Below are 249,683 nucleotides of genomic sequence, written 5' to 3' on the forward strand. Positions count from 1 at the left end.
CATAAGTAAACGTTTTCTTTCACTGTGTGATCTCTGAGTGGCTTATTTTATTATACATACTTTCAGAATTGCCAAAGATATATAATTCCGTATCAGATAAATAAAGTATAAGTAAAAAACGTGCCTCGATTTTTTTTTATATACTACGTCGGTGGCAAACAAGCACACGGCCTGTCTGATGGTAAGCAGTCTCCGTAGCCTATGTACGCCTGCAACTCCAGAGGAGTTACGTGCGCGTTGCCGACCCTAACACTCCACACCCTCCTTGAGCTTTGGCAACCTTACTCACCGGCAGGAACACAACACTATGAGTAGGGTCTAGTGTTATTTGGGTGCGGTTTTCGGTAAGGTGGAGGTACTTCCCTAGTTGGGCTCAGCTCTAGATCTGGAATGAGATCCGCTAGCGATATACCTTTGGCTTATACTCGAGTAGATGGCGACACCGTTTGATATTTAACACATATCAGTAAAAGAACATGGGTCAAAAAGCCATATGTCATTCAAGGTTTTAGTCTCGTTTTAGTCCTGTGTTGAAAGATGGCAGTACATTTAGTTGACTACAAAATTTACTTTGACAATACGCCTCTATACTAAATTCTCTTTGGTATTGCTTACCTTAAAATTATATAATCGTAGTGTTCTAGGCATATCAATTTTTAAATAAGTAAATCGGTATTGTAAGCATTCTTTAAATGACTATTTTAAAGGAAAAACACAATCCACCTACAATAAATATAAAGTTCACAATACCCTATTTTACTAATGCATGGTTGAATAATTCTTAAGAGCGTACTCCCATCTTAAGTGCTAGCAGCGCATTACAACCCCTCTGGTGTTGCAGGTGTCCATGAGCAACGGTAATTGCATACCATCCGACATTACGTCTGCTCGTTTGCCTCCTATATCATAACAAAAAAAACTCGTAATTATGAAATTAGGACGCTGCATCATTTTTAACTGACTTCAAGATTTCAAAAAAAAGGAGGCTCTTAATTCGGTATGTATGTTTATTTTCAATGTTTGTTTTGTTATTTCATAACTCCATCATATCTGAACCGATTTGGAAATTATTTTTTTGATTGAATTTATATATATATACAGATTGGTCTCGTTTTTGTCAAAACTCAGTTCTGATGGTGGGATCCATTAGGAATGGACGGAACTCTTCAAATGTGAAAGGCATACATATAGTGATTTTTGTGCTTTCATCAACAAATCAAGCATTTACTTTTAAAAGTGACATTTGATGAAGTGGAACTGCTGATGCTGATCAGGATGGATTTTTTCAACGACGCATAGTTCCCGCCTGGCGATTTGTCGTCTTCGTTATGTTTGTTAGGCAAATTAGGTTTTCAAGACACATTATTGTCAAGCTCGAGATCTGATGGTAAAATCTATGAGGAATCGTGGAAACTTCAAATTTGAGAGGCATACATATAGTGATTTATGTATTTTTGAACAATACAAACATTTCAATTAAAAAAAGTGACATTTGATAAAGTGGAACTAGCAAATTAAATCTTCAAGACAATTTTTTTTATTTCATTTTATGAAATCCAAAATCAACATAATCATTCTTTCATCGGTCTCCCTTATTGAAGCCTTTTTTTTAATTATTTTTTGCAAACGTGCAGAAATAAAAGGACTTAAGGCTATTATAAAATGTTAAATACTATCAATACTATCATGTTGTCCCTGTCACACGTCACTGTCACTGTCTTATGTTTTATGAACATGAAAATTTTTTATAACGTTATACCTATAACAGCCAGTGTGAGGCTACCATTAAGTAGCTATTTAGGTATCAATGAGTACGGAAATAAAAAACATATTAAAACCTATTTCTTATTATATCTATCTAATGCGTTCGCGTCGGCGAGCGCAAAAATTACTCGTCTTGAGTAATGCTCTCCTTTTATTAACATCTGAAAATATTACCACGTAAGAAGAAAACACCCGTGACGCGGCCAACGAGATTACCTGAGACGTTTTTCAAGAAAGATAAAATCCATTTATCTTGGTTGTGAAGAAGATGGCTTTTGTCAAATCAAAGTACTTTTGTGGCGCTTTGCCTATAAAACCAAGGGGACTGAGATAAACTGAAACGTAATTCCATTGTTTTTGCTACAACTAGGATATCATATAGATACCTATCTGTAAAATTACAAAAATATCACAAAGAATATAATTGTCTGTCACAGATTTTTTTATACTATGTCGTGTTATACTTGTTATAAAGCTAGCCATATAATCTTGTCATGTTATGTACTACGAGTATTATTAGCACAATCGGAATAGAACAAACCTCGAAATTTCTTGGACAGTCCTGAAATTTGGTATATATGTAAATTAAAGGATCACAACCCATCACATCAGGACGACCAAGCGTGGATGAGAGCATGGGAGGCTCAGCACAGTGTAGACAACACCATTTTTGAGTTAGACCCAGGGAAACGGCCTCAAGGGTTCACGGAAAGCCGAGAAATATGGTGCAGACTTAACCGCCTCAGAACTGGCTTCGGTAACTGTGCGTACCTCTGGCACAAGTGGGGGTGGAGCGAGTCGGCGGCGTGCGTATGCGGACACCCAGAGCAGACGGTGCAGCACATGGTATTCGAGTGCCCCGTCACGAAATACAACGGACCAGCTGAGGATTTTAAACACCTGACAAAAGATGCGAGTATTTATCTGCAGAAATGTAAATTTTGAATTGTTTTTTATATGTATGTAACCAGTGTGTAAACGCCATACGATAAATAAAATAAAAGGCCTCTTATTCATGTCCATACCATTTGACATTTGGACCTCGAGGAATCGCAGCCATCTCGGAAAATGTGTACCATCCTGGAGAAATTCGTGTTTTACTCAAAATTTACGTTATCTAAGAAAATATGGTAGGACAACATTAGAGCTTATTAAATTCCACTACTACTACTAAAAAAATACATCTTGTTATCGAAAATACTTGCTGAATCTAGGTTTAGCGCTTATACACTTCCAGGGGACATTCTATTAATAGGAATCTCGGAGGATTATGAATTTCACTTTTGTGTATACATTTGTACATGATCTACCCCAATATCAACATTTTACATGACTGCGACTTCACCAGAAAGTAGGGTTATGAGTTTAAGTACTGATGATTCAGTACACCCTATAGCTTAGGATACTGACCGGATTTTTAAAAATGACATATCGGTAGATTCTTCTTGCCCTTCACAACCTGTTTACACTTGTTTTATTAAAGAAAAATCAGTAGAGCTGCCTTAAGAGGACACAGAATATGAAATCATATTTTTTTCTTCTAGCAACTAAATTATTGAGCGAATTTCAATAAAACAGACATCAGTATATCCATAATTGGTACACGAGTGCTATGCAATACAAAATTACTAAAATGAATATTGAACTGAGGAAAAATGTTTAGGGCTAAATATTGTGATTGCAAAAACAGATTGTAGGTCTTAAACGGGGTACAAACAAGAGTGACAGTAATATAATTTGACACATACAATCTCTGGGATCCATGTTAACGTTCCTTAAAATTCGAGCTTTGGGGACCACGAGCATCTGGCGCCATCATGAGAAGTATACGTCTTTTTTGTTTTTTTTCTATTTTTCTCAGGATCTATGAGTTTTATGTGAATATTGTGTATGGCGAAACGGAAGCTTATTACATTCCACACAAAAACAAGTAAACTTATGTAAGTACGTATTTACCTTAGAAATAAAATGCAACTTAAGTAAAACGTTAAACAATATAAGCCCGTATTGTATGAACTCAAGAAGTTAGCATTATCGTGACTGTGCCGAAATTACGGGTAGTCGTTACACAAATATCCCGAGATTAACTGTAGTTTTAACTAAGTAAATGACCAGTTCTACTTTAGCCTCAAATCGTATAATATTAAATAAACCTCATTAGCTTAAAATTAAAAATATACCTTTTTAATGGACAAGTGTTATGAAAAGCACGTAGACGTTGGACCCTCGCGACGTGATTTAAATTAAAATGTCTCCGTTTGCCCTTACTTCGTTGAAGAAATGTTTAACTTGGAAAGAGGTACACCCTGTTTTCGTCACGGAGCTAGAATCTTTGCACATTATAAGTTTTAATGACGTTCGAAGTTTTTCGGCGGATGATCGTCGCCATACAAATTATGGAGCGTCGTTACTAAGTAACTGATTTTTTATGCTGATATTTTCTTCAAAAATTTTCTTTTAACTGGGGAATTCCTTAAAGAAAATTAAAATGAATTAAACATATTTTGCTAGTTGAACGTTAATGCATTTGTACATACGCCTTAGATATTTTAAAATTATACTCAACTACATTAAAACTGACGGTTATTGAATGCACGATTATTCTGAACGGGCTGTATCTGTGCGCACGATACTGAATATTTTATAATTTATTGATAATATTTATTCAATTGGGTCCTTAGGTACATATAGTAATAGTATTCTTAGGTTGATGGTATCCGATATAGTAAAATGCGACGACATACGAAAGACGGAAAGCACAGTTGAAGTGGAACAGTAGGAGATCGACAAGACAGGTTATTGAATGGTCGTTAAGGTGTGCAAAAAGATCGGCGTCGTGGGGACCATCAACTATTGTCAGATGCTATCTATCAAACGACAAGTTTACAGTGTTTACACTGCATGAGTGCTGAAGACAATGGCGTAATAAAGAATCTGCTTAGTCAGCAATAGGTTGATATAGGCTGAATAGGTAGATAAATAAGTATAGTAGTGGTAGTTTACGTATTCCATAAATATTTATAAATTTTATTTTAAGACTTGTATAATACAAAGTTTCATGATTGATATTACAGTTAATTTAAATTAAAGAAGGATCACGAAATTACAAGCAAAAGCCACGTCGAGAAGTATCAAATAAAAATATTCATTGCATATTCGCCTGTGAATAAAATACCGAAGTGAGAATCGTACTCGTATGTTGCAACAATACTGACATTATTAGCCTGAAAAGTATCACTATCCGTCTTCAGAGTTCGAAAACCGATTTCTCATTTAAAATGGAAATCCATGGCTCTTGTAGAATAATAGCCGCTGTCTACGGCGGACTAAACTTGTTGACAAATAACTCTCAGCATTGTTCGAATACGGGTCACGCATAAACCATAAACAAAGATTCATTGAGAGCAAAGTATCGAAATGTATTAGGCAATTTCAATACAATTTAGTAAAACTCTACCCCTCGTGGTGTGAAATATATAGTGTTTTCCTCAACCATATTTAATAAATCAAGTAAACGAATCGCCAACTAAAGAGGTCAGTGGGTGGTAAAGTTTAAGCTACTCGTAGCGTTGCTTAATGGAAAAGTGGGAACTTCTAGTGAGGTGTTTATCGGGTAATAAACATTTATGAGCACGTCCACGGAGTAATTTTAGGTCCGGAAAAAACTCTCCACTTTTCTCGTTACTTCTGATTGGGATTCAAGTAGCTCGTCATTTTTATAGATATGGTATTCCCAATTCCCGCCAGTCCTCGATGGGCACTTACTTCAAACGGGGTAAACACTCCTTAAATTTGATGTTCGGGTCTCTGCAATGTACCTACTCGAAATACTCAAATAAGTCTTGATAAGCCTCTGAAGGGAACTCAGTGGCTCAAGTTTGGGGATTTCCTTTTTGGTCTACGATATTAACTTTTTCAGGTAATTATTGTATTTATATTTTCGGGGTTCTTCTTCCTACCACTTGCGAAAACAAAGATAAAGTTTCATTTAGCCCCCTTGTTTTTCCCTATATTATAGTCAACTACGAACCCTTATAGATTCACCATGTCCGACTGTTTGTCAGTGTCTGTCCGTCCGCGGTTATGCTCCGTAATCGTTGTTTCGTAATCGAATGAAATAGTTTTTCTCGTAATTTGAAGAATCGTATTAGTATTGTGTTTGTTTGGTAGATGCTCCGTCCGAATTTAAAAATCGATTACGCCGACAAAGTGGTAAAATCTAAAAAAATATTTCGCGACAACCCAATGGCGTGAGTCGATTGGTAGGTCTTTAAAAAAAATAAGGTACACCTCACGAACGAAACTTTTTTTGATAAAGATAATATTTTCAAAAATAATCACTCTGAAAAACAACATCGGTTCTGGGCACATTCGTAATTAGTCTCTTTCGTTTTTGGTCGCATTCTGAGTTTGCCTCGTTCATTTTTTGTCTCGGTCGCTATTTGTGATTATTGTTACATATCAATCCTTAAAGTATCTTTAAAATATTGTTGTTTTATCTTCATACCGGGTGTTTCCTGTAACACGAGCAAATAATTAAACCATATATTGTACTCCTAAAACGATATAACTTTTGATTAACAACTTTTAAAAATGATGAAATCTTTACATTTTAACTTTTACATACAAATGTAATATAATTTCATTGTACGCTGGCATCAGTGTGTTTGACGTTGCTTGTCACGCTTTAAACATAACAAAATTCGCAATACATTGCGTCTTAGAATTAACTTCAATGTGTAATAAAAATTAAAACATAAGTTATTTTTCAAAGTTGTTGAACAAATGTTGGTCAGTTTGAGGAGTACAACCTACAGTTTAATTTATTGCTCCTGTTACAGGAAACACCCGGTATATTGACCGCGAGGCGAGTAGCAAACGTGCTCAAAAAAGAACACGATGAATTACTAACAAATGAGGGTAATTCATTAAAGAGTGACGAAAAGCAAATGTGACTATAATCTGCGAATGATAAGAAAAACGAGGAAGGCAAACCACGAATGAAACCAATGAAGACCGTGACGAAATACGAATACAACTTATACATATTAGAAAAGAGACAAATAGTAACCTTTTGTTGGTTTTTGGTACATTGACCAAAAACGAATAAGACGAATAAAGAAAAAGTGACAAATACGGAATGATCCAAAATAAGAAATTAACGAATGTACGAGCGATGATAATACCATCTTTACAAGCATATTTCTTATATTTTTCTTACCGAAAAGTAAAAACTTCGTGACCAGTAATTCGTAAAATAAGAATATGGACCATTACAGGTATTTTAATCCTAATTTTTAGTTTAACCTCTACCAATATTTTTGTAATGTTCCTATCGAACCATGAATTATTCACGTGGGAACGGTTCCCGACAACGAACAACTGTAACAACCCAACAACTCGCAACTCCCAAACAAAAACTTGTTTCTTTTGGCTATGAAACAATAACGACAACATTCAACAGATCCAACCGCAATCACGTGTTCAAATCACCATAAAACCATTAAATTGTTTGATACAATACGTAAAAAAACAACGTTCTGGAATCTACCCAATATCCATTCCCGTTTTTGGTTTATGAATTGTTCGTTTCGATATAGATATACAAGTAGATACCGTTTTAAGTAAGTAAGTAAGTAATTAAAAACTATAGCCAAAGTAATTTTATATAGTATGTTATAAGTCATGTTATATTAATATTAAATAGTTATAATAATTACACATTAATGTAAACAACGACAAGGGGAATCCTGATCCACCGTGATACAGTTTTTACTAGTACGGGGATCAGATGACGCTTACTCAATGTTTCATTGCATTTACCTTAAAACTTGTTTATAAATTGTTTACAATGGTAAGTTCACCTTGTATCATTTATTACTTGTAAGCAGTTGTGAGCTATCATGTAGCTAAATAAAGTTATTTTATTATTTATTTATTTATGGTATCTATGGTATTACTGTTACCTGGTTGAAGGATAATACATAACTATAGATAGGTTATAATACACATAAGGAGCACAAAAAATACTTCTATACTTATTACTATATGGTCGGCTGTTCATCATTAGCCACTAGTACACAAATAGCCAAACGAATATCTGGCGAACGCGACGTTGCCGCAGGGTGCAACCAAGTTCATTAGATACCTAAGCTCTTTCCTGTCCTATTCTCCAGCTTGCTCGCTTCATCTCCGGACGAATGAGAAATAATTTCAATATTTCGTAATAAATATTTGGGAAATAAAGGTAATGAATTCACTTCATTCCTTTTTATTAAGTTTTAGAAGAATCTTAATATTTTAACTGCTTAGGTGTGTTCTTCACGCCTCTTTTCACGTAGGTAATATTTATCTTAAACTGTTAGTTTAAAAGTCAGATAAACAGAACCGCGTCGGGAGGGGGGTGTCGAACATTTAATCAAAATCTGATGTCGAACATTTAGCCAAGGCTAGTATACTCATAAAAAGGTAATATATATGTTATTATTGATGAAAAATAAGCTGAATTAAGCACAACTTACACATAAATATGGAAACTAGTTAGAACAAATAAACAGATGTTATTACCATGATAATTACTAATTCATATATTAGAAACTTGTATTTTTTACGGTTAACCACCAGGTTACAAAATGTTGATTTTCGAGGATAATATATGAGTAAAAATATTTTATTTTATTTTTGTTAGTACACATTATATATCTTTGTAATTAATGAGAACTGCGTTCTTAAATTTGTGGGGCGTATTGTTATTAAATATAGAAATAAAAAAGTGATTACATGTGTATAACTATAAACTATATATACATATAAATAAATATCTTTTCGTCAATTTTTTTTCGTAGGTATATTTATACCTCTCTAGGTATCTCTATAGGAATAACATACCTCAGAAAAAAATTTGGACGAAAAGATTTAATTTATGTATATGTATTTTATAATAATATATATATATATTGTATTCTTTTTGTATGATTTGTTGTATTATACTTTTATATTCATTTTATAAAATGCCTAATCTAAGACGCATGATAAATAAAGAGAAATAATATATAATTAAATACATAGGTTTTTTTTATATTATTTTGTTTATTCAGTTTCTTTCTAAGGCTAGTTTTTTTTACAATATTTGATTTCATTATTATTATGTCCGTTTTATTATAAACAATAAATCCAAAAATAACCCACTGCAACACATGAGATTTTTAAAGTTCAAATAATAAAATCGACCCTCCGAATGTTAAATTGCAGGTTTATATTATAAAATTATCGTGGGTTCCCTATTTATGGTATTGTTTTATATATGCTGAAATCTGTGTTAATAGAATAGAATAGAAAATAATATATTTTATTTGTATTAATTGTACATAAAGGCAGAAACTAACCCCGCACCAACGGAGCTGCTTTCTGCACGAAGTGGGAGAACTGCACTCGCACCGCGAAGTTGCCGAGACCCTGCAAGTTAATCTAACCTCCTTCTGCGTAGTTGCATTCGCTGCTAAATCCGTGAGCAAAGATAATATTTCGAGAAGATCTTGCGTTACAATTTGTTAAAATGATAATAAAGTAACAACATTCAGAAACAAATCTCATAATCGCCCGGTGTTTAAAAAGGGATAACTAATGTCGATACTTATTCGTTTCTTCGCATTCGAAAGGCTAGGACATTGGGCGGCACGAATATGTTACGAGTATAAACACTAAACAGACCTGGCGGCACGGTAGTGCCCCCGCCACTACTTACTTTTTCCCGAACCGCTTTGTCGATTTTTTGAACCCTCATAAATTGGGTTTGTATTATACCAGATAAACAACATTCTCGGGATATAATGCCAATAGTAGACTTATTAAGTATTAAAAAAAAAAACAATTGCATAGCTCTCATACTTTAGATTTTATTCATATCTAAAAAACCCCAATTTCGTCACTGACTCACTCACTCAATGATGATCATCAAAACCCTTAGGGTACTTCTGGAAGTATGAAGCTGAAATTTGGTGTGTAAGCTAGTATTAGTACACAAACAACAAAAAAATTCAAAAACTTTTAATTTTTTGCTCCTAAGGGAATGAAAAGGGGGGAGGAATTTTGTATGGGAAATCAATAACCACTGAGCCGATTTTATTGAAATTTGGTATGTTGATAGTTTTTGTTATGGGGAAGGATGTAGAATAGTGTTCAACCCTAAAATCACGCTGTAAGGGTGAAAAGGGGGAGGAAAATGGGTTGAAGTCTGTATGAGGAATCAATAAAAAAAGCAGATTATATAAAAGTTGCCCCTGGATACGTATTTCAGGATTTTTAATAGTAAATCACCCCGAACCCTTTAAATTAGGGGATGCCATATTTTTGACTGAGGTGTAGAATTTGTGAAGTTAGGGCTTGTAGAGTTAGAAGCTTAGCTTAGTGGCTTAGCTATACAAGAGATCTGATTACTTTTTTACAGTGCGAGCCTTATGGTTTCGTCTTGGCAACATTTTACATGAAAATGTTTTTGATGGGATCTGCTTTATATTTGAACACGTTATTCAATTCAAGGCGTAGTCACAATTGGCGTAAATAATGACATTAAGTAGGATTATAAGAAAATTGAAGCAACCGTATTTCAGAGACTCCCTCGTAAAACAACGAGCAAACGTATTCGTTTGTAAAGCGCCCAACACAATGATGCGAGTATCAAGCGATCTGTCGGTATGATAAGCCTTTGTTCTCCGCGCGACGAGTTTTTAGAATTGTTATCAAGTCTATTGTGGGCGTTAATGAACGGCGTTTCACGGAAAATGGTGCCTGGGGTGTTACTTTCAATGTTTACCAAGCGCCGGAGAGCCGAGCGATGAGGTGATCTTATAAAACGTACCCTTATAGTACTTATAGCTGATAGGGATCTCGAGGTCATATTTACTCAGGCAATCCGAAGGGTTCGACTCGCTTTGCACATCGGAAGACTCAGCTTGAAGGAAGATAAATAGAGGGCGACCGGGTGAGGAGCTTACGACTCCCGGAGTCATTCCAGTTTATACGTCATCGATACCTGTACCTTTGAAGTCCTTTTACAATGAAATACCGCAGCTTTGTTCGAAAAATACTTACCTACGTAGGTACTTTAAAAATAATTGAAATTGAAATTAATTTGAATATGATACAGTGTTATATATTTATAAATCGTTTGTATTTTACACTATAAAATTGAATTACAGCAAGAAATAAAACAGAATATTTTATACGTTTGAGGATGTTGTCTGAAATAAATTATAATTGGTTTTAAAACAAAATCAAAACCAAATCAAAGTTGACTATTCAACTATACACCAAATTAAATAAATGGTTTTATAAATAGTGCCGTATTTACAACTATAGTTTTAATTATACTAACTAACTCCATTCAATGTATTAAATTGGCCAACAATCTGCTGAATGGGAATGAGCCATCGTGAGCACTAATTGCTATGCAATGAGGATTACTATTACCAAAGACTCAAACTAGTATTTAGCCACTATATGCATACCTACCTAATTTGAATAGGTAAACAAACAGAAATACTTTACCAGCAGATTGCAACGGAGACAGATGTTTTTCTAAATCTGTTTTTGTACAAAACAACCAGATTGTTTGTAATATTGGTTTTAAATTTCTTCCTCCTTTTTTCAACCTGTCACCGTTTATTGGGATGTAAGGCTCGAATTATATTAAGTATTCCACTGACTCCAGTCACATCTAAGATGAAATATAACATAAGTAATAGTACATTACGATATAAGTGCGAAGAATAGGAAATTACCAACAAGTGAGGATGTGACTAGCCATATGCCTGTTTCGTAATATTGGCCTTGGTTTTTTTATTAAAAACACAGAAAATAATGAAAAACTACAGTACTCTTCCTTTGCATCTTTCATTCATGATTTCACTCCGTATTCTAACAATTACAACTCGAAGGACACGTTTCCGTATTTTACCACTTATGATTTCGATTAAATACATAACACTCAGTAAATTTTCATTTTTTTTTTAATTTTAAAATGCTGCGAAGAATTATAATAATCAATTGAAGTTAACCTAGAATAAATGCATAATTATTGGTGTAATAAAAAACATTGAGTTACTAACTTAATAATAAACGTAAAATATTACAATACAGACGTTATTTTCAGAAAACAAAACTATAATACCTGAAGTTAAATAATAATGTTAGCATATTCATGCTTGATAGGTTTTGGAACGTTCCATTTTATCATTTTTTTGGTCTACTTAAACTGACTACTAAGCGAATGCTGTCGTTGTGTGCGTAAAAGACATTATGTCGCCGTTATGTCGCTATTATGTCGCTAATTTGTCGCCATTATGTCGCCGTTATGTCGCTATTATGTCGCCGTTATGTCGCTATTATGTCGCCGTTATGTCGCTATTATGTCGCTAGTCGCCAATATGTCGCCGTTATGTCGCTATTATGTCGCTAGTCGCCGTTATGTCGCTACTAAAGTGTATAAAAGGGCCGGAAAGTGCGGAGGGAGAGGATTCATTCTTTGACCATCGGACTGGCGGTATCTCTGGCTTTGGGTAAGTAAAGTTTCTCTACTATTCCTTCTATTTGTTTGTGTTTGCTGGGAATTATCCTGGTAAATTTAAACTTGTAAATTGTGTCTATGTTTGGCATTGCGGGGACAATGTTGTCGTAATGCTAAGCTTAGGCTATGGTGGAGATTCTTTACTTCCTTATCTGTGTTACTATATTGTGAGTTTTTTGTTAGTAAAATCTAATTTTGTTATTTTACTACCTTTCTATGAGGTTAGTTTGTTATTTTATAAAGCCAGATCACTGTTTGGACTAACAGTTTGTCCATCTAAGCAGCTTCTCCCTAACGGTGACAAATTGCAGCTGTTTAGAAGTCTTTTGCTCCAAGTTGAGAGGACTTGGCGTCTCTTCTTTACCAACATAAGAGGCGAGCATACTCTCCTTAGTCTCAAGGTCCAGCTGTTAGATGAATGTGAGGGCATCACATGCGTGCCATTGAGAGTAATCTCAGCTCACTGAAGTCTGCAGTAATTGAGGCTAGGTCTCGTATTAAATATATTTATATATTTCGGTGCTCTGGCTCATGCTAGTGCTGGTCACGGGAGAGCTTCTGTCATGATTGGTAACAAAACATAGATAAAGTTTTAGTCATGGCAGGGTATCCCATGTGACTGGTACGTGTGTGTGTGTGCTAGTGCGCTGATTACCTATAGACATGCTAGGGCGGTCTATTTTCATCCACCGTGCCCACGTGGCGATGAGGAGGGGGCCAATCACACAGACACTAGGGTTTGCTATACCTCGGTTTTGTCGGCCGAATGCTTACAGCTTAGACTTAGGGATACACTTGTGTATGTTCCAAATCACTAGATCAATGGTAAGTACGATCTGTGTTCTGGACATACTAGATTAGGGTCTAAGGGTAGGAATAGGGTAGAGTCACACACATTGTTATAGGGTCTCTCTTAGGTTTGATCTAGAAATTTGATTGGATGGTGTATATATATATATCTTTCAAAAGGTTCTAATGACGTGAAGTTATGGTTTTATAACGTGTACTAATGATAATATTAGTGAAATACTGGTAATGGATTTTAATTACCTAAATCTTCCAGACTGTTACTCTGAGTGGAAAGTTGAGGGTTATCTGTAACATCTTATATCTATTTATTTTCATTTCTGGGTTTTTGGTGTAGAGACGAAGTACTGAGTATTACGATCAGGTCCTAAGGTATTTATATATTCAATCCTTAAATATCAAGTTGGGTTTAGGAACACAGACTATCCTGGGATTAAAGAATAGTTTGTTTTAGAGACCCTTTGGCAGGCGAGCGCAGTCCATTGGAATCTTTGAGTGGAATAATACTCATCTTGATAATTCGATCTCATAAAGTACAATAACGAGCTAAACTTGTACTTCGTTTATAAATTTAAAAGGCCTAGGAATTCAGCCTACTTTTAGCTATGGGGACTGGGATAATGGCTTAGTAGCCTTAGCTTTTGGATATAAAAAAAGAGATAAGTAAATGGTGTCTGACGAATACTTATCGCTTCTTTTCGTCAGTCCTTAGGTTTGCATAGGGTTGCGAAGCGTTGGTCATAGCCCGTCTGGCTAATAAGATAGGATTAGGTGGCCCGAATGATATTGCTAATCGGAGTAAGAGTCTTCAGACCTGCATCTAGCATTAGAGGCAGCACGTGTGATCCATTCACACCTCGTTTAGAAGATAATAGGTAATAATATTCAGTCTTAAAATAATAGTGTGTAAATGGGCTTATCCCAGGAGTGCTGCTTCAATGTTACCCCGAAGACTTAATAGGAGTAGCAGGATTTTACCAAATATATTTTTATATTTATATAATCATATATGCTGCAATACCTAAATATCTTTCTAATGAATTAATAAAAATATATTTTACATTACATCAAAAATCATTGATAATTTCTGTAACTTAAGGCTACTCCCGTCGTCTACGACCTTACGCGTGTGGGCGGAGCCTATATCCTTTACCACTACACTGCTCATACCTTGTCGATTGTTATATATTTTCATTCTACTTATAAGGTGTCATATTTAATATAGAAAAAGGTTTGGAATAACTTAGTCTTACGGTATTTTGCTGAAGGTTGAATCTTAACATAATATCCTATCGATTATTTCCTATCATCGTAATAAATTATTTAGTATAGTAAATTTCAGAGTCTTAACATCTAGGTAATACTTAATCAGGTAGAATCAGAGTCCAAGATTTAGTTGTTACTCATTAAAGAATCTGGGGAACCGCGGTTCACTTCGAGGGGTCCTAACCTTTAACTAGACGATCACTTGGCCAAATTATTGTTAAGGTAAAATTATTGTTGGGGTAAATTTTAGGGGTAATTTTAAAGGTGGGATTGTTAACGATTAGGTTCAGTATTTTATTAGGTTTGGGGTTTAATAGATTGGGGTAGATTGGGGTGTAGGTAGGGGAAGGTACAAGGATACGTTAAAACACGACTGAAGGTGAAGGGAGTGTTTTAAATCGACACGAGTTGCAAATTGCCTATTCGCGCATGTATAGGTTACAACATTTTATAGTACATATGGCACTCTAAATTTTCGAAATAGTTACGTCATGTGCAAATTATCGCAGTAGTACGGTAAAGCAGCACCACATGTACTGTAAATACACTATATTTTCTCTTTATTTCACACGGTTCACACCTCAAAAATAAAGAAACACATTGCAAGTTGCAACTCAAAAAGTTTTACTCTGTAAAACAATAGACGATCGCTAAAAATCATCATTAATAATTACCAACCACTTAGTCGAGAACTTTAAAAAAATACGTTCTCGTGTGATATAATTGCGCAATAACCTTTCACCGTGCAGTTTTATTTGAAAATTTGAAGGACGTCTTCCAGCTTTTTAAGTTAATGGCACTTGATAAAGCAACAGTTTTAATTGGTCCACAATACAACGGTAACATTAATTAACCTCGCCAAAGCAAGTAACAGATTGAAATAGTTTCCTTCCACCACGCACTGAGATTGTGCAATCTACCGAACCATATCTCACTGGAGGGGTGGATAAGTTCCAACGGTAAATACGCAGAAGCGTTGGAGGAGCTTCCTTTCCTCTCTGTACACTGAGAAAATAAACCAAGGTAATTAGACAGTCTCCCTTACTTTGTTCTAAGAGCACGGTCTTTATTTTGTTGAGAAAAAAGCTTTTATAGTAGTTTACGTAACGAAGTTAAACAACTTTGTTTATTAGTTATTACATTAGCAGTACCTAAGGGAATAAATTAAAACAATATGTACAGTTAGCTGCAGAATTAACTGACTCCTCTGCATAGAAATTTGTTAGCAGAGGGGGTAAAGGGGCTCTGCAGATGACACTGATGGCTTTTATTAGATAAAATTAGTCTGTTTTTTCTGTCAAAAAAAAAAAAAAAAACAAAATAAAAACAGCTTATTCCCAACGGAAAGTTACATTGGTAACAACTAGACTATGGGTACAGTGAAGGTATTAAATGTACATACGCCTAAAATGCCAAAAATATGTGTACGCGACCTAATTACTCATACGTTACGGTAGTGCGTACCTACATATTTTTGGCATTTTCGATGACGGTATTTAATACCTTGACTGTACCTGACCAGATAGGTACCAAGACCTCCGCGTAAACTCTAGGTCCATATCCTCGTCACACTTTGTTACTTATGATTATCACTATATAAATATTATGTTTACGAAAATATTTATCGCACCTCCTTTAAACGTTACGACAAACTTAAATAAATCAAAATCCTAATAGACAGAAGTTCCCTTTACTAGTTGACTAAAGACCTTCGCTACGCTTGGTCGAATATACTAGATGGGCAACACCGAGCGCGGGCCAAGGCTACTGCGCCACCCTTCTCTTAGAGGAGATTAGTGTCTGAGCGCAATGAAAAGCCAAACGGCAACCCAACCCTTTCAGCTACACAAGTATCGACGGCCACTGAACGTACTCCTCTTCCTCCTACTCTGCGGTCGCTAAAGAATGAGCAATCCCATTAGCAAGACGACCGACGAATTCCCGAGTCTCCGCAAATTTAATTAGACTTGAGCTGAAGATTCCTCAAAAACCAGCTAGTTTCTTAATACCATTCATTACAGCGCTATAAAAATGTTACAGTATTCACAGTCCGTAATTATGGAGCTGCATTATGTTCATTATGAATTCGACAAGCGTAAACTTACAGCAACCCCACGCGGGAGGTAAACTAATTAAATTTTCATAATACCTCAAGCATTCAACTCGAGAAAGCCAAATAACCACGTAGGTTGACAACTTGACAACCTCACTAGCTCTAAGTTATAATTTTATAATTAACCATTCAGACCCCTAACTTTAATTTAAAATTACGTATTTCACAGGAACTGAATTTACGGTAAACTTGCGGGAAACTAAATGTTCAGCAAAGTAGGTACTTACACTTTGTAAATTAGTGAAAACAATAACATGGTAAATATCCTGTAACGGGAATCTGGGCAAGTATATACATAGTTCGAAAGTATATAGGCATTACGTTCAAACTCTTGAGCTCGCGAATTCGCGTTCGTGGCATTACGTTCAAATTCTTGAGGTCGCGATATCGCGTCCACGGCATTACGTTCGAGTCCTTGAGGACGTGGTATCGTGTCTGCGGCATTAAGTTGAGGTTCTTGAAGACGCAATATCGAAGAATATATTTTATTGCAAGTAATACCAGTTTCACACGAGGGCAGAGCAGTGGGGCAGAACAGTAGACAGCACGGTACTGCTACAACCTGAACGCACAAACTGAGACAGAATAGTATAGTACTGTTGCTTGTGCTGCCTACTATTCTGCCCCACTGCTCTACCCTCGTGTGAAACGGGCATAACTTTGCAACTCAAATATAATGAGCTAAGCGTAGACTAACACGTAATACTTTCTGTTGCCCCGGTACTTTTCATTCTTTTTTTTTTTAATCTTATTTATTTTATAAGCCATACATCTTATACTTTTCACTCTTTTCTCACCACGAAATTCGTCACTTATTCCACACCATGTCTTCAATTACAAAAAATAATATGGTATAGGTCCTAGGTAAAGCATGGGTCCGGATCACTCATGGTTTCATAAGAGTATTATTTATTCCTTACTGGATACTAGTTACAAACAATCATACAGGTATCAGTAAAGGTGTAATAAAAATAATTATCACAAATTGTTTAAATACTGTAGAATATCTAGTGTATATGACAAAGTAAAACTTGCTGTAATATTAGAATATAAACACTTGCTGGGGCAGCTGGACAGGTATAGGTGACCATTCCACCTCCGGACCTTAACCAATGAACCATACTTTAAAATAACTAAAAGTAACAATGAATATGGGAAAAGGCTCTGGCCAACATACCTGCTTAATATCCTGAACAGCTTACCCAAACAAGTAGTAGAAACTTTAGAAAAACATCCTGATAAAATAAAGAGTACACTTAAGAAAGCACTGATTAAATGAATTAATTTTTGTTATAAATAGTATTATAATAACATGTAAACACTAACTGCCAACAGGACTAATTATATACTTAGTTAAGGCTAAACTTAGTTAACAAAATCTCCAAATATAGAGATTATAACTGAGTGCAGACTGTACCTCAACAAAAACTGAAATAAACAGATTAAATTTTTTTTTTTTTTTAGGTAAAAATCTTATTACTTGGATACCAGTATCCTATGAGGATCATTTTTTATTTTTATGTAACTGGTTACCAAAACTCCGGTTACATACGCGGCCGAAGGGATAAAAAAACATTGTCTTTCGCATTTACTCGAACCCGACTCACCAAATTTGTCTTTAAATATTTTGTAACCAAATTTTGTATGTATTTTCATACATTTAACAATTGAAGAGCCTTGTCTGTAATTTTCTGTACAAACTAGTTTGCCGATTTTTGCGGGGGAGGGGCACATCAAATGTAAGGGATTTTTGTACATAACGTACAAATAGCCTAACGTTGATAGCGTCAGATAAACATCAGTCCATACAATTCATATGACCAATGACCATTGGCCGAATTTTCCGACAGAGGGGTAAGCTATTAAAGGCCACCCCAGTTGTAAATCCTCCAAGTATGAAATGGATTGCAGTAACTGATAGATTTGTTGTTAGATAAAGTTTAGTTGTAAGTGCTACAAACAACTAACAGGTAAATACAGTAAAATAGTATCTACCTGCTGTAATAATTCCAAATTATTCTGTAGCCAATTACCCCCGGTAACCTGTGAACAAGTTTCTCCGAAGCCGGTGTAGTCCTTAACTAGCCATCGATCGAGCTCCGACCACCACTTCTACTTAACTTGAGTTTGGGAGATTAAGCGCTGAGGAATACTTCATTATTTTCAGCTTAACGATCAGGATAATAATGGTAGGTACTTGTTGGTCAATAAAACAAACTACTACATTCGGTAAACACGAAAAAACTTGCTGTAACTACACCTTTTATTCGTTTTAATTTATTATTTGTAAAGTATTAGCTTGCCTATCGTAAATAACAACAAGAATTCACCAATCCTAACGTGAAAGAATTGACATACCTATAGTAAAGTGTTGTCTAACCCCTAACGTACAGTCAAAAGATTTAATTTGTGACCCATTTAGTACCTTGTCACAGTGACAATTAATAACATGAAGTCGCTCGAGACTTCATACTATTGTCACTGTTACAAGATACGAAATGGGAACAAATTAAATCTTTTGACTGTACAATTAATAAAAACTTTTTAACAAAAAAAAATAACCGCCGAAAAAAAACTAAAAGGCAATAAAAAACCGGCACTAACACGAAACGAATCGACCTACAAAAAAAACAATAGCGCACTGAAAAGAAAAAAATAATAATTTTGTCTTCAATAACGCAAGTGAATACCTACCCTACAATTAAAATTATAATCGATTTCTATACACTTTCTATATACCTAATACAATCGCTAGGCTTATATCAATTTAATTACATCTAGAAAGTATGAACTATATACATATTTCTGAAATCAATCACACAAATCTGCGTATTTATATATTTACAATCTGTTATTTTTGGAGTCGGTACCAGCCTCAAACAAACTGGAGCACCTTCCTTGACGCCCCTTGTATAGTCTTGTATTGGGCGCTTGGCGGAGGTTGCAGTTTTGGAATGTGTTGCGTTCAACTCTTCACTAAGGTGCTCAAGTAAGTTAAGTTAAGGCTTGTAGATAGAAGCTTGACTCTACAAGAAATCACAACTTTTTGACAGTGCGAGCCTTATGGTTTCATCTTGGCAACATTTTACATGAAAATGTTTTTGATGGGATAGATGATTTCACAAAATTGGGGAGTCAAATGACATGAGGGAATCAGTGAAGTTATTGTATAAAAATATCGTTTCCCTTCGGGATAAGCTTATTTCATGGGTGCCCCGAATCCCTCGCAAATACATGCTTTTTGCATGCATAAACTTTGGAATGAAACGTGTAAGATTACCTTACGAGTACGAAAGTAAAATATCTTTAAATCTCAATGTATTTTATCAAAACTACACCAACAATTTACGTCAACTCATTATTATAGTATTTACTTCTAAAAACAATTACAGTTCATCAATTAGGGCGTACATAAATAAAATGTTTTGAATATCTGTTCTTACATGAATCTTATACGTTCATGGTAAAAACTTAAAGTTTTTAAACTTTAAAACTTTTGCATTCAAAATTACGGAATATGTGCTAACAAAATAGGAAATTATACAAAATGTTAAGTATATATCAATAGTGTATTGTCAATTAGGTACATGCTTGTTAAACAACCAGCTCTTGTCGTTTGTTTGACGCTCCTGTTTTTCAGAAACAGTTTTATCCGCAAAAACGCTGGCTCAACTTTTTTTGTTTTCGCTTGACTGACTTACGGTTTTCGCAAATTAGAAGACTGAATGCTGCGAATGATTACACCCTGTCATTAGTAACAATTAGAAGTAATCTTATAAGAATAAAATTCTTTTTCATCACTTGAAATTTCTCAAGCTCTGTAAATTATATTCACAATGCAAAAAATACGATTGAATTTGCGACAAATCCATTCGAAGATATTCATGACACTTTTAGAGCAATTCTTATAACGAAGCATATGACTTATTCATGGTTTCGAAGGTAGACGCAATAAGTCTGATGCCTTCAGATCGAATACTGTATTTTAAATGAGACGATAACGAACGAAAACAAATGTTAGTCACAATCACCTTCCTCTAAATTTTTGCACTATATCCAAAGGAGGTACTTTAATTAGTAATTAATTATAAAAGTATTTTTTAGATGTAGCGCGCCGTATTTCTGTAATATTCAATTAATAAAATAATTACATGCTTGCCAATTCCATACAAAAACGTGTGAACCCAAAACCGTTTACTTAGGTATGTCTGTTAACTATATTATATTACGTATCACCAAAATTTCTTACAGGTTTTTAGGGTTCCGTACCAAAAAGGTACAAAAGAAACCCTTATGGTGCGACACTGTCCGTCCGTCTGTCTGTCTGTCTGTCACGTCTCTAAATATCTCGAGAACCACTTAAAATATCGATTTTAAATGGAATAGTTATGAACAACGCTAAACCAGACACATAGAAAGTATATATATTTTTTTAAATAACTATGGGAAATGCCCAATATGAAGAGATGTAAAAAAATCATAATTTTTCATCGGTAAACTTCGGAGATAAATGGTATTTTTTCACATTTTCCTTCATACATTTTTTTTCCACTAATAAAGAATAATAATAAATTATTTTGGAATGTTCCATTTGAGCTCTTTCAAATGATACCCCACTTGACCAAGTCACTAGACTTTGAAATTTTGCCCCCTCTTCATATTGGTAATTTTCCATAGTGCATAAAAATAAAATATAAATAGAATACTTTCAATGTGTCTGGGTTAGCCTTGTTCATAACTATTCCAAATTTTAAAGCGATAGCTTAAGTGGTTCTCGAAATATTTAGCGATGTGACAGACAGAGAGACAAATCGGATCAGAAATGACGGCTTTCGAGGTAACATATGTACACACAAAAAATAATTGATAACTTCTTCCTTTTATGAAGTCGGTGGAAAGTAAAAATAACGATTATACTTGTTTCTGTATTGTATTTATAAAAAAAATCATATTCATATTTAAAAAAAATCATGACTTAAGAAAATAAATAAATAAAAAAGAACGATAATACAAAATAATATGGCAAGAAGTAATAAAAATAGAAATTAAAAAAATAATAATATAAATGTAAACGAAAAGTGACCGTTCATTAAGCGACAGGGACATGAATATGCCAAATATTATGAGGTAGTTCACGCCCGTACACGTCTAAGCAGGTTTTCATTAGGGGTGGCCAAATCTGTAAAAAATATAATACAAAAATAACTTCATAGCGTTTTGGACGATATCATTTTAAATACCTTCTTTCCCTGACGTGTAGAACTTACTTCTTCATAAAATCCATGTACCCAATGGTCGACGTCCACGCCTAAATTAATATTGGTCGCGCAGTGATTTATAACAATATCCGTATTTATCTGAAACGAAATAGTAAAAATGTACCTACCTATTTTTTGGATAATTTTAACTTGAGGTGAAGGTTTAGCAAGAATGCACCGCGACAGTTTCTCGCGCGCGAAACATTTCTTTGATTAGAAAGGGAGGGATAGTATCTACTGTGGTCATAAAATGTCAATTCCGTATCTTTGAACAGTCACCTGCAATTAAATAATATGTTACTCTTCGAAGGTCGCAAAAATATGTGACACACTATTGTGACTCTACAAATAAGATCGTTTCAGATATTGTTACGGTCTTCATTAACATATTATTGCAGGTGGCTGTTAAAAAGTCCATTCTAAGTTCGAGTTCAGAAAGTACCTACACTACCTACCACCCTGACAATCGTTAATAGAAAACACCAATCGAAACTTTAATAATGCATAGAATCAGTCACGTGACTTTTCGTAGCATCTGTCATCCGAGCATCTGTCGATGTACGAGGCATATGGCATAGAATCTGGAACCGATTTGCTTTTGTCTTTAGGTACAATGGCTGATGATGATGATGATGACTACCGTACAGAAATAACACTTCCTACAAAACCGAAGTTTGACAGCAATTCACGGATGAATTATGCTGTCCATGGCATTATTGCTTTCAGCCATTTAGGGTTGTCAAAATTCTAATCAGCATTATCTTATCTATGGTCGTGCTCGTATAGGGACGTCAAGTTGTACCAACCCTAATAATTGCTCGGGGAAATGCTGAGCCGAACGGAGCCGAGAAAAACCGAAAGGAGGAGTGTCGCCCCACTGGCTGAACTCAATTATTTGATAATAAAACTCACTGGAACCGGTTTTCCTTCCTGTTCGAAGCGCGTTATATTTGGGGCCCGAACCGGCAGCACTCGCCAACGCGTGTTGGACATGGAGTTCTCGCTCAGGTATAGCGGGAACTTGCCACACAGACCTGGGATCGGGTTCGGGTCGAAACGCACGTATAATGGCTGGAATAATAAATAAATATTATACGACATTCTTACACAAATTGACTAAGATCCACGGTAAGCTTGGCTTTAATAAGGCTTGTGTTGCAGATACTTAGTTAACTTATATGTCGGCGGCCGATTGTAAGATCACCCAGACCGTAATGTTCCTCTGTAAGGTTTTCATGGTAGTCACATTAAACCAATAGATAGGTAGGATAGGATCATTAGATTGCTTCAAATACCCGAAGAAGGGCAAACAGGATGCGTAGACAAGATGCCAATCGTTCACGTAGCGTAGAGTAGTTATAGAGACAACTACGCTTAACGCTATATGCAACTGTCTCTGTGGCACTAATATGGAAAAGTGATAGAGAGAGCTCTTTCACTCTTCCTTATTAGTGCGACAGAGACAGTTGCGTTTCTTTTGCTACGGAGCGTTAACGATTGGCATCTTGTCTATGCACCCTGACCAGAAATAAGAGCGGCTCCGTCGAGACAAAGATATTCACGTTTCACGATATGCCTAAGAATTTCACAATCTGTCTGATATTACGATCGGCCGCAGACATATAAAATATACAAATACTTAAATACATAGAAAACTACCATGACTAAGAGACAAATATTTGTGCTTATCACACAAATGTGTCGTTCTCAAGCCAAATGTACCACATTTTCGGTTGCCATAAGGACGCTCTGACAGGTTATTCGTATAAAGATTTCATCCTCATGGTAAGTGACAATGCCTTTTGCTTCAGAACGACACAAATAAATGCCCTTAACGGGATTTGAACCCAAGGTCATCGGCTAGGCACAACCGGCTAGACCAGATCGGTCGTCTTAAATCGTTTTAGTAAGTATGCAATTTAGGTATGTTTATTTATTTACTTAAACTTTATTGCACGATATAAAATTGTACAAATGGCGGACTTAATGCCTCAAGCCATTCTCTACCAGTCAACCATAAAAAAATGTATGTCAAAGGTCTATTCTATTCTATAATACGTTTAAGCAAATATTCTATAGTATGGTATGTACATGCTACATGGCATGCCTACGTAAGAATGTGTATTATAAACAATTTATGCTGTATATTCCATATAATTTGAATTGGAATTATTCAGTTACTGAATAGAATGCAGGCAGCTGCTCAACGATCGCGAAGTCATAATGGCAATTCTTCAATATTATATAGATGAGCGAGAAAAACTAGCTTCTGTCCGCAACTTCGTCTGCGTGAAATAATGATGGTACATCGTCGGGCCTCAAATTTTATCATAATCGGCTCTTCGGTTAAAACCTGAAGAGGTAACAGACAGACAGACGGACAAAGTTACTTTTGTATTTATAATATTAGAAGGGATACCTTTTTGTCCACTGACTTGGATAGTGTTAAGAGAAACTCTTGATTATATTTCAAATGTTCGCTCTTTCGGTCAGAGTAATCGGCGCTGGTAATAACGAAGGTGCTTTTAGCTTTCGGTTGAAGATCAGGCAAACCCGCCAGTGAACAACCGTCGTGTAGGTCTCGATAGAACAACAATTCATCGGACGAAAGGCGACCTCCCAGTAGAAGGCCTTTGGAATCTTCTTTTGCTGGGTAAGTTGCTGTAAAAATTATAAGAACATAAAATAACTACTACCTACGACTAACAAAACCATAAAAAAGCAGAGCAGAGGAACAGAGTTTCCATGCTGGATGTCGTCTTTACGAGTATTTACGTGTATCTAAGCATATTACAATAAATAATCTTTGACATAATCAATGAGCGGTAGTATTTTTGCACAAGTATTTTTTTTTGTGGATACTGGGAGAAAGTTTTTGAAGCGATAATCGCCCGTCCCAAGATTCGTAGATGCCTCTCGATCATAATACATATGTAGTTACATAAACATATTTTATAATTTATGTTTAATGAATACGATACTCCGGTATTAAAATCGCACCACTCCGAAAACTTTACAGAATAGAGGTTTACAGAGGCAGATTAGCCATTCCTAAATGATACGGGCAACAATCTCAATTAATGCATGATGACCATGATCTAACGCATCTATCGCAGCTTCAAAGATTAATACAAACCTAATATAGAAGCAATAAACCAATAAGCAGTACGCCCTTCAATATAACTTATTTTTGGTTTTCAGAAAGCATTATGTTCGATTTAGAATTCAATTGATAGATCTAACCTGGCACATTGGGTGCAAGCAATGAAATTGTGTCCCCAAAAGCAATGGTTCCGATAGCCTGAGTTAAAATAGTAGGCGCATTGAGGTTTTCATTCATTTTTCGATACCTCGCTAACATTATGTCACCATCTTTCATAGTCTCCAGGTCAAACGGATTCATTCTGTACTGAAATTTAAATGACCCAACAGTTACTATAGATATACCTTAGCATATTGAATACTTATTTGAAACTTACAATTACCTTCAAGTTACAAAAGCTGGTGCGAGATTTAGGTTGTTTAAAAATTATCGGCACCTTAGGGAATTGGCACCACCGAGAAATAAACTTCGCTCAAACAGAAAATTGCAATAAAATAACCCTGTTTTATATGGACAATTATTTCCTAAATTCTTACTAAAATTACCCTACACGTCAGGTATGTTTAGGTTCGTTAGTTTTCTCTCAACGAGGAATAAATTCCATCGACTAGTAGCCAGATTCTTCACGCTCCGCCACCCCACCCCGCTTCCCCTAGCAAATTTGTGTGCACAGTATAAGCCCATGCACGTAGACAGTTGCCTTTTCTGTCGATGTCGCTTGCTGACCACAGGGAACCCTAAAGTGGCAACATGATCTTTGATAAATCTGTAATGTCAGTCTGAAGCTAAAGTTGTCAATAGGTCCATTATGTTCTGCTGGTCTACGTTTGGGCCATAATTCTGTCTCCTATATCCCGATTTTACGAAATATAAGAACTAACTACATATATACCTTTTTAAGTAAAAATCTTGTAGTTACTAATCGGTGAATTATTCCGTATATTTCATTCGGTGTCAGCTCCAGTCAATCGTGCGTGAATCAATATCTGTTGCTGCGATTATTTAACCAAAAAATGCCATATTTAATAACTAGTAGCCTTACCTCCTCCAATAGTGTATCTTCATACCAATTACCAACACGTACGCGGTTACAGTAATTTCTGCCCGTGTCTTTATTTAATTTCGAATTAAACATTTTGGAATAAAAGTAAAAATAAAAAATCGAAATAAACATCTGCCACAAAAAACGATGGGAAACTAAAATGACACGATGTTCACGTCATGTTTAGGTTAGTTGCTGACATTGGCAGAATCATCAACACCTTGATAGAGCCATAACACGAAAAATTGATTGATTGACTTTCTATCAAACTTTCTATATAATTGTTGACAACCATTTATGTAATGAACTATCTAATACAGCTTTTGTATATCTTACATGTATACTTTTAAAAATCAAATAAAATACATTGTAAAAATCCTAACATAAAATACTAAATCAATAAAGAATATAAAATATTCATAGAATGTCAAAAAGGTCGAAATAGGTATAGTCTGGTTTACCAATTTTGTCAATGGAAAAGGCGGCAAATTTAGTAGATACATTTTATTGCAAGTGTGCAAAATGTGTCATTATGTATGGGTCTTGAGACATTTTTAGGGTTCCGTAGTCTACTAGGAACCCTTATAGTTTCGCCACGTCTATCCGTATCCGTCCGTGTCCGTCTATACATCTTGCATGGCAACAGAACGGTAAAATACAAACTACAAGAATATAAGGTTGTTTGCTGTTTCTTGATGAATTCTATGATAAAACATTATCAAAGAATTCATACGGCCACCTCCTGTCTTCATCATCGTCATAATATTGCAATGTTATCCAATTTACATATGTCTGCAAATTTTCAGCTCAATCGGAAATTGGGACGTTGACCCACACTAACAAAATAGCACACCCACTAATCTAACAGGGCAAGTTAAATAAAATCTTGTAAAAAGCCCTATTATAGTTCGCAAAAACAACTTCGCTAAGGCTTTCACTTTCTGAGCAATTGTATTAAAAAATATTTTTCTGTCCTCCTGCCGAGAATCGCTAACTTTCGGCCCGCTGCGCTAAACAAAGTTGCCGCTTTCCAGCTCCGTCGAACAGAAAAATGGTATGAATGAAACCTCGAGCAGTAGATGCGACAGCCTCAGATCACGAATCGGATCAGGCAAAGCGAAGGTTTTAAATTACTTTAAGAATGTTTTTACCTATTATGCTATTAACGGATTAGATCGAATTATTTTTGAATGTTTTGTATTTTGCATATTTTTACTTAGTCTCCCGTTGACCACGAACACTGCAAAGGGTTCGAATCGTCGGGATATATTTTCAATTATACGCGATTATAATCCGTTAAAATAAATAGGTAGTTTTATTTCATAAACAAAAATATTTTAAAATATCCAAATCGTAGATTATCAAAGGTTATGAAAAGCAAACTAAGCGTTTTTGGCGCCATCTGTTGCCATTGCTGCTCGTCACGTACTGTGGCAAACGGACGTGAATATCAAACAACGACACACACTGCAAGCTATCCGAGCTTCCAGTGTAACTATGTGTTATGGTTCCATTTATATTCACTTTCACATTGTCTCTAGTGTGGTTTTATGGAAAGAATTAATTTATTTTCAAAACATCTTCATATTAAATAGGTACACCTAGCAAGTACTGGAGTGCGAATTATGCCCGAATTTGTAATACATTTACACAACTTTCGTTAGATTTTTTTTCTATACTTCCTTCGCAAAGGCAAAGAGAATTTGAAATAGAGGTGGATTATCAAAATAAACCAAAGGAAACTTTGTTGCCACGCTAAATGACTGCCATCTTTCGACACATGTTTAAAACTTTTAGGACGCCATTTGAATTTGATCCTTATTATTTCACAGATATGTGTTAAATTTGTTAAATATCAAAAAGTGGCGCCATCTACTAAAGCATAGGCCAAAAGTATGGCGCTGTACCATACCGAATAAGGATCAAAGTCAAATGGCGTTTTTTTTTAAATTTTAGCATGTTTCAAAGGGTGGCAGTTAATTTACTGGCTCTAGAAAGTTTACTTAGACAATCCACCTCTATTTAAAAATTATCTTTGGTAAAGGTAACTAGAATTGCTATTTCCTTGCATCATTAAATGAAACAAACATACAAGTTAACGAAATACTACACAACTTTATTAATGAATAAATAAATTAAAGTTAAAAATGTATAACAAATATAAACAAACTACATACATAAAAATACAAGTAAAGACTTACATAAAACGTAACATGCTCATGATTTTTGTGTCTTACAGATAAAATTTACAAATTGGTTTAATTAAACTGTGCGTTGTTTGTTGACTTTTCCATGGTTGGTCTGGTTATCCCTGCCAAAATAGCAATTCCTCTTTTACGTCCAGAATTGAGGGCAAGTCAAGGTTCTATGCTAGTTTTTTACAGCATAAGCAAGCCAGACGCTACATCGCTGAAAGGGCGCTCTATACCAAATGTATCTATGTAAAACAACGTTCTCTCGAGAAACAAGCAAATACCTAATAGGCATAATAATTAAGTATACAATGAACTATATTTAATTTTCTACAGTTTAAGCGATTTTGAACAAAGTACCTAGGCACTTTATTGGTACGCATATTACGATGTAAACACTGAAAAGAGTCAGTCTTTGGCGATAGGAATGTGAATATGCCAAACGTTATTCGGCAATTCGCGCCCAAATACATCTAAGCAGGTTTTCATCAGGGGAGCGTAAATCTGTAACAAAATATGACGCACTTAATTAATTTTTGGCATTTATTTAAATAGGACCAATCAAATCTTAATTGAATTCGTCGACTTTGATGACTTACTTTCCCGTAGAATCCCGTTTCCCACTTCCCGGTGTCCACGCCTAAATTAATATTTGTGGCGCAATGATTTATTATAATGTCTTCATTTACCTAAAAAAATGATATTATATATGATTTAAATTTAAGCAGATACGTCTTTAAAAATACTCCTGGCATATTGTCGACAAAATTCTCGGTATTAGTATGTATTTGTATGAGCGGATATTAAAGTCCATAAACATCTTATGATCATTTCCAAATTTTTATACTAAAGTACAGTGTGAATAAAATTAATGGGACCTGAATGTAAAGTGCCTTAAAACCGTTAGATAGCTAATTTTAATTAAAGGAAAAATTCATTGATCTATTTCTAAAAAGATACAAAACCGCATTAAAATATTTTGTTTTCATTCGCTTGTCTTGCCCGGGAATTGAAGCGACTAAAAATTCCAAACACTTACTATTTTATTCCACTAGTCGATACTCGATACAGTTAATGATATTTAAAAAAAATTCCATAAAACATTGTGTCATACATTCATCGATCGTACAAAATATCCATAAAATAGAATATTTGGTATTTTTGGATTTTTAAGCGGATTTTTGAATGAAGTTTATTTCTTTTTAAAAATAAAAGAATGTTTTCTTTAAGTTAAATGAGCTAACTTAATGTTTAAAGGCACTCTCCCTCCAGGGCCCATTATTTTTTCCACACTGTATATTTTACTGAGTAGGTACCTATATAAAAATTTACTGCTGTGACAGTACAGAGGACTTACCGCGAACCACGTTCGACGAGTTGCCTCCCTGTCACACTTACTTACGAATTTACAAGTGCGACAAAGAGGCAACATGTCGAACGTGGTTCGCGGTAGCCCCTCAGGACTAAAGCTAGTTCTTCGACATGAAAACGGTACTTGCTCGTATGCTCTGTACCATCAGAAAAATAATATAGGTACCTACTAATAGAAGTAGTAGCCAAGAGTCAGACCAAGTTGGCAGCGATTTTGATAGCCCAGCCTGTGCAAGTATTAAGTACACGTCATAATTTCATAGATGTTTGAAGTTTAAAATAACACTTGCACTGCCTGGGCTGCCAAAATCGCTGCCAGCTTGTCTTGGTCTGACTCTAATAATGGTCGTCCGTAGGTTGAAGGCGTTGGAGGTAATGGCCTAGTAAAGAGGGGAGTATACCACGTGATCGACCATACAAAATGAGAAAACGTTTTTCCACTTTCTAATATTTTCCATTCTCTATGATTTTTTAGGGTTTCTTACCCAAAGGGTCAAACGGGACCCTATTTCTGAGACTCCGCTGTCCGTACGTCCCTTTCCGGTGCATGCGACACTAAACTCAAAATACACCACTTCTCAATTACTACCAATATTATAATAAACTATTTTCATAACGAATGAAACTCAAATGAGCTTGTTACCAAAATGAACCGTTCTCGATTTGCACTTTCCTCAATATGGGTCAATTCCAAATAGACTGAAGGTCATAAAAACCGGTACACAAAAGGCTCTTTTCCCAAAATACCCTAAATTTGAAATACGGGAAAGTATCAGAACACCCGATTTTCATAATGATTGATTCACAAAACGTCATGTTCCCAAAATACACCAAATTCACGATTGTCATACTTTATACGGGTACGTTGCCTTTTAGGGTTCCATATGAAATATGTATTTATTTATTTAATCTTTATTGCACAAAAGAAAACCTTATAGTACAAAAGGCGGGCTTAATGCCATGAGGCATTCTCTACCAGTCAACCTTTAGGCAACACAGAGAGATTGTGGGCGGTGCTACTTTAACAACAACCAAATATAATACAATAACATACCATACAAACATAATACATACATACTTATATTTCTTATAACATATACATAAATAAAGACAAAATTACGACATACACTAATATATTTATTACAATTTGCTGCAAAATAGTATCCAAAAATTGAGTGAAATTTAAAAAAAAACGTTACCGGGCTCTTTAATTCGTATCAAATTCACGGCACTTATGTTTAGTAAAGAGAGTTTTTCAGCGAAAACTATTTATGTTGAAAGTACTTGTAATGCACTATTCCCTTGATTTTTCATATTTTTGGTAAGCTTGGTATAGTAGTATTTTTCTAAGATGTCAGTATTGCCTTATAGAACTATATAGGGCAATGCGGACGACTACTACTGCTCAAAATTTTTCGAGGAAGGCGATTTCCTCCAAACATATACATTGAATCAAAAACTTTTTTGTAACCTCCCTATCCTTACGATTTTTAGGGATCCGTAGTCAACTGGGAACCCTTATAATTTCGCCATTTCCGTCTGTCTGTCTTTCTGTCTGTCCGTCCGCAGCATTGCTCCGTGATTGTTAGTGCTATTAAGCTAAAGGTTGACATAGATATACAAATTAATATCTTCGGCCACATACACATTAAGTGGGAATTACATTTTTTTTCGCTTCAATCCAATCGTGTAGGATCAAATGATGTCGCGAATGCGAAGCAACATGTAGTGCGATTCGCACATTTCCAATTATTAAAATTTTTGTTCTCGTGACTAAAATTATACCTGTGCCCGTCATAAAGGAGAGCGGGCGCCCGTTTTGGTTCTCAATAAGAATAATTTCGGTGCTGGAACTCCTCTTGGCCATGGCGAATCTCAAGGAACAATAAATGATGACATCGATTCCTTTCCTAAAATATGACAATCAAGAATTTAGTGTATTTTGGGAAAAGACCGTTTTGTGAATCAATCATTATGGGAAACGGGTGTTCTGTGATTGAAATTTAGAGTATTTTGGGAAAAGAGCCTTCTGTGTATCGGTTTTTATGAGCTTCAGTCCATTTGGAATTGGCCCATATTGAGGAAAATGCAAATCGAGAACGGTTCATTTTGGTAACAAGTTCATTTGAGTTTCATTCGTTATGAGAATAGTTTGTTATAATATATATATATATATATCCGTCCGTGATAGGTAGCCAGTTGAAATTTCTACAGATTATGTATTTCTCTTGCCGCTATAACAACAAATATTTGAAATACTCATCATCATCACAGGCCTTTGCGTCTATTGCAGACGATTTAAGCATTGCTGTTTAGACAACGGGTTTGGTGACTGTGGAGGCCGATGCGTGAGCGGCACGACCTCCCACATTTTTGGCAGAGAAAGCTCATGCCACCTGAGGTTCCAGTCCCGATTTGCTTTCTGCGACACCTTCTGCTATCTAATGTATTAAACCAGGCTTGGTCGCATAGCCTTCTCCCCTCCACAACGCGCTTGCGCCATCCATCACGGTCTTCAGCTAAGATTTCCCAGGCATGGTGGTCGATTTCAAATGCTGACATGTCTCGCTTAACACAGTCTTTAAAACGCAGCATCGGTCTTCCAACGTTCCTTTTAGCATACGCAACTGCACCAAGCAAGACACGTCGAGGTATTCTAGAGGGTTCCATCCGGTGCACATGCCCCAGCCACCGCAAGCGTCTCTGTTTGAGAAGAGCGGCAAGACTAGGCAGCTTCGCTTTTTCAAGAACACTTTGATTTGTCACTTTGTCCTGCCAAGTTATTCCAAAAATGTTGCGTAGACAGCGCATGTGAAAAGTGTTGAGCCGTCGCTCCTGTTTTGCATACGTCGTCCAGGTTTCTGCTCCGTACAAGAGTATACTTAGAACGCAAGTCTGGTATACTATCATCGTGGTTCTAACAGTGAGATGTTTGTTACACCACACCCTTGAACGTAGCCTCCCGAACATGGTCGCTGCTTTGCCAATACGAATATCGATCTCTGCATCAAGCGAGAGATTGTTTGACACAATCGAGCCAAGGTAGCAAAACTTACTGACGACTTCCAGGGCTGTGCCATCCACCAGTATTCTGGGTGTTTCTGCACTGCCCTGCACTAACACGACTGTCTTTTTGGCATTAATGGACATGGAGGACAAAGTGCATGCCCTGGAAAACCTGTCCATGATGTTTTGCAAATCAGCTACAGAGTTCGCCACAAAAGCTGCATCGTCAGCAAACAAGAGAATGTCGACGAAGAAGTCCTCACGGTGTTTTGCTGATTTGAGGAGAGAGATGTTGTATAACTTCCCGGTCGTCTCTTGTATGCAAATGCACCCCCTGTTGGTTATTACTAAAAGCAGCCTTAAAAGTAGTGAGAAGAAAATACCAAGCAGTGTGGGTGCTAAAACGCAGCCTTGGCGTACACCCCCTTCATTTCAAATTGCTGGGATATTTTGCTGTCATAAACCACAGTGCTTTTCATGTCATCATGAAAGGATTTGACTAGATGGAAAAGTTTAGGTGGACATCCAATATTCTAAAGTGCCCTGTATAGTCCCTCTCTGCTGACAGTGTCAAAAGCCTTATTGAGATCTACAAATGCTACACACAGAGGTGTGTTCTGCTCTCTACACTTTTCCTGTAGCTGACGAAGTGAGAAAACCATATCTACAGTGGAACGCTGGGGACGGATACCACCACCACCAACACCACCAACCACAAATACTAAAAACAGAATAAAATAAATATTTCTTTCCAATCTTGAGGTTCTCATTCAATCACCGAAAGCCGGCCGGTTTTTTTAGTATGTTATTGACACAATGAAAAACTAAGTTTAAAGGTTTTCCTGTTTTTAAAAATTTGCAAAAAAAAATTGTTTTCCAAAAAAGCGAAACATATATATATATATATATATATAGCATATTAAGAGGGAAGAATAGCTTTTTGAATCTAACGAAATAACGGTAATTTTTCTATGAAACTCCATTACGGGAGAAAACTGTTTCCACTAACTAAATTTTAACAAATCGCTTTGATTTTGATGTCAATTTGATATATATATATATTACGCTGGAGCGATTGACATCAAAATCAAAGCGATTTGTTAAAATTTAGTTAGTGGAAACAGTTTTCTCCCGTAATGGAGTTTCATAGAAAAATTACCGTTATTTCGTTAGATTCAAAAAGCTATTCTTCCCTCTTAATATGCTTCAAAATTCAATCTTTCCTGATGTGGTGTGCCGAACCAACTAACTAATACTTATTTACAGTACATATGGTGCTACTTTGCCGCACTAGTGCGAAAATTAGCATATTACGTTACTGTGTCGAACATTTAAAGGGCCATATGTACTGTAAAACGTTGTACGATACATGTGTAATGTACTATTACGATACAAGTGCAGAAAACAGGAAACTTGCAACGAGTGGCGATAAATTAAAACACGACCGAAGGGAGTGTTTTAAATCGACACGAGTTGCGAATTACCTATTCGCACGTGTATGGTACGTTTTACAGTACATATGGCCTTTAAAGTTTCGACATAAGCACGGAAAGTGCTCATTCCCGCACGCGTGAATGAAAGTAGCACCATATGTACTGTAAAAAAATATATAATAAAGCCAAGTCAATAGTAGACTTACAGGGACTGGTTTCCCTTCCTGTTCAAATCGAGAGATGTTAGGTCTCTGGGCCGGCAGGATTCGCCAACGCGTGCTTGATACCGCGTGCTCGCTTAGGAAGACCGGGAACTTGCCGCATAATCCTGGGATTGGGTTCAAGTCGAACCTCACATAAAGGGGCTAAAAATAATGTAGTAGTTAGTAGGTAAAGGTATGTATATTAAATAAATATATTAAAAATGCCTATGTCTCACGGAAGTTTTGTTAGTTAGTTTGTAATAGATTTTCGTAATAGTCTTAGACCTGATTTTCCAGTCGATACTTATATAATAATTTTCTTGCTGGTTGTTGTAAATTTCTCTTGAAATTCTCAAACAAGTGAAAGATTCCACCAAAAGGTGGAATCTTCAGCACAGTGGCGGGTTAGTCACGTGGCAAAAGTGGCAAATGCCACAAGCCCCGCGCACCAACGCATTGTGACCGTAAATAGTATATTACTACAGAGGCCGAGAAGTAAGGGGTTGCCGACCGAGCGTATTGCAAGACTGGATAGTTATGAGACCTGGGCTATAACCGCGATAATCGATATTTGCAAATTTTTCTCTGTCATTCTAAATCCGCCTTCATGAGAGTAGATACCTAAAAGAGAAAGATCGGTAGGCCCTCAGAAACCCAAATACAATACAATAAACAAACAACCCCTTTTGACGCCGAGATATGTAGGCATAGTGCTTTTCCCAAACATGCAATTAAATAAATAACAAAAAAGCTACAAGAATTCAAAACTTAAGCTTAGAATAAGTTTAAAAGTGGAAAAATTACTGCCTTGGGTGAGACTTGAACTCACGGCCTGTGGATCCAGAGTTTGGATCCTCTGGATCCTCAGTTTCTTTTCGTCCGACAAAATTAAAGCAATCCAAGGGCCCCTTGATAGAATTTACCACAGGCCCCGCGCTAGCTTAATCGGGCACTGCTTCAGCATCACTGAACGGAAATAAAACATGGAAGCATTTTGAACGCTCAATTATAGCCCAACGTAAACTACCCTAAGGTGGGCGGGGGTTACAAACTACTCGATTGGCAACTTCAGTTCGACCGATATGACAGTCAGTGATAGATGGCTAAATCGGTTATTAAAAACAACGTTTTTTTATAATTAAAATTGTCTTAATGTGTCGTGAAATGCTGCAGAAGTTATCCTGAACATTCCAAGGACAGTAGCATCACTTTTCAGGTGTAAGTAAACATATAAATTCAGTAAAATTTGGATTAAATATGACGACATTTTTCAATATTACCGTGCTAATTTAAAAGGTAACTGCATACGACTTTCATAACAACATACGTCTTTTTAGATTACGAGGATAATAGGGATGATATTATGCCAAATGAAGTAGATTATTTTATTAACTTATGTTTGATTCAGATATATTCTATATTATAATATTTATAATAAATAAGTTATTATTTTGTATTTTCCTTTTCTTTTATCTTTCATGGGATGGAGCTATAAAAAACTACCTAGTCATTTGTTATTTAAGGTATAATCCGATTCCCACAAGATGCTGTTCGCAGCGAACTATGGAAAAAAGCTGTCCAATTAGAGAGACATGAAATTGATTGGAATCCTGGCAAGAGATCTAGAATGTTTTATTTATTTCAAAGATAAAGATTTCAAATTGTCAAAAAAAGGCTTCACACAGCTTAATAAAACCGCTGTCCGTTCAATAGTTTGTTACGGCCGCTCTGTGACAACCAACCCGTGAGATAACCATACCCGGTCTCCTATATGTAGTATATGTAGATATTTTTCTGCCACTCTTTCAATGAATTTGTTTAACAAATACACATATTATCTGAAAATGTGGATCATTTGAATCCATCCTCTACTGTCATATATATATCCCTGTATGGCTAAGACTTTTTGTCGAAACTTGCAGTTGCCAAGAAAATTTTCCTCCGTCTTGCATTTAGACAACGCACGCAGAGATCACTATTTCCAAAAAAAATACTTCAGTTGGAACTGAAAGTGGTGATGAGCTTTTATTGTTACGCAGTCTTTTCAAATATTTTTGACCTGATTCGTGAACCCATGTAAATTTTCCTGGCTGTGCCTGAAGTACCTGAACGTGACTACGCTCTTCCATACAGATTAATAATAAAATTTGTCTAGCCATAAAAATACTTACTATAGCGGAATATGTTAATATAACAATGAATGAAAAAAGCGCTGGTGGCCTAGCGGTAAGAGCGTGCGACTTGCAATCCGGAGGTCGCGGGTTCAAACCCTGGCTCGTACCAATGAGTTTTTCGGAACTTACGTACGAAATATCATTTGATATTTACCAGTCGCTTTTCGGTGAAGGAAAACATCGTGAGGAAACCGGACTAATCCCAACAAGGCCTAGTTTACCCCTCTGGGTTGGAAGGTCAGATGGCAGTCGCTTTCGTAAAAAACTAGTGCCTACGCCAAATCTTGGGATTAGTTGTCAAGCGGACCCCAGGCTCCCATGAGCCGTGGCAAAATGCCGGGACAACGCGAGGAAGAAGAAGATGTTAATATAACAATGAATATTTACTTATCTTGGGTTAGTCTCTCATTTCATAACAACATTTTAACGCGGATTATTTGACTGGTTCTTCAAACTATTATGGCATAAACCTATCCCTGTCCCTGTGTATGAACCGCGAACTCTTAGCTGCCAGTACGTACAGCAAGAAGGTTATTAGCGGATTAATGTCGCTGATTGGAAATTATTGACATTATATGCATGTTATCTATACTTATCCGTGTACATTAGTGTAAAAGAGATGACTATTATTTCGTTTATCAGTTTTTATTACAGGCTCTGAAAACGTATCGTCTTATTTAAATGTCGGCGTAGTTGTGTATGTGTGGTAATAGTCCCCAGAAATTGAACGATAATGTTCTCAAATACGGATTCCATGTTTTATTTCCGTTCACTGTTCAGCATACAAGACTTTCAAGGCACGAAAGGTGAACAAGCTTTAACGTCGTGTGAAACAAACATTATTCACCACACCAACGAGAGCAAACAAAATCACAGCTGTAAAACATTAAGGCGGGATTCTACCAATGTGCTGCACTGTACGGCACAAAGCATTTTTTACTAAATATGCTTGTACCCAGTGTTGGCGAATGTTAATTGGAATTGAAAATATTAAAAATTAACCATTACAAATTGAACCGTAACGGACGGTTACAGTTTACGGTTCAATTTGTTATGGCTAATTTTCAATATTTTCAATTCTAATTCAGGTTCGGCCAACACTGCTTGTACCGCACAGTGCCGTACTCTGATGGAATCCCGCCTTTGAAATTTAATATTTATCATGAAAAATCATCACTTAAAAAGCCACACCAAAGAAATAATTCAAGGTTTGTAGCCAGTTACTTTTCTTCTCCAGGGTTACAGAAAAATACAATGTGACATGATCGGTCAATTGAATTCGTTGCACCTACTTAGTCGGTAATGTCGGCAAAAAGTTTCTAAAAATACCTATACAAATTTGTAATTATAATCACCTTTGTCTTTACTGTTTTAGAGAGAGTTAGAAGAAATTCCTGATTATACTTCAAGACTTCGTGTTCCCGATTACAATAATCGGCAGTGGTTATTACGAACGTGTGTTTTTCTTGTGGCACTACATCCTGGTGAGCTACCACCGAGCATCCATCGCGGAGGTCTTGTGAGTACATTATGTCATCAGCCGAAATGCGACCGCCCAAGAAGAGACCCTTATATTTCGCACTCGGTGTGTCTGAAACTGCAACAATGTAGTTGCTATATTGTTACTGTGTATTGAAAATGTAAGAACCTAAGTTAAACATGATAATATATCTAAGAATCTGTGGGGACATATATACATACTTAAACATATACATCGACCGACGTCGTGTCCGTTATAGAAACAGTGAAATTGTTATCCCGTTATCGAATATACAATGTGAAACTGCTTAAATCTGTCAATCTATTTTAATACAGTAACTTTATACATTACAGTTTGGATCAAATCCGGTAGTTCTGATTTTTTGCAGACTTATTTCATGTTGGCCCAATGAATAATTCAAGTTTGTGACCTCGAGCGCCAAAAGCAAATTTGTCAAAAATCAAGAAAACCGTGAAAATTTCGTTTTCATTTTAGATTTGGGTGATTATAACCCTAAAAGGAATATGAATATTTTGAAATTGTGATTTTAATTGCAGAGCAAAATAATAAAGACAGAAGTGTTTAATGATGTATTTGAGACCAATTTGTAATTATTTTCTACCGAGCCGATTTCTTCCCTATCATGTATCAAGTACGGCCCCCGTGGCCCCGCTTTGAAATATGATAAATATTTTTTTTTGTTTCTTTACTAAAACAATAGTATTGAATTGATATTATCTTCTCCAGGCATTTTTAAAGTAGACTAAATTCGCTACAATACGAGACTAGAATTGTCTCTGTAGACTTAACAAAGAAAATTTATATAATTTAAATGTAGACCTGTCAGAATTCCTTATTTCTACGAGCAAATTATTAAATATTTTTATAGACATATATATCATAGCACATTGCTTGCAAAGAATGCTGTATTTGAGTGGAATGGATAACATATATTAGTGCCGTTTCGATGGATATATCTATATATATATATATATCTTTGTCTCAGTACCCGCACCACAAATATCCTATAATATTTAATTATTATTTATTGAATATGATTAGGTACACTGTTTCTTTCCTATGCTTGAAATTAAAACACTCCTTTGTAGGGTTCCATAGTAAAATAGGAACACTTATAGTTTCGTCATGTCCGTCCGTCCGAGGCTTTGCTCCATTGTCGTTAGTGCTAATAGAGACCTGCAATTTGGCCTGGGTATATAAATTAATCATTCTGACACTGGTAAACTAAAAACTAGAAAATTTTTAGTGTACCTCCCCTACACGTAAAGTGGGGATGTTTTTTTTTTGTTTCCAATCTATAGTGTGGGATGTCGTTGGATACATCTTTGAATACGATTTAATATCAATTTCTTGTTAGTGAATATTTTAGGAAGAAATCTTCCCTTAATAAAAATACGTACCTACTGTAATAAGGGAATGCGGTCTAACGCGTGGTGGCGAATATAAACGCAGACGTAAATTTCTGATATTATATATTTTTTCATAACATTCAGATTACAAAAATCGACTACGAAATACGACTTCTGAATGCCCGTCTGCAGATCTTTATTCATAGTTCTGAATTCAAATCTACTTATAAATATTGCCAGTTACCTTCAAAAAAACTGATTCTGAAAATTATATTCATTAGTATTATATATGGAATAATATTTACAACATCAATAAATTGCTCTGATAATTAGATTAAGATAATTATATGTAATACTGTCTTACTATTCATAAGTGCTTGTTGCTAGGCCTACATGAATAAAGTATATTTTGAATTGAATTGAATTGAATTGAAGGTTTCCAACCACAGCCCGTACATTTCATGCCTTTGACGCAAAAATGACGTAATTTAACATACAGGGAGCTTTTTAACAACACTATAAATTTAGGTAACTTACCTATTGACGCGTCGAAAAATAAATACTTGTTACGTAAAATACACTGTTCAAAATCAAAAATATGTATTATTTAATAGACTAATAATCTATTATTTAGTTAAGTGACAGTAAGATGAAAGTCACTTAGACGTTTCTATACTGATTGTCAAAGTATCTATATCAGTTAACTAAACAGGTTGGCAAATGATTTATTATTACGAAAATATTAATTGGAATCATACTCTATGTAGCGTGACGTCATTTTTCCGTCAACGGCATAAAATGTACGGGCCCTGTTTCCAACCTTCACATACCTCGCCTCCTCGGGTGAAAGTGGCCATCATTCAATTATCAATCAGTCATTTATTATTTTGTCATCATATAGGTGTAAATACATTTAGTACAGGTGATAGGGTGTTTTACATGTAGCAGCTATGATGTACCTTTCCGGCGTACGATATTTAAAAACATAACTACCTAAATACAATTAATTTATAATTAAAATACACGTTACAAACAGAAAAAAATCAAATAAATAAACAAATGTCAATAAACCTTACATACTATAGCTACAATTACTAATAAGAATGTACAGCCAGTTTTAATATTAAATTACATTTAGGAATAATATATCAAATACAATGTCAATATAAGGCCTACATGTACCGATAAAAAACTGTAAATTTCAAACGACTGTAAGTCTTGTACTTGACTGTAAATATTACTATAATGTACTTGTACATTATAGTAATATTTTTCCAAAAAAAAATTGCGCATCATTATCACAAAACTACACCCTATCAACACAAATTGTCATTTTTGGATGGATAGGTACCTACTGGAACAGCGAGCGAGCGGTACGGCAGCTAGCCTAAAGGTTACATTCAGATTCTAACTTCAGCTGCACTACTGTTGCGACTTTCTGTTGCAGTGTTGACGCGGACACTGACAATTTTCTTGATAAAATACGTAACGTTCGTAACCGCAATACTGCCACGTTCAATCCGTCGCTCATTTTATCTACGAAACGTAAGTGCTGGATGCTGGAACAATATTCTGTTGCCATCCGAATGCCACCTAAAAGCTATAACTTAACAATGAGGTTGGAGTAACCTCCACCCACCCAAGGAAAGACCCAGCGTCACGCAAGTCACAGCCAAATGGTTTGAACAAAAGTATAAATTCAGTGAGCGCGAATGCCGAGCGTTAAGGCCGTGAGACAGTGTGGATGAATGACCTCAGTGAATGACCAAAGATTCTGAGCCAATTTATCTAAATTTGCTATTAAAATGAAATACTACGTACCTATAGCGATCGATCATAAAAGTGGAGATCCAAATATCCAAATAATAAATAATCTACATCGGTCTAGCATACTTTTGAAAGTTTCTAACCTGATATGTGAGGGGCAAGCAATGAAATCTTGGCACCAAAAGCAGTGGTTCCCGTAGACTGAGTCAAGACGGTGGGGGCATTAAGGTTTTCAGTCATCTTCCGGTATCTCGCAAGCATCAGGTCGCCATTTTCCATTTGATTCCGAAAGGTGTCCAATTTGTACTAAAAATGGATTGATCTAAATAAATAAACTACGAGTAATGGGTACTATTAATGTCATGAAAAAATATAGACTAGGTATTGGCATAGATAGAAAGAGCTATTTCACATAGTGATTTTTGTAACAGAGCTGCAATTTAGTACTGGTGCAATCTGCTGTCGCGTGCCGCCGTGTGGGGCGGTCATTCGCCGTCTTGGTGTGGACGGCTGTGCGTCAGCTAAGGATAACAATATTATTTATCATTGATATTTATCATTGAAAATCATCACTAAGTCAATTCTACCAGCCAACATAAGGAAACAACACGGAAATAACTCAAACTCTGCATCTGATTACTTTGCCCCACATGTGGATAAAATGCAACTTTCTCATTCGTTTTTGAACAATCAAGAGGGTCTTTGCCAGTTGGTGTGATGAAAACATTATTTTATAGTCCATCATAACCTTGCCTTAATAATCTCCTTCATTATTTCAAAAGTCCCAATCTACTCGTAAATATCAACTGATTAGTGGGAAATCAAACTTCCTGGACAGCAGGAAAGGCCCTTTCGTGAAACAGAAGGAAACAATAGCAACGCGAAGCGGCTATCGTTTTACTAACGAACGAAATAACCTCACCTCCTCCAATTTGGAAGCTTCATACCAATTACCGAGAAGCACGCGGTTACAGTAAACAATGCCTTTGTCTTCGTCCAATTTCGACAGCTTCGACATTTTGTAGTGAACGAATATACAATTCTCGTGACCTGATTTTTTACACAAAGTAGTTGCATGCACGGATCTATATAGAGTACATATACCTCCTTGGCTATGAGCAGAGGTAGCACCGGTAGCACCTCAGACAGTGACACGATATGTCAAACATCATTAGCAATCATCATTTATTAGGTACTCACCAGAAGCTACATTATGTACTTAATTGATTAACAAAGAGGTTAAGTTAAATATATTTAAATTAAAAAAACATAAGGGAACTTTTTGCTTTAACTTAAAAATCGCTTAACCAGTCATGTTCGCCATAGTTTTCATTGAAAGTCAATATTAAACGAGCTGGAGCTCAAATTTTACTTACTTGGCCCCCTCCTAGTTCACTGGCTGACTGGCCTTGCACAAGTTGCACATATACTTACTTTGCTCTTTGCCTTGGAAGCAGATTTATTTTTCTAAGACCTATACCTATTTTTGAAAGACCTATACAACGATATCCTACTTTACGTGTAGGGGAGGAGAAGGGGGAATCATGTCAAATTGCAGTTTTCTAGCAAGGTCACGGTGCAAAGCCGCGGACGGAGAGATAGACAGACGAACATGGCGAAAATATAAGGGTTCCTTTCCTAGTTGTCTACGGAATAACACATTGTGATGCACACAAACATAAGTATCGCACATGGAAATAGTTCGTTGAACAGTAGAAGTAATAGTTAATACGTAAATGCTTATGTGATCGGCAAAACCAGTAGGGCAAGGTTGGGGTCGTTAACTAAGGTCGATAATTCTATCGATATTTGCTCAAACATATTATACAATGGTACCTAGTATTTATTATAAGAAAGAGCATTTTAATAAAATATTGCCACTCAATTGTTTATTAAATATAATTTAATAACGCAAAAACTTGACATTTTATGTTTATCTTTAATAATTTATTGACAATTTTACATTTCAATTACTCTTTTAACAGGTTACAATTACATAATCGTTTATTTTGAGGTGCGATAAAAATATTTTCATAAAAATGATATTAGAGTAATACAAAAATATCTTCGGCTAAAGTCGCAAACCTCGTAGCTCCTCCGCAGTAGTTACGCTGTTTTCAACTTTAGGAATTATTGACCAAAGCAGTGGGGCGACACTCCTCCTTTCGGTCATTCTCGGTTCCGTTCGGCTCATCATTGCTCCGAGCAATTATTAAGGTTGGCACAACTTGACGTCCCTTTGCGTTCACGACCACAGGTCAGATAATGACTTGAATTTTGACAACCCTAAATAGCCGAAAGGGATAGTGCCATACTCTAGAAAGGGACAGAACGATTCGTTCCTGAATCGCTGTCAAAGTTCTGTTTTGTGGGAAGTCATTTCTGTACGATAGTACTATTATTTGTTCTATGATCAAAGTAGCCATTCCCTAATGTCCTGTAATGAAGTTACGAGGTTTGCGAAGTTATACAAAATACTTACAAATATGTTAAGTTTACCTAAAAAATGTTGTTGTTTTGTTTTATTGTGTTTAGTTTAACTTTTAGATTTGTAGTTTAAGTCGTATCAGTCATGCGCTCACTGCTAAAATGTATTTTGCATGAAAAAAAATGAAAAATTTCCATGTAAGTGAATATTTTGTATTCTTATGAGAAATAAAGATCTTTAAACCTACCTACCATCTTTTTCTAAGCTTGATGTGATGGATCAGATATATGTAGCAGTCGTCACAAATCCGAAAGTTAATGTCAAACGGGTGAAAATATGTGAAATATGACTTGAATAAAGCTGCAAAAATTACAGTTTCAAAAGCGTATATTAGTAAATATTAAAACGTAACAGATCCAAATATACAGTGCCACCTATTCCTTCTTCTTGGTCGCAACGTCACTCACTAGCGAGAATATGTTTTCGGCCGTGAACCGCTTGTGCACGTCGATGAAATCCCGGCACGTCACACCGCACTCCTAACAAACTAGATATGTTAATAAGTAACTGTGATATTGTTAATAATGACACCATAAGTACCTATCTTTACTTTACATATGGTGCTATTTTACTGCACTAGTGCGATAATTAGCACACTACGTAACTATTTCGAAAATTTAAAGGGCCATTATGTAGTGTAAAACATACGATTATCAGGCCCGAAATCGGGACTGATTTCGGGCCCGTTCTCGGGAGGTGTGGATGTAATTGGTGCTTAAGCGCCTGAAACCAGTCCCGATTTCGGGCCTGATATTATTTTTCGTTTCACTGAATATCAGCACATCGTTAACAATATTAGAAATGCTAAAAAATAATAATAATAATAATAATAATAAAATTCTTTATTGCACACTACATAAAAAACAGATACAGAAATTGATTACATATACACATTGGTAGGTAACAACAGGCGGACTTATCGCTAAACAGCGATCTCTTCCAGACAACCTTCAGATAGTGAGATGGCGAACGAAGTTAACGGGTGGTGCAAAAAAATAAAAATAAAGAAAAAAAGTAGTAAAAGTACAATATAATACATATACTACACATATAAAGTTAAGATAGACTACATTATTACTATATACAAAAATAAATACATTACTATATACAATAATAATTTGTCCCTAATTGTCAAAAATGTTCAACGTTTGATATCTTTACCTAACCTAACCTAACGATGTACTGATAATGCTGATATTTGGTGAAACGAAAAATATTCATTCTCGTCGGCCCGAAATCGGGTCTGATATCAGACCTGAGAAAGTGTGGATGTAATTGGCACATATAAAGATAATGCCAGCAGCGCCCGCATCAAGCGATTAACTCAGGGGTCTCCAAACTACGGCCCGCGAGCTGAATCCTTGTTATTTTATCTAGCCACCATACAATAACAATATATTTCAGTATCACCATTAAGTTTAAGTAACAGCTATCAGGGGTTATAGATTTATAATAAATGACCACATACCATGCCAAAGAACGTTTGCATCCAGTTTTGATACATGACGCTCAAACTCTTATCAGCAACGCAATTCTTTATGATAAGCTTTTTGCCAGTCTGAAAACCACACAACAAAATTTTATATAACAATAATGAAGTAAAATTGCATTTTCATGCCAGTAGTGCCCTAGTGACCATCAAAGTGTTATCTTCATGAGAATTGAAAACAACCTGTTTGAGACCAATGGGACAATAGCTTAGCAAAAGAAAATTTAGTGATCGCTGTTTATTAAGAAACACAGCTGTAAAACCTCAATAGGTTTGCCTATGCCTTCAAGGCGGTCGCAAGGCAGCAACGGCACGGTGGTCCAGCGGCAATTGGTGTCTCGCTTGGCACTAAGTCGGATGGGGATCCGGTTTGATGGCTCCGGCACTACGGAGTTCTGGTACCGAACGTAAAGCGGCGGCGCCTGCACATAACAAAACGTTATACCAACATAGTGAGTAGCAGGTATATATTTTTTATTCTAGCTTACTTGAGTGTCTAACTGCTGGGCAAAGCTCCCCTAGATTTCCATAACTCCCGGCTTTCTAGTCCTTCCGGCCGATTGTTGAGAATGGTTTCGAAGTCGTCTCACCATTCTTGCTCTCACTTATAGCTGCGTCTTTAACAGACGTACGGCGGACCACCTTCAACTCGGTCGAATAGGCTTCGGACCGGACCAAGGTCGCAGTCCGGTACGCCCGTCTCTCACAGCTTAAAAAGTGTATATAGACGTAACAGACGGCCTCGCGAACGATCGTAAGGTGGTTCACCGTAGGTCCATAAACGCAAAGTCTAAGAAAAAAACGTGCCCCTTAGTTTGACACCCAAAATAGATGGCGTTGTATTGCGTCATATGTTTTGCGGTCACTCAAGTGTCAAACACTGTACAGCGCCGTCTCGTTTACCTGTCAAATTCGAAGCACGAAATTGTCATAGATTTTACACATCTTACTCAATCCATCTATCTTTGATTAAAGACACAGCTATAAGTGAGAACGAGAAAGAGATATTTTGACTGCACCAAGGTCGCGGTCCGATGCGGTCGCCTGTAGACACTATTACTTATATAAGTATAACACATCGACAGTCCACCTTGTTAGTGTCCTCAGACACAGCTAGTAATTATGAAACAATAATAACTAGGAAACTATAATCTTAAGCTGCAAGCGCCAAAAACAATCAACTTTATGATAGTTACATCAGGGTCTCCGTAATTTTCTGCCTTCAAGAAAAATTGGTCTCCGTAATTAACTTTCATCCCACGTATGGCTTCGTCTTCAATGCTGTAAAGAAATAATACATTGTGCAACTGCTGTAAATAAATAGTACTTGTGCAACGGAGGGGGGGGTAAGTGAAACATTGGAAACGAGGGGGCTGGAGTGAATTAATGATCCGAGTTTGCAATACGCTTACCCCCGGAGATACACAATGTTTTTCATCTCACTTTTTACGTAAAAAACGAAATATTTCCGCGGCGGGAACAATAGGTAGGTATAGGCCTTTTTTCTTTAGTACACCTGCATGAAATAAGATCTTTTTGGAGCAAGTGTGATGAAAATTAATTTTGAATGGAGAATGCAATCTCGATCTCGCGAGATCTCGCACGAGTTTTCGAGATTCAATCTCGTTGACAGGAAATCTCGATTTTAGTCATCTCGGTCGAGGTCTCGATAAATATTTTCGAAATATCCAACGAAGATTGATCAGTGTGAATTTGTTCTGAGTCATGGATGTTTTCTATGTATTTAAGTATTTGTATTTTATTATATTTTTATCGTTGTATGAGTACCCACAACACAAGCCTTCTTGAGCTTACCATGGGGTCCGTGGGACTTAGTCAATTTGTATAAGAATGTCCCTATACTATTTAACCCCAAATTTTTTGTAAATTGCTCAGTGCTTGACAAAAATATCAACTGAGCTTGTTAGTCTCTGTCTGAGCGTGTTAGTTTGCTTTGAAATTATTTTCAAAACACATAGTGAACTAAAATGCTGACTTTCCACGTCAAACACGTTACAATAATAATTAAAAATAATTAATAGGTACTTACACGCGAAAGAGCTAATTAATTTCTTGTTTTTTTTTTAACAAAAGTATTTTTCTTATCAAATGTTGATTAAATTTATTGTTTTTATTTTCAAAATATATATAATAAATAAATATTATACGACATTATTACACATAAATATGACGTACCTTAAATTAAATACGTAGTATATACGACATTCTTAGAGTTCTTTGGTAAAAATAACACATTTTTAATTACTTTGTCAAATCTCGACCTTACGATCTCGATTCAGATTTTTCGTGTAAGATCTCTAATCGCCAATCTTGGTGCGATATTCCCTAAATATGAGGACCTAGTGAGAATTTTAATGCCACTCGTTTTTTTTATACTACGAAGTATATGGCCCGCTTGATGATGATGGTAAGCAGTCTCCGAAGCCCAATCCCAAAGTAGCCAAATATATCGTGATACAACTTTGTTGCCGTAGAAATAAGGATGTGTTCCAATGTATTTGGCCACTTTTGCCGTCACTATCTGTTTGATGCTGACTTTACACTTCCTTGTACCCATCCCAATCATGACTAAGCCACACTACACTAAGAGTTGCGTCGGTAAGTACAGCTGATTACGCCGCGAGACTAGGTGGAGCGTAACAATAGCGCGCATTCTTATCTATACATTCTGAGACAGCCGTCGTACCTATCCCTTATGTTATGTTTAGAGTACAACCAAGCACACTATAAAAATCGGTGTATAACTCAATTTTAGTCAGACTCTCAAACAATCCTATCGGCGCACGGTTATAAGGACACCGGCATAATATGTTACTGAGGACGGCCCATCTAAGCCCATGTACCTGAGTATAACAAAGGTGTTCCGGCAACATGGCGTCATGAGCGGGCTGAGCGTCATAAGGCAGCCGTCGTATATATTCTGTTCACAGTCCACTTCTCTTGCGCCGACTTGGCTGGACAAAGCCAGCCCGTAGTGCTGCACGCCGCCAGCACCTTTGACTATGTGGGAAGTAAGATGTCAAATAAGATTGCACTATATCATCCAATATAACCTTCACTTGGCAGGTACAGTCAGCAGCAAAAGTAGCTAAGCGGGTAAGGAGTTTAAGATGATCAAACACAACATTATTGTTAAAAGAGTAAGTGCAAGTGAATAGGTAGATTATTTTTAACAATTCGCCCGTTTATATAAAGCACTTTATGTTGTTAACATTACAGTTCGAAGACGAGGCCCAAGGAAGTGAAATAAATACCCGTTTGCACAACACGCTTCCGTTCCGCGTTCAATACACAGGCCCCGAATATACGGATACTAATTTATTGTACAATTGTACAGAGTTTTGAAGAGCAGTGACTTTAGGTAAAAGGTCGAGTTTGAATGGTTGAGATTATCTAGGCATCTGTACCCCTAGTGTAAATTTATTCGATAGCAAAACGTCCCGCTTGGCGCGCTGATTCTAAATCCCATACAAAATGAGACTATCGAATAAATTTACACTAGGGGTACTGAAGTAACGATTTCAAAAGTAAAGATAGGCCCGTTCATATAATTCCGACCAAACGTTCTCGTTTCGTGCGCACTAGTGGAATGGCACAACGCGATCGGATGTTGAGATCGCATCTAGTTGCGTTAGACTGCACTATTGGCTCGCATTCGTGGGATTTAATTTATCTTGTGAACTTCGTTTGAGGATAAGTTATTACTAGGCTCGGGATTGGGACTTTTGGATGCTCGCCGTGGTTCTAGAATCCACGGAGTCGTCATTATGTTATAATATTTTTTACGTAGTTAAGCCTATTAAGTAATGGATACATTAACACATGAAACACAGAAATGGACACCGGTTATTACCTGGTATATCCGGAGCAATCAATTGGACATTATATCCAAACATTGCATAATTTCCACTGATGGATAGTGGCCTCTGAAAATCGGAATAAGTAGTTCATGTAATTATTTTACATAAGCGCATCCGCTAGCTGGCGCGGTTGCAAGGGGCGGGTGAGCAAATTAATTAAAAAATAGTATGAGCAGTGCTAACTGGCGTAGACGCGTGCGACGGATTTTACCTACAATGACACCCGCGTGCGTGCGCCCGCTCCGTGCACCCGCGCCAGCTAGCGGACGCCTAAGTCACCAAAAAAAGTGTGTCATGCAACAGAAGTTACAAAATATTTTTACATATTTATATAATTAAAAAAATACAGGTTCTTTCATCGTCTAGTTATAGTTACCTAAAAAGTTATATAATTTATATAATTACGGCAGTAGAAAAAGGTGCAATATTTAAATTTTCTATGGGATATGGACAACCATTCGCGCCTAATTTTTTTATAGTTAGGGCCTTTTTCTACTAATGGAAATGGCTTCCCAAAACTATACTAATCCATGAACATAAAATAATGTGCCTATTAATTTTAATTATTATTTACCTCTTTCAGCAAATTGCTATACAAAGTCCTGGCTTTTTGTAACAGTAGTTCACGTCTGTCTCGTTTCCGCAAAAAGAATTTGAAGTCATCCTGGCGATTTGGAAATACATATGAATGAAATGTATTAATGTATGGCGCAGTACAGCGCCACCTCGTTTACCGTGCGTTTACCTTTTTTTGCAACTAACTAAATTTATTTATTTGAAATATTTACCCAAAGAGCATATATTTACCGTGCGTTTACCTGTCAAATTCGAAGCACGAAATGGGGCTGGCCGGTCGAAGTATTTTACAGATGGCGCCAGCATAGCTTACCCTATTAATCCCTACAATTGTGTCATAGATGTGCTTTACGCGAGCGCCCGTGATGCCGTGATTTCAAGTCTCACCCAAGGCAGTAATTTTTCTACTTAAAAAATTATTCTAATTCGCATTGTGTATGGCAATGCGACAAAATTAAAAACACGTTTTAACATTCCTGACAATATACCAAAAACAACCTACGTAATTTGGTCGAGTTATTTGTTGGCCACCATAAAGCATACTAGAGTCTGATCGGAAAGAGAAGTCGTGGAATGTATTGGGCCCCATAAATTCCACGACTCTTCTCTTTCCGAACAGACTCTAAAATTTACGGTGGGTAATGAAAAAATGAGACTGTGACAAGGACACAAAATAATAGCGCTTTCTCTGCCACTCCTACTGAAAGTTCCATAAGTGCATTTCGTTCGGTCATCTAGCCCCTCAGCCCATTTCATCTCTATATTATTGTACCCTATTGTACCTCTACAAATTGTGTCAAATCTTTGTTTTATGTTTTTGGAATTGTATGGCCTGGATGCCAGGCCTTTATGCCAAATTCATAAACCTTTAACCAAACCAACCCCCCAATGTATTAAATGTTTACACAACTCACTTAATCAATGTGTATCTTTGGTCTTACTTGCTGAACGCGGTTACATCTAGTGACTAGAGTCAGGGCTACATATAACCGCGAAAATCGGAGTTCGTCAAATGCGGGCATTTTTCAATTTCTCTGTTACTCTAATTACATCTTAGTGAGAGTAAAAGAGAAAGATACCCGCAATTTGCGAATTTCGGTTTTCGCGGTAGGCCCCCTGACTAAGATAAGTTCAATCAATTTTTCGTCTAAGATAAGTTGGCAGCGATTTTGATGTAAATGTCAAATAAACGTCATAATTTCATAGAAGTTAAAATAACCCGTGCACCGTCTGGCTCTGAGCTATAAAAATCGCTGCAATCTTATCTTGGTTTGACTCTAAGTAATTTTTTTTTTTTTTTTATGGCATCGCGCTCCTGGCGCATTCAGCCAAACGAGTAAAACGGGGAAACGGAATTAAAGGATTACATTATAACGGATATGTCGGAATTTGGACAAGGATCAGGGAATGGTAATATATTATAATAAATTATAATTTTATCTAAGTTATTTAGAATTCTGAATCAAATAAAATTATAGTCTGTCAAACAACTTTGTTAGTAGAACTCTTTCTACTATTATTATATTGTGTTCGCAGAACTAGAGAGGTTACATATATTACGTACTTCATTTTTAAGCCGTTCTTCGACCCAATTACCAACAAGTACACCATTGTTATACATCCCTCCTGCATGTATGTACCTATAATGCAGACCCTAAATAGAAAAATAGACTGTATTAATGCTATAACTATAAACAATTAGTAGCTAATACAACTTTGGAAAAAAGGAATGAATGACATTTGTCAATTGTCACGTTTAAATCAAAGAGTACGTATTTTTTACATTTAAAGCATTCGGTTTCCAGGTTGTTTAAAAAAAATCGTGAGAGTCAGAATGGCGGGTGTACCTAAATAAAATCAAATGAAAAGCATACCATATTTTTGTACCTAATTTGTACTATTTAGTACCTCGTTTAAAAAAATTTGTACCTCACGGTACGTAAAGTTATCATCAAAAAACAGGTCACCCGCCATCCTGACAGTCAGAATGGCGGGTGTACTTTATTACGCTATGTTCCCGTGGTTATTGATAAATTCTATAAAAGCCAAATTTTTGTACCTTTTTTGTACCTTCACATTCAATTATAATATGAGTCATTTTATTTGTGGTTTCCAAGTTTTACTCATTTTATATTTTGCTTGCTATTACAATTTTGCAGGCGTTATAATTTTTCAAGTTATTGATTTAATTTTTAAGAAAAAACGCTATGGTACAATTATTTTTATTACGCCAGGATTTAGTACCTTTACTGTTTAATCTGTTAAGTTCAAATAACTCAGAAAATCATGTCTTAAAAATGATTTTTCTTAGGAAGATATCTTTGAATTGGCGCCTAGCCTTTTTTAACGCTAAGGTACAATTATTTTTATTACGCCAGGATTTAGTACCTTTAATGTTTAATCTGTTAAGTTCTAATAGCTCAGAAAATCATGTCTTAAAAATGATTTTTCTTAAGAAGATTTCTTTGAATTGGCGCCTAGCCTTTTTTAAGACATGATTTACTGAGTTATTTGAACTTAACAGATTAAACATTAAAGGTACTAAATCCTGGTGTAATAAAAATAATTGTACCTTAGCGTTTTTTCTTAAAAATTAAATCGATAACTTGAAAAATTATAACGCCTGCAAAATTGTAATAGCAAGCAAAATATAAAATGAGTAAAACTGGGAAAGCACAAATAAAATGACTCATATTATAATTGAATATGAAGGTACAAAAAAGGTACAAAAATTTGGCTTTTATAGAATTTATCAATAACCACGGGAACATAGCGTAATAAAGTACACCCGCCATTCTGACTGTCAGGATGGCGGGTGACCTGTTTTTTGATGATAACTTTACGTACCGTGAGGTACAAATTTTTTTAAACGAGGTACTAAATAGTACAAATTAGGTACAAAAATATGGTATGGTTTTCATTTAATTTTATTTAGGTACACCCGCGATTCTGACTCTCACAAAAAATCTTATTTTGTTTTTAATTTATACTCTGCATCAAAGAATACAATAATCACTAAGAGCTCTGCATTTATAAATAAATATAGCCTGGCAAACAAAATTCTGTAAAAAAATCTCAGAAAAAGATAATATATAGGATACTGCGATATTTGTATTTTCTATGGCTGAAAAAATTCGCGGTAACTTTTATCAAATTTAGCACCATTTTATTGACGGAAATGGTTTATCAGACTTGAGTGACGGATACATCCGGTACGACAGTCTGTGTCGTACAAACAAACGAAACCGTTTATACAAAACATAATCATGCTAAAAATACTAGTCTACGGGCGTTCAATCAACGTGTTAAAAAAGATAACTGTCACTGTCAGTGTCATATCATTGTCAATGAGCAATGTTTTATTTTTATTTTGGACTGTTTACATTTTGTTATATTAACACTTAAGATACCTGTTTCTAAAAATGACTGAAGTAGATCTGCAGAGTGATGATTGGGACTTACCGTGTTCAGACGACGAACTTTCAAAATATGGCACTAATATTGGAAAAAACTGGGCGGTGGAACCAAATGAATTAGAAGAACTTTACAATACTATTGATAAAGGCGGAACTTTGTCGCTGGAATGGAAATGTTCAGGTCGTCGAGCGCCGTCACCAATACCTGTGACAAAAGAAAGTAAGCCTGAAGTGCTTGTCTCGCCTGTAAGAGAAGAAAAGTCTGATTTCGATTTTATGGATGAAGTAAGTTCGCTGCGATTGCGAGTGCGACGAGAGGGCGAAGACACGCTCCGCGGTTCTGCCAAGAAGAAGACGACGTCGTTCGATGGCATCCTATCAAACCTGATTCGTCACAAGCGCATTGAGCAAATGGAAATGCAAGCAAACACACCTACTTCATCATCCCCAAGCACCTCTTGACCCTGTGAAAGTGTGAAGCCTGACACAAAAATGTAAACAATCTGTTATATTGTATTTGTGATGTCCGTGTTCAGCATTAAAATGTAAAAGAATGGGCCAAAAATCTAAGTATTTGATTAGCGAAGGGCTTCCCAACCTGAACATTATCATATGTGGCTATAAGATTCCTTATGCTTCATGTGCATAAAGACCCTTCCCTGTGGAAAGCCACATATGTCTATGCTTGCTTGTTTAAGGAATGTTGAAAACTAGTATGACCATTACACCAGCTCTAAGCTCTAGATTCTAGAGAGAACTTCATGTAGGTTAATTTACACATGGGAGAGGCTAAAAACTAGAAAAAAGGGAGTCAAGCAATGTAGTTCTCCCTACTTTATTAATAATTTATTCTTTATTATAGGTAGTTCTTACAGTAATAATAGAAGACTGTATTGTATAGTATTGAGTGCTCTTAAATGAATCTTAAAATAGTTAATTCAATTTGTAAAAGAAAAAAGTCCCCAGATTTCCATACAACATTTTTGAGTTAGATTTAAGTTTTGTGATGGATGGATGTGTCATAATACATGGAAATCGTACCAAAAAAGAGGTGTTGCCTTACATCAAATGAGGTAGTTCTGTTTTTTATAAAGTCATTAGTGATGAAATAGTAATGACAAATCCAAGTTTTCCACCTCCAAAGCCCTAAGGATCATTGTGTGTATAATATACAGTACAGGGAGGGAACTTGTTATAACTCGCATCTCTTGTATATCTTTGATGGACCATGCTTGTCCTCTGAATCCACAGCACTTCTTTTGCACCTAGCCTATGTGGTAGCATTTCTTCGTTAACCTGTAAAGCTAAGATGGTTGGCTCTTTATCATTTGTCACCATGCTTGTCACATTCTAACAAGTATGTAAGTGCGAAAGTAACGCATGGCATGACAGGTGATAAAAATGCGACCATGATACTGCTGCTGATCAGGCAGGTCGTAATCGTCATCTGATGGTGGATCATCAATGAATGGTTTTTCAAACTCAGCACTCATCTCTGGTCTGGTATATTCTCGTAGGATTGACTATTGCTGTAGTTGCAAACAGCTGAGCATTTGAGTCCTGCTTCCCTGCAACCACAACTGCTGGTACAACCTTTTAAATCACTACCAACATATTAAAAAAACAGAACTACCTCATTTTGATGTTAGGTAGAATGGACTGTCACAAAACTATCAAAATTTTTCAGACATGTGTCATTCTCAATCAAATTTCCATAATTGAGTTATAGCCACGGACTTATAAGATTATCCGGATAGGGTACATTGGCAAAAAAGTGTGTCCACATGAGAAGTCAAGGTGGGCCTTGCATCTCTTTCTAATTAGGGTGACCATGAGTTATATGTATCTGGGATATTAGGATAACGTGGAATACATAGTTTAGCCAATATCTTTTCTCATTCGTGCATAGTCAGACAGAATCTTACTGTTGTTTTGCTGTGCTAGTATTATGGCCCCTGAAAAGGGATGGATATAGTTTATTATCTTCTGTAAAATGCTTCACAAAATCTTACTTAATTTAGTCATCCTAAAAGCTGTTACTGATAGGCGTACCGGACCGCCACCATGATCGATCGTGAGGAAGGTGGTCCGCCGTAACTTCTGTCTAGAAAACAGGTATGATTAAGAGAAAGAGAGAGACAGATATGCTAATAGAACCAGGGGGCCTACCGCGAAAACCGAAATTCGCAAATTGCGGGGATCTTTCTCTTTTACTCTTCGTAAGACGCAGTCAGAGTGACAGAGAAAAATGCCCGCAATTGACGAATTTCGATTTTCCCGGTAGCCGCCCAGGGTCGCGGTCCGCTTCGCCCGTTTATTATAGTTCGTCAATAGAGCGTAATAGACATTAGAGAAACATATTATCGATAGTATTATGGAGCTTGTTAGAGTCGAGCCTCTGTCACTCTTAACTACTTTATATCTCCATGTATAAATTATTAATTAATATATTTTTCGACTATCGATATTCATTCTGGCTTACACATACTAATAACTGGGGGCCTACCGCAAAAACCGAAATTCTCAAATTGCGGGGATCTTTGTCTTTTACTCTCACTAAGACGTAATAAGAGTGACAGAGAAAAATGCCCCGCGCGTGCTTGGAACTTCGATTTTCGCGGTTATAGCCCTGGATTTCATGTGGATGAGATTTCTAGTTTCTAATTAAAATACTTAAGGTGTTACGATGCCGGACATGTGTTTGAAAATTAATAAATGGCGGCCGTTAGCAGCCACTGTCGAACTCAAAAATGGTCACGATTTTTTATTTGTAGTCTGCCTCTTTCACACTCATGGTATGTTCATATGCGTGATGGCTTACGTTTTGCACACTTTAACTAACTTTAATTCTTTAAGCGTCATCTACTCATCGTAGATCTATGATTGCAACTAATTTTCAAATTTGCCGCCTTTTTCTACGGACGGAAATGTGTGTCCAACCTATATCGAATCGATTACGTATATATAAATGGTTAGTAAAACCGTTTCAGTATTAAAATATAATGTATAAACGTAAGTCTGGAATGTTTAAGGACTTTGGATTTAAATTTTGACAATTAATTGCCTTTGCCTGTAAACATTTTTCAATGTGGTGTTATATAAAAAAAAACTATGTATATTAAAATTAATGGTTTTTTTTGTTGTGCACATGCTTGGTTTAATTAGTTGATAATATTGACATCATAATTATTTACAATTTACTTAAAAGATTTGATAACCGCACTCTGTATATAACACTAAAATAGTATACGAAAGTATTTATTTTCAGTAGTATATTGATATAAATACTACCACAATGGTATGTTTTTAACATTGGCAGCATGTGCGAGTGAGACACCGCGCCCCACTTTTGCTATCTCAAGGGGACCGTTTTCTCTAGTCTGGTAAGAACACCTTTCTGCCTCAGTGATAATGACTTACGCTTTGCTTCTGGAGAAAATCCAAAAGACTTTTCTGAGATTTTTATTTAAAAAAGTCTATGGGTATTATCCTTTCCTTTACCCGACAAAATATTTACTTGGAACTCTGGGTTTTAACTTCTTAGAAGTGTAGATGTGAAGATCGGCGCGTGCAGAATATTACGTGGAGATTCAGACTGCCCTCAGCTGGTCTCACAGCTGGTACGCCTCCTCATCCCTTCTCTGTCCGTCGCAAAGTTCAATTTTAGGCCTCGTAATCGCGACTTACTTGCGGCTCCTAAAGCGCGCACGAAGGCGTACAGGCAATCACCACTGGTTCGTGCTTTGCACTACATCATGTAGTAGGGTATTATTTTTGCGATTAAAATTTAATATTTATTTTTAGTCACTCAGATGCCTATAAAAAAGCCTTTCATTCAATTGTATTTTGTTCCGCTCTATTCCAGTGGTTGTGTGAGAGTTAACGGATAGTACACCGAGTGGCTTAGCATAAGAAAAGAGTGTTAGGCAAGGATGTGTAGCGTCACCGTGGCTGTTTTATCTACTCATGGACAGTAGTTTGCATTGCATCATTTGAGAAATGATGAATGTGGGTTACTTCTCAGATGTCTTCTTTAGATGACCTGGTATTGCTAGCATGATCGGGTGAAGAGTTGCCTGAGATGGTAACTAGAATGAAATGCTATTGAAAGGAAAGGAATGAAATAAATGTAAGCAAGACGAAAGTAATGGTATTTAAAAAGGGGGGAAATATGAAAAACTGTGAAATTTTTTATTGGTCCAGAAAGAGTGGAACAAGTGAAATAGCTTGTGTACCTGGGAACTTTGCTTACTAGAGACGGTAAGCATGATAAAGACATTGAAAGGGAGTAAATGCTGGCAATTAATCGTGTCGTGTGGATGGGGCACTTAACGCTTTTATGAGCAGCCAGAAGGTGTCACAAAAAGCACAGTTGTCTGTACATAGAGGGGTGTTGGTGCCCGCACTTATGTATGGTAGCGAAAGTTAGGTATAGCAAAATAGGCATCAGAGCCACGTGGATGCAGTGGAGCGTTGAGAAGTGTGTGTGGCGTAAGATTACAAGATAGAATTAGGAACAGTGTGATAAAGGAAAAGTGCTGACTGAACGAAGATGTAGTGACAAGAATTGAAAAAGGTTTGTTGAGATATCATCTCAAACCATTCGACACGTGGAAAGAATGAGTGAAAGAAGGCTAATAATGAGAGTGTATAATGGAGAAGTAGAAGACGGAGCTGAAAGGGGTAGACCTCGGCAGACTTAATAAAATCGGGGAAATCTTGAAGAAAGGCCAGATCTAGACACCCTAAACAGTAGCAAGTGGAAATCCGTGGTCTCTGCCTACCCCTCCGGGAAATAGGCGTGATTGTATGTATTGTATGTGTCTATGTCTATTGAATTTTTATTAGCTTTATTTGTTTTGGCAAGTTTTGATTCCCGGTGGTCGGCTATTATAATATTGGAATATTAAAGGGAAAAAATTGGCTGACTACTGGGTAGATTATTCGTCACCTGAAGGTGCATGGTTAAATTGGTCGGACAGGTGCGTTTACGCTTGTAGTGACCCTACTAAATAAACAGAATGACCCTTTAACTTAAAACTTTATTGTATTGTTGTTTTTTATGGAGCGACATGTTCACCTCGGTGACAAGCTCTTAAATAAAGAGAAAAAAAAAAAAAAAACTTAAAACTTACGTAATGTTGCCCTGTACCCACAGTCCTACAAAAAGCATTAGCCGCACAATAAAAATAACAATTTTTGATTTTAATTTCGTTGAAATCGAGTTTCCGAGACAGAGAGAATATTATTTCCTTCGCATTTGAATACCTACCGTTCCTCATTCACTGTAAAAAATACCCGGCAAAACACACAGAAACTGTAACTATAGCGGATGAAATAGCCTTTTTCGAGTAATAAAAAATATTCGAATATTCGAAAACTGAGCGGCCGAATATTCGAATATGAAAACAGGTCGAATATTCGAAAATTCGAATAATCGAATTGCAAGCCCTAACCGCGACCCTGGTCCTGTTAGCATATCTATGTCTCTCTCTCTCTCTTTCTCTTACTCATACCTGTGTTCTTGACAGACGTTACGGCGGACCATCTTCCGCATGATCGACCATGGTGGCGGTCCGATACGCCAAGTAGCCAAGCCAAGCCAGTAACAGCTTTTAAAACGACTAAATTAAGTAAGGTTTTGTGAAGCGTTATATTATACAGAATAGAAAAACTATATCCATCCCTTTTCAGGGGCTATAATACTAGCACAGCGAAAAGACAGTTGCTCTCTAATTATATATATATATATATATATATATATATATATGTATATATATATATATATATATGTGTAACATATATATTTCATGTTATCATAATATCCCACATACATATAACTCATGGTGACCCTAATAAGAAAGAGATGCAACGGCCCACTCTGACATCTCATGGGGACACACTTTTTGGTCAATCTACACTATCCGGTTTATTTTTAGGTCCGTAACCAGGGGGCCTACCGCGAAAACTGAAATTCGCAAATTGCGGGGATCTTTCTCTTTTACTCTAACTTTAAATCGAAGCACGTTAATTAACGGTATTTTTCTCTGTCACTCTAATTATATCACAGTGAAAGTAAAAGGGAAAGAGAGCAGTAGCAGCAGAAAGAGAGAATTTCGGTTTTAGCTGTAGGCCCCCTATACCTTTCTTAATGTTGCCATTCAGGAAAAATAAAATGAAATGTCATATTATGTCATTTTCGGCGTTGAAGTCAGCGTTGCCAGATGGTCACAAAAGTCACATTTTTCGTGACTTTTCGCCTTCTTGTGTGACATGTGCGTGACTTACGATTTTGAGGCAATTTTTGTGACTTTTTAAGCTAGCCGATTTTTGGATAAGTTTAGTTTTGCAATTCGTATTATTTAAGATCGCACCCAAGTTTACTAGCCCTTGAACCCGTGTCCAGACAAGACAATTTTTCGCCAATCTGATGAAATTGTCCGATCTAATCAGGGCTATAACCGCGAAAATCGAAGTTCGTTAATTGCAGCCATTTTTCTCTGTCACTCTAATTAAGTCTTAATGATTTTGGTTGTCGCGGCAGGCCCCAGGCCGTGCGGACGCAAATGCCAATTTGGCTGCCAAATTCAACCACTGATTATTACCGATAAAATGGAGGTCTGGACGCAAGAATACAAATTGGTGACGCTTGTTTTTGAGCATTTTTGAAGTGAAAACTTCTTTAGCGGCGCTGGGCACTTTTTGTGATGGGGAAAAAAATGTTAAACTCGCGACAGGTCACGTGACCGACAGATTCGTCAGATTGAAAATTCGTAAGACGGACACGTGACCTGATCGAAAAACTGTTACAATGTCATTGAAGCCAGTAGACCGCCGGCGCAACTTAAATATTAACGTTGTGTATTTTTAAGTTAAATAATTGTAATAGTTCTGAAGTGTTAAATTTTTAATGTAATATAAATTGTCATGTTTGTGTACGACAGCGCAATAAATGAATATTGTTTTTTACCACATAAATGATTGTACTTTTATACTGATAATTAAAGCAATTCGTGCAAAATTATTCCCTAACCATTCCAAAATATCAAAAATGTGCAACGTTATTATTCAAGTTTTCACTTCTGCCGGCACTTCCGGAGTACCCGTTTTTTTTATTTTACAACGCTCAAATCTTCCTCGCATTGTCCCGGCATTTTGCCACGGCTCATGGGAGCCTGGGGCCCGCTTGGGGAGCTGGGGACAACTAATTTCAAGATTTGGCGTAGGCACTAGTTTTTACGAAAGCGACTGCCGTCTGATCTTTCAACCCAGAGGGTAAACTAGGCCTTGGTAGAATTAGTCTGGTTTCCTCACGATGTTTTCCGTCACCGAAAAGCGACTGGTAAATATTAAATGATATTTCGTACATAAGTTCCGAAAAACTCATTGGTACGAGCCGGGGTTTGAACCCGCGACCTCCGGATTGCAAGTCGCACGCTCGTACCGCTAGGCCACCAGCGCTTTTTAGGGTTCCGTAGCCAAATGGCAAAAACGTCATAAAATTTAAACAAAACTTGGCCGCTTTTTTTTTTCAAATATCACCACGTATCGTTTTACAGCGCTCAAATATCACCATAAAACTAACATTGGAGTATGATGCCAGGTTATTTTCTGATCGAATAGGTCGATTTGATCATCCCGTCTGGGTGCCTCCATTATATGGGTGTTTACTATACTATAAAAACCGGTTAAAGTGCCAATTACATCCAAACTTTATCAGGACCCGATTTCGGGCCCGAAAAAGAATATTTTTCCGTTTCACTAAATATCAGCACATCATTTACAATATTTGAAATGTAAAAAAATGGTTCATGTGCAAAAATGTCAAACATTGAACATTTTTGGCAATTAGAGACAAATTATTTTTAACATTTCAAATATTGTTAACGATGTGCTGATATTCCGTGAAACGAAAACGATTATCATGCCCGAAATTGGGACTGATTTCGGACCCGAAATCGGGAACAGGAATGTAATTGGCGCTTTAGTGCAAGTCAGACTCGCCCACGAAGGGTGGGCAGCCTGGTGACAGACAGATAGATAGACGGACAGTGGAGTATTAGTAATAGTTTTTACGTTTACGGTACGTTTTTACCCTTTGGGTACGGAATCCTAAAAATGTGACTTAAGCAGCAAAAATGTGACTTTTAGGGAAACGAAACGTAACTTATGACTCCAGAGCCCTGGCAACACTGGTTGAAGTATAGTTTTAACTTAAGAGAAAAGTTAAAACTAAATTGCCTACGTAGAGTCGTAGACCGAATCATAAATAAATATTGTGTCGTGAAGACATTTAGTGTAAAAATGCCTCCTCTTTTTAAATATTTAATTATTTTGTTATTATTTACTTCGTGCAATGGTAAATCACTATTATCAATTGATAAAATGTATTTAAAAGGTGTGCAAGCGTATACTGGCGAGAGATGGAGTGAGTGCATATCAAAGTTTGAGGAATCATTACATTTATATAAACTTTACAATTCTATCTTTATAAACTGTGGAGTGAAATGCAAAACTCAAGCAAAAGACTCACTAATTGAACCAAACTTTAATGAATTAAAAGTTTTCGAATCATATTTAAATGAAAGATATTGTTTAATGAACTGCAGAGATAAAGAACTTGAAGCAGTTCGCATAAACAGTAATGTAAAGGATACTATATTACAAGATTTTCAATCACGAAAGCCTTATGGCTACTTACATGTTTGCTACTTCCAAATGAATGCACTGCAGAAAGCGGCATCAGCCGCCTATACATATTTCCAAGCTCACCAGACTGATGATGTTATGAAGAATAACATTAAGTTCTACATTGGACTGCCTGAAGTGAGCCTGAACGAAATGGTAGACTTGGAAAGTGAAGATTTTGAGGTCTTGCACAAAGTTGGGTTAGAGTCTTATGAGCAGCAAAAATGGGGTGAAACAATTATGGCCATGGAAGAAGTCATAGCAGATTACTTGGCCTGGGAAATGGGTTGCCGTGTGGCCTGTGAGCACCTACCGGAGCAAGAATGGTCTTCAGAATTTGTCATCTCTGTGTCAAACAACATGCTATCCCTGTTACAATGTAGACAGCAATGTCAAAACAAACTATCAATACTAGGTTTTAAATCTGGCATTGAATTCCTAGCTGATACCTTGAACTTTTTGCAGATATCTTATTATCATTCTGATAAATTTGAAGAAGCTGCAATGGCTGTAGCTAGTTACTTAACCTTAATGCCTAAGGATGAAGATATGCTTCATAACAGGGCACTTTATGGTTCCTTTATTGATAAAAATGCATTCAATGCAAGGCCTGATATTTTGTATTATATAAAAAATGATTTTTATGAAAAGGAGATTTTGTCCCACTTTCATCAAACAAATACTATTGATACCAATGCTCATTCTGAAGAGTTCTAATTACAGATAAATTTGAACATGCATTTATTAGCATAAAGAATATTTAAATGTTTTAATAAGTATCTTTTTTATTTTCTTTTTACTATTATGTAAATGCTGGTCATGTGTTGTTTTCCAGTTTCATTACATACTTAAATAAATTAGACTTCAGAGCCAGTGCTATATTAGGTCATCATACTTTTATATAGTTTTTATATGTAACCATTGTTCCTACTTATCTTATACTGATAATAATGTAGGTACTATTATTATGATCTACATACTCTTGGTCAAATTATGAGATACCAGTTTTAAATCAATGTACATACCTAGTCATAAGTCATGTCAGTGTGCCTTTACATTATGTAATATTAACATATACTAAAGTATGTGCCTATTTTGTAGCATTTAATTATACAAAACACTTAAGGATATATTTTTATACTTGCTTCGTACAAATTATTAAGTAATATTAGTCATAATAATTACAGTGCCATATTTGCAATATATGCCAAAGATATTAAATAATAAGAGATTGTTTTCTTTATTTTTATTGCTTACAATAATTGTGTTTGCTACTCTGGGGCCTAAGTAGAACTAATTGGGGAAGAAGTACAAATGATACTATGGTACTAACCAAAAGTACATCAGGAGAAGTAAATTATAAGAATGTAATTCACTATCTATGGATCCGCTAAATAAAAGGCACCTAACCTGTAATTGCTATCTGTCTCGCTTAATAACTAATACTAATCTTCTTAGAAAGAGAGGCCAAAAAATATTCGAGGATTTCGAAGCCTAAAGTCTGTGCAGAAAGAGGACGGTAGTGGCATGTAAGAAAACCCATACATTCTACGACTCTTCTCTTTCCGCACAGAGTTCTTACATTTAGCTCATTTGAACTCAATGCTTGTATAGATTAGTAGATTTCATGGTTTAGTTTGGTAACCAGTTCAAATGAGCTAAATGTAAGAAATACTTTTATTATGAGGGTTTATGATACGGCCCTTGAGATTAGAACATTTTGGGTTTACTGAAAACATCCAAATTTGAAGACTATCTGCATGCCTGTTATTTGAATATGCAATAGCAATAAAGAGGCAATTGGATGGATGTCCTCATTTAAAGCCCCGTATGATCCGTTATTTGGCTAATTACTAGGCTATCGTTTTAAACACTAGCAGTGCAAATGAAATGATATCATTAGCAGCTGAGGTTCATGACCAGCTGTGAAAACAATGAAAACATTGCCTAAATTTACCAATTTGTGAAACCACCCTAATTGAAGTCTCCTACTTGATTCATATAAAAAAAATATTTAATTCATATTTTAGCAGCCAATTACAGTAAATTTATAAAGGATTTATTTCGTATGCACAAACATTTTTCTTACTAAATTGGTAACACTTTTGTAATATTGCAGTATGGCAATACTATGGTGAAATTTGGAGTTTTATGCTAGATGGCGTAACTTTTCGTCCAATCACAGCAATTCAGAGCATTGCGCATTCACACGACTGTCAAACTTGATCACGGAAGGCCTGTGAATATATGTGTAATACAAATAAATATCCACGTTATCAACTGGTAGCATGGGATATTATTAGGTAAGTGCTATTAAACTGTGCTGCTATTACTATTAATAGCCTTATATTCTTCCCCAATTGTAGAGCAATTACAAAGTAGCACGAATGATTACATTTTTAGCTTATCACGGTGTTGCCATCCCTGCTAAATTTAATATATAAATAAAATTTATTTAATGACTACATTCAGGTATTATAACTAATTTAATAATTTATTTTGATATTATTCCTCAATGAATTGATGAAAAGAGAATATTATTATTCATAGATATATATTTAGGTTTGTCTGAATGAAAAGATATATTGGACTAATTTGACATTAAATTTTATGATGAAATGTTGTTATGATTTTTAAATTTCCTGAATAGCAATTGCCAACTATGAGTAATATAATAGATATATTTACTCCTACCTACACACAATTTAATGCTCTATGAATATTTTTTACTGTTACAGTGTTCAACATCATGGCTTCTGATACAATAAATGACAGGCTGAGCATAAAGAATCTTCTATTTACAAAGGCTCTACCAAACTATGTCATTCCTGTACCTACAGCAGGGTTTAAAACATACCCATGCATTGACTGCGGGGACAGGTAAAATATGTTTTTACTATGATTTTGCAATAAATATCTTCAGTGATGAAACCCTTCGACCCTTATAGAGTGAACTTAATTATTATCTTTAAGTACATGTATTGTCTAGCCTAACCATCTCTTATATTTTCTTTTTTATTTGCCTATTTGGCATGGAAGAAGCGGCAGCCTTAGGGGGTGACAAACAGGGCAGTTGCCCGGGGCCTCACATCAACTCAATCACATGTTTACAAGGGCCTCACAGAGCAAATTTTATGAGGGCTGCCCGGGGCCTCGTTTAGGTTAAGCTGCTACTGCATGGAAGCATCTACTTTAATAAGAAAGAAAGAAAATCAATTTATTCAGGACACTTAGAATACTGCTTAAATCTATTATATATTATATAACAAGGAATTTGTTATGAAGTTTAATCTACTTGTAAATCTGGGTTATTCCCACCACTGGTGACTACTAGGAAAAAATACCTACCTACTTTGTGAACATTAAACACTTCTTATAATAAATTGCAACTATTGCATTCCCACTAGTTACCACCAAGTTGTTACCAGTGGTAACTACTGGGTTTTTTCCCAGTAGTTACCACTGGTAAAAGGCGGGTTTTTTTTTTCCAGTAGTTACAGTAGTAATAATTAATTAAACGTCGAATTAATTATAAGTTAGTTATTCGTTTCATTATAAGTCGATAACTATAGTATAGGAGCATAATAACAGTTGTATAGGAGCATCTTTGATAATGGCGTAAGCGCCATCGACAATAAAGTCCCTTTCAATAAATAACGTCACAATTATACGAACGAACAAACAAATCAGTCAGACCGATTTTTTTATCACTTTAAGGCAATTTACTGAAACAGTAATCGACTTATAATGAAACGAATAACTAATTAATTCGACTTTTAATAAATAATTGATAAAGGAACTCGATATTAATACTGTTTTTATTAGTATTGAATGCTAACCAAATTTTGTCGGTAACTACTGGGGAAAAAAAATCCCAGTAGTTACCAGTGGTAACATGTGGGAAAAAAATCCCAGTCAACTTGGTGGTAACTAGTGGGAATGCAATATAAAAAAAATGTTCCGTCACGTTTCTATAGGAACAGTCGATGAACTGTAGAGGGCAGCACCAGCATGGTTATTGATGTGAACTATGAATGACAAGTATAAGTTTTCGCTTATGTTAATGATAGAGGGCAGCACCTTCTTATTGCTACGAAGTATCAATGTCAATTTATTATTTGAATCCCAAGGTAGCAGTCTAGCAGACCCTTTAAAGAATACGGTCGCAAAGTGCATGGTGGGGGTAAGTAAAGCGATCCCAGCGCACAAGGTGGTAAAAATTAGAACTAACTGCGGATAGCGTCTTTAACATTTCGTACTTACAAGTTATATGGTTCGAAATGAAACTTTATTTAATTTGATAATTATTAATACTGTATCCGTGTAAATAGCTTTGCAAATGTATAGTAAGTTATCCTTAAAAAATAGACATTCAACATCGCGGACTTTTTTGTAGACCCATGAAAGATAGACAACCCCACCGTACATTGTGTTGTTACAACTCAAACGGATTAGGCAGCGTTTTCGATTGAAGCTTCTAGCCAGCGTGATTTTTTCCGACAACATCGTTATATTTCAACCATTTTACACAAAACCTTAAGTTATATACCTACCTAAACCTTCCTCGAGAATCACTCTATTGATAGATCAAAGTCGTATGAAAATCTGTTCAGTATCTTTTATTTTTTGGAGTAGTTTTATAAAATGTAGTGCACTGACGTGTTCCCCTAGACTTGCGGACGCTAGGTTGCGTGACAGTCGTGCACATAGCGATCGAGTTATTATTTCAGACAAGTAAATGTAAAAGAAACTTTTCAAAGTCAGTTAAAAATGATGAAGATGAATCTTTTCAACAAATATTGGCTAAATAGGTTTGATGTTAAAATTCAAGGCACAAACATATCATACTCATAAGTACTTCTACTTACTACCCACACAAGTAGATGTTAAAATTATAATCTTTCCTTGGGCTTTGCCGAAATCCAGTAAAATATCAGCTTATTTCGATACTGACTTAGATACTCATCAAAACACATTGCATTTTTCAAACACCTTAAAGTTTTACGTTAAAAAAGGCACTTAAGTACAAAAATGAAAGTCAGAAAGTTAAAAGGACAAGGCCGCAAATTATAATGTTTAATAATTATTATTTAAGGTATATATTGTTTATAGTATATTATAAGGTGCATATATTGTTTCAGATTTCTCTTCAAATCAAGCTTTGAATACCATATTAACCGACAATCTGTTGTGATCACCTACATGTGCAGATACTGCAATCAACAGAAAACGTTCAACAACAGATGCAAACTCCTCTCTCACATCCGGTCACACGCCTTTAAAACTGCTACAATCAACGTCAGCGATTTGCAAGTAGATCCATTGCCAGCAAGCTACTTTGATAATCTAGCAGCTAAACATGGCATTCACTTAGAAACTAACAACCAGAAAACAATTCTGCTGCAACAAATTAAAGCCAAAACGCCGAATAAATTCTCGTGCTTGGAATGTAATCTGGAAATTACAGTTAAAACACACGTAAATAAAGACAGAGCAAAGCATTTTATGCAGTATACAAATAAAGTTCACGCCTGTCCTGTGTGTCTCTTTGCCCTACCAACAACTTGTGGCCTTAAAGCACACTTGCGTCTCCACTCAGGTAACGGGCCGTTTATCTGTCCAGAATGTGGGGTCCCCTTAACAAAGAAGATGATACAATATCCATACACACATGATTGCGAAGGATTCCGGATGATGCGAGCCACTGCTAGGTACAAGTGCCCTCTTCCACAATGTTACCTATTTCATCCAAATGAATACAAATCGCACATGAGGAATAACCACATGAAAAGGGTGCTTAAATGTCCTTTGTGTGTTGTAGCGTGTTTCAATGAAGCCACTATAGCTAAACATCTAAAGAGCCATGCTACTGAAGCGAAAGCTTTAATCTTCTTTCAATGTGAGATGTGCCCCGGAAGATTAGTACTAAATAATCAAATGGATAATCATCTGAGAGGTCATATCACTAATTCTGCTTTTGTGTATCCCTGCTGGGCTTGCGGTCAAGTCTTTAGGGAAGTCCGCAGTTTATTGCAGCATTATTCTAACAACCACGGTCAAACTGGAAAGTTTACACCCCAGTCAGCCATAGCACCTGTTTCTGCTCCTAAACCTGATAGACCTGGTTTGGTTTATCGTGTAGTAAAAAGGTGTGACAAATGTACAAGAAGCTTCACTTACAAATGCAAATATGAACAAATATCTATTCTGCCGAATGAGTGCCCTTTCAAATGTTCAGCATCAACCTCTAGTAAGCAAGTCATCACGGAACCAGAATTCACAACACCAGCAGAAACGACAATCAAATGTTATTTGTGTAAGAAACACATACCTGAAAACTGGGATGAAATCAAGACTCATTTTGCAGCTGATCATGAAGAGCATCGCTGTTTGGATGCGACTCTAGTTATACCAAAAATTAACGTTAAGAAATTCAAAAAAAAGCAAAGGAATGCCAGAAAACGGCTCCGAAAAACTTTGAAAAGAATCAAGGAAATAAAGAACAGCAAAAATCAACATACCGGACAGCCTTCCAGTATTCAAGCTTCATTCTCCAGTAGTAATCCATTAGCTTGCAAAAAATGTGGACACGAAGCCCAAGACAAACAACAACTGGAAGACCACTTTAGTAGCAGTCACAGAGATTCCAACATGGCGTACCAATGCATGGAATGCGGACAATGCTTCGTAGTTAAACCCTCCTTTACGACCCATTTGTTAATTGGGCATGGTATATCCGACGTTAACGAATATATACTTTCAAAACAATGCTACAATGCCGATGCCCTGTTAAAGAATAATTTCACTACGGATATAGTTAAAGTCGCGGAACCACTGCGCGAAAACCAATGCCAAATTTGTCGAGATCAATTCGACGACCCAGATGACTTACAAAAACATTTCAGAGTTCACGGTATGGCCTTTTTGATGAAGAATTCATCTGCAAAGAATAATAGTCCTTAAATATATGCATCGCTAGCAGACTACGAATTTTAGATTTAGGTACCTATATATAGATATAAGTATTTTTAATTGGTTACTTTATAGTACATTACGATACAAGTGCGAAAACTAGCACATTACGTAACTATGTCGAAAATTTAAAGGGAATTGAAATTAAAATATTAATAGAAATTTTCATATAGATTTAATTTTTGATATTAAAATCGAAATTGTTTTCATGTCATATATAGTCAGCAAAGCTATTAACCCTTTACCGCATATGCAACCATATATGGCAGTTATAATATTCAACTCTATGGTATTAAAGTTCAAATTTAAACCTTATTAATTTATGACATGCATTAAGGGGTTAATTACATATGGAACATTGTGCGAAATAAATAATTTTGCCGACTGGATATTATGCTAATAGATTTAGAAACATTATAAACTTTCACTATCATACAGGTTTCAATTAAGAAGGCATCACAGTTTTGCTGATTAAGTTAATTTACATGAGACATTTTACACATTAGGACATTTTACAACTAATACGTCAATCAATAGTACAGTCAAAAGATATAATTTGTGACCCATTTAGTACCTTGTCACAGTCACAAACATCTTATTGTCACTGTGGCAAGGTACAAAATACGTACCAATCTCATATTTTAAAAATAAAACAAGTCACAAAAAAAAGTACACTTGTCAGTAACTATAATAGTGGCTACTTTTGCAGCCAACTGTACAAAAAACATTGAAAAAATCATTTTTTGTGGTACACTTATCAACGAAAATGGCCTTTGTATACTTTGTTAATATTTAATGAATTTGAATAACCAATTAATCACCCAAGTTCTATGTTCACAAACTTCCAAGATACATAGGATATCCTTCCTCCCTTTAGTTAGTTAGTTAAACTTTAAAATATTAGGTACTTCAGCAAATCTGTTCTGCATCAAAATGCACATCCCACACCCATCGGATTAGTGCAAAGGAGTGCAAAACAGTTAAGTATTTACAAACATATGGTACCACTTTCTCATACTAGTGTTATTTATTTAGTATACAAATTTGCAATGAGTGGTGATAAATTAAAACAAGACCGAAGGGAGTATTTTAAATTGATACAAATTGTGAATTACCTAATCCCACAAGTATTGTACAATGTTTTACAATACATATAGCCCTTTAACTTTCCGTGCCTATGACGAAAGTAGCACCATAGTAAGTATGTAATAGTTATTTACGATACAAGTGCAGAAAATAGGAAATTACCTATTTGCACGTGTATCATACAACATTTTACAGTACATATGGGGCTTTAAAGTTTCAACATAAGCACGGAAAGTTCTCACTCCCGCACGCGTGCCTGAAAGTAGCGCCATATGTACTGTAAAAATAATTTTCTGGATACATAGCTACCTGACATTACACACAATAAACACACACAATTACATTATAATTTACACACTGGATGAATTACAATAAAATGTTATTTAATTTGAGTATGTTAATTTTTTTAAAGAAACCAATTCCAGCCTGTCAACTTCAAGATTTAGAGACAGATTTTTTCACACAAGTCTTCTAAGGACCAGCCTTGATGCACAGATTCGGAGGCACCTTTTTCATTAAAAAACAGTCTCATAGCAAATACATACATTTAGCAAACAAGCTCCTACTGTAAATTTATTAAAAAAAAAACCTTTATCCTCCTAAGGCTCTCAGTCCTTCCTATAATACCTATTTATAATTAAGTTTGATTAAATTGAAATCATGTTCAATTGCAACAAAGTTACATTTGTATTGTTTAGTTTGACTTTAAAACATAAAAAAACTACTCTATTTCCTATATTATAAAGTCAAATTTAATTTGCAAATTTTTATTTTATTTTTCTTGTATGGATGGTGCTTTAGGAAATTGATTCTAAAAGTTCCTTTTTTCTATAAGTAACTTACTAGACAGTTTAGTACTTGGTGTGATATGAAGAGTGGTGAAATCCATAGTTTTAGTTAAAATATTTGGGGGTAGCAGGAAACACTACTGATAGTTTTAGTAAAATATTATCACCTCTTTGAATTTTTTAATATTTACTTGAGTGTTAATTATAATTTATAAGAAAATAGGATGGTATTTAGTTTTTCCTCTCAATGAAGTACGACATGTTGGGCATTGGGGCTTCGAGTTGAGGGCGGTTTTAAGACATGCTAAACAAAACACATGTCCACACTTAGTTGAAGCAAGAGCTTGACCACAGAAGTCTTCAAAGCATATAGGACAGGTACCCAAGGATTGTCTTGGTCTTTTTTCTGGAGTTTCATCTGTAATGGCTACTTTTCCAGATTCAGTCTTGGATTTAGTAGGTTTTTTGTTCTGAAAGGCAAATAAAAATTAAGAGGATACACTTCAGAACTTTACAGTTTTACCAGTAATTTAGTTATAATATGATAAGCTTATCTGGACATAAATTGCTGTTCTATTGATTACCAAAGTTTTTAATGGCATGGTGAGGTACAAGAAGATAAAAATATTCTATTTATAATAGTTACCTTGAAATCAGGCGTACATAGATCTAGAATAGATGTGTCTGGATGATTGTTTGCCCGTGTCCTGGAATGCCGCCTCTTGCGTCTTTTGCTTGCTCTGTCAATATTCCCTTCGCGGAAGGAATCGTCCGTGTCTAAATTGATAATCACATTGTCCAAACGACAATGGTTAGCTAAAGTGAAGGAGCATTCTGTTAAGTCTATCACACTTTCATTATCATTAGCCATAGTTATATTGTCAGGACTCTTGAACTTTTCCGATGAGATTCCTATAAAACTTGGGAATTCCGTGGAGGAAGGTACCTATTTGATAACTTTCAGACAAACGGTAACTTCAAAGGCTCACTAGAATTTTAATATTTATTTTCAACTATCAAAACGCGTTTTTGTTAGTAATTAGTACTTTTAAGAAGAAATGATTTTAAATATATCGAATTTACTTCAAACAAAACCAAAACAATGAAATGAAAGCCGTAAAGTAAAGAGCAAAGAGAATAGGAATATAATTAATAAATAGTGACAGTGACAGATATCACTGACATAGCCTATCAGAAACATCACAAACTTTACTTCATCGACATGGTTGTGGGAACATGTGGGCCATTTCTGTCGGATCGTGTAAATCTAATTTATGTTTCTAGCTCACATACCTGTCAAACGCTACGCTTGGGAAAAGATAAGCTTTTGTCTATGCTTACAGAAGTCCAAATGAAGTGTGCGAAAGAGAAGCCATCACGTATATGAACATCCCATGAGTGCGAAAGAGGCAGATTACATGTGAGAAAACGTAACCATTTTTGAGTTAGAAGATGGTTAGAAGCAAAGAGCATATAACACTACGTTTACTCTTTGGTTTCAACACAGTGGGCTGTCAGTGTCAAATTGACATGTATTGGTCAAGTACATTTACATTGTTCTAGTTGCAAACGAAACTATTTTGTGTTATAAACACATATCAGTTCACATTATTTGTTAATATAATTACTAATTACTCTTTCATGTGTTACCAATTAATTCGGCCTATCAGTGTTTTGTGGTTGTACGAGTTTCCAAGTGTAAATTCCAGACATTTCATGGTTTAGTGTTCGTACTGTTCGTGATTCATAAGTAAGTTACGATAAACATTGCATTGTTTGTGTTACCTATTGTATTGATGTAAACTAAAATGTATTTGTATTGCAGATATAATAAGTATCCAGGATGCATCTTGGTGTAAATTTGTCCAATGCTCTTCAGCAATTGGAAAGTGTGAAAGCTGCTGTGGATCAAAGTGATGATCCGAAACTGAAGGTAAAAGCTCACTGGTGTAGCAAAATAAAGTGATCTTGGTATTTATAACCACTGAAACTATAGTGGCACTGTGCTTGAAGTTCCTTAATGTGAAATTCATATTTACTGTAGGATGTGTAACTTAGGTCGCAGTACCGTCACGTGCGGTAACTGGGGACTGAAGGGTAACGTTAGTTTTTTTTTTTTTTTTTTTTTCTATGAACTAATCTAGTTGAAAAATTTACCCTAAGACTGGTAAATCCTGATTTAAAGATTATAAATCATACACTGCTGTCAGCCACACTCATGTAATTGGGGAATATTTCCTTTGTCTAATATTAACCCTTCTGTCCCTAGTTACCTTACTTAACAGTAATGCTTGCATCTCCCTTATAATCATGTTATCCTACTTGGCTTGTCTGAAAATATAATTCAGTTAAAAAAGGTTTATATTTTAGATGTTAGTTAACCCCTTAAGTTCTACAGACTTAAAATAGAATCAGTAACAAGTTTCAAAATTTGTTGTGATTGTTCACAAAAGGTTATTTAAGTTGAATTTCTTATTTACTTTTAGGCTGCTACCAATGATGACCTGAGCATGTTGATTAGTTTGCTGGAGAGTCCGATCCTGAAGAGCATAGCTACACTTCAGGACTCTGTTGGCATGCTGGCTACGCAAGTGGCTCATCATCCTTCGATTCTGCCTGGTGACTTTGATATTACTCCTGCAGGTAAAAAGAAATTCAATATTTAAATGAAGTGCTTCACTTTTTTGGATGTTTCTAAACAAATCAAGCACAGGCTTATTCTTTATGTGACTACCATGTTGTAAAGGGGACTTTTGCAGGTAACAGAAAATTAGTTTTGCTATGCAAAAATAGGAACATGTGCTGAGTTTGTTTATAAGCCTGGCCGCAGACACACAGAATTTTCATTTGGTTTCCATACAGAATGATAGGTGTGAACGGGACGTCACTCTACAAATTCATAGCACTGTCTCATATATATCTGTCAATCCGTATGGAAAATTTTGTGTCTGCGGCCAGGATAAATATACATAAAAATACAAGTGACTCTTTCAAAACATGGCTGGGTCAAAATTATTCTATGTATTATGTACTTAAGTCAATGATTTGAGGTAATATGGATGTGTAAAATTTTATTTATAAAATAGATTCCTATAAAACATGGGAATCCCGTGGAGGAAGGTATCTAATTGAAAATCTCAGACAAATGGTAACTTGAAAGGCGAACATAATACAAACAAGTGGGTTACCAGGCGAAAATGAAAACGAATTTTATTATTATTATTTGTAAAGCAGGCAGGCAGTTGAAATAACTGATAATGCATCCCAAGTCATCAATAAAAATTTCAGTATTGAGAATTTGTAAATTTTTCTCTTATTACATTGCTGAAAACAGGTTTCATAATTTACTACTATTTGATTTTTGATGTTTGCCTACCATTATTTTAATTGCTTATTTAACGTGAGTTGTCCTGGTAATTCTCAAGTTGTTAATATATATATGATTAAGTGCATATATGTGTGCAGGTGAACTTGCTCTCCAAGCTCGAAACTTGTATGGCGCGGAAGGCGAGGAAGAACAGCGAGTCCCGCAGGTGTCTCCCCCGCACTGTCTCGACTTTGGCTCGAGCTCGGACAACGAGCGAGTGCTCGGGCTCGACTCTGCCTCAATCGACTCTAACATGTCACCTAAACAGGTACAATGAATGCGTTCCAAGCTCAGGATCTATACAGTGTTTACTTGTGGTTGTACGTAGCAAAGAAGATGGTTCCGCAGCTAGGCACTGCCTCGACTTTGGCTCGAGTTCGGACATCGAGCGTATGCTCGGGCTCGACTCGGCATCTTTGGACTCTAGCATGTCACCTAAACAGGTACAATAAACGCGTTCCAATATCAAAACTGGGAGAGCAAGGAAGAATAGCGCGTCCCGCATGTGTCTACGCCGCACTGCCTCGATTTCGGCTCGTGCTCGGACAATTAACTCGTGTAACGTGTTGGGGCTCTACTCGGCCCTTTATCGATTCTAGCATATCGCCTAAACAGTAACATGAATTTTTCGAAATCGGTTCACTGTTCATGAGACTGTACATGACCATGATTCGTGAAAAAAATTATTAAGTATAGTTATTTATCTAACTTCACCCACGGCTTTCACCCAGCAGATGGGATCTGCAGTCAGCCCCAAAACAAAGTTAAAGAATTAAAAAATAAAAATAACAATCTGACTGTAGAACAAATAAAGCTTTAATAATAATAATAATTTATCCAACTCAAGTATAGATTGCCAGAGTTGTACAGTCGAAGAAATATAATTTGCACCGATGAATGTTATTGTTAATAGCTCTTGAACAATAAGGTAATAAAATAATTAGCTTCCGGTTTTGCTTAAAGTGAGCTAAACATTCTTAATCCCAGTTACTTTTCTTCATTTTAATTTCTAAGTTTTCCTCGTATTTCAACTATTCCAATTGATTGTCTATTATTTAAAAAATTAAAATTATGCAAAGAAAACATTAATTTCAAAGTAAATACGATTTGTGTCGGAAAAAAGTTTCATTTGGATAAATATGTGTCCATGTGTTACATGAAATAAAAATATTCATTCATTCATAAATTTCATAATACAGTTATAGTATTTTATGCAACAGTTGTATAAGAAGGGTCAAAAAAGGCGAGTCGCGTGAGTTACATTGTAAAGGAATACGCCACGAGCATTTTTTTACCTACTTATACAACGTTGCATACAATACTTTTCCTACGAGTCAACAAAAATAAATCTTAATTTAGGCAAACAAAGCAAAAGTATATAGCCAAGACGCGCGAGCATACCTTGTTACGCGCCCGGCCCGCCGCGGCCCGGCCGGTCGGCGACACCTCGTAACTCATGAGGCCCTGGTACTTGCTACTTGCTAAATTAAATTTTTGGACAGTTTATTCTCGATTTTGGCCACCGTAGCCTACGGAGACTAACAAGCAACGCTAAGCGGCCTTCGTAGTCTATGGGTGTTGCTATATTACGGGTGTCACATGCGTTCTGACTTGCCTTTTTTGACCCTTCTTATACAACTGTTGCATAAAATACTATTATGTAATAAAGCTTTTTGTCTAAATAACGTAACCACTGCAGAACAGAAGTGGTAACTATTATTTCATAGAAATGTATGGCATAATGATTAAAGAACCTAGTACTTACCTTGAAGTGGTAAGTAAATTATATTCAAGTACTTTTTATTTAAAATCCTAGACGAAATTTTATAAAATCATTACACTAAAAATACATATAATTCTGCTAATAACGTGTCGTTCGTGTCGAGCGTGTGCCCAGGAGCACAATGTATCATAACTTAACAAAAAGTTATTCCCACTATATGCATGGTACGTGCGGCAAAGCACTTCACACCTCTTTTGTCCTTTTGTATTCTTAAAGACGAGGTTTTATGACTAATCGATGCAAATTATATTTCGTCAACTCTAATGAGCAAGCAACTATCAGCAAGTTTTGTACTGCATGTGTTGATTTAATTCATTCACATTTATTGATTGATGACAACTGTTCAGTCTCCACTCTCCAGTCTCAAATAAACATGATGTGTAATCCAAAACAATATGATTGTAATGACACTTTCATTTTCCAGAGTCACGGCATCCTCGATATGTCCAGAAACGACGATTCTCTGGCGTCTGCCTCTCCTAACATAGTTGCGGGCGACTGGGCGCAAGTGGAGGTCATAAACCTAGTCAACGACGGAACTGGTCTTGGATTCGGTAAGATCTTGGTATTATTGACAGCGTCAGCGAAGGTCTACGTTTCAGCTTGGGTAAAAATGCTTTCAAATATCCGGATGTTCTCATCTACAGGTCGCAATTCTCAACCCATAGAGAGTGTTCATAAACTGTAGAGGGCAGCACAGAAGACGTCAAATTTTTTGCGCGAGGAGTAAATGTGAAGTTTATGATTCCAATGTAGCCCACAAGAACCAGGGCTCGGAACCGGTTTTTTTAAACCCCGAAATAGTCCAATTGTAATTATTTTATGCTCTTTGCGTAGGACTGAATCATGTAACTACTTATGTAGCAACTTCGTATTATTAGATTGTCCCATTCAAAATGAAATAATAAACCAAAGAACGGAAAAGAACGTTATTACTTTCTTTAAATAAATATTTTTATAAAACATTTTTGATATCGGTATTTTTTTTGTATGAAGGAAAAAAGAAAACGTACGAGAACGATAGATGACAGCACTTGCTTTGGCGTGAATCAAAGAGCATATAATCACTACGTTTTAAGAGACGGGACTTCCATACTAGCGAGTGGAATCCCTTTGTTTCGCAAATCATTACCAAAATGTACGACAAAGAACTGTCAAAGAACCATAGTACCAACATAAGCAATTTAAATAGTGTAGTACGCTACACGCTTGTGTTTCTTATCGATATCGATAAAATGGGGAGGGTTGAAATATAGACTCTTGTCTACAAATTTTGTACTCGAAATCAAGTTAGGATCGAGTCCACATTTAAGTTGTATGTTATATAGTGGATAGTTCTATGAGTGGACTAATACGTGGTCGAGCTTAATGTGGACTCGATTTTTTTTTAGAACACCTTGTTGTTTTTCACCACTAGGAAGGATCAAAGTAGCACTTTTTTCCCTTCTAGGAGGGATCACTTTTTTTCCTCTTTTTGCATACTTCTTAGGTGACATTATTTAATTTAGTTACCATTAATTAAATTTATTTATTTATTTATTTATTTGTACCATAATAATATAGGTGATGTGAAAAGCAGTATGTAAATTTATCACGTGGTAGCAAAAATATTTCCACCTTAGGGTGGTATTCCACCTATCCAATTTCTTGGTCCAATGTCATTGCGTCTCACTCTGTCATTAATCAAAATGTGAGACGCAATACACATTGGACAAAGAAATTGCATAGGTGGAATACCACCCATAGGCGTTAACACTTGAATCCCTCACTACGCTTGGATTCTATTTTAGAATACCTCGTTACACTCAGAATGTAATTATAAAATCTTTCACTATTTTTTTTCTTTATTTTTTTTTATTAAAAGCACTATTTTCAAAATGATCTGCAGATACATGTTCCAATAAATGTAACTTTTCTATGGGAAGATGTATCAGGTCTTCGTTCCCAACAAATTTAACCCACTGCCTGCATCTGAAAACATACAGCCTTGGTTATGTACAGTTTATATTCCAAGTGTTTGCTAATGAGATGATCAACTGATTATTTAGCGCAGCATCCAATTATCAACAACCATTTATCAATGCTCTAACTTTTTATGTATTTATATGTCTGTTAATCATGAGAACCGGTCTGGCCTACTGGGCAGTAACCCTGCCTATGAAGCCGATGGTCCCAGGTTCAAATCCTGGTACGGGCATTTATTTATGTGAAGGCCATGCATAGTTGTTCCTGAGTCATGTGTGTTTTCTATGTATTTATATGTATGTATCGTTGTCTAAGTACCCACAACACATGTCTTATTGAGCTTTCTATGGGATTAAGTCAATTTGTGTAATATATTAAATAATTATTAGATTTAAAAAATATTTTAAATAATGGCCATTAATGCATAGATGATAGATAATTATCCACTGAAAATCTTTGACGAATTAATTTTGTGTCATATTGCATGCAAGTTCTCAGGAAATTTCACATATTTTATTTAATTACTTACACTGATATACAAATAAACATACAATTATCGATAGTTTTAGTACATCCCTAGTTCACAACTAAAAATAAAATATAATATCAAATTTTCGATGTGTTTAAAGCCTGCTGCACCAAAATAAGGTCAAAAGTATCTAAAGCAATACGTACCGGTCTTTATCCAAGGGAAACTTCGCCATAAAATCCCTTTTTTCGTGATTTTCTCGAGTGGCTCGCTTGCCACATATTTCACCCTTAGTAAACCGTTTTCTCGGTGGCATTGTAACAAACTCGTTCTTTACTCTGATCACGGTTCACTATTTTCGATATTTTCACTAAATAATAAAGAAATTGCATGAAATACCCGAACAAAACATTGAAGCCTTCATAACAAACAAAACAATTAGGCTGACAGTTGACTTGATGTAAACTTGACAGAATAAATAGCACTGACGTTTTATTTTTCTTCGTTGGCAAAGATTTGCGAAACAAGTTCCATACAAAACTTATTTTGTTCCTAGTTGCGTCAGCCTGGCGTGAATGGTCAATGTACATGTCTATATTTCCGATTCAGGTCACAAGATGGCAGACCCTCCAACGCGCACGGTCCCTATTCGCGTAAAATGTTGTGAGCAGGTTCGATGATGAATAGATATTTTGGCGATTCAGTTTTTGGAAGATGTAAGATGTAGGAGCCATATTATATTTTTTCAGTTTTGAGTTATGCTCGCGAGATCTACACCACACCGAGCCACTATTTTAAATGTCTAGAAACAATATCCTGGAGTCTGCCTCTCCTATAATGGTAACGACATTGCGACACTGGCGTCTGTCTTTCCCAACATAGTTGCGTGCGACTCGGCTCAGGTGGAGATCATAAACCTTGTAAAATAATGCACTGGCCTTGGATTCGATAAGATTATACAGTCTATCCTCGATTACACATCGATATCGCAGGATCGTCCTGGCATAGAACCTTCGCATCTACAACGACATGGAAGGCGTCAAGTTCCAGCATGGTCTTTAACGGTCCAGATTTAAAAAAATACACGAATCCATCAGCCTCTTGCATCATCGCCTCCCTAAAGTCCTAAAAATTCTGCATAAGGAAAATAAATAAATACAAAAACATAAGTTACAGAGTGGTCATTTTGCCGTATAATATCTAAGAGTGCCCTATAAAGGGTTAATGTTGATGAGAAACTGCCTTATATTCAGGTATAATTGGGGCAAGGACCAGTGGCGTAATTGTCAAGACCATCTTGGCGGGTGGCGTTGCGGACCGCGACGGGCGCCTCAAGTCTGGAGATCACATTCTACAAATAGGAGACGTAAGTAGAATACGGCTAGAAAAACCTAGCAAAGTGACAGTCGTTTATAGAAAAAGACAAAAGAACCTAAAAAATGTATGGACATTTTCGTAGCATTTGTCATCCTGATTCTTTTCCCGCTTATTCATAATATGTAGTTAAATTATGTTTTATCCCTTCTTACATAAGTCAAAATTACAGACGCACGTTTATAAAAATACTTGAAGCACGTTTATAAAAATGCCATTGACCTAACTTTTCGAACAATGTCAATATACACCGTGTTTTTATTGAATTGCGTTAACTCCGGGGTTTCGGTAAGTACGTTTAAGGAAACTAAATGGCATAGTTAATTTTGTAAAAAAAAAAATTTGTTTTTTTTTACTATTTTTATTTTTATAAAAAGTAACTAAATGTTGCATATAGCGTTGTTGTAACACGGGCATTACATTTAACTCAACCAAACAATTGAAAACTGTGATATATCAATGTCATTTCTAACATCGATCGTCCGAGATAGTACGTACGTTTAGTAGCAAATGTATGAACTCGCACTAAACACTAATCAATAAGTAAACAGGCCCTAAGGCAAGTGTACACGCTCGTAAGGGCCTTATAATATAAAAAAATATGATTGATTATCTCCGAAATGGAGTTAATTAGAATATCGATGTCTTTGAGAAAGTTACTTAATTTAAGCTCAGGAATGCATCCTCGAAATTAACGCAAAAAAAAACATGGTGTATATAGCTATGGTCATCTTGGCCATAGCTCGTGATATGAGATCAAAATTGTGATTTCTTTAACGACGTATTTACTTAGTACATTTTCTATAGTCTGCATTAATAACGACTTTATTTTACACAGGCTCATTTGGTGGAAATGGGTTCCGAGCAGGTTGCGGGCGTGCTCCGAGCATCCGGTTCACGAGTCCGCTTGGTGGTAGCCCGCGCCGTCGACCCGGCCCTAGCGCCGCCCGCGGCCGCGCCGCTCGTCCCCGCTAGGCTCCTGTCGGACCCGGAGGCGCTGGACCGGTATCTGCTGGAAACCGGTTTCGAGCAGGTGTTCCACACCCAGCCGGTGCACCATCCGCCCGCTTCTCGGTTCGTGTTTGATAGCGCGGTGTCACCGCCTCCAGAAACAGGTAGGCTATAATTATAATCTTGTATTTAATTATGTGGAAAACGACCAAGCTCCCGTGAGCTGTCATGCCCGGTATGCAAGCGCGGGACCAGTATCTTCTGGAAACCGCAAAATTATGGAAATTGGTACTATGACCCATAATGCTTGGTATGCGGTTCCATCGAACCCCATAGGTTTTGTGCACAGTTGTGTCACACACAGCTGGACCAAAGCTTCAAGCATCTTCAAGTTGGTTCTGCTGGTTTTCTAAAAAGCTACTAGCGCTTAATTCTTGCAGTGTGGTACTTATTTGGCTGTTATACGTGTGTTAACTTATGATTTTAATATAGATGCTGAATCACCAGAGGTCGACAGATTTACGGTGCAGCTGAAGAAGGATGAGAATGGACTGGGAATAACTATAGCAGGTATGCATTGTATAGTAAGTCCCTTGCTTGACTGCAATTCACTGAACACCTATTTGTCGTTCAAGTTGGTGTTCAACTCTGTTTTATATAGATCGGAATTAACAATAGGTTCCTAAATATGTAAACACGACTTTAATGTTAAAGGTAAAATAGTTCAGTTTTACAGCACATATTTTTAGCATTTGTACACATACATAACAACCGTATGCTACTAGTTCGAACGTGTACTCTATTAATTTTGTAAGCATGTTAGGGCCCAGTAGGACTGTATATGAAATGCTCCCGTTTATTATTTATGTCTTGGTACATCCAGGTTACGTGTGCGAAAAAGAGGAGCTATCGGGTATCTTCGTCAAGTCGGTGTCCCCGGGCAGCGCGGCGGCGTTGAGCGGTCGGGTGCGAGTCAACGATCGCATCGTGGCCGTCGATGGCGCGTCGCTGGCCGGCAAGTCCAACCAGCGCGCCGTCGACGCGCTCAAACAGAGCGGGAATCTCGTCACACTCGAGCTGGAGAGGTCAGTGTTACACATAATGTCGGTGGTGTGTTCTGGCCGTTGAAGATGCATTCGCTAACATTCGCGCTGCGCGCTAAAACAGAGCAGGCACCTCAGAATTACGAGCGTTGTCTGCTGGTAGGGGGTAACATCGGAATCGTGGCCGTAGACGGCGCGTCGCTGGCAAGCACGTTTAACTAGCGCGGCGTTGACACGCTGGTTGCACTAGAGGGAACCACGTCACACTCGACCAGCCGGGCTAGCACATGATGGTTGCGACAGTATCTCGCGGCGAGATAGACTATCCGTCCTTCTTTCATGAACATATTTAGAAAAAGACGGGTAGTCCATCTCGCCGCGAGATACTGTCGCGCCAATCATGTGCTAGGCTTACTGGAAAAGTAAAAGTTTAAATGAAAACAGTGTGCGGTTCCAGAGGAATTTCCTTTCGCCATCGCTTTAGCTATGGTATGAAATCCCTGCTGAGTTTTTCTCATGTGACTACAATGTTAATACAAAAAAAAAGAAATGAATGAAGAAGAAGAATGTCCATAAACTACTGTAATAGCTTTCCAACAGGCGGTCGTAGTATAAAAGAGTAGAAAAAAGAATGGAGTTTCTCGCCATCCTGTCCCATGTATACTATATATTACAGTAATGCACTATTGTGTTGCAGATACCTGCGCGGGCCCAAATATGAGCAGCTACAGCAAGCCATAGCGGCTGGCGAGAGTGCTGGCGCGGCGACCGTCGCGCACAACCCGTTCCTGCACATGCACCGGCCAGAACCGGCGCACCACGACATACAGATGACGACTTTGCACAAGTGAGTCCGCTGTTATAGTGTTGTAAAAAATACTAATTTTTCAAAACATATAGGTGTAGGTATAAGGAGAGGGAGGGACACACACAGGTACCAAACATGAGTCTGACACGTGGAAACGCTGGTGTTGCTTTTTTTTGTTTAAGTTTGCGGAATTCTTTGCGAATGCAACAGGCGGAGTGGAGAGAAGATCAAAGTCATCTCATCACTGTATGAATCTATTTTTGGTTCTCTATCAATTTATTCTTGTGATTTATTTGAGCAGGTTTGATAATCTAAATATATAAAAGAAGAAACTGACTGACTGACTGACATATCAACGCACAGCTTAAACCGCTGGTTCTAGAGATTCCAAATTTGTCCCGTAGGTTCTTAAGAAGGTCTAGGGGTACACTAAGAAAGGATTTTTCCAACTTCACCCCCTAAGGGAGTGAAATGGGGGTCCAAACTTTGTATGGGGAAATAGACTATTATTTATAAGACTATTTTATTCAAAACTCTACAAGAGTATTCCTAACCATAAATGAGTAAACACGTGTTTCAGGTTTTTTGAGAATTCAACCCCTAAAAGGAGGAAATATGGTGACTTAAGTCTAAAAATCAAGATGGGTATTATTTCTATGGTTTATCGGGTCGCTGATTACGAAAATATCAACGATTGTAAAATCTAACGAAGTGGACGTGAAATACAAATCCCCTGTTGGGGTGTGATGGGGTTGAAATGACTAAATATCAATATGTGTGTCGTTTTATGACTATTTGGGACGTTATTTACGAAAATGGCATTGAATGATTTTAATATTTTGGACTTGGAAAATGTTGAAAGTATTTTTCTCAAATTGAAATTCAATCGGTCCAGTAGTTTCGGATTCAATTGGTTGTAACTGATGGATTGACAGACAGCCACACGTGATCCTATAAGGGTTATTTTTTAGCTTTTGAGGTATGGAACGAGACCCGCGTTATCCTAATAGATACTACGACAGGACTGTTTCTTCCACGGACAGTTCTATGTGGCGTGCTCCCGTAAGTTCGCCTCAAAGTTTGGTTCTATTGCTACCATTTTCATACATGGCTAAAAATGTTGTTTATAAGGAAGTATAAAGTTGTGGAACACTTCATGCATTTTTCACAACACGATTCTAAATCTGATAATCGCGGACAAATATACATACCTACATGCGTTCATACAAACATACGGGTCAAACTGAGAACCTTTTTTTTTGCTTTGCGCGGGCGAAGCTGCGGGCTAAAGCTAGTTAGGTATATTGCTTCTTTTGTGGACCCAGCTTATAGATTTTTCTCAAAATTTCTGAGCCAGAGGGTTTCATTACGTCAGCGCACAGAACCATTCGTTTATATCCTTTAGTAACATTTCAGCCTAGAATCCACCGTGGAGGATCCGGTGCCGTCGCCGCCGCGCAGCCCGCCCGGAGCGCGCGTGCAGCCCGCGTTTGAGATGCCGCGCACCGCTGAACAGAAGGAGGCTATTAGGAGGAAGTGGCAGTCCATATTAGGTAAACATAGCTACCAATTCAGTTTTTTTTGAGATGGAATGGTTACTACCATTAAAACACTGTTTAGTCGTCCAATAACACCTACAGTTTTATATCTCATGTACGGTCACGTCTGAAAATATCGATACGAAAAAAGTGCCAAAAATATGTATACACGACTTTATTGCGCATATATATTTTTTATATTTTTCGCACATTTTTCGTACCGATATTTTCAGACGTTTGTACATTGCAAAAACATTTTCGTATGCCATAATTTTCCATACAAGGGCTTACCATACGCGTTGGGATGTATTTGCACTGTATTAGCTGTCGCATTCGACAATTGACAGCATGTCATTGTGTTTAGCATGGGGCTGTCTACTATAGAATGTGGTAGTTGACCTACCTACGACTTTGATAGCTGGTGCGAAAACCCTCATGATTCTCAGTTTTCTTTCAATAAGGAAACTCAATAGGCGGGTCCATACTGGGCGAGCAGACGCGCGAGGCAATTTCAACTTGTATGGGAAGTTTTATGTGATGTTTCATGGAAATTGAATAATGAGAATAGTGGATATAGGCCCACTATTGTGGTACTTTGGCGTTCGATCAAAGACCGCAATATACTTGAAACTTGCTTTTGGGATGCTTTCTTTCTTACTTTAAATGTGTACCGTTTTTCTAGGTGAAGACGTGGAAATCGTAGTGGGAGTAGTGATGCGCGGCGGCGGCGGCCTCGGCATCTCGCTGGAGGGCACCGTGGACGTGGAGGGCGGCCGGGAGGTGCGGCCGCACCACTACGTGCGCTCCGTGCTGCCCGAGGGGCCCGTGGGCCGCGCCGGCGTGCACCGCCCCGGCGACGAGCTGCTCGGTGCGTGGCCGCGGGGGCCCTGTGTCTGTGTTGTAACATTTTTAACCGACTTCAATTTCATAGAAGGAGGAGGTTCTATATTCGGTTGTGGCTATTTTTGTATGCCACCCGTGGTCCGATTTCAGTAGTTCTTTTTTTGTTTGAAAGGAGTTACTTCCAAGTTGGTCCCATTTTAATTTGGTTCTGATCTGATGATGGAATCCACGAGGAATTGAGGGAACTCCTCAATTTTTAAAGGCACAGGTATGGTGATTCGACTGTATTCTTGAGCAACTCGAGCATTTCCTCTCGAAAACTACCAATTTGATGTTGTGCAACTGTAGCCTTACAACAAGTTTGACTCTACATATTAGCTGACGTGTACGTAACTTACTTTCCAATACATCTCGCTCGCACCAATAGGACGCCAGTACGAGCGAGATGCATAGAAAGTAAGTTACGCTAGCGAATATCTCAGTGTTAAACTCGTGGTAAGGCTAATTACTGATTATGAAGACCACGGGTGATATGTGGAATTTCCTTATTATAATTAGTTGTATTATGATTTCAGATGTAGGTAGTGTTGGAAATAAGAGGTGAGGGGTAAGTGTGAGACGTTTGAGAGGTAGACGGTGATAGTAAAGGAAGACGGGGGTCTGAGATTAGGGGTTGGGGATTGAGTCAGGGTTTGAGAGGTTAGGGGGTTGAGGGGGCGGTGACTTGATGGGTCGGGCACTAAGGGGTTGGGAGTTGAGGAATCGGGGGGTAGTACATGAGTGGTCGGGGGTTGGAAGTTAAGGAATTGGGGGTTAGGATCAGGAGTTAACCTTTTGAACGCCAAGCATTGAAGTAACGCGACGTGACACCGCAATGAAGAAAAAAATAAAACTCCAAGAACAATAGTGATTGCAAAACAAGATGTCGGTATTATTACTAGTTTCGTTTTTGATGTGCTTAGAATAGAAAAACGATTACACAGGTGTTTTACAATATCATTTTAGTTATTTCGGGCTTTTAATTCTACTATAAACCCCGTAAATAACGTATTTAAATATGAAAATGTACTTGTAACTTCCACTCAAATTTCTCAATAATGCCACATCACTACTTGGTGGTGACGTCATGCATAGGACGTGAACTGCCGTCATGGGCGCTGAGAGTAGTGCAAATTATTAATAACGCTAGGGTTGGGAAAGTGTTCTAAGCAATAACTTTTAGTATCGATATAAGAGGGTCAAAATAAAACTACGTGGTCTTGTGAAAACGTATAATGGGGTAAACAGAGTAAATGAGATCCCATAAGAATAGATATAGGACAATATGTTTTTAATAAGCCTAAATTAAATTAATAATAAGTCAATATCGCACCATCTTTTGTTATCACGATTTATTTTAATTATCTACTACCGTGCTAACAGTAAATGCCGTAATCACACGTGAAAACGCATGCATTGTTTATCTTGTTCTATAATTGCACAGAGGTGCGCAAAGCTGTTGTCCGTTATTATTACCTACTAATTAGCGAACTGCAGTATCATTACTACAAAATAAATGCATAAGGGGTTACATTATAAGAAAAGGTCTTTCAAACCAAGTTGTTTAATTTAAGCACGAAAAAAAAGTACCGTAACAGCACAAGTAGCTGAGTTATTTTAGCAAAAACAACTCCCCTTATAATATGTATGGGATTAAGCCATATCGAGTTAGTGAGATTATTGATGGCGCTAGCGTGTTTGCCGGAACTGCGCGAAAGTATTTGTATTAAGAGATTGTTGCTCTATATAATAATATTATTCCTCGGATCCCTTTCTTTCGCATAATTATCGAAATTCATAATGTAATAATAGTCATATTATCATTAGTCATAACTCTGAAACAGTTAACTTATCAGGAAATTCCTTAGGTTATCCTATAGATAGGTTAGGATAGGTTTGTTTTATGGCGATCTTGAAAAGTTACACGTTTCTGAGAAAAACCAAATTATAGCTAACGAAAATTCGGACTAACAATACATTATGACTTAAAACTTTATGGGAAACAATAGAGACCCATTATTCCTGCATGACTCGGTCACATCACTAGGCGACGTCAAGTCACGCTTTTGGCGTGGCTAGCTATGCTATTTACTGTATAAATCGTAGTATTGTTTTTTTTAACCTGCTATTCATAGTTGAATTATAATAAAGACATACAATAAAGTAGAAGGGAAAAATAAAATAAAGCAAATACAAACAAATAAATATAATTATTTATTAAAGAGTTTTTCATCAATTAAGTTTGGACGGCAAATGACGTCGTCGGCGTGAGTGGCACAGAATGTCGACGACGTGATTTGCCGTCTTTGGCGGTCAAAAGGTTAAATGGTCTGGGTTGAGGGGTCGGGGAATGGTGGTTGAAGGTTCGGTGGTTCAGGGTCAAGGGTTTCAGCGATCAGTGGCGGGGAGAAGGATCGATTTAAAGTAGTAGCAGGAATGAATTCCCGAGGAAAATACTGATTATTTATTAAAGTTAACGAATTAAGTGTAAAACATGATTGTGATTTTTCATTCATGCGTCACGCATCACTCATAACCTTAAAACTAAAAATGGTAAAATAAAAACTTTTTACTAAAAAAAGTAAACGGACTTCAAAAAGGATAAAATAAAATATTATAATTTTTTTAAGTATATGCGTTACCCACTGATATGTTTGAAGTCGGTGCGGAACAGCAATTCGTGGATTCGTCTTCTTTGTCAGACGACGCGAAGCGGAGTAGGAGAGAGAATTGAAACTTATCCACGAATTGCTCTTTCCCGGCTTATGCAATAATGTACTATTAATTTGAATGCACGTGTGTGTGTAACTAGATAAATTAGTTATGGCTAGCGGTAGTGGGACAAAGGGGACGTGGAAGGAGGCCGGGAAGTCGCGTGGAACTTGTGTCTCTGTAATAAGATTAACATTTTATTTAATGCATAAATATTTTACACTTTACCATATTTAATTATTTACCTATTCTTATATTTTCTCGGAACAGCAATTCGTGGATTCGTCTTCTTTGTCAGACGACGCGAAGCGGAGTAGGAGAGAGAATTGAAACTTATCCACGAATTGCTCTTTCCCGGCTTATGCAATAATGTACTATTAATTTGAATGCACGTGTGTGTGTAACTAGATAAATTAGTTATGGCTAGCGGTAGTGGGACAAAGGGGACGTGGAAGGAGGCCGGGAAGTCGCGTGGAACTTGTGTCTCTGTAATAAGATTAACATTTTATTTAATGCATAAATATTTTACACTTTACCATATTTAATTATTTACCTATTCTTATATTTTCTCGGAACAGCAATTCGTGGATTCGTCTTCTTTGTCAGACGACGCGAAGCGGAGTAGGAGAGAGAATTGAAACTTATCCACGAATTGCTCTTTCCCGGCTTATGCAATAATGTACTATTCATTTGAATGCACGTGTGTGTGTAACTAGATAAATTAGTTATGGCTAGCGGTAGTGGGACAAAGGGGACGTGGAAGGAGGCCGGGAAGTCGCGTGGAACTTGTGTCTCTGTAATAAGATTAACATTTTATTTAATGCATAAATATTTTACACTTTACCATATTTAATTATTTACCTATTCTTATATTTTCGTAATTTGCCTTATATAGAAGACAATATTTTTTTCCATTTTTGTTGACGCAGAATCAGAGGAGAGCGTTCGCACTAAAGCGTCTTCGGCAGATGTTATCGAATATCTGAAAGTCAAATATTGTGGATCTGTGATTGTCGGCGTATAAACTTTAATGAAGTGTAATGTTTCAGAGGTGAACGGGCACCGGCTGCTGGGCATGAACCACCTGGAGGTGGTGTCGATCCTGAAGGAGCTGTCGAGCGAGGTGTGCATGGTGTGCGCGCGGCCGCGCCCGCCGCCCGCGCCCGCGCCGCCGCTGGACCTGGCGCCGCCCGCGGCCACGCTCGTCAAGGTACGTCCTGAAGGAGCTGTCGAGCGAGGTGTGCATGGTGTGCGCGCGGCCGCGCCCTCCGCTCGCGCCCGCGCCGCCGCTGGACCTGGCGCCGCCCGCGGCCACGCTCGTCAAGGTACGTCCTGAAGGAGCTGTCGAGCGAGGTGTGCATGGTGTGCGCGCGGCCGCGCCCGCCGCCCGCGCCCGCGCCGCCGCTGGACCTGGCGCCGCCCGCGGCCACGCTCGTCAAGGTACGTCCTGAAGGAGCTGTCGAGCGAGGTGTGCATGGTGTGCAACAAAAGAAGGTTGCTTTACAGTTCTAGGTGTGTAAGGCAGTATGAAATTCCAATACATATCATCTTCACTCATCGCACCTGATACGTCGTATTTCCGGACCTAATTTGACGTAAGTCATGTCATCATTTCATAGCAAGTTTGAGAAAAGTTCATTATGTAAATTGTATGGGATGTTTTTTTTGTCTCAAAAAATGGAGGGCAAAGTCGGCTTTGCCGGCAAAAAAAATAGCTCGCGTTTATTGTCAGTCAAAAAGTAAAAAGTTAATATCATTGCAGTCACGATTTCAGGCAGGACTGCAATGTTGCATACAAATTCCATTGTTTGTCTAACTCGACAAAAAAAAGTTGAGATGGCCATATCAAATAAAGGTCCATTAACACTTAGCGCCATACTAGTACAAACGATTTTTTTTCACAGCAGGCCATTTAGGTTGCCGGCCGTGCCACAAATTTCGAGTCCAGAAGGCCGCCGTGATATTTAGTAACTTTACCAGCAGGCCAAGTAGGCCACCGGCGGCCCACATTACAACAGAATGTTGTAGCAGACCAATTCGATTTTTTAACAACTTTACCAGCAGGCTACGTGCGTCGCCGGCGTACCAAAAGCAGAAACTCATTATTATAAGCAATTTTTCAATCTTGAGAAGTCAACGTTTTTACTCAGCCGGCCAAAATTTCCATCGGCAAATTTTTGGAACCCGGAATTCAAAGATTAGTTGCGGCTACCACGCGTGAACCAACGCCATTTTCATAGTAGGTAGATTCGTTGATACACTGTAATTCGCGTGGGTTTATGTACATTTTATGTTAAAAAATACAATTTTTGTGTTGCCCGCGCCAGCTCGTATCATGTGAAGCCATTGCGTCATCCATACAAAATTACTGCTTAATAAAATGAAAGATTATATAACTTTTATATGTTTTAAAGATTTCATGCGTGCACATACAATTATATTTAACCAACGAATATTGAATGACACTGAATGGCAGAATAAGTGGTGCCTTTAACTTTTAAAAAATAAAGAGGAAAATTGTTTTTGATGCGAAGTTTCGATTCCAGGGATGGTTGATACTTAAATTATGATTATTTTACCTTGTTTACGTTTGGAGAAAAGCATTCGGCAGGAACAGCAATTCGTGGATTCGTCTTCTTTGTCGAAGCTCATCCACGAATTTTCTTTTGCCCGAGCTCTGCAATAATGTAAAAAAAAGTTGTAAAATTCAACATGTGTCAACAACCCTATTGTTTATTGACAGGCTAAATCCGACGGCAGCCTGGCGGGCGCGGGCGCCGAGGAAGGCGGCTCGCTGTCGGGCGGGAAGGTGCGCTCGCGCAGCCTGGAGCCGCTCACCGGGCTCGCCATGTGGTCCTCCGAGCCGCAGATTATAGGTAACTTTCCCCAACTGCTATATAAAGAATAAGTTTTTGTCAAAAATTTCATTTTTGGTACAAGCTTTTATCGCTGACTGTACTTTTTTTCCACAGGCAACTAATACTCATTGAGACAATTCTAAAAACCCCAAACACAATTAGGTTGCGTTGTTTTATCACAGAGTTCCTATGGCTACCTCCTATCTCCATCATTAGATAAGCTTGATGGTACCATAATATTGCATTGTCACTCGACTTACATATGTATGTAAATTTTCAGCTTTATCGAAAACCGGGAAGTGGGTCAAATTTAACATGCAAGATTTGTTCTTTCGAGATCCTTTACATAACTTTAATATGAACCGTCTTTGATCGGAAATTCAAGTACCGTTCGGCTTTAGCAAAGATTCATTAATTGTTTAAAACATTTTAAAGTCCACGAATTTTTGCTTAGACATCTGTGCAGCTGATGTATTTTTTTTAGATGACGCTAGACCATTTATTTCCGTTCACTGCGCTAGCCGGAACCGTACATTATGTTGTGATTCTGATTGAAAATTTAACGTTTAACAATCGAGTGACCAGAAAACATATGGCGCAGTATAGCTATACATTTCGGTTATCAAACTATGGGGCACTATTGTTCCTTAGTGTAAGGCCTGAGTAGACGCTCGAAGCGGAGCGTTCGGCGGGGCGTGCAGCCTGGTGTCGGGCTCACAAGTGATTCAAGCAGCGTGCAGTATGGCCGCTCGTATAAGTTTGCATTTGTTTAACGTGCACGCCGCACGCACCGCCCCTAGCCCGCCCAACTCGAGCGTCCACTCAGGCCTTACACTTAGATCAGCTTAGACTTCACATTTCTATTACAGTCAAAAACTATGCTAAATCAAAGCTCATGCTAATCGAGTGCTTTTTTTAAAGAACTGCTGAAAGGCGAGCGCGGCCTCGGCTTCTCAATCCTGGACTACCAGGACCCGCTGCGGCCCGCGCACACGCTCGTGGTGATCCGCTCGCTCGTGCCGGGCGGCGTGGCGCAGCAGGACGGCCGGCTCATCCCCGGCGACCGGCTGCTGTTCGTCAACGACCAGGTGACGGCGACGACTACTCGTTAGCCTAACAGGGAAAGGCCAACTGTCCCGTTCCGATTTGATTTATATTTATATATGTCATAGAGTAGTCTAAAATAACAGACACGTATTTTTTTTTTCAATTGGGAGAAATTGTCCTCCAAAGTACTAAAAAAAAATACTAAATCTTCTAACTCCTATACAAAGTGATGCTCAAGCAATTTGCTAGTTAATGGCTAGTTTGAGTATACGTTTGAGAGCAGGAAAAAATAATGAGCACGTGTTTTTTTTATTATATCGGCTGAAACACATTTTTTCTAAAGAAAATCTACATATATCTTATCGCTAAAGATACACATAAAGACGGGTGTTTTTTTAGGAAAGCTTGAGTTTAAGCAAATATAACAAAACAGGTGTTCATTATTTTTTTCCTACTCTCAAACATATCTATACTCAAACAAGCCATTAACTTGCAAGTTGCTTGAGCATCACTTTCTATAGGAGTTAGAAGATTTAGTATTTTTTTAATACTTTGGAGGACAATTTCTCTCAATAGATTGAGTTAAGAGCAGCTAAAAAATACGTGTCCATTATTTTAGACTACTCTATAACATTTATAAATATAAATCAAATCGGAACCGGACAGTTGGGTACCTTTCCTTCTAAGTATGCATTCACGGCCACAACACACATTACATAATGTAAGCCAACTTACGTGCGTACGACCACGCTTATTTGCATCCTAAATACCGGTTGCACCAATCACAATTAGCAGACTTGAGTTATCGCTAAAAGTCTTCCCTTCTTATATTTATTATACAACCCTTATTTATGACCGAATTATCGCAGGCAACCCTATACTACTATATTTGCAATAAAATTGTCATATTAATAAAAGTGACCACAGTGGCTGTTATCAGCCACTGGGTAGAAAGCGGCGTATACCTCTCGACACCCCTGAGCCGCTCACACCGGTGTTGCTCCTGGTCGTCTTCACGGCGGCAGTTTCAAAGGCCCATCTAGTGGGCGGCGAGTCACCGCCTGCCTCGATAACTAGTGAAAACATTGTTATGGCAGGTGCCCGGACGTCTTTTCAATAAGCCAGTCTCATTTTCCACCCCAACTTCAATCCATAGACCGTTATACTGTTCACTTTTTCTACAGTAGTCCCAATGCCTGCTGTGACCGGTTCATGGGTGTCTATGCACCTGTGAACGGGTTCCAGCAGGCGTTCTACATGACATTAAAGCTCCATTGAGATATAGTACTAGAGTCGGCTTCTCCAATAAGATGATTCCAAGCCTCAATTAAGTGCCGGGACTTCTTTGCGTTTAGTACGTCTCCGACTACTGGCGAGATGCCACGGATGTAACATAACTTAAAAATAATAATAAAAATTAAACATGCCCTTGTGCGTTTTGAAAATGTATTCTAATAATATCAAGAAACATAATAAAAGCAATATAATAACAACCCACTGCGAAAAAACTCTTGTTTTAAGCTCGTTTAGATTATTTTGAAACGTCAATTTAAACACTCGCGGTGGTACGCCATTTCGGATCCCTTTGTTTGGCATAATTATTGAAAGCCATAATGTAATGATAGTCATAACTCTGAAACCTTCAACTTTTCAGGAATTTCCTTTGGTTATCCTATAGATAAGTTAGGTTATGTTAGGTTTGTTTTATGGCAATCCTGAAAAGTTACACGTTTCTGAGAAAAACCAAATTATGGCTAACGAAAATGTGGACAAACAATACATTATGACTTAAAACTTTATGGGAAACAATAGAGACTCACTCCATTTTCTTTGGCGCATAGATTACATTTCGCAGATGTAACACGTAGGTACTAATGATTACCTACCTTATTGTTTGCAGTATATATAAGTACACAATAATGATATACTTATTACTTTTTATCTCGTAATTTTGTTGTAGTGTTTTTCTTGTCTTTAAAGACTGTATTATGCTATAAGCGCGATTTAATCAGAATTGCTACGAGTACGAGAGTTTAATAGAAAGTTTTATGACTATTTTTTATAACTTTTAAATACCGTCAGTGTCACGTATGTAAAACAATTTGAATACTCGTGTAGAGAAATAAATACATTTTATCTAGATTCTACACAGTTGCGTATATAGGCAGAAAATAAAATGAACAGTTGTCATAACTTCTGTGTTTTTTATTGTTCTCGTATTTTCGTAAGTTTTAACATTGTACATTTATATTTTGGATTTTTGTAAGTATTTACCTACTTACTGTTTCTCTTATTTATTCTAATTGTATTGACAATCCTTATTGGAGCTATAATTTTATTTCATTAGTATTGTTATTATTTTCATTTTTATTATTTTATTTTGACGATCATGATAGAAATTCTTATATTTTTGACATCAATGCAAATTTATTATGTAATTGTCTTTCATGAAATAAATCATCTAATCTAATCTAATCTAATCTAATCTAACAGTTTCGCCCTGGCTAGCTATGCTTATTCTTTAGCTTAGTGGCAGACGTCAAACGCTGAAAATGACGGACAAAATTTGTCCTCGATAGCCTGTCTAGTACATTTATGTCAGAGCAAAGCTCTCCAAGGGGCCTCTACATGTTGGATCTATATCCCCACGCAAGCCTATCATAAGACCGGGATTTATAGGCCCGTGAATAGTGATCAGAAAATGATGGGCAACCTAACTTATTCATATTGTGTATGTTGTATTGTTTATTGGCCCTATTTATGTATGTTCAGGAACATATTCTATTTCATAAAGTACAAGTTTCATCTGGTAGGCAGATTGGTGAAGGTTGGCCTTGTTGCCGGATCCTTTACTATATGAATTTTGGCGCTTACCGACCTTAGTGTAAGGCCTGAGTGGACTTAACATGCAAACTTATACGAGCGGCCATACTGCACGCTACAAATCACTTGTGAGCTCGACACCACGCTGCACGCCCCGCCGAACGCTCCGCTTCCAGCGTCCACTCAGGTCCACTTAGCCTTAGATCACCATGTATGTCAATTTGCTGGCAGATCCACGCTATGTAGCCACGTTACTATATTTATATTCAAAACCTAAAAATCGGCCGCTGGCCGTCGCTATTCATAAAAGCGCAATTAGGGCGTACCGTGTACTAAAAATGTTATATTTTATAACCCGTGTGAATTGTATCGCAGAACCTCGAGGACGCGAGCCTGGAGCAGGCGGTGGCGGCGCTGAAGGGCGCGCCGCGCGGCGTGGTGCGCATCGGCGTGGCCAAGCCGCTGCCGCTCGTCGACGCGCCGCCGCCGCTGCCCGCCTCCGCGCCGCCCCGCCGCGACTGAGCGTGAGTGCGCCTACATCGGCGTGGCCAAGCCGCTGCCGCTCGTCGACGTGCCGCCGCCGCTGCCCGCCTCCGCGCCGCCCCGCCGCGACTGAGCGTGAGTGCGCCTACATCGGCGTGGCCAAGCCGCTGCCGCTCGTCGACGTGCCGCCGCCGCTGCCCGCCTCCGCGCCGCCCCGCCGCGACTGAGCGTGAGTGCGCCTACATCGGCGTGGCCAAGCCGCTGCCGCTCGTCGACGTGCCGCCGCCGCTGCCCGCCTCCGCGCCGCCCCGCCGCGACTGAGCGTGAGTGCGCCTACATCGGCGTGGCCAAGCCGCTGCCGCTCGTCGACGTGCCGCCGCCGCTGCCCGCCTCCGCGCCGCCCCGCCGCGACTGAGCGTGAGTGCGCCTACATCGGCGTGGCCAAGCCGCTGCCGCTCGTCGACGTGCCGCCGCCGCTGCCCGCCTCCGCGCCGCCCCGCCGCGACTGAGCGTGAGTGCGCCTACATCGGCGTGGCCAAGCCGCTGCCGCTCGTCGACGTGCCGCCGCCGCTGCCCGCCTCCGCGCCGCCCCGCCGCGACTGAGCGTGAGTGCGCCTACATCGGCGTGGCCAAGCCGCTGCCGCTCGTCGACGTGCCGCCGCCGCTGCCCGCCTCCGCGCCGCCCCGCCGCGACTGAGCGTGAGTGCGCCTACATCGGCGTGGCCAAGCCGCTGCCGCTCGTCGACGCGCCGCCGCCGCTGCCCGCCTCCGCGCCGCCCCGCCGCGACTGAGCGTGAGTGCGCCTACATCGGCGTGGCCAAGCCGCTGCCGCTCGTCGACGCGCCGCCGCCGCTGCCCGCCTCCGCGCCGCCCCGCCGCGACTGAGCGTGAGTGCGCCTACATCGGCGTGGCCAAGCCGCTGCCGCTCGTCGACGCGCCGCCGCCGCTGCCCGCCTCCGCGCCGCCCCGCCGCGACTGAGCGTGAGCGCGTCTTCCCTACACTGGTACCCTATATCGCTATATTTAATATCCTATACAAAATATTCACTGCTTGTATAAAATTTGTAGCCTGAAATAAATTTGTGCTTAGAATTTGACAGGTATTATAGATGGCGCCGTTCAGCTCCATATATTCTGTGTTAACTTTAGCTGTCAAAGTTCACATTTGACAATTTAGTTCCTACAAAACAGGAGCTGTACGGCGTCATCAACTTCAGTTGTCAAACTCGGGGCTCAATTTATTTAGACTACAATTTTATTACATCTATTACAACAGATAACTCTCCCTGTAGCTTTATCCTCATTTAACTGACTGATCAACGTTTCTCAATTGTGAACTATGAAACTTTCCAAACAAATAATATTTAGTGAATATTTCCAATGGGGACAGAGGACTGGGAACGATCGACCCTTTGACTGTTTATGAGAAGTTTAATTGTGATTACGGTCAACCTGAATTTCTCTCGGCAAGGGAAAGTTCATACTTCAACTGGATATCATTCTTAATCAAACCATCTTCCTTACAAATCGTCTAAGATAACCGGCAAAGTTGCATATCGTCTAGTATCACAATCACTTATAAATTAAAGTAAAAACATAGATCACAGATAGCACAGACAACTAATTTAATTAATAATGTATTTGTATTATTTTAAACATAGAACAAAAGCATCTAAACCAGGAATTTTAACATAAAGAAAGACTACTAAATTTATAATCCTTCCGTTAGTAACCGGTAAATATATATGTAATGAAATATTGAAACGAATTTAAAATGCTGTGGAATTAAGGAAGACCTCTCATGACTGTTCAAAATGTTTAATGGTGTTTAATATCATCAGTTTTTGTTACATACTAAGATGAATATTTATATATTAAAGTACTTATTAAAATTAATTATTCACTGTATTTAACTTATCGAAGGAATTTATTATATTGTTAACCGTGTTATTAGTGGAATTGACGTATTAAGTAGATTAACAAATAGAACCTTGATGACACATTCCAATATTATTATTAAACTTTTCATGTGACCTGAACTATACTTGTACTTAATTAATTAGGTGATGAATTTATAATGTCTTTTTTAGTCAATTACCTTAGTTATAGACATTAGCCCTCCATTATGTTAGATAGTAGAAATTATACTTATCCAAGTATTCCATTTATGTTTATGTTTACAGTATTAGAATATCTGATAATATTTTAGAACATATTAAATTGCAAGATCAATATGGGTAAGTGTGGCAGTCGGATAAGTGTGGCTGGGGGGCCTGTTTACACATTCCCCGCTAAACGCAAGTAGCAAGTAGCCAATCGCGATAAATTTAATCACTGTGTAAACAGGCCCCAATGAGAAGGCCAGCCACACTTAGCCCTATGCCGCACTTAACCGTATTGACCTTATATCTGTTTTTGACTACCCTTGTATTTATCGATTGTATTCAAATAGTTATCACACTTATATTAAATTTTAAGCATAAGTTATTTGGGGTTTTATTGAAACAACAGTTATCAAAATATATATTTATACTTATAAAAATAACATTTGATTTTGATTTAACAATATTTTTTTAACATCACAATGATTCCAGTCGTACCACGTGTCCCTATTTGAGCAAACATTTAAGAATAATTTAATTTAGCGTCGACAATATTTGACGTCCCTATCCTAGGTAAGTTTAATTTGCGCGCCAGTTCCGAGGAGTTGAAGGGGACTTTAAAGCAATCCCTTCCGCTTCTTTACCCCTAAAATCTCCAGAGCTCCTGCGCAGGCTGTTTGATATTCATACACCTATTCCTTGACTGTACTCTTATATTGTCTTGAATTATCATATATTCGTTAATTAGCTGTCCCGCAACTGATATCGCGCTAGTTCCCTATATCTCAGATAAGAATATTAGCACCACTCTTAAGTCCTGTTATTGTCTAATAATAAATATAATTTGCTATTAATCCCCTGTAAGATACTTGTCTTCAAGTATTAGCTTTGCTATCAATTTGATTGTTTATCAGTCCTTGTAAAAATCTTCGATGATGTCGTGATATTTCTCGTATACCACGTTCCGCTTGATTTTAAGTGTTGGTCCTGTAAATAAAAGTTGTTTTTGTAAATAAAGTTCTATAGCAAAACAGCGGATTCCATTTTGTTAGGCTTATGCGTTTGTTTACTAAGCACGTAGGTTTTCCGAATTCATTGCGTTCCGATTATTCAAGTAAAACGCATCTATCTAACAAATCATTGAACTAAGGTTTTACACGATAGTTGCGTTGCAATTAGAATTATGGGCTAAAGGTAACACATTAGCATATGAATAGTTATCTAAAATACTTTTCCAATGAATCGGTAAAAATATGTGGCACAATCCTATTTGTACAGCTATAAGAGCGTGTCACAATATTTACATGATTCTTTGTCCGAGATAAAATTGCACGTGACTCTACTCTTATACCTAGTTCTCCTGTGTTTACAGAGAAGTCCGCCGGCAAAATCGAGAATTTCTGGATTTTTTGTGCGTTTGAAATCGCCTGTTTGTTTGCTCGCATTATGCCGGCTTCAATTGCTTTGGACACCTGTAAAAAATGAAAAAGTGATTGAGTTACAGAGATTGTTAAACTTTATCGACTTTGATTACTGGATAGATCGTGACAATGAAATGTGACGTGAAATTGAAGCTTTTTCAATATTATTTCTCCCGACACAAGTATTTTATACTTAATGGGAGAATTCAACCTTTTATGTTTTGTGTATTATAAGTTAAACCAAATAAACTATTTTGTTTTCAAGTTATGAAAAATACCTTTTTACTCGCATGGTATTACACAACACGCATCGTGTTTTTTTATGACCCAAGGTAATTATATTTCTACAGGATTATGTTTATTATAGTGTAATCGTAGTAAGAAAGTTGAAAGGAAAAATTATACACAAATTAATTGCTTTACGTACAAGGGGATCTTTGGTTTTTGAAATCTCCCGGAGGCTTGTAGCTTTGCTTCCCAGGCTTTCTACCCATTTTTGTGTCACCGGATCTAACTCATCCAAAGGATCCCCAGACTCGTTGTCAACTTTACACTGAAATCATACATTAAAATTTTAAACAACGGACAAAGACGACAATTTAAAGTTGCTACTTATTGCGTTTTAACATGACAGATTTTACCCTAGGTTTTATAAATCGTTCTATGAGCTACTGCGCAGTCTGTCCACGATGTCTGAAGTACCTATTGATTTACCGGGTAATGAACTGACGAACTAAATTACTTGAATGACATGAGATTTTTCACAAAAGAATTCTATAGGTATGTCGCTGTTACTCTGTTATGTATATGCCAACTTATATGGCCTCCTCAAAAATATACTAACTTGAATCTTTATTTCAGTCTCAAAATTGGAAAATAGTCTTGTAGAAAATAACGAAATATTGATATAAAATATTACGTATTGTTTACCTTGAGCGTGAGCAATATGGATAAGAACTTGCGCCGGTCGCCAATGAGCACCGCGTACCCGACATGCGGCAGCTCTGCTTGCACCGTCTGCTCTATTAGCACCGGCGCCACGTTCTCGCCGCCGGCGGTGATCAACAGCTCCTATGGTATGAACACAAACTATGTAAAGTCAGCTTCATAGATAGTTGACTCCCTGCGAGCAAATTACTATGCAGGGGGTCGTTATCTCGGTAGTTGACTGCACTAACAGCAATTGATCTGACTTTGACTGATCCGTGGACCTTATGTCTTTGCAATAAGGTTTACAAAATGTCAGTTGACGATATGAAAGATGACAGTTGAGAATGCGAGTGTCTTTGTCGACACAATTAAGTGATGTCTCGTAAATTTTATCGCAACGAGATAAATTCTACTAAGGATAATCGTAATATGTGATACCTTGGTAACTCCAAAAGATTCTCTCTTCTTTTACCGTTTGTGCTTTTCTCCCGCCTGTTATTTGTCTCTATCTTACTTTTTTCTGGTATTTTCTAACGAACGAACGAAAAAGATTAGAACATCAGCGCAAGGATACTGCAAATATCAGTCCGCACCTTTATCCTGCCAGTAATGTAAAGAAAGTTATGGCTGTCGACCCGGCCGACGTCGCCGGAGTGCAGCCAGCCCTCGCTGTCGATGGTCGCGCGGGTCTTCTCCTCGTCGCCAAGGTACCCCATGAACACGTGGCGACCCCTCATCAGGATCTCGCCCGGCCCGTTTTGAGACATCGATCCTTCGAACTTGGTTTCTGTGCCTTCTAGCAGCTCGCCTACTGAGGTGAGGTTAAATCTGGAATAAGTGAAGTGAGTTTTGTAACCTGCAGCTTTACTCTCTAAATCCATCTGCTCTTTGAATAGGTATCATTTGTAGGTATCTACTATCAGTCGCAATCGAGAATATAATGATACCCCTTATTCTATATGCTAAAAATATCTCATATTAAGCCATTTAAGGGCCACTTGCATCAATCACTAACTCGGAGTTAACAGGTTAAACCTGGAGTTACCATGGTTACCAGTACAATTTAAAACTGGGTTAACGGTTTAACCCCGGGTTAGTGGGATGGTGCAAGTGGCCCTTAGCCATAAAAGCGTTTTAATTACTCCTCCTTACATACAGATATGGGGTCAATTTTCAAAGAGGTTTTACTAAAAAAAATTTTTTTGCCAATTATCTCAAAAGTTAAAACAAGTTCGCTGGAAACCACGTTAGTTACATCGTAAATAGTGGAGATTGAAGTCTGAAAACGTTGGTTATAATGTTATAGATCGCTTAATGCCGCTTGGACATCCTGATTCTCATTCGAATAGCTGCCAAGGAATGTGCGGACAATGAATTTGTTTTTTGTACCATTTTGCACCTTGTCACAATAATATGAAATTCCTAGAGGCATTCTATTGATTGTTACTGTGATAAGGTACGAAATGATATAGAATTCAAATTCCTTCACTGGAGGTACACAGTTTTCCAGACATAGATAATTAAGTGTTTAATATGTTCTATTTGCTTGAACTTACTTGGGATCAATGCTCAGGGAGTGCGCGCCGGAGCCCTCGCTCATGCCGAACGCCTCCATGATAGGGATGTCCAGCGACAGGAAGAATTTCTTGATATCCGCCGACAGCGGCGCGGCGGCCGTCACGAACGTGACGCACCGGTCCAAGCCCAGGTTCTCTCGCACTTTGCTGAACACCAGCGAACGCGCCATTTTGTAACTTAGCGTCATGCCATCACGCCTGAAATTGAGCGAGGAATTCGTTATTTTTCTTAATTTAATAATATGAAGCTAGCTATATGTACTTATGAAGTGTTACTTACGTTACATATAACGTAATTTTGTTGAAAACACAACTTGAATGAGTTAAAATTGTATGTTGACTCACTCGAATAACTAATCTATATGACGTAATAAAGAAAACAGTATCTTATGTAAATATCGATTTTTACACATACCTATCAATCACAATCAATCACCCCACTCAAATGAATAATATTGAAGTAGCTACGCAATGATGTACCTACATTGACATTGTTTAGTAACATTAAATATTTATTTAAAACTTGTTTCAACCTAAAGAACAGGCAATGATTTAATGAATAAGACAACACACCTAAAATCTGTGTTAATGCTCTGGAATTTTTTATTACGAAATTTAGATTTGTAGCGTAAGTAACTATCATTTTCATAATTTTCTTTGCGGTGTAATTGAGTTACTGTTATTAACTTTAACTCAAGCAATTAATTCAGAATTTCAATTGGGACTAAGCCGGTAGTATCTACTTAGGCCCACTCGCCTGTAACTAACCTAATACATCGGCATTTTCAGTTAAAAGTGGTCCTACTATTTAATTTTTTTCTTAAAACTATCATCTTTAAGGTTATTTCTATTCAAAATCTATCGATTAAAAAAGGAAAATTAAGGATTCGAAAAAAGTTACTTTTGTTACGCATTTTCACATACATTTTGTATAAACCTTCACAAAACTGACACCAACAATTTGTATGAAAAATTGCGGAGTGTGGACTCTTATTTTTGTTTCAATCAAAAGTCCTCGTGAAAAATATAAATGGTTAATATTTTTTTGAATTATAGATTTATGGTATTTTAGTGTTTCTCTAAGAAAAAAAACCGGACAAGTGCGAGTCGGACTCGCCCACCGAGGGTTCCGTACTTTTTAGTATTAGTTGTTATAGCGGCAACAGAAATACATCATCTATGAAAATTTCAACTGTCTAGCTATCACGGTTCATAAGATACAGTCTGGTGACAGACGGACGGACGGACGGACAGTGGAGTCTTAGTAATAGGGTCCCGTTTAACCCTTTGGGTACGGAACCCTAAAAACACATTTTTCTCCCTGAGATATTGCTCCTCCTATCATTAGAACCGAATGTTTTTATTTCGCGGTTTAGGTCTCGATGGTGTATTTATTTTCACGAATTCGGGGCCCCATAGTGAAAGTTGTTTTCAGCTCAGTGTGACCTACCAACCTAGCTAAACCATATTTAAACTTAAGTAGACATTTAATCTATAGATTACTAACAAAGGAAAATTTAAAATTATCAAGTCTACATGCGTGAATGTACTGGTCATAATAACTTGCAGCTTACGTACGAACTCTAAATGAATGACATAATTATTGTTACTTATTCAAAATTATATGAACTGATACGTGCAGATGAACTAAGTCAACAAAACAAAACCATACAACATCAACACGTATGAAGCGTTGACCTTACCAATACTGTAACATTTGGAGGGTGGTGAACTCTATGGGGAGACCTCTCATGCCGGCTGATAAGGCCCTGAGTATGTAGAACAAAGGTCAGCTGAATCGGGGAACGATTGCGCTGCCGTACCACAGAAATTAAGTATTGGAACTTAAACATTTCTAGTACACGTATCGAGAACACCTAGTCCAGTAGTCCTAGGAATAATACCAAGTTTTGATGTGTAGGCACATATAGTTGGTCAAGCAAATCTTGTCAGTAGAAAAACGCGGCAAATTTGAAAAATCGCGGGCTAGCAACACTGTGTTCGAATAATTCCAAAATCGCGTGTAATCTGTGTTTTATCTGTAGAATGTGGATCGTCCATCTTGTTTGTTTACATTCCGAGTCGGTGCTAATTCAAGAGAAATTTCTGCTCCCAGCATTAAAATAAATACCAATATATTAAATAATATTGTGCATGACCATAAGCAAAGTCAAGATGCCTACAATGTAAGTAAAATCATGCTCGTTGATCTTAACCATTAGAAAATTTTGAGGTTATGATAATTACTGCAAGATCCCGGAGAATTTTTAAGATAATGAGCAGTTTTTTCTGTTTCAGGGTTAAAAGGCTTAAATAAAGATAAAACGTATGCCTAAATATATCCAATAAGACCACGAATTGTGCCCTCGAAACCGCAACTGATTCGATTGTTCCCAATATCAACAGACGGATTCCTCAAATATTTTCAAAGGTAACTTTTTTAAACAATCTTAAGACGTTTAAGAACCTTGATTATACCTAATTTCTTTCGCAACATCTACCTAATACTTCCATATGTTTGTTGCAGGATTAAAACTCGCCCAATATAAGGCGTTCGTAAAAGTTTCTCTTCATACAAAACTTACCTACGGCGCTTTACGTACATACGTGTACAACGCAAACAAGACGAAAAATAAACTTGTTAATTAAAAAAACTAAAAAAATTGGGACAATAGTTTAGATTACATATTATTGTAAAAGTTGTCCGTTTGTTAATCATCACGAAAATATATTATTTAGGCTGATTTGTTTCATGCACTCAGCTATTGCACATGTATACCTATGGAAAATCCTAGTTTATACTTTGTGAAGTCGGTATGTACCTATTAAAGAGAAGTTTTAAGTCGCTTTACTCAGTGTGCATTACATTTATTCAGTGTGCATAATTTTAGAAAAATATTTTAACATTTAAATCCTTTACCTTACCTTTACCTTCTTTTATCCAGAAACAATATAACTCCATATTACTCACATGAGTGGAAGTTGTTAAGTTTCCATTGTCAAGGTATCTTTTATTAATATTTTGAGTACCTGAAATTGTGTCAGTTCCTGACAAGTCTTGAATAGACTAATGTGAAAGTTAATAAAATTTCTTAACAGCATTCTCCTGATATCTAAATGACTTTTTTAAATATCTACATATAAAATATGATCTAGCCGATACATGTAAATATCTAACATTTTTAGCCTGTATAAAAACAGTAGTGTGAGCAAAACCTTACCAAGCTAGCATGTAAGAGTGGTCTCAGATATTGGAATATCTCTGTACTATAAATTAGGCAAATTGCTTTAGACTAAGTTTTATGTGTAACTACTACTATAAGAATAAATTTTGAAACTTGGAGTGGAAACTTTAAACTTGAAATTACAAATTTTCAAACAGATCTGTTTTATGCTTAAGATGCAATAAGTGACTAGGTACAAAGTATTCTGATGCTTGGTTGGAGTGGACCAGTAACATTGGTAACTTAATGATATTTTTTCAATGAATGGCCTGAATTAAGTGTAAATAAGCTAAAGTGACCTGTATCTTAATTGCCTTGAAATTAAATGAACACCAAAATATCTGCAGTTGTGTTTTATTAATTTTTAATCTGTATATTTATATAAGTATATTGTAAAACCATTTCAAAATTACACTGGTATGTGAATGTGACATTGTTCAAGAGAAATACACTAATTTACAATTAACAAGTGGCATAATTATTTTCTTTGGGCTTCTTCAGTTTCTGAACTGATGTTAAAAACAGCTTTCTACCGTGGTGCTCATGTTCTCTTTGCTCCCTATTTGTCTTCTAAGTTTGCTAAAACAGAATAAAACCATATCAAAATGATGTAAATAGTCCAGATATTTGATATTTAATAAGCCCTGCAATTGTGACAAGAATAGTTACAGTGATACCCTACCAGGGCTACCGCTGCCAGTGATGGCTCAGGGGTTACTTACCTAGGTTTTAATATTTACCTAAATAAAACAATGGATTGTTTTATTCTAGTTAAATTCAGTAGTATAGGTACCTACTAACAGCTCGTTTGTTAAAAAGTACTCAAGTGCAAATGCCTTAACCTTTACATTTATTTAGCTATGACATCTTCATGTTTAAGTTGAATATATATGTAGCAGATCTGCTCCTAAGCATACCAAAGGTTAAGAATGCGAGCGCTCGCCTTTTGCGTCCACCTTTTACTAAGCATACAAACCTTTATTTTAATTCAATCTATTGATATATTTTTCGATTGTACCTACCTAAATATGTCTAATTAGCTTTTGAAGGTTGCATAAAGGAGCATTTGTATTGCATTTTATCGTGATATATCTTTAATATTGAATTCCAACCGAGAAATCTGATAATATATTAAAATCCAGCTACCTGCGGAAGCAATGATTTGATTCAAACATTATTTTCTCCAGCATAGTCCGTTTGCAAATAGGTATTTTTTGATCTCGTTTATCATATTGATTGACATCGTTTTTACTCCAGTTTAAATTGTCCCTCTCATAATAATAACAATTTCCAAATGCTTCAATAAACCGCGAGCGGCAATTTTAGTTGACGTACGAAGAGCGCGCTCAGCGGAAAAAAATATGTTTCGGTTCGATGTACATTGCTGCTTTTCTTAGCGCAATACTGCTCTGTGAGTGTTGCCATACTTCAGTTTGCTTTACATTGCTACTGACAGACTTTGCTTGACAGACTATAGTTAACATTTCAAAATCTCCGGTAACAGTTCATTACTAGTTCCGTTGTAACTCTCTGGGTTGGAACGGAACCTTTAAGAGAAATATCTACTCAAGGTTCGGTGTGGGGTAAGGACACAATGGGCAAAAGAGAAACCATAGTAAATATATAGGGAAAATAGACAGTTAGATACTTAAAGATATTAAAAACTAAATTCAATGATAATTCTGAAAATAAAACTAATGAATAGATACAATTAACTTAATAATACTTATGTAGAAGAGTTTTTCTCGCAGCGTTTCCCTTGCCCCCGTATTTTTCACTGACTCCACCTGACCTTATCTACATATATTGATAATAGAGTTTATGTTCTTGTTTATTCACGTAGTTTATCTAAACGGATATTTTTGTTTAAATTTACAACTTCAATTGCGTCAATATTTTGTGATAAGTAATGATAATTATGTAATCCCGTTAATCCTCATAGGTCGATTAGGCATTTGAAGAATTTTGGCGCATTAAATAAGTAATCCTGCAACTCAAATCCGGTACGTATCTTTGTTTAATCAATTAAATATATAAGATCAAGTGGGGTAAGTGAAACATACTTTTTAATACAGTTGCTCAAAAAGAGCTACTTTAAGTTGCTGTTTAGCGTGCGGAAAGTTTGCGCGAACTTTCAATTCAACTAGTGCTTTTCATTTTTCCAATTTTTTTTAAATTTATACTTGTTCCAATTCATGACTACTTATTGATGAGTGTTAATGTTAGTTTCCTTTAAAAGTCGTAATGAACATAAATACCTACTGTTAATGTCAGAATAATAAAAATATACATATTTCATTGCTTACCTCTTCATCATTATAACACGTAAATTTTTTTATATTGAATATTGAAAAACCGTTCTTAATAAGTTGTCTGAATAAAACGGAATAGCTGCCGAAACGCCTGTCAAAGAAGAGGCGTTTTTAGGGTTCCGTAGCCAAATGGCAAAAAACGGAACCCTTATAGATTCGTCATGTCCGTCTGTCTGTCCGATTATTTCTTACTGCAAGCATGTTTTAAGTTTCCAAAGGCAACATTCGATATTGTTTTTATACAATTTAAATATATGATACACAAATAAACGTAAATAACGATACTTAAGTAATAATACTACGATTTTTCTCAAACATGATATTTGTGATTATTATGTTCTTCAATTAGGCTGGGAAGTATCACTTTTCGAGGGCGGTTGGACGAGAGGATCCACGTTAGTAGGTATTGAAGTCCAATTATTAAATAAGTAGAAATCAATAGTCAGACCTAGCTAAATTGGCAGCCATTTTGAAAGCTCAGTCTGTGATGTTTGACGTTTAAAATAACACGACGCATGGTTTAGGAGATACAGTCCTATAATGATTTCTGCATGACTAAATAACTTTTCCTGGTAAAAAAAGAAAAAAATAAACAAATTTTCGTTACCCTAATACCCCACGCGCTGAATAACCTACAACATTAGGACATGAAACAATATCTTCATTTTTTTCATTGTATGTTTGAGCAAAGCACTATATATACCTGGGCATGAAAAGGGGTTGCGGCCTCATCTATGTACTCGGCCGACAACCATAGCCATAATTAACTATTACAGTACATAATACTGTATAGTGCTACTTTTCCACACTAGTACCTAATTAACATATTACGTGCCTGTATCGAAAATTGAAAGGGCCATATGTATTGTAAAACTTTGTACCATACTCATACTCATTTATTCATAAAGTCAATTTACATGTCAAAATAAAGTACGAATACACGCGTGCGAATAGGTAATTTTAGGTAATAAATAAGACCCTTGTATCTTGTACGAGTAAGTATCTGTTTGCTTTTCCTATAAGTGTTTCTTTTGTCCCATAGTTAATTTTACCCCACATAACCTTATCTACATTGTGCAAAAAGGACTGTATGGCCAAAATTGTTAACGAGAGTCAATAGAAACACGATCCCCGAAGGGAAGGGGATGTTCTTGGTCAGACATATAAAAATTTTAATACTCCTACATACTCGTACTTACTCCTGTTTTTATTTTGGAAAATTATGAATTGTGATGGGAGTAGAAATAAGTTTGTATGTTTTTTTAGTGTTATCATAGACACGATATATATGATAATAGCCCTGAACGATTTTCCACATTAGCTTCCAGGCATACCATATACCGTAGTATGACTGAAGGTCAGAAGGTTACCCAAGCTCCTCTAACTTGAACACATTCTACCTGCGGTGGCAGCATGGTTCCGTTTTTACCACTTGTCACTATGCCCGTCACTTTCGCACTTACATACTTGTGAGAACGTGACAGGCATTGTGACAAATGATAAAGAGCCGACCATCTTAGCCTTACTGGAATGCTGAGAAAATACCAACATAAGGGTCGAAAGTAGAAAACGAGAGCAGGCTTTGCCCAGCAATGAGACCTAAATTAGGCTGATTAAAAATAAAACTTACCCTTCAATCCTGCCGAGGTGGTACTTGAGCCCTTTCTCTTTGGCCCACACAGCGATGCATTTCTTCAGGGACCCGCTCTGAGCGCCTACGGCCATCATTTTCTCGTACATCTTTTCCCATAGCCGGGGCACTGCTAAAAGTCTGTCAAAAAACAAACAAATTAGTCTGTTAGAAAAGTTACCGATTAATTGACAAAAGTGTGGTTTATTTGATTTATTGAACGTCGCCAAAATCGTAGTATTTATCTTTAATAAGGATAAGGACCTTTTGTCACATTCTTCCTGGACATTCTTGAGTCGTTGGTCATTTGGTCAACACACAAATGTAGACCAGCGTCAATTGTCAAATTGCTGAAATTATTGGATAATAAAATATAGGTATTATAACATTATTATTATTTTATATTATAGTTATAGTAATCATCTGTATATATCCATTATGTATATTGTTATTGTCAATAAATAATGATTTTTTGTAGGTAAAAAAAAAAAAAAAGGTATTATAATTGGGTATTATGCTACTTGACTTTTTTATTAGGTCTAAGTTAGTACTCCCTGAATAAGAGGTAGCCGTCAATTATTTCTTATGCATCATTTTCATAATCAATTATAATTATTTCCAATAATAAATCCATATATGTAGGTCTTGAATATGTTTAATGAATTAATAAATTTTAATGGATGCCAATAAAAAATGCATATTACGAGTATGTAAGTATTTAATAAATTCCTCGGTATTCTAGGTCTTTAGAATCCATTTAAGATAACTCTGTACAGACTTTGAAGTGGAAAACTGTGAAATTGAATCACAAGAATTTGACGGCACGTCACTACTTTGTCACCGCAAAGTCTGTGTAGAATTTGGTCCAACGTCCAACTCTTTTTGTCAATGATCTGGTGACTGATATAATTTAGCAAACGATAATAAAATGATGTGTAACGGTATATCGTTCGATAATTAAAGATTAAGATCGTGTAATAATTAAATGGCTCTGACGCATTTTCATTAATGTTGATTCATTAATAGAAGTTATCTATTATAAGAAAGAAGATATCGGCTTATTTATAATTATGTATGGTTTCAGAAAGCAAATCGGGACTGGAACCTCAGGTGGCATGAGCTTTTTCTGCCAAAAATGTGGGAGGTCGTGCCGCTCACGCATCGGCCTCCACAGTCACCAAACCCGTTGTCTAAACAGCAATGCTTAAATCGTCTGCAATAGACGCAAAGGCCTGTGATGATGGTATCTATTCTATTGTCTAAGAGGATCGATTAGACCTCAGATCATCTATTAGGTACCCATTGTTATTGATTAGTTGATTACCCACTTTACCTACATGATAAACCTGTATAATAATTGGTACGGTCGACGCATAGTGATAATGGTAGTTACTTATGACTTTAATCAAAGGGTTACCTAAATACGTAACAGACGTAAATCCCAAAAAAAACGTGCTCCCTAATCTTTATGCCATACGTTTTGTGGTCACTGGATTGTCAAACGTTAAAAACGACCAAAGTTACTGCATAATGTACGGAGCTGTACAACGTCATCTACATCAGCTGTAAAATTCGAGGCACGAATTTGTTGTAGACTGGGCTGATCTGTTGTCATTTATTTAGTGAATTTCAATATTTTGAAATTAAAAACACCGAAGTAAAACTAGATAAACACTTGTAGGTAATTAAATAATCGAATCGTTTGCTACGAAAACAGGTTTCATTAAATTATACAACATATGATTACAAGATTTACGAGTATAAAAGCAATTATGTCACGTTGCGCATGTTCTTGTGTAGTTACGATTTTGCCACATTCGCACACTCACATCCTCGCAATGTTTAATAACTTACCTGGTAGGGCGAACATCCTTCAGTGTGTCAATCAGGCTGCCCTTGAGTGCATCTGGTTGCGCAAAGTACACCGTTACAGCGTTCATCAGGGTTACATAAATGTCCACCACCTGCCGACAATTCACATTATGATATAGTTCGAGGCTTGTTTTACTTTGTTAAAACGAGGGCTTATCTTATACCTAACGAGGACGAGCGTCAGCTAGGACATTAAAAAAATCATTACACAACGTTATAAAAAGAATTAAGATGTACATCGTACTGAATATTCCTACAGGGAAAAACTAAAAAGTATTCTACTACCGTAAAATACCCCAAGCTCGTCTAGCAAACGTAACGTGGCCTTAAATCATATAATTCTCAAATTCCTACAATAGATTATACGAAATGCTACATGATAAACTACCATATCCATATCTGTTAGAAAATTTACAATGTATGTGAAGAATAATCAAGTGATACCCTTTAATTTTATTTTATAATAATTGCAATTTATGAATTCTCTCTTTGTATTAATTAAACCAAATAGAATTCAACGAATGGAAACAACCCTATTATGCTTAGTCTAACGACAATTAGATGCAAAAAGAACCGCGTCACTTCACATAGCTGTTAAATACATATATAGGTCATTATAAAAACATTACGGGTAGTTAATACCGTATATATAATACCGTAGGTATTAACTACCGTACCTACGGTAGCAAAAAACAACCAAATGCGCTTTAAGGGTTCCGTACCAAAATGATAAAAAAAAGCTTTTATAATACTTTTGATATGATTATATGATTTTTCACCACACCAACTGGTAAAGGCCTTCTTGATTGTTCAAAAACTAATGAGAAAGTTGCATTTTATCCACATGTGGGGCAAAGTAATCCGATGCAAATTTTAAGTCGTTTCCTTATGTTAGCTGGTAGAATTGTCTTTTAAATGATGATTTTGGATGATAAATATTTAATTACGTTCATTTGGATTTGATTTGGTTTGTTTTTTTTTGGTATTTCATAGTTATTATTTTCCTCGCGTTGGTGTGGTGAAAAATGTTGTGTTTCACTCGGCGGCAAAGTTTGTTTAACCCTCGTGCCTTGAAACCCTAGCAACGCTCATTCCACTTCTCTCGCTACGCTCGTGGTTCAATTTTGGAATCTTTCGCTTGCTCGGGTATCAATATAAGCCCGAGCGGTTAAACAACAACTCTGCCCCCTTGTAAAACAAATAGTACAGTCATTATATCCAAAAAACCGACCCTACCCGTGAATGATTATTCACGGATTGATGATTATTCAAACATTTTTCGAATATACACAGGAGCCTAATTCGGTCTACTTTTTGAATTTACACTCCCAGTGGCCCCCCAAGGGACCTACGAAAAAAAAATCCAAGAACTGATTATTCACGGGTAGGGTCGGTTTTTTGGATATAATGACATTAATGACTGTACTAAAATAATTATTACAGGTTTAAAGAATGATGTAACTTGTGGAACAAGCTGAAGTCCCTTTCTAATAATTTAATAAATAAAGTTAATAGACTTTCGCTTGAGTTTTCATTAAACGGGCTCCAGGACGTCACCCTCACAATGAGAGATATCATTCGTTTAGCTTTAGTTCATTATTTCATTCCCGTATTAGAGTGACGTCGATTTTAGTGAATTTATCTGTACGACGTTAAAACTTGTTATAAGTTATTCAGGACTTTGCCCTTTGACAATGGTGTAAGTGTAAATAACATTTTGCATCAAGGCATACCAAAAACTGGTTTTCAACCTGCTTATGCAAAGGGTCAACAAAACATGTTTGATCGCGTGATTTGTGATGTGAAACATGTCGACTTTACGAACTTTGTACTTGGTACACGGGGAAAGTTATACGGTAATCTTAAACCACCGGTGATATATGACGTGACCAAAAGCCAAGCACTGAGGTTTGAGACGTTACGAGTAGGAATTTTGTTCATAATAGACCGACAAGCAAGTAAAAAGGCAATCACCTGAGCAGCGACATGGCTGAGTGGCAAAAAGGAGATAAGAGTGTCGACTGTCGGTTGGATATCGCCGACTCGCTGCGAGATGGAGTACGCGTCCCAAGTCAGGCTGTCGTGTGAGAGCATCACGGCCTTCGGGGGACCCACGGTTCCGGACTGAAAATAGAAATAGTTTAGTATTCTGTCCGGCCTAGCCAAGGTGACAATCGCTATCGCTTCGTCAACGAAACGCTTTGTGTCCCTATCACTCTTCCATATTAGTGCGAGAGTGACAGTTCCGTTTCGATTGCTACGGAGCGAAAGCGATTTGCATGTTGGCTACGCTGGCTGTATAGATACAGAGATAGTTATAGTATCGGAAATACAGAAAACGGAGACTTAGTTACGCTCGTCAGATTAAATTTGTCAATTAGTTAGAAAGGCAGAATTGATGTAACGGAAATTGGAGTAATCGATCTTGCTTTAGATATACTTGTTACCTACGTACCGTATAGACAATAGTGCAGCATTCGTTGACGGCGAGACTCTTCAAAATCTGGTCTAGCGGTCCATCTGGCTCCTTTTGTCCTATTTCTAATATTTGCTCCCACTGCGAACGAGTGGTAAATTATTGGTTACAAAATAAATTTTAAAATTTCATATTAAAAGACCAAAATGTTAGGTACGTGGAAGTGCTTTGCTGTGTGGAATAGTCGATTTTAATTCTTGAAACAGAGCAGTTAAAACAACATGTATGGTCAGAGCAATATGAGTATGTGCCACAGTGGGCTGACTGAACAGTTTGAGTTAACGGTGGAGTGGAGATTTATAAATAAAACATTTATTAAAAAAAGACCCTTAGTTTTTTTTTTTTTTATTTTTTTTTTTCTTTATTGGGGAAAAAAACAGATACGGGCCAGTAATATATACGGATAAGATTCTAAAATAATAAATTTAGCCTACATCCTAACACAATTCCCACTAGGAGTTCCGACAATAATTTTACGACAGCGTTGTAATCGGTACTTAAAACAGACATCCTTACTTATATTAATACTAAACTATTACAATATTTATCATATCCTACTAGTATGTACATAAACACAAAAATAGGATTATCGAGTTCGGCCTAAATCACAGCAATAAACAATACAAAAGAAATTAAGCTACAATACAGGTAATTAAAATTAAATTAACATTATAGGAGCAAGCTCACTTTGCGCTTAAAGTTGGATCGAGTATAATTATTAAATATGTCAACCGAGATTAGGTTTTTATTGTAATTATGACAAATTCTACGTAGCGGAGCTCGTACCCCAGCGTTAGTGGCAGCCGTCGAGACCGCGAATAGGCAAAGTGTCCGTGTCCTGTAGGTGGGAGCTCGGAAACTGATAGCCTCCAGGAGCTCCGGGCAGTTATACTGACCGGTACATATATTATATAAGACGGTAGCATCTTGGGCGTGGCGTCTGCTCGCCAACGTCTTTAGCTTATACCTTTCTAGCAGCTTGATATATGACAGATTTGCATGTTCAAGTCTGAAGTGGAGGGCTCTAAGGAAGCGTTTCTGAACTGCTTCTACAGCATCTATGTACACAGCGTAATGCGGGTTCCATATCTCTGATGCATACTCGAGATAAGGTCGCACAAGAGCGTTATAAAGTAATATATATGACGAACTTTTCTTTAGAGGCTTGGCTGATCTAAGAACGAATCCTAACATTTGAAAAGCCTTAGATGTTATTTTGTGTATATGTTGGTCAAATGTTAACTTCTCATCGAATGTCACCCCAAGATCCTTTATTTGTGAAACTTTTGTGAAGTAAATTACAACTGAGATTGTGTATTTAAGTAAGAACTCTTAAAACACTTACACTGTATAGTCCAGGTACGGAGCTATCAACGGGGCCCTCCCATTGTATGATTGCTTTGAGCGTCGGACATTTGTGGCGGACTGATAGGATTTTGTCCAACTGCTTTTTGTCCTGTACCGCACAAATGTTCGCTCGCGACTTCTCGAGACAATACAGGCATGCTTCCGCCGAATTGGTCGTGTAGACACCCGCTGCGTAACCTCTATAACGGCAAAGAGAATTTTCACGTCAGCAGCTCGAACAAGGGTAATTTGCTGCTTAAAAACAGTGAGCAAAATCGCATTTTGCTCACCGAGTGAGACAAAATAACATTCAAGTGACCTTAAGATTCGAATGTCATTTCAACATGCGGGGCCTAATACAGGTTCGAAATATTTGGATTCTATTGTCTTTGTTCCTTTCACGTCATTAGCAAAAAGAAAGAGACACAAAAGTGCATACGTAATTCAACGGTATATTGACGGTTTATAATAGACCCCCGAAATAAGTTAGACTGCATCGTTCCAAAACACCCTACGAGTCTTAATTTTATATTATTTATTCGTAATAATTAATTAATGTAATAAAAGTTTAAAATTTAATAAAAACACCATATTTTGCGTATTTTATCATACAATCAAAACAATGAACTTATACAAATTTACGCAATTGTTACGCAGTAAATAAATCTACTTAACTACTTTTAACGATCTCTACTATAGTTGACAAATAGTAGTAACCGCAATTCGGACCGTATCTTACAAAGTTTTTTTTTACAAAAAAAAGTTATCGGTTGAACTGTCAATTGATGTTCGTTAATTCATTATTTTCGTATTATTTCATTGAAATTTCTTTCGTTTAGTTTTATTGCGGTAATTAAAGTTAATTATTAGAATAACTTCAGAAAAAAATTAGTGAAATAGTGATCCGTGCGTCTGGATTACATTTTTTCAGGTTGTATTTTTTGATGGCTGACTGACGTGAAAAATTTTGTGTACTACACGAGATCAAAGTTATTTACATCTCGTGCGCTTTTGAGTCCCTTACTACGCTCAATCTTTCGCTTGCACGGGACTCAAAACAAGCACTCGAAGAAATATCAAACTTTGCTCTCTTGTTGTACAAATAACTATTGAAATTGAGGTGGATTGTCAAAGTAAACTTTGTAGCACAGTAAATTTACTGCCATATTTCGGACACACTTTTCGAGCGATTTTGCCATACCTTTGGCCTAGGCTCTAGTAGGTGGCGCCAATTTTTAATATTTAACGAATTTAACACATATCAGTGACAGAATAAGGATCAAAGTCAAATGGCGTGCTACAAGTTTTAATCATGTGTCGACGGATAGCAGTAAATTTACTGTGGCTAAAAAGTTTACTTTGACAATCCACCTCAATTTAAAAAAAAAATTATTTTTTATACTACGTCGGTGGCAAAAAAGCATACGGCCCGCCCGATGGTAAGCAGTCTCCGTAGCCTATGTACGCCTGCAGTTCCAGAGGAGTTACATGCGCGTTGCCGACCCTAAACCCGCCCCCCTCGTTGAGCTCTGGCAACCTTACTCACCGGTAGGAACACAACACTATGAGTAGGGTCTAGTGTTATTTGGCTGCTGTTTTCTGTAAGGTGGAGGTACTTCCCCAGTTGGGCTCTGCTCTAGATCTGGAATGACATCCACTGGCTGTGCCCTACCACACAAAGCGAGATGACATTCACAATGCCCATACCTCTCTTTTGGACGTAGTTTAGGGACGTACCCGGGTTATCCTATGAAACATCACGCATAGCCATTTTTTTTAGTAGCTAAGTAGATTGCATGTCCGGTTCTAAAAGTATTGTTCACGCAATCGCAATTCTGTTCTCGTGATATGTCAGATCTTAGAAGTCTTAAAAAAACAATAGAATAAATAGGTCTTTTAAAACAATCGCACGTTTGCAACGATTGTTTTTCGTTATATTTAAATGGAATAACCCGATTTATTATGTTGCTGGAAACTTGTTGTGTTATGGGTTTTAACTATTGCCTCGCTAAGCAATTAAGGCAGGTGAATGGAAATTTCATCAGGTTTCGTGCTCACCCTGCGTGAATAGCTGCCAAGTCCGCCACGAACCACTGTTCAGAGTTGAAACCGAGTATGCACACGGAGTGGAATCGCTCTAAGCCGAGCTTGAGGAATGCTTTTGCTACTGTCCTTACTCGTTCCAGGTACTGCCTAGTAAAAAAATAAAAAAGTTAATAACTATATAGTAAACACCCCTATAATGGAACAGGCACCAGTAATGGGATGGTATAGACAAATTCTGTAAAACAAGTATTTACCATCAGTTTTTAATCGCTGGTAACATTTTACCATAAACAAGAACCAAAGAGCTGCTTAAGTTTAATTTTTCATTGATATTTGTTAGTTTGAAAATGAATGGCGCCATATGTACTTACATCCCATGACTGGAGCAAGAAAACACAGTTTTGATTGGTTAATAATATTGAAACCAATTGCAGTATGCTGCATGAAAGCTCATGAGATACATAGAAAACATAAAGGACGAATTGGACATTCAACTTTTAAAGCATAAAGCGGTAGAAATTTTACAGTTGTTGGTGAAATATCAAAAATACTCCAAATTTTCTCTTATATGTCCCATGATTGGTGCCGTTAATTTATGGTGCCCCGGTTTAAAAGTTAAAATCAACAAATATTAAGCATGTTCTTTCTTTGTTTAGCTCGCAATATGTTTGTACATGTAAGTAATTATTAATTTGTACGTAAAAATATTTTGGGCGGACATAAAATGAAAATATTAAAATTAGACTGTCAGTCCATTACTGTCGTAGTTAGATAATGTTCTTATTTACAATTGTAATATCTGATCTTGCTTCTTAGAGCAAACGACAAACAAGAGTGAATAATACGTAGTAGGCGTTTTTCTTTCTTGCTTATGTACCTACATGTGTCGAAAAATGTTTATGGTTCATTAAACATTTGATGGAACTTTATGTTAACTACTAGGTACACTATTATTATTAACTATGATTTATAAGTCATACCTACATGTTACGCCATCGTTGGCCTAGAAAGGAAGGGATGGCAGGTCATGCCATCCGCAATATCCGCATGTCATAAACAAACACCTAATACTATGTAACAAACTAAATATATGGGTTTTGTTACTCTCAAAATACTTACTTTACCAGGTTACTTTTCCGGGGATAGCTCTTAATTTACTTTGAATCTGGCCTATAGGCACCTAAATAGTAGACCCGTTTAAAGTTTTCCATCAACCTACACTTCTACACTTACGTATATGTGATTTTGTGCCATTTCCCATCTTTCTTTGTACATAGCGCGGGACTGTCGGGGTATCTGGCGGCGGTCTGCCGTAGGAGACCCGGCACCGATATAGGGGGCTCACCGGCGATCCCTCGCGGCGCCAGGCGTAGCTTCACGCGCCCTTCCGGGATCCAGGTGACGTAGTCGTCGGCGGGCAGTACTTGGTCCGGACCTGGACGTATAGATGACACATTATAACAGGCTTGTTTCCTATACATATATTTCATTGATTTACAGCGGTCGAGAAATTAAATTTTCCGAAATAGGTGCATTGAAAATAACAAGAATAAACATGTTTGACTAGTTATATAGTATACATCTCTTTTGTTTTGATGGTTACTACCATAACCAATCTTAAATTGAATTAGTATTTTACATTCATCGTATTCGAAATGAAAAGTAGAGTGTTTAACTCGGGTGAAAGGTACTATTTCAGTCTCGGAGTAATCTACCTCGACAGAAATGAGTGCATTTCATTCCATGGTTAACAATCTACCATTCCTAGATTGTGTAGACATAAACAAATTTGGAACGCAAACTGTTTTAAATTGCGTTTATTTTAGCTTCGGTTTAAGAGGGAAGTATACCACGACGTGATCGTCCATTCAAAAAGAGAAAACGTTTTGCCACTTCTAAATATTTTACATTCTCCATGATTTTTAGGGTTCCGTACCCAAAGGGTCAAACGGAACCCTATTACTGAGACTCCGCTGTCCGTCCGTCCGTCTGTCACCAGGCTGTATCTCATGAACCGTGATAGTTAGGCAGTTGAAATTTCTACAGATTATGTATTTCTGTTGCTGCTATAACAACAAATACTAAAAACAGAATAAAATAAATATTTCTTTCCAATCTCGAGGTTCTCATCCAATCACCGAAGTTAAGCAACGTCGGCCGGGGTCAGTACTTGGATGGGTGACCGATTTTATAGATATTGTACGGAACCTTCCTGTGCGAGTCCGACTCGCACTTAGCCGGTTTTTTTAGTATGCTATTGACACAATGAAAAACTAGGTTTTCCTTTTTTTCAAAATTGGCAAAACAAAAATAGGTTTTAATTTTCTAAAAAAGCGAAACCTATAAACCTAGAATATAGATATTATGCTGAAGTGATCGACGTCAAAATCAAAGTGATTTGTTAAGATTTAGTTAGTGGAAACCGTTTTCTCCCGAAATGGAATTTCATAGAAAACTTTACGTTATTTGGTTAGATTCGAAAAGCTATTCTTCCCTCTTAATGAGTCTGTTAATTATGACCTGTGTCTATGTAAGTAACTACTTACGCTAGAATCTAACTAGATTCTAGGGAAAGGGCGTTCCATATTTTGCGTAACGAGCGTGTTGAGTTTTTGAGTATTACGTAGGTATAGGTATAACCTATTTATCTTTCTATAAAAAAGTAAACCTACTCCTCTTATGTTTTATCCGGTAGCCTCACGTCAAAACTTATTAAGACAAATGCTATTTTAATTTGTAAAAATAAAATTCTAAAACGAATGGAATGATAGACCTTTTTCTAGGTCTCTGGGTGGCTAGAGGACATATGTGTATACAATATATATGTAATCACTCGTGAACATGTATTGGCGTCATTACTCGCAATAATGTGGCCGTGACACCAAATATTTAATAAATTAATTTCTTACCTGTAGCTAATTAGATATCAATTCATTAATACTTATTAAGTGGATTGCAAACGGTGGAACGCTAAGAATCCGATCTCTGTACCTATGTCCTATTACATGATTACTGATTAGGTGTATCTAGTATTTTTCGTAACGGCAATAGAGTCAGACCAAGTTGGCAACCATTTTGATAGCCCAGCATGTGCAAGTGTTAAGTAAACGTTATAATTTCATAGAAGTTTGACTTTTCAAATAACGGTTGCACTGTCTGGGCTGTCGAAATCGCTGCCAACTTATCTTGGTCTGACTCTAACACTTATTTCTAATAAGTAGTTCGGTTGAGATCCTCTGCAACACTGTCTCCCGGTGTAATATAATATGTACCTAATACAAGTTAGTGTGGGTATTGGATCTACCTAAACTTGTTTACCATATGCAAAGCACAATTGCCTAATCATTTAATTATACATATTATTAAATAAATTACCCATTAAAAGCTATCACTTCAGCAGCTAGCTATCATTCGTGCTGCGTAGGAAGACACTTTGAACAGAAACAATAATCATGTTTATCATTATTAACGCGTGACTTGTGACTTCGCTGTTCCGTTTGACCTCTAGCGGCAGATAAAATAGGCATATGCTCGTATGTACTCGGATGTACATTTCGAGATCGTTGTCATGTGTAAACAGATAATATAATCAATAATGGCTGAGCCCAACCACTAAAAGAAAACAACCGTAAAATTTAACTTAAAGCTGTTTTTAGTTACGACGGAGGATATCTAAACTTCAAGCCGATGGTTGGTATTTTCAGGACCAGCTCTTTTGTTCGAACTTAGGAATCTTAGGATTAGTAGATGTACATTTATAGTAGCACTTCAAATAGCGAAGTAGCGACAGTACTATATGATTGGTACACTACTACATAATAGTTCGCTCAGTAGAATTTGGGCCCGAAATCTTTACTTAACTAAGGCCATTTGCGCCATCCCACTAACCCGGAGTTAACCGGTTAAACCGTTAACCCAGTGTAATTGTACAGGTAACCATGGTAGGTCCAGGTTTAACCGGTTAACCCAGGGTTAAGTGATTGGGGCATGTGGCCCTTAATGGATTAACCGGTAAACCCCGGGTTAGTGGGATGGTGCAAGCGACGCTAAACTACTTACGCCTTCACATCGGTTAGGTATATCATAAAACAAGCCTAGTCGTAGGTACGAGTACAGTACGTTCCCTAACATATCTCTTTTTTATACAACTAGTATGGCTACTTGGATACTTGAGTTAGGGCACCGAACGTACCTACTACATAATACAATTGTAAATACTAAACCTATCCTATCTTATCTCTTTGATAGCGTAGGCTTTAGGGTCACGTTAAACATGATACGTGATGATTAATTATATAAACTTGCATGTGGACATATCAATCAATAAAGATTAAATTACGTTTATAACCGTAGTAAAAAAGTATACCTTCAAAATATCGATAGTACTATAATATACAAATTATTATTTTTTGAACCAACTATATTGTCATATCTGACTAAAGATGATTAATTTTAATTTGGATGTTTCTACAGATCTTCATAAGCAAACAGTAATTCGCTATTTATCAATTACTTATTGTAACATATATTTTCCATCCAAAATGTTGGATTGAGTTCGTAAGGAAAAGTAAACATTTTCAGATTAAACTCACGTAGCTATTGGGTACTTTAAAATGTATATAAACGCTATACATACAATAATATGGAGGACCGGTCGATGATTTATGAGTTTTTTATCAATTCTTGGTGTGTTATCGATGTTTCTTGCACATTGCATCGCCTAGTGGTAAAGTTGAATGTAACAGTAAAACCGGCCAGGTACCTATACCTTGCTCCAAAAATATCTACGCTGATAATAATTTTACTGCCACGAAGATACCTATCCACCGGGCGGGATTGTATAGGGGCTCCATACATGGTACGATCTGTCTGATCAGTCTGACGAAAATCGTGACGATCGGTCACTTTGAAAATGCCAGTTAATACACGGAGCAATTGGTCGTTACGATCGATGCGCGAACGAGGGATGCAGCGCTCATACACTGAGCAATTGAACGTTACGATCGATGCACGATCGAGGGATGCAGTGCGTGCGGCGCGGCGGCGCCTGCCTCAAGAACGAGACAAAAATCAAATCATTTTATCGCAAAGAGCCATAAAATTTTATTATTATTATAATTTTATCATTTACCATATCCATGATTGCACGGGTTTTTGTTGCGAATTCTACAATATTAACATACTTACCCTATAAGTACTATTAACACGTCGTGTATATCGGTCTGTAACGACGGATTGTAAAAAAGAATCGTATAATGTATGGAGCCCCTTAATTAGCTTCTACCTGCCAGTTCGTCTGCGTAGAATGATGATTTACGTGACAAAAACTATTCTATTGCCTTTGCTGGAACTCAAACTATCTCCAATCAAATTGTCTTATAACCGGTTCAGAGGTTTAAAGTGGGCTCTTCACGTGTCTTCACCCAAAAATGTATGCCTCATCAGGCAGACAAAGTTTTTTCGCATGTATAACGTTAGTAGTAATATAGTAAACACCCTTATAATGGAACAGTCACAATTAATGGGATGGTATAGAAAAATCCTGTAAACCAAGTACCTATTTACCATCAGTTTTTAATCGCTGGCAACATTTTACCATTAACAAGAGCCAAAGAGCTGCTTAAGTTTAATTTTTCATTGATATTTGTTAGTTTGAAAGTTAATGGCGCCATACATCCCATGACTGGAGCAAATAACCATAGTTTTAATTAGTTAATAATATTGAAACCAATTGCAGTAGCTTTCATTAAATACATAGAAAACATAAAGGACGAATTGGAAATTCAACTTTTAAAGCATAAAGCGGTACAAATTTTACAGATGTCGGTGAAATCTCAAAAATACTCCTAATTTTCTCTTAAATGTCCCATGATTGGTGCCGTTAATATAGTGTTATCTATGATGGATCATGACTCCATTATAGGTCATCAGTTTCATCACGATGGTAAATACTAGCTACCCACCCATTGTTATGGTCTGCAACAATCTTCTATTTGTTTCCGAAAAGCCGTTTAATAATTTTCAGAGATTATGATGTAAATCTAATTTCGGCACTCTCGTCATTGATGTAGTGTTGAATGTTGTGTTATCTTATGTTATGATTTTCGGGGGCCCTTGCGGATACACTTCGACCCATAGGTATCATATCTTTTGTGTAATTACCCCATAGGAAATATCCTTCAACTACTCACGAGCTTTTTCAACCATCTCCATATAGCCGGATGATGGTGCTCATGGGTAGAATTTTGAATTCCTTTGGTTCCAGATAGTCGGCTCCCATGCAAGTCCTTCATTCTTTGTCTGGCGAGGGCGTGACATTCACACATTAGGTGTTTTACTGTCTCTTCCTCTGAGCCACACATTCGACAATCGGTGTTGTCAGAGTGTCCCATCTTGGCAAAAAGATGTAACACTCTGTGTGTGTTGAGGATCAGTAGTGTATAGGCGTAAACTTTTATAAACTTACCGTTGAGTGGCTGGCTGCCTCCATTGGCCATTTGCATTTTGTTAACTTTAACAATTTCTTCGCCGTTTTCTACGATAACCATTGAGGTTTCCTGTAACAAAATATTAACGCTGTTATTCACAACGCATAACTTTTTTTCTTTTTTATGACAAAAGAGTTAAAGGCTGCGGCGTGAACTCTCTATAAATAAATGCATTTGGAATAATAAAATAAAAGTCCGCCGTCGCAAAATTGTAGATTTTATACTAAATTTTTACACGTCTTAATTTAAGAAAAATACCATGAAAAATTTCACTGAAATTAGACTAAGTATATTTGCGAGGGCAGAGTCTATGAAAACCCTTAAAAGGTTAAAATTGGTTTGATACAAAAAATGGTTCGGTATCAAAACGACTGGATTCTCAAAACGACCAGAACCACATAGACTTGATCGCAAAACGACCACATCTGCAAAAAGCCTTTATCTCGTAATGACTTTCTAGTCAAAACGACCACAAAGCTTATGCTTTGTCTGAATATCAGAACGGCTTACTATCAAAATTACTTGTTCGCAAAAAGACCACCTCGCAAAAGGTATAGATCTTAAAATGCCCTAATAGCAAAATAACTAGATCGCAAATGAACTTCCTAGTGAAACGACTACAATTTATGGTAGCAAAACGACTAGTTATCAGAATATCAACAATATCCATCCATAGTGTACTATTAAATAAATGTCTTGCTTCGTGAGCACGGTCACTACCTCTAGCTCTAGGCTGTGGGAACTATATACAGAAAAAGAATAACTGGTATATACTGTATAACTAAGTAAACTATGTATGAATGAAAAAGGCGTTCTAAACAAGATTTATTTTTCTTTTAATTGCTGGTTTTTCTAAACTTAGACAATAAAACACATATTTATTTCAGATAGAAAAAAAAACTTTATTATAACTTAAATTGCATATAACAGGGAAATATGCATACTAACTAAAATAAAATTGTAGTACTTCCTGAACGTAAAATATTATTGGACTTATATTATGTGTACTGTGTAGTACACATTTTTAAATTTAACTTGATCTCCGAAATGTTTAAATATACAATTTGTTATAGTTTAGGTCAATTACTTTCTACACATCTTTCCTTCAGTTCAGATCAACCAGACTTGTTTTATTCTTTTTAGTTTATAATAAGAGTATTTTTACGCAGTCGGGTTTTTTGATTTTCTTAATTTATGTTTTATAATGTTGAAACACGAGACTTACCTATTTATTACGATGGCATGATGCCGATGGAATGATTTCATGCTATTTTACTAACAAGACTAATTGCTACCATGCCATTCTGAGATTAAGTTCATTTGCGATCTAGTTATTTTGCTATTAGGGCATTTTAAGATCTATACCTTCTGCGAGGTGGTCTTTTTGCGAACAAGTAATTTTGATAGTAAGCCGTTCTGATATTCAGACTTTATGCTTTGTGGTCGTTTTGACTAGAAAGTCATTACGAGATAAAGGCTTTGTGCAGATGTGGTCGTTTTGCGATCAAGTCTTTATGTGGTTCTGGTCGTTTTGAGAATCAAGTCGTTTTGATACCGACCCAAAAAAAACGCATGTCTGATTTTCATTTATTTTCAATTATACATCGTTACACTGCATAACATAGCATATAATTTTAGTATAAAATAGCTAATTATGTAGCCGAGGGATTTGACCTGCAAAATTCTAAACTACTGCACATTTCATAGATATTGAGGTGCGATCGACCCGTGCGATCTCCAAATCTTCCGTCGCACCGTCGACCTATGTTCGTGATATTTTTTCTATCGAGTGAAAGTAAAAAGAATCAGGATTCGACTCGCTGGAGTCCCTCCCTAGAGAAAATCCTAAGGATTGCTACTTAAGTTTTTGGCGACCGTATTGTTCTCTAAAAAAGCAGTACGAGTTTTCAAAAACTCCGTTTTCTGAACGTAAGGCACCTTAACCCTTTACCAGGCCAAGGGATATATTTCACCCACATCTTATATCGGTTACCGTAGTCAGGTTTTAACTCCAAACCACCTACAAAATATTTTGTCAATCCCTGAAAATATTATTTTATGATCTTCATTCACAACACGCTTCTAAATTGCGTAATATATCTTTGGCAGCCGTTTAAATTCACTTGAACGCTAATTTCAGTAAACTACGGAGAAATTCGATCACTTTTCATAATTTCTATGAAACAGAAGTACATAGGTCGAACAATTTTTTGATATTTTGTAGATTTTGAGTGTTAAAAGCTAATGTAATCGGAAACATTGCTAAATATTCATGCATTATTATGTATGACCAGAATTAGGATGTGGGTTGACATTATCCCATGGCCTTATTAGAGTTTAACTGTGTGGGAGCTATATTTCCCATGGCCCGGTAAATTGTCTTGTCATGTCATAAAAACTCACGTAAGTAAGTGATTTTTTTTCAGTGATTGATATAATGTTTCGTAGGAGATTTGGAGTTAAACCTTGACTATTATAACCGATATAAGATGTGGGTGGAATATATCCCTTGGCCTGATCAAGAATATAATAAGACAAAATCTAGTATGACAGTTCATTACTTAGACAGGCGATGGGATAACCTTAACCCACATTTTTATTTCTGGTTTAAAGGAAGATCTCCGACGTTCATAAATACATTTTTTACAAGGCGTTCAATACGGTTGCAACAGAATATAAAGTACGTATTAAGACACGCTGGTTCTTCGGGGCCTGGTAAAGGGTTAATAATTCCGTTCGCTATGTCGCTGTTTCTCTCATTAAAACTAGTTGAATTGCTTCATAGCTTGAAACCATCTTAGGCGGTTATCACGCTGATGGTTTTCGGATGCAACGCCAGTGTGACCTTTGTGCTTTACTGGAGGGTCTAAGATAAAAGAAGTTATGATAAAAGTGATGTGAGGAGTAAGATCATTATTATCAGTTGTAGTTGTTACAGAATGTAACAAAAATAGTGGGGATCCGTTTAAGCCATATTCGGTGTCATATTACTTTCATTAATTAAAAACATCATAACATACGAACATGTCCAAATACCTACCAAAGGCAACCTAGCTATCCTGACCTTGAACCTAAAAAGATAACAACAGATAAGATAAGTCAAGATAAGATGAAGGCAAACAAAGCACAAAGAGAAACAAAGGGTCACCCGGCCTAGCCAAGGTGACAATCGCTATCGCTTCGACAACAAAACGCTTTATGTTTCTATCACCAGGGGGGCGACACTTAGAAATGTAGTTAACATTAGTAAAGATAGCGGCGATTTCTATTAATGGGATCCGATAACCTACTTTTGCGTAAAGTTGACTACCGATTGTGCAAACTACATCACCAGATGTCACTATAAAATTGGTACAATTTAAGGGCATGAATACAACATTAAGAAGGTTGCATATACCTCGCATGTTTATTCATAATGTTGTTGTACCTAGCAAAGAGCATATAATCACTACGTTACCTAGGAACTGTTGTTTACTGTCAAAAAATGTAAAAAGAGACATGATTGATATGAACTTATTATTTCTCTATTAATTTTAAAGTGCAGAGCAAAGCGGAGTAAAATCGGAGCAAGCATTACACACGAGTCAAATTAAAATAGGGAAATTAGAATCCCAATAGTTCCAATGTTACAAAACCTGGAGGTTTAAAATTTTAACAGTGGTCGAGGCAATGCCGGGAGGTATACATATTTTCGATGGTAAGAAGAAAATACCATCCTCCTTAGCGCTCATGCAGCGATGAAAACAAGTGATGATTATTTTAATTTTGTTTACGACAAACATGTCGGATGACGCTGCCAAGATTTGTGCAATTTGTTAGATGAGATGGAGTACTGTATGGACGTACGTGTATAGACAAGACATACGTCCTATTGCCTGAAATTCATTAGTACAAGAAGGACCCGAACCAAGACATCATTACTCATGTGTTTATTTTAAAGAATATCTGGAGCGAATTGTTTACGGAGCTAGAGAGTGAGGTGAAATTACCAGGCATTCTCCTGCAGTGTAGGCACATTACTTTACATGTCCTTATTTTACCCCCGGAATATCTTGAATTCGAGTCCAGTTGGATGTTAAGGTCAAAGAAGAAACGCTCAGTTGAGAACTAGGCAAGTCAGTTATGCGCACATGAAAGAGTTCTAAGTCAGACTGAGACACAAGTCACAGAATATGAAGTTCAACAATTCAAGTACTTACAACTTGTATACCAAATTAAAAGCAATAAACATATATTTGCTTTATAATAAATTGACTTTTTTTCGATTCCATTCTTTTAAAACTTTTCTACATAATATTAGGTCTACTTGGGTGGCTTACAAGTTAATATTTTATTTGATATCTTGTAAACAAAAATACCAATGAAAGTTACAAGAAATCAAACAAAATATTAACTTGTAAACCGCCCAAGTAGACCTAATATTATGTAATACGGATGTAATAAGTATCTACACATACGGATGCATATGTAAGTGTGCACACACACATACATAACTAGTTTCGGATACAAAATGGAGATAGCGCTTCGAAATTAATTTCCTTAAAATGCTTCAAGAGGGCTCTCTTTTCCTATATACTTACTTTACTCTTTGTCTATAGGGACCGTGTGCGTTGGAGGGTCTGCCATCTTGTGACCTGAATCGGAACCATAAACGTGCACATGTACACGTCACGTGTTTTCTTGTGCATAAGAGGGTTCTGCCATCTTGTGGGCTACATCGGAACAAAAAATATCACATTTACGCCTCGCGCCAAAAATCTGACGGCTCCTGTGCTGCCTCCTACAGTTCATGCACGCTCTCTATCACCCTTCCATATTAGTGCGACAGTGACAGTTGCGTTTCGATCGCTACGGAGCGTAAGCGATTTGCATGTTGGCTACGCGGCCAAGTAAGATTACGCTTCCAGCACACCCGAGGAGTTCGTCAATTGTGGGCATTTTTCCTTGTCACTCTAATTACGTCTTAGTGAGAGTAAAAGAGAAAGATCTCCGCATTTTGCGAATATCAGTTTTCGCGGCAGGCCCCCTGCTCTGTTATTATTTTCAGTAATTGAGTAAAATGTGTCAACATTTGTAATATTCTACCTTTTTGGAAAGGTTATGAATTACGGAATCCATTTAAGTGATTTACGCGAAGTAAGTATCATACACATTTGAGTAATCGTCTTTGATTTTTTTTTAATGTCAAAAACTACTTTAACTTGAGTTTTATAACCTTTTATTTTATAAAGCCTCGATATTTTTTGACATGATTTTTTGTTGAAAGTAATCTTTTGTTCACTGACGTACAAGAAAAACAAAAATTTACCATCCTGATGCATGTACTTTTTATACAGTTTTATACAATTCTAAACGAAGACCGGATGGAAGTTGGACAGTCCTTAAGAACCGTGAGATTGAAGACCTAGTGGCTGAACCTAACATCATGGGAGAAAGTAAAGCCCACAGACTCCGTTGGTTGGGCCACCTTGAGAGAATGGACGAAGATCGGAACGTAAAAAGAGCGTACCTGGGTCGCCTAGCAGGAGGACGTCCTATCGGACGCCCTAGGTATCGCTGGAGCGACATGGTGGAGGCGGATCTGCGCGAGCTTCGAGTCGACAATTGGCGAGAGGTCGCACAGGACCGAGAAAAGTGGCGCTGTCTTGTGTCGGAGGCCAAGTCTCATTTTGGGTCGCTGAGCCAACGGAGTAAGTAAGTAGTATACAATTCTTAGGCCAAAATATGGCCTTTTTTTCGAAAAAAAAGTTAAAACTCGAATAACTCGAAAACCACAGAATTTTGACCCTGGATGACAGGGCTAAAATCATTAATATAAATTAATAATAATCTCTCTCTTCTTCCTCGCGCTTTCTCGGCATTTTGCCACAGCTCATGGGAGCCTGGGGTCCGCTTGACAACTAATCCCAAGATATGGCGGAGGCACTAGTTTTTACGAAAGCGACTGCCATCTGACCTTCCAACCCAGAGGGTAAACGAGGCCTGGTTGGGATTAGTCCGGTTTCCTCACGACGTTTTCCTTCACCGAAAAGCGATTGCTAAATATATCAAATGATATTTCGTACATAAGTTCGGAAAAACTCATTGGTACAAGCCGGGGTTTGAACCCGCGACCTCCGGATTGCAAGTCGCACGCTCGTAAATGTCATAATTTAATAGAAGTTTGACGTTTAAAATAACACTTGCACTGTCTGTGGAAGTACTAGTTGTGCGCATACTTAGTCGCGGGCAGATGCTAGAATCAGGTAAACATAAAAACAGCCCAGTAAAGACATAAGATAAGTAACCTTTGTCAGCAAACTACATGCAATGAGATGTAATTTGCCAACCACTGAGACGCCAGCTAACAACGTAAATATTACATGTTACAGCAGCTTAAAGATACTGCTATTAAAGTCACGCCACTGTCATGGATTTTCTGCTGTCATGCAAATTAACCATGGGTTCATCTCAAGGTTGGATCACTTATTCAGAAAATGTATTTGCATTGTAGTACAAAGTATAAAAACAATTGTGAAGGTATTCATAATAATAAATTATGTTTTTTCCCAAGTGTAAGACTAGAATTATCTTTAAATTAATTCGGTTTGTTTGTGCCAAAGATCATTGTAAACCCTTTGAGCGCCAGCAATGTAAAACATATTAATATGTACTTCTTCTAAAAAGAAACTTCGTGAAAAGGCTTTATATTAATCAGCGGTTTTGGAAAGGTATTGCTGATATTAGAATAAAAGAAAAGTGATTTCAGCGTTTGTGAAAATTCAAGTTTTATATTAAGTTAGGAACTTGAAACTCCGTAATTAGACATTTTCATAAGAGACGAACATTTTTTTAAGCTAGGAACTTGAAACTTCGTGAAAAGTTATTATATTGTAAAAAGCGGCCAAGTGCGAGTCGGACTCGCCCATGAAGGGTTCCGTACCATTTATGACGTATTAAAAAAACTACTTACTAGATCTGGTTCAAACCAATTTTCGTTGGAAGTTTGCATGGTAATGTATATCATATATTTTTTTTAGATTTTTCATTCCGTTATTTTAGAAGTTACAGGGGGGGGGACACACTTTTTTTCACTTTGGAAGTGTCTCTCGCGCAAACTATTCAGTTTAGAAAAAAATGATATTAGAAACCTAAATATCAATTTTGAAGACCTATCCTTAGATACCCCACACGTATGGGTTTGATGAAAAAAAAAATTTTTTTAATTTTTATGACGTATTAAAAAAAAAACTACTTACTAGATCTCGTTCGAACCAATTTTCGGTGGAAGTTTGCATGGCAATGTATATCATATATTTTTTTTAGATTTTTCATTCTGTTATTTTAGAAGTTACGGGGGGGGGGGGGGGGGGACACTTTTTACCACTTTGGAAGTGTCTCTCGCGCAAACTATTCAGTTTAGAAAAAAATGATATTAGAAACCTCAATATCATTTTTAAAGACCTATCCATAGATACCCCACACGTATGGGTTTGATGAAAAAAGATTTTTTGAGTTTCAGTTCTAAGTATGGGGAACCCCCAAAATTTATTGTTTTTTTTTTCTATTTTTGTGTAAACATCATAATGCGGTTCATAGAATACATCTACTTACCAAGTTTGAACAGTATAGTGGCTGTGACAGAATCGGACAGACAGACGGACATGACGAATCTATAAGGGTTCCGTTTTTTGCCATTTGGCTACGGAACCCTAAAAAATGGAAAGTAATTTTAGCGTTTATGAAAATCCATTCCAATAGGCTTAACAATGGGATTGAAAGTTTGTAACGGGAATGATTTGAGTATGGACTTGAAATTAGTAAGTAAGAAGAGAAAATATTAGGAATTCCGAAGAATAATTTTAGTGTTCTTGATAATTTTGCCCCTAGGTAATAGATTTAAAAAGGGGTTGAAAATGTGTTTTCGAAAATAGATCCTCGTGGACGAAGTCGTGTCGTGGGCAACAGCTACTATAAGCAAGCCTTGCTTGCATTTACGAACTGCTTAGTATTAGCAAAACAAACTCACACCTTATTAAGAATACAGACGTAACGCGCCAGTTACTCTTGTCCAAAGTTCAACCTCAAACCAGTCAGACTAGCGAGCTGGCAATGAAAAATAGCGAGATGAAATTATCGCCCATTGCACCTTTAGAAATAATAGTATAAATATTTTTATCATAATTATGATATTCTTCCGGCGACCCAAGTTACCGGAGACACTTTAGGACCGTATTTTACACTATATGTTCTGCATGTTTGTGTGCAATGTGTGTGGCGGGGAACTAAAAAAGAGGAAAGTGCACGCCGTAGTAAAACTCTAAATTTTGGTAGGCGCAAATTTTAGACTACCTTGGAAATCAGTCAACAGTCGAATAATACATATCGCGCAAACTATTCAGTTTAGAAAAAAATGATATTAGAAACCTCAATATCATTTTTAAAGACCTATCCATAGATACCCCACACGTATGGGTTTGATAAAAATAGATTTTTTGAGTTTCAGTTCTAAGTATGGGGAACCCCCAAAATTTATTGTTTAGGTACCTTAACGTAGACTGCCCATCTTTGTTTTCCTTAATAGGTATATTACTTTTTTGAATATTTATTTTATTTTATATAGGTATGCGTCCGTAATATTAATTCAGTAGTAGGTACAGTCACGTCTTAAAATATCGATTCAAATACATATACGACCTTATTGCCCATAGGACATATATTATATTAATATAGTGTATACATATTTTTAGCACTTTGTCCGTATCAATATTTTCAGACGTGACCGTACTTACAGGGAGATAATATTTCAGTAGTGATAACGTACGTACTTTAAATAAATCTAAATCTTTTAAAAAATTGACGACTTCTAGGGATTCACCTCCTTTTTCAGAACTCTATTCTAAATGTAGTCATTTGTAAGATAAGGAGTAACAAATAGTATGATTCATGTAGTTCACGAGAACACCATATCGATTATCACCACCACCGAAATAGATACGTGTGCAATCGTAAGTACAGTAACCTGTCTGCGCGTCCGTTATCGTATGCGTGTCACGAAGCATTACTATGTGGTCGTGCTACTCATCACTTTATAAAGTTAGCAAATATCGAAAACTAAGTACTTATATCGTGTAGTTCCTGTGCCCACTCAATAATTTTGATACCTATCCAATCTTCAGAAAATCGCCCAGGTATTTAATGATGTTATCATAAACGTGTGTCAAATCGAATGAACCGACGATAATCGTTTGGCCCTATCCGTGTAGTGTACCCGTACTATCCGTGTATTTAGACATTTCCGTTTGTTAGAAAAAAACAAAATTTAACAGAGCTTTTTAAAAAGTTGCTAAGTTTTATGAATATGGATGGTAATTTTCACTCACTAATCCACATCCTCAACAAAGCGTCTGTGTGTTCCCTATTCGGCGCTCTAATCTGAATGTGTAAAACTATAAATGCAATGGTAACTTTTGCCCGACTGAATTACAGAACTGATTTTGATAGATTATCCGCCCTGGGGATGGGCAAAGGCTACTTTATTCTAATTAATTAATACTTTATTTTAAGTAGTTACTCTATTGCCACTTAATTTATGGTCTTTATCTTATGTTCCACCTCACCAAATATTTAATGGTGCTTTTCGAGAGCAGATGCGCAAATGTATGTACTTATAACTATTATTTCTCTAGGATGTCATCATCAGAATCCAACCGACTCACAAGATCACATCCAATCCGATTTTGGTTACACTGCAATTGTGATACTCGTATTGTTGGTACAGTCAACATCAAAAGTAGCGGAACAAACAAGGTTTCAAAGTATCTACCATTCTGTAACAACTTCACAAAATGTGGTGGTTCTATATGTAGAACAATTAAGACGGTAAAAGATATACTTTTGAATGTAAATTTTAGAGATTCATCTATATTTGGAAAAGTTAGATTATCAGATACTTTTGGCGCGTTGTTTCATCTGTTACTATTGATGCTGACTGTACACGAAAAATGAGAAATAAAATAGGAACCCTTATGGTGCGACTGTCCGTCCGTCCGTCCGTCTGTCACAACGCTAAATATCTCGAGAACCACTTATATCGATTATATATGCTATCGATTAAGTTTGGAAAAGTATTCGTTTTTAATTGAATTTTTATTGACTATGGAAAATGCCCAATATGAAGAGGGGGCAAAATTTTAAGTCTAGTGACTAGGTCAAGTGCGGTAATCATTTGAAAGAGCTATAATTTTATATTGCAAAACATTTTTTTTCATAGTGAAAAAAACCGTAACTATTTTCAACTCCTACACTTACTCTGGTTATAATATTTGCTGAAAATCGTTGAGCATTCATTAGACTTTTTGTTTGCCGCAATATCTATTGTCGAGTAGCAGTACTGAGAGTTCCGCTACTTGATGCTAGATGTCGACTGCGAATATAATAATCATTTTGGTACCAAAACTGATGTATGGAGTGAGCACTCTATTACTTCTTATTTTTCTATGACATGATGGAGAATTATACTCGAAAAACCAACATACGTGCATTAACATCGCGCAACTCAGACAATTTGCCGATAGATGGCACTATACACAATTATACTTAGTATAGGTACTTCTGATCAGAAGTCTTTCGATAGTTTAAAATTTACACGAGATAATTCAAAGTTTGTACGGGACCCTCGGTGCGCGAGTAAAACGAACTCTCACTTGACTGTTTTTTAGGGTTCCGTAGCCAAATGGCATAAAACGGAACCCTTAAGTATAGTTTCGCCATGTCTGTCTGTCTGTCTGTCTGTCTGTCTGTCTGTCTGTCTGTCTGTCTGTCTGTCTGTCCGAGGCTTTGCTCCGTGGTCGTTAGTGCTAGAAAGCTGAAATTTGGCATGGATATATAAATCAATAAAGCCGACAAAGTCGTACAATAAAATCTAAAAATTTAATTTTTTTAGGGTACCGGGAGGTACCCTACACGTAAAGTGGGGGTGAATTTTTTTTTTCGCTTCAACCCTAGAGTGTGGGATATCGTTGGAAAGGTCTTTCAAAACTAATAGGGGTTTTCAAGAAACATTTTTTGATAAAGTGAATATATTCGGAGATAATCGCTCCGAAAGAAAAAAAAAATGTGTCCCCCCCCTCTAACTTTTGAACCATAGGTCCAAAAAATATGAAAAAAATCGTGGAAGTAGAGCTTAAGAAAGACATTAAATGAAAACTATAGCGGACATGATGAGTTTAGCTGTTTTTGAGTTATCGCAAAAAGTTTTCCCTTCATAGTAAAAAGACTTACTTTAATTAGGTACTGATTATGCAAGGCCTATTTGGTTAACTCGGGTGAAAGGTACCGTTTCATCCCTTGGTTAACAATTTACTATACTTTAAGCTCCAGTTTAGCTTATTGTGACGGAAAAGTAACTACGGAACCCTACACTGAGCGTGGCCCGACATGCTCTTGGCCGGTTATTAATTATTTATTATTATTTTAGTATGATATTGACAAAATAAAAAAAAAGGTTTATAGGTTTTCCTTTTTTTCAAAATCTGCAAAAAAAAAACTAAACTTATAAACCTAGAATATATTATGCTGAAGCGATCGACAGCAAAACCAAAGTGATTTGTTAAGATTTAAATAGAGGAAACTGATTTCTTCCGAAATTGAATTTCATAGAATAATTTCCATTATTTCGTTAGATTCAAAAAGCTATTCTTTCCTCTTATGAGATTCTGTATTAGAATCCTTCAAATGCTCTGGATTTAAGACCAAAACCCGCAGCTGTAACCATTTTTTCTGATTTGTTGCACAAATCATATTTGTCTGCAACTCTGCATATACGAGTATTCCGTAATCAAGAAAAACTAAAAACAACTAAATGGCGTAACTAACGTTATGGCGGAGAATATTGACCTATTCTCATGTTCTCTGAATGCATTCACAAAGTCAGCATTGTATATATTATGTTATAGATGTAATGATATATTTTAAATTGTATTTTTATATATAAGTAGTTACACTATTGTCTTAGGTTTAGTACCTGTAAAAATAGTTGTAAGTGTGGGAAATAAAATAAAATAAATCTTAGATAAATAGTACCTACCTACCAGCCCCTTAAATTTGGCGGCAATTACCTAATTACCAAAGTAATATTATAGAGAACCATCGGCATTGGTTTGTGGAGAATGTTTATAGAGCCAGATACGGGTTTATGAAAGACAAACAGTTAGGTAGGTATATATTTTATAGCACATACCTACCAGTATAGATATATAGCTATATTAAGTACTAAACCAAGTAAAAATACTTCGATAGCTCTATAGCTACATTGACTATTCATAGAAGTGCCGTTTTACACATATTAGTGTAGGTACTTTGTTTAATTAATATAAATGTAAGGTACTTATATTATTCAATGATTATTGTGGTAGAGCCTACCTACGCTCTTGTGATAGAGACGAACAAGATACGTGCAGTATCTGCAACAAAATATTTGTAGGAAATGTAACTTTCTATTCTAATCTTGTTTAGCAACATAAAAGACAAGAATAGTGTCACGATTATCTTAGTGTATCTATGTCATTATTTTATTATTAGTCATTTAAGCGTCTAGGTCTCTATCTGCTCACTCTCGATTTTCGAAGTGGAGGGCTGCAAAGGCGGTCAAGTAACGGGCCTACTATTACTGCGTTTGGTGCGCTGCGGTTGTTAGCTAGACCTCTGCGGTCAGAAAGTCGCGCTGTCTACGAAAATCAAGGAAAACTGAGAAAAATATTATAGAGCTAATAAGGAAAACTCTACTTACTTCCTCCTTGCACAACTTGGTCATTAACTAAGTTATTTTAAAGCTTGAAATAATTAAAATGCGTAACCAAAGTAAGTATTGCTATGCTATATATCGTTTAATAACCCGGTGCAGCTCCACCTAAAAAAACATGCTCTAATTTCAACGCTAGTAAAGTGTCGAGGGTTGCTTGCATGTGCTACTTTAGCTGCAGGATCGATAATTTAAAAGGCTATTAGGCTAACTCAACGTACGCAGTATAGGTAAATAGACGACATGCGAAAGAAATCTCACCTCATAAACAATTCTTCAGGAATTTCAGGATTATAAATAGATCTCTATTTACACGGAAGAATAACAAAAGCACTTAAAGCCACTAATATTTCTTAACACCATAGAACGAGCACATATATTAAATAGGAATGTTACGGTCAAAAATTATTTAGAGTAACTATGTTTAGCGATCGCGACCCTGCTAAGGTCGTTTCGAGACGGAACTCGATCGCGCTACGACCGGAGCCACGCGGGTACGGCAGCCAACTGGCGCCGTGCCCTAACACGCGCGTCCACGACTCAAGGTGTAAAGTTCATCTGCGAGGACCCGCTGGACGTAGAGCGCCATCCCGTCATATTTGCATCACTTCGACTTTGGTCAGCCAAGCAGCCAAGGATGCTCAGCCACAACTTTTTTTAACACATCCAAGTTCCAGGCAATTTAACTTACATACTTACTTACATCGATTTCCTAGTGCCGACATTTGGTCCTAGTGACTACAAAGTAGGCGTCCCTGGCTGGATTGAACGCCTTATGATAGACTCCCTCTACTGGCGTAGGAGTAGTGAAAGTTAGTTGCTTACCGTAACATGCCCGTTCTGCTCCATCTCCGAGGTTGCACACGTGCTGGAAACTCACGCGCGACTGACTGCGACTACAGCACGATGCACGCCCGCCTTGTGCACCACTCCCGCTTCTACTGATAACCAAAGCCCCTAATCAGCTCAGCTTTATCGCCGTTTTTACCAATATTATCCTTCTGAAAGTTTTGACTCAGTACGACGCCATGTTTCAACTGTAAATCATGCAGAGTTTTAGTAACTTTCCAATTTTCCTGGCGACAGGGATTTCCCCGCGCTCTGCATTAAATCATTACCTTTTCTTAGTACCTAGTTTTTATTTTCTAATTTGATGATTTCATTAATTCGATTAATGCGATATAATTTGATTTAATAGTTTTATTTCATGATTTCAATTACATTTATCCACGCATAGGTATGTCAATAAGTTTTAACCAGGATATTAAGTAGTTACCTACTTGATTTATAGGTATCCTATCCATCCACTGACCGTGATGAATATTTTAAATTCATACTTAGGTATAGTCGTGTAAATGTAAATGTGACAACTTGTATGTTTACACTTACAATCGTACAGCTGATGAAAGGTGTTGGATAAAATTTTGGAACACAGATTGAATGATGAATATACTCATATTCACCTGGAATTAGGATAAAGAAAAAAATATCTTTGAATTAATCAACGAAGCCGAAGAAAGTATATAGGGAGTATTAAAATGGGGGATGGGGATGGGGCTGGGCCCTTATTCGACATGCTAAAAGTGACGTTTCGTGTTGATTTCCATTTGATGTGAGAAGTATTGTGACTTGTCGAATTGCTATTATCACCACCTGTCAGTGAACAATATCCACACTAGAGGCGGGGCGTTGTACCGGAATAGTTTTTGGAACAGGTTATTTGTAATAGACTACTTTTAGCTTGTCGAGTATTTAAAAGTACAGACTTTGATTTCTGAAATAAAACAAATATGAAACTTTTATCACCTCGTACCTCCATTCTTACCGTTACTTTAGGTAAAATAAAATTTTGTTAACAGATGGTCGTCTGGGTGTCTGTTGTATCTAAAAATAATGTAATAATATATAACAAAAATATGACAATAGATTCATAGCCTTCACTCAAAACGTCACCATATTTCCGACCCTTACCGAAATAATAAGTCGATATTTGTATAAATAATCCTTATTTGTAAGACTCCTAAGCACGGCAAATACGTAAACTGCCTATTGGGGGTCATACTCGTAAAACTGGTATTTTAGACGTACTTTTGGTACGAGTAACAGAGACGTACTTTTGGTACGCAGTCCCAGCTCTAGTCAGGATTCTAGTTGTCAAATATAAGCGTGTCGAATACGTATTAGTTAACTGTCAAATGAAATTAGATCAACGGTAGACTTTTTTGTCGATGGGTATGGCTGCCATGTTTGGATTTATGACATTTAAAAGGGGATCCTAAGGCAGAGAGTAGTTTTACCTGTACGATTTTGATTCTTCTACTGGACGCAAGATGGAGTTAGCTGCCAAATTCCGATCAGGCTGACGCAACTAGGAAGAAAAAAGTTTTGTATGGAATTTGTTTCGCAAATCATTGCCAACGAAGAAAAAGAAAACGTCAGTGCTATTTATTCTGTCACGTTTACATCAAGTCTACTGTCAGCCTAATTGCTTTGTTTGTTTTGAAGGCTTCAATGTTTTGTTCGGGTATTTCGTGTAATTTCTTTATTATTTAGTGCAAAAAGGTACTTAGACAACGATATATATATATATATATATACCCACAACACATGCCATTCATGCTTTAGTACTAAGTCAGTTTGTGCAATAATGTATATATATATGTACATAGACCTAATTTATAAGTATTTATAAATACATAGAAAATACCCATGTCTCAGGAACAAATATTCATGCTCATCACACTAATAAATACCCGTTCCAGGATTTGAACCTGGGACCATCGGCTTCATAGGCAGGGTCGCTGCCAACAAGGCCAGACCCGTTCTCATGATTAACAGACATATAAATACATAAAAAGTTAAAGCATTGATAAAGGGCTGTTGATAACTGGATGCCGAAAAACATGATTTATAGATGCATATTAGCGCGAAATAATCAGTTGATCATCTCATTAGCAAACACATGGAATATAAACTGTAGATATAGTCATGTTTTTCTAAGGCTGTATGTTTTCAGATGCAGGCAGTGGGCCAAATTTGTTGGGAACGAAGACCTGATACATCTTCCCATAGAAAAGTTACATTTATTCAAACATGTATGTGCACATCATTATGAAAATCAAGCATTTAATAAAATAAAAAAAACACGACTTAAAAACTGTATTAAAATAATTCGGGTCCACATTAAGCCCGACCAGATAGTAGTCCAATTAAGAACTATCCACTATATAACATACAACTTAAATGTGGACTCGATGCTAACCTGATTTCGAGTACAAAATTTGTAGACAGGAGCCTATGTTTCAACCCTCCCCATTTTATCGATATCGATAAGAATCGTAAGCGTGTAGCGTACTACACTATTTAAATCGCTTATGTTGGTACTATGGTTCTTTGACAGTTCTTTGTCGTACATTTTGGTAATTATTTGCGAAACAAACTGATTCCACTCGCTAGTATGGAAGTCCCGTCTCTTAAAACGTAGTGATTATATGCTCTTTGACAATGACATGCAGTTGCGTCGATGTAGATCTATCATAAAAACGTACATGTGACGCATGTGACAATTGTCCAGGATGAAAGAAATATCTTGACAATTAACATAAAGCAATACAATACCACAAAATGTCAACAAGAAAACAGATTTATTATAAAAATACAAATTATATACAAAGCTTCATTTTAAAACCAATGGTCGTGGGTTCTAACCCCGGCTCTTAACAATGTGCATCTTGTATCATGTACCGATTGCTTTTCAGTAAAGTAAAATATATTATCATGAGGAAGATGGAGTAGCCCCAATAAGGTATATTTTCCCCTCTGGGTTAGAAGGTCAGATAGTAGTGAGACAGGGAGATATAGTGAAGAATGCGGAAAAACAAGCATTTATTGTGTTGTTAGACTAGTTCTTTTTTTCAAAACGAACGCAACAGCATGCTCAAAGCCCCCTGTGAGTCAGAATCTGTTAAATTCAGGCTTAAGACGAAACAGGAGCTGAGCCCGTACACAAATTTGAGATTTTTAGGTAAAAGGTAAAAAATATCGCCGTCGCGCTGACGAGTGTGGCACCCCGTACCTAGCTAGAGACTATCCCTTGTGTGTGTACCAACAAACCAAATTTTAGACAAATATGATACGTCTTCTTCTTCTTTGTCGTTGTACTCTTTGCAGAGCGTCGTGGTCAACTGCTGATATCAGGCGCAGATGTTGCTTGCCGTACGATTTCTCGCCATTTTTCGCGGTTGGGGGCCATTCTGGCAAATGCGTTCAGGGGACCCTTCATGGCAGATTTGATTTGGTCAGTCCATCGCATAGGTGGCCTTTTGCGCGGTCTTTTTCCGTTTGCTCTACCCTGCACCACTAGACGCTCTATGGAGTCGTTGTTCCTCCTCGAGACGTGACCGAAAAAACGGAGTATGCGGATCTTTACGAGAGTCGAAAGGCGCTGCTTGATACGGAGTTCTTTAAGGATGGAGACATTAGTCCGAAACTCGGTCCAGGATATCCCCAGCATTTTCCTCCAGCACCATATTTCTAGGGCGTCTATCGTCTTCTCCTCTGTCTTTCGGATAGTCCAGGTCTCCGCAGCGTATAAGAATATAGGAAAAACGAGGGCCCGTACAAGCCGAACCTTCGTGGTGTTTGTGACGTTTCGGTGATACGTAGCCTATACGTAAAAACTAGCCAAGACAAATCCTTTATAATTTCAGGATTTTCTACACAGCACAGAACATGGCACCTCAAATTCTCAATTCCGTTGTCGGCGAGTCAACAACGACACATATTCTTAATATTGAACTTAATTGGCTCTCATTTCACATTTATGTTTTAAATTAATTATAGGCATAGACATACCATATCCTATTGTAAGTACAAAGTTTCAGAGCAATCTAGCAAGTCATTTTAAAATGAGAGCGTAACTACATTTGTATGGAGAACCGAATTTGCTGCGGACGCACAATGTAGCATAATCGGATTAGGACCAACCTCAAAATCTCTGTAACAGTCATGAAATTTATTATGTATATAAATTAAAGGCCCCTTTTTCATGCCCAAACCATTTAACATTTGGGGACCTCGAGGAACCGAACCATCTTGGAAAATGTGTACCATCAACACAACAGTCAACATTAAAACTTATTAAATTCTACACAAAAAAGTCCTCGATATCTTTGCAGAACAATACATCTTATTATAGAGAATACTTGCTGAATCTACGTTTAACGCTTATACACTTCCAGGGGACATTCTCTTACAAGGAAACTCGGAGGAATATGAATTCTATTTTTAACTATACATTTGTACGTGGTCTACCCCAATATTAACATTTTACTCTACTGTGACTAAACCAGAAAGAAGGGTTATGGGTGTAAGTACTGATGATTCAGTACACCCAGTAGCTAGGTATTAGGATACTGGACGGATTTTTTTAAATGACTTATCGTTAGATTCCTCTTGCCATTGACGACCTACTTTTACTTGTTCTATTAAAGAAAAATCAATACAGCCGCTTTGAGAGGACTCCGAATATTAAATCATATTTTTTCTTCTAGCGCCTAAACTATTGAGCGGAGTACAGTAAAACAGACATCAGTAGATCCACAGTTAGTATACAAGTGCTATGCACTACAAAGTTACTAAAATTAACGGAAGAAGAAGGTTTAGGGCTAAATAATACGTCATTTAAAAAATCCGTCCAGTATCCTAAGCTACAGGGTGTCCTGAATCCTCAGTACTTATACCCATAACCCTACTTTCTGGTTAAGTTGCAGTCAAGTAAAATATTGATATTTGGGTAGATTATGTACAAATGTATAGTTAAAAGTGGAATTTTTATTCTTCCAAGTTTCCTATTAAGAGAATATCCCATGAAAGGGTATAAGGGCTAAATCTGGGTTTAGCAAGTATTTTTTAAAGCAAGATCATTTTTTTTCGCAAAGATGTCTAAAACTATTTTATGTAGAATTTTATAAGCTTGAATGTTGCCTTACACGATTATTGAATAAAGAACGTAGATTTAGAGTAAAACGCGAATTTCTCCTGGATGGTCCACATTTTCCAAGATGGCTGCGGTTCCTCGAGGTCCCCAAAAGTCAAATGGTGTGGGCATGAAAAAGGGGCCTTTAAGGGGCGTATATACATACCAAAATTTTATGACTGTTCAGACATTTCGAGTTTGGTCCTAATCCGACTGTGCTAATGCTACTATGTACGTAAACTGTAACTGTACTGCGGACTCAACCTTCACGTTATAATTTTTTAAGTATTAACGTTGACATAGTAACGAAAATAATAAACACGTCAATTGAAGTAAACAATATTATTATATGCAAGAAAATTTTGCAAAATAGGTACATTAATGATTAATATGTAAAACACCATTAATTATTGAATTAAAATTATGATTTTGTGTTAAAAAATATGAGACCAATTATACAGCCCGATTACACGGGCTACATATTAAAAATGATTATCATGGAAACAGTAATATACACAGGTGAACAAAGTTATAGTAAAATAGGTGCATAATTTCAGAGCTTGCCTGGCCCACCTGTACCACCTACCATGACCACGGCCGTCTCCTACTATTATTTTTTTCTAATACTTATGGCCTTACTAGCGAATAGTATTCCATGTTCTTGATCCAGAATTTAAACCCTTAACTACATATTTGTGGCACTTGGGGTTGAATTTGAAACTCTAGGGCACTAGCGTGGCTCTATGAGAGCGCCTTATATAGGCTTCTGGTGACCAGAGGATCAGCATTATTAATCAGCGCGGAAATGCACCCAGCCTTCTGGGCACCCTACCGAGCGACCAGAATATAGGGCAAATATTTTATGTATACGTTTTTAAGTGTTTTTATCATGTTTTATATTTAAACTTACAGATGTCGAACTACCAGCAAAGTTTTTGAAGAGGTGTAGTTTTTATATTTCCTGGTACCAAACTGATACAGGAAATTGGAACATCAGTAAATAATCTACACCGAAGACAATGAAATATAGTCACATAATACTTTAATGTTTTATTTTATTAAAGAAATCGGTAAAAAAATGTGTTAACTGAAAAAGATAAATTTTATTTTATTTGTAGTTGAATAACAAAATATGTATTTAATCTCCTTTTAACATAGGAATTCTCTTTGTGTAGGTACATATAAATAATAGGTACTTAGGTCTTGGTAAGTAATATAGACAGTACAGTAGGTCTTATCTTAATAATTTGAGATCTCATACATGCGTTCCGATATATCTGATGGCGACTGTACATACAATGGGGTCGCGTATACGAGTACAAAGAGCATTAAAATAGTTGTTGATAGACCAAGTGAGCGAGCTACTATGGTACCTATCTTTATATCAATTTTATGCATTATGTAATAGCGCAATACAGAATTTTTTTTTGACAAATGTAGTATTATTTTTATAGTAATAAAGGTTATTCATGAACCATCTCGTAATTTAAAAAAAAAACGGACTTTATCTCTAAATCATATGCCTTATATTTACAGATGTGTTAGGTTACAACTTGGTTCGTGAATGTGGTTTAGAAGCAACTTGAGACTGGGTGCGGAGTAAATTGCATCAATTTTTTTTACAATTTTGAGCGTTTGTAGGAGAATATGTGGAGCGAGCATTATTCGACGTGTAGGTGTGGGTTCAACAAAAAGATCGCATGTCAATAGTTCTTTATTGTCGTTAAAATTCAATTAATAATCGCCTTTATCGACCATCAACTGTGTGGTCACTTTTTAATTGATTGACTTTGTCAGGTACAGTTTCACTACTCGCCGCCGCATTGTTCATAGCGCATTACTTATCCTATCGAATACAAGATGTCGCTGATTCCTGTAAACTTATGTTTAAAAAAAAAGACGCTTTACTCTATGCCATATATTGTAGGAAAGGAAGGGTATTCCCTGTCGTACGTCAAAAAATCCAAGATGGTGCCCAAGCCCATGGACAATAAAGTCTAGCAATAAAATCAACACTTGTCAAAATTTGACATTAGCAATCCACAGTCAGGTGACAATCAAATCAAACCGAACCACTTCGAGTTCAGAGCCATTTCAAACTATATAGTAGTAATAAACAAAGTTGATTTTTGTTTGATTATTTTTTCTATGAATGAGTTTTGATTGTTCCAAATGATAATATCCACAGTTGATAGAATCAACACTTGATACAATCAACATGCGATAGAATCAAGTGTTGATTTGATGTGGACGCGAAATTTGACAGTTGTGCATCTCGAATAAGGCCCCTGTTTTCATGGGCATCATATACCTATTATTAGTTTAGTATTGTGCCGGTAGATCTACGTAGGTAATGACGACGCTAACTAATAACATTCATAGCCCACGAACCAGCTGAGAAATCCGTAAAGTAACAAATTTGACACCTTCATAAATTTTAACCGTTTAAACTCAGTTTAAAACTTCAGCAGTGCGACTAAAGTCTGGCTAATGAAAAATGAAACTTCAAAATAACCTAACTATAAACAAACTCAAAACATAAAATAAATGAAGTACCAATCACTAAAAAGTATTTTTTTTATAGATAACAAAAAACGTAAAATAAATGAAGTACTTTTATTATCATCATTATTATTGATAGCATTATCACTAAAAAGTAAAAAAAAAAGTTAAATAAAAAAATGAAAAAAAAACACCAAAACTAAAATAACTTAATTTCATATCGTTTTTTTTAAAGGGAACCGCCTTCAAAAAACTAACCCACTGCTGAAAAACACAAAATAATTTGTATATACCCCACCCCTATCCTTGTCCACGTGTCCAGTCCCTATCCCGTCGTAAAGCAATTTTCTGCCATAAAGTACCAAAAATGAAATTTTTGCCAAAAACTTTTTTCCAGTTCTGGACTACACTTGCACGTTTTTGCAGGTTCATCTTTCATTAGCCAGACTCGACACCGTTTACATCCAGCACTACAACGTAGTAATCTAGTATAATTTGACCTAGCCTAGCTAATAGATTCATAACAACAATGCAATGCATAGAGATCAAAATTAAACTGGTCCGATTGATCCATTGTTGGTAAGTAATTGTGAATGACCCGTGCCTGCACCAATTTTGGCTGGTAAGCGGGAAACTCCCTATGTCCAGTGCTTACGTATTTATTGAAGCAAAATATTTAGTCCGGTCATGTTCCGTATTATTAGATGCCGGTTGCATTTCTTACATTAAGGAAATGAGTTTTTTTTACTATAGTTTATCCTCACTCTTTGTTTTATCCTTCCTTCTATTCTATTCTATATAATAGCAAAGAGAATTCGAAATAGGGGTGGATTGTCGAAGAAAATGTTGTAGCCACAGTAAATTTTCTGCCATCGTTCGATACATAATTAAAACTTTTATAACGCCATTTGACTTTGATCCTTATTCTTTCACTGATACTGATACGTGTTAAATTTGTTAAATATCAAAAAGTGGCGCCAAGTTTTAATCATGTGTCGAAAAATGGCAGTAAATTTACTGTGGCTACAAAGTTTTCTTTGACAATCCACCTCTATTTCAAATCTTTTTGATAATAGTCTCTACCAGCACAAAGTAAATAGCGGCTTTTGTGCTACCAGCCTCTACATAATTTTCTACAACAATGCGAAGCTACTGCCATCTATCGTTACAGCGTGTTATTACAAAGTCTTTGTCTTGTATTGAGGCTAATGAAATTGGGTGAAAGAGAAGTTTATTCATAATTTAAATTACTGAATTATTGCAAAATAATTATTATATGGAAAATATGGTATAAAAATAATTATATTAATATTGTTCTTTTGCTATACTACACTAACTATAAAGTTTGGTATGTTGCTGCTTATAATGTTAATCGAATGTTACAAACGAAACGCAAACGTCGGCCATATTTTCCCGACGTTCATTCGTGTTGCAAATGCAAAGCAAACGTCAACAATTCATTCATTGCAAATAGGAATTCATTTTACATTTACAAGTGCTGCGTTCTTAATAATCTTTAGTGACCCGTTTTTCTTTTAATGTAAAATGAATAGAACTGAAGGTTTGGTACAACGTAAACACGTTGCAAAAGACAATAATTCAGATGGTAATTTGAAGGAAAACCACGACATCGATGATAAGAAAAATGATAAAAGCTATGATGACGGAGATTCAAAAGAAACAAGATTGACATTAATGGAAGAAGTATTACTTTTAGGATTAAAGGATAAAGAGGTAATTATATTTTGCCGTAACAGAATTAAGTATTGAAAGGTTTAGGTCGCCCCTTTCATTGTGTTTATTAATGACGAATGTTTCAGGGTTACACATCATTTTGGAATGACTGCATATCGAGCGGCTTGAGAGGATGTATTCTTATCGAACTGGGCTTAAGAGGTCGAGTAGAGCTGGAAAGAGCTGGTATGAGGAGAAAGGGACTACTGTCTAGAAAAGTCATCGTAAAATCAGGTACCTACTTAATTTGACTTGCCTCTCTCTTTTTAAGATTTAGCTGATGAGAGAAATCATTGGTATATACTATAGGATCATTCACATTATTTTGATCTCATAAGTAACAGTTACTATATTTTTAAGGTATTCAATAATAAGACATCAAGATTGTTTACCCTTTATTAAATGGTAAAAAGCAAGTGTTGTCCTACTGAACTATTGATTAGTATCTGAGAAAAACAGCTTATAGGTCTAACATTAATTGAGGCGTTTGGTAAGATTGTAACCTCCTAAGGCTCATGGTCTTACCTGTAGTACTTATTCAGTTCTATTAAATTTAAATCATTTTCAACTGTGACAGAAATGCATGTATTGTTTTGTTCAATTTTCAAACAAAACAAAATCAACTTTATTTTCTACTAGTGTAACAAATAAAGGTTTAAATTTTATTAGAAAATAGCTGGGCCTTAAGAGTATGGTAAGCTACAGACTAGTTGAAGTCTTGGATGTTAAGTAAGATAATATGTAATATTACAAATTAGTTTCAGTCCCTATAGTTATTCCTGTATTAAGGATGCAAAAAAACTGTAGTCCATACTTTTTCTAGATTTGGGATTTTTTTTGTTATTACCCAGAATCACAAGTTGAGTTAGTCCTAGTTGCAGAAAACATGTGTCCCGATTGTTTACCACCACCTCTTACAACTCATTATTCAAGTCAAAATATACATAGATATGGTAACAGTTAACAGAGCTGGAAAAAAAAACTGGAAAACTTTTTTTTGCTATTGATGTCAAAATATATTAGTGATAACATCAAAACTTCCAAATCCAATGGGTATTCAGGGAGGTAGGTCTTCTCGGCGTTTATACTTTATGTGTATGTTTAGTTGGTTTCTTAGATATGAATAATGCATGTAAGTTCCAGGGAAATTATTATTATGTTGTTTTCAGATACACCTACAGGGGATGTCCTGTTGGATGAAGCTTTGAAACACATGAAAGAAACTGATCCACCAGAATCTGTACAAAGCTGGATAGAATATCTTAGTGGTTGGTATCACATTCTGGTTGTTTACTTTACAATGAAATTAAATAACCTAATCTTTTGATTTGTTACCCTATTTATTGAGCAATATTAGCAAAAAGGGATTAAAAATCAATGAATAAAGTTAATAATATTCTACTAAAATCGAAATGTTACAAATTTATTCATTTAGAGTGTGAACTTGCTTGTGTTCTTGTCTGTGCGTTAATTTTTTTTTTTAAACTTTTTACATAAATTTATTAGAAAAACCATCACATAATATTCAACTCACGGAAATAACTGTATTTGTATTTTCTGATTTTCCAGGTGAAACATGGAATCCCATGAAACTCAAATATCAATTAAAAAACGTCCGTGAAAGGTTGGCAAAAAATTTAGTAGAAAAAGGTGTCCTGACGACTGAGAAACAAAACTTTTTGCTCTTCGATATGACCACACATCCCCTGACAGACAATGTAGTGAAGTGCCGTTTAGTTAAAAAGGTATGTGATAAGGCTTTTATATTAATGTTGATTTTCAAGCAGTGCAACATTTCTTGATGTTAAATAACTTCTAAGTAAAAACTATATAACAAACTACGCCAGGATGAACCCTTCGGAACCTGGGCTTTTATGAATATATTTTATACCGATGATATAGTACTATATGAATATCATATGATGGCACTAAGCACCGAAATCAAACCCTTAACACTTTCGCAACCAGGCAAAATTTCGAACAATACCCCAGAAACCGACAGTACTCGCTAGTCGAGCACCGTGCAACTCAATGCCGCACGCCGCGAACCCGATAGTCGGGCAAGCGGCGGACGCTCAGGGCTGTGCCAAGTAACTTTCGTATACTTACGTGAATAAAATTAAATCTGCTGTCTCATCTGTTTATCCGTTTTATCAATTATCACAATGCATCCAGTGGGGCAGTAGGAAATTAATAAAATCACACAAAGCCTGTGTATACCTATAGTTACTAAATATCCTTAAACACAAATTAGGTTGTACGATTTACGAAAATTCTAACTCCTATTGATACATACCCGTGTATGCAATTTAACGTAACTAAAGTTAAGTAAATAAAAATACAAAGTGAAGTAATAAAATATAATAATCAACTGTACCAATTTTTCGATCACACAAGTACATAACAATCAGAAGACTTTTTCTGTTAGTGGCAGTGGCAGCCCTGAGGTAGCGAAGATGCAATGCTTGCCCGCCTGTCGGGTACTTTGGCGTCGCGTGTAGGTTTATAGCTCGTGCCCGACTACCGGGTACGCCGGCATCTGAGTAAAGTTTACAAGTGCGGGTACGCGGTGTCGAAAGTGTTTCAGTTTCAGTCTTCAGTCTTGCTCCTGATGACACCCCCTTGTGATGAGAAAATTATTCACAACACCACATGAAATTAAAAAAAAAGTTCCCTGCCTTCTGCAGTTTTTTTGCCTGTGTCATTATATTTCTTTTTATTTTTACTTCTGCTTTGCAAGCTTCTGCTACCTCCCTATAGGGGCTTCATTAGGAAGCACAGGTTGAAAACACTTCTATAGTAAACCACTCTATTTGTTGGGTGGATATCATGCATGATTAGCCTATGCAGCTTACTATTTTAGTATATCTCTTGTAGAAGACTGACTGAATTGTTTAATTTAGATGGCTAAGGCATGATGTTATCTTATCAAGTATTTGTTAAAGAAGATTATTATTTATTTATTTTATTTATTCATATTAATGAACACAGCATATCAGTTAAAACTAAACACTGAAATTACAGATTAAACCTAGACAATCTAGACGTACAATCAGAAAAGGTTTAAACTAAACAATGATTAGGAGTAACTAATTAGAAATGGTTGTTGCTAATTAAGTAATGCAATCAAAAAGCATTAGGGCTGGCTTTGCTCATAAATTAGCTACTTTTCATTGCAAATAGTAACTCTATTGTTTGCTTGTTCTTGTTTTGATAACCGACGAAACAATGTGCGCGTAAAACAGGATGGTGAATATTTAGTGCCACTGTCACACCTATGTGCATTGTTTTGGCATATTTTGGTTAAGTTTCATAACAGTTCTATTGTTATAATGTCCAAAATGTTTCACGTTGACTGGCAGTTTACTTCAATGTTACACCACTAATTATGTGGATTGATATTTAATATTTCCTAAATATTGGTGAAAGAACTGAATATCATGAAGTTTCCATTGCAGTTTTTACGACAGCTATAACTTAACTACAATATGAAGCCATGTTTCTTTAGATACATACTACATAATAATATAGTAAGGAATTCGATTGGCAAGTTTTTTTTTAAAGATGTTAAGACAACAATAAATTACACTGTATTTTTTTAACTCCTTTAATTTTAAGGGTGCATTCCTGAGCGTAAGTTTTTTTTCAAAGTAATCCAATTAAAGCTATTTTGAAGATAATTATTAATATTTTTTTTATCTGGTAAAGCTTTTACAAATGTCGAAATAAAAAAGGATTTTTCGGATTCGGACTATCGATGTTCGAAATGACTGATGAATAAATGAATGTTGTAATAGTTTCAACACAATAAAATGATTTTACAGTACATATGGTGCTACTTTATAGCACTAGTGCGAAAATTAGCATATTACGTTACTGTGTCGAACATTTAAAGGGCCATATGTACTGTAAAACGTTGTACGATACATGTGCGAATAGGCAATTCCCAACTCGTGTCGATTTAAAACACTCCCTTCGGTCGTGTTTTAATTTATCGCCATTCGTTTCGAATTTCCTATTTTTCGCACTTGTATCGTAATGTACTATTACAGTACATATGGTGCTACTTTACAGCACTTGTGCGAATATTAGCATATTACGTTACTGTGTCGAACATTTAAAGGGCCATATGTACTGTAAAACGTTGTACGATACATGTGCGAATAGGTAATTCACAACTCGTGTCGATTTAAAACACTCCCTTCGGTCGTGTTTTAATTTATCGCCACTCGTTTCATATTTCCTATTTTTCGCACTTGCATCGTAATGTACTATTCTATGCATGCCAAATATACGCCAAAATGAACCGAATTCAACAAAAAGATCCGTACATATGTGTAAAGCAACGTGTAGGTTTCAATAATAATATTGTTTTGATACCTAGACAAAATATCTCCTTTTTTTTATTATAACTAAAAATATTTTCAATTGTTGTTTTCAAGTGTAGTTATCGTCCAATCCTGTATTTCAGGTGCAAGAAGCGGCGCTGCGGCGCTCGGTGACGGACGTGGCGCACGCCGACAAGCGGTCGCTGGCGCTGCTGATGCTGGCGCACTCGGCCGACGTGCTGGAGAACGCGTTCGCGCCGCTGTCGGACGAGGACTACGAGCTGGCCACGCGCCGCGTGCGCACGCTGCTCGACTTGGACTTCGAGGCCGAGGCCATGCGCCCCGAGGCCTGCGAGATCATGTGGGCCGTCTTCGCCGCCTTCACTAAATAGCAACTATTCATAAACAATATTCACGCGTACCGATTATATCGTTATCGCTGACCACGAGTACCAGGAAGTTGGCATCGAAATTATCAACTTAAAGGCGACTTGATAGTTCAAATCCCGTAATGTAATTATACTCCGTCAAAACTGTCAAACCCACTTTGTCAATAGAAAAAGGCGCGACATTAAATATTTCTATGGGAGGAAAACGCCTCATTTTTTAATTTTGCCGCCTTTTTCTACTGACGGAAATGGCTTGCGAAACTATATATGCAAAGCGATGTCCGACTGGGAGATGATTACTTTTATGAGATTTCAATCGCCGTCTGTTTTCTAATCGAGATGATGAGTTAAATACCGTTATGGTAAGAAGGAAGTTGTTAAAAGTGTCATGGGTTTTTGTATGTCAAATAAAAGCCAGTATTAGTTGACTTTGAGCTTTTCAGATTTGAGTTTAAAACATCAAATTCCTGACAAACGATATCTCAGCTTCCTGATTTAAAATATTCCTTTCTGACATACATTGGAGTTTTTGCACAATTTTTCTTCATTTTTTGATATGTCAGATTACTATCTATGTATTAGATTTTTGTATGTACCTATTTTGTAAAGTGTAACCCAGTTAAATGTAATAATATTGTTTTAATGTACACCTACCTAAGTAGAATTATGTGCTGATGGTATTACTTAAATAAAACGAATTCAAGTTTTTCTGAGCATATGACTTTGATTCAGATCTTTTGGTACATTAAAATGTTTATAATAAGTTAAAGATTTTGTATATTTTTTTATATATGGATCCAAGAGTGTCGAATTTGTAGTATTTCTTTGTCTTCTTTATTTACTAGAGACTTTGGTTTATTTTTTAGAAATAGGAACGCTCGCCTTGCTGTATTGAACTGTATCTATAAATGTCAGAGTAATTAAGTTGTGTAGCTCTTAACACTGTTAGTAACAGACATGAAGAACCCTTTATCCACATTAAATTTTATAGTTAAAAAAAATTGTTTATATCGCGCATAGTACTTTCCATGCGTTGTTTGTTTTGCAATTCTATGCAGTTTCGATAGATTTATTTTTATGAATATTGCTTTTAAATTAAGTGATGTTATATATGTGTCACAATATAACATTATTTTGATATACCTAAATGAACGGAGGCTCAGCTCAAAATACGATCCTGATACGAGTTATAACAGAATAAGACAAGGAGTATCTTAAAGTTTCTAGTGTATTACATGGACAGACTAGGTATCTAATTTACGTACATGATCGAGTTTACGTCGGAGATATAATGCATTATTAATTTCTCTGTAAGTCGGAGCTGTATTATGTAGAACAGGCATAAACTCGATCATGCTACCACTGCAGGTGCTCTAGGATTAGGTATGGTTTGTGTCTACTAAAACTTATTTGAGGCAGCAACACTACTTTACCTCAATGCTTTTGTAATGGATACCAGGCTTCCAAAATATGAAAAAAAAACGCAGAACGCCTTTATTTGAATGCCTCGTACGTGTCATGAATCATAAGAGTCGATACCTAGTTATTAAGTAGCTTAAATTTAAATCGTGGTGTAAGATAAGTTTCCTTTTATTTATATTTGTTTCGAAACACGTTATACGTTGGGACATTGTTTTAATAAATTATATTTGTACATAAATAGTCTATGAAATATAACAAACATAAGGAAATAAATCGAAAACAAAATTCACAATTGAAGAAGTGTGTAAAAAATAGTTATAAAATGTATCATAAAATTCATACATGTAATGCTATTAAAATTATTGAAATATATTCCTTAGTACCTATTAACTGAGCTGTTTTTGTTTATCTTATACCTTTAAACGAGCAATTCTTGTATATATATAATTATATTTCTGTGATCTCGAAAACGGCTCTAACGATTTCGCTGAAATTTGGTATATGGGGGTTTTTGGGGGTACACAATCGATCTAGATTTGTCTTATGTTTGGGAAAACGCGTGTTTTCGAGTTTTCATGCGTTTTTCTTTCGACGCAGAATATGGTCGCTAATTTTGTGTTGCTGGCCACTGTCCGTCTGGCCCAGCGGGTTAAGACGCGGACGGCTAGAAACGAGTGTTACGGGTTCGAATCTCGCCCGATGACTAACTTTTGTTTCTTTTTTTATATATGTTCAAGTTTATATATATATTTTTAATTTTTATTGTTTTAGACAAATTTAATTTAGTAAAAAAATGTAGTTAAGATTATCACTTATACACCACCATATTACAATAAATAGTTATAACCGAGCAACGCTCGGTCGCCCAGGTACTCTAAACTAAATGGTCTTTTAACTGATTTCACTAGTATACCATTATTTTATGGTCTTTCCCAGCAGTTCTACAACACAACACAACAACGACGAAAATCGTTACAACATAAGCCTTATTGAGCTTACTGTGCATGGGACTTAGTCAATTTGTGTAATAATGTCCTATAATATTTATTTATTTAGTTCTACTTTACCAACCCTTTTTTTAGGGTTCCGTAGCCAAATGGCAAAAAACGGAACCCTTATAGATTCGTCATGTCCGTCTGTCTGTCCGATTATGTCACAGCCACTTTTTAGGGTTCCGTAGTCAACTAGGAACCCTTATAGTTTCGCCATAGAAAGCTGAAATTTGGCATGGATATATAAATCAATAAAGCCGACAAAGTCGTACGATAAAATCTAAAAATTTAATTTTTTTAGGGTACCTCCCCTACACGTAAATTGGGGGTGAATTTTTTTTTTGCTTCAACCCTACAGTGGTGTATCGTTGGAAAGGTCTTTCAAAACTAATAGGGGTCTTCAACAAACGTTTTTTGATAAAGTGAATATATTCAGAGATAATCGCTCCGGAAGAAAAAAAATATGTGTCCCCCCCTCTAACTTTTGAACCATGGGTCCAAAAAATATGAAAAAAATCGTGGAAGTAGAGCTTAAAAAATACATTAAATGAAAACTATAGCGGACATGATCAGTTTAGCTGTTTTTGAGTGATCGCAAAAAGTTTCCCCTTCATAGTAAAAAGACTTACTTTAATTAGGTACCTACTGATTATGCAAATTTGCCTATTTGTTTAACTCTGGTGAAAGGTACCGTTTCAACCCTTGGTTAACAATTTACTATACTTTAAGCTCCAGTTTAGCTTATTGTGACGGAAGAGTAACTACGGAACCCTACACTGAGCGTGGCCCGACATGCTCTTGGCCGGTTTTTGTACTGTAGAATAAGGCAGACTCCCTAATGTAGTAGTCCTAGCGGTACACTTCGAAGTTCAGTAAAATGCAGCAAATGGTGTCAAAAGTATGAAAATCAGTACGATTTATCTTTAGGCTATTTGAATCAATTTGACTCGTAAAACAAAAAAAAAGTGAATTAAGACTTCATATTTTTTTGTATGGGAAAATAAAAATTTGTTCTAAACCTATCGTGTGTGGTATTAAATGAAAGGGCTTTTTAAGCCGACTTCAAAAATATATCTCATCATTACATGTATGTAGAATAAAATATTTTTTTAATCATACCCAGGTTAGGCTCTCCCAGATAAAATACCGTGAAGACATTTTTTTTTGTAAAATATAGGTACCTCAAATAATAAGAAAGCAATTAAAAAATGTACATTTTAGTATATTTTTTTTAATATTTCATTATTACAAAGTGTGATAATATCTCTGTCGAATTGTTGACTGCGCATAGACGGTTGTCGGTGCCTACGCTTATGTATGGTAGTGAAAGTTGGGTATGGCAGAAGAGGCATCAGAGTTAAGTGAATGCAGTGGAAATGAAAGCTTTGAAAAGTGTGGTGTGAGATTACAAGATAGAATTAGGAACAGTGTGGTAAGGGAAAAGTGTGGACTGAACGAAGATGTAGTGATAAAAACCGGACGAGTGCGAGTTGGACTCGCGTTGCAAGGGTTCCGTACATCACACGATTTTACTCTGTGCATCTCTGCAAACTGTAAACCTCACGATGGACTTCATATAACTAAAACCCGACTACATAAAAAATCTGCGTCACGTACCTATATCATTCGTCGCCCGACTATATCAAGTACCTACTACGAGACGAGAGCATCGGATCACGAGCAGAGCGCCTTGTAAGTTGTCCCATTAATATGAGGGTGCCTTTGGTGCCCAGAACTTTACTTCGGCCTTCTCCCGCCTCTTTGAGTAGGTATGAGGACGCCATAAGCGCCTGACACTGGTCTGTGCGCAGCGCGTCTCATACGTCAGGCTTATCAGTCGAAGGGTCAAGGGCGCTTCAAGCGCTGTAGGTGAGGGCGCCCCAGGACAGGAGCGCTCGCTAGTTCAACTGTGTAGCATGTGGGCGCCGCGCCCGAGAATCAGTTGTATATACGCCAGCGGCCCGTGGTTGGAAGACAGTATCATAATTCAAACACGCTACGTATACCTATATAACTGTAAACAAAAACCATAATACTTATTTTGCTTGACCAAAATCGGATTACGCGCGTAGGTATAGTATAGGAACCAGACTACGATTGCGGATTCAAAATCTACTTTCCCTGCGAAATTCTTGTTTTAGTGTATCAATCTGGTGCATGCAAGCAATCCCAAAGCAAGAGCTAACAATACCATGGTATAGTTGTTAGATTTGTAGCTGGCCCTCAACGGCTTATCTTTTACCCATTGTTAACTAAAACGGCGCGTGCCACTACCTGCAAAAAAAGGGTCGTATAATTCTAATTGGCACCTGAGCGCGGCCTAGTCTAACGCTCAAAAAACCAGTGTAGGTGTGCTCTCTGATAACGCGCCTTTGTTACGCATATCGAGGACACATTGTAGGCTGGTTCGGTATCGTTGGGTTCGGTAGCGTTCGACTCGCCGGCACTCAGTAACCGTATAGGGACCACACAAGAACTCGCAAAATATTTTTCCATTTGTTCATTTTCAATCTTATTTCAATTACCATAGGAGTTGTAATTAAATAACCGGTTAAAGTGCCCGGGCCCTTTTATTGCATGCGCGCCGTTTTAGTTAACAATGGACTAAAGATAAGCCGTTGAGGGCCAGCTACAAATCTAACAACTATATATTCTTTGAAATGTGCTACACGGTATCATTCTTTAGAGTCCATCTGAAATAATTTTGCACCGCCTTTAATAGCACAGAAAGTGGAAGGGTTATTATAATACCTCAACATCATTTATTTCCTCCAAATTTGCCATGCAGAGTTATCTTGGCCCGACTTTATTTTCTTATACATGACATGAGGGGCTTAGGAAAAATAAGGGCAAAAATTGTTCAATGACGTTATTTATTTTGCTACAATAAAGACGTTTCGAATGTCAATTTATTCCTCATTTGTCAAATTATAATTAGAAAGAAAGAGAGAGAGAGAGGATTAGAGCCGACGTAAATAGCTTTATTCGACGTTCATAAAAGTTTTGTAATATGCCTACTTAAAGTTTTTATCAAAAAATATTTTTTTTTAAACAAGCTTTTATCGCTAGACTCGACTGTACTTTTCTTTCCACAGGCGGCTATAAATACTCGTCGAGAGAGATTGCGTTGTTTTATCACAGTCTAATGACCACCTCCTGTCTCCATCATCAGATCAGCTCGATTATCTTAGATGTTTTTGAGGTAACAGATAACCACATACTGCTTTTGCTTTGCTGTAGTCAGCTAAAATATAAAAAATAAGATACTTACTTCGTTAAGTCATTACCGCGAATTTATAATGGTCATAAGTGCCATAGACGTTAAAGGCGCTTAAGTCCTTTGAGCAGGGCCGGATTTAGGGGAGGGCAAACGGGGCGACAGCCCCGGGGCTTCCACAAAAGAGGTGCCCACAATAGAGACTTCGGAAAATTGACCATTATATTTGGAAAATAATTTGGGACCAGAGGGCCTCCACTCATTTGTTGCCCTGAGGCCTCCAGACCTCTAAATCCGGCATTGCCTTTGAGCCGATCATCGCTATATTTAACAATTTCCAAAAAAACTAAACAACAGAGAAGTTCTATGTAACTATCAAACCTGCTCACAAAATTTCACCAGAGTCGGTAACACCTTCGAAGCGGCAATTAGTGTAACTCGTATCTGAAGTTTTTTTTTCTTAAGTCCGACTTACCCTTAACTGACAGATTTCTAATAGGTTTTCCTGTGATCTTTAGATAAAGAAGTATTATGTGAATTTTTTCAAAATTTTTGACCCAGCAGATTCGGAAATAAAGGGGGAATGGTCATTTTTTGTCCATTTTCTTGAATAACTTCGAAGCTAATTATTTTAAAATTATAAAAAAAAATATTTTTGAAACTCTTATAATAAGCCCTCTTCCATTTGACATATAGCACGATATACTTTGCAAAATTTTTATATTTAATTTTCTCGTTTACCCCCCAAAAGTGGCCCCTATGTTTGAGATTCATTTATTTAAGTGACATGTCTGTCTTTGGGTCACAAATTTACATTATATGTGCCAAATTTCAACCAAAGTGCTCCAGTAGTTTCGGAGCGAATAGGCTGTGTCAGACGGACAGACAGACGCACGAGTGATCCTATAAGTGTTCCGTTTTTTCCCTTTGAGGTACGGAACCCTAAAAATTGAGAAAACCAACATACCTTTGGTTTGGACTTTGTGCACGTGGAAAGAATGAGTGAAAGAAGGCTAACAAAGAGAGTGTAAGTATAAGGAAGATGTAGAAGAGGGAGCTGTAAGGGGTAGACCGCGGCGGACTTTCTCTGATCAAATCGGGGAAATCTTGAAGAAAGGCCAGGTCAAGAACACCTCAAACCGGCGAACATGTTTGAGGAATGTTATGAAAGACAAGGAAGCGAAAGAGGTATGTCAGGATCGTAGCAAGTGGAAATCCGTGGTCTCTGCGTACCGCTCCGGGAAATTGGCGTGATAATATGTATGTATGTAATTTCATGCTTTCTTTTTTAATATTTAATGGATAGATTGATAGATCACACATTGTAATACTTAATGAAAAAATTAAAAAAAAAGTATATTTTATTGGTTTGACTTATATTTTACAAAAAATGGAGTGAAAATATATTTGTTTTTCTATACTACGTCGGTTGCAAACAAGCATACGGTCCGCGTGATGGTAAGCAGTCTCCGTAGCCTATGTTTAGCCTGCAACTCCAGATGAGTTACATGCGCGTTGCCGACTCTAACACCCCCCCCTCGTTGAGCTCTGGCAACCAAATTATTATTATTTTTATTGTAACGAAAAAATGTCTGAAATGTAATAATGTGATATATTTTTGAAATCAGTCATAAAGCCCTTTCATTTAATACCACACACAATAGGTTTCTGAACAATTTTTTTCTCATACAAGAAAAGATAATGTCATAACTCCTCTCCATTTTTTTAGTTCTACGGTTAAATAGATTAAAGTGGCCTAAAGATCAATCGTACCGATTTTCATGCTTTTAACACATTTTGCAGCGTTTTTTGGCGTACCGCTAGCACTATAGAATAGATACATCCTAATGATGCAGGATGCGATGCTAAGAATAAAACCATCATAATTATAAGTTTTAAAATAGTTTTATTATAAAATCCCACACTTCTCACACTGGACAAATAAGTCTTATACCTCTTCGTGACACTAATTTCAATGTACGTAATACTTTTTGCCGTTTTGATTATGAATAGGTAGGTAGGTACATACATTAGAAACACCACTGAATTGAACAGACACATATTTTACATTCACTTAAAAGTTGTATGTTTTGATAAAAACCTACAAATTAAGTGACGTTTATACTATTTACAAAAGAGAAACCATCTGTAAACATGTGCTCTTCTCTCGACAGAGTCTTTAAAACAACAAAACATTCTAAATTATTAAACAGGATAGTAGAAGCTATACAAAATAAATAAGATCAAAATACGTTCTAGATATGCTATAAGTACCTACAAAAATTAAGTATAAATTCAGTCATTACAATAAGAATGTAGACTGTTGACTGTTTTGTACCTATTGTTGACTTCGATCACAACTATTTAAGTAGTGTGCCTATAGCTTGCTCGGATGCTTATCTTATCGGGCTCGACTATTACAAATTGCCATGTCGAGATGTTTAATTTCCTTATTATAATTTAAATTATTATTTCAGATATGTTTCTAGGAGAGTTGTTGAAATGTTTAATAAGAACAAATACAATAAAGATGCTAAGGTATAAACGTCCTCCGGGCCCTCTGGTTTGAGGTGGCGTAACTAGTACCTAAAGCAGTTTTAGTAAAAAAAATTAAGGTTGTATTTTCACTGGAGCGACTGTCAAATTCGACGTCGACATAGCTAAATTACTTTTAGCACGGGGTTATCGACTGTAGAATCAAACAGTTGAATAAGTGTAGGTAAATGCGTCTCAGGACATATTCAATCGTTTGAGTATACCTTAGTTAATTTTTCACGTTCATACTTTTTTTACATTTTGAACTAAAATATAACAAAACTGTGTAGACTTTTAAGAATAAGAATCATATAAATAGTTTATCTTCAATATAATATATACCATATACTTACAATTAAGAGATAGTGCTTCAATTAAGAAACACCTTACAAGAGCACACCAACATTCAAAAATGCGTGTCGGATTTATACTCACAGCCAACATGTCTTAAAATAATCCTATAGTAATAGGTAGTTTAAGCGTAGGTAACTTTTATTTTAATAAATAACTACATGTATCTATTTAAGTAACCGTTTTAACACAGCAACCCTACAAAAAACATGCATAATACACATTTTGACTGACCCCCGCAGACGGACGCTATTGCAATACTGCTTTCGACGTAAACGTCGTTTGGAAAACGCTCTACGTTTAAAAAAAAAAGCTGATAGCCTGATTCTTACATTATTGGACTTTCTTGGGCTCATTACCTATACTCAAAATTGTCATCATTGGAGAAATCTACCATTTAAAAAATATCCGTTCCATTACGTCACGTTTTAGTGTGAACAGTTTGTTTTATTGTATGTCCGTGACGTAATAATAAAATTTACATGTACACATCTTTGGGATATTTTTTTGCACCAGGATTGCACATGCAAGTGATTCTTCAGTGAGTGAGTGAGTTGAAATAACCCAAAAAGATCAGGATCTGTGGGAATCAGGATTTCAATAGTTTTTTGGTAAACGCTCAAACTACTTGTGCACAAAGCGTGATTGTGTTCTGGCCTCTATCTGTCAGAAGTATTTTCTCTTTTAAAACAGTTCGCCGTCGAGCTTATGAATTCGTAAAGAGATATTTTTTGAGTTAGGTAGCAGTATCTAGGTATATTATTATTGAATAAATATTCTCTTATGCTTACAATGCTCACTGAAACAAACTTAATAGTGCCCTCTGATAAGTTGCATATCTAATACATATCATTTATAAATGTACAGTCAGCAGCAAGCGTCGTACACGGAGGAGTACTTACCAGTCAATAATGATTGCTACGAACTGTACGATCAGTCACCATTTTAAAAAGATGCCCTATTCAGTTAACATTGGTATTCTTTCGATTATTTTTGATTGAACTGTTAACATAAATGATATTTAATTAGGTACCTATTTACATGGATTAGGTTGCGAATAGTATTTCAGTACCTATACATAACTTATACCTACATTATATTTTGACAAACGACAGACGGATAAACGAACAGGATTTTACGATAAAGGTTTTCTGACATCCAAAGAGTGGCAGCAAGAATTAAGTGCATCTTACCAAACCTCTTGTAATAACAGTATACTTAACATGCAAATGTACTCGCTTATACATATTTATTTACAGGATTTAGTGCGCAAAGTAGATGTTATCGAATAAGTAGATACACGCAGGTCACTTACATTAGGTACGACATACAATACTGATTTGGGCAGTCATGGGGCTAAAATAATGAAATGGCTATGTGTACAGATGTGTAGGTAATTTACGGAAGGTTTCCAATAAGTTGGGAATGTTCTCGAAAATTTAACAAGAAATATGTAAAGAAAGTTTCCGTTTTGGCGAGATTAATAATTTCGCTCTCCATACAAAAAAATGTTAGAATGATCCGAAATCTTTGTAATATGGAAATGTTGGCAATGTTGAAAATTGACCATCTTTCTGCACATCACTATTAGCTGTGCTAGGGAGCGTGCATGAACTATAGGAGGCAGCACAGGAGCAGTCAGATTTTTGGCGCGAGGCGTAAATGTGATGTTTATTGTTCCGATGTAGCCCACAAGATGGCAGAACCTACTATGCACAAGAACACACGTGACGTGTAAATTTACACGTTTATTGTTCCGATTCAGGCCAAAAGATGGCAGACCCTCCAACGCGCACGGTCCCTATTGGAATTATGTAAAATAGTATTTACATAATGACGTTCCATGGGAAAAGGTACCTTATGGTTATGGCCCTTGGCGCTTACGTCGCGTAGCACCGCATTAGTATTGGAGCGTCGTTAGTAACAGCGGAAGCGCCGACCGCCATAACGCCGTGCGACGTCACAATTATTTCTATTACACTAAGTACCTACTCGGTTTGTTGGATATCAATAGCAATTATAAATACAATAAAATTCACCTTATTTTCATAAAGAGAAATTAAAATAGATAACAATTACTTTAGATGTGAATTTTACGTAGGTGACACTGAGAATAGTTTATTTATAATGACGTAAATTATTTTAAATAATAGGAATTATTTTATATAAGGTGGAAATAGAGAATCTTACATATAGAACAAGACATCTTAACATTTTCTAAACGCTAAGCTAAACCTAATTGGTGTAAACAGTCTCACTGACAACGCATAACCTTAACAAAATTTATTTACAGTGATGTCCTAAAGACCGATGAATTTCCTACAAAACTGAGTAATAAATTACTGACATAGAATAATTATTAAATTCGATATTTTTGTGCCTATATTAAATATATAAATGGGAAACAATAGGCAAACACTGGGAATCACAATTAAACCACAGTATTACACGCTCACCTATCTTTAATAAATAATTAATATTAAATGTGAACTTTCTTTTAAGTAAGTATTAATTCTCTGCATTAAGCACGCTTAGATCAGCGACAAATTAAGACAGACGTTTAATGCTATTGTCTAATTATAAAACTAGATACTTATTGGCATTAAGTTTTTATAGAACCATAATATCTACCATATAACCGGAAAAATGTGATTATTTATTGCAGGTTACAAACGCATTAATCTCTAAATCAACACGCTAAACTGCTAAACTACCCATAAGTACTTATTTGTATAGTCGTTAGATTTGTAGCTGGCCCCCATAGGGCTTATCCTTTGTCTATTGTTAACTAAAACGGCGCGTGCCACTACCTGCAAAAAAAAGGGTCGTATAATTCTAATTGGTACCTGAGCGCGGGCTAGTCCAACGCTCAAAAAAAACCAGTGTAGGTGTGCTCTCCGATAACGCGCCTTTGTTACGCATATCGAGGACACATTTTAAGCTGGGTCCGTAGAGTTCGACTCGCCGGTACTCAGTAACCGTATAGGGACCACACAAGAAACCGCAAATTATTTTTCCATTTTTCATATTGAATCTTATTTCAATTACCATAGGAGTTGTAATTATATAACCGGTTTAAGTGACCGGGCCTGCAAACAATGGACAAAGGATAAGCCGTTGGGGGCCAGCTACAAATCTAACAACTATAAACAAAACTTAATTGCATCAATCGGTTTAGGGCGGTTCCAGATAATCCAGACTAGTGATTAAACGACCGTACGAATACGAGCGTGTAAGCTCGTACAGACAGACTTAGCGAAAAGTAAAAACGTAGGGAGCTTACAAGTGCGTTTGTAAGTTCGTACAACCCAAATGTAGAAACCCGGCCGAAACAGCCGTATACGCGCAGGAAAATACGTTGGCCTGAAACCGCTCTTAGTATTTGCGTCAGTTAGAATAGAACATTGTAGGTACAGTCAGCATGAAATAGATGATTGAAAGCCAAAGTGGTCTTAGCAATATAAGTACGTATAGCAACATACTTTTGTTACCATAGGAATAAGGATGTGTTGCGATATATTCGGTTACTTTGGCCGCGACTAAACATTTGGTGCTGACTGTATTACAGTACAGACTATTTCGGTATTGGTTGGTAGTCAGATTAATTCGTTTGTAAACTAGAACTGAGATCGAGTGAAGTTTATATGATGGTGTTGCTGGAGCTGGTGGAGGGGCGCGGCTCGGTCCGCTGTCACCACACCTCCGTGTAGCGGATGTTTTACTCCTGCAGGCCCGGCAGCCGCTTATATGATGGTGTTGCTGGAGCTAGTGGAGGAGCGCGGCTCGGTCCGTTGTCACCACGCCTCCGTGTAACGGATGTCGTACTCCTGCAGGCCCGGCAGCCGCTTATATGATGGTGTTGCTGGAGCTGGTGGAGGGGCGCGGCTCGGTGCGCTGTCACCACGCCTCCGTGTAACGGATGTCGTACTCCTGCAGGCCCGGCAGCCGCTTATATGATGGTGTTGCTGGAGCTGGTGGAGGGGCGCGGCTCGGTGCGCTGTCACCACGCCTCCGTGTAACGGATGTCGTACTCCTGCAGGCCCGGCAGCAGCTTATATGATGGTGTTGCTGGAGCTAGTGGAGGAGCGCGGCTCGGTCCGTTGTCACCACACCTCCGTGTAACGGATGTCGTACTCCTGCAGGCCCGGCAGCCGCTTATATGATGGTGTTGCTGGAGCTGGTGGAGGGGCGCGGCTCGGTCCGCTGTCACCACGCCTCCGTGTAACGGATGTCGTACTCCTGCAGGCCCGGCAGCCGCTCGCGCAGCGCCGCGAACGCCTCGGCCGACAGGCGCGTGCTGTTTAGGTTCAGGCGACGGAGGCTGGTCAGAGCTGTACCCCAAACAGTTTCTGTTATTTTAGGTGTTGCTAAGTACTAATGTCACATAGACGCTACTGGCGTCAATCGTACACGAATTACAAGTTGGGTAGCTACGCTTATGTTGTGAACTTAGCAGGTGTTCGGTTGACAGCAATCAACTTCGTGAAGTCTCTGAATTGTGTCGCCCACAAACAAATCTAGCTAGCGCAGCGAGGGCTAATGTTAAGACAATACAGGTAGCACAATCGCAATAGGATCAACCTCGAAATCTCTGGAACAGTCATGAAATTTGGTATGTACATCTTCTTCCTCGCGTTGTCCCGGCATTTGCAACGGCTTATGGGAGCCTGGGGTCCGCTTGACAACTAATCCCAAGATTTGGCGTAGGCAGTAGTTTTTACGAAAGCGACTGCCATCTGACCTTCCAACCCAGAGGGTAAACTAGGCCTTGTTAGGATTAATCCGGTTTCCTCACGATGTTTTCCTTCACCGAAAAGCGACTGGTAAATATCAAATGATATTTCGTACATAAGTTCCGAAAAACTCATTGGTACGAGCCGGGGTTTGAACCCGCGACCTCCGGTTTGCAAGTCGCACGTTCTTACCGCTAGGCCACCAGCGCTCTTACATACATACTCGTACATATATACATTAAAGGCCCCTTTTTATTCCCACACTATTTGACATTTGGGGACTTCGAGGAATCGCAGCCATCTTGGAAAATGTGTACTATCCAGGAGAAATTCGCGTTTTACTCAAAATCTACGTTCTTTACGAAAATATCGTGTAGGGCAACATTCAAGTTTATTAAATTCTACACAAAATAGTCCCAGACATATTTGCGGAAAAAATACATCTTGCTATAAAAATTACTTGTTGAACCCAGATTTAGTGCTTATACCCTTTCAGGGGATATTCTCTTAATTGGAAACATGGAAGAATTGAATTGCACTTTTAACTGTACATTTGTACATGATCTACCCCAATATCAATATTTTACTCGACTGCGACTTAACCAGAAAGTAGGGCTATGGGTTTAAGTACTGATGATTCAGGATACCCTTTACCTTAGGATACTGGACCGAGTTTTCACCGACTTCAAGATTTCAAAAGGAGGAGGTTATCAATTCGGTTGTATATATATATTATGTTTGTTACTTCACAACTCCGTCATTTATATATATACAGATTGGTCCCGATTTGTCAAAACTCAGTTCTGATGATGGGATCCATGAGGAATCGAGGGAACTCTTCAAATGTGAAAGGCATACATATAGTGATTTTTGTATATTCATCAACAAATCAAGCATTTACATTTGAAAAAGTGACATTTGTTGAAGTGGAACTGCTGATGCTGATCAGAATGGAACTCTTCAACGACGCATAGTTCCCGCTTGGCGATTTGTCGTCTTCGTTATCTTTGTTAGGCAAATTGGGTTTTCAAGACACATTTTTGTCAAGCTCGAGATCTGATGGTAGAATCTATGAGGAATCGAGGAAACTCCTCAAATGTTAAAGAATCAATTAAAAAAATCAAGCATTTACATTTAAAAAAGAGTGACATTTGATGAAGTGGAACTGCTGATGGTGATCAGAATGGAATTCTTCAACGACGCTTAGTTTACGTTTGGCGATTTCTCCTCTTCGCTGTGTTTGTGAAGCAAATTAGATTATCAAGACAAGATTTTTAAATTTCATTGTATGAAATCAAAAATCAACATTAATCTTTCTTTCACCGGTCTCCCTCATTGAAGTCGGTTTTTTTCTTACTTAAAAATATTTAAATGACGTATCGGTCGGTACATTCCTCTTGTACTAAACCTATTTTCACTTGTTTTATTAAAGAAAAATCAATACAGTCGCCTTGAGAGGACTTCGAATATTAAATCATATATTTTTTTCTTCTAGTGCCTAAACTATTGATCGGATTTTAATAAAATAGACATCAGTAGATACACACTATCCGCAATTAGTACACGAGTGCTATGCAGTACAAAGTTATTAAAATTAACGGAAGAAAAAAGTTTAGGGCTAAATAATGTGATTGCAAAAACAGATTTTAGTTCTTAACCGGGCCCGGCCGGGGTTATAATAATCATAATCATAATCATAATAATTTATTGATAATATAAAATTACATGTGAGGGTTACAGTATGTAACTACAATATTATACAATGTTAAACTATAGGTTTAACTTTAACTTTATTAATTACATTTTATATAGCTGCTTGTGGTCGTAGAACGTCTGCTCGAGAAGCCATTTTTTAAGCTTCGATTTAAAAAGTGACGCACTTGGTGCTGCTATAATTTCCCGCGGTAGATGATTGTACATCTTACGACCCATGACGTGGGTGAGTTTTTTAGATTTCGCAAGTCTACGAGGCTCTAGCGGCACCCTTCCGGCGCGGGCGCTGCGGGTCGCGTATCTTCGCGGGGGTTCGATAATGGGGTTCGCGTCCAATTCTTCGCGCACGTTAATTGCCATATGCAGTATCAAAAGTGAAGGCAGCGTTAATATGCCCAGCGACTTGAAGAGTGGTTTCGCAGAGCTGGTTTGCGGAGCGCGCGCTATGGCTCGCACAGCTCGTTTCTGGAGGCGAAAGGCCCTCTCCCACTCGGCGGCCGCTGCCCACAACTCGATCCCGTACTGCAGGTGTGCATGAACCGATGCAAAGTAACAAGCCCGGACCATCTCTGTTGGGAGTATTCGTGCCAGTCTTTTTAAGGCAAAACAAGCTGTTGCCAGTTTAGCACACGTTTTATCTATATGACCTCCCCAGGTGAGGCCGCTGTCTATCTCAAAACCAAGGAATGTTGAGCTCGTAACTTGGTTGATAAGGCTTCCATTCACTAGTACTGACAGCTGCCTCATTTGCCGTCCCGAGAGGTCAAAGCTGAGGAAGTGTGTTTTGGTGGTGTTCAGAATAAGGCCGTTATTTCGAAACCAACTTGATACTGAAGTGGCGGTCATGTTTAGCTTGCATTCTAGTTCATCATACGTACGGGCGTGCACAACTACAGCCACATCGTCGGCGTACATAAATGTCTCTCCACTGGTGATAGCCTCTGGCAGATCATTCAAAAGTAGGGAAAACAGTACGTTCGACACGGAGGAGCCCTGTGCGACGCCCATACATGTGCTTACGGTGTCAGATCGAACGCGACCGCCACCAGCGACCACTACTTGAGTCCTATTTTGCAACAGGTTACACATTAATGCAAGCGCTGAACCTTCGAACCCGTAGTGACGCAGTTTGTTGGTAAGAACTTGGTGATCGGCAACGTCAAATGCTTTTGACAAGTCGCAGCATAGAACTGCGACTTGGTTTTTGCATTCACGGGCCTCCAATATCTGCCTCACCACGGCTCGAGCTAGTGAAGTCGTTGAACGGCCTTTCCGATAGGCATATTGCCTCTCAGATAGACCGTTTGTTGCGCCTAAAAATTCCGTCAGCCTAGAACTTAGGCCGTACTCAAATATTTTCGCCAAAACCGGAATAATGGCGACAGGCCTGTATGCGTCGATGTCATTTCTCTTTCCCTTGCCCTTGTATAGTGGCGAGATCCGAGTTTCTTTGAGAGAGTCGGGAAATGCACCTTCGCGTAGGCACCTATTGTAGACTATTGCGAGTATAGGAGATAGTTCTAATGCAACAGAGTGGATTAGCATCACAGAAATGTCAAAAATGTCTTTAGTCGGCTTTTTGGCCATTCCGGCAGTAATTATGCGATGTATTTCTTCGGGCGTGAACAGCTTAAATCTGACGCAACGATCGGCCGGCGGGCGTGCGGCGCGAAGCGCTGCAAGCGCATAAGTCAAGTTAGCGGGCGCAGCGCCACAGGCCGCGGCCGCGCTGGCAAAGCGATTGTTTATGGCATCTGCTGCCGCCTTTTTGCTTCTAAATTTGTTTCCGTCCAAATCTGTTATGATTTCTGAGAAATCAATTTCTTTTTTACTGGTATTGCCCCTTTCTCGATTTATGACTCCCCACATGGATCTGACCATGTTGGGGCCGTTATTTATTTTTTTACTGTAAAACTCGGCTTTTTTCCTATTGAGAAGGGTTATATATTTTGTGTTTAAATTAGAAATAATTTTACTTGTGTTCTCGTTATCAGGACAACGCTTTTCTAGGTCTATAATATCAAATAGTAAAGCTTTCAGGTTGTATATTTCACTCGTCACCCACGATTCTCTTTTTTTATTGTTTACTAGCTGGATTGGAAAACAAATGTCGAATTTATTTTTAATTATGTTTATCAAGGACATCATCAGTTTCGCGACGGAATCACAGTTTCTTTGAATGATTTCAGACCAATCTACACTCTGTAGCGCGGCTCGAAATCCATTATAATTACGCATGGAGTAAATCCGTGCGCGGCGGGTGCGGGGCACGGGCGGGGCGCGCAGACGCAGCAACTCGGCACGCACGGCGAGGTGGTCACTGAGATGCGTGATGACAGGCGCGGCGCGCAGCACTGCGCTCTCGCCGTTCCAATATACGTGGTCTAAGTTGGTGGACGTTGTTTTCGTAACCCTGGTAGGGAAGTTTACTACGTTCCTATAGTCATGGGCCCTAAGCAAGTCGTACAATTTTTTTGCGTCTGTCTTAACATTACCCTCCTTGTCGTCAATGTTTGTGTCGCCTAAAATAATACACTCCCTTTCTACACTGCTTAATTTGTCGAGCAGACGTTCTAAGTACCTGAGGAAGTCATTATTACTGATTTGACAATTGGATCTATATATACATACAATTGTTACGTTAAAATCAATGAGATCAACTGCAGATATCTCACAATATCGTTCTTCCGCTAAACGACAAATCTCTATATTTTCGACGGCCCGTATGTCGTCACTTACATAAATGCAAGATCCTCCGTGTTCATAATTTGATCGGCAATATTTTGATACTAGTGTGTAGTTATTAAGACACACGCATTTCAATCTATCACTGCTTAACCAATGCTCAGTCAAAGCGAGAACGTCGCATTGCATTTCATTCCGCAGCAATACTTCGAGACGCTGCGTCTTGTTATCTAGCGCGCGTATAAATTAAAAAAATAGTGACAGTAATCAAATATGACACCTACAATTTCTGGGATCCCTGTTTAATGTCTTCAAATTTGAGCTTCCGGGACCACGGGGATCAGACCGCATAGGAAAAAGTATGCGACTTTTTTTTTTTCTCTGTAGCTATGGATTTAATATAAATATTGTGTAAGGCGAAGTGAAAGCTTATTAAATTTCACACGATAAATGATAAAAAGGAGGATATTTGTTCACATCATGAGTGCTATGGGACCGATCAGTTCATGTGAGGTGTCGTTTGAAAGATAATTCAACGTACTATTATCGTTTCTTAATAACTGTAGTCATAACTTTACAGTTATGACTACGATTTCGTTACAAAATAGTCGTTAGTCGTTTACAAAATATTTGAAAATATACGATTTTTTACCATGCATGGATGGCATAAGTACTGATAAAACATGCTTGATACACGAATTGATCAGTATATGGTACACAAGAAATGACGAAATGTCGACGACGGTCGGCCGACATTTTTGTGACGGTGCGTAGCAATCCATGCTGAACAAAATTCGTCACTGCTTGGTTATATAATATTATACACCAGTAAATCTTATGTGTTTGGAAAGCTAATGAAATTAACCGTAAGTATATCTTGTAAAAACATTATTTGAGGTAAAGTTATAATTTATTGAGTTAGAATCATGTTTTATACTGATAAAACATGCTTCTGGCATTAGTACTGACTAATGCCATACATGCACGGTAAAAAATCATATATATTTCAAATATTTTGAAAACGACTGCAGTTATGACTACGCTTGTGAGTAAACAATAATTGTACGTTAAATATTCTTTCTAACGACATCTCACACGAATTGATCAGTAGAATGGTACATAAGAAAAAACAAAATATCGACGACGGTCGGCCGCCATTTATGTGACGGTACGTAGTGACCCATGCTGAACAAAATTCATCATTACTTGGTTATATAATATCATACACCAATAAAACTTTATTTTTGGAAAGCTAATGAAATTTCCCGTATATTTTGTAATAAGATTAATTGCGGTAAAGTTATAATTTATTGAGTTAGAAACATGTTTTATCAGTACTTATGCCACGGTAAAAAATCATATATTTTCAAATATTTTGAAAACGACTACAGTTATGGGTACGGTTATGATGACACAATAATAGTACGTTTAATTATCTTTTAAACGACTTCTCACACGAACCGATCGGTCCTATAGGACTCTAGATATGAAAAAATATCAATGATTTGATTGAATTCTTTCGCCGTCCAGGCTAGTCGTCTTTGGAATTCACTCCCTCTAAACATCAGACAAGCTCCAAGTAAGTTTTCCCTCTCCCCCCCCCCTCCCTTTTTTTCCACCCGTCCCCCTCTCCATAAACTAAAATAGGTCAATTCGTATTCTGAAGACAACGAGGAACATATCCATAACAGTTTTAGGTATTTAGAAGAGATGTCGACGACTTTTCTCGAAAAAGCCCAGTTTCCTCCAGACTATACTTTCTGGTTAAGTCGCAGTCGAGTAAAATGTTAATATTGGGGTAGATCACGTACAAATGCATAGTTAAAAGTTAAATTCATATTCCTTCGAGTTTCTTGTTAAGAGAATGTCGCCTGGAAGTGTATAAACGCTAAACTTAGATTCATCATCATCATATCATATCAGCCTTTTATCGCCCACTGCTGAGCATAGGCCTCTCTTCTAGTACGCCACTTATCCCGGTCCCGAGCCAATCTCATCCAAAAGTGACCCGCAGTCTTCCGAATGTCGTCCACCCAACGAGCCAACGGACGCCAGGAGTGCCTGTTTTTCGTTTCGTCTGAAAGCGGCCACCATTGCGTTAGCATTTTGGCGCACCTGCCATCACTCTGCCTGGCAACATGTCCCGCCCAGCTCCATTTTAATTTGGTAATGACGTCTCCGACGTCTTGCACCTTGGTGCGACGTCGGATCTCGACATTCCTCACTCGGTCTTGAAGTTTGATGCCGAGCATGGCGCACTCCATGGCTCTCTGTGCCACTCGAATTTTATGCACAGTCTCCTTAGTGAGCGTCCATGTCTCGGCACCGTAGGTCATGGTGGGCAGGACACATTGGTTAAAGAGTAATTGGTAACTTAGATTCAGCAAGTGTTTTCTATAAAAAGATGTATTTTTTCCGCAAAGATATCGAGGACTTTTTAGTGTAGAAATTAATAAGCTTTATTAATGTTGCCTTACACCATATTTTCATAAAGTAATTTTGAGTAAAACGCGAATTTCTCTAGAATGGTACACATTTTCCAAGATGGCTGTGAGTCCTCGAGGTCGCCAAATCGAGTGGGCATGAAAAAAGGGCCTTTAATTAATCTACATACCAAATTTCAGGACTATCCCCGAGATTTTGAGGTTGATCCTATTCCGATTGTGCTAAGAAGTAAAATTACAGACATAAATTACCTGAGAGTGCTTCAATGCCCTTGTCAGAGACAGGTGTCTCACATAAGTTGAGGACCTGCAACCGTGGCAGGTGCTCTGCGATAAGCTGAACCCCAGAATCTCCGAATTGAGTGGCCCATAAGTTTAGGTATCGTAACGACGGCAGCTGTAAAATTATTATAAAATGTTAAAAGGTCTTAGGTATTCCTTCGTATTACGTCACTCGACTACAAAATGTAATGGTATGCGGAAAAAAACGCCGCTGTATATAGGTACCTACTATCACGTAAATAATGGTTATATAAAAAGTTTTACCTAGGTAAGGAGTGGTTCAGTAAAAAAGTGGCAGTGAATTATCTAGTATATTTTTTTTATTTTTTACGAATTATGAAGCAGTTCTTTTTTTTCAGTAATCTGTAGATAAGATACTATATAATAACAATAAAATCATATTGAGAAGTATAAGATTGTTCGAGATTTCTCATTTCTATTCCAATGTACTTCGTAACTTTTTGTACAACACAATTTGACAATCTTCACCTGCCGTTTTTCACAATACCACACTTGAATTTCAATTTTCACTACTAGTTGTATGCTTTTAGGTATATCATCTTACGAGTAAATTATACCAATAAACTGGAGTTCATCTTCGGTAGTCAGGAAGTCTCTCCAGTCTAACCTCTGACAGAGGTTTTTCTGTGGGAGACACATTTCTGTAAAAATCGCAAATACACAAAAATGGAAATTCCATATGGAATTCCTCAAAGTGAAGTATAATCAAAAAAGTGCAATATCGAACATAAGACAATTTAATAATGTATTAAGTAGCTTATCAACCTTAAAGTAAAAACTATGTTTATGAGAAACACCTCATAAATTCTCTCAGAAGACGCTGTTCAAAAAGTCTTAGGAGACATGTAATATAAAAGGCAAACTCTTCAATTCGCCCTTTTATTTTAAATACTATTGTATTTAATTGTATAGAATAGTGTGTACGGATTACTACAAAATTATCATCACTAATAATAATTATCACTAAATAAAATGAAAAATCCACATCATGTGCTGCTACTTTTTTTTCTGAACCACTCCTTATGCTTAAATGGACCGGAGAGCAGAATACATTTATGTATTTTAAATTGTAGATGCGATTGGAGATTGTGTTTATGGAAGCGGTGGTGGCCGAGTGGATATGACGTCCGACTTTCGATCCGGAGGTCGCGGGTTCAAATCCTGGCTCGTACCAAGGAGTTTTTCGGAACTTCTGTACGAAATATCATTTGATATTTACCACTAGCTTTTCGGTGAAGGAAAACATCGTGAGGAAACCTGCATACATCTGCGAAGAAATTCAAAGGTGTATGTGAAGTCCCCAATCCGCATTGGGCTAGCGTGGGGACTATAGCCTAAGCCCTCTCGCGCATGAGAGGAGGCCTGTGCCCAGCAGTGGGACGTATATAGGCTAAATTACTATTATATAAATTGTAGATACTGACAGATAGAATATTTTTCAAAGTTGCTGAGGGCGTCCGCCCGTCACGAGAGAAAAGTCAAAAAGCGCTTCTTGTCTTACCTGGAAGAGGTGGTGTGCGTAGGCGCTAGTGATGCTAGTGATAGCGAAAGAGAGGCACCAAAGGTTGTCGATCGCGCTCGCCTCGTGCTACGCTACCATGTCCTGGCTGACCTGCCCGCGTACCCAACGTGCCAATATATGCGCGTAGCTAACGAAGCGCCACGGTCACTGTCGCACTAATATGGAAGAGTGATAGAGAGAGATGACTACGCTACGCCACGGATGGTTAACGAACCATTGGCATGTTGGCTACGCGGGTTGATTAGTCACACCGACAGTGTCCGGTGCTTACCTTGATGAGGCGGTGTGCGCAGGCGCTAGTGACGCTGGTAAAGGCGAGTGAGAGGCAATCGAGGTTGCCGAGCGCGCCCGCCTCATGCTACGCTTCCATGTCTTGATCAGTCACACCAACAGTGCCCGGTGCTTACCTTGAAGAGGTGGTGTGCGCAGGCGCTAGTGACGCTGGTAAAGGCGAGTGAGAGGCACTTGAGGTTGCCGAGCGCGCCCGCCTCATGCTACGCTTCCATGTCTTGATCAGTCACACCAACAGTGCCCGGTGCTTACCTTGATGAGGTGGTGTGCGCAGGCGCTAGTGACGCTGGTAAAGGCGAGTGAGAGGCACTCGAGGTTGCAGAGCGCGCCCGCCTCATGCTACGCTTCCATGTCTTGATCAGTCACACCAACAGTGCCCGGTGCTTACCTTGATGAGGTGGTGTGCGCAGGCGCTAGTGACGCTGGTAAAGGCGAGTGAGAGGCACTCGAGGTTGCCGAGCGCGCCCGCCTCATGCTACGCTTCCATGTCTTGATCAGTCACACCAACAGTGCCCGGTGCTTACCTTGATGAGGTGGTGTGCGCAGGCGCTAGTGACGCTGGTAAAGGCGAGTGAAAGGCACTCGAGGTTGCCGAGCGCGCCCGCCTCATGCTACGCTTCCATGTCTTGATCAGTCACACCAACAGTGCCCGGTGCTTACCTTGATGAGGTGGTGTGCGCAGGCGCTAGTGACGCTGGTAAAGGCGAGTGAGAGGCACTCGAGGTTGCCGAGCGCGCCCGCCTCATGCTACGCTTCCATGTCTTGATCAGTCACACCAACAGTGCCCGGTGCTTACCTTGATGAGGTGGTGTGCGCAGGCGCTAGTGACGCTGGTAAAGACGAGTGAGAGGCACTCGAGGTTGCCGAGCGCGCCCGCCTCATGCTACGCTTCCATGTCTTGATCAGTCACACCAACAGTGCCCGGTGCTTACCTTGATGAGGTGGTGTGCGCAGGCGCTAGTGACGCTGGTAAAGGCGAGTGAGAGGCACTCGAGGTTGCCGAGCGCGCCCGCCTCATGCTACGCTTCCATGTCTTGATCAGTCACACCAACAGTGCCCGGTGCTTACCTTGATGAGTTGGTGTGCGCAGGCGCTAGTGACGCTGGTAAAGGCGAGTGAGAGGCACTCGAGGTTGCCGAGCGCGCCCGCCTCATGCTACGCTTCCATGTCTTGATCATTCACACCAACAGTGCCCGGTGCTTACCTTGATGAGGTGGTGTGCGCAGGCGCTAGTGACGCTGGTAAAGGCGAGTGAAAGGCACTCGAGGTTGCCGAGCGCGCCCGCCTCAAGTAGCGCTGCGACGTCCTCGTCAGTCGCGCGCACCGGTAGAGCTAGCCGTCGTGGCCCGCCCTCGGCTTGCTGGAATAACAATTAACACAATATAATGATAGTCTTAAGGTAAATCGCTCAAGTCGGCAATGAAAAAACTGTCGCACTAATTCGCTTGTCAGCGAGAAAGTAAGTTTTAATACTTTCAAGATTTTTTAAGATGGGTACTGCGTGATTTCGGAGCACGTGATATTTATAACTTTTATAAGTTTCTTAGAAATAATTCTAGCAGAAGTTGTAAAGCTCCGACGTCTAGGTATTATGGCCACCGTAATCAAAAATCTCATTTTTTAGATATTTGATATAAGTTTATTGTACATACCTGCCCTGTTGTATCGTTGTGTCGTGTAAAGTAAACGATAATGGTTAACGTATTATCTGGGACTCTAGATATTAAACTAACCAATTTCTGCAGATTATTCTGCCGTTCGCAAAGATCCTTGTAATATTTCTGGCCGAGGTCGGTGCCCTGCAGCGCCGCGATGATCTCCAGCTGCGTCTGCTCGCCGCTCGCCACCTCCCACTCTAGCATGAGGCAGAGAGCTTCTAAGGCTGCAGGCTGTAGCATATTATATTTGTTAATCCAAAGGTATTTAACAGTCAAAAGACACTGTACATTTGACGCTGGGTTAACGGTTTAACCGCTAAACCTCGGGTTAGTGGGATGGTGCAAGTGGCCCTAAGAAGGGATAGGGTCTTTGTCTGCAGTTGACTGTAAGTTATAAGATGTTTAGTTTTTCCATCGAAATAATTACCTACATTTTATTGGGTGATGACTTTGGCGCAAGTGTACTCGTAATGGCAAGATCGAAACTCTCGAAAGTAATGTTGGGATTGAATAACGTGTACTCACGTGTTCAGTTAAAGCGACTAGCACAAAGTCTGGCAGTTGCTTGCTCATGCTTTGCAGAAAACTTTTTCTCTTTCCGCAACATTTCAATAAACTACCAATCTGGAACAACATTACAAAATGTTCAGAAGACAGGCAAAAGCCAGTACACATAAGTAACGAGTTATAACTATAAGTATATAGGCAAACTAAAGAGGCATTTTACTAAAAAATATAGGTAGGTAGAATCGTCGGTAATTTCGGTGGGAACATCAACTCCTAAAAACGTCTTGTAAGGATATTCTCTTATAATACGACGGATCATTTAGATTCACAAAAATTATTTGTATTAGATGTTCCTAAAAGTGTATTCTCGGGAAAGGTAGACATAAAGCAAAAATATAAAATCACCATGTCGCCCCACAGCTGACACAAGTCGGCGTGCGGCAGCGCCAGCATGGGGTCGGAGGGCGAGGCGGCGCGCAGCCACGAGCGTGGGTGCGGGCGCAGCGCGCGCGCCGGCGCCGCCGCCACGCTGCCGTGCGCCGCGCAGCGCGCGTCCGCGCCCAGCGCGCGCAGCACCCGCGCCACGCGCGCCGCCACGCCTGGGCAGCGCAGCGCGCCCAAGCTCAGCGGCACCGGCTGCAGCACGCCGCCCACCACCACCAGCCAATCTTCGTACTCGGACCTGCATGCGACCAAATATATATCTAAAAAAATAACAATATTCATTAACTGTTGCCACACATACAAGAAAGAAGACCCAAAAATAGACATGTTAGATACCAGAACGGCAACAATTAACATAATTTCTTAAGTCCAAATAAGTAAAAAATTAAGTGACAAAAATAGACTCAGCAGTTGCTATGTTACAAACTATAGTTCGTATTTTTAGCATTAGAAAAAAGGTAATAAACGATATGGACGTGTCTTTTATTATAAAACATTTTTGAAAAATAAATCACAGCAAATATGTATCAATTATAAATAATATAGGATTATTTACATTTTTTGCTTTCATAAGTGATATAAACTAATTATTAAAAACATATATTTTTTCAATAAAAAGATACGTCAATATTGTTTACGTTTTTTCTGGCTAAAACACGAAGTATAACTGGCACGGCACTGGTATTCAGTTCACCCACGATTACAAGAACTATAGGGGCCGTGCGCGTTGGAGGGTCTGCCATCTTGTGGCCTAAATCAGTAACATAAACTGTACATTGACACTTGCGCGCCAAAACAAGTGTTGCCCTCTAATATTCACGTACTTTTTCTTGTACATCGTAGATTCTGCCATCTTGTGGACCACATTGAACATTACCGGGTGACATTTACACTTCGCGCCAATAAACAAGGGGTTTCTGTGTTGCGCCCTACAATTAATGCATGATACTTAAATAAATTAAATATATCCAAACCTAAAAACCGGATCAAATTACGCGTTCATAATCAGTGAAGTACCTACTCAAACTTTATAGTACTCCTAGTACTTAGGTATAACATTGATCTCTAAATCTGTAATTGAACAGATTCTGCATTTCTCTAATAATATTTCTACGTATTTGACGATTAATTAAACTTATTTATTTTTAGCTCCACCGAGTATCTTCCAATGTAGTTGCGATTTGTTACTGCAACCGCTAAGCTGAACTAGTACCTGCAAGAATAAAATCTTACATGTGTTCCAAGATATCAGCGAAGCACAAGACGTCGTCCTCCGAGTCGTCGCAGCGGTGCGGCTCGGGCTGGTCGCGGAAGCGGTCGTCGAGCGCGGCCAGCGCCACGGCCGCGAGGTTGGGAGCCGCGCGCGGGTGCGGGCACGCGGCGCGGCCGCCGTGCGTCACCTCCACGAACCGCCGCACCAGCGATGCGCCCGAATTGTGTGAGCTCACAGCACTACAACAAAAAGGTAACTATGAAAAAACTTTCCGACATCAATGGCATAGTCGAGTTCACAAACATCTTCACAAGTTAATGTTCCTAAAATATATTAGCAGGCCTCTTAGACACTGATAATAAGTTCGTATAAGTATATTTTAGGGAACTCGACAATAAAATAATTAAAAAAAAAACCGACTTCAATGAGGGAGACCGGTGAAAGAACGATTATTGTTGATTTTAGATTTCATACAATGAAATTAAAAATACAGCGTCCTACGCCTAATTATGTAGAAAAGGAGGTAACATGTTTTTTTTGCCACTGCACCCACCTTGACACATTTCAGATTTGCCCTATGGTTGACTGGTATGATACCCGCAATAGGGTATTCGACTGTATTTAAGATAAATTATTTCACACCATGCATGAAATAAAGCACCAGATAATTATTAAGAAAACGAAATAGGATAGAAATATAAAAATGAGCCTTAAAAACCTAACTGCTTGGCAAAGGAAACAAATTGCCAAACGTGAACTATGCATCATTGGAGAGTTCAGTTCTGTTCATCATCAGCAGTTCCACTTCATCAAATGTCACTTCTACAAATGTAAATACTTGATTGGTTAATGAAAATACTAAGATCACTATATATATGCCTTTAATATTTGAGGAGTTCCCTCGAGTCCTCATGGACCCCATCGTCAGAACTCAAACTTGACAAAAAATTGTCTTGAAAATCTTATTTGCTTAACAAACACAGCGAAGAAGACAAATCGCCAAACGTGTACTATGCGTCCTTGAAGAGTTTCATTCTGATCATCATCAGCAGTTCCACTTCATCAAATGTCACTTTTTAAAATATAAATGCTTGATTTGTCAAAGAAAATACAAAAATCACTATATGTATGCCTTTCATATTTGAAGAGTTCCCTCGATTCCTCATGGACCTTATCGTCAGAACTCGAACCTAACAAAAATTTGATGAACATTTAATTTACTTAACAAACACAGCGAAGAGGAGAAATCGCCAAACGTGTACTATGCGTTGAAGAGTTCCATTCTGATCATCATCAGCAGTTCCACTTCATCAAATGTCACTTTTTCGAATGTAAATGCTTGATTTGTTACAGAAAATACAAAAATCACTATATGTATGCCTTTCACAGTTGAAGAGTTCCCTCGATTTCTCATGGATCAGAACTGAGTTTTGACGAAAACGGGACCAATCTGTATATATATGAATACAAACAAAAAATATTTTCAAAATCGGTTCAGAAATGACGAAGTTATGGAGTAACAAACATTAAAAAAAAACATACAACCGAATTGACAACCTCCTCTTTTGAAATCTTGAAGTCGGTAAAAAAATTGCCTTGACGGTATCATCATCAAACATCGCACTTAAAGATACCTACGTCCAATATCTTCGTCGGACAAACCAACAGTTCAACGTGAAATCATGCAACTGGTAATAACTGAGACCAACTGTGTTGTTAAATTGTTATAAACTATTAGGTAGCAATCACACAACAGCACCAGTTCCTACCTACTCCCAACTCGCACTACCATCAACGATTTTCCTAATTGAGTTATCTGGGTCAAAATACATTTTAATTCCTAAGTAATAGAAATTGCGTACAAATTGTGTTTAGAGAGCAGATTAGTTAATAAAAGCTAGTTAGTTAGTTTGACCCAATGGTTGACTGGCAGAGACTGCCTTTTGGCATTAAGTTCGCCATTTGTACATTCTTCTTTGTTTGTGCAATAAAGTTTAAATAAATAAATAAAAGATAACCATAACTCCATAACTCTTTTATATTCATTTAGAATATTTATAAAGTTTTCTATAATAGTCTATCGTCGCTGCAGCACTATATTATTTATGCCGATATTTAAAAAAAAACACGTGTGCCCCAAGTACCAACAATAACTGCGTTACTTTACCTCATATTTTATTAGAAAAAAAATGCATAAAGAGCATTGGTTAGTAGTGGTAAACAACAAGAAATTTTAGGAAGCCCAAGTGTTTTAAATAAATATTACTGTATTTTATTACACTTTATAAATTATGCTAATAAATCTTTGGGGCATCCTGGTAACGCAGTGGTAATTATAACAGAGTTACCTATAGTAAAACCGTTAAATTAAGGCAATGTTACATAAATGGACCCAGTAATAGTAGTAGTTCACAATTACCTGAAACTTTTGCGTTATAAATAGAGTTAGAGTTTTTATTTAGGCATTAAAAAGTATTTTGGCCCATCTATCCACTCTACCAAAACTGACCTGACTCGTAAGAATAGTCACAGGTTAAAAAGAAAACCGTGTCTAATACATAATTTAAACAACGAAGCACTACCATAAGTACATACATAGATGTTTCATAATACCGGAATCGCAATGTCCCATTCTTTAAGCAAATAACGTCATAAATCACTGTAAAATGATGTTGTAATATAAGTATGTATGCAAAACAATAATTGACGTCACGGCAACTGAACCTAGCTAACCTGCTGCAAAGCCACAACGTTTATTGGACGCCTATTAATAATTTAACCTTTATTGTACACAAATGAGGCTATGAGGCTAATGCTGCACCCAGGTCAGCAATCAGCACATTTCACGTGTAGCAAATGGGTTAAACCATTAGGGGCATACCGTCAAGGTCCTTTAATTCGTTAAAAGAGAGATTTGATGCTATGTCGCTCTTTTGTTTGTTCAAATTAGGAATGGAGCTGTCGTCTACGTCAAGAATCGTCACTCAACTATATATATACACTCAACTATATGTAACTATGGATAGTATGGATACACCTAAACATAGTAAAGTAGAGTGTGTTAACTCGAGAAAGTTACTGAAAATGGGTGGGTAGGTACTTTTATTTTGTACTACGTAGATTATTCTTGGAGTCTAACAAACAGTGCGCGTTCTTTTTCTCCCTCATAAGATTATGCCTTATTAATAGTGTCCGACCGAAACATGTTTTTATGCCGAAACCGAAACCATAGATTCGGTTTTGGTCCTAGTTTCGGCCTAAATCGAAACCGAAACTGAAACCTTTGTTGGACCGTTACCTATGAAAAACTAAATACCTATAATTCACATAAGTGGTACAAAATAAATCAAGTTTAGTAAAAAAAAAATGTACCTATTCTAAATTTTAATTTTTAAACGTCACAATCAACCAAGCTCCAATAAGGCCTGTTCAATTTAATGAGTGGACATTCATATACTTCTTTTAATCTGCTAATTTAAAAACAATTGACGTACAGCTCGCAACAAGCTCTTATTCATCAATTGCTACATATTTGTTCCCCAACAGTCAAATATTTTCCCCAATGCAGCGTTTTTTTTTTAATGAAGGATACCTAGGCAGGCGTTTGACCACGATCACACCTGATGGTAAGTGATGATGCGGTCTATGGTGGAGCACGCTTACCTATGAGATATCTATTTACTCTAGCCTTGAAGAGATTCAAATTGTACTTAAAGTAATTAAATTTATTATTTAATTTTATTTATTAACTCATTGGTAGCGAATTTACAGAAAATAATGAATCGAAAAACGACTAATAGTTACTATCCATCAGAAGCATACTATCCCTACTTTTTTTGGCCTTATTTGGCAAGTGCCGATGCCGCACTATGCTGATCAGACAGTAGAGCTAATGAATTCAAAAAGGAGTGGTAAGTAGGTACTGAGGCATTGTAAAGGTGAACTTAAGAAATGATAGGCGAGAAGCTAAAACATATTCTTATGTTTAAACTTAAATTTAAACGAATGTTATTTGCAGATTCTCGAGATGCGTCAAAAATGTATATGCAGGCATTTATGCGGCGCATCTGAGTCTATTTCGAAAAAACTACCAATCTATTTACATTTTATTCTCTCTTCTATATCGTTGGGTTCCGTTTTATTACGTTTATAAAAACAAAACGTTTCTCGACCAACTAATTGACTGTCCGCTTAGTAAATTGTACAGTCTTTACACTAAAAAAATAGATACGAAAGTACAATGTCATAAGTAAACCGAACCTTCGGCCGAAACACGATTTTTATGCCGAAACCTGCCGAAATCGAAACCGAAACCGAAACTTCGGTCGGACACTACTTATTAACGACTGTTATTCGGAGCAGTCGTGAGTTCGTGAGCCGAGCGCGCCAGAAGAATTGAAATTGAAACAAGTGAGATACCTACAAGTGCTTTTACATAGTTCTATGGAGCCCCAGAATATCATCTTGTTGATCGTTCTAAGTTCACATAGGTACCAAAAACCGAATTCCATAAAGATACAGCACCTTATTTACAAGTTTAGCTCAGCTAGTTTTTTAATCACCAGCTGCTGCAACATTGTTGATACCATAGCATACGTTTTTGTGAATAACAATAGCACACGCACGTCATGGGTCATAAAACATGTTTTGAAACGCTCGCTAGGCCGGCCGGTACAGTACCTAATATAATCTCTGACGAGTCGGCGGGCGTTGGGCGCTCTCGCGAAGTCCACGTTGCGCGTGAGCACGCGACGGACGGGCGGTGCGAGCGCGGGCAGTGGCGCCGCGCGCGGCCGCAGGCGGCACAGCCGCGCCAGCAACGCGCACAGCTCGCTGCTCGCGCAGCGTTCGGCAAGCAGGGGTGCCGCTACCATGCTCGCCTTCTCCGCCCATTGCTCCCACTCGGGACAGTCCTTTTTCTGGAACAGTATTTCACAACATGAGTACTGTCTGTGATGGAGATCATTGCAGTTATCCTAAGTACATTGGAAGCCGCCCAAGAACATGTCGGCTTATCGACTATGCTCCTACCTAACCTACTCACAGAATATTAATCGTATATATAGGTAACGTAACACTAACAAAAAGCTGCCTAGTGCGAGTCGGACTCGGTCATGAAGGGTTCCGTGCCATTTATGACGTATTAAAAAAAACTACTTACTAGATTTCGTTCAAACCAATTTTTGGTGAAAGTTTGCATGGTAATGTATATCATATTTTTTTTAGATTTTTCATTCTGTTATTTTAGAAATTACAGAGGGGGGGGGGGGGGGGGACACATTTTACCACTTTGGAAGTGTCTCTCGCGCAAACTATTCAGTTTAGAAAAAAATGATATTAGAAACCTCAATATCATTTTTGAAGACCTATCCATAGATATCCCACACGTATGGGTTTGATGAAAAAAGATTTTTTGAGTTTCAGTTCTAAGTATGGGGAACCCCCAAAATTTGTTGTTTTTTTTTTCTATTTTCGTGTAAAAATCTTAATGCGGTTCATAGAATACATCTACTTACCAAGTTTGAACAGTATAGCTCTTATAGTTTCGGAAAAAAGTGGCTGTGACATAAACATGACGAATCTATAAGGGTTCCGTTTTTTGCCATTTGGCTACGGAACCCTAAAAAGGAGCTAGCTAGCAGTTTTACACTAAAATAATATGTTTCTTTTAATGTTTCATTGGACCCGATTTTTTAAGTGCCAGTTTACAACTTTCCTCTTCTACGCTAGCCCTAAAGTACAGTCAGCATCAAATAGTGACGGCCAAAGTGTCCAAATATATCGGGACACGTCCTTATTTCTATGGTATCAAATGTGTTACGATGTTACGGTATATTTGGCAACTTTGGTCGTCTCTATCAATTTTATGCCGACTGTACGACCGTAGACACTGTTAAGTGACAATTCGTATTTGTAATTTGTAACCGTTAACTTAAAATTTGATTGCTGGAACTAATCTACAGGCGTTTTATTTCTTCGAAAACATAAAAACAGAAAAAATATAAGCCCGATGTTATTCTCTAGCAGAGGACAACCACAGGCTGATGGTGACAGTGAAGTAATTAATTTGGGTAAAACGAACCAAATATTGTTTTAATGTCCGATTCCACCTTCAAAGTAAGTGCCAATTCATCTCTTATAATAAATAATTATAATGATCCAATGCTTGGACTGAATTGCACCTACCGCCAAATCAATACACCTAATCAATCAAACGACAGCTGGCGCTATGCCGTCTACCTACCCGAAATTTTATAAAATACGCAGATGTTGAAAATAATTCAGCAGTAGGAGGTCGTAATCGTACATTACTCCTTTTATTCAAATTTAATCGATTTGTTTATTTTAAGTAACTATTCACCGGTACGTAAGGTCAGGTAATGTACAACAATAGAATACCAAGCCGACAAGTGCGCATAATAGGCTCGCAGTTGCATTTACGTCACTCGGAAGATCGAAACATCACGATAACTTCATATCTGACGCCTACGCAAACGCAAATTATGAACTGTATAATATATTTGCTCCGTATGGAATAATGGAAAGTTTTATTAGGTGATGTCGGGAGCTCGGAGACATGGGGACCCCAGACGGTCGCTCACCTCTGAGAGCAGGTCGGTCAGTGTCTGCAGAGGCGCGCGCGTCACGCTCTCGTCCTGCAGGGGGGTCGTCATCGCGAAATCCACCATGTTCTGCCAAATAATAACTATTATCTTACACACACTATTAAAATGTATATGTTGCAGTAGACGATAAATTTTCAGGATAGCTGTTTTTGCTGCGGGTTAGGCATCCGTGAAAGGTGCCTATACCAGACGCTCTATCGGAGATAATAGGTAAATGCTTAGAGTAGGCAAATAATGTAAAAAATTTTGGGACACCAAAATAGAATTAAGCAGTTTTGAGTAGTTTTCAATAAATGTTTTTCTAGATTTACTTGAAGTAGCAAAAACATTCAATATTTGCTTTAAAGATAGTCAAAATCTAAACTAACAATACTAACCTTCAATTCCTTCATAACAACCTCTTTTCGATCACTCTTCGTGAGAATGTTGCGATATCTTATCATGTTTCTCTGAAAAGTAAATAAGATTTCGCATCAGTGAGTGCTTTTTTAAATTATTCTATACATAACTACAATGAATTACATACTTTAAACGGCAAAATGTCTTTTTGTTGAATATTTTTTCAACCTTATTCAGGAAAATTTAAAATCATCATCAGGATCAAGGATTCGTTTTCTAAAATACTCACTCGCCATACAATGGAGTGATACCACTGGTCCCTCGTGTACGCGTCGCTCGCCTGCAAGCAGTTAAACCTTTACAGTGTGCAATTAATCACGACTATTCTTAGCACAAGCCTTTGTTCGAGGTCTCTCTTTAACAGTCTAAAGTGGTCTGATTAGAGTATTAATACGATACGACGAACGACGAATTCCAAGCGTGATGTCGCTTTAATGAATAGTAGTTGGGGATTTATCCACCAGAATATTCGTAAGAAATAATACTATTTTATTTTAAATATATTTAAATAATAACTAAATAAAAAAACTTTTATGAATAGTTATAATCTCAATATAATATTATAAGAAATTATGATATAAAATTAACTCAACTCTTGGGCGAGTGTCTTGAGTTAATTATTATGTAGTTTGATATCTATCGAGTTCAAGAACATCAAACATCTGTTGAAACATCAGCGGGCATTTTAGGACTAACCAATTATTATAATTTAAAAATTACCAAATCCCACCAAAACTCTCACTAATATTAAAATTCATCAATTTAAAGACTTAGCCTGTGTTTAAATCCTGGCTATAGTCATATGTTGTCTTTGTTATGTTTTTTCATTCTCAAATATTTTGTTCTGCACTAACTAGACTAGCATATGATTAAGCAGAGCCCGTACCTGAAAGAGCAGCGAGCCGTGAGGCATGACGATCCTGAGGCAGTACTTTCTAGCGGTGTCCCACCGGGAGATGCAGTACACCTCCTGCATGTTGCTGTAAGGCAGCGGCCTCTCTAGCATGCCGGACGGCTGGAACAATCAAATAAATAATAAATAAATAAATATTATAGGACATTATTACACAAATTGATTAAGTCCCACAGTAAGCTCAATAAGGCCTGTGTTGTGGGTACTTAGACAACGATATATATAAATATTTATAAATACTTAAATACATAGAAAACACCCATGACTCAGGAACAAATATCCATGCTCATCACACGAATAAATGCCCTTACCAGGATTTGAACCCGGGACCATCAGTTTCGTAGGCAGGGTCACTACCCACTAGGCCAAACCGATCGTAAAAGATCGATTCTTGTAAAAGAAGCAGCGTTACGGGTGGAAAATTATCCTTTATTTGTTTTCTAAGCTTTTACCTTCTAATATGTCGATCTTCAGATGTCATGACAAAATTTAAATTGGTACAACGAAAGACAAACATTATAAAAGTGCTTCAGGCATTTTTCAATATATTTTGTGTGCCTTCCCGTGACTAACACTTTAGAACTTCTTGGTCTAAGTTTAAAATCGAACTTAAACTTCGGGTTGACTATTGAGTCCAGGGCTAAAACTGCTGCCAAAAAACTTGGTGTCCTATTTAGGGTGAAGCGGTATTTCACGCCGAATCAGCTTCTCTCCCTATTCCAAGCACAGGTCCGCTAGTGCATGGAATACTGCTGCCACCTATGGGACGGTTCCACCAAATATCAGCTGTGAGCCCTGGACTCGATAGAGCGCCGGGCTCATAGACTCTTTGGCAATGACCCATCTATCAAGTCAAAATTACAGAGCCTTGAGCATTGCCTTCGAGTTCCTAGCCTATCGGTTTTCTATCGAATACATTTCGGGGAGTGCGCACAGGAACTGTACCACCTTCCCCTTTCCATCATCGGACATCCAGGCGTGGGGAGCGAATGCACCCGTTCGTGCTACACGTTCCATTTGTTCGCACGAAACGGTTTGCCTCCTCTTTTTTGGTACGGACGACTAAAGAAGGGAATGCGCTCTCGTCATCTGTATTCCCTGATAAATCTCCTCGGTCTATTTAAGCAAGAGTGAATAGGCTACAACTGAACCGGTGAGCTCCATCTTAGGCCCTGTCTTCACTTTTCATCAGGTGTGACTAGGGCCAATCGCCGATCAGTTTATAATATAATAAAATAAAAAATATTTTCACGAATGCACTACCTACCTTCCAAAATGAAAGGAATTCTTTCCCGTCAAATAGCGATAAGTAAATTCTTTGCAAGAAGGCTCAAAATATTGTTTCAGTGGAATCGTAAAAAATGTTATTTAAGTCATACTGCTAAACGTTCTATACTCGCAGCCACAGCTTTCATCCACATTAAATATACGAAGCGGGCTCACGGCGCTGTAGTATAGAATGCTGATGGGAGTGATGGGGCTGTCCAGGTTTTGCAGTGCTTTTGGTATGTTTGGATGATGCATATGCACGCATGGACGATAGAGTTATGCGAAAACGCACAAGTTCCCAGAAGAATCGATTGGAAGGAAAGGAAACAGAGGAAACGAACGAGAGGCTTGATTGCCCCTTTTGTAAGCATTGGACCTCATTGCATGTCCCAATAATGCTCCCGGTGTAAAAAATAAACTTATATGTTAATATTATTATAATCATTTTATATTAAATTACGTAAAATTAATTTGAATGTAAATAATGTAAAATTGGAACTATTGAAAGCAACCACATACATAAGTCACCTATGGATCTGTGTTGCCCGAAATAAAGTTTTAATAACATTAAATAAATAAAATCGTTAGAGAGCGTTGTCTATATTTTTGGACAAAGATACCCACAATTATATACAGGGTTGATCTAACTGATCAAATCTGGGGATATTGCGACACTACCACTGGCTGCTGCGTAGTCAGCATGCTTTGGCATCCTCCGGCTTACGCTCCGTAGTGACCGCAGTTTTGCCAGGTGAGAGGAGCAAATGTATCGTATTTGAGTGTCAACATTATCGTACGCTTATCAAAAAGACACTACTCCCAAAATTTCTTGCAAAATAAGCCTAAATATCGAATGTATAATCAAAGAAAACGCAATTTTCGTCTAAATTGCGCAAAAAACGGCTTTATATTTTTGTGTTTGTATATTTTTGTGATAAATATCCAAGCGGTTTATAGAAAATTTAGATTTACATTTTTGACTTAAACCAAGGAGTCGACCACCCAAAAGGTGCTCATTGTAGCATATTTCTCAAGCAAAGCGTCTTATTTTGTTCAAAAACTAGACTTTTTGAGTCACATCGTCCAAGGGCTGAAATTATCGTACTTTTGCGTACGATAATGCTCTTTGGTACGTTACGTACATCGTACCGGAGTACAAATTATCGTACGTGTACGATAATTATGGTACGCCTGGCAACACTGAGCGATTGAATCGAAACGCAACAGTCATTGTAGCACTAAGGCCCTCAGCACACGAGGCGTCAGCGTAAGCGTATCATAAAAACGTTACGAGTACAAGACGCGTAGAGTTCTGGGCACCAAGCGTCGCGTAGGCGTCGCGTAAGCGTAATCGTTTTATAAGTGAAATCTCATTCGTTAAAATCATGGCGTCACTGGCGTCTTCGGCGGATGTATAGACGATCTTACTTTATCGTCAGATGAAGACATTTTTTTATTGTTTGATTATGTGAATTATGTCAGAAGTTTTGTTTTTTACGCCTGTATTACGTTACGCCTGTCGTAATGACGACAGAAATATCATATGCTACGCTACGACGACGCTTCGTGTGCGTGACTTTTTGAACTTGTACGTGCTAGTAGCGCTCTCGTTCTACGCGCTTTCGCGTCTCTTACGCTTACGCGCCGTGTGAGGGCCTAATATGGAAGAGTGATAGAGAGACACAAAGCGTTTCATTGTCGTAGCGATAGCGATTGTCACCTTGGCTATGTTTTCGAAGGCTGGCTATATCGAATCTATAGATATCATAACTATCATAAGATGATTGATGTGCATTATTATATTTAAATAAATATAATACAAAATATTGATTATAGAAATGTAACGATATTTTATTTTTTATGCTATTAAAAATAGCTTAATATAGGTCCGTTATTAAATAATTATCCAAGTTAAGCTTATAAAATTAAATCTCCCGTAGATTTTAAGTCGTTAAATCAAATGGCGATCATTGTCCTCGGCAAAACCGAGCTTTGACTGAAACAAATCGAGGGCGGAGTGAGATTGGCCCATGTAGGTTAAGGGGCATCATTTATAGAGGACGGAGCGTGACGTCGCAGAGCAACGCCCGAGGCCCGTGACGTCAGCACTCCCGGCCGCGCCCCCCGAACGCCCCGCTCCGACTGAACCTCGACCTCCCTGAACAACGACATCAAGCCTGGCGCAGTATTTCCTTTGTCAGCCGAGTTTTACTCTTTAAGCCAGCCAGTATAAGTAACCTAGAAATCCGTGAAATTTTGTGCATAAACCACACACCACTTTATGGTTCGCCTGAAGCATGCGATCAGTAAACATTAACTTCATTATTCCATTTCCCATTGTTCGCATGGATTAGAGCGATTGGCAATTGTTTATCAATCTGGTAGAGATATCCTATCCTATCACAAATTGATGTTACAATTCTTCAGATCATTCTCGTACTGGTTTTATTGAGACGAATTCTAGGTGAGCGATCTGAAAGTATTGGTACTGTCTGCACTGCAGTTGCTATCTCACCTTTGCAACGTGCGTCATGATTTTGCTGTATATGATCGTATCAGATCCGATCTATAGGCATGAGCGCAAGCAATTACCTACATTCGCTAAGGATTAACAATTGCAAGTGCAGAAGCAACTCTCTCAAAACACACTTTAGAAATAGACTGTAATGTGCCTAAATAATAAACAGATAATATTTGATTGCATGTAAACATGTAGCACGTGAGTGTTGGCACAAATGTTGATGTTTCTTTATGTTTGCAGCATGTAAGCTTTTGCGTAACCGAATTTCTAGGGAAATCATATCCTGTGTTGTTTAAAAAATCCGTTGACGTCAATCGGTTTGTGTACCTATATCCGTGTTTTTAAACTGGTAAACTGACCCTTGAATGCATGACACACAGGGAAAGAGCCAATAAACAAATCTTTCATGCGTCCCTCGCGAACAGTACGTTACAATAGAAAATACGAATAACAAAATGTATATGTATTAGAACTGCACCACAAAATTGAGACTAAATTACAGAACAACCACAATGATTAACGAAATCAAAATGCACAGAAAAGTAAGTAAATGCCGATGACTCATAACTGAACGATTTCTATATTTAATTTGTTTAACATAAGTATAATTTAATATAATTATATATTTAAGAAAGTGAATTTATGTATAAGTATAACAAAGGAAATGCAAAATTACCAAAATCGTATGCACCTAAACAACCAAAGACGACATACGAGTAGGTATTTTGTGGTTATCATTAGGTATGTTGTGCACTCCAAGCAGACATTGAATTTTTGTATAGGGTGCCTATGACGATGTGTACTCAAGCAATACACAGCATTTTGGTAGACAGTCTGCATTCGAAACGTTATTGAAAAGAACTCTGTTGCGGGAAATATCCAAGTGTACGTGATTGAAGAAAGCTCGCGGGGATTGCCCATGCAATTAATACGTTGCCACAGCATTCCTACAGCAGTCATTCTGGGCACAAGCCATCATCAGTCAATGTATGTTCTTCTAAGATACCTAAACAAAATTTACAGCTTAAGAATATAGACAAAAGGTTTTCATTTTAAAACACCCAGGAGGATAAAACGTCACTCTTAGAAATACGAGTAAAGTAGGCCAAAATCCCCGATAGTAATTAGATGACTTTTCCTGGTTATGTGGTTTATAGTAGGAAATAATTGTAATTAAACTAATGAACGGTCATAGGTACTTATGAAGTTTCTATATTAACTGAATTAATAGAGTCGTCTATCTAACAGTAAATATAACTCGCGACGTCATTCGAGGCCCGACGTTTGTATTATACAAATACATAGTTTGCCTTAAGGTTGACTGGTATAGAAACTAAAGAATGCCTTTCGGCATTAAGTCCGCCTTTTGTACGATAAGTTTTGTTTTGTGTAATAAAGTTTAAATAAATAAATAGTTACTTATATGAGGATAAAATTTTAATACTCATAGGCAAAAATATCGAGAAGTTAGCTTAAAAATATACAGATACACACGTTATACCTACCTATACCTATTACAAGCCATGTGCCTACACAGCACTAAATATGAGGTATTTATACTACTTAAGAGGCTACTGAAAAGTTCGGTAAGAAACCACATAGTCATCCTCTTGAGGTCGGCTTTTAGGTTGGTTAAGGCCCTTGCATACAACAAAATCATCATTACATTTGGACAATTCTGTAAAAAAATACGCATAATCATACATACAAAACTAAAATTAGTTTGACCTACCTAAGAACCTCTTTTTTATCGTTCGTCGGTTAATAAATAGGTTTTACATGCGGTACATGCCAATATAGTTGTGACTTCCCCGAGTGTGCGTGACCTCTAATCTGTTACGATACGTTATGTATCTAGTCGTAGAAAAAAGCATTTATATAATTTGTTACACTGATAGCTGCGTATAAACTTAATCACACGTGTGACGCTTATTCAGAAATGTACAATATAATACCCGTTTATTTTGAATATCAGTGCTCAATCATGCTCTCACAAATAAATAAATGCGAGGATAAACTTACTGACATTGGAAATCAAATTGGTATCACATTATATGTTTCTTAATATCTCTAAAGCTGTTAGTTTCATCGCAAGGTTATCTACAATCTGCAGAATACCGGCGTAAGTGAACTGATTGAGTGAATACATCGATGTGTTTTCATATATTTCAGTAACGAGCCATCAATCGGCCCGGCCAATGTAATCAAAGAGTCATGGATTGTGTAAAGTGTGTAAAGCCTAAGCAAAATCGTGCCTCAGAGTCTGACAGCTGATGAAGCTGGCTGTTGACGGCGCCATATGTGTTGTGGTATCTGGATTTGAGCAGAAATATATGATCATTGTCAAGAGGGCGCTGTTATTCTCATGTATAGGGTGACAGTTCAGTTTAGTATGAAAAATTAGGTTCCAATGATATTCGGCAATATGGCGCGTGATCATATATTACTGGTCATGCTTTATATGCGTGATTTTTTTCAAAAAACTGTACCAGGTCATTTTTAGTATTGGTTGTATTTTATGTACTTATAAAAAAAAATGAAAAAACTGAGAAAAAAACTATGTTATTGGCGAAATTGGCCTCATGTCTTGCAATATTGTTAGTGCGGCTTAGACTCCACTACCTATGGTCCCGTCCGACAGAAAGCACAAAACTCGGCATATGTCTTTTACGTTCATAAATAGCAGTATAAACACGCCGAGAAGTTACCTTTTCCCCCCCTTCCCCCCAATTTTATATCCCCATTTTTAGTTTTTATACATTTTTATGTAAACTGAAAGCTACAATAAAAATGACTAGGAGAAGTATCAGCCACACTATTCAGCTTCTTTTGGCCTCAACAATGAGCTATTAAAATCCTTCAGTTTCTCGACGGTATCCCATATTTACATGAATTAACCAAAATGGCGATGTCAGGATACTCAGAATCGCAGGAAACTGAAATCTGTCTCTTCCTCCACCTATCGATAAATATCTCCGTCTAGTCGACCGGCGACCTCTGACATTCGGCTGCACCGCGCACCGCGTCGTCGCGTCGCGCCGCATTAGACGCTCTGCGGATAATCTCGCGAGTGCAGAGTTGCAGACGTTCCGCGCCACCGTCTTTTGTTAATTACTCCGTTGTTAGGCGAACTCACTGCAGTCAACAACTTAAGAGGATACTGACAATAGGGTTGTTTCCAATTTTTTGAAACGCTTGTATTACGTTCTATATTAGCTAAAAGTTGCCCTAAAATTCAACCTTTATACTAAAAATGGTTTTAAATATGTTAAATTAACAAAATATATTTTGACAGATGCTTTCACGCCCAAAACGCTCTTTGAAAATTGTGTGACGTCACAGTTTACGGTTTGACACATAAGTACATACGCACGTAGAAGATACGAACTGTCAACTGACATTTATCATTTGTTGTTTATCGCCTAACTGTCAACAGTGTCAATCCGAAAGTTGTGCCGTCATCAGAATCTTCAAAGACGTTTCGAGTTTGGTCACGTGACGTGTGCCAAAAGATATTTTAAATTCAATATTTACAAAAATATGGTCATTACAGGTCCCCTCAAAGTAGTTTAACATGTTCTTATAATCCAAAAGAATTTATTGGGATACAATTCTGCCCTAAGATTAGTAGATGGAAACAACCCTATTGACAACATTTCATTTTTATAAAATCTTAAATTTTACATACGATTTGGAAGTATTTTGCTTCCTGAACACTGCAATATATTAATATAAATTTAATATGGCGTATTATAAAACTACAAAAGAATTTAAAAAAAATGTGATTTTACCAGTTCTACGACACAATAGGTGAAATGCCATTGCCATTCATCACGAAAAAAAATTAGCTGTCATAATATTGGATTTGGCATTGTCAATTAATTACGACGTCTGGCAAATGCCTCCGTGGCGATAGCCATTAAAAAAAAAATACGACGTATTGATTGAATTTCAAAACAAAGAAATTTATTTACATAATTAAGTTACTATCTACTAATCGTTTTAAAATGGATAAAGCCGTATGGATCGATGAGGTATATACTCCTCCTACTGCAAAAATGATTCGTCGAAGATATCGGTACAAACATTTAATTACATTACTTTCGTTAGTGTTTATCCGTCGATCCGTCGTATCCGTATGAAAGCCTGGTATCGTATTCATGTATCAGTATCCGTTATAATATCCAAATTGTCGTAGAAATCTGACATTTTATCATTTTAACAAAAACGGACCAGTTTTAAACATTGAGAATGACAGACAACGTCAGATTTAATAAATTAAATACAACTCCTAGTGAAAAAAACAAACGATTAGCGTATTCCTCGTTTCAATTAAAATGTAGAGAACCATTAAAATTATAGGGTCAGAAAATTTAAATGTTGTCAGGTTCTAGTTGTACCTCATTTGTACGCACGACAAAACAAGTCATGCTCTGCAATGTAAACCTATTTTTATTTTTATTATCCATCGGATAAGTTGGTTACTAGTCGTACAGGATTTTAGGCATAAAACATACCATAAATTGTTCCTAAAATAAGGAGTCTTGCACCCAGGTACTTTATGGAGTTAAAAAATGTACCATGGTCTTTGGTACAATTCTTTTACATGAGCAATTAACTGAATCATCTCATTTCATTACCACAAGTGACATACATAAACATAGTATATCAGATTCGATAGATGAATCGAAAGCCATCTGTCACCGTAACCTATTGATTTTTAACGATTACGATTAACAATGAGTAAACAACCAGCATGCTGTGGCTAATATCGATATAAACTATCGGTATTTCTTACCATTTTAATTTTACTTAAAAAGATTAACCTAAAATGAACAGAAAACGTTATTCTTCATTGTGGTTATCAGGTCAGGATTTTATCGTGATGACAGGTTGAAACGAAGGGAATTTAAATTACAATAGATAAATACCTTCTAAAATATGTTTCCCGCAAGAATTTTGTTATTTTATTATGTTAAAAAGTAATTATGAATTATTATATATATGATGTTAATTTTTTGTGAAGATATCGAAGCTAATTAATCACTATTCCGTTCCGCTGCGTAGCGCTTATCGATATATAACCAATATAATAACCCGAAAACCCCACATATACACATTTTTACGCACACATACACAGCAGTGTAACCACCAAAATAGCTACGGCTAGAGCATTCAATTTTGTATTGAGAACAGACAACATTCGGGCCTTGGACACTAACACTTAAAACACACATTAAGTACCTGAGGACGTCACGAATGACGTGTCCATTGCACACACCTACTGGCACCGCCTGAAACTTGAGCAACAGTGCCCGCCTCCTCGCCATCCTCGCCTGTTTTAGAAAGGTTATATTTGTTTCGTCTATATTGAGATGCAAATATCAGAATTTCAGTGCGAATGACGTCAAGTAGTGTTTTGATCAACAAAATCCATTTAGGCAGGTGGTGTAAACAATTAGGTAGGTACTTTCGGTCGTGAGCGCTCGTTTATTGCGTGAGATGATTCGAGGAGACCCAGCAATATATGTAGAGATTTCAACCAGCTAAATGGGAAACTCTGAAAACTAGTCAAAACGATGTTTCATGTTCGGTGACATGATTACAAGCCATAAATGTTGCCAGCCAGTCAAAAGAAAATAGGTGATCAACCTAAAACTGTCAGTATGGAGAAGTCAGAAACTCTGAGAGATAGCCACATCTGTTCTTAGGAAACATGGCTTCGAGTTTAAATTTAATAATAATGAAATTCAATCTTTTTTATTTACTTATACTTTCAGGATCAATTATGCAAACAAATACTATTTACACGCGATTGCATAAAGATTGACCAGGTTCGATTCCCGCTTATGTATGAGAGATTAAAAAAAAGATTGAATGTCATTATTATTAAATTTAAAATCGTAGCCATGTTTCCTAAGAACAGATGTGACTATCTCTCATAGTTTCTGACTTCTCCATACTGACCGTTTTGGATTGATTACCCATGATTTGGATATACAGATCTTTACACTAACTAGGCAATGTCACCATAAACACAATGAGAATTAGTATGATCTATATAGTAACAATTCTTTAAGCTGGCTAGGATCAAGTTCTATTTTTAAATAATCCATTATATCTTATATCAAATGTCCCGCGACAAACTGTACAAGTGTACATCATTATTACACGTGTACATTATTATTAGTATTGCCAGCCCAGTGCATTTCTTGGCAATACTAAACGATAGGATGATCTTTATGAAAACATGCTTAAACTTATCACGGCATCGTCAGTAAAGACTTCAAAGTGCGTCCCACCGATCCACCTGGTGATACAGTAAAAAAATATTTTTCTCAAACTTGCTATTACGTCAAATTAGGTCCGGAAATACTACATATCAGGTGCGATGAGTGAAGATGATATGTAAAGGAATTTCATACTGCCTTACATACCTAGGACTGTAAAGCAACCTTCTTTTGTTTTTTAACGTCAAATTGTGACAGAACGTCTTGGCATTCAACCATCACCAAATATAGGTACGGTACGGTGATATGATGTGCATATTCGTTGCTAAGCAACGGCGACGGTGCATCGCGCAGGCGCGCGGACTTACGCGCGTAGGGCTCCGCTGGCAGAGTGGCGAACCGAGTAGTTCGCCACAAAACACTTTAACTACATTTTTGTTTTAAATGCAAGTTTGAGAAAACCTCTATACAAATCTCGGCGAGAAACGGGGTTGCCGGCCGCGTATCTCTATCCGTCTATATCTACTTGGTCTGCAACCCGACGTTTCCCGGCCTCTATAGTAATGTACTATTAGAAAGCATAAAAAAGTTGCACTCGGAGGTGATACGATTTCTAACTGACATCTGTGAGTAAATTTCAGCACTGTTTCAAGACCCATGTTCGTGGGTATTCCTTTATTTGATGATTATAAATATACCAAATATTAATTATATCCTTATGGCGCGTGGAGTAGTATCGAAATTTCAATAACTCATCATAACTGATGTACATGACAAATGTCCCGCGACAAACTGTACAAGTGTACATCATTATTTATTTCTACAACAGTACTATCAGACGTACTGCCAATTATTGGCTGTTTTAATGTAAGTAAATAAGTAGTTAGTGCAGAAATTTCGATATCCGGGAGCAGTTTAAATGATGTGGTTAGTGAAATCAGTGACGCACATACACTACACAATCCCCCTTATCTACTGATTGACCTCGTGGTGTGGTTTACGATAAACCCGCAGTCGGCTAATTTAGTTAAAAAACGTCATAATAACGTCATGATGCCGCTAACGAGCGACAGTTCACTTACTTTTGGAGAGGCAAAGGTTACTTAGGTACTCATTTTAACGGGTTCGGAAAAAAATATCGAATAAGTAATGTAGGTAATCTGTTTTTAGCTGCGCACTTTTTGCCGTAAGATGCGGTGGATTGATGAGGTTGCGTAAATAATACAGATCATATATTTATGCATATAGGGTTATAGGGTATGTATGTATATATATATAGTGGACTCGTATATGGGGTTGTTGTTGTTGTTGGGGTAGGGTAGTTGTAAAATGTACTGTCTAATTTTCAACTCGAATCCTATAATTATAACTTGCCGTGAGGCCACTTATCACAAAAGTAATAGCCCCATATGTAAGCCACCTCACTTTCTATCGCTATTTTGAATCAAATTGAAATATAAGGCCATAAAATGGCCAAACGGAATATTATTAGGTATTAAACTGCCAATTGTTCACTACAAATGGCGCTTGATTTGGGTTCTGATGTCTATAATGTACTTATTTATGGTTAGTTCTTGTTCGTTACCTACCTGTTAACGTGTTTGTATTATTATATTCCAAACCTGGAAGTCGAACTCACGGAAGCTGGAACCTAAACGATTGCCAATCGATCTGAGTTGAGCTTTGACAAATATATTATAACAGAAATTACCTATACATGTATCTCGCCTAAGCATTTCGCAATACTGCCACAATACGAATGTAAAATATTTCATGATGTTCCTAATTCGAATACTTAATTAGGTGTCAGCAGCAGAAGTTGCTAAGCGTCCGAGATGCTCAAAATTACCTTTGTGTGCAGGTCATTTTGGGCACCTTACTTGCTTGGCTACTTACTCCTAATGCGGACTGTAATCATTAGGTATTATGGAGAGCAACGTGTCGCTTTACACTTCTTTAAAATTCTTCGTAAGATGAGTATTTGTAAGATTTCCCGAGAAAATATCTGGTTTCAGATAAAGGTGACGGTAACAATTCACTAGAGGAAGTTAGAAATAATTGTTATCTGTACACTAAGTGTTTACGCAGAATTCATGTCAACGTCTAACATAAAATTATCTAACATCATATCATTAGTCACACAATGTATAATATATTAGACCACACAAGGGACTAGTTCGTCTTAGACTAACTAATTTATCATTTGACGGCCTAGTTTGGTCTAAATTAGCCTAAGGCCAATTAATTTAAAGTCATTATTCGGCAAATTAAGGTGAAATTTTAAAATTCGACTCTACCGCTACGTGCCACGCGCTTGCTTCTCTTGCACTTTTAACCGGAGCTATCCTAAGCTCCGTTTTTATATCCTAGTAACAAAAACGACATATCGGTTGTCTAATTTACTACTAACCTCCTACTTTTGTACTATTTTCGTATTCAAATGAAAGATCGGTTTAATAAATTTGGGAAAGCGAGCTATATTTTAATCTGATAAAGCAGTCAGGGATATAAAATAGTTATTTGTTTTACAAGGTTGTTGCTTAACTCCTCGTGCTTATATTGATACCTGAGCAGGCGAAATGTACCAAAATTAAAAAAAAAAACGTAGCGAGGGTTTCAAGGCAAGGGTTAAACAAACTTTGCCACCGAATGAAAAACAATTTTTTTCACGAAACTTTTTATTATTATAAATTTTGATTTTTTCTTTCTAATGAACGCTCTTTACCCCTTGACGCATGTCACAGAGAACACTTTGTTTAAATTTGAACTTTAATAGCTATCAATAGAGTTCAATATTATAACTGGTCGCATATGCGGTAAAGGATTAAATATTATCAATCAAAATCATCACTTAATAGTCAATTCCACCAGCCAAAATGAGGAAACAACTCGAAAATTTCATCTAATTACTTTGCCACTCTTGTGGACAAAATGCAACTTTCTCATCAGTTTTTGAAGTATCAAGAGAACCAGCTGATGAGGTGAAAAAAGTTTTGACAACCAAAAAGACTACATGTCTAATAATAACTTAAAAAACGGTGTTAAGTAATTACTAGCGACCCATTAAGCAACACTGAAGAATAAAAATACTTATGCTGCTTAATTGTTACTTTGTTACATTTTCTATGTATTATTTATGTACTCTACTGTGCGGTCGTCGAACGAGCGAGTAAGCGAGAGAGCAACTTGGATCACACGGCTGGCTAGGGGCACGTCCCGGCATTTCGATGTGTTTTGAGTGTTTTGACTGAACTATCAGAGGACAGTTTTTTTTACGCAATACCTTTAGTAAATATATTTTAATTTAAATAAAATTAGGTAAACTTCTTGTTGAGGGAAATATATTTCTTAAATTCTAACATGAGCAGGATCGATCAAGGGGTTATGGAGTTAGAAGAGCTTAGAAGGCCCAAAAGTTATTTAATCTATTTAGTCTTATTAAAGACTCCTCACCTGCTGGTCAACTCGTTTGCAAGAAAGTATGCGTGGCCATAGTGTATACATAGGTATGGTAAGTGGACTGTTATCTGATCAATCGTTGTGGGTACTGGGTACGCGGGAAACTGGGGATTTTAGGAGTTATACAAGATATTAATAAGTATCACTGGTCTGCTTGAGTGGAAAATTGAGACCTGAGGGTGTGCGGAAAATCTTACAAAATGGGTCAATAATGAACAAACTTCGTCCACTTATATAGGTTTTCCCTTTTTTGAATTAACTGATGTGATCTTGACAAAAATTGACTATTGATAATCTGAAGGGCCGCTTAATATGAATCTGTCAAATATGTAAGTTAAAATTGGAATAAACGGCCGCCATCTTGAATTTCTTTATATTTGTTCTAATCATGATGATAATTGATATCCGAGGATTCGAAAGGCTCCTTAATTGAAATACGAAGTCAAAATTGTAAAAAAACGACCGCCAAATTGAATTTCCTAATTTTTGCTCTAATCATGACGAAAATTGACATCCAAGGAACCGAAAGGTTATGAATTTGTAGTAAAAATTGTAAAAAATTACCACAGTCTTGAATTCGTTTAATTTTGGCATGATCATGTAAAAATTAATATTTTTGGATTCAAAAGGCTCCTTAAAAGGAATACGAATTCAATCCGCCCGCCATCTTGAATTTCTTAATTTTTGCTGTAATGATGATGAAAATCCGAGGATCCGGAAGGTTTCTTAATATGAATTCGTAGTCAAAATTGTACAAAATGGCCGCCATCTTGAATTTCTTTATTTTTGGCAGGTATGGTCGTGTAAAGAATTGATACCTGTGAATCCGTAGGGCTACCACCAATATCCTACATACATAACCAGCTACACTTACATCACAGACGACTGCACAACAAGTACTGGAATGAAATGGACACATGCAGGCAGACCAAGGATATTTTACCGGAACTGAACTACAAGCTCACCAAAATATTACTGAAAATACCTAGACACCAACTACGTAAAATAGTAGGATTAATTACAGGACATAACACACTAAACAAACACCTACACAATATGGGTAAAACAGATAGCCCCATTTCCAGTGCGTGCATGGAAGAAGAAGAAACAACAAAACACATTCTTCTAGACTGCAAACAGGTAGAAGTAAACAGGAGCAAATACCTAGGGACTCCATGCACACTAAAAGAGGCAGTTGAACCTGAAAACATTGCTAGGCTTCGTGGAGGAGCTGATGGGGTGGTTAGAGAAGCGCTACCTCGTTTCACGCAAAATATGCGGAAAATACCCAGAAGCACTAACACTAACTAACTCCGTAGGGCTCCTTAATAAGAATCTCAAGTCAAAATTGTAAAAAATGGCCGCAATCTTGAATTTATTTATTTTTGTCATTTATCTTAATGAAAATTGATTCATGAGGATATGAAAGGCCCTTTCCTTGAATACAAATTCGTAGTCGAAATTATAAAAACGGCAGCGATCTTGTATTTCCACATTTTTTATTCCATTGCGTCGAAAATTAAATACATGAGACATCTTTATGAATCTACTCTATACACCGTGGGCTGGTAAAACCCGACAGATTTAAACCACGCATTCCAGGTCATAAGGAGCAAAAAATATTATACTAGTTTTAGTCGATTTCGTTGCTTCTTCTGCATACGACACGTTATTTCTTTTAACATCTTGGCGAAAAAAAACCGATTACAGCGAATAAGTAAAGTTATTTTTAATTAGACAATAATCTGGGGGTACGGTAGTACCCCCGCCAAGTCGAGCGCGAAGCAAATCCATCAAAACCATCCTTTACTCGAAACATTTCGCCGCATTTTCAGGCCCCTATTCGAGAACTTCTGGATAAGACCAGAACGCAGAAATTTTCGTTATCCAGTAAGCTATAATCACATACTTAAAATCCAAAATTTCAAGTCTGTAGGTCATTTAGTTCCGAAGTTAAGCGAAAGCAAAGTTTCGCATTTATGACACTCACTCACTCACTCATGATCATCAAAATAGAACTAGTACTTCCCATAAACTCAGAGAGCTGAAATTTGGTACAGAGTTAGGGTTTAATGGCCACATAAAGGGAAAACTATAAAAACTAGGATAATCGAAGATCTGGAGTACCTGGTGACCCTGATTAGAAAAAAAAATAATAATAAAAAAACTACTCCTAAAAAGAAAAAAACTGTGGCAAATAAGAAAATCTAATAAAATAACCTACGTTCCTACAAAAAAAGTGAAATCCCACCAAAAACATTGTTTAAAAAACTAGCCGAGTCTCGATGGAGCTGACTGTTTATCTCTAAAAAGTAATGAAATCTAGACAAAGTCGTGCCAAGTCTAAGGTTCTGTTTTACTTGACTAAACTATTTTCCCGACGCGCTCGGGTAAAACATACAAATAGTGGTTTAGGGGTTTTAATGTGACCGTAATTGGGCCAGTTCGGGTCGGTGCAGACGTAAAATATCTACCTATTTATGAACTACAACAACTATGTGTATTCAGGTACATTAAACCTATTTAAAATACCGACTGAATTAGTGGGTAAATCCTATCTAACAACCATCGCTGGCAACATTTACACTACAGAATTCCACACGAACAAACAAACCCCCTCTCACCTTGTCCTATATGCATACAAGTGATACAAGGTGTAACAAAAATATTGGGGATCCGTTTAAGGACATATTCGGCATTGTGTTTTGATTACGAAAAAGTAGAACAATAGTTATTTGTTTTACAAGGGGGCAAAGTTGTTGTTTAACCGCTCGTGCTAATATTGATACCCGAGCAAGCGAAAAATTCCAAAATTGAACTTGAACAAAGTGGAATCTTGAGCATTGCGAGGGTTCCAAGGCACGAGGGTTCAACAAACTTTGCCTTCAGGTGAAATACAAAAATTTTCACCACACCAATGCGAGGAAACTACTAACTATGAAATAAATAAAAATCAAATCCAAATGAGGGTAATAACAAAAAAAGTCATTCAAAATCATCATTTAAAAGTCAATTCTACTAGCTAGCATAAGAAAACAGCTCAAAGTTTGCATCTGATTACTTTGCCCCACATGTGGATACAATGCAATTTTCTCAATAGTTTTTGAACAATCAAGAGGGCCTTTACCAGTTGGTGAGGGGAAAGATACTTTTTCTTTTCTTTACTTTTTCCTAACCAAAAAACGATACCGAATATGGATCCCCATTATTTTTGTTACACCTGTATATTGTATCCGATCCGTTGGGGATAAGGGCCATCACACACTAGCGTCTTTTGAGCGTCGGCGTCTAGTCGGCGCTATGGAAAATGGCGTCGCTGCGCAGTTGCGCCAATGTTGTGTCAACCAGCAGCCATAGAGTGTGCTAGACGCCGACGCTCGGGAGACGCTAGGGTCGGGTGGCTCTAAAAGCAACAATAACTTTGCGCTCGTTCATTGAAGATACAGATTTAGGCTTTTATAGTGAAACAATGCAACCTCAATAGATCGATTTTTCGTCCTCAAAAGCGCTTATGATAAGTATTTTAATACTGAAAATTTCACCATAATTTTGGAAAGCGATTGCAAATACGAGTATATCTACAAAATATTAATATTCGTAATTATTTTAATAAAGCATATATTATCTTATTTGGCATATCTCTTTATTCTCCGATAGTGATGAAAACAAATGATTCCAAATTCCAGATTGTCCAAGTGATTACAATTTCTGTACCATTACGCACAAACTCTATGTGATGAGTAATGCTGTATTCGGATTGACGTATATTTATGTTTGTTCAGATGGTAAGAAGATTACAGGCTATTTAAAAATTCAATAGTTATGTGAAAGTATTATTTACGATGCGAATACTAGCACATTTTTTATTGATGCGCTGTCAAATAATCGCGTATAACTATAATAACCCTTCCGCAAGTGCTCGGTATTTGGGTATTTATCTCGATTAGCGTTTTGATTTGCTAGTAGATATACTTACATATATTTTTTGGTAAGGAAGGTAGCTAGAGTAAGATTTCAGCAGTTTACTTTTAAAAAATCTGAGACACTTATAGAATACAACCTTATTAAAATGATTATTACCAAATATACCTACTCTAAATAAGGTTTTAACATGTTGCAGATTTCTTCGATTTTTCGTTAACACACCTACAAGTCACATTCCAAAGAAATGAAAATTCAATCAAACAAGTCAGAACCCCTAGTGTAAATTTATTCGATAGCGTGACGTGACGTACGCGTTTGCGTTAAAACTTGTTTTGTATGGGATTTAGAAACAGCGCGCCAAGCGGGACGTTTTGGAAACTCAAAATCCCATACAAAAGGGGTACTGGTTCAATTTGAAAGTTTGAATACTTTGAATAGAAGCAAACTTTAATAGTTACTTGTAAATAGTTACTTACATTATTTTTATTACTGTAGTTATAAGATTGATTTTAGATTCATGTCGCGTATTGTGTGCGTATACAAGATACCTAAGAGTATTTTCACATTGTCATACCCGATATTGAATGTCGCATACGATCACAAAAAAGTAAAAAATAAAAGTGCATACTATATTTATTTATTCTATTAAATGTTTATTAGACTTATATCGACCGGGATATTGACCGTGATCACAGAACTTATTCTGTGATCACGGTCAATATAAATATATATTCTATTAAATGTTTATTAGACTTATATCGACCGGGATATTGACCGTGATCACAGAATAAGTAATAAGTAGTACTATCGTACAGAAAAGAAACTTCCTACAAAACCGAGCTTTGAGAGCAATTTAAGGACGAATCATGCTTTCCATTTCTAATGTATGGCACTATCCCTATCGGCTATTTAGGGTAGTCAAAATTCAAGTCATTATCTTATCTGTGGTTGTGCACGCAAAGGGACGTCAAGTTATGCCAACCCTAATAATTGCTCGGAACAATGCTCAGCCGAACGGAGCCGAGAACGCCCGAATGCTGCAGTTTCTGTCCGTTACCTTTTGTATTGTTTTTTAAAAGGTAATCACGATCCATATCCCGGTCGATATCATTTAAGTGAAACAATCAAAACTAAATGTTTAGTGTTCAAAATAAAACATTACCTCAAAATAAGAAGGACTTCATGCCATATGGTACTCTCTAGCAGCTGCCGTTTTTTAAGCCATCCGACATCCGATATTTGATCGGACAATGTGAAAACGCTCTAAACGGGGACTGACCCAATAAGCATGTTTGATTTGAATGCAGGCAAGTATTATGTATACCAATCGGATCATTTAAAAACAATAACATTGTCTTGTTTAGTATTTACTTTAATCTTTTTAAAAATATGAAACAAAAACAAGTGCAAGTCGATTCTTCATCACATCATCAGTGACTGTAACCAGTTTGAAAATTGTCTATACAGACGTCTAAGCTTTTATTGAACTCGTTCGTAATGTAACTGCCCTCAAAATTAGCAAATATATGTTGATCACTTATTTGTATCTCATTAAGCTGAAATTTGGCATGTTACATGTCATATCATATGAAAGACCAGGCAATACGATATTATGATGGCGTCGAGCTAATCTGATTATGGAGGCCGGAGTTTGCCATTGGAACTTCTGACAAAACAAAGCAACCTTGTTGAGTATATATAATATATCTCTCGTTCATTGATAATATAGCAGATTTGGGCAACAATTTATTTGAATACGAATAAGAACAAAAATATTTTTCTTTCTTATTCCATATATCATTATTTAAATAAGAATAATTCTTGCACTCGTTATTTTAGAATCCCTAAAATGAAAGTTAATAAATCATATGATTTTTATTTTTAAATGAAGAATACGAGTACAAAATGGAATAATTATTCCAGATGGTGAATTATTGTAAATATTATTAATAATATTACATTCAAATAAATGTTTTCTGGATTAAGTTTGCTTTTTTAGTAGTATCGGTTATAGTTTGTAAAATGGATTTCACGTAAGATTTTCAATGATTAGATTGATTTGAAATTTGGTTAGCGTCATCATCTATAACTCACATTGTTCCGCCATTTTGCCACGGCTCACGGGAGCCTGGAGTCCGCTTGGCAACTTATCCCAAGAATTGGCGTATCTATGCACAAGTTATTACGAAAGCGACTGCCATCTGGTCAGATTCCAAGCCAGAGGGTAAACTATTGGGAGGCTTTATTGGGATTAGTCCGGTTTCCTCATGATGTTTTCTTTCACCGAAAAGCGACTAGTATTAAATGATATTCCGTACATAAGTTCCGAAAAACTCATTGGTACAAGCCGGGGTTTCAACCGACGACTTCCGTATTGCAAGTCACACGCTCCTATCTACTCGTACCGCTAGAGTTGTGCTTGCTCATTCACTAAAAGGATCGCTCCAAACTAGTACAATCTCACAAATGTATTGGAAATACAATTTTTCCTGTAGGAGTGAATGTAAAAACGGGTTGTTAATTTCGTCGTATTGCGTATATACCGACTAATATACCGCACTGGCCATCATATTTTTTTTCCCTATACTGCCATTTTAAATATCCAGTCATAAATAGGTACTTAACTTTGCTTAATTGTGTCTTACTTGCGTCAATCTGCTTTCACGGAATTACTTTATAAACTATGAAAGCATGATAAGCAAGTACCTAATACACAGTGCCTACGTTTGTGTAGATAGACTAGGAATAAAGTTTTATAACTGCACAAGAGACGTATACGTAAAGGAAAATTTAATTGCAATTTAATCTCAGTTTAATAATTTAAATGACTTCTTGTGCTTATACATCGCTGGCCCAAATATTACAGGGTTCTTTGGTTCACTTTTATCGAACTGAAATTTGAACATTGTCATAGTGACATTCAGTCGAATTTCAACTATCTTGAAAATGTAACATAGAACCCTGTAATATTGGGACAACGATGAGTTTGTAACTAATATAGTTTCGATATAATTTTGATATTGTTTTGAACGCACTAGAATAAGCCCCAGGTGCATCGAATTGTTCTATGCGGCTAGGAATTTTATCGCTTGTTGTTATAGGTGCCTAGAGAATAAAAAATAAGTTTGATGTCGATGGAAGCATACATTTATGTAATGAAAACTAATAAATTAGCATATCGCGATGAATCATTTAGTAATTACTTACCTATTAAATTTCATCAGTCTTTATGAATTTAGATTATGTTTTAGTGAACTGATTAATGATAGAGGCAATCATATATATATATATATTTCCAAGTAACTGCGACAGCAACATAATGACATTCATACTCATACTCATATTCTTTATTGCATATCAAATTGTTTCTGAAACTATTACATATAATTGTATACAACATGATTTAGTCTTTTGTACAAGATATTATATTATTATTATTTATTGTATAGGTACCACATTAATTGCAATTATTGGTCGTAAAAATCATTTAATGTATAATAAGAATTTTTAATGTAGTGATCTTTTAATTTTTTTAAAGTATTCATTGTCTTATTTATTTGATTTTTTTAAATGTGTTTTTAGTTCTAAAGGGATAACCTACACCTGCTAACTTTCTGGCGCAACGTCGTTTATCTGAATGTTTGGTATGAAATTAAGGGTATTTTATACCAAACATTTACAAACTTACATGTTTACAAAGTGTATATTGATGTTAAAGTAAGTATTTTCAGATCGATGAAGCGCGTCTTACAACTATCCATAATATTGATGTTAGCCAATATCTGAACACACTGTTTTTTGTAATAAATAGGCTTCCTTTATCTGTGCTATTCCCCCGTATAATGACACCATAGGCATTGGCATAGGAATAGGAGGAGGAGGCATAGGAGTAGCAGGACTCTGTTGGGAGTGACTCACCGTTTTGGAAACGATATGCTCCTCCTGCAGGCAGAGGACATGCGTCTCCCAACGTCGCAGGAACTTGGCAGCGAGGATCTTGTCGACGACGGTGCGAGTGTGTTGGAAGGAGCACACGCGCAGGGACCCCTCGGTGGCCAGCTTGTAGCGGGGCCCGGGCGGCGGGCCCGGCGCGCTGCTTTCCAACCCGCCGCTGTCAACACAGCATTCCGGACTAGAGCCCTGAGAACAAAAGAACATGACGCTAGTTTCCTCCCGCAAACGAAATGACGGCTGAGATCATACTGCCAACTCTTTCACTCCTGTTACAACTACACAAGTATGAATGAGAAGTTTTACAATCCCGATCGTCAGTTTGGTTTGCATAGTGCTTTTGATAGTATTATAGGTTGAAGTCTAATTAACTTTAGCAGATCTATGTGGATTGTCAGCTTATGTTAATTTTATTCTCATATATATTTTATACTATCAGATAGACTGATATACCTAGTAGACAAAAGCAAAATATATAGCACCTGTTTAAAAAAACACAATAACTCAAAGGAGCAGAAAAATCTAGATCTGTAGCCTAGTATTGATAAAGCCAAGGTGGTTTCCTCGAGGCTGTGGTCGAGGATAAAAAAATGAATAATTTCATGTGTTTGGGAGCGATGATGTTACAAACACAGATAAACACATATAAACCGTGGGCTCGAATAACCCGACAGATTTTAAAGGTGTATTCTCGACCGAAAGGTGTATTAAGAAACCAAAATACCATACCAAGCGATTACTACTCGATTATTACTCGACCAAATTGATAGGCTCCGTTTCCATGCATATTATTAGCAATCAGTTTCCTTCTTAACTCAGTCGGATAATATAATGAAAAAGCACGAGTGTTATAATATACGGAAAAAGCACGCGTGTTTAATATCTAGGATTATGTGCCAAAAATCGGTGGAATAAAAACGTCGTTTTGAGCAACTGTGTTGAAATAGTACATTACGATGCGCCGCTTTCTAACACGCGTCTTATATCCATCTTTCACTTCCACCCCTGGAGCATTTAGCTCTAACGACTCCTCTCTGGATTGCTAATGAAGGCTAGCAAGAGCTGAGAGTCCTGTCCCCTTGGGGTCCACTCCGATCGACGAAGACACGCGGAGATGGAAACCCTAACCGATTCGCAGAAGCACTCGGGGTCCGGGGGGGTCGTTACTCCCCAACAGCTCGCTAGAAGCTGTCCTGCGCAAGTACCTATATTAGTAGTGTCGTTAGACTACTGATATAGGTACACGGGCTCGTCTGTTTTCGACGTTTCTAGGTTGTCTGAGGTCACGTTTTATAAAGGTCTGTAACCTGTAATCTCTTTTTGCATCGACAGTGAATTAATACGTCAAAGGATACGTATTTACGCATTTATACCGATTATTTACTTTATTCTGGAAGGACAAATAAATGTGTCATTTTGGTACCACATTGACACTTGCCATAAGGATGCTCTAACAGGTTATTCGTATAAAGGTACAAGAAAATTTAGTCCTTATGGTAAGCGACAATGGGGGTACTTTTTGCTTGAAAACTTCCTAAATATACAAATTAATTGAAGCTTTTTAAATCCATATTAAAACATAACCACCTCTGTTTTTTGCCCACATATTATATATGTATATATATTGCAGTCAGTGGCGGGACGTCGATATAACTCGATTTCGACCAGCTTGCCTAATTTTTAGCCCGACGAGCACTTTTCCTACTTTTGATTGTGCCGCCACTGATATTTAGTTAGTTAATTCGAGAGGAAATATAACTAATCACTCCGTATTTATGACCTCAATGAGTGTAAAAGTCTTTAGAGATAATTTCATGCAGTTTTAATGTTTTTTAAAAACGGCAAAATGAGGAATGAAAATCAAATGGTGACTATTGTGCTGCGCCTTAAAACGAACATACGAAGGTACGAACAGGTCGAAGACAGTTAGACCGGGTTAAATGTTACTTACAAGGTTTGACCTAGTCAAATAAATCATCAAAGTAAGATGTATTGAATTTTATGAAATAAGTATGTACCGTAAAATGGGGTGAGTAGGGACAAAACTGACATTCAAACCTCGATAAAACTTTATTTTTACATGTGGCAAACTGATTTTTATACATAATAAGTGTTCCGGTCATTTTAATGTTATTTTTTTATGGTTTTGTGCAGTTCCATGTCATAACTTTTTTTTTATTCAGGATTACAACAGCTAAATACATGCAATAAATGCATATAAATACATGTGCAATTCTAAATTTTAAATATATAAAGCCAATTACAGTAATCAGTAGTAGTAGTGTTTAAAGATAAATACGAAATAGTAGGAAATCCCAGCTCACCCCGTAATAGGGATGAGGAGGGATTTCCTATTAAGGTGAGTTTTAAAAATTGTTGAATCGACACTTTGGGATTATGAACATTATAATAGCTTGAGTTGTTATTAGAATATATAATTTACGTAGCAGTAGCCTGTAAAAAACAACTCACCCCTCTGTCATCCCCCCTCACCCCATTCATAACCCAACTACCCTAGTAATCCCTACTCACCCCATTTTACGATTTTCACAAAATTAAATAGTTCATTAATTGATTCATATAAAAAACTATCCGATATGAAACTTTACTATACACAGTGAATTAATTACTAGAAATAAATAAGTAGTTAGTAAAATAATTCAAGTTCAATCCTATAGTCACAAAAGGCTACCGAGTTCATGAAAATAGAGTGCACTCATATTATGCATCAGTTGCATTACATAGTCATTTATTATGAATTTAATTATCCATTTACATAATAGATATATACTTACAGAGGTATTACAGTACCTCTACAAATATTTAGTTTTGTACAATTCCTTGTGTTGGTGCGGCGGCATTAGAGTACTTTTTTTTACTTCATCTATTATCGACGGACGGATTTAATATAAATATAAAAATTGTTTTGTATGTAGTTTAAATTTTTTTTGTTGTTACGGTTTTTTCTTACGTACCTATTTTTTTTAAATAATATAAGTGTTTTCAATTTCAATTTTAGTAATGTACAGTAGCAAAAATGTTTTTGGTAGTATGTTTTTTAGTATGTATAATTTTTTTTATGTTACTAATAACAAGCGCCACTGATTGCCGCGGCATTATGCTGAGTGGGGATCCTATTTTAGCGTCCAATGTTTTTTTTCTCTTTATGTTCTTCTTGTTCCAAATGTAATGTGTTGTGGCGTTAAATAACTGTATTTTCTTTCTTTCTAAATACTAGATTAAATCTAAAATAGGCCCTTGAGGCATTGTACCAACGATGCTGGCGGAATTTCCTCGTTGTATCACTATATTTGTCTTACAAAAGAGAGCCATTCGTTATATATACAACTTAAGAGCACGTGAATCATTACGAGAACTTTTCAAAGAAATTAATATTTTACTGTAGCTTCCCAATACATCTATGATAGTATTATTTATGTTGTTAAGAATCTAGCCTCTTTCAGTAAGAATTCTGATGTTCATAACTACGCACTAGAAATAAAAATAAGCTTTCTATCAGAAAGTTTTGTGCCCGCAAAATACAAAAGTCATTCGTTGGGCAATGCATTATTTTTTATAACAAGTTACCTGATGATGCTTTAAGATTGCCAGCTTTTAAGAATTACTTAAAAAAGTAATTGATGTTGAAGGCTTATTACAGAGTCGAGGAATAACAGACAAACATGCAAGGTCCAAACCAGAAACTGTAATAAAATCAAGTATTTATACATTATCTGGGGGCACGGCATTGCCCCCGACAAGTCGAGCAAAAAAGCGGCACGGCCATCCTTTTCTCGAAGCAGTTCAGGCCATTTTTGACCCCCCTATAACCTCGTTGTGGATAACCAAGCAGGCATTGTATAAACACAGTATGTTTCAAATTTCATTAAATTTGAACCAGTAGTTTGAGCATTATAAGTAGTCAAAGTTTCTTAACTTTGTCACTCACTCACTGACTGTGACTGACTAACTGATCATTTTTTTTATATAAATGGATAGGATTACAAAGTTACATTTGCCGTGAATGAATCAGTGTCATAGGTACCTACATCTACATATATTACATTACATTTAATAAAGAACATGTTTACGAGCTTGGTCCGGTCATCACGAACAGTTTCCCATATGTATAGCCTATGCTATAACACAAAAGTCAGGGCATAAGTCTAAATAATGCGCTGATGGATATCGGTTCTGCAGTATTCACATCTCGTCAAGCTTACGAGGCACTTTCGAGAGTTACGTCGACTTTGGAAGTATTTAACCGCAAGAATTCTCAATTTGTGAATACAATAGACTATGAAGCATTTACCGTCCTACTTGTCAAATATTGTAACCTCAAAGCCTTTGGGAGTGGGCTTTAAGAAAAACTGTAGCTGAAGCTCAAGAAGTAGTTAAAAGCTCATAAGACAGAGAGTGGGTTTTAAGAAAATCCGTTGTTGGTATTCAAGAACTAGAAGGTTCCGGAAAGGAATAAATGTAGGACTATTTACAAAAAGAAATGAGATCTTCAAAACATAAAAGATTTTTAATATTGATATGGTCAGTATAAGATGTTGTTAGGTTAGCTAATTACGTAATAACTTAACACAGAAGGTCTCTCAAGTAGGGGCTGAATAAATAAACCGACTTAGTATTACATGGATCTCACAACTTTTTACGGTAGAACAACTGATTTGCGAGACTTGTTTTTTTACAAGGTATGTTTTTGATGTCATAACTATTAGTGTAGGAAATAAAGGTAGTGGACCCCGCTGTAATTCCTCTGCCAGAAAAAACTTTACAGTATGATAAAGTATCAATAAATAAAAAGTATTGTCTTAATTTCCAACGAATAATAATAATAGGATTTAAGTAAATACCTAAAGTATTAAATCGTTAATATCTTTTTACGGAAAAATGTTCCGTTCAAACTTTCTTCACCAGACATATTCATGTAACGTATTACAACAATATATGAAATATCCAAAAAAATATCCCAGCAGAAATACTAATATTAATAAAATATAATTTTTGGACGTGTCTTGGACCGGAAAATTACTCCATCTAATTTTTTCACTGAAATGCCATTTTATTGCCGTTTTATAGCTACTAAATGAAAATCTAAAAAAAAATCCATGTAACTTTACTATTTTCAGAAATTGCCTTTTAACTCGCTGTGAAAAATTTCTCTATCCATTTTATTTATTGAATTAAGATCACAGTTTTATTTCCATCCAACTATAAAAACATCCAAAAAAATAACGAGCGTATTAAAAACTTAACATATCGGGGATATATGTAGGGAGCGGGGTGTACAAGCGGGGTGCGGGAGCGGTACCGGCCGCCGCCAGCGCGCGCGCCGCGCCTGCCCGGCGGTGGCAGCTTGCTACTTCTCTATTCATTCGCGTATCGCCTAGGTGCATAGGTTACTGTTTTTAAAAATATTGCTACTTGTTTCTTTTTTGAGCTGCCTAATGCCTGCCTGTCTGTGTAGTACCTACCGTAAGTATAGTCTCTATCGTACCTACAAATGAAGTAGGTAGGTTATGCGATGTGTCTAATTTAAATATTTATATTCTTAAATTCAATTTATTCAATTCGAGTCGTACGTATTAGGCCACCAAACGAAGGAAAAAACGGGGAAATAATTCGTGTATAAGCGAATTTTGGCATAGTTGTAGATAAAGGTACCTTACATAACATACTGAAAGTACTGATAGATGGGGGTGGCGCTATTGTGTACGGGGGAGGGAGGGTTTAAATGTCCCTTTTTTAGTTTATCTTAAATAACTCGTAAACGGTGGCCCATATCAAAAAATGTTCTTTCACGCAAATCATCTAAATAAAATTTCGTACAAGAAAAATTCAGTCCACTTTTTCACTAGGATCAATATTTAAAAAGATATTAAAGCGGGAAAATTAATTAAAATCAATTTTCTGGTCCATTTTTCTATATTTTCGTAAACGGTGGCAATTAGCAATAAACGCTGTAAAATGTAAATAATCTACACAAAACTTCTACAAAAAAGATTCAGTACACTTTGTGAAAGGATCAATATTTAAAAAGATATTAAAAAGGGAAAGTTAATAAAACCAATTCTAAGGTTCATTTTCTTTAGTTTTCGTAAATAATTTGTAAAGTATGACCCATAGCAAAAAAAATGTCTTATACATAAATATATAAGTAACATAAAATTTTCTATAAGAAATATCTAGCACACTTTTCGCTAGGATGAATATTTAAAAAGATACTAAAGCGGGAATGTTAATAATAATCAATTTTAAAAACCCTTTTTAGTTTTCGTAAGTAACTCGTAAACGGTAGCCCGTAGCAAAACACATTCTTATACATAAAGAATGCACATAATATTTCCTACAAAAAATAATTCGATCACTTTTCTCTAGGATCAATATTTAAGAAGTTATTATAGGGGGTAAATCAATTCATAGGTACTTTTTTAGTTGTTCGTAAATAACTCTTAAACGGTGCTCCAGCGCAATAAGAATGTTAAACATAAATACTTAACATAAAATTTTCTGGAAAAAAGATTTCTTACACTTTTTCTTTAGGATCAATATTATTGAGATATTAAACGGCGAAAGTTAATTTTAATCAATTCTGCACAAAGCTCTCGCAATTTCTCGCTTTAAAAGCTTAATAAATATTGATCTTAGGGAAAAGTGTTCCGCATGTCTTTTGTAGAATTTTTTATTATAATTGTTTATGAAAATGAAATGAAAATGAAAATGAAAATATTTAATTCAGACACCAAGTATCCATATTTTTGTCTAAAAGACTGTGTTAGTAAAATAACAAGAAAAATCTTAAAAATAAAGTTAACATTAATGTTAGTGGAACACATAATGCTCATTGGATCTAACATGCATTGTCATCCAGTGAGTTATAAGAGGGCTATCCACCCTTTCCGCAATCACCCTCAGGAGAGTGTTGGTGCTGCCCCGCACGCGGTCCCACAGGGACGCCACCCTCTTACGCAGCACTGCGTGGAAACCGTCTGTGCTCCACTCAGCGAACATTGCTGACGCGCTGCAGCGCCAGGGCAGCCCCAATAAACCCTGAAAGCGTTGTTGTACTGGACACGCATTGACTGTTGTACTGGACGTTGTTATATACACATATATTTTTTTTGCTATAGGTCATACTTTACAAATTATTTACGAAAAACTAAAAAAAGAGACCTGAGGATTCATTGTAAGTAACTTTGCTCCTCTTTGACTAAAAAACCGGACAAGTGCGAGTCGGACTCGCCCACCGAGGGTTCCGTACTTTTTAGTATTTGTTGTTATAGCGGCAACAGAAATACATATAAATATAAATATTTCTGTCATAGCATGCCAAACTATAATTCTAAACGTAACCAGCGACAATGATATCGCTCGGAGCGCACGTGAGACAATTGCATCGACGCGGCTGCTAGCTTTAAATGGCCCTTTTTTAGTTTATCTTAAATAACTCGTAAACGGTGGCCCATATCAAAAAATGTTCTTTCACGCAAATCATCTAAATAAAATTTCGCACAAGAAAAATTCTGTCCACTTTTTCACTAGGATCAATAAAAGCGGGAAAGTTAATTAAAATCAATTTTATGGTCCATTTTTCTATATTTTCGTAAACGGTGGCAATTAGCATAAAACGCTGTAAAATGTAAATGATCTACACAAAACTTTCTACAAAAAAGATTCAGTACCCTTTGTGAAAGGATCAATATTTAAAAAGATAAGAGAGGGAAAGTTAATAAAACCAATTCTAAGGTTCCTTTTCTTTAGTTTTCGTAAATAATTTCTAAAGTATGACCCATAGCAAAAAAATGTCTCATACATAAATAAGTAACATAAAATTTTCTATAAGAAATATGTAGCACACTTTTCGCTAGGATGAATATTTAAAAAGATACTAAAGCGGGAATGTTAATAATAATCAATTTTAAAAACCCTTTTTAGTTCTCGTAAGTAACTCGTAAACGGTAGCCCGTTGCAAAACACGTTCAAACATAAATACTTAACATAAATGTTTCTAGAAAAAAGATTTCTATTCTTTTTCTTTAGGATCAATATTATTGAGATATTAAACCGCGAAAGTTAATTTTAATCAATTCTGCACATTATTTGTGTTTCTCGCTTTAAAACCTTAATAAATATTGATCTTAGGGAAAAATGTTCCGCATGTCTTTTGTAGAAATTTTTATTATAATTGTTTATATATATATTTTGCTATAGGTCATAATACTTTACAAAATTATTTACGAAAAACTAAAAAAGAGACCTGAGGATTAATTGTAAGTAACTTTGCCCCTCTGACTAAAAAAAACCCAACAAGTGCGAGTCGGACTCGCCCACCGAGGGTTCCGTACTTTTTAGTATTTGTTGTTATAGCGGCAACAGAAATACATCATCTGTGAAAATTTCAACTGTATATCACGGTTCATGAGATACAGCCTGGTGACAGACGGACGGACGGACAGCGCAGTCTTATTAATAGAGTCCCGTTTTACCCTTTGGGTACGGAACCCTAAAAAGGACCTGGAAACTGATTATAATGAATTTTAATATCTCATTAAATATTGATCCTAGCGAAAAAATTTACGGAACTTTTGTTGTACAAAATTAAATTTCTATTATTAATGTATAAAGAACTTTTTGCATTGGGGCACTGTTTACGAGTTATTTACGAAAAACAAAAAAAATTAGGGACTTGTAAATTGTTTGTGATTTACTTTCCCCCTTTAATATTGTTTTAAATATTGATCCTGGAGAAAAGTGTTCTGTATGTTTTTTGTAGGAAATATTATGTTAATTATTTATGTATAAGAACCTGTTTTGTTATGAGCTGCCGTTTAAGAGTTATTTACGAAAAACTAAGAAGTGACTTTAAAATTGATTAGTATAAATATTCCCTCTTTAGTATCTTTTTAAATGTTGATCCTAGCGAAAAGTTTCATATATCTTTCCTGTAGAAAAAATTATGGTTAATATTTATGTATGAGAGATTTTTTGCTATGGATAATACTTTACAAATTATTTACGAAAAACGAAAGAAAAGGAACCTTAGAATTGATTTTAATTGACTTTCCCCCTTTAATATCTTTTTAAATATTGATACTTTCAAAAAGTTTACTGAATCTTTTTTGTAAAAAAAAATGTGTAAATTATTTACGTTTTACAAGGTTTTTGCTATTTACGGGTTATTCACGAAAATATAGTAAAATGGACCATAAAATTGATTTTAACTAACTTTCCCGCTTTAATATTTTTTAAATGTTGATCCTAGCGAAAAAGTGCACTGAATTTTTCGATCAGGCAATTTTATATATATTATTTACGTTAAAGAACATTTTTTGCTATGGGCCACCGTTTATGACTTATTTAAGAAAAACTGAAAAAAGGGACCTTTAAACCTATGTCATTCTATGTGGGCGTCTAAAGAAGGTAGCTGGTAGGGACTGGATGCAGAAAACGGGAAAACGTGCTTTGTGGCGCATCTCGGTGAGGCCTATGTCCAGCAGTGGACTGCAACAGGCTGACGATAATGATGATGAAGTATCTTTCAGCTTATAGTACAAGTTTCATCAAAACTGGTTCAGTAGTTTTAAAGATCTCGACGGTTAAGTTTTAAGATATCGCAATTTATTAACGATAAGCATACAATAAGTAGGTTATCTTTATTAGTTGTTTTTGACGTCGGTTGTTATTAACGTCTTTAGCGTGATATTATTCTAATCAATGTTATATAAAACTGCGTAAGTATATATTATTCGGTACAAAGAAAACGCAAAAATCACTAAATGTAGTGTAAAGACTCACACATCAGTGACAACGACAACTCCCTTCTTAAGTGTGGACTGCGGGTCACGCGGTCGGGTCGTACTAGTAGCACAAGGACACTAATCTGCACTTAACTGCTAAAGGAAGACGGTACATTATTGCGTAACCGCGGGATGGATTTATCTTCGCTTCAAAAATTTCGGTGTTCTGGATGATATTTCTTTTGGATATTTTGAATTTAAGTGTATACGTGACTACTTAGTATATATTTAAAAAGAATACAGGCTGAGAAATTTTCCACTCTCAGTTTTTAATAGTTGTAAAATACATACATTTGGGTATGTATTTTTTTTGGATATTCTTACCCTCTACGCCAAATTATATTCTAAGATCATATAAGAAGAAAAAAATGACAGAGCAATTTTCCGATGAAAATGAGCGTCAAAAAAAGGAATTATCATTTAAAAAAAATCACATGTTTGACAAATTTTTTTGATTTTTTTCTAGTATTACATACTGATACAAATAACTTATTTGGTAAAATAATTTTGGACAGAGGAATTACTCGGTTAAAAATATAAACAGATTTATATTTTTACGTATAAATACCTAACTTAGAAGTGTTTTTTTTTTTGGATATTTATATGTTAGTTTCGACTCATACTATATAATAACCAAGCAAAATTTCATCGACTGAGAAATTAATGCATGGGTCTCCATACAACGACTTGCTTCATTTCCTACACTATATTTACTCAGCAGAAAGAGGATAGCATCTAATTTTTTAGAACTACTTATAAAAAATTCCACTATGATCGCTTGCTGTAGTTAGAAATTTCCAATCTATTTTTTTTGCTTTGTGTAGATATACATACATGTGTCATGTGACCAATGGAACACGAGAGACTAAAATAAACTACTACAAAAATAAAATAAAGAGTGAGTCCAATTGTTTTAAAGGAATCGTAAGCATGTTATCTAGGCTGATTCATGGGTTTCGCTTTCCGAGTTCAATAGTCACCTACTTATAGGTACATCGTCGTTATCATCAGATAAGCTCGATGGTATCAAATAATTGTACGAAAATATGCGTATAATCTACCTAATCCAGAAACATATACGCAGATTTTCATATCGTTACGTCTGTTAGAACCTATTTCTAACACTTTTAAAGAGTTTTTCACTACACCAACTGGTAAAGGCCCTCCTGATTGTTCAAAAACTAATGAGAATGTTGCATTTTATCCACATGTGGGGCAAAGTAATCAGATGCAAATTTTTAGTCGTTTCCTTATGTTAGCTGGTAGAATTGACTTTTAAATGATGATTTAGGATGATAAATTTTTTATTAAGTTCATTTGGATTTGATTTGGTTTGATTTTTTTTGGTATTTCATGGTTAGTATATTCCTCGCGTTGGTGCGGTGAAAAATGTTGTGTTTCACTCGGAGGCAAAGTTTGTTTAACCCTCGTGTCTTGAAACCCTCGCAACGCTCAAGATTCCACTTCTCGAACCACTCGCTACGCTCGTGGTTCAATTTTGGAATCTTTCGCTTGCTCGGGTATCTTCTGCGTCTTGTAAAACAAATAACTATTTTTACATTGATAGTTAGGTAGTGCTAAAAAAGATGGATCCCAAAGTTAACAGTCACCAGACTATTTTATGATGTATTTAAATTTATCTTTGAGATTTTAAGTCTTTATACTCGTACACTGACAGTTTAGAGAGCGAATTCAGTTATTCTTTACTTGAGCTAGCACGGGCCCCTAAAAGAAGTAAAAACGACGACCGCTAGCTGCAATAACGAAATCTGATTGACGTCAGTTCCGACCTTGTACTCCAAGTTAAGCACACGTTTTAATAGGTACAAAAAATAACTTTATTGTTTTTTATATTCATATTTTAGGTACCTTGTTAGTTTCAAATGTTAGGTCGCCGAATGTTAATAATAGATAACTGACACATTAAGGTATATGACCTACGTTAGTTTTAAACATTTTTTCCGAACCTTTTCCTCTAAGTATGGTATTACGAACAAGAACCACTACGTTGCATGTATCACGATTGGGTAACATACAGATAAAAAACATGATTTGTCTTTTCCAGTTTCGTGGAGTGCCCCTTCTTCACCGACGCCGCAACAGATAGCATTCAACATGTTATGTATTTGATTTGCGCAAACACGGCTCATCGACATTCTTGTTTTTCCATAGGTCCTACGGAAATAAATAGATGCAAAACGGGTACATATTTAGGCAAACACGGTGAAGTGAATTGTATTAATAATTGAAACGTCATAACTATTAAAAATTGAAACGTGATCTAAAATCTCGAAAGCCTTGATTTTAAATTAGTCGTAACAAGTAAAATGTAAAATGAGTGTAGGTAAGTGCATGTTTAGTTGTCTGTCAGTTGTTATCTTATCCGCGTATCTGTTGTGCGGGAGGCCGGCGAGGAGCCGGCTGGAGCATGACCCACATGCTGGGGCTGCTGCTGTGACGTCATTGCGAAAATTCGGGTCACGGGGGCGCGCTCGGCACCGCTCGCCTTTCCGACCCGATTACCGTCTTACACTATCTCGTACCTATCTTGTTTTTCTTAGTCACGAATTAGAGTAAATAATATCAATATTTTAATACGGAAGCCCGTTGAACAACTGTCTACAAAGAAAATGTACTTTAGATACTTATTTAGAAGCATTCAATAAAATAAATATCATTCTAACTGCTTTGGCTCAGCGATCCAAAAATAATCTTGAAATATCATTCAGTACGTATTATTAGTTACAATCAATGTTGGCCCCGTAAAGTCTAACCCCCTTATTCATAAACGTCTACTAAAGTTGACAAGCCGCTTTGTCCCTTTCCGACGTATTGGTATGGTGGAACGGGACAAACGATTATTAGCGGCTTGTCAACTTTAGTAGACGTTTATGAATATTAGGAGGTATATCTATCGAACTAGGATCAATGGTATTGAAACCGAGGTCGGCGTATGGAACGAATGAAACTAATTCGCACAATCATGTAGGCCGTGGTACCTATATGTTACCTTCCAACAAAGTAGTTCTTTTTGTGTTATCTACAAAACGTCTGTCCATATACCGATCGTACCGATTACAACTTTTTTTTCAACTTTCATGTTCATAATACCTCACTGCTGTAAAATTGTATTTACGTATTTCTACTTTGCGTAAAAAGGAAGCTAAATGAAAATTATCCCAATAACATCACCTTATCACTGTTGGCACCTGTTTGGTAATCACCGAATACCAAATCTATTCGAAATCTACATAATTATATCAAAGTTTCCATCCTAAAATTACATGATTAGTTTTCATCTGAGTAAGTATGTACCCATTACTTAAACTCAATTTAACTAATCGTACTCTTTATTTTAAGTAACCAGCCCCATGGGAAATCGAAAACCCCATAAAGCACTAATAATAATGAAAACGTGTGTACCGCATCGTACCTAGCTAACGTATACCTGTTCACCAAGGTACAGTCAGCAGTTCTAGTCCCTTTGCATACAAATTTCAATGCACGGAGGTCACTTTTATCTGCAGCTGACTGTACGTGATGCTAGACATAAAATAATGCTTATTACATTTAAATTAAAGCTGACAAATACGACACGAGTAGGAACACATCAAATGGGGTAAAAAAAATTAAATGAAATTAACCTTTAGTTAGGTACGGACCGGAGAAATAAAGAGTGAAGGTAGGAAATCGCATTTAATGCAATTGAGTAAACTGGCTGAGCATTCGTATTATAACTATTATAAGATACTGGTACTGGACTATCATAGAAACACTTTTAGGGTTAGTTTGGTTGTTCTCATCCGAAGAGAAATAAAATTATTAAAAAGAACTGAATTATTAATGTCTTGTTGAACTATAAGTAGTGCTTGGCAACTACAAACATCTCATAATACAAATGTCGACATGACTGTATAAATACTTACCTACGTTTATTTTCGGGTAAACGTAAAACTCCTTAATTTATTTCGGATTTTCCAATATGTTCGTCATTTGTTTTCTTCGAGTGACAACTCAATTAGATTTATTTAATTCATGAGAGGACCCTGCCTTGCTATTTCATTTTACGTTTTTAAGTCAAGAGTTCAGAGCATGATAGAGGTATGTTGGAGTGGCTAGATAGTTACTCGTCTTAAAACTTTGGTCTCCGGTTAACGACGTCATAATGTAGGTACGCTGCGTACAGCGCTGCGCCACGCTCTATACAACTTTTACAGTCTTCCCATACAATGTACGCTGTACGCAGCGTATGGCGTCAACCAGAGACCAAGGCTAAACATAGCGAATACAGGGCTGAAGGTACAATAACTTATCTAGGTAGGTATCTAGGTATCGCCGCGCGTGTCGTATGCCCGAAGTCGCGAGTAGACCTAGACTGTGACCGTAACGACACGTTGAAGAAATAAATAAACGTAAATATTAGTGTACCTACAAGATTAAGTAGCCATATTACTGCAAAAAATATAACTCAGTAAGTTGCAAGTAATAATAAAACCTGTTGTCCATGGAGTCAAAATATTGTCACATGCCTTTTGTGTTCTATCATTATAATCGGTTTGAGGGTTTGACACGATGTCCATAGCTGCTTTCTAACACATGTGACATTTCTTCCCACCTTGGAGCTCGTAAAAGATCACGCGCGAAAAATTAAGCAGAGAATAAAAATTAAGTAATTTCCTGTCAAGATCACTCAGACTGTATAAAGTGTTCCCTGGCGTCGATGGTTCTTCACGAAAGTGGTTTACAGAGTCGGCAATGCGCAAATATGTAATACCAGTGACATTATCAGGGAGGACTGGGAGGAGCATACGCACATTTTTTCGACAAATGTGTAATTTATTAAAATTGATTGTTTTCTATTTATTTTAAAATGAATGGGGTATACGAATGGATCTACACATGTATAATGGCGTAACTACACAAGGCGTTAAGTATTTTATTGGCAAACTTCTCTCACGTTCTCTGCGCTCCACATAATCCATAATTGCGTGAAGTAGCCGTGACGAATGGTCAAGATTAAACTGGTTGTGCATTAGAACTAATCGATACACGCTGCGGGCGTTGGTACCGACGTGGTCTTCATGAAGCGACCGCGTGCTAAAGCATTCTACCCTACCACCACGTACCCTAGTCATTTTACGGATCGGAAATCATTGACTTTTGTATATTACTTCGTAAGACAGGGCCCTTACGTGGGATATAATTTATTTTGACTACCGGTTTGGCCTAGTGGGTAGTGACCCTGCCTACGAAGCTGATGGTCCCGGGTTCAAATCCTGGTAAGGGCATTTATTCGTGTGATGAGCATGGATATTTGTTCCTGAGTCATGGGTGTTTTCTATGTATTTAAGTATTTATAAATATTTATATATTATATATATCGTTGTCTAAGTACCCTCAACACAAGCCTTATTGAGCTTACTGTGGGACTTAGTCAATTTGTGTAATAATGTCCTATAATATTTATTTATTTATTTATTTATTTATAATAAGTACATAGAAATTTTTTATAGTGTAACAGATGTTTTTTCTAGGCCCCAACACTATCAAAGACGAAACTGACTGACTGACATATTTTAAAGGCACAGCCTAAACTGCTGGTTTTAGAGATTCAAAATTTGGCACGTAGGTTCTTTAGAAGGTCTAGGGATGCACTAAGAAAGGATTTTTCAAAATTCACCCCCTAAGGGGGTGAAATGAGGGTCCAAAGTTTGTATGGGGAAACAAGATTAGTTAAGACTATTTTATTCGAAAGTTTACAAGAGTATTCCTACTGGTAAATGAGTAAACACGTGTTTCAGGTTTTTTGAGAATTCAACCCCTAAAAGGGGGAAATATGGTGACTAAGTCTAAAAATCAACATTGATATTATTTCTCTGGTTTATCGGGTCGCTGATTACGAAAATAACAACAATTTTAAAATCTAACGAGGTGGACGTAAAATACAAATCCCCTGTTGGGGTGCGATGGGGCTTAAATTACTTAATATCAAGATGGGTGTCGTTTTTATGTGTTTTTGGGACGTTATTTACGAAAATGGCATTGAATGATTTTAAAATTTAAAATTGTGGACATGAAAAATGTTGAAAGTTTTTTTGCCATACAATAAGAAACTCACTGACTGACTGACTGATTGATTGACATATCAACGCACATCCTAAACCGCTGGTTTTAGCCATTCCAAATTTGGCATGTAGGTTCTTTTCAAGGTCTAGGGGTGCACTAAGAAAGGATTTTTCAAAATTCACCCCCTTAGGGGGTGAAATGGGGATCCAAATTTTGTATTGGAAAACAAGATTAGTTAGACTATTTTATTCGAAACTTTACAAGAGTATTCCTACCGGTAAATGAGTAAACACGTGTTTCAGGTTTTTAGAGAATTCAACCCCTGAAAGGGAGAAATAAGGTAACTAAGTCTTAAAATTGACATGGGTAATTTAATATTGTGGACATGAAAAATGTTGAAAGTATTTATTGCCAAATTGCAATTCAATCGGTCCAGTAGGTTTGGAGCAAATCGGTTGTATAGTTGTTAGATTTGTAGCTGGCCCTCAACGGCTTATCTTTTGTCCATTGTTAACTAAAACGACGCGTGCCACTACCTGCAAAAACAAGGGTCGTATAATTCTAATTGGCACCTGAGCGCGGGCTAGTCTAACGCTCAAAAAACCAGTGTAGGTGTGCTCTCCGATAACGCACCTTTGTTACGCATAACGAGGACACATTTTAGGCTGGTTCGGTAGCGTTCGACTCGCCGGCACTCAGTAACCGTATAGGGACCACACAAGAACTCGCAAATAATTTGTCCATTTCTTCATTTTGAATCTTATTTCAATTACCATAGGAGTTGTAATTAAATAACCGGTTAAAGTGACCGGGCCCTTTTTTTGCAGGTAGTGGCACGCGCCGTTTTAGTTAACAATGGACAAAAGATAAGCCGTTGAGGGCTAGCTACAAATCTAACAACTATAACAGATGGATTGACAGAGAGCCACACCACACGTGATCCTATAAGGATTCTATCTTAGCTTTTGAGGTATGGAACGAGACCCGCGTTATCCTAACAGATATTTAAATTTGTATTTGGTGCCATCTCGATCATCGTCAATCGGTACCTAACCTATTAAGGCGAGTGAAAGGAGGGAGTAGTCTTGTTTTGCGGTATACCCTTAGATTTTGATGGATTGTGGTAGTGGCGCCCCCTGCGCAGAGTTTCGCGTAATATTCCCTATTCTTTATTTATTCTAAGTAGGTTTACATTTCCTTAGTACGTGTACCTATAGTAGGTAAGTTTGTGTAGGTAGGTGTGATAGGCTCTTTTCATGTATTATTTTTACTTATTCTCTTTTTTACTTATCTTCCGTTTGATTTCAAGTCTCCAGTTTTCCCTGAAATTCTGTTTCGCCATGTCCATAAATAAGTCGCAGGGGCAAACTCTCAAATTCGCCGGAGTAGACGTGGTGTGCTCCGGTGTAAGTTCACCTCAAAGTTTGGTTCTATTGCTACCACCTTCAAACATGGCAAAAAATGTTGTTCATAAGGAAGTACTTTAATAAGTATAAAGTTGTTTAACACTTCATGCATTTTTCAGAACATGATTCTAAATCTAATAATCGCGGACAAACATACATACCTACATGCGTTCATACAAACATACGGGTCAAACTAAGAACCTTTTTTTTGCTTAGTACGCGGGTGAAGCCGCGGGCAAAAGCTAATGTCATTATATTCTTATAGGTGGGTACAAGTACGTAATCGCATATTACAAATCTTTTTAGGGTTCCGTACCCAAAGGGTAAAAACGGGACCCTATTACTAAGACTCCACTGTAGTGTACGTCTGTCTGTCTATCTGCCTGTCACCAGGCTGTATCTCATGAACCGTGATAGCTAGATAGTTGAAATTTTCAATACATCATCTGGATATATTTCTGTTACCGCTATAAGAACAAATACTAAAAACAGAATAAAATAAATATTTAAGTAGGGCTCCCATACAACGAACGTGATTTATGGCTGTTTTTAGGGTTCCGTATCAAAAAGGTACAAAAGGAATCCTTATGGTGCAACTTTATGGTGCGGCTGTTTGTCTGTCTGTCTGTTTGTCAGATCGCTAAATATCTTGAGACCACTTAAGCTATCGATTTGAAATTTGGAACAGTTATGAACAATGTTAACCCAGACACATTAAAAGTATTTTTTTTATTAACTATGGAAAATGCCCAATATGAAGAGGGGGCATATTTTCAAAGTAGTGACTAGGTCAAGTGGGGTATCATTTGAAAGAGCTCAAATTGTACATTCCAAAACATTTTTTTTTTCATAGAAAAAAAATGATTTATGAAGGATAATGTGAAAAAAATACCGTCCCCTTATCTCCGAAGTTTACCGACGAAAAATTATGAAACTTTTATATAATATTAACATTAAGTACAGATTAAGTACTATATATTTTACAGGAAAAATATAATCAGACCTCTGTCTTGGTAACTTTTTTTAAATTAACAAGAAAACCTTTCCTTAAATACACCTTTTTTCAAATAAAAGATCAGTTTTTGAAATCCTCGAAAAGTATCGTCGAAAAACCAACATACGTGCATTACATCGCGCAAATTAGTTAGACAATTTGTCGATAGATGGCGATACATAATTATACTTAGTATAGGTACTTACTTTTGTTCAAAGGTCTTTCGTCTTTATTAGTTACACAAGATAATTTAAAGTTTGTACGGAACCCTCGGTGCGCGAGTAAAACGAACTCGCACTTGACCGGTTTTTATTTTTGTTGGGTTTTTATGAAAACATCTTTTTTAGGTTATTTTTAAGCATCAAAAGAAAATATGTTTCACCGGAATCACCGGGGCTACTTATATATTTAGATTGAGTTCCGTTGTATGTATTACCTATATGTTTTTTATATAGTCATATTGGTATGGAATACTTACCTATAATAAATAAAATATATGGTGGGCTGACAATATCGAAGAAAATAAACTGTTATTTAAGAGGCAACAGGAGTGGTCATTTCTCTATACAAACGTATTCGACTGTTTCCTCCGTAGTTTTTGAAGCTAGAACAAAAAAAAAATCAATGCAGATTATTATTATTAATATCTATGTCGGACTGTTTTCCTTTTTTTGATATTTTTGTTCCTTAAGGCGCTAGTGCACTTCAAATATTCGCAAAAACGGCCTAATTTGCTAAGCCGCAAAGAGAAGAATTGTATTAAAACTGATATCAATTAGCTTAAAAAGCAAAACACTCCGACATTGGTAATTTCATTACCATAGATCTCAAAATTGCGTTACATTTGGTTGTTTTAGAGGAGGAACATCGTTTTTGGAGATTTTCACGTTGGATATTTTTCTTAATCTGGCGTTGTCCTTATCGCACTAGTTTTAGGAGCCGCTTCCGTTAGCCAGACGAATATATTCACCTAAAATATTTATATGTCAGCTCCTGTATCCTCTTAACTAGATACCGTATGGCGTACGGATCCAAAATAAAATCTATATACTATTATGGTACAATTAGACCTTTATTATGATATTTGAGTAATTTCATCGATTTTTCAAGATTTATGTCTATTACGTAGTGGTAACCTGTACCAAAAATGTGGCTTGTAATTTTTGCTAAATATGTAACTATATTTATTTTGAGAGGGCTAACAAATTTATATCACAGATAATGTTTTATAAGTTGTTTTTGTTATTGTGTCAGATGAGTAGTTGTTAAACACGATACGCCTCGAAAGCAGAACGGACGACGCTTCTCCGATAACGAATGCAGGAGAAAGCGAAAATGATTAATGTTGAAGTTTGCAGTTTTCACAAAGGCAAATGGGAAAGGAAATATTCCTACCGATACCTACATACCTATACTCCTATAGCCTAAATGTTAGAATATAGTACATTATTCGGTATTAGATTGTCTGAGAAATAATCACGAGTATACTCGTACTTTCTACGAAAACTATTTTGAAAAGTTATTTTTTCCATGTTTCATAAAACTTCCCTTCATTATGAAGTACTTTCATTAAAGCAAGATACAAGTATCTGGAAGATAATATATCCATTTTCTGATCGCTCAATGGTACAGAATCCTCCTACATGTATAATCAGACACACACTTGTTTAAGTGTGTGTCGTTTAGAGCCATATGGTTGACATAGTTAACAGAGCGCCTTGGCGGTAGTCCGTGAATGAATGCACAAATAATAATCAAGATACGGCTTAATTAATAAATTAAAATATGATTTATGCCATTTACAAACGTTACCATTCTTCTCGTTTATGGCCAACAAAGGGTCGGCAACGCGCATTAAACACCTTTGGAGTTGCAGGCGTACACGGAATATTATAATCTGTGCAGGCGTCCATAGGCTACAGTGAATGCTTACCATTAGACAGGCTTAAAAAATCCTTTCTTAGTGCACCCCTAGACCTTCTAAAGAACCTACGTGCCAAATTTTGAATCTCTAAAACCAGCAGTTTAGGCTGTGCGTTGATATGTCAGTCAGTCAGTTTCGTCTTTGATATTGTTGGGGCCTAGAAAAAACATCTGTTACACTATGAATGTTTGCCACCGTCGTGGTATAAGAAAGGGTACACTGCATCCCACCTGTAAGTAACTATGGAAACTGCACGACGATTGCATAACATAAGACACAGCACAAGAGCATAGAGCGCCCTATATTAACCTCGTTCCTACATTAGTCCTACCCATTATGGGCTAGAACATACTTATGTGTGTGGAATATAGTTCAATTTTAAAATACGTATAGGTTAATTGATGATGAACAGCAATATAGGCAATTGATATATTATTTACAAGATCAGAAATGTGTGATGAATAAAAATAATTAGTAGTGATTAGTTATCTCGGGAACAAGTGGAGGTATCGAGTTGAATTTAAAACCATAGACTCAGGTCTACATCCCCTTGATTGAAGATTTAAACTACGTTGGTGGCCAATAAGCATATGGCCCGCCTGATGGTAAGCAGTCTCCGTAGCCTGTAACCCCAGAGGAGTTAAGGAATGCCCGTTGCTGACCCTAACACTCCGCACCCTCCGGCAGGAACACAACATTATGAGTAGGGTCTAGTGTTATTTGGCTGCGGTTTTCTGTAAGGTGGAGGTACTTCCCCAGTTGGGCTCTGCTCTAGATCTGGAATGACATCCGCTGTGCCACAGCACACCCTATCACACAAAGCGAGACGAGACATTCACAGTGACCATATCTCTATTTTGGACGTAGTTTATAAGGACATACTGGGCTCAAAAGGTTGAAGCTGTAAAAAACTCAAACTTATATATGAAATTTGGCAAGTAATGTCTTCTCACACTACAAACATAGGAAAAATTCTCAAAACTATACATTTGTAAAAAAGAATAAGTTAGTACGGCAAGGGTGCCGTACTAACTTATTCTTTTATGCGAATCGGACTCGCCTACGTAGGGACGTAGGCGAGTCCGATTCGCATTTGTCCGATTTTTTTTTATATTTAAAACTTTAAATTATATTGTACAGTCAGCATCAAAAGTAGCGGATCAAATAACGCTTCATAAGTATCTACTATTCTGTAACAGCTTAACAAAAAGTGATGTCTTTAATATAGAACACCTAAGACTGTAAAATATAAACTTTAAAACGCGAATTGTAGAAATTTATCTATATTTGGAAAAGTTATCCGGAATATCAGATAGTTTTGGCGCGTTGTTTCATCCGATACTTTTGATGCTGACTGTACAATTAAATATGAGCAACTACCACTTTTGACGTAGGTAGATGATCAAGTTTGATGAACTCAAAACAAAAACGGCCGTTTTAACTTTGGACGGCTAGATTGACGAGCATCCAGCAACGTAAAAACTATTATAATGTATACAAAAGGTACTTAAATACAAAATTAAGTACATAGCAGCCCTCTTTTTTAAATATCTATCGTTAAATTTAAATAATCACAATTATTTAGTAGTGGCGCTAGTGAGCACGTTGATGGGCTGTTAATGATTATTTTATAACGACGAAGATTATGTTAGTTGTATAAACTCGTGAATGTTTTCATAATTCATGAGATTATGTTTGATGAAGTGAAGTACATTGAATAAATTTAACCATCGACGTCCGAGAGCAAATGACGTCAGAAACTTGATTTATTCGATAAAATTTCTGACGCCTTTCAACGGTATCGGTGAGTACATGAAATTCTCCTCAAAATACAATCTGGCTGGTATCGGTATACATATATACCCTAACTACTAAAGAAAAAGTGACTGGATTTGAACCGGCTCTTCAGCTATCGCGGCTAACGCCCTGGACCTCTAGGCTACCCTATCACGGCGGTACCCGTCCCAGTTTCTCGACTATGTGCCATGCCATCCCGGAAAGACTAGGCGTCTTAGAACAACTCTAACAGCGAGTAGTTGCACCTCCTATACGAGTCCCTTACGGGATCGGGATTACGATATAGCAGGGCGTTAGCTGAAGAGCGTACGAATTCGGCCTGCGGCACTGAAGGGTTTGGTTACTTTTTTCTTTATTATGATTTTTTTATTTCATTTTATAATTGATATTGATGATTATAGGTATATGTATACCTATAATCATCAATATCAATTATAATTATGCATATATATGTATATATGCATATACATCGCAGTAAATAGGTGTGCATTAAATATTGAAATAAATAGCAAAATAATATCAAATTTCGAACAGATAACTACTTATTGGGACTCCTAGTTTAAGTTAGTCAATACGGAAATACGAGTATCATTGACAACCACCACCGACCGTCGCCAGGTTTTACGTAGACCTTCGCGTTTGGTTAGCCACAACTACCGCAGGTCGACAGAGGGGTAAACACAAAAGTAGGCACTACAAGCAGATAGACAGGGAAGGATATGTAGCTACATAATTATTATTAATAAATTTGTTGTAAATATAGTCTTTGGGTTTTTTGTTCAGGAATGCCTTTGGCTTTCTTCCAACTGAATTCATCAAATAACCTCCATATTATCATGAAGTGGTTCACGATTTGAATCATACGTATAAAGGATGCTGATAAAATCCTTAAGTATTTCAAGAGGAGCTTATACTATGCGTGGGTGGATTACCTATAAACTTCACTGGATTGGATCTAGTTTCATAGAAAATGACGTTTTTACAAAAAAGCGCTCATTTTCATAATACGTTTTATCATTGCGATGTTGCCACCATTGGGTTAGTATGTTATTTTGTTACAAGACTTTTAGTAGGTATGTTCTTGGACATGGGTATGTATGTGCTGGGACCATAAACGGTCCGAAAAACAGTCGCAAGTGGAGATCTCCCGCGTGAGTACTGACGTGACGTCAGCAAAATTGCTGCAGCGTTGTCGATGTGATATCAAGAAAGTAAGTAAGTAAATACTCTTTATTGCACCACAAAGAAAACAAAATTTAAAACAGATATACAATGTAAAGAAAGAACAATAGACTGTCTTATCGCTGTAAGCGATCTCTTCCAGAAACATTAAACGAGTTGTATTTATTCCAAAATATATTGCTGTTTATTTTTAACAAAGAAATAAAATTTATGGAAAAAATACGGATATATGGAGTCTACAACAAGTTAACACTAAATCAATGTTTAATAATAAAAAAATAGCTACTTTATAAGGAAAGCTTTAACAATGGTACACTTTTTAATTCCAGGCAATTAATTATTATATTAGTCACACGACCTTGACCAAAAACTGAGACCATATACATATACTTTGTATTTTAGTGTACTAAAATACCCACTCATTCTGATCGATAACATATTATATATTATTTACGAGTAATAAGAACCCACCGCCAAAAATGGATTGTAAGTTTAATTTGGAATTCAAAATTGTGAATAACAATAATGTGAATAACTTAATTTATATAAACCATATTGCGTAAAGTGAATCCAAAAATAACATGTTAGTATGTATACGTAAGTACTTATTATTAAAATTAAATTAATTGCATTTGGCTATATCTCACCTGAGAAGATGACATGATATAAGAGTATTCCGACAAATTACCCATGAACTCGTCCATGAAGGGTTCCGTACCATTTATGACGTATTAAAAAACAACTACTTACTAGATCTCGTTCAAACCAAATTTCGGTGGAAGTTTGCATGGTAATCATATTTTTTTTTAGATTTTTCATTCTGTTATTTTAGGAGTTACAGGGGGGGGGGACACATTTTTTCACTTTGGAAGTGTCTCTCGCGCAAACTATTCAGTTTAAAAAAAAATGATATTAGAAACTTAAATATCATTTTTGAAGACCTATCCATAGATACCCCACACGTATGGGTTAGACGAAAAATTTTTTTTTTTTAATTTTATGACGTATTAAAAAAAACTACTTACTAGATCTCGTTCAAACCAATTTTCGGTGGAAGTTTGCATGGCAGTGTATATCATATATATTTTTTAGATTTTTCATTCTGTTATTTTAGAAGTTACGGGGGGGGGGGGGAGGGACACACACATTTTACCACTTTGGAAGTGTCTCTCGCGCAAACTATTCAGTTCAGAAAAAAATGATATTAGAAACCTCAATATCATTTTTAAAGACCTATTCATATATACCCCACACGTATGGGTTTGATGAAAAAAGATTTTTTGAGTTTCAGTTTTAAGTATGGGGAACCCCCAAAATTTATAGTTTTTTTTTTTCTATTTTTGTGTAAAAATCTTAATGCGGTTCATAGAATACATCTACTTACCAAGTTTGAACAGTATAGCTCTTATAGTTTCGGAAAAAAGTGGCTGTGACATAATCGGACAGACAGACGGACATGACGAATCTATAAGGGTTCCGTTTTTTGCCATTTGGCTACGGAACCCTAAAAATATATAAGACTGAAATAATTAGAATTATCATTTCATGGTCCTTACTGCGTGACACTACCTACTGATATGTTTCATGAGAGGCTGTAATAGTTCTGACCAAAGTTATAGTAACGAGGAAACTTGAAGTATTAGGGAAATAACAAATAAAATTGTATTAAACCCATAAGGATGAATGTGGTTGGCATACTGTAGGATGCAAGCATGTGACGTTCATTGGTTTGTTTGAGGCATAAAAGTATACCACAGAAGGAAAAAATGGTTTCTATCTCAACCATATCACAACATATAAGCGCATATCACGTGGGTAGGTATAGGGTGGTACAGTATGTATATCCTCTTTGGACTATACCTACGCGATCTGAAAGTAGGCATGTTAGAAATTGAAGCGAAAATTTTATTTTAATCAATTTTCTCAATATATTTTACATTTGAATATTATGCAATTAGTAATAACCGAAATTAAGAGAATGTCTTAAGGTGCAGTAGGTTCAGAAAAAGGATTTCTCTAGGGACTTCAACGATTCGAATCCTAAGATTTTGATTTTCGCTCGATAGAGAAAATTCATGAGAACAACTGGTCTAAAATGCACTTTAAGTAAATTAAATTAAATTAAATATCCGTTTATTTCAGGCCAGGGCCCATTAAGAAAAATGTTAGTTACAATTCCTTAGATTATGTTAGCACCTACTCGTATCCAAAAAGTAATTACAATGAAATTATTAATAATACTATTCCACAATAACCAAATAAATAAAAATAATCAAATTAATTTAAAATATATATTTCATTTTGAACAAAAGCTAAACACATTTATGAAAATGATTTCTAAAAATTAGCATTATTATAAGAGAATTCAGCGATTACTTTTTTTAAAACAAATAAAAATATTTAAATTATAAAACATGATATACCTACGCGCTCCCAGGCACGCACGCAATTCCATCTCGCTCACGCTTATGCTCAATGAGAGTGAGAGAAGAACACGAGCTTACTGCGCCTTAAGACAAAAGGGGACAACGTCACGTGACTGCTTTTCCATATTTCCTCTCGAGAGATTAACATTATAATAGAAATAGTTATTCGTTTTACAAGGGTGCAAAGTTGTTGTTTAAGCGCTCGTGCTAATATTGATACACGAGAAAGTGAAAGATTCCAAAATTTAACCACGAGCGTAGCGTGTTTTTTTTTATTACGTTCATATAGATTTAATTTGGTTATATTTTTTTGGTGTTTCAGTTAGTATTTTCCTCGCGTTGGTGTGGTGAAAATATAGAATAGAATAGAATAGAAAAAGTTTATTGCAAAACCATCTACAAACAGCACCACATTAGAAAACAAAAAAAGTAAGAAAGAAGATCTAATACACTAACAGTTATAACTACTTGTAACTTATACTAACATGCAATAGTTACAGTGATGATGCTGTAATAGAGGCTACAATTGGACACCACTCAGCATATGCTCTAACATATATATGCTACAGCGCTGGTCTTCCGTGGAGCCCAGGGCAAGAAGATAGCTCGGAACAGTAAAGGCAGTGTCAGACAGTGATTTAGCAAGTATTAATATTTAACACAAGTTAGAAACTAATGCACGGAAAAATTTCAAAGCGGAAGTGAGTGGGTTGGGTATATCTAAAAATATATAAAAATATAAACAGGTAAAGTCAGACATGTATTTAGTTTAATATATAGTAGAGCATATATACATAAAAAGGCAACTCGTTAAAAATAGATAAATAATTCAATTTATAACATAAAATAATCATAATCTAACTAAGGTGCATGGAACGCGAAGAACACGGCAGTTGGAAGCTGAAAAGATATTGTTTAAATTTAAGTTTAAAAGTGAGTAATGTTTTAGAGTTACGTATTGGAGGGGGTATGTTGTTCCAGCATTTCGTAGCAGAGTAGCGAAAACTGCCACGAAATGCTGCTGAACTGCCGTGTCTCGGACAGAGAAGTCGAATGCCATCTCTCATTGGACGGGAGGAGAACGACAACTTGTTAAAAAGGTATTGGGGTTGTTGAAAATATTTGTGTTTCATTCGGAGACAAAGTTTGTTTAACCTTCGCAACGCTCAAGATTCAATTTATCGAAGCACTCGCTACGCTCGTGGTTCAATTTGGAATCTTTCGCTTGCACTAATATTAGCACGAGAGGTTAAACAACAACTTTGCCCCCTTGTAAAAAAATAACTATTTCGCCATGTGATGTGTATTAACCACAGCTTTTTAATAGACAAACGAAGAGGCGTATGTTCCTTTTTTTAATTATTATTTTAAAACTAGAATTTACGGTCCTAGCTCTTATAATAAACAAAAATCGAAAGAAAAATGGGGCATACCTATGGTTTATATATTCACCATAAATTGTGCAAAAATATTTTCCATAATGTCAATAACCAGGGAAGAAAATGGGGACCACGTTTGTAAGGAGAAGCGATCGTCCCACTATCCTCTTAAAATCATTGTAATTTCATTCGTTTGCCATGTCGTCGATACTTGTAATTCTGTAATAACTATAGTTCGTTTTTTTAGCATTAGAAAAATGGTAAACAATCCTATCTTTTTATTAAAAAACGCTTTTTAAAAATCAGTAACTATGACTTATGAAAGCAGAAAAATGTAAAAGATCGTATATGATTTACATTTGGTACATATTTGGTGACTTATTTTTCAAAGGTGTTTTTCAGTAAAAAAACACGTCAAAATCTTTTACCTTCTTTCTAATGCTAAAAGAACGTTTATTATTGTAGTTAGTAAGTAACTATGGCTCTTCACGATATTTTGGTCTTTGGCAAACGGGGCAGTTTCTGGGCTTGATTTTCCAGGACTTTTTGTCTTATCTCTGTTTTCAACTTACCCCAACGCACCTTACACGGCATTTGCTTTTTAGTCGTGTTACTGATTTAGAATAATTGAAGAACAGATTTTAAAATAACTAACATTAAATATAAACAAAGCGTGTTAATCGAATATAATAAAAAAACATACTTAATAACAACGCCAAAGTTTAGTTAAGGGCGTCCGCTAGCTGGCGTGGGCGCACGGAGCGGGCGCACGCATGCGGGTGCTATTTTAGGTAAAATCCGTCGCACGCGTCCGTTAGATCCGCGCTAGATTTTTCGTTAACCCGCTGACCCGCTCCGGCCAACGCCCTAAAGGCTGTTTTGCAGAACAGCTGATTGTTTTCGAATTGAGAATTCGTTGATACTCGTATTTGCATTAAATTATACGTAAGTATTATGTCGCGACGATGTTTAGCCGCGGATCCTTATTTTGGCCGGCCATGAACCCTGAAGTAATGTGTTTTTGCAATTTATATTTATTAGTTAATCAAATTAGATGTGATTTGTATACACAACTTAAGAATTTATCGTTGTGTTTTACCTATTCTCATTAGTAAAACAGTCGCGTAAAGCAACAAAATATGAATGGAAGGACATGTTTACCTACCGGAGTTTGTCTGTTTGTAGTAATATTGGTATATGCCATATGCCTCATATTTGCAATACAGTATGTATTTATATGGTCTACTAACACTTGGGATACACCTTAGAATTTAAAAACAATTTACTCGTATGAATTACCTACATTCAATTTCAACCTGAATATATTTCACGAGAATCGATTGAGAAATGAAAGAGGAGAACAACAGTTATGAGCAGCGAAAACTGAATCGATTCGCTTGCGCCTTTACTGGTCAAAATGCGATCGAAAGTGAAATATAAAATACGAATAAAATTTATTAGGAAGGAAAATGGCGGCAAATATTTTTAATTTTGTAACTTGTAACACAAATAGTGACAAAGAAATATGACAGATGTAGAGAGAGCAATAGGCTTCTATATACTTAGCACTTAGGTACTTAGGTACCCAAAGAGTAAACTTTGGGTACCAAGGAAAGCAACACGGCTCTGCTAATTATTTTTCGTATAGGTACTGACAGTTATTTTTCGAGCCCATGCATGCAGAACTGCTGTAGGAGAGAACAGGATTTGAAAAAAAAAAAATTAAAACTCCTTTTTTCAAGAACGAAAGTCTCATGCAATTTTATTATACGATCAAAATAAACCAGATTAAACATAGTGTTATGGTTTCCTTACTGAGTCGATTGAACTATCTACATGTATGTGAACATTTATAAAAATTAAGAAAATATTTTTGTATAATTAGACGAACTCGACTGCATCTGGGCTCGTATTATAAATGCGAGAGTATACCTCTGTCTGTCTGTCTTCACGCTTAAACCTTTAACCGAATTAGGTGAAATTTGGTATGAAGATAGTTTGAGGTCTGGCTTCGATATATCTAGTAGGATAATTTTTATTAATAATCGCCATCATCCCACGCTGACGAAGTCACGGACAGAATCTAGTATCGACCTATATTAGGTAGGCGGAAATAATCCGTTTATTAAGCGAATTTAGATATAGTTATACATAAGTGACCTTTGCACTTATAAATATATCAAAATTCGTAAATTTTTAGTTTATTCGTAAATAGGCGGGTCCACACAGAGCGCCAAACGCGCGAGCCAATCTCCTCGCGCACAAAATGGCCAGTGTCATTATAAAATTGTCTTGTCTTGTCTTAAAAACGAAGAAGAGTACATTGAGTTATTATTTAATTATTTTTTTACTCTTAATAAAAACATATTTTTACAAGCAAACCCTTGAGTGATCACTAGTATATAGAACTAGTATCGATACTTGAGTTTATCGATACAGGAACTCCCTACTTGTCAAACAATTTTGCCCCACGGACTCCTATGTCTGCTTATTAATCTTATTATATTTGATATTAGTTTGGGAAATGCTGTAGGTACTAAAGAAAAAGTGACCAAGCCCTCCGTTGGCCAAGAGCGCGATGCCAATTTAAAAAAAGCCCTCCGTTTGCCGAGGCCGTAATCCAACCAGCTTACGTCTTGACCACGGGACCACCCGGCCAATCCAGTCATCTTCGGCCGGCCGGTCACTTTTTCTTTAGGACATTTATGATATCCATTCAGTTTATAAAATTGTGTTAAAATTATTTTATACAACTCGTCGCCGGCTAGATAATTCTGCTGCTGCAGTCAATTATTAAGAACAGTTACTTCATACAAAAACGTTTGGATTATATCAATAAAACGTGCGTACGAATCGTTAACGAAATTATTGTTTGAAAACATATGCTACGTGATTCTAGCTTCAAGGTGACTTGAGATTTGAACGTCATTACTCAAAAGTTTACACTGTCAAGATAATAATTGATTACTATCGACCAATTTATGGTTGGAATGGTAATTTAAGCACATCTACCCACATAGTAACTATAAAACACAAGTGAAAATGAGGTAGTAAGGCCGTCAGAAGTCAAGTAAGGGTGCGAATTAGGTGCCGAACTTTGAATTGGGTATGCCTTGATCACACGGACCAAGTACAGTGGCGAGAGAGTGCCCTCGACCAAGTACCGAGTACTGGGTGCTTAATCAACATGACAATCGTTAACGCTCCGTAGCAGTGAAAGACACAACTCTCTTCGTTGGTAGCCTTTAAGCTGGCCATACACACTAGGGTAGGCCTGCGCAGTTTTGCCTGTACAGTTCAACTGCACAGGTAAAGCTGTATAGGAAACTGCACATGCAAATGCCACACACGCTTCGTTTTACCTGTGCAGTTGATAAAACTGCGCAGGCATACCCTAGTGTGTATGGCCAGCTTAAAAAACAAAATTGTTTGGTAACAAATTTACTTACAAAGTACTCGGCAGAACTCTGGTCGGCCAGCGATGGTGAGAGCAAGCATCCAGGCGAAGGCGGTGCGGTGGCGGCCGGCGGCGGCGGCGCCAGCGAAAGCAACTCGCCGGCCGACGCCGACATGCTGCCCGCCACCGCCAGGCTCCGCAGCCGATCCGCCAAGTCCGTATGCCCACCATTACACGACTTGCTACCCTTCCTGTCCTCACTTCCACACAAATTGTCAATGATCCTAGGCCGCCTTAGCTTCCGCGAGGCGGCGCGCCACCGCCTGAGCCGACAGGCTGCGTTGTTGAGCACCTCCTCCGTTTCTCTGCACGCAGGCCGCTCTTCATCAGATTGCGTCACGTCTTCAGATTCAATCGGCTCATCTATAAACGGAAGCCCGTGCTCTAGGGCCATAGGCGATGGCTCGCCCTCACTATCACTAATGACTGCATTTGACGATCCCGAAAGAAAATCCCTTAAGGCGAAAGCGAGACGTCGATCGGTATTGAGTCCCACCGGAACGCTCTCAGAACCTCGATCGGTGGGCACAAATCTACTCTCCCCGTTCATTTTTTCTTCGCTTAGCTCATTTTTCAGGGTGTCTTTCTCGTTGGAATTGAGATCTACGTTGATTTCTTGACTCAATGAAGGCATTTTTAAAGGCAACAAGTTGATCTACCCGTCAAAAACTTACTGTCGAACGATGCTTTAATTATATCCTGTAAACTGCGACAGGTCCTTGCTGGAGCTGAAGCTCGAGCTCTGGATTGTGTAAACAAAAACAAATCGAAACGGCATATGCGCACATTTTTATCAGGACGAGATGAGTATACACTTACACTTTGATATTGTATTTCAACTATTAACAATCCGTGAACTATATAAACCTAATATTCCTTACGCGTTTACTCACTGTATAGAAAACTATCGCAAGAATAAATAGCACAAATCAGTCATGATCCGATCCGAACACGCGATAACGATATCTCCCCGAGTCAAGTGGGTGCACGCTCAACCTCTAAATACAAGCAGAGTGCGCAAACTGAGCTCTGCTGTCTACTGGCTGCGCCTGTCGCCGTTAGCTGTACATATACGTAACGTTCTCGTTTGTAGTCTTGTTGTTTGTATTGACGTCCCTATGGCCGGCGCTCGGCGTGCGCGAAAGCGGCGCCGGACGACTTCGAGCCTGGCGCCATCTATATCGGTGTTCCGGTCGCTCGCTCGTAATCTAGCGGACTGACTCAGCTGCCTTCAATGCGGGCTATGAAGATTTCTAATTGAACTTCGCCTGTCGTTATGCTGTTAGCTTCGTAGTTCTCCATTCCGACGACAGATGGCATCTTCTGATGAATTTTTTTTCAGAATAATAATATTTCCCTTTAAATTAGCAGCACACTTTTGTACCTATTATCACTATTTACCCTATGTACTTACTCATTATTTTATATGCAGAAGGTACTTACTACCCCGTGCATACATAAATATGTGTAAGTACTTATAATGTTTAAAAGCTACTTAAACCTTAACATAGAAAGTTAATAAAAAAAACTACCTAAATGTAGATAAACAATCCCTTCCACACAATGGTCTAAATGACATTTTAATCGCAAGAGTAGAGACGGAGAAAAGAATTGCCTCTAAACCTGCAGTCTTATAAGCAGAGATCGGCGGGGGTGAGCTGTTTTCAGTTTTTGCATAGCATGGACATACCTTGTCCTTTAATGGTAATTGCCCCATATGTAATTGATAATTATAAACTAATTAAATTATTTTATTTCGGCTGCCTTCACGTCACGTCTCTATTAAAACCCACGGAATGTGATTTATCTACTTTACACAGCTTTCTGCTTAAGTGAGAAAAAAGTTTCATCTAGTATTAACGTAAGCTTCCTTAGATAATATAATTATTATTGTATATCCATTTCACTCCACTCACATCAGTGGATGTAGAAGGATCTTTTTCTATATACAAATGAAACTCAAATAAAACTGAAGGCGAAACAAATTAAAAATTGAAAATATAGAAAAACTTATAGTTATTTATTACAATAGCACAGAAAATTAAATGTACAATAAATAAAAAAACTTAGCACTCGTTTTGTATTGAACTTTAATTTTAGTTTAATCATTTCAGTCCTGTCTTTTTTTAGGGTTCCGTAGTCAACTAGAAACCCTTATAGTTTCGCCATGTTCGTCTGTCTGTCTGTCTGTCTGTCCGAGACTTTGCTCCGTGGTCGTTAGTGCTAGAAAGCTGAAATTTGGCATGGATATATAAATCAATAAAGCCGACAAAGTCGTACAATAAAATCTAAAAATGTATTTTTTTAGGGTACCTCCCCTACACGTAAATTGGGGGTTAATTTTTTTTCTGCTTCAACCCTACAGTGTGGGGTATCGTTGGAAAGGTCTTTCAAAACTAAGGGGTCTTCAACAAACATTTTTTGATAAAGTGAATATATTCGGAGATAATCGCTCCGAAAGAAAAAAGAAATGTGTCCCTTCCCCCCCCTCTAACTTTTGAACCATAGGTCCAAAAAATATGAAAAAAAATCGTGGAAGTAGAGCTTAAGAAATACATTAAATGAAAACTATAGCGGACATGATCAGTTTAGCTGTTTTTGAGTTATCGCAAAACGTTTCCCCTTCATAGTAAAAAGACTTACTTACTTTAATTAGGTACATGATTATGCAAATTTGCCTATGTGAAAGGTACCGTTTCATCCCTTGGTTAACAATTTACTATCTTTAAGCTCCAGTTTAGCTTATTGTGACGGAAGAGTAACTACGGAACCCTACACTGAGCGTGGCCCGACATGCTCTTGGCCGGTTTTTAATATTTATATATGGATACTCCATATCCATATTAACATCTACATGACATTAATGACGTAAAAACAGCTCACCCCCGCCGATCTCTGCTTATAAGGGTTCCATATCTCAAAAGGAAAGAACGGAACCCTTATAGGATAACTCGTGCGTCTGTCTGTCTGTCACAGCCCGTTTGCTTCGAAACTACTGGACCAATTTAGGTGAAATTTGGTACACATATGTAAATCTGGGACCCAAAGATTAACATCTTAACTTAAATACTTAAATGAATTTTAAACATAGAGGCTACTTTTGGGGGTAAACGAGAAAATTAAAAATAAAAATTTTTAATACTGTAATTTTTTTTTTAAATATTAGTTTCGAAGTTATTCAAGAAAATAGCCAACAAATGGCAACTAAATACTACTATAAACTAATGGTAAAAAAAATACACTAAATTACTTAAAATACATTCAAAATACACAAAAATCCGGACGTCATTCGAAACGGAGGGGGGGGGGGGGGGTCAAGGGAAGGGGAAAGGTGAGGGGACGCTAGTGTGTGTAAAACAGCATACCCAAAGGCGTCATACATACTGCATTAGTTTCAGTTTGGCTTTGTGGGGCCGCGCTGCGGGTTTTGTGGTGCTTTCGGTGCACCCATACAAAAAGAGTCGGGCCAACTGTAATGAACAGTGCACGGCGCCTTCGGCGCCTTTACACAAAAAAATCGGTAAAAGCCGATGTATATTTGACGGGGTGTGCGCGAGTGCTTGAAGCGCCCTTGACCCTCGGACTGTTAACAGGGCGCACACTATAGGGCTTGCAATCCGAGATTCCGGAATCTCGAAATTCCGGAATCTCGGACAAATCTTCCGATATTACAATTCTGGAATTGAGACCACTGAATATCGAAAATTCCGGAATTGGATTGAAGTACTTTAATTCAATTACGTTTACTACTGAAAATCTTTAAGAAACGACACTATGCTGGTGTTATTAGCTGTCGCTGACAAAAGTCTGAAGTTTAGCAGCATGCATTAACATGCCGTATTAACCATCGTTTTTTTTTTACTTTTGTTACTTACTTGCCTTGACGTCTTGCTTAGACTTCGGTTTTAAGGCATTAGAAATAATGTGAGCAATATTGAGTTTCCCTAATGAAAGATTTCGGATCCTGTAGCAGCACAAATTATATTCTGAAATCAAACTTGAAAGGAGTAACGTTTAAGTATGTTTTGCATTAAGTCTACGAGCCATTACAGTTATTATTTTACACTTCATAAAAATCAATCAGGCTTTCTTTTTCTCATCCGCCTGTAATGAAGCGCTAACAAAATTATTTTAATAATTTAGCCCATTTGGTTTAATCTTATTAAGGCTTGTGTTTTGGGCACTAGTCGGCAATGCACAAAGGTAATAGGTATAGCTGAATACAGCACGACAACCTTAACTCAGGAAGTTACGAGTATAAACATAAAAAATGCCCTTACCGAGATCGGAACCCCAGGACCTCCATTTTCGTAAACAGAGCCACTACCTACTAGGCTACGCAGCCGTTATATTTAGACAATATATAAAAATAGGTATCAAATGGTTTGCTAGCATTCGTAGTTTCCCCAAATAAATACGCCGTATCATTTAAGTAAACAAAAGTGAACATAGTAATAAGATGCTAAAATAAGAGATGCTAAGGCGGCACTACTTAATTTGTTGATATTACTCGATGAATAATACTTCAAATTAATTTCAATTGAAACAATACTTTCTTTGATAAACGTAAAGTATCAGAATTTCACATTTTTTGTTGTTGTTTATTTAAAAAATCTATTAAAAATATGGTGAACCCCAATTCCGGACCCAGTTCCGGAATTCCGTAATTGGGACCCAATATCGAAAATCAGTTCCGGAATTGAAAACCGTCCGATATTGCAAGCCCTAGCGCACAGTTCGTGATCGGCTGCCCTCGTAGTATTTGTTTTTGTAGTCGGTTTTTAGTTATATTAAGTCTATTGTGAGGTTTACAGTTTGCAGATACACATTCCAAGGGTTCCGTACATGACACTAGAAATCGTGTGATATACGGAACCCTTGGAACGTGAGTCCGACTCGCACTTGGCCGGTTTTTATTTTTGATATAAGGTCACTGTGGGCAAGACCGTCTACAAGGCAAGTCCGTCAACACATTATAACTCTTGAATTAGAAAGCGTTTGCCGCTTTGGCGTCGAGTTTATAAGTCAGTTTTTCGCGCTAGTTCCCTCACTCTAAAACAGATGGCGCTGTGACAACGAACTTCAGAGCAATCCGCGTAAACAAGTCATTACGTGTATGGAACTCGAAGTGATAGTGCGACAGTCTTTGCAAATAAAATTGTTAAAAATAGTTTGTGATCAGATTTTGCACCAGAACTCGACTACGTAAGTAATATAAGACCCGGCAATCTTTATTATGTGTTTAAATTATAAGATATTGGCTTAGTTTTGTAATTATACGTTCCATCATTCATCACATTAAAATTTTGCTAAGTTGGAAAGTCCGTCTACTATGCACAAGGCAAGTCCGTCATTCCGCCGGACTTTCCTTGAATCAGAGGTTACCAACTGTTAAATGGCTTCAATATTATTTATTGCGATTTTATAAGGTTACTACAGATACGCATTTTTACGACATTGCGTATGATGTTTGTGTTTTGTATTTATTAACAATTTTAATCTCGAAACTAGTAAAGAAATGTGTTCTTTATCCTCAACACTATGTAACCGAAAATACAAATAAGAAAATACCTATTAAGTAAATAAATGAATAAATATTGGCCGCAAGCTAAGCATAGCTTAGCTTTTACTATTGATGCTAGGCGACGACATATAGAAACTCATATAGATAAATATATAAAAAACAAACATGACTGAAGGAACAAATATCTGTGTAGATTATACAAGCAAATGCCCCTACCGGGATTCGGGCCTTCATATGTTATATTATTATACCTATGACACATATTATTACCCTTTTTACTCCTCTTGAATTTTAGAATACGGTTGTACAGTCATATTTTCTTGATAGTTTTGAAGATTAAAATCACTGCAGCCATACGAGTCCATACGTATTTTTTATTTCGGAACATTTATTGTACTTATCGTGATTTAGGCGATTTGCCTACACTGTGATACAAGGTTACGCGCCACGCCAACGCTGTACCGCGTGTGCCACGCCGCTATGTGACGTGGGTTCTTCGCCTTACTTATCCTGAAAATTTACGTATGTAGGGTAGCTACTTGTGTTATGGAATTTGATTTGCCAATCACTATTTGATTTAAACTTGCTACTCCTATGAGCTTATTTATGTAACCCTCTTTGATCTCCGTAAATTTAAAACAACGAGTAAATTTAAAATGACTATTGGTATTTTATTTGAGAAGAAAAAAAATAAGTACGTATAATTATTTTCCAAAAAAGGTTTACCACCCCATTTACGTAGTATATGCCGGACTTACCTTTTAATAAGAAAAATTGTGTTTATTTCGAATCTAAACCCTATATTAACAAGTTTAGAGTACACTTTTCATTGTCTGGTTTCATTCTTTGTAAGGATTCTAATACGAACACATAAGCACCCATAGTATGGCTGATAACGTTACTAGACGGACTTACCTTAAACTACACGGGAAGTCCGTCTACTCGCCGAATTTTTAAAAATACTATTGTTTTTGCTTAATTAATGATTAAAATGGTCTGTCACTATAGCTTAATTATTATATATGAAATTCTTCATCGTATGTGATTACAAGCGGTCACGTAAGTGAATAATTAACGGAGCTAGAATACTCCAATGTAAAAAATAAATAAAGTATGCCGGTCTTGCCCACAGTCACCTTAACTAGTATTTTGTATGTATGTATGTAAACACTTTATTGTACATAAGGGACAGGTAAAGATACAATAAAAGGAAAAAGTAATAATGTTGGCAATGTATTTTTTTCAGTTAACTATTATAAACTTTTCGGTTACCTTTTTTGGCACTTTTCTCTTGGTCCTTTATATGTACGAGTATATCTAGAACAAAAAGTAAAGTAAATATATATCTAGAAGCAGTTTGTTTCACATATGCTTAAACCTAGGGTACAGGTTTAAACCTAGATCGTTCCTTTTTCATTCTGGCGACAATCGACTTTGATACTTACTGTAAGGCTGTCGCAACGACGGAAGTTAAAGGAGTCTTGTGATTAATCGATTTAACTCGGTTAATATTTCGAGGTACCGTAATTATCCTATTTCTTCCCAGAATCTTCTTAAAACTAATCTCACCCGTTTTTAGAATTCCGTACCAAAAAGGTACAAAAAGAACCCTTATGGTGCGACTCTGTTTTTCCGTCTGTCTGTCACATAGCTAAATATCTCGAGAACCACTTAAACTATTTTTTATATCTTATTATTATATATATACTAGTTTGTCTAGCTCCTTGAAGAAAGTATTTACACCTTTTTAATACGAGGCTCGTAAATTAAAGGCAAAAGCGAATATAACGCGAAACTCTGCGTAGGGGGCGCCACTACGATAATCCATCACAATCTGAGGGTCTACCGCTAAACAAGAAAATCTAAATTTCATTATCTAATCTCTCTATCACTCTTGCATTTTCGAGCAATGAAGAGGCAGATAACTATACATTACGATTTTCGCGTTTCGCGATAGGCCCTTTGTAAACAAACTGCCTTGATGCATCAATGTCATATTCTATTATCTATTGTCTGTGAAAACTTGTCAAAAAACAGTTTGGCACAGTATGTATAAGTTATTCTATGGTTTACGAAAGGTGCTAGTACTGCACTCTGGTGGCAGAACATTGCAGTAATACTCTCTATTGGCAATAACCCTATTAGCAAGTGCTTCATATTTATTCTAACTAATATGCAAAAAACTAAATTCCCGATTTCAGTGATACGTAACGAAACCATAGACGTAATGACACCGAAACTTTACTTTTGTTTTAATGAAATGTTCAGCCAGTTAGACTTTGAAAGCTGTATCTTTACTTCTGGGACATCCTTTATGGATTTTTTTAAAAGTTGATTATATCGTCAGGTGACGAGCAAAACTCACTAATTTCTAAAAAATAATTGAACAAAAATCAACCTTATTTCAGTAATAATATGGTTCAATATGGCTATTAAGTTGTCTTTTCTTTCTTTACCTGCTCTAATTACGAATAATAATTTCGTGTGTAGGTAATGGTTTTCCCAACCCAGAGTGTTTAGATAAATTATACGAATACTTGAACATGTAAACGTGACTTAGTTTAAACCTAAATAATCGCTGCGATTACAGTTATAATTTCTACAGCTCATACCACCCGTGATTACTTATTTTGGCGACGACATGGTTCGGTGACTAAAGCAAAAAAACATGAATAAGCGATTTAAGTGTCCATCTATTTTTTTAGGAGCCCACACCCAAAGGGTGTCAACGCAACCTTATTAGTTTATTACCAGGCATCGGAGTTTTTATCGCACGGTAAGACTAATAGCGAGCTATGGAGTCGACATTAGCAATAAAATTCAACTCATATTCATACTCATTCATCTATTTAGGTAATAAGTGATTTTAATTTTATAATCAAGAACTAGAACTTTGGCCAGTTATCCTTTAATTTTGTCTTCAAATATATTAATATTACAAATAAGAATAATTACCATTTTTTGTATTGATAGTGTAGGAAATAAAGGTAGTGGACCCCGCTGTAATTCCTCTGCCAGAAAAAACTTTACAGTATGATAAAGTATCAATAAATAAAAAGTATTGTCTTAATTTCCAACGAATAATAATAATAGGATTTAAGTAAATACCTAAAGTATTAAATCGTTAATATCTTTTTACGGAAAAATGTTCCGTTCAAACTTTCTTCACCAGACATATTCATGTAACGTATTACAACAATATATGAAATATCCAAAAAAATATCCCAGCAGAAATACTAATATTAATAAAATATAATTTTTGGACGTGTCTTGGACCGGAAAATTACTCCATCTAATTTTTTCACTGAAATGCCATTTTATTGCCGTTTTATAGCTACTAAATGAAAATCTAAAAAAAAATCCATGTAACTTTACTATTTTCAGAAATTGCCTTTTAACTCGCTGTGAAAAATTTCTCTATCCATTTTATTTATTGAATTAAGATCACAGTTTTATTTCCATCCAACTATAAAAACATCCAAAAAAATAACGAGCGTATTAAAAACTTAACATATCGGGGATATATGTAGGGAGCGGGGTGTACAAGCGGGGTGCGGGAGCGGTACCGGCCGCCGCCAGCGCGCGCGCCGCGCCTGCCCGGCGGTGGCAGCTTGCTACTTCTCTATTCATTCGCGTATCGCCTAGGTGCATAGGTTACTGTTTTTAAAAATATTGCTACTTGTTTCTTTTTTGAGCTGCCTAATGCCTGCCTGTCTGTGTAGTACCTACCGTAAGTATAGTCTCTATCGTACCTACAAATGAAGTAGGTAGGTTATGCGATGTGTCTAATTTAAATATTTATATTCTTAAATTCAATTTATTCAATTCGAGTCGTACGTATTAGGCCACCAAACGAAGGAAAAAACGGGGAAATAATTCGTGTATAAGCGAATTTTGGCATAGTTGTAGATAAAGGTACCTTACATAACATACTGAAAGTACTGATAGATGGGGGTGGCGCTATTGTGTACGGGGGAGGGAGGGTTTAAATGTCCCTTTTTTAGTTTATCTTAAATAACTCGTAAACGGTGGCCCATATCAAAAAATGTTCTTTCACGCAAATCATCTAAATAAAATTTCGTACAAGAAAAATTCAGTCCACTTTTTCACTAGGATCAATATTTAAAAAGATATTAAAGCGGGAAAATTAATTAAAATCAATTTTCTGGTCCATTTTTCTATATTTTCGTAAACGGTGGCAATTAGCAATAAACGCTGTAAAATGTAAATAATCTACACAAAACTTCTACAAAAAAGATTCAGTACACTTTGTGAAAGGATCAATATTTAAAAAGATATTAAAAAGGGAAAGTTAATAAAACCAATTCTAAGGTTCATTTTCTTTAGTTTTCGTAAATAATTTGTAAAGTATGACCCATAGCAAAAAAAATGTCTTATACATAAATATATAAGTAACATAAAATTTTCTATAAGAAATATCTAGCACACTTTTCGCTAGGATGAATATTTAAAAAGATACTAAAGCGGGAATGTTAATAATAATCAATTTTAAAAACCCTTTTTAGTTTTCGTAAGTAACTCGTAAACGGTAGCCCGTAGTAAAACACATTCTTATACATAAAGAATGCACATAATATTTCCTACAAAAAATAATTCGATCACTTTTCTCTAGGATCAATATTTAAGAAGTTATTATAGGGGGTAAATCAATTCATAGGTACTTTTTTAGTTGTTCGTAAATAACTCTTAAACGGTGCTCCAGCGCAATAAGAATGTTAAACATAAATACTTAACATAAAATTTTCTGGAAAAAAGATTTCTTACACTTTTTCTTTAGGATCAATATTATTGAGATATTAAACGGCGAAAGTTAATTTTAATCAATTCTGCACAAAGCTCTCGCAATTTCTCGCTTTAAAAGCTTAATAAATATTGATCTTAGGGAAAAGTGTTCCGCATGTCTTTTGTAGAATTTTTTATTATAATTGTTTATGAAAATGAAATGAAAATGAAAATGAAAATATTTAATTCAGACACCAAGTATCCATATTTTTGTCTAAAAGACTGTGTTAGTAAAATAACAAGAAAAATCTTAAAAATAAAGTTAACATTAATGTTAGTGGAACACATAATGCTCATTGGATCTAACATGCATTGTCATCCAGTGAGTTATAAGAGGGCTATCCACCCTTTCCGCAATCACCCTCAGGAGAGTGTTGGTGCTGCCCCGCACGCGGTCCCACAGGGACGCCACCCTCTTACGCAGCACTGCGTGGAAACCGTCTGTGCTCCACTCAGCGAACATTGCTGACGCGCTGCAGCGCCAGGGCAGCCCCAATAAACCCTGAAAGCGTTGTTGTACTGGACACGCATTGACTGTTGTACTGGACGTTGTTATATACACATATATTTTTTTTGCTATAGGTCATACTTTACAAATTATTTACGAAAAACTAAAAAAAGAGACCTGAGGATTCATTGTAAGTAACTTTGCTCCTCTTTGACTAAAAAACCGGACAAGTGCGAGTCGGACTCGCCCACCGAGGGTTCCGTACTTTTTAGTATTTGTTGTTATAGCGGCAACAGAAATACATATAAATATAAATATTTCTGTCATAGCATGCCAAACTATAATTCTAAACGTAACCAGCGACAATGATATCGCTCGGAGCGCACGTGAGACAATTGCATCGACGCGGCTGCTAGCTTTAAATGGCCCTTTTTTAGTTTATCTTAAATAACTCGTAAACGGTGGCCCATATCAAAAAATGTTCTTTCACGCAAATCATCTAAATAAAATTTCGCACAAGAAAAATTCTGTCCACTTTTTCACTAGGATCAATAAAAGCGGGAAAGTTAATTAAAATCAATTTTATGGTCTATTTTTCTATATTTTCGTAAACGGTGGCAATTAGCATAAAACGCTGTAAAATGTAAATGATCTACACAAAACTTTCTACAAAAAAGATTCAGTACCCTTTGTGAAAGGATCAATATTTAAAAAGATAAGAGAGGGAAAGTTAATAAAACCAATTCTAAGGTTCCTTTTCTTTAGTTTTCGTAAATAATTTCTAAAGTATGACCCATAGCAAAAAAATGTCTCATACATAAATAAGTAACATAAAATTTTCTATAAGAAATATGTAGCACACTTTTCGCTAGGATGAATATTTAAAAAGATACTAAAGCGGGAATGTTAATAATAATCAATTTTAAAAACCCTTTTTAGTTCTCGTAAGTAACTCGTAAACGGTAGCCCGTTGCAAAACACGTTCAAACATAAATACTTAACATAAATGTTTCTAGAAAAAAGATTTCTATTCTTTTTCTTTAGGATCAATATTATTGAGATATTAAACCGCGAAAGTTAATTTTAATCAATTCTGCACATTATTTGTGTTTCTCGCTTTAAAACCTTAATAAATATTGATCTTAGGGAAAAATGTTCCGCATGTCTTTTGTAGAAATTTTTATTATAATTGTTTATATATATATTTTGCTATAGGTCATAATACTTTACAAAATTATTTACGAAAAACTAAAAAAGAGACCTGAGGATTAATTGTAAGTAACTTTGCCCCTCTGACTAAAAAAAACCCAACAAGTGCGAGTCGGACTCGCCCACCGAGGGTTCCGTACTTTTTAGTATTTGTTGTTATAGCGGCAACAGAAATACATCATCTGTGAAAATTTCAACTGTATATCACGGTTCATGAGATACAGCCTGGTGACAGACGGACGGACGGACAGCGCAGTCTTATTAATAGAGTCCCGTTTTACCCTTTGGGTACGGAACCCTAAAAAGGACCTGGAAACTGATTATAATGAATTTTAATATCTCATTAAATATTGATCCTAGCGAAAAAATTTACGGAACTTTTGTTGTACAAAATTAAATTTCTATTATTAATGTATAAAGAACTTTTTGCATTGGGGCACTGTTTACGAGTTATTTACGAAAAACAAAAAAAATTAGGGACTTGTAAATTGTTTGTGATTTACTTTCCCCCTTTAATATTGTTTTAAATATTGATCCTGGAGAAAAGTGTTCTGTATGTTTTTTGTAGGAAATATTATGTTAATTATTTATGTATAAGAACCTGTTTTGTTATGAGCTGCCGTTTAAGAGTTATTTACGAAAAACTAAGAAGTGACTTTAAAATTGATTAGTATAAATATTCCCTCTTTAGTATCTTTTTAAATGTTGATCCTAGCGAAAAGTTTCATATATCTTTCCTGTAGAAAAAATTATGGTTAATATTTATGTATGAGAGATTTTTTGCTATGGATAATACTTTACAAATTATTTACGAAAAACGAAAGAAAAGGAACCTTAGAATTGATTTTAATTGACTTTCCCCCTTTAATATCTTTTTAAATATTGATACTTTCAAAAAGTTTACTGAATCTTTTTTGTAAAAAAAAATGTGTAAATTATTTACGTTTTACAAGGTTTTTGCTATTTACGGGTTATTCACGAAAATATAGTAAAATGGACCATAAAATTGATTTTAACTAACTTTCCCGCTTTAATATTTTTTAAATGTTGATCCTAGCGAAAAAGTGCACTGAATTTTTCGATTAGGCAATTTTATATATATTATTTACGTTAAAGAACATTTTTTGCTATGGGCCACCGTTTATGACTTATTTAAGAAAAACTGAAAAAAGGGACCTTTAAACCTATGTCATTCTATGTGGGCGTCTAAAGAAGGTAGCTGGTAGGGACTGGATGCAGAAAACGGGAAAACGTGCTTTGTGGCGCATCTCGGTGAGGCCTATGTCCAGCAGTGGACTGCAACAGGCTGACGATAATGATGATGAAGTATCTTTCAGCTTATAGTACAAGTTTCATCAAAACTGGTTCAGTAGTTTTAAAGATCTCGACGGTTAAGTTTTAAGATATCGCAATTTATTAACGATAAGCATACAATAAGTAGGTTATCTTTATTAGTTGTTTTTGACGTCGGTTGTTATTAACGTCTTTAGCGTGATATTATTCTAATCAATGTTATATAAAACTGCGTAAGTATATATTATTCGGTACAAAGAAAACGCAAAAATCACTAAATGTAGTGTAAAGACTCACACATCAGTGACAACGACAACTCCCTTCTTAAGTGTGGACTGCGGGTCACGCGGTCGGGTCGTACTAGTAGCACAAGGACACTAATCTGCACTTAACTGCTAAAGGAAGACGGTACATTATTGCGTAACCGCGGGATGGATTTATCTTCGCTTCAAAAATTTCGGTGTTCTGGATGATATTTCTTTTGGATATTTTGAATTTAAGTGTATACGTGACTACTTAGTATATATTTAAAAAGAATACAGGCTGAGAAATTTTCCACTCTCAGTTTTTAATAGTTGTAAAATACATACATTTGGGTATGTATTTTTTTTGGATATTCTTACCCTCTACGCCAAATTATATTCTAAGATCATATAAGAAGAAAAAAATGACAGAGCAATTTTCCGATGAAAATGAGCGTCAAAAAAAGGAATTATCATTTAAAAAAAATCACATGTTTGACAAATTTTTTTGATTTTTTTCTAGTATTACATACTGATACAAATAACTTATTTGGTAAAATAATTTTGGACAGAGGAATTACTCGGTTAAAAATATAAACAGATTTATATTTTTACGTATAAATACCTAACTTAGAAGTGTTTTTTTTTTTGGATATTTATATGTTAGTTTCGACTCATACTATATAATAACCAAGCAAAATTTCATCGACTGAGAAATTAATGCATGGGTCTCCATACAACGACTTGCTTCATTTCCTACACTATTGATTATATTACGAAATTTCATAAAAAACAATATGTATATTAAAAGAGGTAAAAATAATATGAATATAAATTGATCAATACAAAAAAATGACATTATTTTTATT

At 36.9% G+C, this 249,683-nt stretch overlaps 9 protein-coding genes and 1 long non-coding RNA gene across 15 annotated transcripts; 6 read left to right on the forward strand and 4 right to left on the reverse strand.

Moving 5' to 3' along the window:
* Positions 1-18,431: 18,431 nt before the first annotated feature.
* LOC133519035 (cilia- and flagella-associated protein 161-like) lies at positions 18,432-27,649 on the reverse strand. Its single transcript, XM_061852902.1, has 5 exons — positions 25,016-27,649; positions 24,192-24,433; positions 22,685-22,843; positions 21,782-21,871; positions 18,432-21,693 (listed from the first exon to the last, which is right to left on the reverse strand). The coding sequence occupies exons 1-5, from the start codon at positions 25,173-25,175 to the stop codon at positions 21,604-21,606; spliced, it is 741 nt and encodes a 246-aa protein (XP_061708886.1). The 5' UTR covers positions 25,176-27,649; the 3' UTR covers positions 18,432-21,603.
* A 359-nt stretch (positions 27,650-28,008) lies between these two features.
* On the reverse strand, positions 28,009-52,945 carry LOC133519034 (cilia- and flagella-associated protein 161). Of its 3 annotated transcripts, XM_061852899.1 has the most exons (13): positions 50,912-52,318; positions 49,346-49,435; positions 48,765-48,837; positions 47,755-47,911; positions 46,087-46,171; positions 45,154-45,312; positions 44,870-44,959; positions 41,057-41,219; positions 37,652-37,893; positions 34,126-34,284; positions 28,709-28,798; positions 28,470-28,613; positions 28,009-28,228 (listed from the first exon to the last, which is right to left on the reverse strand). In XM_061852899.1, the coding sequence occupies exons 1-12, from the start codon at positions 50,966-50,968 to the stop codon at positions 28,518-28,520; spliced, it is 1,461 nt and encodes a 486-aa protein (XP_061708883.1). In that variant the 5' UTR covers positions 50,969-52,318; the 3' UTR covers positions 28,009-28,228; positions 28,470-28,517. The 3 variants fall into 3 exon arrangements, with proteins under 3 accessions (XP_061708883.1, XP_061708884.1, XP_061708882.1); XM_061852900.1 differs by lacking the exon at positions 50,912-52,318 and adding an exon at positions 52,810-52,945 and having other exon boundaries at positions 28,009-28,613; XM_061852898.1 differs by having other exon boundaries at positions 28,009-28,613.
* On the forward strand, positions 52,673-53,328 carry LOC133519036 (PAXIP1-associated glutamate-rich protein 1-like). Its single transcript, XM_061852903.1, has one exon. It carries the CDS (start codon positions 52,770-52,772, stop codon positions 53,223-53,225), a length of 456 nt encoding a protein of 151 aa, XP_061708887.1. The 5' UTR covers positions 52,673-52,769; the 3' UTR covers positions 53,226-53,328.
* Positions 53,329-60,988: 7,660 nt separating this feature from the next.
* Positions 60,989-62,934, forward strand: LOC133519042 (cartilage-associated protein-like). Its single transcript, XM_061852914.1, has one exon. The coding sequence runs from the start codon at positions 61,068-61,070 to the stop codon at positions 62,166-62,168; it is 1,101 nt and encodes a 366-aa protein (XP_061708898.1). The 5' UTR covers positions 60,989-61,067; the 3' UTR covers positions 62,169-62,934.
* Positions 62,935-63,599: 665 nt separating this feature from the next.
* LOC133519041 (zinc finger protein 687a-like) lies at positions 63,600-69,901 on the forward strand. Its single transcript, XM_061852913.1, has 3 exons — positions 63,600-63,754; positions 64,190-64,331; positions 66,593-69,901. The coding sequence occupies exons 2-3, from the start codon at positions 64,201-64,203 to the stop codon at positions 68,412-68,414; spliced, it is 1,953 nt and encodes a 650-aa protein (XP_061708897.1). The 5' UTR covers positions 63,600-63,754; positions 64,190-64,200; the 3' UTR covers positions 68,415-69,901.
* A 1,353-nt stretch (positions 69,902-71,254) lies between these two features.
* Positions 71,255-96,887, forward strand: LOC133519044 (patj homolog). Its single transcript, XM_061852916.1, has 16 exons — positions 71,255-72,047; positions 72,123-72,230; positions 72,784-72,940; positions 73,763-73,932; positions 75,872-76,001; positions 79,135-79,247; positions 80,094-80,370; positions 80,699-80,776; positions 81,090-81,291; positions 81,947-82,096; positions 83,474-83,610; positions 84,278-84,463; positions 88,239-88,399; positions 89,933-90,065; positions 90,969-91,135; positions 94,293-96,887. The coding sequence occupies exons 2-16, from the start codon at positions 72,141-72,143 to the stop codon at positions 94,437-94,439; spliced, it is 2,298 nt and encodes a 765-aa protein (XP_061708900.1). The 5' UTR covers positions 71,255-72,047; positions 72,123-72,140; the 3' UTR covers positions 94,440-96,887.
* Positions 96,888-96,911: 24 nt separating this feature from the next.
* LOC133519040 (long-chain-fatty-acid--CoA ligase ACSBG2) lies at positions 96,912-135,555 on the reverse strand. 4 transcript variants are annotated; one of them, XM_061852908.1, is made up of 16 exons: positions 135,432-135,554; positions 121,804-121,894; positions 116,571-116,772; positions 115,350-115,484; positions 113,290-113,491; positions 111,924-112,025; positions 111,443-111,592; positions 109,451-109,560; positions 107,597-107,737; positions 102,134-102,199; positions 100,410-100,628; positions 99,447-99,681; positions 98,854-98,994; positions 98,351-98,476; positions 97,854-97,974; positions 96,912-97,489 (listed from the first exon to the last, which is right to left on the reverse strand). In XM_061852908.1, the coding sequence occupies exons 1-16, from the start codon at positions 135,453-135,455 to the stop codon at positions 97,413-97,415; spliced, it is 2,142 nt and encodes a 713-aa protein (XP_061708892.1). In that variant the 5' UTR covers positions 135,456-135,554; the 3' UTR covers positions 96,912-97,412. The 4 variants fall into 4 exon arrangements, with proteins under 4 accessions (XP_061708892.1, XP_061708894.1, XP_061708896.1 ...); XM_061852910.1 differs by lacking the exon at positions 135,432-135,554 and adding an exon at positions 134,868-135,139; XM_061852912.1 differs by lacking the exon at positions 111,924-112,025 and having other exon boundaries at positions 135,432-135,555.
* LOC133519045 (uncharacterized) lies at positions 102,352-103,271 on the forward strand. The gene is made up of 3 exons (XR_009799572.1): positions 102,352-102,616; positions 102,729-102,861; positions 102,958-103,271. It is a non-coding gene; the product is annotated as an uncharacterized LOC133519045 (long non-coding RNA).
* Positions 135,556-144,478: 8,923 nt separating the features above from the next.
* LOC133519043 (Golgi phosphoprotein 3 homolog sauron) lies at positions 144,479-151,348 on the forward strand. Its single transcript, XM_061852915.1, has 5 exons — positions 144,479-144,819; positions 144,906-145,053; positions 145,989-146,087; positions 146,389-146,564; positions 149,291-151,348. Exons 1-5 carry the CDS (start codon positions 144,631-144,633, stop codon positions 149,537-149,539), a joined length of 861 nt encoding a protein of 286 aa, XP_061708899.1. The 5' UTR covers positions 144,479-144,630; the 3' UTR covers positions 149,540-151,348.
* Positions 151,349-157,053: 5,705 nt separating this feature from the next.
* On the reverse strand, positions 157,054-238,548 carry LOC133519038 (C-Maf-inducing protein-like). The gene is made up of 14 exons (XM_061852905.1): positions 235,288-238,548; positions 204,826-205,047; positions 183,478-183,606; positions 182,821-182,871; positions 182,570-182,641; positions 182,169-182,258; positions 180,247-180,485; positions 175,587-175,805; positions 174,315-174,591; positions 173,928-174,026; positions 173,478-173,633; positions 172,949-173,104; positions 169,881-170,025; positions 157,054-162,384 (listed from the first exon to the last, which is right to left on the reverse strand). Exons 1-14 carry the CDS (start codon positions 235,927-235,929, stop codon positions 162,260-162,262), a joined length of 2,622 nt encoding a protein of 873 aa, XP_061708889.1. The 5' UTR covers positions 235,930-238,548; the 3' UTR covers positions 157,054-162,259.
* Between the last annotated feature and the right edge of the window lie 11,135 nt (positions 238,549-249,683).

This window comes from Cydia pomonella, chromosome 6 (genome assembly GCF_033807575.1).
Source record: "Cydia pomonella isolate Wapato2018A chromosome 6, ilCydPomo1, whole genome shotgun sequence".
NCBI lineage: Eukaryota > Metazoa > Arthropoda > Insecta > Lepidoptera > Tortricidae > Cydia > Cydia pomonella.

What these genes read in the sequence shown, in the direction of transcription:
- LOC133519035 (XM_061852902.1), bottom strand. Translation starts at nt 25,175, where the DNA reads ATGAATCCGTTTGACCTGGAGACTATGAAAGATGGTGACATAATGTTA. An exon ending in AGGAAGGAAAACCGGTTCCA is followed by an intron (nt 21,872 to 22,684) that starts GTGAGTTTTATT and finishes ATTTCGTTTCAG; the next exon opens with ATAAATACGGATATTGTTAT. An exon ending in TACATGGATTTTATGAAGAA is followed by an intron (nt 21,694 to 21,781) that starts GTAAGTTCTACA and finishes TATTTTTTACAG; the next exon opens with ATTTGGCCACCCCTAATGAA.
- LOC133519034 (XM_061852899.1), bottom strand. Translation starts at nt 50,968, where the DNA reads ATGTATAACAATGGTGTACTTGTTGGTAATTGGGTCGAAGAACGGCTT. An exon ending in ATAGCAATTTGCTGAAAGAG is followed by an intron (nt 48,838 to 49,345) that starts GTAAATAATAAT and finishes TCCGATTTTCAG; the next exon opens with AGGCCACTATCCATCAGTGG. An exon ending in TGCAAACGTTCTTTGGCATG is followed by an intron (nt 41,220 to 44,869) that starts GTATGTGGTCAT and finishes ATCCATTTTTAG; the next exon opens with TACAAATTGGACACCTTTCG.
- LOC133519036 (XM_061852903.1), top strand. Translation starts at nt 52,770, where the DNA reads ATGACTGAAGTAGATCTGCAGAGTGATGATTGGGACTTACCGTGTTCA.
- LOC133519042 (XM_061852914.1), top strand. Translation starts at nt 61,068, where the DNA reads ATGCCTCCTCTTTTTAAATATTTAATTATTTTGTTATTATTTACTTCG.
- LOC133519041 (XM_061852913.1), top strand. Translation starts at nt 64,201, where the DNA reads ATGGCTTCTGATACAATAAATGACAGGCTGAGCATAAAGAATCTTCTA. An exon ending in TGCATTGACTGCGGGGACAG is followed by an intron (nt 64,332 to 66,592) that starts GTAAAATATGTT and finishes ATATTGTTTCAG; the next exon opens with ATTTCTCTTCAAATCAAGCT.
- LOC133519044 (XM_061852916.1), top strand. Translation starts at nt 72,141, where the DNA reads ATGCATCTTGGTGTAAATTTGTCCAATGCTCTTCAGCAATTGGAAAGT. An exon ending in GTCACACTCGAGCTGGAGAG is followed by an intron (nt 81,292 to 81,946) that starts GTCAGTGTTACA and finishes ATTGTGTTGCAG; the next exon opens with ATACCTGCGCGGGCCCAAAT. An exon ending in GAAGTGGCAGTCCATATTAG is followed by an intron (nt 83,611 to 84,277) that starts GTAAACATAGCT and finishes CCGTTTTTCTAG; the next exon opens with GTGAAGACGTGGAAATCGTA.
- LOC133519040 (XM_061852908.1), bottom strand. Translation starts at nt 135,455, where the DNA reads ATGGAGCAGAACGGGCATGTTACG. An exon ending in AGCAGAACGGGCATGTTACG is followed by an intron (nt 121,895 to 135,431) that starts GTAAGCAACTAA and finishes ATTTTGTTACAG; the next exon opens with GAAACCTCAATGGTTATCGT. An exon ending in CACCTCGGCAGGATTGAAGG is followed by an intron (nt 102,200 to 107,596) that starts GTAAGTTTTATT and finishes CTACATACTCAG; the next exon opens with GGCCTTATCAGCCGGCATGA.
- LOC133519043 (XM_061852915.1), top strand. Translation starts at nt 144,631, where the DNA reads ATGAATAGAACTGAAGGTTTGGTACAACGTAAACACGTTGCAAAAGAC. An exon ending in TAGGATTAAAGGATAAAGAG is followed by an intron (nt 144,820 to 144,905) that starts GTAATTATATTT and finishes CGAATGTTTCAG; the next exon opens with GGTTACACATCATTTTGGAA. An exon ending in AGTGCCGTTTAGTTAAAAAG is followed by an intron (nt 146,565 to 149,290) that starts GTATGTGATAAG and finishes CCTGTATTTCAG; the next exon opens with GTGCAAGAAGCGGCGCTGCG.
- LOC133519038 (XM_061852905.1), bottom strand. Translation starts at nt 235,929, where the DNA reads ATGCCTTCATTGAGTCAAGAAATCAACGTAGATCTCAATTCCAACGAG. An exon ending in ATCACTCCATTGTATGGCGA is followed by an intron (nt 182,642 to 182,820) that starts GTGAGTATTTTA and finishes TTTACTTTTCAG; the next exon opens with AGAAACATGATAAGATATCG. An exon ending in GTCAGCTGTGGGGCGACATG is followed by an intron (nt 174,027 to 174,314) that starts GTGATTTTATAT and finishes ATGTTGTTCCAG; the next exon opens with ATTGGTAGTTTATTGAAATG.